At 40.5% G+C, this 288,358-nt stretch overlaps 1 protein-coding gene, 2 long non-coding RNA genes and 1 pseudogene across 7 annotated transcripts; 3 read left to right on the top strand and 1 right to left on the bottom strand.

Moving 5' to 3' along the window:
* The first annotated feature begins 10,554 nt into the window (after positions 1–10,554).
* Positions 10,555–24,054, top strand: LOC123588279. 2 transcript variants are annotated; one of them, XR_006707788.1, is made up of 3 exons: positions 10,555–11,694; positions 14,842–15,099; positions 23,925–24,054. It is a non-coding gene; the product is annotated as an uncharacterized LOC123588279 (long non-coding RNA). The 2 variants fall into 2 exon arrangements; XR_006707787.1 differs by lacking the exon at positions 23,925–24,054 and adding an exon at positions 17,095–17,476.
* Positions 17,301–223,170, bottom strand: GAREM1 (GRB2 associated regulator of MAPK1 subtype 1). 4 transcript variants are annotated; one of them, XM_045458961.1, is made up of 7 exons: positions 222,946–223,053; positions 220,837–220,955; positions 146,204–146,344; positions 60,970–61,100; positions 39,325–40,497; positions 24,015–24,181; positions 17,301–22,560 (listed from the first exon to the last, which is right to left on the bottom strand). In XM_045458961.1, exons 2-7 carry the CDS (start codon positions 220,868–220,870, stop codon positions 21,663–21,665), a joined length of 2,544 nt encoding a protein of 847 aa, XP_045314917.1. In that variant the 5' UTR covers positions 220,871–220,955; positions 222,946–223,053; the 3' UTR covers positions 17,301–21,662. The 4 variants fall into 4 exon arrangements, with proteins under 4 accessions (XP_045314917.1, XP_045314916.1, XP_045314915.1 ...); XM_045458960.1 differs by lacking the exon at positions 220,837–220,955 and having other exon boundaries at positions 17,301–22,557; positions 222,946–223,170; XM_045458959.1 differs by lacking the exon at positions 220,837–220,955 and having other exon boundaries at positions 222,946–223,170.
* Positions 136,374–153,415, top strand: LOC123588280. The gene is made up of 2 exons (XR_006707789.1): positions 136,374–136,760; positions 153,243–153,415. It is a non-coding gene; the product is annotated as an uncharacterized LOC123588280 (long non-coding RNA).
* Positions 159,719–161,853, top strand: LOC123588345 (annotated as a pseudogene).
* Positions 223,171–288,358: the final 65,188 nt, after the last annotated feature.

Genomic DNA, 288,358 nt, shown 5'->3' on the forward strand with positions numbered 1-288,358 from the left:
CCACAGACTCTGGTGGGGCGGGGCAGCTGTGTCACGGTGGCCAAGCTGTGATGCTGTGCGGGGCCAGGAAATGGCTGTTGTGAGGCTGTCCTTTATTGGAGGCTTGCTGCTGCTGCTGAATGCTATTGCTTCCCTGGGTTCTGAAACCATGCCAGATGGCGTGGCAGTGTTACCAGTCTTGTGTAGGGATCTTATATAAGGATCATCGTTTTGTTTTTTCCTTTGCACTTGTGTTTTTCCTAAGGCTTTGATACGAATCCATCAGAGCATCCCGGGGGGGGGTGGAATATTGGACTCACTCATCATGTGCAGAACTCAAGATACTGCTTTGCCCCTAAGAAACCTGGTACTGTTTCTTTTTTAACCAGTCACAGAGTCTGATTGCTGAGCCCTCAGGGCTCAGCAGGTGCCTTGGTGGCCATCGGTGACAGCCTCTTGATTGGCCCATCCCACCTGCCCTCCCCACTTGCTCTATTATATCTGATTTACCAGTGAGGACTGTCTCAGTGAAGCTGTGGTCCCAACTCATATTTCAGCTCCCAAACGTGTCCTTGCGGGATGGTACTACAGTGTCTTATGTCTATGAGTTCACCAAGAACCTCTTTTCAGTGTCTACTACTGAATGCAACTAACCACACAATCCAATTCATCCATCCAACCATTCGTTCGATAAATACTTTCAAACTGAAAAGTTTTGGTTCTTAAAATGGGGAGCTTCATCACCTAGAAGCTGGCAGCCAATGTATGTATAGTAAGTACTTTGGGACCTCAGCATACCAGAGATAGGCTATGTTAATTGATTGACTAATTTCATTGGCTTGTATTTGAATTTAGAGTCTTTTTTTATTTTGTTTTTTATGTTTTATTTATTTGTTCTTGAGAGAGAGAGAAAGAGAGAGAGAGAGGGAGGGAGAGCATGAGGGAAGGGCAGAGAGAGAGAGGGAGAAAGAGAGAAACTCAAGCAGGCTCTGCACTGTCAGCACAGAGCCTGACGCCGGGCTCGAACTCACAAGCCTCGAGGCCATGGCTTGAGCCGAAATCAAGAGTCAGATGTTCAACTCACTGAGCCACCCAGGGGCCTCTGAATTTAGTCTTACAAAATGCCTATGTAACTCAACATGTGAAGTGACATAATGCTTACTGAGATTTATGGAAACTGTCCAGTATTCTTACCCACGGAATTCTTATCTGTATCATTTTACCAGCAGCCCCTATCTGTCTTTTTTGACAGCAAACTGAGAGGGACTTAGAAATGAGAAAGAAAAGGCGTACATCTATAGAAATATGGGTTATTGGTATCTTTTGAAAAAACTCATGCTAAAAATTCTATTTTTCTCCTTCTGTTCAAATCCAATTGTCCATCTGCTCTGCATTCCTTGCTTCCCTATGGCTCACTTTGCACCTTTTCCAGGGTTTATTCACACTTGTCATTCAGTCATCTGTCCCTTCAAATCAGCAACAGCCACGGTCTTATTTAACAGCGAGATGACAGGCTGTTCCTCTGGCTTTCATGTAGGCTAATTTGCACGATCTGCAGTCCTCTGTTTATTTTATTTTCATTTTCAGCCTTCTGCGGATGTTATCTCCTAGCACAGCAGAGGACGTTTTTGTTTCCAAGCTCAGAGCAACAGATGCTCTGTTGATTTTCCCATAGAGAAGGCAACCAGCAAAACTAGAAGCATGGCGGCTTTGGGGGGCTGGGTGAGCCTGCCGGTAGAGCATGTTTCTGTGACAGCAGGGAAGCTCTCTCTGACCTCTTTTCGATTTTGAGTGCTGAAAACGCAAGTGCAGAGAGGCACAATCTTTTAAAACACGGGATGTTTGCATAAAAATGTCTTGGAACGCATGGTAGGATGCTGGATTTAAGGATGATTGTGGTTCCTAGTCAGCTTTACATACATTCCTAGCCTCTCCGTCATCTCCCCTCTCCCCATCCCATTCCAAGTGCTTAGAACTACTGAGTAAATATTTGTGGAACTGAGTTGAATAGATTAGCACAATTGAATAGATTAGCAAGGTAAAAAGATAACAACACATTTCAAAGAATTATTTTTTAGAAAGAAGCTTTAAAGTACAGACAATATTTCATTTGGATCATTGTTAGCCTAAATAATATTTAGGGTACTTTTTCCACTTGCCTATCGAATATAACTGTGCCATTTTCCCTCTTCTCAGAATGGCAGTCCTTCTGTTTGGCCAAAAGATGTTAGGGAATAAGCAAAACACATCATCCCAAATTTTAGTTTTTCATGACATTTGAACTAGAAACCATAAACTTATAGCAAAAAGACAACACTGTCTATAATCCAGAATATATTTAATTTGCTTACATTATTTATATTATTTATTGTTTAACAATTATATTCTTAGAGTTTGATATTTGTGGCGATGTAGCTTGAGTGTCATGGCTGCTGTAGGCCTTGGTTCTGGCTATGACCCTTGTCAGAGGCACTGGGGCATGTTGAGATGTTGTTAGTGGGGGTGTGATGAGCATTCTGTAAAATTTATTTCCTTGTAGAATAATACTGGATATTGATTGAAGGCCAATATGGGTGGAGGAAAAGTGGGTGGAATATGAAGTTTCGAGAAAGCAAAAGGGGCCTGACCTCAGGGCTGATTTGAGAAAATTCTGTGATATCTATCTATCTATCTATATCTATATCTATAACATCTATATCTATATCTATATCATCTATCATCTGTATCGTCTATATCTACATCTATATTATAGATATAGGTAGTATCTATCTATCATCTATCTATATTTTAGAGAGAAGAGAGAGTACAAGCAGGAGAGGGGACAGAGAGAGAGAGAGAGAGAGAGAGAGAGAATCTGAAGCAGGCTCCATGCTCAGCCCATGGGATCATGACCTGAGTCGAAATCAAGAGTCAGCCACTCAACAGACTGAGCCACCCAGGCATCCCTATTCAAAAATATTTTTAAGCACACTTTTTCAAAAAAAATGTTTATTTATTTATTTTGAGAGAGAGAGAGAGAGAGAGAGAGAGAGAATCCCAAGCAGGCTCCATGCTGCCAGCACAGGGCCCCACCCAGGATTTGATCTCACGAACTGTGAGATCGTGACCTGAGCTGAAATCAAGAGTTGGATGCTCAACCAAGTGAGCCACCCAGGCACCCCTCATTTTTTTTAGGCATACTATTCTAGGCACTGGGGATACAGCAAACAACAACACAAAGTCCTGGCTTTCTTTGAACTTAGGGGGGCAATGCTTAAAACCACAAGAGAAACAGTAGGTTTTGACAAATGTTAGCAAAGTTTATGTAAAAGAGAGTGGCCGACCAGGTGGCTACTTTATTTAGGATGTCTAGTAAAGTCTCTTGAAGGTGACAAATAAGTGGAAATCTGAATATGTCACAAGGCCAAATGTGGGAGATACTATGGAATACTTGGAAGCAGGTATTCTTTAGGAATATTTTCGAAAGAGTCCTTGAAATGACCATTCGAGGGAAGGGTTGAAATCTGAAGTCCTGCTCTCAAAAACTTCACCACTGTTCTCACCTGTGTGATATGCCTGGTACTTTCTGGGGGTGCCCTCTCAACATTCGGCTTACACATCTGTCATAGAGCCTAGAGCGCTTTGATGCACTGATTTGCACACGTGTATCTTCTTGCTTTCCCTGTAAACCTGAGGATAAGCTCTGTGCCTTCCACTTTTTATCTGTGGCTGGCGATTCCTGGCATGGAGTAAGAAGTTAAGAATTGCATATGCAATGAATATATTTGTCTCATCTCCACAGCTTCCACAGAAAGGCAGACCTTGAATCACATGAATTTTTGTACCCCCCTGAGTGCCCACCATCCAGAGGCCATGTTGTTAATGGTAGGTCAAGAGCTGCCAATGGTGGGTTCATAGATAAAAGCACTCAAAGCCCTTGCTTAAACCCCACTTGACCTTTGTGTCTTTGCTCGAAGGGCAAAATGGAAAGATGGGCAACCACCGAGAGGGAGATTGAAACAATAGTCCACCTTTCAAGGGTGTTTGTTGGATTATTGACTAGATCAACGTAGGGCTAGATAAAATGGGGAGGGGTAAGGTGAGAAGTGGGGAATTGGGGGAAGGCGATTGATGTATTGGACACAGGGTATTTGTTAAAAAGGTCAAATGATACTCTCAAGGATAAAAAATGTGTCTAGTAAAAGGCAATGCACATTTTTATACGAGAAGAAGATGACACTGTAATTGTGTTAGTTTGGCTTTTTGTTTTCTTGCTAATATTACATCACTGAGTCACACAAGCATGGTGAGGAGGGGACAATAAAAATAAGTTATCAATGCACTATTAACTCAGCGTGCTCTTACCTATTAATAAGACATTGATGTCTCCTCTTATGCGTGTCCCATCGAGAAGCACTTTCTCATTACCTCCAAGCAGCATACACAAAATGGCTTTTCTAATATACTCATGCCTGTGGATGCTTGGTGCTAAAGACTTGTTTAAATGGTCAAAGATATCCTATTTAAGAAACAGGAAACACTTACATTGCACATTATCAACATTAGAATAGGATCTCATTATCCATTAGCTGGTATTTGTGCGATTTATAACTCACTTTAGATTGAGTTTTGCAGAATTTCATGATCTTTGCCACATCATCAGCTGAAAACGTAGGTGCTATGTCTTTGCTCATCACTTTGATATTATTAGCCGGGATTATGGCCTTGTGTTTTCTAGGCTGCAGAGATCTTTTAAGAGATGCTGCTAATTAACTATTAAATAAACGCTTGGATGAAGTTATCTTCATAACAGATAAGCTACTTGGAAATTGCTTTCAATAAAATGGAATGAGTTAAATTTCTTTCTTTCTATTTTTGTTAACCTTTGCCTGTCTTCTCCAAATCTCAGAATGCTATAGTGTGTATTTTTTCTTTTTAGATTTGTGTGCTCTTAAAACTTTTGCAAGGAGGAACTAGAAAAGAGATTTTGAAATCAAGATGCTTCCAATGGCTACTTACGTGCTCTCTGTTTTGAGACAAATCTGGCACAATGTACCTGCGTGTTCACATAGGGGAAGAAAGAAACCTAATAGAGGCAAATGTTTCAAACCATAAAAAGTAAATCACATTATTTACTTAATGAATAATTACATATTCATTAAGTTGCAGATTTTTATTTTAATGTTTTTTACCATTTTCAATGAGAAAAGATAAAGAAAAAGGAAAACGCTAGCGAAATTGGGTGCCCTGGGGCTCCTGGCTGGTTCAGTCAGTATAGCATGCAACTCTTGATCTTAGGGCCATGAGTTCGAGCCCCATGTGTACAGATTACTAAAAAAACAAAACAAAATGCTTAAAGCAATTGGGTGTCCTGTACTTTTTTAGAGCTATGACAGATCATTTCATTGGACTGAAAACTAAATGCACGTTTCAACTTTAAGAACAAAAGAGATTCCTTAAATAGTTAGGATAATACAAGTGTCTTAAGACATTTAATATTTTTGGGAAACATTGATCTTTCTTTAAAAAAAAATATGACAAAGGGTGCCAGGGTGGTTCAGTCGATGAAGCGTCCAACACTTGATTTTGGCTTGAGTCGTGATCTCTCGGTTTGTGAGTTCGAGTCCCACATTGGGCTCTGTGCTGACCTGCATGGAGTCTGCTTGAGATTCTCCCTTTCTCTCTGCTCTCCCCGCCCCTGCCCCCCTCCCCCCCCTCCCCTACCCCCTCTCGCTCCTCCCCATCCCCGCCCTGCTCCTGTTTCCTCTCTCTCAAAATAAATAAACTTAAAAAAAAAAGACCCAAAGAATAATTTGTTTGCAAAAGGAGAGTTGAAATGGTTAATTTGTTTACATTCACTGCTCCAACAACATAAACAGTTATTTCATATGACCAGAGAGGGACAGGCTGGTGGGCTAGTCTTGGGGGACCAGGACTAAGATAAATAGGACATGGGAGCCCACAGTCCAGTGACAACATGAGAAGTTTAGACCCCGGTTCACTATCTGGAAGAGACTGGCCCTGATACGAGGGTGTGCATGCTGGTTCAAGCAGTATTGAGGACAGGGCTGTGGGCAAGCATCGGGGGACAGACACCAGGAGAAAGAAACTGCTATGAGAGTGGAGAAGAAAAGAGAGGCATTTGCTGAATTTAAGTCCACCAGCCAACTCATGCATTCACCCACCCACTCATCCATGAAATAACCAACACATATTATTGAACACCCACTACCAACAATTCGCTGTTGTGGTTGCTGGCAGGGAAGAGTAAAGACATATAAGACCCAGTTTCTGACTCAGAAGAAATCTAAATGCCATCCCCTTCCTTCCAGGGAAAAGGTCAATCCCTATTGGGTCATTATCTTGCTATTTTACATGACAAATAATGACAAAGAGTCTCCTTTCCTCTTTCTACTAAAATATAAGCTTGGTTGCTTTTTTTGTTTTTCCTTTGGGCTCAACTTTCTTCTTTCAAAGAAATGAAAGTCTGGCTCTTGCTTCCTAAAGGCAATTTTATTTCTTCAACACCATTCCCGAGACTCTGTTTAGGCTTCTCAAAGTCAAATAAAGTTAGATGTGAGTTAACCTATACAGAGAGGCAGACTGACTCATAAACCATCCTTTGTGGAAGATACCACTGGTTTTCCTCCTTATTACATTTCATCCATGGGGGTTGGGGTGATAGGGGTTGTTGGTATGAAGACATTTTAGGCTGGAAATGGAAGAACAGGACAAAAATAAATTAAAAGCTTTGCAGATTTGCCTGGAGCTAAGGCTAAAGAAATCAGCTTCTTTATTATTTTTGTTTCCTGCTTAGCCTTGCAGGTAAGTCTGTTTATATCATCACATTATTTCAAAAGAAATTTCTTTTTTTTTTCCCACGACTTCACGACCCTGAGATCAAATGGCACATGCTCTACAGACTGAGCCAGCCAAGCGCGCCCCCCCCCAAGAGAAATTTCTAATGCAGAAGGTCTCCAATCCTAGTTCTGATTGAGTTTTGTTCCTGTTTTTAGGTATTTCCTTCAGTGTGAAAGACCAGTTAGATTGGTGGTTGCTTCTGATATGCATGTGTGTTGGTGGAGGGTGTCCTTTGGGGTCACATGGCTGGTTCCTACTCTGGTATAAAATTTAAGTTCTAGAACCTCAAACCAACTTGACAAAAGGGATTGATTGGCAGGAGAAAAATAGATCTTGGGCTTCACCAGAGTCTGCACTGGAGGCTTGGGTCTCTGGCTATCTAGAGAGTTTCTAATTTCTAGTTGGACCTTGTCAAGTTCTTTCACTCAACAACCACTATTTTAGCCCATCAGCCAACTGGCCACCTAGTATAGTCTATGTACTGTGTTATATATTGAAATACATAAATCAATAAAACATGATTCCCTTCCCCAAGGCACTCAAAGAGGAATTAAAGGCACTTTAATTGTCTTACTGGGTTTTTTTTCTTCTGGGTTTATTTATTATTTATTATTTTTATTTATTTGTTTTTAAAGCAAGTTCTATGCCCAATGTGGGGCTTAAACTTATGACCTCGAGATCAAGAGTCACATGCCCTACTGACTCTGCCAGTCAGGCACCCCATTTGTCTTACTATCAAGAAGACTTTGTTTGCTTTAGGGGCGCCTGGGTGGCTCAGTGGGTTGAGTGTCTGTCTGACTCTTGATTTCAGCTCGGGTTATGATCCTGCGGCTGTAAGCCTGAGCCCCACGTAGGGCTATTTCTCTCTCTCTCTCTCTCTCTCTCTGCCCCCATCCCCCAATCGTTTTCTCTCTCTCAAAATAAATAAACATTTAAAAAAAGAGTTTGCTTTAAATTTCTCTTCATATCCATTTATGATAACAGAATGAGTCTAATTTCTTTTTCACTGCATTTGATACAAACTTGACATAACCCCCTTGATAAAAGTCAGGAATGAGACTTTTATCTCGGAATGAGAGGAATGAGAGAACACTTCTAATGTTTTAGCATGATTTCATATATGCTTACGTATGTCAGTAAGAAGGGCAAACCTATTTAAACTCGCAGGCAACTGCTTCTTCTGAAATAGGAAAATGTTGAAAATACAAATCATATATATCTGATCTGTACCCTGTTTGCCTGAGTCACGTATGTAATTTCCCAGGCTCAGGACAAAATGAAAACATGAAACCCCTGTTCAGAAATTAATTTCAAGACAGCAATCGGCAAAGCATTAGCCCGAGCGCAGGGCACTTGCAAGCTTGAGGCCCAGGAGTGTGCTCAGGAACCTAGGGTCAGACTGAGTACCCTGTGGGGTGGAAATCCCGTTCTTCTTATTCCCTGCTAACCGCTTAATTCTTAGCGAACCACATGGCCAAGAAGAACTAAACTGGATGACCTCAAGGTACTGGCCCAGATCAGCATTTCCAAAGCCTGGTCTGGAGAATGTTGGAGAAACTTGGGGTTAGAGTCAAACAAGTTTTTCTTGAAAATTTCTCAGAGCCTTTAATATGCTAATATGCATTAGGTATTTCCAGGAGATGAAATATGATACGCAGCATTTCTCACAAAATTTTGATGGGCTTGACACAACAAATACAAGCAAGAATCAGGATGTGATCCTGGAGAGGTAAGGGTCGAACTTGTTCTAGAGCTGAGTTCTGTCCTCAGCTTCTGACTCGTGTATCAAAAATACCTCCAGCAGGATGGACTGCATTCCTTCAGCGGGCTCTGGGACAATGAGTATGTATTGCCCAAGTGCCTAGGCAGATGCTGCAGGCTGCTTATCCAAGGTCTAGTCTCTTCTCCCTTACTCAGAGAGCCCTGAGTAGTTCAGGGTTAGATATACTCGCTCATGTTAACCTTGCACTTAGGGTGGTTACGTGACCTGGTTTTAGCCAAGTGGAAATCTATGGAGTGGAGCTTCTGGGAAATACATTTCCTGATTAAAAAGACACAGAGTTGGGGGTACCTGTGTGGCTCAGTCGGTTAAGCTTCCAACTTCAGCTCGAGTCATGATATGGTAGTTTGTGAGTTCGAGTCCCATGTCCAGCTCTTCACTGTCAGCGCAGATCCTGCTTCGGATCCTCTGTTCCCCTGTCTTCTCTGCACCTCCCCTGCTTGCCTGAGCTGCTGTCTCTCTCAAAAACAAATAAACATTAAAAAAAGAGAGACAGAGACAGAGTCAGTTGGCATGTGTCTATTTTTTTTCTAATGTTCATTTATTTTGAGGGAGGAGGGACAGAGAAAGAGGGAGAGAGAAACCCAAGTAAACTCCATGCTCTGAGCACAGAGCCTAGTGATGGGGCTCCATCCCATGACTGTGAGATCATACCTGAGCCAAAATCAAGAGTTGGATGCTTAACGGAAGGAGCCACCTGCACCCGGGGTAAGTTACCCTTTTAAACTCAGTTTCTTCATCTATAAAAATGGGAAATACCTCTTCTTGCTTCTGTTTAAATTTAATGAGATGACTTCCGAAGTTCCAGTGAATGGAACACATTAAGTACTGAATCAAAGATTTGACTACTGTGCTAACTGTAAACCATCAACTTATAGACAGAAAATGTGTCTTGTTCACTAGAGCAACTCTAGCACTCAGGTCTGTACTGAAAACTTAATACATGCTCAAAACACCCATACTAAATAAATGGATGGCCAGAAGAAAAATGTTATTCCTATCACCACCTTCTCATTTCTAAAAGGGTTTAGTTCTATTTTGAAGCAGAATTAAGTCTTTGAACTAAGTGGTATCACATATATCAACTCATTCAGTTGCCATAACCACTCTAAGAGGTAGCTGTCCCTGTTCCCATCTTGTAGGTAAGCAAATGAGGCCAATAGTCACACTGATCATAAGGCACAAATACCTGCTGCAAATTCACAACTGGCTGACCCCAAAGGTGTTCAATTACTGTCCCTAGAGAAATAAACCTTCCTTCAGGATATAGGATGGGAGCAAGTGTAAGAATACAATCATGACTGTATGGGTGGTATCTCCAAGCTTTTGCAGGGAATTTGGGTAGCTAAGCGTGCAGTTATGAAGAGATCTGTTATTCATTATTGGGTCTATTTCCTTAGGGGTTTAGATTGTGAGTCTTTGAGAGAACATGCATCTGTAGCCTGTGTGTGGGTGTGTGCGAATGTGTATGCACCTCCTGGACACCTGGGATTATAAGGAAAGCGTGTCTGTAACTTAGGCTGAGGAAACAGCTTGTACTGTGAGCGCACTTATAATGGTGCTGGGGAGAGAAGGGACGGAGGGAGGACAGGAAATGCCTATGAGCACATCTCAAGTGACACCTGTTTGCAGAAGCAACTATCCAACCAGAGGCGGTGCCCAGAGCTCCAGGGGGCGATGAATAGCAGGAGGTGACCCTGTGGTCTGGGCAGGTAGGGTGTAGTAGCCAGGACTGGGTGAATAACTGGAGAGTAACTGAGTGTTGGTCAACCTAGGACCCCTAAACGCACTGGGAATGTCTCTTTAAGAGCATGCCAAAGAGTGGAGAGCTGGTCAATAAATATTTTGATGATAGTAAAAGCAATTTCAAGCCTAACTTTAGCATTCATACATCTAGTTTGAAAAGGCAAATTTTCACTGCCTAGGAATGATGGTAGGCACTTCCCCCAAATTGCTTCACTTAACGAACGCATACAATGCCACACCAGGTGTCCTCCCTTCTTCCGTCTGCCTATGAGATCAATCCAGTCTCTCCAGTGTTGTTTGCCTAGTGGATCTCTTTGGCTGTAAGAATACATTTATGAAATCAGGTTAGAGAGTGTTTTAAAGCACCCTAACAAGGTAACTGGAGATAGAATGAGAACACATACAAGGAATTCAGGGAAATGTGAAATTTGGGCTAAATCTGGGTAAAGATCTAAGAAGGTCCAGGGAAAGAGGTGTGAGAAGAAACCCAGGATGGGGGAAAATAGAGTAGATGGGGTCCTTTATTTCAGTGAAGAGTAAGTGGTCAGTGAGGAGAGGGGCTGGGCTAGGTCAAGAGATAAACAAGTCTGATAGTGAGCTAATCCACAGCCTGGAACATGGCTTCTGGAATTGAACATGGCTTCTGGAATTGAACAAATCCTCATCTCCAGCAACCACTGCCCACTTGCCCTTTATAATCTTCCTACACCAAAATCAAGCCATGACCAGGGTGATAGTCAGGAGACAAAAGCCAATGGATGGAAGATGAGTGCTCTAAAAATGGCCAATCCTGGCAACATGGTGAGGCAAACAGTAGAAAGAAACAACATGTCTCTCAGAGAGGCAAGGGTTAAATAATAGCGTTTTTTTTTTTTTTTTTCATCGAGCATTAATTCCGGTGAGATATACCTAATAGTTAACTGAATAAGAAGAATATGTACTTCATTTTCCCATTCCATATTTCAAACTGTTCTTTTATAGTTAGTTATCTGTGAAAGATAAATGAGTTATCTCAACATTCCAAATAACAAACTATCAATGATTAACCAATTCCTGGATCCCAGTACTTTACGTTACTAGAATAGTGGGATCTCTACACGTTGTCTTTTTCTTTCTGCCAGCACAAATAATTCCCATGTCTTCTTATCATCCAGGAGGATTAATATAGAGAAATCTCACTTCTTCAAAATGTACAGATAACTAGCGTAGAACAGTGCTGAAGCCTCGGTGACAAGTCATGTGCTATTCTCATCCCAGGAAAACTAAGAAAGAAAATGAACAGTCTGAGGTCTGAGAAAGAGTATAATAGAAAATGGCCCGATTCACAACTAATCTCCATGGAGGAATAGGTGAGCTTTTAAAAAATTGTGATATAGGGGGCGCCTGGGTGGCTCAGTCGGTTGAGCGTCTGACTTTGGCTCAGGTCATGATCTCACGGCCTGTGAGTTCGAGCCCCACATGGGGCTCTGTGTTGACAGCTTAGAGCCTGAATCCTGCTTCGGATTCTGTGTCCCTCTCTCACTCTGCCCCTTTCTCGCTCATGCTCTCTCTCTCAAGAATAAATAAAACATTTTTAAAAATTAAAAAAAAATTGTGATATAAGGGTGCCTGGGTGGCTCAGTTGGTTAGGTAAGTATCTGACTATGGCTCAGGTCATGATCTTACAGCTCTGGAGTTCAAGACCCACACTGGGCTCTCCGTTCTCAGTGCAGAGCCGATTCTGTGTCTCCCTCTCTCTCTGCCCTTCCCCCCCTTTATGTGCTCTCTCTCAAAAATTAATAAACATTAAAAAAATGAAAAAAGTGATATAACTTACATACTATAAAATTGGGTGGACAACTTAAGTTGCAAAGGGAGGCAGAAAAGGAAGAACCAGGAAGTTTTGCAATGTAGAAACAGGAACTTCTACCCTGGAGATCTCTACACATACAAATAAATCATGACAGTGTTTGAGGGTCTTTAAAGTCCTGTCCAGGACTCAGATTTTGTGTGAGTTCATGAGTAATCCTGACTCAAGATCAGTACAGATCTTGTCAGATCACCTCTCCAGATTGCCTTTGCTTCAATGGGAAAATGATAATTTATATTGCTAGACATTTTCAACTTTAGAAGGGGCCAGATAATCCTATATGAAGAACTGGTACAATTCTACAGTCTTCACACAGATGAGACACCAAAAGAGAGCTTTTGTGTATAGGACAGCAGTAACCCAAAAAGAAACATGAAACCAGGAGAGCTGACCATCTTACGATGTGAAGAACGGTGTTTCTGTGACCTGTGCTCCAATTCCCAGAACTATGCCATTTTCCCATGACCCTTAATCTCCAGTCACTGAAATGTGGCACAAACAGGTAAGTCTGGCTATGTGAAAACTTTGGCAATCATCCTGTTTCAAGGTGACAACTCAAACTCAAACTGAAATGATTTTAATTGTTTTAAATTTTTTTTCATTTTTATTTTATTTTTTATTGAAGTATAGTTGACGTACAATGTTACATTAGTTTCAGGTGTACAACCTACTGATTTGATAAGTTATGCTGTGCTCACAAAGGTAGCTACCACGCGACTGCAATGCTATAGACTGTATTTCCTATGCTGTTCTCATCCCTGTGACTTATTTGTTCCATAACTGGAAGCCTGTATCTCCCACTCTCCTTCACCCATTTTGCCCATCCTTCCACCTCCCTCCCCTCTGACAGCCCACAGTTTGTTCTCTATTTGTGGGTCTCTTTCTACTTTTTCGTGCTTGTTCATTTTGTTTTTTGAGATTCCACATATAAGTGAAATCCTATGGTACTTGTCTTTCTCTTTCTGACTTATTTCACTCAGCATATCCTAAAAGTCCATCCATGTTGTTGCAAATGGCAAGATCTCATTCCTTTTTATGCCTGAGTAATATTCCAGTGTGTGTGTGTGTGTGTGTGTGTGTACCATTTCTTTTTTTACCCATTCATCTCTCACTGGACACTTGGGTTGCTTCCATAACTTGGCTATTGTGAATAATGCTGCAATAAACATAGGGGTGCATGTATCTTTTCAAATTAGTCTTTTGTTTCCTTTGGATTAGAAACTTAAATTATTAGTAATTTACCAGAATTGTAAATTCATCTCCTTAAAAGTTGAATTGAGAGACTTCCTTTACCTTGTCAAAAATGGCACTGCTGAAAGTAGTAAAAAGCACAGAGAATGAAACATAAAGTTATTTATGCAAGAGCTGAAGTTTGACATTCTCTTTGTTAAAGCTTATCTTTTCTTTGTTCTTCCTTGCAGAATCAAATAGGTACGTTCATGGTTTTATTAAGGTGAAGGAGGGGCACCCAGGTGGCTCAGTTAAGTGTCTGACGTCAGCTCAGGTCATGATCTCGCGATTGATGAGTCTGAGCCCTGTGTGGGGCTCTCTGCTGACAGCTCGGAGCCTGGAGCTTGCTTCGGATTCTGAGTCTCCCTCTCTCTCTGCTCCTCCCCTGCTCATGCTCTGTCTCTGTCTCTCTCTCTCCTTCAAACATAAATATTAAAAAAAAAAAAAAAAAAAGAGCAAAGGAGGCCTGAAGGAGATGAACTTTTTCAATCCTAACTTGGAAGTCAGCTTTAGTGTAATTAATGGTACTTGAGAGATTTTGTTTCTGGTTGAGGGTTTTGTTGCTTACAACCAACCAATGGAATAAAAAAAAAAAATAAAGTACAGCTTTTTTTTTTTTTTTTAAAACTCAAGAGCATCATTCACTTTCAAAATTCCAGAGACTCAGAACCAAGAAGAAACAAGGCAACTGATAGGCCAGTTTTGCATTTTGAAAATTCCTCTACCTCTTCCCCAGTGGATATATGTGTAGGATCCAAGGACAAGCCACCCCTAAAGGCCACTTTAGCATCCTGATTATTTTATTTTATTTTATTTTTTCAATATATGAAATTTATTGTCAAATTGGTTTCCAGCATCCTGATTATTTTAAATAAAAGTTCCTTAAGAGATAGCCCCTGCAAAAGGATACTCAGACCCTCTTCTGTCCCCCTGAAAGCAGGAAATAAACCTCCCATGTGAAATATACCTCCCTGTCCCAGGAGATAAAGACACATCCTTATTATCAGAGATGGGAAATTTAGACCCAAGAAGGCTGTTTGAAAAACCTTTGTTAACTTTTTACTAATTTACTGCCCCAGCCCAAATTCTGTTCAGAATTTCTTACTAACTGAAGCTCCCAAAGTTAATTGATTCCTCACAGGTTGTCTCTTTATCTAAAAAGTATAAAATAAAAAACTGCCTGCTTTGGTCATTTCTTTAGGTCTCAATCTCATTACTGGGCCTCTGGGCACACAAAAGAAAACTCTGGTTCTTTCTTCTGTTAATCTGTTAAATTAACTCTTAGTCCAGCTGGAAGAATTTGACGGGTAGAGGAAGAATTTTTCCTTCCCTACATATGGCTTGGAAAAAGCACAGTGCTCCATTTTCAAATTCCTTATCTTTTTTGAGCCACTTCTTTCTGCTTCCATGACTTCAGGATTCCAATGTACTTGGATAAGGAAAGTGGAAAATTGAATGAGGGGATGAGGCCACCAATATGATTGGACTTATGTTTTACTCTGTACTAATCCTTGCTTCACCGTTGTACTCCATCCCAGTTGACTGGAGTAATCCTTGTGTAGCCATTAGCTGGTTGGAAAAGCCCGACACCCTGCGGTCATATATAGTACTACAGTTGCTTCTCCACTCTGGTGTCCCAGAGGAACTGGCCTGGCTGGATACAGTACCATAGAAGGTATGTGTGCTATGTGTAAGTTGTTTACATTTTTTTTTTTTTTCCAACGTTTATTTATTTTTGGGACAGAGAGAGACAGAGCATGAACGGGGGAGGGGCAGAGAGAGAGGGAGACACAGAATCGGAAACAGGCTCCAGGCTCCGAGCCATCAGCCCAGAGCCCGACGCGGGGCTCGAACTCACGGACCGCGAGATCGTGACCTGGCTGAAGTCGGACGCCCAACCGACTGCACCACCCAGGCGCCCCAAGTTGTTTACATTTTTAAATCTTCTATCTGTCTCACTATCTCTGCTGAGTCATACTTTTTGATCAAAGAGCGGGAGGTATGCTCAGAGCCTCCATTTTATAAGCAGGAGAGATTTCTCTTGATTTCCAGCCAGCACTGACTGGGTAGCATGGGTTGAAGATCTTAGAAGACAAAGTTGGAGGACCAGGAAAAGAAACTCTATGCGCTGAAAAAAATTAACTTTTAAAAAGTAATCTCTATGCCCAACATGGGGCTCCAACTCACGACTCTGAGATCAAGAGTTGTATGCTCTTGGGGCACCTATGTGGCTCAGTCAATTGAGCGTCCGAATTCAGCTCAGGTCAGGTCTCATGGTTCATGGGTTGGAGCCCCGCATCAGGCTCTGTGCTGACAGCCCCGAGCCTGGAGCCTGCTTCGGATTCTGTGTCTCCCTCTCTCTCTGCCCCTCCCCCACTCACGCTCTGTCTCTCTCAAAAATAAAAACATTAAAAAAATAAATAAATAAGAGTTGTAGGCTGTACCAACTGAGCCAGCCAGGTGCCCCCTAGGAAAAAATTAAATATTATTATGGGGCACCTGGGTGGCTCAGTTGGTTAAATGTCCAACTTCAGTGCAGGTCCTGATCTCTGGATAAATCCAGAAGTAAGTGTATGAGTTAGCTAAGTAAGGAGCTGGAGGGTGATTCTTTTTTTTTTAAATTTTTTTTTTTCAACGTTTATTTATTTTTGGGACAGAGAGAGACAGAGCATGAACGGGGGAGGGGCAGAGAGAGAGGGAGACACAGAATCGGAAACAGGCTCCAGGCTCTGAGCCATCAGCCCAGAGCCTGACGCGGGGCTCGAACTCACGGACCGCGAGATCGTGACCTGGCTGAAGTCGGACGCTTAACCGACTGCGCCACCCAGGCGCCCATGGAGGGTGATTCTTAAGGAAAAACTCATTTCAGTGAAACAAGAATTTATCCAGTGCTTAATCATTCTTTTCAGTGATTTGGCTTTTTCTAACCTCAGGATATTTGACTTTAACCCAACTTATATCTGAACTCAAATTTACTTTGCAATTTTCAGTTTGGAAAAGTCAATGTCCTAGCGTGTATCGGATTAAGCACTCTTAGGACCTTGAGCTAGATACTTGGATGCTTTAGCCAACCCATCGTGCAGGTTCAATTCTGTAAGTTCTTCCAGAGCATATCCTGGAAATCCAGGAAAGTGGCCACCTGTAGATTTAGTTACAAGTTCTATCCCTGTGAAACAGGATAGAAGGGTTGAAGGCTTAAGTAGAAGATGGTTTGGCAATGCTTTGTCTAGCGAAGGAAGACAGGAAGACGTTTCCGTGATTGTGAAGCTGGGGAGGTCTAGTCAGGGCGGAGGATGTGGGTTCCCATTGTCCTGCCAGCCCTTTGATTCTCCCCCAGAATCTCACAATAAAGTGGTCTGAAGCTGCTGCATGCTATTTTGAGTAAAACAGAAGCTCTCTTAAGCAACCTCCATTTGCCACTTGCCAACTTCTCTGTAAAACTCACTGGTGGGTGCCACAGTGAGCTGAATGCTCATGACTTTCTCTTGCACACCCATTTCTGCTCTTAATGCTGATTGTAATTATATAAATTAAACTGTGTAGAGAGGAATCTGTATTGTTTCTTTTCCCCAAACACGAGGTGTTTTTTGTTTTTTGTTTTTGTTTTTGTAAACCTCACCAGTTCATTATATAAATGAATTGTCTTTTGTTCTAACTTCTGACCACACAGGTACTGGATTTTCTCTGAATGCCATCAGGTGACCTGGTTCCCAGCTTCTTTGTACAATAGCCATTGCTTTCCGCCTCTTAGTACGGAATGGGCTTGCAGCATTAAGAATCCCTTCAGACGCGCGTTCTCATCTCCATGAGGATGGGGAACAGAGTTCTAGAAAACTATGCTCTAGGTCCGACTCACTGAGGGACTGCACGAAGAGCAACTTTTAAATTTTCTTTATTTATAGACATTTCAGAACCATTTAAATCAACCATGAATTTTTTTAGACATAACATACCATGTTTATCTTGAGGTACACATTGGGCCCGTTAGATAATGCTCTGGAAAGTAATACAACTGTTAACTGGTAGTTAACCCCCTCGGTTTTCCAAGCAAAGAAGCTATAAAGGTGGTTACAAAATTCTTTGAAAAGAATATACCATTTCCATTTAAATCAAGGAAAACTCCCCCATTTTTAATTAATTGAGTTTAATTTTTAGGCTTAGTTTCAACAATGTTTTAAATGGAACTTCGTATGAAAATGGGAGAAGAGATTGATAGCTAAGAAATGATCTGAGCCCCTACTATATGAGATTGTAAACAAAGGAAATTTGTAATCTGATCAGCTCATTACAAAATTCATAGCCTAAAAATTAGAGCAGCAAAATTACAGAAGATATTTGTACATAGTTTTAACTGAAATCACATTTACCCCTTGCTTCTGGTTTCCACCATGAGATCAATTTTAAAACACCCAGTTTCAAAGACTAAACGGCGATGGGACAAGAAGCCGCTGTGAGAATTCCACACACAGTTTTACAGCCCCCTAGGGCAAAAATCCTCCTTCTCGTCGTTTACACTTTGGGTGTTCTACACTTCCTGCCCTAGCAGCCAGTTGCCTTTGTATTACTAGAAAAAGAGTGGGAATTGACGTATCCAACAGCAGATTTAGCTTTTCTGGTGGATGACGCAAAAATTTCCTTTGAATGGTTCACGAGGTACTTTGGAGAACTGTTTTGTTTTCCAGTTTGTGATTCAAAATGTTAACTTCATACTCTTTAAGCATGACGCGTAGTGACTTGTTACACAGTGTTTGGAAAATGGACCCTCTATCCATCCACAGCCACCCCCTGAACTTCTCAAGGAGTTGTAGGGATGATGTGCAGGTGGTTCTGGAATGTGAGCAGAGGGTGTTTATGTGTGTGTCTGAAAACAGTTGGAATGGATTGTCATAACAGTTTCCCGTAAGATTGTTTTATTTCTCCATGAGACAAGAATAAACACTGCAATTCAGTCGAATGGGCGGCTTGCTGCAACTTCATAAACTTGAATGGTATATGTGGGTTGAAAGAGTATAAATGTAAATTTCACAGTTCATAAAGTTGAGCAGCTCAACTTAAAAGAGAGAGAATGTGCTGGCGTTTACAAGATTCTGAGAAAGAATCGGTCTGGGAGGGTGTGAGTTCTCCCTTCCAGCATGAGTTAGGTCCATACTTTTACATTTTAGCTGCTTGATTTGGCTTATTGCTGATTTTCTTTTTTGATGGGGGCCATGAATGTAAACCCCAAACAGGGTCCTGTTTAGACAGGCACTTTCCCCTAAGCCCCATGGTTACTGCCCTGATGGCAGGAAACCTGCTAGAAGATGTATTCAATCTTGACTTGGGTGGTTAGAAAAGATTCTGCATCTGGGGAACTCTATGCATCGTTTTTTCACTGCAAAACTGCAGCTCTCAGAAGGGAAAGGTCGGTTCCACCCTATTCCCACACTGCCTTTCTGGCCATGATTCTCTCTAGCAGTGCATGCCTCATCTAGTCAGGGTGCCGAGGTCCTCTACAGACAAGGGTTCAGCTCAGTAATGGCAGCGACCTTTATTTGTGCCTTTAGAGAGGCCAGAAGATATTAGAGTTAAAAATGTTCCCAATCAGTAAAAGAGAACACTAGCCAGTGGTAGTCCGAGATACTTTCTGCCTCCAACATATTCCAAGTTTTAATGGTCTCATGGTGTTTATTTTTTATCCCTTTAATGGAGACTGCCATTTCTTCCATCTGTGGATTCTTTCAAGACATAACACACTTAACTCTCCATACATCCAACTGCCCAGAAGATTTCATGTCTCTTTTCGTCACACATATGTAGTCTCAGCAACTGTGATTTTAAATATAAACATTAGGAGCTCCAAGAGGGCACAAACCACGTCTTTTTTTTTTTTTTTTTTTTTAGTATTGTCGAGTCACACAGCATGGTTCCTGGCAATAAGAGGTGTTCAACAAATCTGAATACGTGACCCAAGGGCCACAGTGCCTGTCTCCAAGCAGTCTCTACATTGCCACCAATATAAACTCGATATAAATACGCCAAGACAGAATGCAGAAACTATTTGTGTCAGGTTCTTGCAAAAGAAAAAACAAAAAGAGAAACATAAAAGGGGTCATTTGTGTATGTGGGGCAACCTTCATAGTAAACCCAAAGCCAGTCGGTTCCTCCTGCCTACATTTGAGAATTGTGTCCAGGGGTCAGGCGTTTAAAAGCAGATTCCGTGAGGATTTGTTAAAGAAAAAAAATGCAGCTTTTCAACTGCATCCTGTCTGTTTTTATTTTCAAGGAAGTTTCTGAGAGGTTAATGTTGCTACGGAAGTGGTGGCTTATACAGAACGATGTTTTCTAACCGGCAAAGTCACTGAGGGTCTCTTGTCATGTGAGTGCGGTACCAGAAACTCCTTTGTAATAAATATTTCAGTTACTCCTGGAGGGGCGCTCCAGTATGATGAATTTTACAAGATACTCTCCTTATGGGGTCATTCTACCCAGAGTATTTACATTTTGGGAGAAATGTTAAGGGGGAAAAAATGCCCCTTTTAAAAAAAAAAAAAGAGAGAAGATTTATGATGGCAAACGAGAAGACGCATCAATTCACCTCAATTCTATACCACGAGATGGATTAAGCATCTTTAACGTCAAGAAATAAAGCCATCTTGCATGTTGCCTTATTGTGGGTCTTGTCTTTACATTTGTTTACTTATGTTGGTCAGTGGGATGAATAGATAACAAGAAGCCAACCCTGAAGTCATGTTGGCACCTGGTTGGCTGACCTCAGTCACAGATGTCTGCACATCCAGAATCAGATGTGGGGGGAGACGGGGCTATGGCTGACGGCTTGCTCGGAGAACTCTAGCTTTCCTAAGATATACATTCCTTCAAAAAGTCAAGAATGATGACGAGGACATTATAGTTTGGAATATCTAATCACATTTGGCAAAACCTGTCAGAATCATGTCCTGGAATTCTCAATAATAAAAGTATGGTAATAATACATTTTCTTTGGAAGAGAGGAAAGAAGAGGCTTACGAACTAAACAAGTACTTACTGATACTTTAAAAAATTACTCAACATATCTAGCACGCACAATAACAGAAGATCGTATGTCTGATTTCTGAGCTCTGGTGAAGCACAAAGCACGTTGAGACCACCTAACACGCTCTGAGAAATGCTTTTCAGACCTCTCGCTGTTGGACACCAGGAATATAAGACCCTCAAACAGGAGACAAATAATCCTTTGACAAGACACTGTCGTTTCCCCAGACACCAGCATGCGAGTATTATATGCAAACTACCCCACATGGGCTTACAATCAAATTTAATTCTTCAATACAGACACTCTACTGATTTCCTCTAAGCTTTCAGTGATGAAGACCAGTAAGACTGAGCGTCAAGGGAAAGGGTTCTGAGAATCTTTGGAATCATTCTGCCCACTCTTCCTAAGAGGCAACCTAATTAATGGCCCCAAACCTCAATCGATATTTGAAAGTGAACAGATGTTATCTAAAACATCAGACTAATAATGATGTTTAAAACATGTTTGCATTGTGTATACATCTATACACATATATGTATACGTTTCTGCTCTTTTCTTCCACTGCTCGAGAAAATTAGCAGCAGTTCCAGATAAATTATTGTGGTCATAATTTGTATTATTTCTAAGGACGTCATACACCTTCTATCAACACATGACTTTTGGAAAATGCCTTTTGATGAAAAGATCCCCACCGAGCATATAACAAACAGTAAAGTGTCATTTCATATCACTAACATTTTCAGGCACAAGAGTAAAACAATTAGCACTGAGCAATCCAAACGACAGAGCACAGAATAGTTAATTGTCTAAAGTCGATTTTCCCAAAGGAGAGAACTGTTGTTCCAAAGTGTTGTTTGTTTTTGTTTTTGTTTTTTGATTCTTATGTTTTTTTTTCAGCTTTGGCTATTTTGTAATAAATACCATACCTTCTCGCATAAACCTACTTGGGTAAGAATTCTCTCTCTGAACATGCCTTTTGTCTTTTAGCAGCTGTTGAGTGTTGAGTGATGTACAAGGCACACCTCTAAGTGTTCTGTACAGCATTTTTATTGATGTACAAAATAGCCTGTTCACCATTCAAAAACGTAATCTGCATAGTAGGAGTGTCTCTTATCCCTATTTACAGAGAAGGTTTTTAGTGCAAAAAACATGGAATTGTGTCCCAGCGCACCCCCTCTGGCACACACGTACATCAGTTTCGTCCAATGCTAGCTGGGGTTGTTTGGCTATATTTTGGGCCTCCAGCCATTAATGAATTGCATTATTTTCTTCACCTGCAGTTTGCTCAATTTGAAATCCTCCGAGAGGATTTCTTCCGTTAGCTGAACGAGCAAATTCCCGTCGATCTTTTCGCTAACAAAGAACGATATGACATCTTCAGACAAACCAATAAACCGTAACGACTTGGACACTTCCTCTATAGAGAGTCCCGACAGGTCAGCGGGTGGCTGCCACGGGGAGCCATCGCCACAGGACCTGGGGGCCAGCTGGAGGTGAAGCGGAGACGAGAAAGGGTAGGAGACGGAGAAGATGTCCTGCATGCCCTTTTTAACAAAGTACTGGTCCTCGGAGAGGTCCGGTGACCCGGACTTGGGGTCTTCCTCAGCACCATCAATTTTCAGAGGCAAAGGAGAAGTGTCCGAGGCGGCTTTCTCTTCCACCGGTTTTGGGGCCCTGGGGGGTAAGGCAGGGCACGAGATACTCTGCTTGCTTGTGTCCGCGGCCAGCGTTTTCGCATCTGTGCTCTCCACAGAGTAGCTGGCTGACTTGGGACAGGCAGAGACGCCGCCACTGAATTCTGAAGTGACCGAGCCGGGGGGGCTGGCCGAGAGCTCATGGCCGTCAAAATCAAAGGGTGCTGGGCAGTTTCTCTTTGGTGTGCCTGGTGTCTTCTGTCTGGGGTAACTGTAACTCCTGCTTGGCCCCGGCAGGAAGTCCCCCCTGCTCTGGCTCTCCGACGCTCCCGAATAGTGGTTGGGCCACGAGAGCCTGGAGGAGAGGGTTTCAGCAGAAGGACTGCCCGTCGGGGACTTGGGGTCCACGGAATCGGCTTTCGCTCGGTTACAGGGATAGCAGGACACGGGAGCACTCTCAGAAGGACCGGTGTCACTTTTAGGAACGCTGCTTAAAAGCAAACACAGAAAGGGCAGTGAGTAACCTAAAAGCCAACTACCAAGCCCATCTTTATCCCACAGATGTCACTTCTGAGTAGAAAAAACAGAGGTAGGAAGAAAAATCTAGGATTTCTTATCATGAATTCGATGAAGTACCTGCTAACTTCACTGGGTTAAAAAAAAAATCTTTACGTTACTAAAATGCAATGGTAATTACGGATATGAATTATAATGATTTAACGTGCTCTAGTGGAGATGGAAAAAATATATATGCTTTTTAAACTAACAAGAAAATCATTGTTAGGGGGTGCCTGGATCTTTATGAGGAGACACATTCTTGGGCCAGGTTTAGGCTTATCACCAACAGGCAGTGTCACTCATTACTAATGTGTGTGGTGGGGAAGGGTGGGATGAGGGTAGAAAATGGGTGCCTCATGCCTGTCATCCTTGTGCTATGGGACAACACTACATCACTACCACCTATGTCTCTATTCCCATCCAAAAGTCTGAGGTAAGAAGAAATGCTTCAAACACAATGCTTGCCTTGGTTTCTATATAACTGACTAAAACTGGCGTAAGGATTTAAATGTCCAGAGAATTAAAAATACCTGTAAAAGAGAGCTATTTTTAACTGTGAAGACCATTATGTGGAGTCGTGCGTTCAGCTCTGGGGCCTGATTTTAAGTGTCAGTGAAGCCAGAGTGTGTTCAGAGGTGGGTGACCAGGCTGACGAGGGACCAGGCAGCGATGTCAGGGGAAATAACTGGTGGAACTGAGGCAGCCCCTTTTGGAGAAGAGAAGACTTACATCTGACTTCAAATTATTCACAGGCTGACAAAGAGAAGCAGGGAGGATCTATTTTTGTGTTTCTAGACATAAGAAACAGTTGAAAGTTACGTGGAGACAGATGACAACTGGATGTAATGAAAGATTATGGAAAAAATTATTGGCATTTGCCAACAATGGAATGAGTTGTCCTGCAGAAGAAGGAGCTCCCAGCACCAGAAGGGTCCAGATAGAAGTCAATGGCTACCAGACCGTGATGGCCAAGAAGGGAAAGGCAGAGTAGAGAGCCAATAGGACCCTTTCAAGTCTAGGTCCCGGTAGAAGGTGCTGTCTGTCTCCTTGTGCAGAAGTCGGAGCAGAAAGAACGAGATGCCGCTTTGTGAGAACTGGCAGTCCTCCACAGCTCGTGTCTAAGAGAATCCAGTTGGCCTTTATGCTCCATTTCTCACGTAGGCTGCGGTTTCTTTTCTTCCTAGGACCCTGGCTCCTCCTTCCATCCTAACTTGAAACCAACAGGGGCCCCATCATGCTCTTCCAGTGAAATTCTTTGGTTTTTAAGGAACATTTCCTCTCCCACCTCCTGCCTAGGTTACGGCCACCCGGAAACCGTTCTCAGGACCCGGTGAGCTGGCTGACAATAAGACACATGCGGAGGTGAGCCCTGGCATGGAGACTTACATGTCGTGCAGCCCTGAAGAATAGTAGGACAAGGTGGGGCTGGGAGAGCGAGTCTGCTGCCGCGCTGGCTTGGCTGCACGAGGAGGGACGGAGGGGCTTGTGGACAAAGGCTTTGCGCTTCGGGGTGGAACAGGAGGGGCGTTCAGGAGCCGGCACTCTTCCCTGACCTGGCGCAGAAAAGAACACTCTGGGTTAGCAACAGACTGACAATGCCACCGGTTGGGGGGCGGGGTGGGGGGGTGGGTTTGCGATTCTGCAGGGTCACGTGGCTACTCTTAAACAAAAACAGCAGGGGCGTAAGGGAGGGAGAGAGAAGACTGCAGCAAACAAGGAGGATGATAAACACAGATGCTGCCGGAGATAAAATCCATGCCTGTCGCATACTCGCTGGGACAGACTAATTTTCAAAAGAGACTGCTTGACAACTGCCTGGTGCTGCTGAGATTCAGCAAGTAATGTGAACTACAGCGAGTGCAAGAGACAGTGACATGTGAGATGTATACAACAGAAGCATTGAGAAAATAAGGACATGGGGGGCCTGGGTGTCTCAGTCGGTTAAGCGTCCAGCCTCCGCTCAGGTCATGATCTCGCGGTTCACGAGTTTGAGCCCCGCATCCGGCTCTCTGCTGTCAGCACACAGCCTGGAGTCTGCTTCAGATCCTCTGTCTCCCTCTCTCTCTCTCTGTCCCTCCTCCACTTGCTCTCATCTCTCTCAAAATAAATAAGCTTAAAAAAAAAAAAAAAAAAAAAAAAGGAAAGAAGCATATAAGGCAACCCTGATCTTAACAAAGGATCAAACTCCTCCACTGAGTTGTGTTTATTCCCTGTTCCCACTGAATTCAATTTGACCCAACCTTCGGGACTGGTGGCTCTTCTCCAGTGTTGAAGCTGCTTCTGAAGTTATGCCCAGGGCTTCTCACTCGGAAGTGTGCACGTGAATCACCCGGGGATCCTGTCGGCATGCAGACTCTGATTCAGCAGACCGGGGGTGGGGCCTGAGAGCTGCACTTCTCACAAGCTCCGGTGACACGGTCACCACACTTAACGGGACAGGGCTGCAGATGGAGTAACGAGGCAGACTTCCAAATCCAAAACATAGCACTCTTTGGAAGAGCCGCCCCTAACTTCCTTCATGTTCACCGTGGAGAGGATTAGGGGACCTGGGATTCCCACGGCTTGTGTAAGTCTGCCTGCCGTCACCCCCGTTTCTTCTCCATTCACAGAGGCATTCAAGAAATAGGATTCTTTTTAAGGAAGTGGACTTTTAACGCACTTCTCTGTGTCAGGCAGCAGGGGGCAGTTTATACCCGGTTCTGCTAGTCAACCCTAAGCTACACAGGTAGAAATGGAGCCAATTCCGGCTTCGTCAAAAATGTCCTTGCTTGCTTTTAGGCCTTGTTCCTACCAATTTTTTTTTTTCAGCTTTGCCTTCAATTTCTTTCTGTCCCAGCAGCTCTGGGCTAATAAAGACAATGAAACAGCACGCTTCCATTAGCTTTGGTATTGGGTTTGCTTAAGACCGAATAAAATGGGTTCACCTTACACTGCATCCCTACCACCTACACTGTGCACTGGGCCCCTAACTGGCTTCCCAGAGCCGATTCACTTGCCAGAAAAAAACAGATGTTAGGAAAAATCATGTGACCACAGGTGACCAGGCAAACCTCAATTCTAAAATTAGTGGAAGCAATTTAAGAAGTCTTATCCATTGCATTTTTCCCTAGGGCTGAGGACCATTGGGCCCACCCAGAGGACCCACAGCCTTGGTTACCCGGACCCCCTGGTGATAGTCTTTCATTTGGAAATGTTCTTTAGGCTAAACGAAAATATTCAGAGCAGCAGATTTTCTTCTCCACTAGCTGTAGGCTTTCCCCTTTTGAGCTTTTAAAAAGCATGGGGTGGATGACTACAGAAGGAAAATCTGGGAGGACATGGGTTTGGATGAGGGAGAGAGAGGATCGCTCAGCCAGCCCAGGAGGACTCGTGCACCACTTAGAGGGCTGTCTTTTCCTGAGCAGAGAACCAACTAGGACACTGAAAAGCTCTGGAGGAGTCACCCCACTGGCTGGCTTTCAGGAGTATATACTGGTTACAAAATAAGTAATCAAGATATTGCATCAGCTTCCCTCCTGTGAGCGATTTGTACCTTAGCCAACTATGCTTCTTTTCTTTCTTAGGGAATGTCTATAGAATTTAGGATGAATGAGAGCTACTTTATTATACACGTGCCTGATTCTGTTTATACTTATGGTAACAGGAATCATGGAAAATATAAGAAGATGGGGAGCCTGTCGATTAAGTTTAAAAAAATTTTTAGTGTTTATTTTTGAGAGAGACACACACATAGTGTGAGCAGAAGGGCAGAGAGAGAGGGAGACAGAATCTGAAGCAGGCTCCAGGCTCAGCTGTCAGCACAGAGCCTGACGCAGGGCTCGAACTCAGCACCGCTGAGATCATGATCTGAGCCGAAGTCTGACAACTGACTGAGTCACCGAGGAGCTCCTAACGTTTTAATGTTTAAAATAAACAGTCCCCTTTCAACACTGGGGTAGAGAAGAGCACAGGGCCAACATGGTTAATGCTGAGTTTGATTTAGAAATTTCTAAGTTCTGGAAGTAGTCATTAAATGTGACGTTTCATTAGGGCTCACTTACCTAGATGTCAATTATGATATGCTGAGATGTCAATGACTTAACATAACTGACTGACGTAGGTCTCAGAACACAGAAACACTTGTACTTGAATTTGACTTACTGGAAGTCTCCTCTTCCTGTTCTTATAACTAACCCCAGGAACTCGAGGTCACTTGGAGCTGGTTCTGCCCCCTACTTCTATAGCTGGGCAGTACCGAACAGCTTTCCAGTAGGCTTCCTGCAGGACAGGAGTGGGCAGGAAGTAGTCAAGAAAAGCACTGGTAGGTCATGGGGCCCAGAGGGGGTGGTGAGCTATGGCTAACTGCAGTGTTTATAGCTAAACTCCAAACTGCATCTGAGATACAGAAAGGGTTAGAGGCCACATGAGTTAAGTGTGTACGTGTGAGTGTGTGTGTGGTTCTTGTTCTTAGGAGATGGGGTGTAGTCAGTGAAGAGAAGTCCAGAGGAAGGTCTTCCTCCATTGTCACGGGAGGGCTGTTTGGATGTAATCATGAGTTCAATGGGAAAGAACTAGGCTGACAGGAAACCCATCTTGGAGAAAAGGTAGTTGAAAACAAAAACCAAAAAAAAAAAGATCTTAAAAGGACCTGGTCCATGACAAGAACTTAATGTATAATTTTGTAGAGGCAAAAAAGAATGGGTTGTGCTCCCCCAAGCATTAGGACCACCTGGGGCTGAGCATAGCTGACTGCCTGCTCTCTATCTCTTACTTTCGTTACTTTCTTTTCTTTTTTTTTTAAAGATTTTATTTATTTTTTTTAAAAAACTTTTAATGTTTATTTTTGACAAAGAGAGAGAGACAGAGCATGAGCGGGGGAGGGGCAGAGAGGAGGCACAGAATCTGAAGCAGGCTCCAGGCTCTGAGCTGTCAGCACAGAGCCCGACGCGGGGCTCGAACTCACAGACTGTGAGGTCATGACCTGAGCCGAAGTCGGACGCTCAACTGACTGAACCACCCAGGCGCCCCAAAGATTTTATTTTTTAAAGTGATCTCTACACCTAACGTGGGGCTCGAACTCACAACTCCGAGACCAAGAGCTGCATGTTCTACTGACTGAGCGAGCCAGGCGCCCCTCAACTTGTTACTTTCAATGCGCTGCTGTAGAGGCTCAAATGAAGTCACATGCAGTTTATGGGAAAAACTATATGGTTTGGTGAAATATATACATTTTGGGATCCAGAAGGTATAAATAGTGAGGGTTTATTGTGCCCTCTTACTTCCTACCTCCTACACCCTTATAACAGGAATCATTCTCCTTTTCTTTGCTTCTTGATTGGATTCAACATACATATCCAAAAGGAGTGTAGTTATATTTGAAATGAATTTTATGAATTTTATCTGACAATGAAGGGCAATTTACAAGACTCGATGGCCATTCACCCTATTTGCAGTTTCCCCTCATATTCAATTTCACTTCTAAGTGCCACATTTTTAGCAGATTCCCTCTAAAAGTCTCAGCATGTGGCTTTCATCACATTTCTTGCCATCTCCAGAGGCACCCTCTCATTGCTGGATAAAGTCCAGCCTCCCCTGCTTCCCACTGAAGCTCTCTGCACTCCTTCTCGCTATTGCTTGTAGCCAGAAGAAATGATTCCATCTCATTCCATCTTTCCAGTTACTTCTCCCACCACTGCTCTACACAAACACACAGGTCCAGTCAAAGCGGCAGATTCAGTGTCTCCTCAACACACCTTATGCTTGTCTGCTCCTTCCTCTGCTTTGGTTCTTACTGCCTGTCTCTTCCAAAATGCCATTTCCTAAGGCTCAGGCCGACCACTGCAGGCTCGGTTTGGGACCCCTGCATGTGGCCACCAGGACTTGTTGCTGCTCCTGAACTCAGCTCACGCTGTTTATATTTACTTACTTTCCAGGTATATTCAATTAGCCTGAACGTGCAAATGGTAAGGACCAACATCGCTGTTAATAGTGCCCTGTGGATGACAGAGTTAAAAAATATATATATTGTCACCTCTGGTGCAAATATGTCCCACAGAATTTAATAAAGGTAAAGGTTAATAGAAATCACCAAAAATACAAGAAAAAGATACTTTTATTTTAAAATATATACTATGAGAATGCTTTTTATATTCTTATGTGGAGATCGTTATTTTTAAAAAAATTTTAACGTTTATTTTAGAGACGGGTGTCAGAGAGAGGGGGACAGAGGATCCGAAGTGCGGTCTGTGCTGACAGCAGAGAGCCCGACGAGGGGCCTGAACTCAAAAACTGTGAGATCATGACCCGAGCCGAAGCCGGATGCTTAACTGACTGAGCCACCCAGGCAGGCCTGGAGATTGTTATGGGTAAGTCGGGGCTGTATGTTAATTTTTTGGTGTCCTCATAGAAGTGGTGATCTAGAGAAAAAAAAGGCACCAGCAGACCTGGCACATAAGACCACCGTTGACTCCACCAATCCACTTGACGTAGTAAGAGCGTGAAAATGACAATGGTGGTGTTTCTAAGTTGGGACACGCCAGCCCCCGCAGAATAGTTACTACTCTCAGTGAGCATATAACAGAATACACCATGCTTGGTGGACCAGACTCCTCCTCTTCCTCTCCAACGCAGCATTTAGGACTGAACTTCAACTGGCCCCAGCACGGGGAGGATGAGGCTACCTGGATTATCAGGAATAAACCTCCAACACTGGTCCTAAGTGAGGGGGCAGGTGTTCTGCCTGTCACAGATTATGGATGACCTTGGCTATGGGTAGTTTGGGTGTGTGCAGAGAAGCTCGCCTACTGGTTATGGAAGTGTTGATGGACACAACATGGGTTCGGGTGGCAGCAGGGAGAGCAGACTCCCCGCTGTCCTCTGAGCCTCGCTTCGTGACTTCTCTGATCTAAAGCTTTTCCCTCCAGCAGTTATACCTCCTACCATTCTCTCATCTTTGCTCCTTCACAGGAGGGGCTTCCCTTTCCTAAAATGTTCAGTGATGAAATTCTTATCAAATGTCAGATACCACTACTCAGGATTAGGACAACTCTCCTTAGTATTCATGCAGCGCACGGCTAACCCAGGGCTAAATACCGAAATTTTATGTAATTTATTAAAAGGTGGAAATGGTGAGCTCTGCTCTTTCTAGAACATTCTCTAGTCACTTTTCTTTAGTCTACAAGGAATATTCATGTGACTGCCGTCTAACACACTGACATAATTTAACAGTCAGGGTTTGAAGTAAGCTGTAAAAGTGTCTGGGGGCTAGGAGCTGAGAGCAGAGCCACTGTCCCTAAAAGTGGCCATCACTTTCCCTTCTCCTACACACTACAGTAATTCCATTTTGCTATTGACTTGTTCAAATGTATGTTGAGTGCCTATCACATGCTCACTGAGCTAGTGGGTATACAAAAATGAGTAGGTCATGGAATTAGTTGGGAAGAAGGGAGACAAACACATAATCAAGATACAAATTGGCCCTCTTATAACAGAAGTAAGAGCAAAGGTCAGCAAGCGCACCATTGATTTATTCAAGGTGACAGGAGAACAAATGCATAGGCAATTATCCCAAGAAAGTCTTCAGGAAGAAGGAATTACAAGTGCACACAAGGTACAGAGGCATGAAAAAACCACCACAGTGATGCTCTGGTCTGGGGGCTTCCCCGACTAGACAAGTACTGGTGACATTTATCAGACAGAAACTTAGAAGGAAGAACAGAGTTTGGGAGAAAGAAGGGACCCAGTTATGAAAATACGGAGTTTGAGTTTGATGTTCTAACAGATAGAATCTGAGTGATGGTGGCATTGGGATCTCAGTGAGACGTGAAGAAGGCTGAACCCCTAAGGAATGGGCAGAAGATGAGACAAAGAAGGAGAAACACAAGTGACTACCTCTTACCACTCACAGAACAGAGCCCTACCCGAACAGTGTCCAAGAAGTGAAGGGAGGGGAGACAGCAAGAGAGTGTCAGTGTGAAGATAGTAGGGTATCGGGAAGTCAGGAAAGGTCTGGAAGATATGCGAAAGGAGGTCACTGGGGATCTTAGCAAAGGAAGCCTGAAAAAAAAAAAAGAAAAGCCTTCGAAGCCAGATTCCAGTGAGTCAAAGCTAGAACGGGAAATGAGGGTGGACCTGGGAGGGCAGACCATTCTTTTTAAGAATACTGACTAGAAATGAATGAGGGAGGCAGCTATTAGAAAGGGATGGTGTATTGAAGATGGCATGGCTTTTTCTTCCCCCTGAATTGGAAGAAACTTTAAAAAAGATGCCCAGTATGTACACGCACATAATGTAACCTGGCGGCTGAGTGCTCACGGACTCCTGGGACCTATTTAAGAAGATGTGGAGAACACGCATTTTTTTCATTGCTTTCTGCCTTGGCCTTTCCACCACTGGCCACTGTAAAGCTAGAAAAGAAATGAACGGTAACTTACTGTAAAACAGCTAAAGCAAAGATAGAGCACACTCAGTAGAACGAATGCTTCGGAAAGCTTTGTGTTTCTAAGTGACGTTGGTCAACAAAGTCAAAACCCCATCTCAATCCTTGGTTGAAAAAGAAATAACGTATCACAGAATGGGACTGTTTTATTTTCAGAATGCTGTCCGTGAAGTTTAACTTGCTTTCCTGACGCTGGGAACAGCATTTAACCTTCCTTTCCCCCTCGCTACTCCCTTTAGCTCTGTCTGGCTGGGAGGGAACTGAGCACAGTGTAAATGACCAATAATTTGTGAAAAATGGACAAGGAAGTCTTCTTCCTAAATAGTCACATGTTAAAAGTAATGCATGAGAATTTGTTCAAAGTGCAAAGCTCATTGCTACACGGTTAGAAAACAAGGTTACAAGTGTTTGTTTAGAGGACAAAATTCAAATGTTACATACAATTGGGAGCACTTTATATACATTACCTATGACCTGATTTCTTTCTCCTGTGACATTATCTTCCTTTGACACTTCCTAGGAATTAAAGAATACAAGAAACCAAATACACACCAAGTGTTTATGAAACAGCATAGTGTAGGGGTGGGGGATTGTGGTATGGTATTTCTTGGACAGTCTTCATTTCTTGGAACTCTCTACTTGTCTTCTATGGAAGAACTGACACTTTTTACACCCTTTCACTAACTGGACCAAAGAGATCACTTAAGAAAAGTAAATGGAACACTTATTATGACATCTTTCGCATAGCCGTCTTTTGGGGGGGAAAATCAATTTTATAGCCATATACTCAGCTTTTAAATACAACAGCAGTGGATCTGGAGTTGAGGTCATACACTCCCCTTGTCTGTAGTTTAAAATGTACCATCATATGCCTGTGTGTGAAAATCTTTGGTCTCAAAGAGCATGTTGCTTAGAATCATGGACAGTCACCAAAGAGACACTGGCATACTTAGGTGGGTAAGGATCGTTTTACCTCTTTGTTGACAATGATTCAGAAAATACATAGATACTATATGTAAGCTTGATCTAAAACTGGACTCACCTGTACTATGAGTTTTCTTCTCTAAGAAGCCGACTTCAGGATAATGTCAGCAATGGAAAGAAAGGAGTTTTGTAACCACGCTTCCTTGAACTTTGCAACTTTGCCTTCACTGCATGCCCTCTGCCCTGTATTTTACATTGCTTCCCACACTCCCTCTCCCAGATAACAAAATCATTACAGCCTTAAGAAATCTTATTTATAAAGAGGCTTTTATACAGAGTTCATAACCCTGTCACATACCCATCAGGATATTTTCAGCTAAACAGAAATTAAAGTTTATAGTGACAAAATAGCAATAAATGAACCTCTATGTGATTAATTACGCGAGGGCAGATGTGATTTACAGTCGAAATCCTGATTCTTAGATGCATACTTCCCCCCCCCCCCACCCCGGTTTTATACACTGATGATAAGGACCTAACACAGACCTGGGTTTGAAATGACCTCCAATCTCCAAGCCTCGGGCGAGGGAGGCAAGGCGGAGGCTGTTCACTGGGAGGCAAGAAGGGCAAGTGGTTCTGAAAAGAATACTTGTTTAAATTCTAGGGTGTTTCTATGGACTCAGGAGAAGGAATACGCCATTGGGGCAGAGAATAAAGCCCTTTTCTGAGCAAGGAGTATAATACATGATAGACATATTTAAATAGTATATAACCTTCACATTAATGTGATTTTGTGCAAATGGTACCCAAGAGTGCAGATTTGAAATAAGAGCTATCCCACAGAATATTATAATTACTTTATTAACATTCTAATCGTTGAGACTTTCAATGGACACAGGAGAAAAACATTTCTTGGCTTAGAAGCTTTCATTTAAAAACAAATAACCTACATGAAACCAGAGGCAATTAGTTTCAAAATTACCAAAACACAATAATAATTTAGTCCTTATTTCAATTAACAAATGGGAACGTAGGTATGGCTTGCTTACAGGGTACTCCTCAAAAGTCGTAATTAAAATTAATTAAATGTCAAATGCCTTAGGAGACCTCATTAATTAGTGGAATCCTGAGTGAATCTTTTTGTAGTGCAATTACTTTGAAAAATAAATAGTCACTTCCAGAGTAATCTTTTTAGTACCTAAGCCTGAATATTGTGTCAGATTTATTTAAGAAAATCTGTCTTTTAATGCCTTTTCTAAGGTTAACATTTGATACAGGAAAAAATTCCGAAGACAAAATAAAATAAAAATTCAGAGTAAAATCCATTCTCATAGCCACTTTTCTGAGTTTATAAATGAACATCTTTTTATAGCTTTTTCCTAACTTTGGTAGTTATGTAAGGTATTCTTGAGAGACAGAGAGAGAGAGAGAGAGGGAGCAGGGGAGGGGCAGAGCAAAAGGGAGACACAGAATCCGAAGCAGACTCCAGGCTCTGAGCTGTCAGCGACACAGCGAGACAGGGCTCGAACTCACAAACTGTGAGACCATAACCTGAGTCGAATTGGACGCCTGACTGACTGAGCCACCCAGGAGCCCCTTTGTTTTTAAACCCAGTACGTTTTTTGTAATATCTCAGAGACCCAGCAAAATGAAACTATCACATGTGCTTTTGGAATGTGGGGACAATGGAGCCCGCCTGGATACTGAGCTGGCTGTGGAGGGAGATGTGCCTGTTTCCGTCAGCCTCCTTGACCCTTTAGAGGGTTTACCATACCCTCATTAAGGAAGGACTGAGGGAAAAAGCCTCCACAAAATCATTTTCTATCTGACCCTAAACTGGAATCTATCCCATATGAAGTTATGGCTATTATTTATTAAATGCTTACCAAGTGCTCGGGCAAAGTGCCAAGCACTTTGTGTGGTGTGATAATGCAATGAAGAGGCTGTTATTCTCCCCACAGGAACTGACTCAGGGAGGTTAAGTATTTTGCCAAAGGTACGAAGCTACTATGTGGTAGAGTGAGGAGGATTCCAATCCATGGCTCTTAACGTGCCTCTAATTATCTATCACATAGTGTGGCTGGTCACTTCTCTCCCTGCTTCTAGTGAAATTCCACCGAGACAGGGAAATGAAGTCTCTGGGGATGCTTGGCATTTCTTCCCATGCACCTACCGATTGTTTAGCCAGTCTGAGGCAGATTCACATGCCCCAACTCACTTCTGTACAGCTCAGTCCGTTTTTTTTCCAGCACCTACTGGACTGGGTCCGATCAAATGTGGCATTAAACTCACCCTGTAAGTCTTATTTTTCCCCAAACACCAACAACACAGCGTGCTCCATTACAGGAACTTTATTTATGATGGACTTTAAGCCTTATGCAATGAATATATGCTACCAATCCATCTTATAACAAATCCTCGTGCTTAGTTTCTCAGGGGCTATGGGGAATCATACTCTCACTATGGTTATCGCATTCTTCATCAATATGGCAGTAATACTTGGTTTAAGCCAGTGGCTCACAACCTAAAGTTCCTTTGATGATTTTATTTTCATGAACCTCAGGAATTGCTGCCATGTCAATAACCAAGAGTGAATAGACCTTTTTTTCTGTTACTGAAGATGATGGAGGATATTAATCCCTGGGTTCTGGAGTCCCCAGGTTGGACACTGTTGCATAAATGATTTTAGAAGAGCTGTGATTCTACAGTTTTGATGATGATTTGTAATTCAGTGTGCAGACCAGAACAGCTTGGGACTCATACATTCTATTTGTAGAATTTCATGCAATATAAAGTCTTTCCATTATTGTTTTCCAAATGGCATCTTTTTAAAAAAAATGTTTATTTATTTTTAAAAGAGGGAGAGAATGTGGGGCGCCTGAGTGGCTCAGGCGATTAAGCATCTGACTCTAGATTTTGGCTCAGGTCATGATCTCACGGTTTGTGGAGTTTGAGCCCTGCATTGAACGCTGTGCTGGCAGTGTGGTGCCTGCTTGGGATTCATTCTCTCTCTCTCTCTCTCTCTCTCTCCCCCCCCTCTCCCTCTCTGTTCCTTCCCAGCTTGCTCACACTCTCTCTCTCAAAGTAAGGAAATAAACTTAAAAAAAAAGCACCTTCTTATTTAAAAAAAAAAAAAGAGGAGGTAGAAAGAGAGAATATGAGTGGGAGAAAGGCAGAGAGAGAAGGAGACAGAGAATCCCAAGCAGGTTCCGCACTGTTAGCACAGAGCCCTATGTGGGGTTCAAACCCACGAACCATGAGATCATAACCTGAAATGAAATTCAGTCAGACGCTCAACCTACTGAACCAGCGAGGCACCCCCAAAATGGCATCTTCTAAAGAGGAAAAAAAAAAAAAAGACAGTTCTTCAAGTTCTTAAAAAAAAAAAAAAAGACACTTGTTGAGTGTATCCAGGTAAATATTTTAGACCTATCAACCGGTACCCAAAAAATTAAGATGATGGAGACAGGCCCACGATGTTATGAAGTAGAAGATGTGTTCAGAATAAATGTATGAACCAAACGGATAATCCACTTAAGAAGGACTATCAGGTCATTCTGATTTGAGGGCACTTTGCACAATTTGAGAAGGTGAAATGTCACCATTCAGTGATCTGGGCGTGCCCTTTCAGTCTGAGCTCATCTGCAACAACTCTGAGGAGTTCAACTGGCTGCGTCCTTTCTCTATTTGGAGCTATGCTTACTTTCTCCTGGGCTATTCCTATAAGGAAGGGAATAGCTTCTCATATTCTGGAAAAATAACTGGCAGAGTTTTGTTTTCAAAAAAACTGTATTAAACAATCTTTACATAGACACATGGCGACTAGAGCATAATGCTAAATAGCCACATCAAATACAAAGTCTAATAGGGATACATCAATTACTCCTCCACTGAGGATTTTCTATCTGGCCCCACCACCTAGTTTTCCACCTAAAGATACAGGTAGGAAAGTGCTGAAAACATAACCCTGAGGACTCCGGAACTGCAGCACAGTGCAGGAAACACAGTAAGCATGATGGTTGAAGGGGAAAGATTCATTCTCACGGTTACAGAAAGAAACAAACAGCTCCAGAATTTGCTGGGGAGAGAGCGCAGGTCCATGTTGTGACTCAGGACCCTGAGGTAGGAAGTGCAGGAGGAAGAGAAGAGTTAGAAGGACATGAATAGGCTGATAGACACTGCAATGGAGCCGTTGTACCACTGCGTCTTAACAGGCCTGGGTCATGGGCTGTGGCAAACGGAGTTCGTTCACCGATTACCAGCTTTGCTTCCCTTACTAGGAAAGACGTACTTTCGGGGCGCCTGGGTGGCTCAGTCAGTTGAGCGTCCGACTTTGGCTCAGGTCATGATCTCGTGGTTCGTGGGTTCGAATCCTGCGTCGGGCTCTGTGCTGACAGTTCGGAGCCTGGAGTCTGCTTCAGATCCTCTGTCTCCCTCTCTCTCTGCCCTTCCCCCACTTGCACTCTGCTCTCTCTCTCTCTCAAAAATAAACATTAAAAAACAATAAATTAAACAAAAAAAGACATACTTTCTTTGACTCCATTCCATTGCTCCAGCACCTTCTATCCCTAAAGACCTGGGGGGATTTGTCACCTTCCCAGATGATGTCTCACTTGAAAGTGGCCTCACTTGAAAGCTTATTACCATCTTTAATTATTAGGCGGGGCAGCTGTTAAGATACAAGGCATGTCTTTCTCCCAGGACTCACTCCAGTACAACTTTCCAAAAAAGTTTTATTTAATTCTGTGGGAGCACTTGAATTTATGCCCCATTAAAGTTCCCTTTTGAAAATTACAAGCTGAAGCCACATCTAACAATTATGACGTTCTCTGGATCCCACATACTTCCTAAAAATGGAAAACTCATTTCATGGTCACAGAGCCAATAGAAAAATATGACTTCATTTGAAATGCCTAATTTTTTCAAGTAAATTAAGTGATTTCAGGTGTTTAAAATTTTTTTTAAAAAGTGTTCTATAAACACTGGACATGCTCTGAAAAGATTCTCTTGTAATAAATTACATCGAAGACTGGAGACCAAAATCTTTTCTTCTCCTGTGAGGTTGGCTTTTACTTTCAAATTTAACTCTCACATTTTTAGTACCAAGGTCAAGATAGAGCCTCTTAATATTTATGTTCTTACTCATCTTTCAATTACGCCACAGAACAAACAAGTGGCACTAGGTTCCTATTTCTAGACTTAGTTACATAATGACTCTGGGTGTGACCACCACGGATGAGTCAATCAATCAGTCAACAAACATGAGTCCCCCCCTATGTGCCAAGTAGGACCAAAGTTGCATGGGAACAGCTGGCATGGTCACAGCCCTAATGAAGATCAGGGTTCCAAGTTTCCAGTAACATCAAATAAAGAGCTGAGTTGAGACATACTGAAAACTCCTTACTTTCCAGAAGGAGTGTTTCCTTTACCTGTTTTCTTGGGGGAAGTGGGGAGAGGAACATCGTCGGACATGAATGAAAATGCCAAGGACTCTAACGTCACCAAGACTTCCCCCCAATTTTCCATGGCCCCTACTGGGTACAGGGATCTTTGGGCTCGTGTCTTAAAGTCTGTGCAAGATCCTGCAAGGAGCAAGCACAAGTCCAGATCGGCGGTCTCTGGGGGGTTATATCCTAGAGCAAATGGCCAGAGGCGGGGCGGGGGGGGGGGTTCTCTCTCAGGAAACTGCAGCAATGAGGGCTCCGCGTGGAGAGCTAAGCATGATGCCTGGTACAAAGTGCCGCCTGATGTTCAGGGCTGTCCATGACCTGCCTCCAGCCTTTTCAGCCATCACTGCCTTTCACACATCCTAGTCACCCTATTCCACTGGCTCAACAGAACTCCTTGTTTTTCCGCACCTGTTCCAGCTTCCACACCTTTGCTTGTGCTATTCTGCCTGGAATGCCTTTCTTTCTCATTTCTCTGCTCTTCCAATTCATGTCTATTTACCAGCTCATTTAAAATGTCATCATCTCCATGAAGCTTGTCTCATGCATCACCCAACCAGAAGTTTCTTTCTCCTCTGGACTGCCACACACATTGTCTGTATATGTCTCTCTTCTATTGTTTATCATATTTTCACATGTAGGACAGTCATCTCATTTCATCTGTTAACTTCCCTATAAAACCCAAAGATAGCAGAGTCCAGTCTTATTGATGGTCTTATTTCTCACATCCCACCCAGTGTTTCCAGGGTTTTGAAACCTGGTTCTGCAAAGCTGCAGGGTTCCACAGAGGTGTCTTGAGACCCCCGGGAGGAACAGAGACAGAACAGGGACACATGGAGACCCCTGCCCTTCAATGTGCTTCAGTCAGATGAGTTCTGATTTTAATTCTTCTATTTATTGCGATTCATGTCAGCCTTTTTTTTTTAAGCTTCTGTTAGAGACAAAAAAAGAAAACCACTGCAATAGACAATGTCAAATAAGTGACTAGAACTACACCCTCTGTCTCTAATGCTTTCTTGATTCAGAGATAATGAATTCCAATGATTAAAAAGGAGGAGCAGAGGTTCAGAGTGCCTGTCAATCGAAGAATACAGTCACAACAGAGGGCCCTTTCTCCTGTCCCGTATTGACCTTTTTACATTAAGATTTGATAGAAGCCCTCGGAGCCCTGAACGAGTTATGTTTAAGGCATTAAAACAGAACCACTCCAGCTCCTGGTTCTGCTCTGGTGTGTGAGTGTGTGTGCACATACACGGGCACACCTACTGTGCTTTGATCTCAATGTAACTTCAGGGATACAGGAGAGGGTTACATATCATGCCGATGTCTCTTGATCCCTCTCCTCCCACCCCCCAAATAAATCTACTCTTCCTTTAGTCTGTACCACGTAACTGGCTCTAAATACCCACTCTGTTGCTCAGGCTAAAGCTGCAGACGTTTTCCTTGACTTCTCTTTCCGTCACTACCCACATCCAATTTATCAGTAAGTACACTCGGGTCTACCTCTAAAACATGTTCTGAAGCAGCTCATTTCTCCCTGCTACCAACTGCTGTGGTTCAGGCCTCATCATTTCCTACCTCCATTACTCTAATGTCTCTTCTCTGGTCTCCCGCGGTCTGCCCTCTCCTCCCTATTATCCGCTCTCCAGGCGGCAGCGAAAGTCGTGTTTAAACCCCTCCCGTTACAAACTCTCAAGGTTTCTCATCAAACGTAGAGTACAACTCTGACTCCTAACTGGTAAAAATAATCTGGCAAGTATGTCTATTTCACTCCAAATTAAGCAGATTTGCTTCTCCGGATACTTTCCCATTGGGGAGTTTTCCTTTTCTTTAGGAAAGAAGATGCATTAGTAGATGCCTGAGCAGAGAGACGGAAGGGTGCCGTCACTCAAAAACAGAAGGGACTTACGGCTTCAGATTTGGGAGGCACTGGAGGCGGAGGTAGGGCGATCTCTGAAGACTTCACTGCCGCTCCCAGAGCTCCGGGGGCAGGAAGAGGAGAGGCTGCGCACTTGGACCGGACAGAACCTCTGGGCTGATCGCATCTGCTCTCCTCGCTCAGGGAACGAGTGAGGGGCTGCTGGCTGGGCTTGCCGTCCTCCAGCCAGAGCTCTTCGTACGGGAGTTCTGACTTGCCTGCGATGCCTGCTGACTCCTCACTGGCTTCCGGGAAAAGGTAGTCGCTCCCACTGTCACCCAGGTCCTGGTAGGGCAGGATGTCATGAGGAAAGGGGGCCCACTCTCCCCCCAGGTCCCTGCAGCCATGAAGGTTCACCTCGCTGTTGCCATGGAGATTGTTGCCATACACACAGACGGAGAGCCGGTGGAAGGACTGGGTGAGCTCATCGCGAGCGTAGCTAAGCGAATTGGGCACGTGGTTGTGGCCAGAGCACCGGCCCTTCTTGGGGCTTTTGCAGTCCTCATTCCAGTCAGTTTTCACGTCTCGGACAGCCCGGGAATACTCATCGATGTCGAACTGTTCCTGGCAGATACCCAGCCAGTGATGGACCAGGGTTTCGGGCCACACTTCTCCCTTCACCAAGTGTTCTGGGAGGCTAAACTTGGGGACGGTCAAGTGCAAAGGGAAGTGCATGGGGAGGATCTTGTTGTTCCGCAGCACACAGCAAACCACCACTGTCTTGGTCTGGATGTTCACAAACTTGTAGCGATGCCCCTCACGGATGAAGTGGAGGTCGTAGGGGTTCCTGGGGGGAGGGCTGGGCACAGTCACATTCACCGGGAGCCTGGTTTTCTCCACAATGTTGCGGATGGTGTGTTCGCCCTCCTGCATCTGAAGCTCCAGGGGACTCCGGGTGCTAAATCTGCCCTTGCACTGGAATGGAAGGCTAATGCTTTCATTGGTCCGGTGATTCATGCAAATGAGGCAGGGCATTTTGCCTTTGCCCAGCTTACTGATGGAATTGAGTTTCCCAATCTTTTTGAAGATTGTGTTGAGTCGTGACTTTTCTTTGAAAGTCTTTGCATACAAGATTTCTGCCTGCCCCATTAGAGTGAGTTCATCCCCAGTACAGAGGGTGATGTTGTAAACTTCGGTGTCCTCGTTGCACTCACCCGAGGCAACCTACAATAGGATATATCAAATTTTAGGTTAGTTTCCCTTAGTCCATTCCCACAAAGAAGGAGACAACTTGCCATTAAGATACACGAGCACACATACAGAGGAAAACGCTATTTTAACATTCCTTGTATAAAATTTATATGGTTAACAATAACACGAAGATACTCGTTTAACCTTTTAAAAACACACTCGACTCTGAAGAAAAAAGCAATCTGTTCATTAATAAAAATTTGAGAAGCACAGAGAAAAGACACAAAAAGAAAATAACACCCACAGGCCTGATTCAGAGACAGCCATGGTTAACGGTTTGATAAACATCCTTCCAGTTTCTTTGTCTATGTAGAATAGCCTATCGTATGAATAATTATTTGGGGACATTAATCTCATCATTCTGTCTTTCCCAGTTATAAAAAACGCTTCCATGAACACCACTGTAAGAAAATTCCTTATTTTTTAGTATTAAAATTTTATGAAACTTTCTGAAATTGGAATTGGGACAGAGGATGTAAAAATGTTTTATTTCTCCCTGTTCTTGCATTTTATTCTACTCATGTTCATTGGAAGAAATATTAGAAAATACAGATGTAAAAATGAACAAATTCTATAGTTTTACCACTAAAGATAATCTATGTTAGCAATTTTATATAAACAAGAGAAAAAAAGAAATGAGACGTGTCGTCTATCTCAGAGATTTGTGAACACACACACACAGTTTTCTTGTTTCGTTTCTCACTATATTCATTTTCTCATGTACTGACCTTCTGTATTTGATTATCTGGGGATGTGCCTTAATTTTTGACTAGTTCTTTATTATTCGATGAGTTTTCCCAATGTTTGGCAATTGTAAATAGTACTGCAACGAATTTTATTTTATTTATTTATTTATTTTTTTTTTACAGTTCTACTATTTCCTTAGGATAAAGGCCCAGAAGTTGAATTGCATGGGTAAAGCTATATATGCACTTGAGAGGTCTAATATGTACTTGCTGTTGTGCTTTATCAATGTTATAGTTATTTATACTTCTTCCACTTTATGAAATTACCTGCCTCTCCATACTCAGGATAAAGAAGTTTAACGTTTGCCAATATTAAAGGTAAAGCATGCATCTTGCGTTTATTCATTCACACTTTATTTCCATTTGCTTTAGTTGACTATTAGGATGGTGAATATGTTTTGGTATTTTTTATGTGGCTATTTAGGTCTCTTACTTTGTGACCGTCTATTTGTGTCCTTCACCCATTTTGCTAATGGGATGGTCATCTTACCTGTTACTTTTCATGTAATGTGAATGTCCTTTATGCTCTATATTTTTCAATTTGTTGCTTGAATTTCAACTTTATAACTTCTTTAAGTGCTAAAGGTTTGTCTTCCTATGTAGCAAACATTTTCAAAATTTTCCTTTGTAATTTCATTCTTGGGCATTACGCTTCTACTAGTTAATACAAATCATTGGTTCTGAGTTAGGCGTGATTTTGTCCCCATTCTCCAGGCCCTGGGGACATCTGACAAAGTTTGGAGACGTTTTTGATTGTCATGGCTGGGAGGGTGCTACTTACACCTAGCAGGTAGAGGCCAGGTATGTTGTTAAACATGCCACAATCACAGAACAATCCTTCATGGCAAAGAATGATCTAGTCCAGATTTCAGTAGTGCTGAGATTGAGAAAAACTGATACATTTAACCAATATTTTCATCTAGTATTTTGATGGTGTTTCATTTATTAACTATTTAACTTATTTAATTAAAATTTCTTTGATGGATTATGAAAGGTAGAGATCTCACTTTCATTTTTTAAACAGTTAATGACTGCCCAGTATACTTCTTAAATAACTATTTTCATCATGGATTTGAAGTGCTGCTACTTTGATCATGCACTAAATTTATACAAGACATGGGGTGCCTGCCTGGCTCAGTGGGTAGAGCATGCGACTCTTGATCTCGGGGTTGTGAGTTCAAGCCCCACGCTGGGCATGGAGTCCAAATAAAAAAATTAAAAACAATTATAAAACACATACATGCATTGTAACTTATATTTGTATCTACTTCGGGGCCATTTATCTTAATGACCTTTCTGCCTACTGTCTCATCATAACTAAGTTGTTTCAATTTCTACGTCTTTATCTTACATTTTCAGATCTGATAACAAAAGCCCTCATTTGTAGTTATCCTGACTCAAAACAGTTTTGGGTGGCAAGAAACGAGAAGCAAAGTCAAAAGTCAAGTAACAGTCTGAGAGAAAATATCTGCAATATTTCTGCAAGTAAAGAACTAACACCCTTAATACATATGCAACTTAAATTTTGAGAGAGAGAGTGTGTGCACAAGTGGGGGAGGGTCAGAGAGAGGGAGGGAGAGAGAATCCCAAGCAGGCTCTGCACCATCAGCACAAAGCCCAATGCAGGGCTTGAACCCACGACCCGTGAGATCGTGACCTGAGCTGAGGTCAAGAGTTGGATGCTTAATGGACCTGTGCCACTCAGGTGCTCCTACATAAGCAACTTTTAAAAAAATGACCAAAAATCCTCCAGAAAAACTGGCAAAAGTCATAAAAAGCCAATTCACTAAAAAAAAGCGCACAACAGACTTCAAACCAAGGAAAAGATGTTCAACTTCTTTTATAATTAGAGAAAAGTAAATGAAAATTATACTGAGATACCGCGTCTTATCTCGAACACTGATAACAAAAGCTTGAACTCATACTCAGCTGGGGAGGCTATGAGGAAACAGGTACTCTTGTTCATAGCTGGTGGAAACGCAAAATGATTTCCCCAAGGCGGGGAATTTGACAATATCTAACCAAACTATGCACCCATTTATCCCTCCACTCAGCAATCCTACTTCTAGGAAATTACCCAAAGACATTCCTCCATCAGTATGAAAATACAAATGCACAAAGTTGAGTATTATTTGTATTTGTACAATACCAGAACCAATCTAAATGCCCAAACATAAGAAATTGATAGAATAAACTAAGGCACAAACACAAAATGTATTATGCAAAAAAGAACGAGTTCAATGAATTAACATGAAATGACTTCTATGATATATTAAGTGAAAAAAAACCCCAAAGTGCATAAAAGTTTATATAATATACTACCTTTTCATTTAAGAAGGAAAAAAATCAGTCTATATTTTTCTGCTTATTTTTATATATATAAAAAAAGGAATACAAGAAAAACAAACCAGAAAACAATGAAATTGGTACTTAAGGGAGGTAAGGAGGGAGGGACACCTCTGTGAGTGTGCCTTGCTATCGAGTTTTAATGTTTAGGAGATATGCTAATGTTCCAACATATTCCAAAAATAAAATAAAGTCAACAAAAATTTAAAAGAAACTGAAAGCTGAATGCAAATGGAAACGGATGAATCCAATCTTATTTCAAAGAAAAACTTACCACACAGGGGACAGAGACAGAGAAATCACCCACGTAACTTTAAAATGCTTTGACATAAATTGCCAGTAGGGAAAAAAAGACCAACCACTATGGTGTTCTTTTAGGTAGATTTGTTTTGCATAAGAGAATGGACATAGGGATTCTGAGACCATTTATGTATATTGTAAAAATAAACAAATGAGTAAACATATTCTCTTGAGAGCCAGAGTTTTCACTGTGGAGGGAAGACAGAAATGTGGAACTAGGAAAGGTAAGAAAGAACTCCACTGGGTTGACTGAAATTGGGAAGTACTGGTATTAACTCATAATTTTAGGAAACTGTACATGCTCGCACACATCTATGTCTTAACTTTGTTCTTTCCAAGGGATTAGAAGTAAAGACATCACCGAATATACCTAGTGTCCCAAACCATTCCCTACTAAAAGGAATCTTGATTCCAGGACTAGGGCAGGAAAGGTATAAGATAAGCTTGGGACATTTTGTTGTGCCAGAAAGTGAAGAAGGGCTCCCGACATGATAGCAACATGTCAAAAGGACACAGGAGTCAGCCTGAATTGGCCTCCACTGGCCAAATCTGGGATGATTTGAGCATCATAATACATAAAGACTGCAATGAATTATAACCTATTGAACAAAGCAGGAATGCTTAAATCCACACTGTTATCAAAATGAGGAATGAATGAAAAAAATGAAGGGGGTAAAGTGACAAATGCACAGGAGTGGTGGGATTCAAGATTGGTCTACACAAGAAATATTAAGAATGCTTAATTTATAGGATGAGTTTGATTGAGTAGGTTATGTGAGTGGTCTTAGAGTGTCTTCCCTCAAAATGCATACTGATTGCAAGGGGAGAAAAAATAAGTACAGACTGGAGAAACTAAACAACACTCTGACCAGGTGATCAAATTTAATACAACCAGAGAGGGATCCCCGGGTCGTGTGCCTCTGGATGTGATTCCTGATTTTAGGACCTCAGTTATAGAACATTCCACCTACAACTGCATTACTAGAATCTAATTACCTAATTACAAAGAAAGAACAGACAAACCCAAATTGAGAAATATTGTATAAAATACCTGGTGTATGTTCCTGAAAAACATCCATGTGATGAAGGACAAGAAAGGTTGAGGAACTGCTCCAGGTTAAAGTGAATTAAATTTTTTTTTTTCAACGTTTATTTATTTTTGGGACAGAGAGAGACAGAGCATGAACGGGGGAGGGGCAGAGAGAGAGGGAGACACAGAATCGGAAACAGGCTCCAGGCTCTGAGCCATCAGCCCAGAGCCCGACGCGGGGCTCGAACTCACGGACCGCGAGATCGTGACCTGGCTGAAGTCGGACGCTTAACCGACTGCGCCACCCAGGCGCCCCTCTTGCAAACATTTTTTAAGACTGCAAGTATTTCAAAATAAAAAGTTCAAACAGGGGGCGCCTGGGTGGCTCAGTCGGCTAAGTGTCCGACTCTTGGTTTTGGCTCAGGTCACGATCTCACCTTTTGTGAGTTCGAACCTTGCATCAGGCTCCATGCTGACAGTACGGAGCCTGCCTGCGGTTCTCTCTCTCCCTCTCTCTCTGCTCCTCCTCTGCTCTGTCTCTCAAAATAAATAAACTTAAAAAAAAGTTAAAACAGGGCACTAAGAAAATTTTAGATATTTTTGCCTATTTTTCCAGATGAACTTCACAATCATTTTGTCTATGGTTTGCATTGGTAATTTTATTGGCAGTGAATCTACCTGCTGTTTTGGCAAGGAGTGACATCATCATCATATTTATAAATAAGCACATGACAATGCTCATCATTTATTGAGATTTTATTTCCCTAATTAAGTTTGCCTTTGTTGTCGATCCCTGAACATTGCTGTTCATTTGTACTTGCTGCATATGATTTGTTGCGATCCCCTATGTCCAGGAACCTCACTGCAAGAGTTTTTTCCAGTTGATCACCTTGAGATTCTTAAGTGACTAAATCTTATGTAACCAGTGCAAACTTTACCTTTTTTTTTTTTTTTTTTTTTTTTTAGTTTTCAACCCTTCTCCCTGACAACGGTATGGTGGTGAGTGTTGTTCCATATTTTAATATGAATATCATCAGTATTTTAATATCAAATGAGGAATTTGATGGTTTGAGATGGATTTTTTAAATCATATTAGTAATGTGTCTTACCAATTCTAGTTTTCTAAATGTTTCTGCAAGAATTTTTTTTTAAGGTTTATTTATTTTGAGAGAGAGAGAGAGAGAGATAGAGAGCAACGGAAGGGCAGAGAGAGAGAGAGAGGGAGAGAGAGAAACCCAAGCAGGCTCCACGCTGTCATTGCAGAGCCTGAAGTGGGGCTCGACCTCACAACTGTGAGATCATGCTAAGAGCTGAAATCAAGAGAGTCGGACACTCAATTAACTGAGCCACCCAGGTGCCCCTCTACAAAGAAATTTTAAAAATGTGTTTAATCAAATGCCATTTCTGTATCCAATAAAATAGTCATGTTTATTTTTAATTTTGATGTGCTATGTTTTATATGAGTAGACTCTCAAATATTGAAACAACCCTATATGCCTGAAATAATTATGAGCGTGGTGCACTTAAAACTACACTACATGATTCTTCTGATACTATTTCATCTATGACTTATGTATCTTAGTCACAGGTGAAATTAGTCTATAGCTCTATTATGTTATCTTTGTCAGGTTTTCTTTTTTTATTTAAAAAAATTTTTTTTAAACATTTATTTATTTTTGAGACGGAGAGAGAGAGCATGAACAGGGGAGGGTCAGAGAAAGAGGGAGACACAGAATCTGAAACAGGCTCCAGGCTCTGAGATGTCAGCACAGAGCCGGACACGGGGCTCGAACCCACAGATCGTGAGATCATGACCTGAGCCGAAGTCGGACGCTTAACCAACTGAGCTACCCAGGCGCCCCTGTCAGGTTTTCGTATCAAGCTTATTTATACTAAGCCGGAGATAGATTTTTTTTTCTTTTATGTTACTGAAAAAGCAACTGGGTAAAGTGACCAGCAATGTTCATGTTATTTACTAAGTGGTAATCATCAGTGTGTGTTTAGAAAACCTGACAGTGGCAATCTCTGTAAATAGTTTCTTACCCACTATTCTAGGTCATTCTATGTAATTTTAAACTTTGGAACAGCAATCTGTCAATCCGTATTAGCGCTATAGAAAACAAACAGCTCCATTGTCTTGTTAGTGAAGCGCGTTTCTCTGTAGCAGGCACTATCAGAACATAAATGCCAGCACAATATTATTTTAATGGTAGTTCAGGCTCCCAAAATCCATTTTAGGTGACTAAGATTAAGTGTTGCTATTCTTTTTTTTTTTTTCAACGTTTATTTATTTTTGGGACAGAGAGAGACAGAGCATGAACGGGGGAGGGGCAGAGAGAGAGGGAGACACAGAATCGGAAACAGGCTCCAGGCTCTGAGCCATCAGCCCAGAGCCCGACGCGGGGCTCGAACTCACGGGCCGCGAGATCGTGACCTGGCTGAAGTCGGATGCTTAACCGACTGCGCCACCCAGGCGCCCCAAGTGTTGCTATTATTTTTAACAAGACCTCAATTTAATTGTATTTACTTTCAGACTCTGTATTCATCTGGGCGTCTATATTGGAATAAGTTTAAGAATCTAAATAAATAAATTAATAATAAATAAGCACAATTTGGGGGGCCTGGGTGGCTCAGTAAGTTGAGCATCTGACTCTTGATTTCAGCTCAGGTCATGATCCCAAGGATACTGGATGGAGCCCCGAATCAGTCTCTGTGCTGAGCCTGCTTGAGATTCTCTTCCCCCACCCTGCTGACCCTCTATCCTGCTTGCACACTCTCTAACAAAAATAAAATAATAAAATAAAATAAAATAAATATAAATGAACTTATTTGGAATAATTTCAGATTTGCAGAAAAGGTGCAAAGTTGTATACCCTTTGTCTAACTTCTCCTGTTAACATGCTACTGAACCGTGGCACATTATTATCAAAACTAAGAAATTAACACTAATACAAGACTACTAAGTCAACCACAAAGCTTTATTTGGACTTCATTAATTTTTTCCCACTAATCTCCTTTTTCTGTTCCAGGATCAAGCCAGGATATCACAAGGCATCCAGTCCTTTATTCTGTGAGTTTCTTGGTCTTTCCTTGTTTTTTATGACCTTGAGAGTTTTAAAGAATATAGATTAGGTTGTTCTTTTTTCTAAAAAGAGAGGGAGCAAGGGAGTAAGTAGGTTCCATGCTCCTGATGCAGGGCTCCATTCCTCGACCCGGGATCATGACCTGAGCTGAAATCAAGAGTCAGATGCTCAACCGACTGAGCTACCCAGGTGCCCAGAGAAGAGAGGTTTTTTTTAAGCTAATAAATCATTTATAAATTATAGTATTTGGCACATATCAGGGCTGACTTTCTTTTCCCACAGGACTTATAGCCTCAAGGCTTCAGTTACTTTATTCTCTTGACTTTGGTCACCAAGAGTCCCTATGAAGATTCATTTGCTATTAATTCTACTTTTAGTTTATCCCTAAGGCTTTTATTTTCAGCTAGCATCTAGCTATGTTTACAATAATACAGATCAGAGGTCAGCAAACTATTGTGCATAGTCCAAATGTGGCCCACCATCTGACTTTGTAAATAAAGTTTTATTAGGACATTGCTGTGTTCATTCCTTTGTGCACAGTTTACGACTGCTTTCATTCTACAATGGCAGCGTTGAGTGGGTGCCACGGTAACTGTAAGCCCGCAAACTAAAACAAATTTTTTAAAAAGCAGTCTCCATGTTGGGTGTGGAGCACAATGCGGGGCTTGAACTCTCAACCATGAGATCAAGACCTGAGCTGGTACCAAGAGTTGGACTCTTAACTCACTGAGTCACCCAGGTGCCCCACCACAAATGTATTTATTCTTTGTCCCTCTATAGAAAAAGTTTGCCGAGCCCAGGGATAGATGAATGAAAAGATCTATGGCCTTTGGAAATTAACTGGAACAAAACTATTAACTAAGTTATGAGCTGAGTTTGTATCTGCCTTTAGTATTAGGTGACCTCAGGCAAAATGAGAACATTACCCCTACCGTCTACTCTACTAGCTTAATCAGCGTATGTAAACAACTTCCCACAGTGGCAAGTTCTCAATAAATAGAGGCCATTAATATTACTTTTATGAACAATAAAAACATTAAAGAAGTTTTAAAAAGTAAGCTCTGTGCCCAATTTGGGGCTCGAATTCACAACCCTGAGATCAAGAGCTGAATTCTCTACCAACTGAGCCAGCCAGTTGCCCCCCAAACATTTAAATTCTTTTATTTATTTTGAGAGAGAGTGAGCATGAGCAGGGGACGGCAGAGAGAGAGGGGACAGAGGATCTGAAAGGGCTCTGCGTGGACAGCAGACCGTGGGGTTGGTGCCCATGTAGGGCTTGAACTCCTGAACCGTGACACTATGACCTGAGCCAAAGTCAGAGTCTTAACCAATTGGGCCACCCAGGCACCCCACAAAAACATTTAACTTCTTAATAATTCTGTTTCATATTGACTTTCACCTCTGTGTAGGTTCGTGTTGGCTTCTATTTCTACCTACTACTGTTTTCAAGCCCTAACCACTACTTTAAGCATTATCCTTTCTTCTGTACTGAAGAATTGCTCAAGTTTTTATTCAATGTGTTATCCCAAAATAAAACTTAATGTCAGAATAGGGCCTGAAATATCCTTACAGTTACATCCCAAAGGAAGTGAACACATTGAAATGATTCAAAAAAATACACCGTTTTAAGGCAGACTAGCCTCCAAAATGCTCAGATGCACTGCTGTACTTCCTTTTTAGTAAAACTTTGTAAAAAACTTGGCAGTTCATCCATTTGGATCAGGATGGAGACAGGGATGTTGAGAGAAAGGGTTCTCATGAGACTTGAGAAATACACACACACTCACTCACACAACAAACTATTTCCAGTTAACATCCAAGGAGCTTCTCAATTGCGAAGGAATAACAGAGCATATGTTTCTTTCTAGACCTTTAAATCAACTTAATATATTTTTCCTAATTTACCTTTATAAACATACACCTTCTAGAATGAAGAAATCATGGGGTCTAGTGAGTACCACACACCAAAAGAACTGAAAGCGAACGTCCGTGTAGCTTGTGAGACCCAAATCAAGACGGGACGTGCACAGTGTAAACAGCTCAAAATTATCCTTACTAAATGTCACTCTCTGGGCACATTCAACAGTTTTGTCTACGTTCTGGTGTATGTGTATACTTCTAGAGGAAGTTACTCCTACTCCCATACATAAAAATGTATAACATATGTGAGTACAATCTGTAATTCCACGCTCCCAACCCTGATGGCATCATTAATGCCAGCAATTAGTTCTGCATAAATTATGAGACTAACGTCCCAACCCATCTTGTGGTCACTGTTGGTGGCGGGTGAAGAATCTCCTGAATAAATGCTCTTCCTCTGGCAGTTGAGCCAGTCTCCTCTGGTTTCCACAGATGTGATTTATTTGCATAATTTCTTTCTTTTTTTCTTTTTTTAAGAGCAAAAGAAACAATGCGTTCTGTCTAAGTGCTTCGGTATGCGTGCCTGCTTAACATTTCCAGTTTCAATGTTTCCTGAGAGGAAGTAATTCAAAGTGTGTTATCTAAACAACTCTAATAGGTCTAATCCAGGAAACTATCAGGGTTTTACTGTTCATAATACCATTCGGAATTAATACCCCATGGTCAAGCAACATTTTAAAACACTGATATAAAGTTTTACACACACCCACACCCACAGACAGCTCTGGCAACAGATAATCTGTTTTCTAAGAACAGTTGTTCTAAAGATCAAACATGTTACAGAGGTCAACATTTCAACTCTTGAAAAAAAAAAATCAGGATTGATCTGACTGCTAGATCAAATAACTAATATTTGATTAGTATTAGGTCATTTCCCCCCAAACTTCAATTTTTGTATCTCTTTTCTTTGGGGAAATGGCAGAAAATGAGGAACAACAGGCATGAAGAGTTAAGATAAATGTCAATCCTGAGTGTTCCTCTCTCTTTTTAAACAGGAAATAGGGCAAGGAGGAGAAGTGCGCGGCAATGATTTAATTTGCAGTGGTATGGCAGAGGGCTTGCCAAATGGTCGTTTTCCAGACAAGGCCTCAAAACCTCAGAAGACCAACAACAACAAGAACAACAAAAATCAAAGCCACTGGGCTATCTTCAAACACTGACATAATTAACCTCACAATTGTATCCAACTTATCATTCTGAATGACTCTTGAAAATAAAGGACATCTGACTCATGGTAAAGAAAACATGCAATTAAAAAATTTTTTTTTCTTACATCTGACAAAATTTAGATTGACCAATAATTGATAATTTCTGATCTCTCTGGAATATAGTCAAGAACAAGGCAGTGAGCTCAAGGCCTCTGATCAGCCAAAAAAATATGATGTTAATGTTAGGGCTTATAGAAAAGCCTTGAAAGACCATATCTCAGCATGCTTACTCCCCTATAATAAAAATTCCATTCAAACTGTTACCAGACCACAGCAGAATAGAAGTGGAAATTAAAACTGATGGTTAATTAAGGCAGGTACTCTAACCAACAAAAGGCAACAATCTTACCGAGACCGTAAAACACCCAATTCTCGGGGTGGAAGGTCTCTTCATGCAACATCTCGGGAGATGGAGAGAAGTTTAACTTTTGTTCAAGTACTTCTCTTTAAGATGACAGAAAAGTATTATATATTTTAGGAAACAAACGAAATTATAGTTCTTTTTTGGACAGAACTTCGGATAAAATTCACAGCTCCCCCCCAAACCTGGCTAACTAGAATTACTTGCACTTGAAAGGTTCCAGAGAGGTAGAAAATGCCAGAGCAAATAATCCCTATTCGTTTTGAAAACTCCCAAGAAAAACCCACCTCTCTGATTATTACAATCCTACAACTTGGGGAAGAGATGCTTCTTCTGAATTGTCAAGACAGGCACTAGGCATGGTATTTTAAACTAGGAATGATGGTTACACCTGAACTACACTCTTAAAACAACACGTACACCCACAAAATTCCCCCAAAGAAGTATCACTTTAGGACGACCATAGGATGGCCGACAAATGCAGAACAAAGGCAACTAGCAAGCTGTTTTTGCCCGAAAGACAAAATGATCAGGAAGATGTCATAGAATGAAACAGACAAGAGTAGAATCACAAGCAGCCTAACACCTCTCAATTAATGTATTTTCAAGGCCTCGTCTGTAGTTGTTCTGTTAAAATGAGTAAAGAGAGTAGCATGACATATGTTTCACTTGTTAACTACTTTATACATGGAAATAAGATACAGTCCAACTAGTTGGCACAGGGGGAAGAGCTTTATTTCATCTTTTTCAGATGGCAGCTTAAAAAAGGGTAACTAATATGTTAAGATAAAAGGCACATGAATTGCCTCATATCTATGAGTTGGGGATAAAACCCTAGTGGATTCTCAGTAACTTGGAAGCCTTGGAAAAAATCCAAAGTTCAGCATCGAGTTGCACGAGTCACTCACGTTAAACTTTAGAACTCTCCTTATTTATTCAATGGTGCATTGAAGCCATGTCAGTGTATCTTTAACGCTGCTTCAAGCAACAATGCAAGAACCCAACTGTATGTAGCCTTGTTTCTCTGATAATACTGGTTAATACTTTAAAATTTTGGGGCTAACCCTTTACAGAAGTATTTTTGTTGTGGTTCAAAAGGGTTCACTTAGATACATGCTGCACGGATGCTGACAGTAAGTTAACTTGTAGGATTTTCTCTTTTAAATGCTTGCGTCAGGAAAGATCTAAAAACTTACATGTGTAACACTCATACTGTTGCCAAGTCCCATGTGTGAGACCACAGGTGTTCCAAAGTACAAAAGACAGGAAGATTTGGCTAGGTAGTAATTATTGGACACCTTTGTTTGGATTTTTAAATAAGAAAATGAATTAACCATGCAAGCTACTGAGTCAACGTGAAAGGGTATTCTGATCACAATTGTGAGCCTTATCTGAAATCCACAAATAGCATTTGGGGGAGCACAAAGATGACCGGATTGAATCAGGAGACTAAGCTTTGCTGCTAAGTAGTTTTGTGGCTTTGTGCGAATCAATGAAGTCGGCTAACATCTGTTTCTTAGTTTTCCTATTTGCTAAAAGGAGTAGGACTCAGTGTTGTGTTAAGGGCATTTCCAGATCTAAAACGTGACGATTTTCAAAACCGTCTGTAAACTTCCTAGTCCTGTGAGATTATTTATAATATTTTATCATTTTACTCTCGGTCATGTTTCTCAGTATTAAGCTCAGTTAGCATTTAAGTCTCTGAATCTTAACAGGATTTTTTTTTTTTTCCCTATTAAAAAAGACAACGCTGCAATCCTTCTCCACCCATTAGGATAGTTTTGCTGCTAGACATTATCACCTCTGCAGAAAACAGGTGCCAAACCCAGTAATCACAAGCCAAGATGTAGGTGACAAGAACGTCAGCTCGCTCTCGCCCCAGACCACATGGCAATGGCTCTGAAGAGATCTGTGCAGGCAGAGGTGGTGCCTATGCTCCCGCTATCACTGAAATCTCACAATTCCCCAGTGGGACGTTTTCCCCAGTTGAGACAATGCAAACTTGTTATTTTGCCTCTGGGGAAATCTATGCTTGGAACAGCTGAAACCTTGGACTTCACTAGCTGGAATGAAAATAGCAACATTATAGCATCCAGATTAGGGTATTTGGACTCTCTCTGACTGGAGAGCACTAATTTTAATGAATGTCGCTTTTGGGCGACAGCAGTGAAGCCAGAATGTCTCTTCCACACTTAGAGATGGCAAGCTACCCAACGCCAAACTGAAGGCCATCTTTTCTTCCCTCTGCTTATGTCTCAGTAAAGACAGAACTGAAATTAGGACTGAATTTGTTAGTCATTATTTTGATGGCAGAAAGTGTATGTGTGGGAAAATTTTTCATCATTACTGGGCTGAGTTCAAAAGGCTGGAAAACATTTGAAATAATTCACTGGGTACCAGCACGATAAGTTTCCAAAGAAGTACTTGAGGTGAAGGGGTATTTTGAAACAACAACAGTTACTATGTACTGAGGTTTTATTTATTTATTTAAAAAAAATTTTTTTTAAACATTTATTTATTTTTGAGACAGAGAGAGACAGAGCATGAACGGGGGAGGGGCAGAGAGAGAGGGAGACACAGAATCCGAAGCAGGCTCCAGGCTCTGAGCCGTCAGCCCAGAGCCCGATGAGGGGCTCGAACTCACTGACCGCGAGATCGTGACCTGAGCTGAAGTCGGATGCTCAACCGACTGAGCCACCCAGGCGCCCCTGTACTGAGGTTTTAATATAAAGTCCAGGGTACAAAGTACTAAATAAAGAGTAAGTGAAATAATCTGTGCTGGGAATTCTTTTTTTTTTTTTTTTTTAAATGGGAAACCTAATTTTAGTATGATTTTATGTTCTGAATCAGGGGTTGGCAAACTTTTTCTTATAGGGCCAGACAGTAGTAATTTTAGACTTGCATGCCATATGGTCTCTGTACAATTACTCAACTCCACTGTTATATTGTGGAAGCAGCCACAGACACCGAACATATATGTATATGGATGCAGTGGCTGTGTCCCAATAAAGCTTTATTTGCAAAACAGGTGCCTTACTCCAAGGCTGTGGTTGGTGAACTCCAATACTAGTCACTTGCAAAGCACGTTAGTGCCATTACTTCATGAAATTCTCATGAAACGTTTACGAGGAGGGTGGAATCACCCCCATTTTGCAGGTGATGACACCAGGACTGAAGGGGTCATGTGACCTTTCTGTGTTCATAGTCAATGCCTGGACTTGGGGTGTGAACTCAGCTCCAAATTCAGAGCCTGAGCTACACTACGCACTCCAACATGCTCTTTAGATCCACGACAGCTTGTTTAAAAGAAGATGTATGCCTGAAAATTGTTGGGTGGCGATTTTTGTTATTAAAAGGTAGAGGAATGAGCCTTCAGTTGGGATGGCCAACTGAAATAGGTCATCTTCTGACTGGAAAAGAACATGACAATAGAGATCGTTGATGAACAACTAAAAGAAACAAGAAAGAAAATGCCGGTTACAGTTAAAAACAAACATGCAGTAAAGCAGGTAAAAAGAAACAAAACTCTCACCACAGGAACCAAAAACTGAAATGGATAAAGGAAACAGTGTGAAAGAGGCAGGTGACTGTTGTTTTAGAAATATCGAATGCCATTAGCTTTGGAGAGATTGGAGCCAATGTACACAGATAATGAGCAAGAGGTTACCTGCCCACATATTCTTTCATCTCCTTCACCATCTCACTTCCCATTTTCTTTTTTTTTTTTTTAATGTTTATTTATTTCTGAGAGAGAGGGTGTGTGTGTGCATTCAAATGGGAGAGGGGCAGAGAGAGAGGAAAAGAGAGGATCTGAAGCAGGCTCTGTGCTGACAGCAGAGAGCCCGGCGTGGGGCTCGAACTCACCAACCGCAAGATCATGACCTGAGCTGACGCTGGACGCTTAACTGAATTACCCAGGTGCCCCTCATCTTCCATTTCCTACCACCTTAGTTAGATGCTCCAACAGACATAGATTTGAAAAAAATAGCTACTCCTGTCATTTCCTATACAGCATTACCACCTAAAGTTTGATTTCAAGTATTTTATTTATTTTTTAAAGTTTATTTATTTTTGGGAGTGAGAGAGAGAGAGTGTGTCTGAGCAGGGGAGCGGCAGGGAGAGAGGGACAGAGAAAATCCCAAAGAGGCTCCATGCTAAAAGCATGGGGCTCGAACCCATGAATCATGACCTGAGCCAAAATCAAGAGGTGGGTGTTCAACTTCCTGAGCCACCCAGGTGCCCCCAATTTCAAGTATTTTATATTCTACGACCACTCCAATCTTGCATATCACTTTCTTAACCAGTTCAGAAGTTCCTTAACCCCATATTAGGACTCCTAGGTTCTCACTGGGGTGATACTTCTTGTATTCACACTTTTTTTATCCAGTGAGGAGTCCACGGCTCATCACTATCTGTCACTCTAGGGCGTACTTCATCCACACTTTTTCTAATTTCTGTTACGCTCACCTAGTACAGCCCCAGCTCTGATTAAACGCAACGCTCTGTCTACTCTGTATCTGCATCCTGGAAGCCAAAGATGGCTGGAAGAAAACAGCTGGTGCTGAGTAGTCTCACTTGAAACTTATACCTGGACAAAACTCTGGGACCATCCTACTGTGTACTTCCCTGGCAAAAACTTACTTTCGGATCTCGGAGCTGACTGTTATTTTCTTCCTGTCAAGGCTACCAAAGGCTTCCATTTTGCTGGATTTCACAGTGAGTTCCAAGTCCTCTAATCCAATCACTAAGTAACATTCGACACTGTTGCCCCTTCCTCTTTGAAACGCTTTTTGTCCTGTGGCTTCTGGAACATCCATCCACATGCTTCACCATCTTACTGTTACTCCTTGCAGTCTCTCCTGGACCTCAATGCAGGGGTGTTCCAGGGCTCAGTCTTTGGTCTCTTCTCTTCTTCTCTTCTTTATCTAGTCTCTAGGTCAGAGTTTCCTAGCTTCGGCACTACTGACATTTTGGGTCAGATCATCTTTGGTGTGGGGCTGTCCTGTGCATTGTAGGGTTTTTAGCAGCATCCCTGTCCTCTACCTGCTAGAAGTCAGTAGCACTCACCCTTCCTCAATCAAAATTGTACCCTGACATTGTCAAATGTCCCTGGGAGGAAAAAAAAAATCAGCCATGATGTAGGTGAACTCAACCTGTCCTATGGCTTCAAATGCCATCGAGGAGCTTTTGAGCCACAAATGTATACTCCAAGCCCATTCCTTGCCCCAAGCTCCAAACCCTGTACATCTCACTGTCTCCTTGATCCCTTTATTTGGAGGTAGTATTTCTACTTGTACATATATTGTCTGCCAATATATATCTCAACTGACTATAATCTCAAGTGTTTGCATGTTTATTAACAGTGCCTAGACGTGCAGGAAGTGCTCAAAATATATTTGCTGTTTAAAGAATTAAACATTTAATATATATTAATTCATTTCATGCAGTTAATGATGGGGCAATCAGGCAGATAATTTCAAGCACATCAAGGCATCTTTTAAAAACACATTTAATTTTAGGGTGCTTGGGTGGCTCAGTCGGTTAAGTGTCCAACTCTTGATTTCAGTTCAGATCATGATCTCATGGTCCTGAGTTGAATCCCACTTCGGGCTCCACTCTGACAGTGTGGAGCCTGCTTGGAATTCTCTCTCTGCCCCAGCCTCCCCCCCCCTCAAAGAAATAAATAAATCTTAAAAAACAAATCTTAAAGAAAAAGGACAATTTCAAGATAAAAGGAATGGCTTATTTTTGATTTCTTAAAAGTTATCTCTATGCCTAACGTGGAGCTCAAACTAACAATCCTGAGATTAAGAGTCACACACTCTACCAACTAAGGCAGGCACCCTGGAATGGCTTATTTTTAATTTAATTATTTTAATGTTTGTTTATTTATTCTAAAAAATTTTGATGTTTATTTATTTTTGAGAGAGAGAGAGAGAGCATGAGTAGGGGAGGAGCAGAGAGAGAGAGAGAGAGAGAGAGAGAGATGCACACACACAGAATCCGTAGCAGGCTCCAGGCTCCAAGCTGTCACCACAGAGCCCAATGCGGGGCTCGAACCCACGAACTGCAAGATCATGACCTGAGCTGACGTCGGATGCTTAACTGACTGAGCCACTCAGGTGCCCCAATGTTTATTTATTTTTGAGAGACAGAGAGAGACAGAGCATGAGCAGGGGACGCGCAGAGAGAGAGGGAGACAGAGAATCCCAAGCAGGCTCCATCCAGGCTCTGAGCTGTCAGCACAGAGCCCAATGCGGGGCTCGAACTCACAAGCAGTGAGATCATGACGTGAGCTGAAGTTGGACGCTCAACCCACTGAGCCACCCAGACGCCCCAGGAATGGCTTATTTTTAAATAAACTTGTGCATAGTACTAATCCTAGCCATTAACTTTTGTTAAAGTTCTGCTACAGTCTTGAAAGTAATAACACTATAGAGTTCCCATTCGTTTTCAACCCCTGTTCTACTCCATATTCTTATTATGCTTCATTTCTATTTGTTATTATAAGTATATATGACTGTTTATACAAACGTTTCTATTTTTTTATTTCAAATAATAATTGTGCCTTTTGACTCTCCAGATGCCAGTTAGCTACCAATTCTTAACTGTAAGTTATTTCTTGAGCTGTTTATCCTCTTGGTCTAATTTCTGCTGTACCTGAAGCGGAGAGTAGAGGGTGAAGTTTTGAAAGGAGGCCTGAATTCCGTTACCACTTAAAACATTGCTTTATGGATAACATCTATAGTTATATAATATTTAACATTATACATTTAATAGTATTTATTTATAACAGATGTATTTATGAGTATGTTGTACTGCTGTTGCTTTTTTAAGTAATCTCTACACCCGACACGGGCTTTGAACTCACGACCCTGAGATCAAGAATTGCATGCTCTACTCACTGAGCCAGCCAGGCATCCCTGTTGTACTGTTTTTAATTATTTTTCTCCCTCTCCAAGCAAAGTAGTAACCAGGCACACCATTTCCTTACCCCCACTTGGCTCTCACATTAAGTACTGTGTACATGCATATGCACATTATGACCAGTTCTTAAAGACCATGACTTCCAACACTTTATTTTTGAGGGGTCCAAGTGGTATCCAGACATCTTTTCCATAAATCTCCTTGGTTTATTTATTTACTTGGGTGTTTATTCACTAAGCACACAGACTTTTGTGTATTTCTTTGTGCAAATTTCCTGAGGTTCCTTGATCAATTCTTCTTTGAATATAAGTGAACGATGTCTTAATGATTAATGGCAGATGGATGTGATAGCATCTTAAAACTTTGTAAGTAATAGGGGCGCCTGGGTGGCTCAGTCGGTTGAGCATCTGACTTCGGCCCAGGTCATGATCTCACGGTTCGTGAGTTCGAGCCCTGCGTCAGGCCCTGTGCTGACAGCTCGGAGCCTGGAGCCTGCTTCGGATCTGTGTCCCCCTCCCCTCTCTCCGCCCCACCCCTGCTTGTGCTCTGTCTCTGTCTTTCAAAAATGAATAAACATTAAAAAAAATTAAGAAAAAAAAACTTTCTAAGTAATAGACTAGAGGTATTAAATATTCATGTATGGAGAGCACAGGAACTCAGCCCAAGTCCAGGCAGCTCTATGGACGCTGTAAGCTTGAATTCTGTACACTTACCCATTTGTCTATGTTTCTGAGCCTTTTTGGGTTTTTTTTAAGAAAAATTGTGATAAAATATATGTAACATAAAATTTATCATCTTAACCATTTTTAAGTGTACAGGTTAGTAGTGTTAAATAGATTCATACCGCTATGCTGAATTTTTAAATGGCATCTCTATTACATATGTTTGAATAAACAGAGTCAATCATGATATTCTGTAAAAAAAAACAACAACCCATCAAACTGTATTGATTTCAGTATTATTCTTTCAATCATTGCTGACTTCATACAAATTCACACACAAAAAACAGCTGCTAGAGGCATTTAAAAAAATCTTTTACAAGAACAATATGCTGCAAAAGACTGAATGTTGTTTTAATACTTGACAAAATCTTTAAAAAGTCTTAACACATTTTTATGCTTGATTTCTCATGATTTATCAGCAAATGCATTGTTTTAAGAAAAGAGTTTAAAAGTATTAACTTTCCTTTCTAAATATTTTTTTTTTCCAATTTAGGTAACTTTAGATATAAGTTTTAAGGAAAGGTTTACATCTTATTGAGACAAGAATCAAATCGTATTTGAGTAACTCCTCACCTATGAATCTTGGTATGTTTACAACTGAGCATGTTCTCATAAATCTTCGGTGTAAGTTCAAGACTCATAGACTGAGCTACTCAAGGCCTTAAAAGTTATAAATATTTTTGAATACAAGCATAATTTAGCTAGTTAGGAATTTAACAGGACACAAAATCTACCCATTTTAATAATAAAACCAAAGAAAGTGGAGTAGCAGCTCTATTTTAGAATTGGAAGAATGACTTGGCTTAGCTGACCAAATGGGCAGGGCCACTGTTCCAACAGGGAGGCTGTCTTAGACATTTCCCCCCTTTCCTGAGGAGTGTGGGTAGAGTGAGTCACCCACAAAGACACTGTTGCATTCTTGGACTAAGATACCCTGCAGTCTGTTTTTCACATAGAGTGGATTTCTAACAAACGGGCATCTTGCCCCCAAAATATTGAAATGTTTACCGAACATGACTTAGTTGGACTTCCTGATGAATGAAGGGAGGTTAATGCTTTCAATGTGAACATTTTCTAGAATGCTGTAGCAAACGTGTGTGTTTTTGAAGAAAACACAATGGGTTTACAGGCAATAAGGTTGGGCCTTGGTGACAGGGATTCTCTGGTTAGTCCCTCTTCAACAGCAAGTCTAGTCAAAGGAGCTCGCTCATTATGCACCACGGGACAGAAATGTCCCATTAAGAATGCAAAACAAATACAGCACAATAAACACAATCTAGCTTTTCTTTGATGACCAAACATCAACAAATACATACAGGGCAATATTCTATATATCAATTTTCCCTCTGTGTACTGATATAGATAGACTACAAATAATGGAATGAATAGAAGCTGATGTCAGGGCACACTCTGGAAGATTCTCCCTTTTTCTTTAAGTAAGTGCTCAGTATTAGTGTTGTCATATGCCTTTCGCTTGCTCCCACAAGTGGAGCATCCAGGCTTACAGAAGAGCTGGCCAAACAACTGTTACATATTAGAGAATAAAGCCCAAATTAAAAAAAAAAATCTTTTGATCTGCCTCGACAGTTGTTCTAGCAAAAGATAATGTTAACACAGTAACCTGTTGGAGAGATAGGTCATCTACAGCACATGCAGTTCTTAAAAAGACCAGTTTGGGCCACTGACACGAATCCATCAGATGGAACTCTCCTATGAAGCACAGGGGGAACTCACTGTGTACACAGTGACCTGAAAGTTAACTTATTTCAGGGAGGATAAATAGTCGGTTCTTCTAGAACTACCTTCACGTTGAATGTTATTTCCTCCATGACGTACACGCGTTCAGGAAATGCTTTAGCCACCTCCTCCACACTGTTGAAATATTGCACTGGCTCCTTTATATCCCGGTCTTGTTCCAGCAGCTTGAATTGCCCTAAAATACACGATAAACGGAAGAGATGTGAGATGTTTACGCTGGACAGCTGTCACCGTGGCGACAGCATCCCCTTTCTTTACTCCCACTCTTCTTTGTTGAAGGCTTCTGATCACTATCATGAGGGGAAAAAGTTACCACGGCAGAAGGTTTTCTTGAACTGGGATCTATATTGAAAAGTCAGCTTAAAAATGAGTACAAACACATATGTTTTCTCCTTTGCATCTTTTTGTTCACATCAAGAGTTTATTACCAGATGACCAAAATCAAACTGAATGGATGCTTATTTGTAATTTGATCTCAAAGTGAAAACTTACTCTGTTACAAATGATTGCTCAGTTTGTTTTTGATAATAATCCCCTTGTCATTTAGTTGTAATTAACACCCACACATGCTATGTTCTAAAAGGAAGGCCGAACGCCCCAGGGCAACTAATTTGTTTAAAGTAGTATTTCAAATTTTTGCAAGTAGGACAAAATAATATAGCGGACCTTTGGCTCCCACAGAATTGATATCCTTGGTTTCAGCAATATGTGGGCGATGCTGAGGGCGCATGAGCCGCTGTAATTTGTGGTGTTTCTGCAGCACAAGTGTGAAGCCTGAGCAGGGCAAGGCTGGGCCAGGGGGTGAGTGGGCCTGGAGAGGAGCCAGTTCCATCTACAGCAACATGTGGCTTCCTTCTCTCTTTTTTACTGTTCCGCATAGAGTTCATGACAGTAGGATATACCATTGTGGTATCTGTACTTTGGGGGAATTGTGAAGAACTTTGAACATATTCCCCAAAATGTCAAGGATCTATTATTGTTCATATACTTTCAATATTTATGATACTTCTGCTTCATTCTAGGAGTTGTTTTCAGTTTAGAATAAGACCGTATGTAACCAAGCCAAAGACATAGTGTTCTTAGCACTCATTTTCTGAATGCTGTTTACACTATAACACTTGAGAAACTTGAAAAGGAATTAAAAGCTATAATGAGGCAGATCTCTCAGCGTGTGTCTACAGGACACCGGGCAGAAACAGGGAAACTTTCATTCATACTCAAGACATTTTTTTTTTTTTTTTTGGTAGCATCTACGGTGGAGGCATCACTCTAGATGCTAGACAGAAGTCAATGAAGAGACCAGGTGAAAATCTCTGTCTTAAATCTTACACTGTGGCAGAAGACAATGATAAACACGAAAAATGACTAGGGTATGTAATAGGTCAGGAGGTGAGAAGCGTTATTTTTTATTTTATTTTATTTATTTTTAATTTTTTTGATGTTTATTTATTTTTGAGACAGAGAGAGAGACAGAGTATGAACGGAGAAGGGTCAGAGAGAGAGGGAGACACAGAATCTGAAACAGGCTCCAGGCTCTGAGCTGTCAGCACAGAGCCCGACGTGGGCTCGAACTCACTGGCCGCGAGATCACGACCTGAGCCGAAGTCGGACACTCAACCAACTGAGCCACTCAGGCGCCCCGAGAAGCGTTATTAAAAATAGGGCTGGGTGAGGGGGACAGAGAGTGCAGGGTGGCCAGCGTAGGTATGGCTGAGAAGGTGACCTTTGACGTCACTGGGAGGTGTGTTCTCAGAATTCTAACCGTAGCTTACTCAAAGATCTGTGGACAGATGCTGCCCGCTTGGCATGCTGCCAGTGTGGCCGGAGCGGAGTGAGTAACAGGTAAGAGGGACGAGAGAGAGAGTCAGAGAAAGAACAGGTGGCCAGATTGTGTACAGTTCTGAAGACTTGTAATTCTTTATCTGAGTGGGATGGAGAGCCGCCGTGGGGGGCGGGGGGTGTGGACGAAGAGGTGATCTATCCAATGTTGCAGAAGGACCACTGTGGCTTCTGTTTTGAGAACACTGTAGAAGTGCAAGGTGTAGAGGCTGAGACAGCAGTTAGGAGGCTCCTGCAATAATCCAGGTGTGAGATGGCAGGGGGTTGGAAATGGCGGGAAAGTGTTACAAATTTGGCCTGAGCAGCTGAAGGAAGCCGGGTTGGAGGGGTAGGGGAGTTCAGTCTGGGATGTCTATCAGACATACAGAGATATCCCAGAAGTTCACAGATGATCATGTAAGTGTGGAGCTCAGAGGGAGGTCTGGCTGGAAACCCAGGAGGCCATCAGCACACTGATCTTTAAAGCCATGGCACTTTGATGATGAAGAGCACAGGCTTAAGTATAGACAGAGAAGACATCTAAGGTTTGAGTCCCAGGAGACTAAGAAGGACTGGCTGGGGGAGTAAGAGGCAGATCCAGAAGGGGTGCATTCTAGAAGCCACGATTTGAGCACTTCAAGAGCGAGAGCGATGTCACATGCCGTTCAGAGAGGACTCTGAAATGAGGGCTAGCAACGGTCGGCTTTCGCATCTTGTATTTAACTGGGGACTTTGACAGGAGCAGTGGAATAGTTGGGCGGAAGCCTGACTGAGGTGGATTTAAGAGAAGGGAGAAGTGCGAATAACAGGGATGGACGGCAGGTGATGTTTGGGGAGTTTTGCAATGAACGGGAGAAAAGACATGGGAGTGCTAGTTAAAGGGAGCGCGTGGAATGGGATCAAGGGAGTGTGTTTTTTTTTTTTTCTTTGTATGATGGATGCTCATGGGAATGACCAACGGAGGGACAAGCAGATGAAGAAGGGATTACTGGAGCATGTCCCTGGGTATAGGAGTGGAGGGGCTGGGCCTCAGCAGGAGCCCACCTGTGAGAGCTCAGTGGGAGCTGGTAGCTCTTTTTTACTCCTTCCATATTTCCAGCAAAAGTCAGAAGGAAGGCATCAGCTGAGAAGAAGATTGAGATTGAGAGAGGAGGTGTGGGAGGGCTCAGGAAGGAGGGGAAGACTGTAGTAAAGTCCGCTGAGAGTGAATGACCCACCATGACTGTTGGACAGCCATAAGTTCCCACTCGAGGCTCATGGTCATGAACTAAAAGTGAAACCAAACAACAGGACAGTTGTACGTTTTTCTCCAGACAGTGTGCAAAAACAGGGGCTGGTCCAAAGTGGGCAGAGACTTGGGATTCAGCCGGGACTGTAAAACTGCCAAGTGAGTATGAAACACAAAAGAGGGGCAGAGGAGCCAAGATGTATGCAAGGGAGTGAACATAATATCAGTCCGTGGAACTTGAGCTGGACCCAACATCTTGGGAGGGAGGAACGAGGGTGAAAAGTAGTGGAATCAATGGCTAGTGGGTTCTGATGGAGTCGATTTCCAAATCCTGGATGGAGTGAGCTCAAGAGCCAGGCAGAGGAGTAGTCAGAGTGGAAGGCATGCAATTTGAGAAAATGGAAGCATGCAGCTGTTGGCGATGACACAGTCTAGAGGGCAACCATGGGAGGTTAACGGTTGAGGTGGTGAGAAGCTAGAGAAACTGAGAGGCCAGGGGTATTAGCAGGATCGTATATGTATGCACTGAAATTCCAAGAATGAAGACAGAAGTAATGCTGGAGAGAATGGCAGTGAGCCAGGAGTGAAAATTACGGACAAATGAGGGAGGGATTCTAGGCATGGTAGATAACTGTAACACTGTTGGGGTAGTGGATGAGACAGTCTGAGGACAAGAGATTAAAGCTGAGAGTTTCTAGGGAGGGGGAATTAGAATGGTCAAGGGAGCCCCAAAGAACACAGAAAACACTCACATCCTCTCAACTTTGGGGCAAAAAACAGAGCTGCCACCCGAGAGGGCTTCAGGGAAGTGGTGTTTTCAGGGCATACCCAGGTTAGGGTTTAACAAGATACAAGTAATTTCAGAGAAAACTTTAAGGACATAGGGATTTTGCTAGTGATGGACCTTGAAGGGGGAGTTTAACAGGGGTGGGTGATGTTGGCAATGTAGAGAATGCACTTAGTTATAATGTAACAGCTCATATACCTTTTAGAAATATGTAGGGGTAGAGGCACCTGGGTGACTCAGTCCGTTAAGCGTCTGACTTTGGCTCAAGTCATGATCTTGCGGTTTTTGAGTTCGAGCCCCGCATTGGGTTCTGTGCTGACAGCATGGAGCCTGGAGCCTGCTTTAGATTCTGTCTCCCTCTCTTGCTCTACCCCTCCTCCCATCATGCTCTCTCTCCTTCTCTCTCTCTCAAGAATAAACATTAGGGGCGCCTGGGTGGCGCAGTCGGTTAAGCGTCCGACTTCAGCCAGGTCACGATCTCGCGGTCTGTGAGTTCGAGCCCCGCGTCAGGCTCTGGGTTGATGGCTCGGAGCCTGGAGCCTGTTTCCGATTCTGTGTCTCCCTCTCTCTCTGCCCCTCCCCCGTTCATGCTCTGTCTCTCTCTGTCCCAAAAATAAATAAACGTTGAAAAAAAAAATTAAAAAAAAAAAGAATAAACATTAAAAAAATGGAAAAAAAATATGTAGGGATATGAATATTTGAAAATATAGTCAAAATATGTTAGATTATACACTGAAGTATGTTCGATTATATATTATACATATATGTTAGATTACATTCATAAAAACAACAGAATTTTAAAAATTATAGGGATATCAATACCACTTATTTAAACAAATTCTTTTTTTTTATTTATTTTATTTATTTAAAAAATTTTTTTTTCAACGTTTATTTATTTTTGGGACAGAGAGAGACAGAGCATGAACGGGGGAGGGGCAGAGAGAGAGGGAGACACAGAATCGGAAACAGGCTCCAGGCTCTGAGCCATCAGCCCAGAGCCCGACGCGGGGCTCGAACTCACGGACCGCGAGATCGTGACCTGGCTGAAGTCGGACGCTTAACCGACTGCGCCACCCAGGCGCCCCTTATTTAAACAAATTCTGCCTCCACAATAAAGCAACCTTTTTGTTTGTCTCAATTCTACGTAGTCTTTGAAAAAAAACCAATTTTTTTTAAGACAGAATCTTAAGCAGGCTCCATGCCCAACTTGGAGCCCAACTTGGAGCCCAACTCAAGGTGGGATCTCACAATTATGAGATCATGACCTGAGCCCAAATAAAGAGTCAGACGCTTAATCGACCGAGCCACCCAGGCGACCCTCCTTGTACAAATTCTTAATGATTATGAAGTATCTCCAATATAATCTCTGTTCCTTCCTATATTTTCTGACATTTCCCGACACGATACATTTATAATGTTTGCACAGCATTTCATAGTGGATTCAACTATTTTTCTGTTCTTAGTCTGAGTTAGGCTAGGACTGACTTAAGTGCAAACTCTGCCACTTACAAGTTTTAGAGAGTACTAACAAATTAGTAATCCGTCTGCGCTTTGTTTCCTCACCCATGACGTGTGGACACTGCAAAGGGCTGTAGCGAGGATTAACGGAGATGATTTTAAGTACTCAGCACAAGTAACCAGTTAGCAGCCCTCAGGTCCCTTTCCTGTTCTCAAGATGCACAGAGATTTTCTTTTCTCTTTTTCGCTCACTTTTGTGGGATGAATTTTCTAGAGCAGGATTATTAAATCAAAGAGTATCACACAATTCTTTGTGCTTAAAATACCTGGCTATCTAGCCTTCCAAAATCCCTAAACCAATTTATATCTCTATGAGTAGCCAATTTAGATTTCTTCCATGGACATCCCAGTTGGACCACAATCTTGCCAACCTTGAGTATTCTTTTTTTTGTGTGTGTATGTATATATACACACATATATATATGTATATATATATATATATATACACACACACATATATATTTAAGTTTATTTGTTTTTGAGAGAGAGAGAGAAAGAGAGAGAGCGCCATGTGGGGGGCGGGGGCGCAGAGAGAGAGAGGGGGAGAGAAAGAATCCCAAGCAGGCTCTGTGCTGCTACCACAGAGCTGGATGCGGGCTTTGAACCCACAAACCGCAAGATCATGACCTTGCCAGATGCTTAACCGACGGAGCTACCCAGGCACTCCACAGTGAGTATTCTTTAAGTTAGATAAGTCAGTAGGCATTAAAAAGCATCTCTTGCCTGTAATGTGCCATTTCTTTGGAGATCAGTAAAGTATTTGAATTTTTCTTGTGCCAATGGCTGCATAAATGTATAAAAACCATATTTGATGGAGTCCAAATTTCTTTTAACTTCTAAAGACATATATCTAAGGGTCTATCGGATATTTATCTTTGCAAGTCTAATAGCACCAAATTCAACATGTCTAAACTCAGGAAAGCACAGTGAGATGTTTACCATTCTTTTTTGGCATTAAGCCTTTACCATTATTTTTACTTTTATTATTATTACTTTTATTTTCATTACATCTTTAAAATCCTGAGTATGTTTTACACTGTGGCACACCTCAGTTCATAGCAGCCACACTGCAAGCACCCCATGTGGCTAGTAGTGGCTGTACCCGATGGTGCAGGTCCAGAACATCTCTGCATTCCTTTAAAACTCTGATTTCAGTGGCGCCTGGGTGGCACCGTCAGTTAAGCGTCTGACTCTTAATTTCCGCTCAGGTCATGACCCTCAGGGGTTGTGAGATCAAGCCGTGAGACGGGCTCCACACTGAGCTTCCATGGAACCTGCTTAAGATTCTCTCTCTCCCTTCCCCTCTGCCTCCCCCCCACCCCAAACAGAACAAAACTGTGATTGCAGATACTGTTCAAGTCCTTTATCAGGTGACAGAGTACTCTCAGAGGAAAAAAAAAAAAGTAATTCCTGGCAAGATAGGAGGTTTCCACTCATGAAATGAAAGCATTAGAACTTAAAAAAATTTTGTTTTTTTACTTATATTTTAGAGAGAGAGAGTGCATGCACATGTGGTAGGGGCAGAGGGAGGGGGAGACAGAGAATCCCAAGCAGGCTCTGCACTGTCAGCCCAGGGCCCAATGTGGGGCTCGAACCCACAAACCGTGAGATCATGACCTGAGCCAAAATCAAGAGTCAGATGCTCAACTGACTGAACCATCCAGGCACCCTGAGCCTTAGAACTCTTACATTTGGTTTTCCTTGCCCTGTTGTCATGATTGCTGATATTCTGTTTCATATAACAGAGCCTGGGATTCCAGATATAACTACCTCTATCCCTTTAACACCATTTGCTTCTCTCCCAATTTGGGGGCTTGTCCTTCAAGCAATTCTTTAGTTATTTTTCTATCGTGTTTGTGATCTTACATTATTTTAGCAGCCTCAGACATATTGTGGCTTATGGTCCAAATGAATAATCATAATTGGTATGGCTGTTGCATCAATATCAAGCTGAGTAAATTCTCAATTTGTAGTCTCACCTGGGTTTGTCACCTCTGTTGAACAGAAAGACCTCAGAATCACATGCACATACGTGGGGGCACTTACAAGAAACTATTCTGAGACCAATTAACATACACAGATGAAAGAAAAAATAAAAATAAAGGAGCAGCTAACTATGACCAAATTTTGGGGCACCTGGGTGGCTCAGTCAGTTAAGTGTCCGACTTCAGCTCAGGTCATGATCTCACATCTTGTGAGCTCGAGCCCCACACTGGGCTTTGTGCTGACAGCTCAGAGCCTGGAGCCTCCTTCAGATTCTGTGTCTCCCTCTCTCTCTGTTCCTCCCCCCCTCAAGCTCTGTCATTCTCTCTTCCAAAAAGTAAATACACATTATTGTATTTATTTTTAAAAATTAAAAATATCACCAAGTGTTTTAACATTTGAACATACTGTACATCAGAAAAATAGACTCTTTTCATCCATTCTTTAATGTTTGTTGGTCATCCAACAGTTAACTTCCCTTTCCTTCGTTCCATATAGTTCCTTCAGGTTATCTTGAAAGATTTTAGTTTATATGTTTCTTTTTTTTTTTTAAGTTTTATTTATGTAAGTAATCTTGAACCCAATGTAGGACTTAAACCCATGGCTCCTCCAACTGAGCCAGCCAGGCGTCCCAAGCTTATGTTTCTTTGTATACATATATTATTATTTTAAACATTTTCCTGTCATATGTTTAATGATCTAAAACCATATTTTTTAGTTTACATTTCTTACACCCTACAAATGCTTTCAAAATCTAAATATACCAAATGTCTTAATGTAAAGTTTTAAACAATGGGTCACAGTATATAAGCGACTTCTTACTGGGGGGGGGGGGGGCGGTTACCAAACTTGTTCTGTAAAGATTTTAGGTCCCATGCGCTAAATGGTCTCAGTTGCCACCAGTCCCGTCTGGCGATGTATCCCGAAAGGAGCCATATACAATACATAAACTGGAGCAGCTGCGTTCCGACCAAATTCAATTTACAAAAACAGGCAGCAGGTCCGATTTGGACTTCAGGCCACACAGTTTGTTGACCTCTGTCCGGCTGGAAAGAGTAGAAAGTATGGATCGGGGTAGTGGCAAGAAGACGGGATATTAGAGTGACAACGACCAGTCTTCATATCCCAACACGCGTAAACAGTTACACTGAGGTCTCTCGTAAGATGCCTTGTGAGGGGCACATCCCAAGCTGACCCTTGTTTATCTCAGAATGGCAGTTCTTCCTTTCAGTAGGAGTCTAACACGAAGTCTAAGCCGCAGAGGTGGATTTATTAGAAGAATCCAAAGGACCGGCGAACATGAGTGGCTACATTCTCTCACTGTATGTTAGAAGACCAATTTGCTACGGATTTTTACTTAGCTTCTATTCTTTTACAAAAGAATATGACGCTCGCAGATGAGTCAACTTTAAAGTACTCTGGGAAAGATGCTGAGCTCTTGGCATTACTATATTCCCTGTGACCGCTGTGGCTTGTCAGAGTCAAAGCCTGGAGACAATCGAAAGAGTGAAGAGCCAGTTCCCTGCCAAAATGTGAAATCGATTTACATAGCACATATTCCCACAACCCCCACACGAAGGAACTAATTTTTTAACAGACCATTTCATGAATAACAGAGTCTTTGTGCCACCAAATAAAAACATTTGGAGATTGTTGAAACATCTGTTCTGAGATGTTACTGTCAAACTTGGGTCTTGGAGAGGAAGGAATACTGTGTTGTTTTTCAACAGTTTTGGTGATTTCAAAACGTCTCCATTGTTGAGAAGCATTCTGGCTCAGAGCGCTGAAACTCGCAGGAACAAATTCAACACCAGTGACATGCACGTCAATTATAGCTTAAATAAATTTACGATAATATTGAAAACGCAAAGACTGGGACTAACTGCACTGCCTTCACGATACACTTCTAAAACTATACTGCATAATTAATATGTTGAGAAGAACTGTCATCCAGAAAATATCCATTTCTGTGGGTGTGTCCTTCAAGATGATCACCGTGATTGATCTCAAAGGATGACATGTGAAGCACAGCTAAGAGGCCAGAGGTCCTCCCGGAGGCATCTAAGTTTCAGGCACCTGTAGGATGCTAGAAGCTATACTACGACACATTCTCCTTTGCCTGTAGGGAAAAGGTCAGTTGTCGCAAATGAAAATGGAAACACACGACGAAGAGAAAGCAATAATGCTGAGATGCACAGAGATAACGGGGAGTCAGAGGTGGTCAAATTCAGGTCTGTCATGTTTGTTACTGGCAGGGAAGTTATGGTCAATGATCAGAGAGAAAGAAGTTCTATGCCATTGGTGAAGACGGGGCTCCCTGTGATTCGTGCTTCTCGGGTCTCCATAATTGCTGACAACGAGCATGCCCTGTGGTAAATCTTCTTTTACAGCTAAGGTTTTACCGTTCACCACCCCTTCGGCACAGGGGTCAACTTTATGTGTGTAAATAGAAAGAAATGGAATGAGAGCTGAGGCCTCTCTAGTATCTATCTGTGGGACCATAAGTCAAGGGAACGTTTCCCTCATTCTGGGAGCAGAAAAAGTTGCATAAACTGGTGCAAAATGATAAAACAGAAAACAAAAGCAACAAAATCGGCATCAGAACATCAAAGCAACCTTAGAATAGATAAAATGAGCAGAAACGGCTACGAAAACGGAAGCCTGGAAGGTTGAAATGCCATGACTGTATCGATGTGATTCAGTGTGGCATCCCTGGCACCGAACTCACATGGTATATAGTAGGTGCTTATTAAACAGTGAATGAATGAATGAATGAATGAATGAATATATTCTTCTCACTTCTCTTACCTCTTTCAGAGACAGGCCAGCAACATTACCTGCTCTCAATAGGTCTGTTGTGCTAATGAAACACAATCTAAATGGTTCAAATACCTGAACTTTAAAACCAATGGGCCATTTCCAAATATGAAGGAATGAACAATCCTCCAGTGATAGAAATAATAAACCAGTTGCCATTTTTCAGGAAGCAAATAAACCTGGTCAGGAATCTGCACTTATACTCAAGATTTAACTGTACAAATACTCTTGTATTTTTATCTGTACATATGCATGCAGGCTAGAGTTTCCATAGGACTGAAATGTAAAAAGTAGGACTGCCAGGTAAATGATATGCAATATATTATTTTGAACGGCACCAACCAATATAATGCCCTTTAAAAACTTTATGTAAATGTTTACTTCCACTAACAAGGTATGAAAAGTCGTTTACTTAAACCCTTCACCAAAACCGTTAGCGTTCGAGAATAATTTAGCTTCCCGTTTCTTGAGTAAGGTGAAGAGTGTTACAGGTTACTTAATATATGTAATTGTCAAAAAATGCACATAGCACCAGAGGGTAGAGATATAGGGTGAAAAGTAAGTCTCCTTCCCAATCTATTTCTCAGATCTCTTTGCAGAAGCTGGGCTATCATTCTCTTGTACATCCATCATCCAGAGACAGTATTTGACACAATCTATCTATACACACAATGTCACTTTTTTCAAAACATATGGTAGCATTCTGTACAGTTACTTCATCATTCCACAAAAATCTGTCTCATTCTAAGAGCTGCACAATATTCTATCACGTGCGAATGCCATAACTAATTGAACCAGTCCCCTATTGACGGATATTCAGATTTTTTTCAATCTTTTGCAGCCAATGATACTGAAGTTAATATCCTTGTGCCAAAGTAATATTGCATACTTAATGCAAGTACACTGGTGAGAAAATAACTAAATGTCAAATCGCTGTGCCAAAAGGTAAGTGCATTTTTATTTCTGATAGATACTGGAGAACTAACCTTCATAGAGACTGTGCTCACTTACAGTTCTAACCAATAATGTGGTTCCTCATACTTTTCCTAACACTTTATTGCCAAATTTTTCATCATTGCCAATTTGGTAGATGAAAAATAGTACCTTCTTGGGATTTTAATTCCATTTTTCTTATTATAAAGGTGGATCTCATTTTTATGATAATTAAGTTGTTTATATTTCATATTCTGTGAATTTTCTGTTCCCTCTCGTATTATCAATTTTTGAAATTTCCATTAATCTTGAGCATAATTAATAAAACAAAAACACAAACTTGAAATACAACACAGCATTTCCTGTCCTAAAATCCAATTCCTACATTGCTTCTAGTTAGTTCCTAAAATTATCATGTTTTTGGAGGTGGGAGTAGAAATAGAATTGGGGGAAAAGGAGTATCAACCCAAAGGCTCAAAACATAAAACCACAGAGAATAGCGATTAAAGCCAAAGGACAGAAAGAAATCATTAGCCAAAATATAATGAGTTTCACCATAAATTATCTGTAGGTGCTTCTATTTACTTCTCTACCTAAGATTATACAACACAAAGTAGTCAGACCATTAGTTTCAATTCTGAAACTGTCCTTGAACTTAACTAGACCTGGATTCAACACTGAAATCATTCTATTTCACACCAGACAAATGGAAACCAGGAAAACTGCATTTTTCATTGTATCTAACTGGCCAGTTGCTTCTTCAGAATTCTCAGAAATTTTCTGGGGCACCACTACTGTAAACATGATGGAACCTATAAAGGTCTTAGATTTCAACATGGCTGCTGACCAGTTAATGTGGAAATCTTGGAGTCATTTTTAGCTTTTTTTTCTATTACCATTTTTCTCCTAGGTCTTGCTCTTTCGTCCCTTGCAATCCTTCTCCCCTCAGCATTCACTGCTACTCTTCTGGTTTTGATCCTCATCACTTCACACTAGTATTATAGCTTCAGGTGTTAAGGCTATCTTCATTTCTGCCCTTGTAGTATCCCTTTGCTCATCTTAAAACAGCCTGAATGGATTTCATCTCACTCAAGAACCTCAGTGTTCAATGCACACTTGTAGAATAAACAAACGTGTAATAGCCCTTCAATTTCTAGCCCCACTCAGGCTCCTCTGCCTTAGCTTTCAAGTCCCTCCATAATCTCGCTCCACTCTGCTTCTGCAAGCGTTTCCCCCACCACCTGGGCAATCAATATCATTCCCTCCCTCTCTGCCTTTGTCCAGGCTTTTTTCTCAGTCTGGGCAAAACTATGGATCCTTTTAGTGCCATTCTAAGTTCTGTGCATGACCACCTTCCTCCCTTATTCTACTTCTTCTCCTGCCCTCTCAGCTCTCCTGGAGGAACCCCTCTATCATCCTGGCTCCAAGGACCACCTGAAGGCTAACGACACACCAACCTTCCCTCCAGCCAGACCTAGCCTGAATTCCACATCATGCTACATCCTACTTGGTGTGCATCTTCAACGGCTCTGCCACAAAGGCCTCAAAATTGCCAGGATGCAAAACTGAACTCATCCTTTTAACTTCTTAAATTAAAAAAAAAATGTTTGTTTATTTTTGGGAGAGAGAGAGTCAGAGAGCAAGCGGGGGAGAGGCAGAGAGAGAGAGGGAGACACCGAGTCCGAAGCAGGCTCCAGGCTCTGAGCTGTCTGCACAGAGCCCGACGCGGGGCTTGAACTCATGAGCCGCAAGATCATAACCTGAGCAGAAGTTGGTTGCTTGACTGACTGAGCCACCCGGGCGCCCCTCATCTTTTCACTTCTTGAACCAGGCAGCCACCCAAGTGAGAATCCTGGGTGGTCATCCTTGACTCCTCCCTTTCCCTAATCTCTCACATCTAACTGTTGTCAGTTCAACTCCATTCCCCTTCCCGTGTCAATCGGTTCCTCTCCATTTCCACTACTACCGTAAGTTCCCAACTGCATCATCTCCCACTTTGGCCAATTTTCTAGTTGATTGCTTTGCTCCCTGACTTCCATTCTAGGAAACCATTCTTTACACTACTGATTCCAATTAAAATCTAATCATATTTTAAGTGAGGATCATTTGCAGAGGATATTATTTGCAATGGGACTATTGCTAAGGGTGCGTGGGTGGGCTGCAGGGGAAACACAGTGATAACCTGGGAACGGTGTCAGAGAAGTACCACCATAGGCATGTAGGGACAAGGGAAGGGCCTAGATACTGGAAGGAGAAAGTGATGTAAGCAAGGTCACCCTGAGAAGGGGAGACACAGCTGCCTCCTGGTGATTCAAGGGAGAAAGCCAGAGAATGAAAGACCTGGACCTCACTTTCTTCCTGCCCATCTCTTGCTGGGGCTATCTAGCCACTGGCTGAACTTAACTGGAAATCAAAGAGCAGGAAAGTCTGGTGATTCAACCCTACAGGTCATCCTCTGGGGCGGCAGAGAATGGATTGGGATGTTTGCCCCTCCATCCTCTGACTTTGGTGGCTCTCTATCTACTCTAAGTTTCACTTCTTAATGAATACACAGGCCCGCCAAGATCTGGCCCTCGCTTTCCTCTCAACATGCTAAAACCCAACGAGATCCACCCATAGGGAACTATGCCTCTTTCTCATACTGAACTCCTCATATGGAATGCCTCTCCTCTATTCCCTGGTTTTGGCTTCTCTATTTATCCAGAATCAACTCACCCACCACCTACTCTCTAAAAAAAAATCTTATCCCAGGTATATAATTGACCACACTCTTTAGTGATCTTACTATCTGCTCAGAGATCTTTATCCAAGCATGTATGATATTTTATATTGTCCTTATTTACTTACATGTTTATGTTTGTACACTAAACTCTCTAAAGAAAGCAGGGGAGGTGTCAATCACCATTTTATTCCCAGTGCCCAATACTGTGCAGGACACATAGTAGGTACTTAATAAATGATGGCTGAATGAGGGAATGAATTGAAGCATTAGTTCAAACCCAGTCATCCGTGAAGTTTTCCCTGACAACCTCAGTCCATGCTAATCTTCATCTGTCTTTATTACCAGAGTTTAACGTTTAATTATTCCCCACCTATTTCACCTTTTTTTGTATTGTTTTCTTAGTTGACCACAGGTGCCCCGAGAGCAGAAATCGTGTCTTCTGCTTCTCTGACAGCACAGTTTAAGTCCACCCTACAAACATAAAAAATGCTTGCTTTGAAGAGTAGGTGTTCAGAAGCAGGAAAAAAAAAATTATATTTTTTGGAGTCTGAAGATCAAGTACTTACATGACCAGGAAAGTCTTGTAAACTGGTAAAATTGATAAAAAGGTGGAGACGGTAATCTGATAGCTCTAGCACCTGCTGATTTCCAGAGGCAGGAAATCTGGATTTTTATGTAAACATGTCCAATTTTTAATGGTTTTCAATGGTTGGCTCAAATAAAAATCTCCTCTAATGCAGACACTACTCTCTATTTTTGAGAGGAGGGTATGGTTATTGTGTTGAACAAGGGCTTCTAACATCACTGGTCTAGATGATGCTGTATGTAAGTATGTGAATATTGGTCAGGAAATGTTCAAGAAATTTAGGTGGTAAGTCTAGGCTCTTGGAATGCTTCATTTCTCGCTGAAATGATGACCTTTACTGAGAGGCCTCTCTTTACAGCTTTTTGTGTAAGAGTTATGAGCCAGCTCGTGTAGGTTGACAGCTTTCGTGTAAGTTGACAGCTTTCTGTCATGACATATCCTGAGTTCCTACTCCTGCCCTGACAAATACATTCAATCTGAAAACGTAATAAAGGATGGTAGGTCCTGTCTGCCTCTGAATGCCAGGACACGTTAAATGCCAGCACTGGTAAGGATGAGAAGAGACAGTCACATACCAAATGACCAGCTTCTTAAGAAAGAGACTCAACAGGATATGGAAAGACAAAAAGGAAAAGAAAGAGGGGTCTGAGCCTCTGGACCTGAGCCATCTCAGGACACCTCTTCCCAGCCAGTCTCTCTCTCTGTCTTCTCACTAATGTGCAAGCCCACACCTACAACCACGCCCACACACAGTCTCACTCAACAATCCATGGGGCGGGGGTGGGGATTACTGGAGACTTGACCTATGAGGAAACTGAAGCTGGCAGAGATTAAGAACTGTGCCTTGGTCACAGCAAGTCAATAGCAAATCAAGGATGGGAACTCATACGTTCTTACCCTAAGCTCACCTTTATTTTGCTGCTTCTCCAAATTAGCAATACCTCCCTCTTTAGGATGAGGTCAAAGGGTAAGAAGCTGGCTATGCTTTGTGTGTTACTGAAAAAATATCCTGAAGTTAGCAGGATCATTTACTAATTCTATATGCAGCTTTGCTGCATATAGACCTTGGCCATTGGTTGAATAATGACCTTGGCAATTGGTTGAATAATAAAACAGGTCTTCTATGTGTAACTTAGGGTGACCAAAGCATGGAAACAATGTCACTGATCATTTACCCCGTTCTGTGGAATCAGAACCCAGCCACTCTTTTTAATCTCTGGCATTGTACTCATCACCAGGATGAACAGTTGCATCTATTAAGGATCAGACGCCTATGGTAAAAAAAATAAAAATCAAAGCTCGGGCATCTGAGTAGCTCAGGCTCAGGCCACGATCTCACAATTCGGGAGTTCAAGCTCTGCATTGGGATCCATGCTTACAGTGCGGAGCCTGCTTGGACTCCTCTCTCTCTCTCCCCCTCTCTCTGTTCTCCCCGGTTAGCTCTCTCTCTCAAAATAAATAAACTTAAAAAAAAATTTAAAAGAAAAATCAAGGTTCTAGTAAGTAAAAAGTAACTTTGAGGTAGGATGCTTTTGGAGAGATATAAAATAGTCTATCCATGTAAGAAATTAAGAATAGCAAAAAAAAAAAAAAAAAAAAAAAAAGTTCCAGAGAGGGAAGGAGGCAAACCATAAGAGACTCTTAAATACTGAGATCAAACTGAGCGTTGATGGGGGGGGAGGGGAAAGTGGGTGATAGGCATTGAGGAGGGCACCTGTTGGGATGAGCACTGGGTGTTGTATGGAAACCAATTTGACAATAAATTTCATAAATAAATAAATAAATAAATAAAACAGAAACATTTATATTCAAAAAAAGAATAGCAAAATAAAGCTTTAATTTTTTTTTTTTAGTGTGCTGTATGCCCAGTGTGGGGGGCTTGAATTCACAACCCCGAGATCAAGAGTTGTGTGCTCTACCAGCTGAGCCAGCCAGGCACCCGGCTTTAGTTTAAAATCATGTAGTTCAAAAAGTGAAGAATCAAAAAAGAAAGGTGAATAGAAAATGGGAGGCAGGGAAGAGAAATGAGGAGAAAGGGAGATAGGGAAACAGAATTAAGAAGAAATGGGACACAGAAATTGACACAAGAGAAACACGTTAGACACAGATAAGCACAATTTCAACCCAGACAAGGGAAAGGAAGTGCCCACCAACGCAGACGGGCAAAGTGTGGATGTAACAACACAGCCAGACGTTAAACCCTGCTGCTGTTTACACCCACAGGCCAAGATGAAGCATGCTGTATAGAATCAAAGCAGAGGTCTCGAAATGTTCAAGACTACAGTTCTTAGGATATGTGCTTCTTTCCCATGCCTTATGGAAGTATTTAAAAAGGAAAAAGAGAGCCAAACTGCACGTCCAAAGTGTGTGTGGGGGGGAAACACTCAAGGATTTTAACATTCCACCATTATTTCTCTATTGAAACATGACCCCATTCTTGGCTTCTTATTTGCTCCCTTTTCCACAGCCTAACAGTAAACTCCCACACACCAGTGGGACCACAGAGGAGAGACAATAATACAAGCAGCTGTTCAAGCTGTGGTTTTCATTAGGAAAAAAAGTGCCTTGATTATAAGGGATTTAGTTTTTAACCTTTCGGTCCAAACTGAAGTGATTAAAACTCCGTATACAGAAACATGAATGGTTTCTTAAAAGTATGATGTATAGCATACTCAGCATTATCAAAGCAGAGTGGGGAGGGCAGTCAGAATTGGGACATCCACCTTGGCCGCATGTATGGACTTGGATATGGGAAAGCTGGCAAAGACACGAAATCAAAACATAGCGTCTGGGTCCTAAATTTCGTTGTCATAAAGGTCAGGGATACGTTTTCGCTAAATTCTTTAGCTACAAAAGGCAAGGTAATCAAGCTGTAAAACAATATGGAGGAACCTGAAACGCACATTACGTAAGTGAAAGAAGCTAATCTGAAAAGATTACATGTTGTATGATTCCAACTCTAGGACATCTTGGAAAAGGCAAAGCTATGGAGCCAGTAAAAAGCTCAGTGGTTTCCACGGATCAGTGGAGAGGAAAGGATGAAAAGGTAAAGCACAGAGGATTTTTAGGGCAGTGAAAATATCACTCTGCATGATACTATAATGGTGGATACACTTGTACAAACACATGGAAGGTAAAATACCAAGAGCGAACCCTAAAGCCCACTACAGACTTTGGGGGATTATGATGTGTCAGTCAGTGCAGGCTCATCAGCTGTAACCACTGTCCACTCTGGTGGGGGATGTTGATCACCAGGGCAGGCTACACTGTGTGGGGGCATGAGGTAGGTGGGAAATCTTTGTACTTTCTTCTCAATTTTGCTGTGGACCTACGCTTGCTCTAAAAAATTCAGTATTTAAAATAAAAAAAAAAAGCAAGGTAACTCCTGAAAGACTTGGCATTTGCTGTAAGAGCAGAGTTGAGGTATAACACCCCCAAAGCCAGGCACATTTTTTTCCTCGAGGCTCAGCACGTGGGTTGCGACTCCTGATTTGCCATGTACTCATTGGTGACCCTTGCCTCCACATCTTCCTTCGCACAGCAGTTCGTGAGTGAACTTCTAGAGTTGAAATCCTAGCTTTCCTTCCTACTGTGCAACTTTGGTTAAGTCATAACCTTTTACACCTCCATCTGTCTCCTGGTACTACAATACAAGGGCAATAAAACCAATATCAGTAATTGGGATAAAACATATCTCAAGGACTTAATACAATAAGTGGCACATGATAAGGGCTCAATGAACACTGATGTGACAAAGATATACTTGTCATGAGTGAAAAGGAGTGTTTGAATCACTAGTTTTTGAATTCCTTTCTTTTTAGGAAGAAAGTATTAGCTCTTGAGAAAACTCCAGAGAGGAGCTGTTAAAAAGTATTCTGGGGCACCTGGGTGGCTTGGTTGGTTAAGCGTCCAACTTCAGCTCAGATCATGATCTCACGGTTCACGAGATGGAGCCCCGCGTTGGGTTCTGTGCTGACAGCGCAGAGCCTGCTCGGGATCCTTTGCCCCGTGCGCTCTCTCAAAAATAATCATTAAAAAAAAAAAAAAAAAAAAAAAAGAATAAAGTGGAAAACCAGTTTCTTCAAAAAAAAAAAAGTCTTCTATACTGAATATAGTTAAAGGAATGACACAACTGGTCATCAGGTAGACAGAAGTTGAGAGGACAGAGAAATGCAGAAGATGGGGATTTGGGGTGGCATATTGTTGCCTGGTAAGAGACTCCTGCTCTGGGAAAGACAGACAGCCGGGGATGACAAATGCTACCTTTTCTATGACAAGCTGCCTCCCTAACCCTCTGCTCCAGGAAGAGCAACTCTAATGAAAATGCCTCACGCTTAAAATATAATTAATATATTTGTGACCACAGCCACTGTGGATGGAGTCCTACGCTTACTAGGAGTCAGTCAACACTACAGTAAAGGACGGAAACACAAGCAAAATGAAAAGGCCCTACAAGACAGAGACGCCCTCATTCTTGCCAAATCTTTTTAATTAAAAAATGAACAAGCAATGGTCATGCTGTCGCTCTGAGACTGGGGGCTCCATTTTTTGTTGACGTGTTCAACGAAAGAGCACGCTTTCCAACAGTAATACGTACCTTTGTCCCACCCTTCCAGCGAATGGTTGCCTCTCCACCCCTTGCTGTAAGGGCCATTCTCTCTTCTTTTGTGTTCTCTAGTCTTTGCTGACAGAAAGCTCCTGCTCTTGCTCAGCAACCTTCTTCCAATACTTTCTTTTCATCCAAAAGCCTCCACTTTTATTCCCCACACTCCACTTTTATTCCCCACAGATCTAGCTTATTGAGCATTCTCTAGTGCCTTTCAGGTTTTGTCCCTATTCCATGTTAAACAGGCTGTGGTGCAAGTGTAGGACTGTGCTCAGTAAAATATTCCATCCAACAAGGGCAGTTATGTAAACAGGCTGCTTCTGGAAGGAACGTCCGATGAGATAAACAAGGCTGGAGAGAAAAAGCACTCTGGGAGCAGTGACTTTGTCAGGACACAGAGACATATTTCAAACAAAAATATTCTTGTTTCTAATGTAAGACCAGCCTGTGAATAAACCTAAATCACCAGGGAAAATTAAAAAAAGAAAACAACAACAACCAATAAGGACTGAGTCAGCAACTATGATTTCTGAAGCTGTACTACGGAGATCGACTTTCATTTTCCGGTGATAGAGTTTTATTTCTTTAAAAATAAAAACCCAAAACATTTAAAGTTCCAGGGACATTAGGAGGCAAGTTTAAGAACTTATAACACTTTTTCTTACAATTTTTAAAAGTAGGCTCCATGTCCAACGCAGAGGCCAACATGGGGCTTGAACTCATGACCCTGAGATCAAGACCTGAGCTGAGATCAAGACTTGGAGGCTCAACCGACTGAGCCACCCAGGTACTGCAAGAATTGACAACATTTAAGAACCTACATAGATGCTGCATGGAAATTATGGCTAATAGCTTATCAGTTAATAAGATATGTAATCATCAGAAAAATCAGTAAATTGTATCCATGTTGATACAGAGTCTTATTCCTGTCTTCATTAATACTTGGTCCATAGGAACAGTGATGAAAAGGCAGTACATATTTAGCTTTGCAAAGAGGAGTATATGCAGACAATTCACTATACTGAGGTGATGACAGCTCATAATGAAGAAAACGGGTATCAGTAAAACAAACAGGTCCTATAATGCCTGAAACTGGACACCAGTTAAGGTGTGGTAAGGAAAGAATGACTAGAAAGTTAATGGGTTTTATTTACACATTGACTGTACAACATACAGTGATGGACATTCCATGTCAGAACTGGTGTGCTTGGTATGAAATGTACAGTGTGCTAGTGAAATATTTCTGTGTAAATAAAACCACATGTTCATTTAGCCAAATATTACCTAGGCTTAATTTGCATTAATGGTAAACAGTGTGAGTCGTGGACAAGAGCCCAGCCCAGGAGCGAACAAACCTGGGTTGAATCTCAGCCCTGTCCCAAAGGAAATCTGTGACTTTGGGAAAAGGACATCTCTCTGGGCTTCAATATCTTCACTTATCAAACTGGGATGATAATACCTATTTCATGGGATTTTTGCAAAGACTGCATGAGACCATGGATTTACAATACTCTCAAAAAGCAGTATACGCTTGGTTAATAGTGAGATGACTGATATTGTTTTATTATTATCAAGATTCAATAAAAGAACTGTAGATAAGGGCCAAATTACTTTTCCTCATTTTAACTATTAGTCAAAATAACCCAACAATTCAAAGCATATTTATTTACTTTTTACTCTGTTCAGGACAGTGTGCCAAGTGTTAAAGACATTTCAGGTACTCAGAGATTACTGGGCAGAACAATACTTACAAATCTGTGGGTTTTTTCCTCTTTCATTTACATGTAAGTTTGAATTTTCCAATGTCTATCCAATTTCTAGAATGTGAATGATTTAGGGTAGCATGTTTTCTTGCATGCCCTGCAACTAATTCATAAATCCAAAATAATGGGATAATTGATAAACTGAATCACTGAAAGATACAGTGAAATGGGATCCTAATTTATGCTGGCTGAAATGGTCGACATCCTGTAGGTAAAACAGACAATGTCAACAAATTAAAGGTTTCATTCAGCAATTACACTCTATTTCCACTTAGGGTCCAGCTGAAACTTTCCAAGGCTGGGACAGAGTGGGTCGATATTGTTTTCATGAATGTTATTCTTACTAGTCGTAGACTGGCAGCTTTTTCCTCTAACCTTCTGAGTTATTTCAACTTATACAAACATATGTGTGGAATCAATGAAGTTAGAGAGGGTTAGAGAAATGGAAAAAAATCTTTACATTATAGGACAAATACAGGAAAAGACTATTTAGTCTCTGGCGTTGGTAAACTGGATCACTATATAGAGAAAAACTAAAAAGGAATCCTTCCCTGGCACTATCTCTGGGTAAGGAAGGACAGCAACAATTACACTAAAATTAAGGATTTCAATTCAGTAAAGGATATTATGGGAAAAGCTGACAGACAGGTGATAGAACGCATGATGCTTACAAAGCCTAAAACTGAAAAAAAGATGATGTCTGAACTATTCAACGAAATCTTGCAACTTACAAAAAAAAAAAAAAAAAAAAAAAAAAAAAGCACCATTGTCAGTACAAGCATGGACCACTAACATGAACAGGCAATTCACAAAGGAGGTAGCCTAAAGACTAGCAAGCATGTGAAAAGAAGCTATATAGTCAAGTAAATACAAATCAAGCTATTACTTAACAGCTATTAGACTGCAAAACTAAGTTCCTAATGGGGGTCTCCTCACAGAGGGTGGTGGGAGTGAGGCTGGGGCAGCCTCTCTGGAGAGTGATCTGGCATCATTTAGTCAAATTAACTCTACCTATTTCTGAGTCTCAGCGGCAGTTCCATTCCTGTGTCTGTATCCCAAAGAAATTTTCACCCAAGGCTTAGGGGGAATGCATGAAGATGCTCACTGCGCACGATTCTGGCTGTTCACCCTTGGGAAATCACACAAATATCCAGCAATAAGAATGGATTTTAAAAACACAGTGTATCTTGGGGAGCCTGGGTGACTCAGTCAGTTAAACATCCAACTCTTGATTTTGGCTCACGTCATGATCTCATGGTTCATGGGATAGGGCCCGGCGTCAGGCTCTGTGCTAAGCGTGGGGTTTACCTGGGGTTCTCTCTCTCCCTCTCTCCCTCTGCCCCTCACCCCTGCTTGTGCTCTCTCTTTCTAAAATTAAAAAACAAACAAACCCAAAAAACCCACAGTGTATCTCTAAAACACAGTGCAATATGAAAAAAAAAGAAATAGGAGATTTAAGACAGTACAATTTATGTAAGTTTAAAATATTTGCACACAAAACATTGCAGTGTTGGAAGAACACATCCAAAGTTAAAAGGCACAATAAGGACATTTAAATAACTGCATATGGGAAGGTGGGAGGGTAATGCACTACCAGGATGAAACAGAATAAAATAAAATCCTCCCCCACACATTTATTTCTAAAGAGGAAACTCTTATCATGAGTATTTTAAACATTTATTTAATGTATCAGAAAGGGAAGAAAAATGAGTGAAGGAGGGTAAAAGGTAGGAAGAAGGGAAAATTTTGAGTTTTCTTATAGGCCAAGCACTGGGTTTTACCAACAAGTTAAAATATTCTTTCTTGAAACAACAGCTGCCTTCCAGCGCTCTCTTCAAAATTCCAGACAGGCCCCCACAGGGATATACTCTGACATCACTACAGCCTCCCCTTTGAAGAGAATGGGAAATATCTCCCAACCTAACCAAGTGCTTTAGTTCACAAAAAGTCTATTATTTTACCATTTCCACCAAATTAATGCCATATAGAAAACTTTAGCTCCTGCCCCCCCCCCCAATTGTATTCCATTCATTTTGGGGGTAGAACATTTCTTCCTCATGTTTAAAAAGATGAAGAATGGTTTTGGAGTTAACCCTTCTTGTATTATAGTGTTCTCTATACCAACAGGAGCTTCTCAACTGGTTTCAGAAGCTGTGAAGAGTTTAACACCACTCTGCATTTACCATGGATTCCTCATCAAAATGAGAGATGACTAGTCCTGTGGAAGTAAGTGAAAATCGATTGGAACAGCTTTCAGGGATGCATCCAAATGTATATTACACAACACTGTGTAAAAATACAAATGTGGGCAAAATCGTGGATTTATAATCTCACTGTGGAAGCAAAATATTAATGTATGAAATAAGAAAATAGAGCAACACATAATTACATTCTAAAGGAGTCACATAAACTATTGGTTCTCCAATGGGTATGCATCCAAATCACCTGCAGGGCTTGATAAAACACGGAGTGCAGGGCCCCACCCCAGTCTTGGATTCAGTGGGTGTGCAGTGGGGATTAAGACTCAAGTTTCTAAGGACTTTCCAGCTGATACTGCTACTGCTGTGCCCACCCCGAGAATTCCGTAACGGCTTATAAGAGAACTGGCACAAACGAGGAGAAGAGACAGATCACAATGGCACTGTTGGGCAGAGGAGAAACTGGGACACAAGGGACACCCTGAAGGTGGGCTGGGCTGTGGACTATTAGAAAATGTGGAGGTGGGGGGCGCCTGGGTGGCTCAGTCGGTTGAGCATCCGACTTCAGCTCAGGTCATGATCTCACAGTTCGTGAGTTCGAGCCCTGCGTCGGGCTCTGTGCTGACAGCTCAGAGCCTGGAGCCTGTTTCTGCTTCTGTGTCTCCCTCTCTCTCTGCCCTTCCCCTGTTCATGCTCTGTCTCTCTCTGTCTCAAAAATAAATAAACGTTAAAAAAAAAAATTAAAAAAAAAAAAAAGAAAATGTGGAGGTGGGAGAGTGAGGAGGCAAAAAGGGAGGTGATGAGAGTACCTGAGTGCAGGTAGAGCCGTGGGAGGAAATGACAAGCAGCAGGGACAGCCTGATGGGCTTGGTGACAGGCAGGAAGGCAGGTGGGTGAACTCAGTCTACTGAAACATTGTGAGCAGAGGACTGACACGAACAAACCATCGCCCTGGACAGCCCTCCTGCCCACTGGGTACCCACCGTGTCCAGCTGCTACCCTCAGATGTGAAGCTGGGGGACAGGACAGCTAAGAGCCCCCACCAGTGAGGGCTGCAGCCCGTCTGCAATGCTTTTGTAGCACTTACCACAATTCTGATTAAATAATTATAAACTTTTTTCATGTTTATTTATTATTTTTGTGAGAGACAGAACATTAGCAGGGAAGGGGCAGAAAAAAAGAGAGACACAGAATCTGAAGCAGGCTCCAGGATCCGAGCTGTCAGCACAGAGCCTGATGCGGGGCCTGAACCCATGAACTGCGAGGTCAAGACCTGAGCTGAAGTTGGATGCCCAACCGACTGAGCCATCCAGGCACCCCTCTAATTACTAATTCATAAAAGGAGTTGTATAAAGCATATTTCTCTCAATCATATATGGGAGCTGCAGTATTTCTGGCATGTTACCCTGCACAGCTTTGCACAGTAAATACGTATTGAATGAATGAACATGCATGCTGGACCTCAGACCCAAGCTAGTCAGGGCACAACAAACTCTTCCTGGCTCCTCTCTCCTTTAGAACTCAGTGCCAAAGCCTATGCTAAACCTTGTAATTCCCACCCCACCTTGGGCAGAGCCAAAGGTGCAGGGTGCAGGGAAGGCACATCAGAACCAAGTCTTACCACTCCAAAAAGGGGGAAGAAAAAAGGGAGGGAAGGAATGTACTTGAGTCCCCAGTCATAAAATCCTCAAGGCGCCTGGGTGGCTCAGTCAGTTAAGTGTCCAACTCTTGGTCTTGGCTCAGGTCACAATCTCAAGATTCATGAGATCAAGTCCCACATCAGGCTCTGTGCTGACGGTATGGAGCCTGCTTGGGATTCTCTCTCTGCCCCTCCCCCGCTCGCACACGCACACTCTTTTTCTCTCTCAAAATAAGTAATATTAAACTTAAAAAAAAATCCCCAAGGGATTTGCCCCCCATTACACAATCTAGATGGTTAATCCATTCATTCCTCCATTCTGAAGTCTGCATCAGTCCTGTGATGTCTGGGAAGGAGGAGGGGAAAGAGTGACGGCTGTTCCCATCTCTGAATAGAGCACAGTTCTCTCTATGGGCCACCTGACGGGAAGCTGTGAAGAATGAGTGGCTGAGCGCAATACTTGGCACTCAGTGCTTCACATACGGCCACTACTAAGTCTAAGCTCTTAATGCTGTCCACTTGTACCTGAGCCCTGGAAGGCTGTTTGGGTCTTTGTCTGAGAATACTGGAATGAAAGAGGATGAGTCATCAATATGGTGTAGGACATGGACTGAAATGACAATGACAAAAACAGACACAGCAGGAGAAGGATCTGGATTAGAGGGTAAAAAACTGTTTTCTCTTTGAGGAATCTGTGGCTGAGATGATAATACGACAGCAGAAGTGCATTCAGGAGGCAGCTGAACTTGGCCATGGGAGAAGTCAAGAAGGGAAACCTACAGGAGGTACCAGCGCAAGTTGCTAGAGTTAGGTTTTCTGCAGAGATGAGGAGACAGGACAGGCACTGACTCTTACGGTCAACATAAGTAGGGGTGAGCCAAAAGGACAAAGGACTGAGAAGATGGAGGGAAGTGGGCCATCAGGAAGCGTGGTTAGAAGAGTTTCAAGGACAGCTCCCACTACTGCCTGCTGTTGCAGAGTCAAAGAGCAGAAATGGGAAAGACCGTGGTTCTGACAACTGGAAGTCACTGCGACTTCAGGAGCCAGGGTTCAAGGGGGAAGTGCCGACTGAGAAGACCAATGAGCCTACAGAAGGCTGTGATCCACTCTCTACGTTAGAACTTCTAGAGTTCTTGAGTGACTTACCTTATTTCTCAGTCTAGGTATACAAACTCCAATAAAGTGGAAACCTAGCCTACTCTTTTTCATTCGAAAGAGCCCCCAATACTGCAAGCCTATGTGATTTCCTGTGAAGAGGCAGCTGGCTCACGGCATTAGATCTCATCCTCTGCATCATTAGCTGCTCCGAATACTCTTCCTGGCTGGCAATAACACTTGATCTGGTGTTGATTTTTTTTTTTAACTTTAGAAATTACTTCTAGGTGATCATCATTGGTGTAAATAATGTGGGGGGAGGGGGTGCACGGGGAACAGTGGTGCACTGGAAAAAGACTCCGATCTCTACGCAGGCTGTTGTGTGATTTGCAGACAGAAGAGCGAAGTCTATTTCTGTGCCACATGAGCATGAAGCCATAACCACACAGGCCAGCCCCTGCGGTGCTCAGGAGGATGATTCAGGGCAGGATTCATCAGGGATGCTAAGGACCATATTGTGCACTGAGCAGTTAAGAACATAGTGAAATTACAGTTAGAAAGAAGCAGGTGTCTGGAGACAGGGAGAAAGAGCAAAAACCCACACAGACTGCAACCAAGCCAAATACTTCAATTCCCAATCTAATTTAGCCACCTTCCCATCAGAAAAATCTATAAGAGAAGAGAGAGCTTTATAGAGGGTTTAGTCAGTCAGACCCCAGGGGGTGCAAATTTCCGAGGCAGCTCTGATGAGTGATGAGAAAGCCCAGTGGTATATTTAGACTCCACTGGGAACAGCTTTGAGACAGATGACACCCTGAGATGTCACAATTGTTATTTCTGTGGGAAAAAAAAAACCTGCTGCCAAGTTTTTATTTACCAAACTTCTCACCTTAAAGGAAAAATAAATGGAAAGTGGTAATTACACCAGAACAGTCCCATTTTGGCGGGAGAATGGAAAAGTGAAAGCAAGAATGGTCTTGATATTTTTCCAGCCTGATTAACATATGCAGAAGGAAGCTCCAACCTCATGAGGCAGGAGGCAGTTCCCCCTGAGTGAGGTTCCACTTGGGAAGAGGGTGACAAAGGAGGTAGGAAAAGGGTAAACATGGAGTCCTTTCAAAGGGCACAGGCTGTCCTGACAGGGGATAATCTATTACTGGTATTTTTGGCTGGTATTCTGGTCTATCATCAATGTTAACTTTGACAAAAACTAACGATATCCCAATCTTGTCTTCGTCCCTCAGAACATCTCCCTTGAGCTAACCGGGGGAATATGATGTCTACTAGACTCACGTCTCTGCTCCTTCTCAGTGACAATCCTGTAATTCTATTTCCTTCCTCTCGGTGGAGGTGGGAACAGGATTGGGTAGGAGATATGTGGGAACTAGCCGGAGAACGACAGGGACACTGGAGACCATGGCAACAGGAGAGGGTGGCTGACAGCACCCTTTTGCCACTAATGCCCCCTCACACTGGGGAGCTTTTAGGAACGCCCTTTTTGCCCACTCCTTCCTCCCTCTTCAAATATAGCCACCTCCCCCCTACTGGCAATTTTCAAATTGGCACAATGATTAATGACCCAGGCAAGAACTTAATTTCCTGTCCAGTAGTACAAGGCCGATTTCCAATAAAAGAACTCACTCAAGACAACGATTTCCTCTCCACAGTTTCTAATCTTTTATTCAATTGTGGGCATTCTTCCCTCTCAGTGTGAAAGCAGAATCAATTTTTGAACTTCCATTTGGTGAATATTCCAAAGAATCACAGAATGCTAAAGCTGGAAGGGACCTTAGAGGCAATGTAATTCGACCTCCTCTTTTCTTGCTATTCAAGCAGGACTTAAGATGAAGGCTTTGACTCACATCTTCTGTGTGCACACGGTCAAGCTGCAAGCAGAGAGGGAATTACTATCATTAAAGCACACAGCTTGGGTCCTCATTGGTCCCATTATGGAGTTACCTTTAATGAAACAGTCTATTTTAAATTGGGAACTAATCACCATGGGAGAATATTTCTGCAATTATGGGCTCAGGCAAAACACAAACAAAAACAAGTGTCAGTGAAACCCTTCAGACACAGCAACACAATTACCATGTTCAATGATCTCAGGACTCCTTAAATACCCATTGCAGATGTAATGACTTGTCCTGATTTGAACTACATGTATCCATCTCTCGTCTTTATTTCTCAGAAATGCTTGATAGATAACTCCATTGCTTTCTGTGAAATTAATTCTGAAAAACAGAGGTTCCTAAACAAGATGCTAATGACGGCATAATATAGTACCTTCTTTAGATGCATGATTTCCCATAGACAAATCTAGTTACAATTCAGGAAATGCTCTCTGGGTTTCTGCCTAAGTTATCTGAAATTCACAAGTGAGGGTATGCAAATGTCAAGGACTGGGTTGGGCTGGTGATGGGTTGAGGGATAGCAGAGTGACCACAGTAGCAACAGAGCGTGTTGTAAGCAGGGAGCATTAACACTGGACAAACAGTAATGGACAGGAAGGTAAAAGATCTCAGTGCATATCCTGCTCTGCTTATTAGTGTGTGCTCTTCCCTGAGGACTGTATTCTTTTTGAGGCTCAGTTTCCTTATCTGTAAATAAGCAATAATTGAGGCCTGCTGGAATGTTATAAAAATCATATTAAATAAGTATGTATGAAAGCACCAATCACATCACCTAGCAAATACTGGTGCTCTAAAAATAGTTGTTGAATTCAAATATTTTAATCTCCTCATGTTGTACTTTCTTCTTAGCTGAAACATCTTCATCGCCATAAAAAATACACACACAGGGATTTATTGCACTTCATTATTAAAGTTAGCATATAGCAACCACAGGATCCGACACATCAAATTCGCATTGGCTCTGATCGATTTTCCACTCAGATACTCTGATGAACTAAAAATCAAGTATGGGTCATACATGATCACAGAACTTAACGACATCACCGTGAACACTGTAATGAAGCGAAGCCTGAAGACTAGAAAAAGCGTGGGCTTTTTCTACAGGAGTTTCACTAGCGGGCAGCAAGACCCTGGATAGATGACTTAACTTCTCAGAAACTTACCTTCTTCATCTACAAAGTGAGAACCCTGCCAGCAACTTCACAGGTAGTTATGAGGATTAAATAGCATTAGCAGATGTATGCAATGCAGCCAGCTGGAATCAGTGCCCTGACTCAATGCAGGTGACTAAAAATGGAACTGCTAAAAATATACCGTCCAGGGGGTCTTTATGGGAATGCTGTTCCCCTGATTCTACTTCTTTTATAAAAGCGGTAATGACACCAGCTGTTGCACCTACTATACAGACTTGTTATCAAAAGCCAATGAGACAATCTAGGGGGAAGTTCAAACCTATGACACATTAAAAACCGACTCTATAGTCAAGGCAGACATTTTTACATTTTGGTATTGTCTTTGGGAAATTAATCCCTGGAAAACATTTTTAATGGCCTGGTTTTTAGCTCCAAAAAGTTCAAAAAGGTGCCAAAATGAAACTAACGCAGCCACGTGTAATTTGTCGTGTAAGACCAAACAGAGCTCTGGCTATAAACTTAAACTTCATTCATACAAACCAAGGTAGATGATGTACACAAGGAAAGTTTTTGAAAACTTACGACAGGAATGTAGGTATGGCCAATGAATACACATTTTGTACTATAACTCGGTATCTGGTTTACAAGCTTGAGAGGGGTAACTCAGGACAATTCTGTAGGCCTGTGTGCTAGGACTCAGCTTATCCACTTACGGGTGAGACTGCGGCCCGAGACTCACTGCTTCCCATCGACATTAGTCATAGGAAAGAAAGACAACTTCGCTTTTATAACCTTTGAGATCCAGATGATCTAAGGTAGAAAGTTACATTTTCAAAACTAAAGTCTTTACCACACTTATTATGAGAATGAGTAGGGACATGAACCTTCAAAATGGCCAAGAGCTAGACAGCCAGAAGATATTTCCAAGGGTTATAGAATTTCTTAGCAGGATGTTATTTTCTATTGAAAACTCAATCTGTGTTCCAAGCGTTCCCGGCCTAAAATTAGTGGGTGGCTCAATCATCACCCAGAGAACTCGGCCAGTCTGCCACTCTTAAGTTGGACAGCACTTCTACCCTAGCTGGCTCTCTTAGAGGCAGTATTTTCAACTTCCTTGGTTGAATGCAAAACACATTAGCTAACTAAGCAAACAAACTGGAAGGAGGCATAACACGAGACTCAAACCTGGCGGACTCGAGGACTGTGAAAACACGCTCCGATGCTACGGGGCAGTGGGCAGGATGACCCAGAGAGTGAAGGAGGTGGTTTCTTCACAGTTTCAACCTTATTCATCCACAAATATAGTCACCAAAAATGCAGAATTAGAAAGAAATGAACTGCAAACCTAAACTCTTCTGAAGTGAAATACCCACAACCCCAGAGGGACCAAGTAAGGCATATGATCTGGTAATATTGTTTTCCCTCCTACTGTGAATTCAGGTAAGAGTTCTGTCAATATTCATTCTCATACTCATTCATGTTCTCTGTGCTCACTTTTCTTTCCCCTTAGAAATAAGTTTTGGGGGTGGGAGGTGTGGTGGGGGGAAACATTCAATTTTAAGTGAAATGGCCTGGGTTCAACCCAGCCACTTAATAGCCACCCACGTGGCAGGGAACCTAATGTTGCCAGTCTCAGTTTTCTTATCTGTAAAATGGAAAACCACATGAACTACTGATTTCTATGCATGAGTGTATGTGCTTTCCTTTCGAGAGGCAATGCAAACTGCAAAACAGAACAAGGAAACTTTGATGCTTAAATACCTCTAAAGCAACAGCAAAGCTCCTGAACTGGGATAAGTAACAAAAGGCCTCTGGTTCTTTAAGGATCTCAAAATGTTGAATGTTTTGGGCACTTCACATTTAAGCTCTGGATGATCATGCTAAAGTCTGAACCTCCCACAAAGGGAGGATCTGCAGTATTCCACAGCTTTCCTGCAGCAGGTTAATGGCACAGGCAAGGACAGCTTAACAGGTGTGATGGCCAATTTTGTGTCAACTTGGCTCAACCATGATTCCTAGTTATTTGGTCAAAGACCATTCTAAGTATTTCTGTGAAGGTATTTTCTGGGATACTATTAACATTTAAATCAGTAGACTAGGAGTAAAGCAGACTGCACCCCATCCCCAACACTGTGGTCAGGCCTCATCCAATCAGTTGAAGGCCTTAAGAAAAGATTGAGGCTCCTTGAGGAGATTCTCCCAACAGACTGTCTCTGGTCTTTTTTTTAAAGTTTTGTGGGTTTTTTTTTAATGTTTATTTATTTTTGAGAGCTAGAGACCGAGCACGAGTGGGGAAGGCGCAGAGAGGGAGACACAGAATCCGAAGCAGGCTCCAGGCTCTGAGCTGTCAGCACAGAGCCCGACATGGGGTTCGAACCCACAAACTATGAGATCATGACCTGAGCCGAAGTCAGACGCTTAGCTGACTGAGCCACTCAGGGGCCCTGACTGCCTCTGGTCTTAAACTGCATCTCTTCTCTGTATCTTCAGTCTACTTGCCTACCCTGAAGGACTTGCCAGCCTCCGCAAATGTATGAGCCAATTCCTTGAAATCAATCTATCTGCCTCCCTCTCTCTCTCTCTCTACACACACATACACACCCCACTGCTGTTTCTCTGGAGAAGCCTAATATATTGAGTTTCACCCTTCTGAGTTTTAACACTAAACCATAAAAATTTATTTCAGACTGTCCTTTGCTTCCACTCCAATTGTTGAAGTAAATGCCCATGATGAACGGCTGAAGAAGCATGGCTACTATGTAGGATTCAGGTACATCTATTCTGTGAAGCCACAGGCCCAATGTTGCAGGGAGATCGCTGAGGGCAGAAACGGCATCGTTGTATATGACACATTCTCCACAGGGCTCTAAGAAAAGCTTCTGAAATGAAAAAGTCTTGAGGAGCTAGATTTGGGGCACATAACACTTATGAAATATCTACAGCCCAAGTCGGTATTTCCTACACTACACAATTTAGGCAAAACAGGCAGAAGGACTGGAATCCCTGGAGACGGAAGTTTTCTTCACAGAAGACGATGGGCTTGGGCTTGGGCTTGGGCTTGGGCTTGGGCTGGGCCCATGGGGAGGGCTGCTGCTTGAACTACCCCATCTACGCCTTCAGCATCTACCTGGCACAGACCTGTATCTTCTCAATCTCTCTCTCGAGCCCAGTCTGCCCTCAGCCTCCCCTGGACAATCCCTTGAGGATGCCTCACATACAGTTAACATATACAAATCTCATTGTACAGAATTTCTCTCTAAATCTGATTTTTACCCCGTTTCTTCTCAAATGAAAGTCAAAATCCATAAAGGAATACAAACCAGGAATCCAGAGGTCACCTTCGTCCATCACCACATGGCTCCACATCTACGCCATCACACAGTAGTATTACTTGTTCTTATGAGTATTTCTTGAAGCCTCTCTCTGCTGCCTCAGTTCTGCCTCTCGATGATTTTCATCTCTAGTGACTCCAGACTCCACCCACGCATCCATCTACCACACTGATGCTGGAGTAAGAGCTCTAAAATGCAATCTAATGCTATAGTCATGGCTCTGGCTAAAATCCTTGACAAGCTCCTCAAAGATATCTGCATACAATTCAAAATCCTTGCCAGAAATGACACTATCCTCCAAAATGTAACAGCTCCCTCCTTTCCAGCATCACTTCTGCCAAGTTTTCATAGAGCCCAGAGTCTCTCCGCACCTGCCTGCGGTCTTGGTTCTGTGGACACCCTTTTCCTTCTCAGTTTGGCAAAATGAGTACTGGGGACAGAACGGTGAGTCATATAGACAGTGTTGGCCCTTTAGACGTACGTTTTAGCCAAGTGATGCGGGTGGACAGGGTGTCGCTTTTTAAACAATGACCCAAAGAAATACAGAATTACAACTGGGATAAATGCTGTAAAGAAAAAGTGCTAGGAGGTCAGCGGCATCTGACCTTGTTTCGGGGCCTCAGGAAAAGGGTACAGAGGAAGTGGAAGAAAAGTAGAACAAGATGGAAGTTACTAATACGCAGGTGCCTGTCACTCATAGCCTTGCAGGCAGAAATGTGAATTTCACCCAGATATTTTTGAGCCTCTTCATTCCCCCTTTCTTTAAAACTTTTAAGTTTTTAAATTCATTGTAAAAGCAAAGTACGTTTATTTGAACATCTCAACAATGGAGAGAAAAATAACCGCAGCAAACATGTAGTACTTACTAGTTGCTGGGCACTTTCCAAGCGCTTTCCTGCTCTTATTATCCATTACATAACATCCATAACAAGGTACAAAAAGGTTAAGTTTAAGTAACCAAGGTCATACACTTAGCACGTGAGTGCTGGATAGGGATTCAAGTCGTCTAGACCCAGACTCCAGCTCTTAGCCACTGTGCTAAGGGCACCACTTGGCCCATCTCCAATCCTACTCCCTTAAAGGATTGATGTAAAGTGTTTTACATATCCTTGCATAAGTTCTTTTGTGCACAGATACATAAAAGCAAGTAGATTAAAGAGAATCAACATATATTTGAATTTTTTTTTCCTTCAAAAAGGGAAATTCTGATCATTTGCTTTAAGGGCAATAGGAAACCACTTGAGTTTGTTTCTTTCATCACAGAAGGAACGCCATTAGATTTGTGTTTTAAATTCTCTGGGCATACTGTTGCATATTGCAGGATTTCCTTTATCCACTTATCAATGGACATTTAGGCTGTTTCCATATCTTGTCTATTGTGAACAGCACTCCAATGAACACTGGAGTGCTAGTATCTCTTCAAGATCCTCACTTCAATTTTTTTTGGATAAATACCCAGAAGTGGTACTGCTGGAGCATATGGTAATGCTATTTTTCACTTTTTGAGGAATCTCCACACTATTTTCCATAGTGGCTGCACCATCTGCATTTCCACCAACAGTGTACAAGGGTTCTAAAAATTTCTCCACATCCTTACCAAGACTTGTTGTTTATTTATTTGATAATGACCATCTGAACAGGTGTGAGGTGATTTCTCATCATGGATTTGATTTGTAGCTCTCTGATCTGTAACACCGTGTATGTTTTCATATACCTGTTGGACTTCTGTGTGTCTCCTTTGGAGAAATGTCTATTCAAGTCTTTAGCTCATTTTTAATTGGGTGTTTTTGCTATTGAGTTGTAAGACTTCTTTGTATACTTTGGAAATGAATCCTTTATCTGATACATGGTTTGCAAATGTTTTCTCCCATTCTGTGGGCTGCCATTTCACTCTGTTGGCTTCCTTTGCCAGGTAGAAGTTTTTAATTTGATATAGTCCCACTTGTCTATTTTTGCCTCTGTTATCGTATTGGTGTCGTATCCATGAAATCACTGTCCAGGAGCTTTGCCTCTATATTCCTTCTAGGAGTTTTAGTTTCAGGTCTTGTGTTTAAATTAAGTCTTCAGTCCATTTTGAGTTGTGCTTTGGGTATGGTATAAGGGTACGCTTTCATTATTTTGCTGGTATGCCTAGTTTTCCCAGCACTATTTGTTGAAGAGAGTGTCCTTCCTCCATTGTACTCTTGGTACCCTTGTCAAAGATCAGCTGATTGTCTATGTGTGACTTTATTTCTGGGCTCTCTATTCTGTTCTACTGGTCTATATGTCTATCCATGTGCCGGTACCAAACTATTTTAATTATTGTGGCTTTTTAGTGAAATCAGGAAGTGTGATACACCTCCCATTTTGTTGTTCCTCTTTAAGGCTTATTTGGCTATTGACTGTCCTCGGTGGTTCCATACGAAGTTCAGAATTTTTCACAAGAGCACTTTTAAACCAAGCTAGTTAAAAGAAAACCAAAGCAAACCTGTGCTTCATTATAATCAATGTCATAGGTTCCAGATTATTACATATTCTAGTGTAACGTATTACCATTTCCCGAACACGCATTTACATCATCTCCATAGGAAACAGTAGTTGCCAACTTCAGCGCTATCTAGATCCGTTTCTGCTTAGAATGACATCCAGTGTCAGCAAGCCACCCACCCCTCAGCAGCCTGCTGGGGGCAGCAGTCCAGGATATTCACGGGTACCTCCCACTCGAAGTTCTTCTGCCCAACGCCTGCATCCAGAGCTGTTGCCTGGTTCCCTTCCATTCCAAGCACTGGGCCAGGGGGTTTCTCCAATTCCTTCCTGGGCACAAAGGCAGTCTTTGGATCATCTCTCACTGTTTCTGGCAGGGTTCAGGTCACCAGGGGCCTGTGTGCATCCTGTTCTGGTCTTCTCACATCCTACCTTGGAGGAAGTCTTGGAAATGCCTTTTGGTAACTGGTATTAATATCACCTCTGTATTATAGTCACACGACTAGGCTGCCTCCCCCATCCCACCTCCAGACCCCATCTGTCAGGCTTTGTTTCCCTTGGATTTGATCTCTTTTTGGACCCAGATATCCAACTAGACTTAGGCTGGGAAGGCTACATTCTTGTTAAAACCTGGGCCTGTACTGCTGACGTCTTCACAGACATTATCAATAATTATGTCTAATCATGCTAAATGGAAAAAAAAGCAACCACTTTTCATTCTGAATAAACAGCAATTTACTATATCTAGAAATGTCTAATTATTTGGATAATTTTTTGGAAATTAAATTAAATGGGTAAAAATTAAGCTTAAAGATTTCTTTAAAAATTATTTTTTATTTGAGACAGAAAGCGATCAGGGGACAGGGGCAAAGGAAGGGAAGGAGGGAGGGGAAGACAGAGAGAGAGAGGGAGACAGAGAGAGAATTTCAAGCAAGCTCTACATTTACTGCTAAGCCCCATGCAAGGCTCCCTCCCATAACCCTGGGATCATGACCTGAGCCAAAATCAAGAATTGGATGCTCAACCAACTGAGCCACCCAGGCGCCTCTAAGCTCAAAGATTAAAAATAAATTTTTCTTTAAAGTTTATTTTTGAGAGAGAGAGAGAGAGAGAGAGAGAGCGTGAGCAGGGGAGGGGCAGACAGAGGGAGACACAGAATCCAAAGCAGGCTCCAAGCTCTGAGCAGTCAGCACAGAGCCTGATGTGGGGCTAGAGCCCATGAACTGTGAAATCATGATCAAATGATAAAACACATGCACATATTTATGCATAAATTGTAGTAATGAAATGGCAGGTCAGAGAGCTAGTAAATGGTCTACAGTAAAATGATAATCTGTAGTCTTATAAGCAAACCAGACCAGAAAAATGTATAAGCAAATCAAATATATACATGGAGGACAGTTAACTTTTGATTATCTAGGGACAAACCAAATGCAAAGTCATGGCATTTGTGAAAAGGTTAAAATGAAAACAAATTAGTGAAATGTCTATGTACTAGAAGACCACTGCTGGGAATCCAGTATTACTACCATAGCACGGGGAGTCTTATCCATCAATAACATTTCATCTAATTAAATTGTTAAAATCTGAACCAACACTAAAATCTCACACGTTTTTAAACTGACAATTAGAAATAGCATTCAATGGTAAACCAGTAAAACAAAAAAAAAATCATGATATGGAAAAGATAAAGGACAAGTAATTTCATTTTAATCTATATGGAGTTCTTCAAGAGAATGAAAAATAAGGAAACCTTTAAGAAGTCTCTCACTACAACCTTAATAAGGCAATGCTAATTTGGTTAAATTGGCAATGAGTACAGGAAATAGCAGTTTCTGGTTAAATTTGCTCAAATAAGCAAAGGCTTATTTAACTCTCAAGATGAAAGGTAATTGATGAATTTCTGGCTGGGATTTACTTGCCAAGTTGATGAAAATGACATTGGGGGCAACTTGACCTGGGTCTCAGATTCAGGTGATGATGGCACTGTTGACTTAGGTAGTCAGAGGAAGGGTCCAGCCAGCCAAAAGCAGACCACGTGTGGTCCAGTGGTTAATCTTCTCAAGGGTCTAAACATTGGATGGGCTTCCCACTAAGATTATATAAAGTTTACTACCCTCTAGGCTGGTTTTATTTGAACTCTGACTTAGGTTAAAGTCTGGGAGTCCCCACATAAATTGCCATGTTTATCGAACGTTGACAGTATCAGCATCAACATATTGCTTAATCATAAACATAACTGAAAAAGCAAAGTCAGGCAAGTATAGAACTTTGTTTTATTTTATTTTTAATGTTTATTTCTTTGAAAGAGAGAGCGAGCAGGGAAGAGCCGAGAGAGAGAAAGAGAGAGAGAGAGAGAGCGCGCATGCATGAGTGGGGGAGGGGCAGAGAGAGAGAGGGAGAGAAAGAGAATCCCAAGCAGCTCCCACACAATGTTAGCACAAAGCCTGACATGGGGCTTGACCCACAAACTGAGATCATGACCTGCGCCAAAAATCAAGAGCCAGATGCTTAACCAACTGAGTCACCCAGGTGCTCAAGTATAGAATTTTATTTTTTTATTTTTTTTAATGTTTATTTTTGAGAGACAGAGAGACAGAACATGAGCAGGGGAGGGGCAGAGAGACAGGGAGACACAGAATCTGAAGCAGGCTCCAGGCTCTGAGCTGTCAGCACAGAGCCCAACATGGGGCTTGAGCCATGAGATCATGACCTGAGCCAAAGTCAGACGCTTAACCAACTGACCCACCCAGGTGCCCCTAGAATTAAAATTTTTTTTTTCAACATTTATTTATTTTTGGGACAGAGAGAGACAGAGCATGAACGGGGGAGGGGCAGAGAGAGAGGGAGACACAGAATCGGAAACAGGCTCCAGGCTCTGAGCCATCAGCCCAGAGCCCGACGCGGGGCTCGGACTCACGGACCGCGAGATCGTGACCTGGCTGAAGTTGGACGCTTAACCGACTGCGCCACCCAGGCGCCCCTTTAAATATAACAATAAGATACAAACATTCCCACAAAACAAAATGACCGACTTAACTGGCTTAGATCTATCCATACAAACTCCCAATACAATTGGACCATTTTTTAATGAGAAATCATTTATGTATTCTGCAATGCTTCATCACTATAAAGCATCAATACAAAGCAAATCCTCTCATAAAAATGGATATCATTAGAGCTAACTTGCTATACGAAGAATGCGTCCAAGCCCTGGTTGATGGTTCTTTGTTTCAGACCATACACAGAAATAAAAGTCCAATGAAATCAAAGGAGCTGGATTCTCCTTTGGTGGCAGGAGAACAAATGGTTTATTGTTCTGGTTATTTTGTTGTTGTTGTGTTAGTGTTATGGGAATCAGCAAAATGATCAACTTATTATTCCTGGTTGTTTGGGACAACCAGGTAAAAAGTGAAAGGACATGGCATCATTTGATCTTGGAGAACTTAACAGCATCTGATTCAAGAATAAGGTTCCCCAAACACAAACTTAACATCAGAAGAATGTTTATAAAGCAGAGTGGAACTGCAGGGGAGAAAAGGCCTCACAGAAGGCAGCAGATCTGAAAAGAACTTCCCACAACAGGGAAGGAGGTCATCACCAGGGTTAAAGAGAAGGGAGGAGACAGGGGGTCGGTGTCGGCAGCGTCTCAGTTCAATTTGATCTCAGTCTCCGCTTTGTTTACACTATATTTCTATTTGGAAATAGGATGTGGTGAAGTTTGAACATAAACCCGCCCTGACAGAGCCGGGTCTGAAGCCTTCAATTTATAGCAATATGCATACCCTGTGTCCCCAGCTGCTGGCAATGTACATACAATAATAAAAGATGAAGTGATTTTCAGACAGAGATAAAAAGAATAGGACAGTTGAGACAACATAGGATTAAAGGTTAGTAACAAGAACATTACAACAAACACGTGGTTGCAGCTTTGGTCTACGGAATGCATTGCTCTACAAAGAAGGAAGCCTCCTGTCCTTCTTGAGCAAGGATCTCCCAGGACTCCACTGGCTGCTTGTAAATAGCAGGAAGGAAAAAGGAGCTCATATTGGAAACAAGGCAGCGAGAAATAGTAAATGGAACCAAGTTTAGCAGAACAATCTCTTCAAATGTGAACGGAGGGAACTGTACTAACTGGACAATAGAGAATGAGTTTGTATCAATTTGGGAAGACTTCTTGAGGAAGAAAGGGAATCTTTCTTCTTTAGGAAGTGCCTTGAGTGGTACAGAATAAACAACAGCTTTAACTCAAAATCACAGATAAACCAAATCAAGGTCAATGAAAAAAATTTATGTACTTTGTACAATATGTAAAAGTGGGAAAAGGGGGTATAATAGGGTTTACAAGACAGTTCTTGCCCGCAAACAATAGTAATATCTAACAAACAACAACCTGTGCGGCTTAGTGGAGACAAACCCAGCCTTTTACGCCATGTAACTATCTCATTTGTTTAAAGACCTCTATGGTATTCCACTATCTAAATATACCTTAAGCATGCACTAATTTTGAGCTGTCACTGTCATGAGTTAATTTCAGGGAAGGTAAGATCTGGAAGTCTGACATTGCTGGGCTTCAGGTCCCTTTCTCGCTCTGCAAATTCACTCTTGAAACTCCAAGATTCTAAGACAGGAGTACAACATTGGTAGAGGCCTCCTTCCTAATTTGAAAACTACTTTTGGAATCTGCAACTATTTCTTAGAATAGAGATTTTAAAAATCTCTGAATTCATGCTAGATTTTAATTTATCTAGTTTAAGCCTCTTTATAAACTTTTGTAAAAAGCCACAAGGGAATGCTGTACAAATAAATTATCAAAAGGATACATTCTATTGCTCAATGAGAACAGAGAGCAGAGAGCCAGGGTGGTAACTATGATTAACAATACCTGTCTTAGTTTTGGCTAGTAAATCTATCTCAAGAAGTTCTATTATTTTGAATGAATCAAAATTTGGTGACTGAAAGAAAACTATACCTCACACTGCCATAAGAGAGATGAGTGGTGGTTAATATCCAACATCAGCCTAGAACGTCAACCAAAACTCAATTTAAACATTAATATTCAAGGCCTTCTTCCTTCCCCAAATGTAAATATGTAATTTACCAACTCACACGAGAGGCTATAAAAGAAATCAAATATGTGTATATCAATAACTATTAACTGGCATTTTATTTTTTAGGATAATTAGGTCATTAACTCTAAGAAAGTCATATAAACATCATCTCTTTGGTATTTACAAAGAATTGTGTCTGAGGACAAACGTTATTTCACAGAATTGATCATATTTATTCCAGCTGTCCTAATGTAGAAACCAAGTAAGCTAACCAATAACAAAGACGTATCAGAAGATACCTGAAAATTCTGTACCATGAGCAACTTCTAAGTATTTGTTTCCAAAAATAGCTAGATGCCATTGTTATTGATAAAAACGTAAAATTCAATAAATAACAATACAAAAATATATTATAAACATAGATATAAAATATTTGCTGAATGAGGGAATTCTATAAATTAATAAAATTTCCATTTATTAGATTAACAAGTCTTGCTGGTTCTACCACCCAATAAACTTTTGGCCATTCTGTGTTTCCTTAATCAACAGATACAAAATGTATCGTATGGGCCTGTTACCTGTCATGTGGTTCAAAACGGATCCTTGATCTGAAAAAGGTAGAATCAAGTATTGCAAACAATGCATGCTTTTCAAATCTAACCCTAAAACTTCAATGAGCTCAAAAAGGACATTTGCTCCAGTCCAGGGAATGTGAGCACAGCATGAGAAATGTGAACATTCTTGGTAAGCTGACATCATCACGACAACTTTGGCAGGGCTCCAAGTGTCTGAAGCAGAACCCAACGAGTCTTGTTTATGAAGCGGGAGAAAGAATCTTGGACTTTCAGATTTACACCTTGGCAACAAGGAGAGATAGTTAAAAGAAAGGGAACACTTTTTATGTATGGTATCTGGCAACATTCAGTAAGAAATGAAAAGAAAGAAAGCTATTTGAAAAGTTAAAGACTAGCCCCCCCCCCCCCCCCGCCAACCCCCGGCTGCCCCGTTCAGAATGAGTCATTCAGAGTCTCTCTCCTCCCTAAATATATATACACATGGAGACATAAAAAAAGTCTATTTATGAAAGTAATATAACCACTTTACAGTTTGGAAAGTAAGAAATAAAATAACCCATAACAGCTCAAACTCAATAGAACTACTATTACATTATATTGATTAGGATTTTGGCTAATATTAGAACATTCTTGCCCCAAGTCCTTTAAAAATAGAGCCATGGTCTTTAAAGATATTAAAAAATGGACTCAAAGACATTTAAATTAGGTTTAAGGAAGGACAAACATTTCTACTCAAACTTGTGGATGTCAATATTTCTGACTATAGATGTGGTCCAGCTAAACACAAGACCCCTTCACTCTAGGAAATTTGAAAACAGCATTGAAATGCAGTTTTAAAAACAGCTTTATGTGTCAGATCAACTCTTGTAGGTTGTGGGATCACTTTTTAAAGTTCTTACTTGGACGTCTGTCCTTCATTATTTAGCAAACTATAACTTGAAGAGTTTTCATTTCTAATTTATGCAATAAAAGGATAACATGAGTTATAAAAACATCAAAATTCATACCGTAGAAACAAATCTAGCAAGGGCCTACTGGTTTCACAATCCACATGAAATCCAACTAGTCAAGGTTTTACATTTCTGTTCCACATTAAGTTTTATGGCACATCAGGAATGTAAAGCATGATGTTTTAATAAAATTACAATTTATTAGATAAGTTCCTACTTTCTGATAAACATACTATGTTTTTGAATGGTATGCCTAGTTTCAACTGGAAAGAGAGCAAACATCAGCAAAACAGTCAGTGAGGAAGTGAACACCAACATTTACATAGGTGTCTATCTTAAATTAATTTCTTTGTCTTTTGGCTAAACTTGTGGTACTCTGTCTTCTCAACTTTTAACTTTTATGGTGCACTGTTGTATTTCCATACATCATTAAAAAAAAAAAAACACTGAAAGTAATCAATGATGCTATTTTAAACATAACTAAGAAGTAATTTTCATTCAGTTGCATTCAACTGGAAAGAAGCTCCCAAGCACCATGGGCGCTTTCGTCACATATCCTTTTAAATCACAATTATATATTCACTTTCTTGGCTCTCCAACGGTTTTAGAAAGGTTATCTTTAGATTTATTACTCATTAATCTGACTCAAATTTTTCAGTGGAGAAGACTTATGTAAAACTCTTGATGCAAGTAAGAGAACAACAATGACAGTTTTGGGGCCTAATTTACCCCAGATATAAATAATATGATAATAAAGGTTCAGATATTTTCCACAAAAAGCTTTACAGTGTGGATTAAAGGGCCTGTATGACACAAGTTTCATACAATTCAACCAAGTTGATGAAGACACCCTTCATTTAGCAAGTTTAAGCAAGAAAAGTGTGGAGATTACTTCAAGGATGACCGTGAACATTCAGTGGCCTAGAAACCTGGGTAATAAATATTTTAGTATCTTGAAAACTGAAAATGTAAGTGTTTCTGAAGCAATACTTTCCCTTTTTATCAGGCCTCTTACTTAAACAGAAAACATCAGTGACACAAAACCCCCAAATTCTGCTCAGCATGACTCAATAGATACCACAGTTGACGTCGCCCCAGCTACTCCATGTTAAAAGTCTCAGTACTTTCTTTGAAAAGATGGATTAAAATATTAGTTTCCATGCCATGAAGAAATGCCTGTGGAAAAGAATCTTTTCCTCAGTGTAGGTACACAGCTGTTGATATGTAGAGTTATGGAATTATATGTATCTGAAATAACATATTTTTCTCTGCAAATTGCATTATGTCTAAAATACCCAAGCTTCAATGGAGGAATAATATAAATTAAGATGATTCAAAAGTGCCTTTAGAGCTAAATATTCTCAATGTTAAAACCAACGACCCCCTTCTCCCTTTCGACCCCCACCCCGAACAAAGCCCTTTTGAGCAGCTGCAGGGTACACGCTTATCAGGAAACAGGCAGGCACCAATTTACAAACTTATGGTATGCCAAAAGTTCATTTATTAGTCAGTTCTTCAAAACTCTATCATTTTCCCAGGGAAACAAGATTACAATTGGGGATGAAGTCGCCAGATCAGCACACAACACCCGATTAAAGCTATGATAATACTAAGGCAGGGTCAAGAGTTCTAGGACACCGGGAAAATGCATTCCAGGCGAATCCCACACGGGGTGGAAGGAGCCCATCTCCCTGTGTTGCCACACTGACCTGTCAGTGGGAATCCTGACCTCCTCACTGCCGGTCACTGTTGGAGGATTTGTGGGTGGAGGCTCCATAAGGCAGGGCTGGGGAGTGGCCTTAAGAGGGCCATAGTTTCAGGAGATGAGGGGCAGAGCTGGGGGTTTGGGATGACAAGCTGAATGGGAACATGGAGGGATGTAGAGAGGGGGAAAGCGGTGAGAAGTGGAAAGTGGAACAGGAAGAGGAGGGTGGGGTCTCAGGACCGGCCAGCGAGGACGGCCGTGAGCCAAAGTTCACCTCCCTCCTTCTTTCTGTGGATCTACATCCTCTTTCTATGAGAGAAGGCAAGAATCTCCATGGCAGAAGGGTTTGGAAGGAGGGGTGTGAGAGAGACATCCAGGCTGAGCTGGGGTCTGTAGAAGCCGAAAACTCCCAGGTGTGGCTGTGGGATACAAGACTTCCCAACTACCTCCTTTCTGGAGCTGCTATTAATATAAAATGGTATAAACTGAGAACACAAAGGGAATTAAAATATTTTAAGTACCAAAGCGGTTCAGTGAATTTTGTTGTTGTTGTTAGTAACAGACCAACTCACACTAATCTTTCAACGATACATTTCCAGAAGCCAACTAGATCATCTGTTGTTTTTGACAGAATACGGAGTATTTAGAAGAGTCAGATGTTAATACGGAAATAGAAGTTACTTCAGTTTCTATTTGGAATGAGAACCTATATGTTCATCTTTCTTCACTGACTTTTATTCCACTTATGTTGAATTAATATTTTTAAATGTCCCCACATAAAGAAATGGACAGGGGCACCTGGGTGGCTCAGTTGGTTAAGTGTCCAACTTTAGCTCAGGTCATAATCTCTCGGTTCATGGGTTCGAGTGCCGTGTTGGGCTCTGTGCTAACAGCTCAGAGCCTGAAGCTTGCTTCAGATTCTGTGTCTCCCTCTCCCTGCCCATCCCCTGCTTACACTCTGTCTCTCTCTTTCTCTCTCAAAAAACAAAAAACAAAAAAAAGAAATGGGCAAAAAAAGTTCTAATCAGATACTGATAAAGTCAGAAGATTTGTGTTTTTCAACAAATATCTTTTGAGGACCTACTGTATACCAGGTATTTTCTCAGTGTAGGGATAGAGCAGTGTTGGGTCAGAAAAGTTCTTTTTTTTTTTTTCCTATTTAAATCCAAGTTAGTTACCATATAGTGCAATAATGGTTTCAGGAGTAGAATTTAGTGATTCCTCCCTTAACACCCAGTGCTCATCCCAACAAGTGCCCTCCTTAATGCCCATCAGCCATTTAGCCCATCCCCCACCCCCACCTCCTCTCCTCCAGCAGCCCTCAGCTTGTTTGGGTCAGAGAAGTTCTAAGTGCTACTTTTATTTCTTAGTGACAATGCTGCCACAAAGGAGGTATCTCAACTTGCAGCTGGTCTTTGAGAACCACTATTTCTTTACATAATCGCTGTTTCATTCATGTATGGCCAACTTTTTTGACCTTGGCCCAACTATAAAGGTTGAAAGAATTTGTTATACTTTGGTAAGTTCTCAAGTCACTGGTACAGTTTACTGAATTTCTTTCTTTGATTACATCAGGATCTTCAACTCTCCTCTTTAACTTCGGAGTTACATTAGGTAAAAGTACATCAGAACGAACAGAAAGTTTACCAACAGATTAGGAATAGGCAGACAGAGAGGAGTCATGGAAGGAGAAAATGACTCATCAATTTGACCACTTTACACTGAAATCGTATCACCTTTGGCAAGTGGATTCTGAAGTGTTTTCGTTTTTTATTTTAATGTTTATCTCAAAAAAAAAAACATTTTGAGAGGGAGTACGAGTGCATGCGTGTGCTAGCCTGAGTGGGGGGAGGGAGAGAGAGAATCGCAAGTGGGCTCCACGCTGTCAGTTGCAAAGCCCCAAACAGGGCTCGTTCTCACAAACCATGAGATCATGACCCGGGCCGAAATCAAGAGTCAGATGCTTAACCAACTCTCTGATAGTGAATGGGTTCTATGCTGTTCTTTGTTTTTTTGTTTTTTTTTTTTTTTCAACGTTTATTTATTTTTGGGACAGAGAGAGACAGAGCATGAACGGGGGAGGGGCAGAGAGAGAGGGAGACACAGAATCGGAAACAGGCTCCAGGCTCTGAGCCATCAGCCCAGAGCCATCAGCCCAGAGCCCGACGCGGGGCTCGAACTCACGGACCGCGAGATCGTGACCTGGCTGAAGTCGGACGCTCAACCGACTGCGCCACCCAGGCACCCCCCTATGCTGTTCTTTGAGTGTGTGATAATACTGGCCAGTGAAAACTGGACCTTTAAGGATTTAGAACTGTTAGTAGGCTAGGGAGAGCTTAATAGAGGGAGAAGGGGGAGTAATGGAATTTGGGGAGGGGTGGGGAAGAAGGGACAACTAAAACTCTCCGAAGCCAAGGAAACAAAGTTCTAACCTTAGAAAGATTATACAATTTTTATTAATAAATCGACTAGTTAGAAATAAATGATTACAAAGAGAAGATGTCCTATATGAGTCTATGTTAAGAAATTGATGATTATCAGCGAAGCCAAAGGAACCACAGATAACAGGGTGTAAACCATCTTATAATCAAAACCGACAAATTCATCAGCATTATAAGGCTGCAGTAAAAAAGAATCATTTCATACCAGAGGTTATGCCTTTTCTGCTCCACATTTATATTGTATGCTCCCTATACTGAAATTCCTATTAGTGATGAAAATATTATTTAACAATATAAGCAAAACAAAATTAGCAAAGGATTATGTGAGTTTCATAGACTTTGTGCACCCCTCTAAATATGAATAGCATAGTCTGAAAGTATGAAAAAAAATCATTAAAATACATATATTTGCCAAGTTTAAAACACCTGTATTATATAATACATTCTATTTTGGTGCATAAAAGAATGGTTGGCACATTAGGTCAATAAATATTTGTTACACGGCAATGAGTGTGAGACAAAGGCGAGATCGCTATAGCTAGAAAAATTGCAGTTTTCATCTGGGAGAGTCCAGAATTAACTCGAATTGCCATCAGCACTACCTCCACATGAAAACTTGTTTCTTTTCTACCTACAGTGCAAATTTAAGACTTTAATAACACATTGTAGCTAAGAGAGAAACAAGCTACAGTTCTCTCTAAACCTCCACAAAATCAGGATTGATATTCTAATCAATCCCAGAATGGGCTCTGAAGATACCTGAGTTAGCAAAGTCCAAGTCTTTCAATTCATTGCTCAGACTTGGCCCAGAGAGGTTAAATGATTTGCTGGAGGTCACACAGCAGAGCAGTAATTACAATTCTACTCCTGATGACTTCCATCCAGTATTTTGTCTCATGAATGTTTTATGAGACACCAGAAGTCACAAGCAAGATATGAGGGAATGAGAGAAGAAACTACTCTATTTGCCTGACGATAAATTTACCACAGCGATCACTGTTTCAAAAAAACTCTGTTCCAGAAAACTCCACAAACAAAATTGTCTTTATAGGCCATTAAAAGAATGAAAATTTGGCCTCAGAGATGGAAGAAAAAAATTTTAAGAGAAGACAGCCTTAGGATCTTTATATTGAAGGGCTCACATCTAACCATGGTATTCTATGTTTTTTCCAAAACTACTGATCAGTTATCCAATTTTACAGATCTACATCTAATTCCTTTAAAAAAAAAAAAAAAACAAACTCTCAAAACAAGAAGCCTATGATGAAGGAAAAAATAGTGCAACTTAGAACTGTATCTCTGGATAAATAAAAATGTCTTATTTTGCATCTTTGGAATAGATAAACTTTAGGCATGGCTGTTTTATCTGGATTTCTGTGTCTAATAATTATTCATAAATTCTACTTTAAGAAATCAAGAATAGAGAGAAAAGTGGCCAAAATTACTAGCTTTACTCTCTTGTTTTGAAGCATTACACTCAACATTTCAAGTCACTAACAGTCAGAGGAAATAAATTTAAAAACCATACAAACGTATTAGAAATTTTTTATTTCATGTTTACCTTTTTAAATACTAACAACTAAAAATCACTGATTTCATCCTGATACTTATAAATATGGGGGAACAAAGGACTTTTTTCCTAGTATCTTGTCACTCTTAAGTTTGATCTAAATTCACAGAAAGAAAAAGAGGGTGTTAACAGGTAAAAAATATTCCATAAAATGAATGGAAGATTTTTAAGCAAACAGAAGCACTTAAAAGGTTATAAGCCTACCAAACCGAATATGACTTAAGTCCACACAATTGTTGAAAAAAAAAAAAAAAGAACACTCGGAACAGTGAACAGGAAAATTCCACACCGACTTACTATTAGAGAAGGCTTATTTTTGAAAATGAATGTATCTGTAAGTGCTCTTTGTTGCTATGAGCAACATTCTTACAACCGCATTCTATTGAATCAGGTCATGATTACCTTTAAAGAGACCCTGCCATTCTAGAGAAGCCCTTTTTCTTTCATTCAGGATTTCTAAGGAGATGGTTTTCATCTTCGGCAACTAAACATCTGGCTTCTTGGTTTGTTTTAAGGAGCCGAATGGGAAAAGAATGAATCACCATGAAGCAGGTCAGGTTAGCAATTCTTTCCTATTTAAAAAAAAAAAAGTTATAGTCTCCAAAAATTTTTCCGTGAGAAAATGAGTAATTCAAAATGCACTGGTAATTACAGATCAGGGATTTTCAAATATGTCTAATGACCATTCACACGAAATCTCTCATGTTTGCTTTCTAACCTCTTACATACGAGCTGTTTAATTAACTATGATTCCACAAAGTAAAAATGCCAGGACGAGAACTAGTAGAAATTATTCAGGTTCCACCATCAGGCTTTCTGAGTTTTCCTATCACAAAGGCAATTAAATAAATGTTAATGTGTGTGTGTGGAGGGGGGTTCCTCTCTTTGGTTCTTGGAACAGACTCTTCTATTTATCCCTATCCTACTTACTGGCCAGAGTTTAATTATTTATTCCTTTGCCCCTCTGCTCACTTACACTGGTTTCCTTAAATACATCCTAACAACAAGAAAGAAGACTACTATTAATTCCATTACCACTAGATATTGAGAGCTTATTAGAGGTCGGATACTGTACACATGCCTTGCACGTCTTTCAAATTCTACTATGGTATTTGGTATTATCATGTCAATTTTACATTGGTAAAGAAGACTACTATTAATTCCATTACCACTAGATATTGAGAGCTTATTAGAGGTCGGATACTGTACACATGCCTTGCATGTCTTTCAAACTCTACTATGGTATTTGGTATTATCATGTCAATTTTACAATTTGGTATTATCATGTCAATTTTTCTCGTGAGAAACTGAGGCCACAGAGCTAGCGAAGAGCAAACCCAGGATTTGAACCCAGGTTTATCTGACAAGCCTAAAATCTCCACCAAGGTGTGAAAACTACCCTTATTTACCCCTTGGATGTATGATGATCCAAAACGTCTAGTTTCACCGTTCCCCATGTATTAATGGCTTCCATTGTATCTATAACTTTATTTTATTTTATTTTTTTTTTTATTTTTTTTTCAACGTTTATTTATTTTTGGGGCAGAGAGAGACAGAGCATGAACGGGGGAGGGGCAGCGAGAGAGGGAGACACAGAATCGGAAACAGGCTCCAGGCTCTGAGCCATCAGCCCAGAGCCCGACGCGGGGCTCGAACTCACGGACCGCAAGATCGCGACCTGGCTGAAGTCGGACGCTTAACCGACTGCGCCACCCAGGCGCCCCTGTATCTATAACTTTAAAACGAACACCTTGCTGGAGCCTTGGCTGTGTGTGGCCCCTCCCTGCCTTCGCAGTTTAACCCTATGCTACTCTACTCCTTCCTTTCTGAGCTCTGGAGATACTGACTTTCTTTGGATTCATTTCACACAAAGGGCTTACTCCTGCTTCAAGCGCTTCGCACATTCTGTTCCCTGTGCTGGCAATACTCTTTCTCCTAATTAATCCTTTAGCTTACAAGTCATTGCCTGAACTCAACTTAAATTAGCTCTTCCTTTTCAGCTCTCAAGACATCCTGAACTTTTTATTTATAGGCTTTATCTCCATGTGTAATGATTAGCATCTCTCCCTCCCTGGACTGTGAACTCTCCCAAGACAGAGACTGACTTTATCCCATCCAACCTGCATCTCCTGCGTCTAGCACAGTGTCGGGCATGTGACCTAAACAGATATCCAGAAAAGCCCCTACAGACTGGGAAGAAGAAAGGCATCTGATGATTTTGTCATCTTCACCTAATATTATTCCCAGGCGTGCCCGAGTTAATGTTACCTGCGTGGGAGCTGTCGCCCTTTAAAAAAACTGTTTTCCACAAAATGTAAAGAGAGATGATTTCAGCTAAGCCACAAGTCACAAACATCTCTTTACACTAAACACAGCTACCTCTAGAACACTGCAATTTTAAATAATTTTAACAACAAATAAGATACAACCGCAAATAAATCCTTTGAAGAAACACAGCAGAACACATATATCCAAATTAGCTGCCTTTCGAATGCATCGTTCCGGGGGGCTGTGCCATGGCTGCCTTAACACTACGACTGCTCTAGACATTGCCAAAGCTCCTCTCTGCTAACTGCCTTTAAAATCAATTTACTAACCAAACAAGAAATTCCGCCTCCTCACTTCATGGTGACAAGTCATTATCCCTTAGTTGGCACTGTCTGCCCCCTGCTCCCATGCAGGCATGACACCCTCAGCTTAGCCCCCACCACTGAGCTTGAATGATTCCCATCCCCCAACGCATGGGCGTTTGGCCAGGAGCATAAAGACTCGAGGCAGATCTGACAGGTTCGGTGGGCCTGTGGAGGAAGGGGACAGAAGAGACCCTTTCAGAGACCGCACCAGACTGAGTGCTTCCCCAAACTGGCATTGTCAAGGACACAGGTGGGGCACACACGCTGCCATTAGTGACCAGCCAGGACATGGGAACTGACTGCAGAGGGTGTTGCTTCTTACAGGAAGCCAAGTGAGGTCTCCGCATCGGCCAAAAGGGGCCAGATTTCAGTCCTCTCTGTGTCCTCCTTGCTTGGTGGGAGTCCTTTCACACCTCGGAGTTTGCATACATGTCTTTCTCCCCAAATGGAGCAAGCATAGCTTCTCACTGCTCCGCTGGGGGACACTGATTTTCTTTCCTATGAAACCCACTGCACTCAGTGCGTACTTCAGAATTAAAAATGATCGGGGCTGGGGGGAGGGAGGGAGGCACACAGAGAGCAAAGAGGATTCTTAGGACAGGGAGACTACTCTATGATTTATAATGATGGGTAGATGTCATTATAATGTTGTCCAAACCCACAGCATGTACAATCTGCTACAGACTGAATGTCTGTGTTCCCCCAACATTCCTGTGTTGAGACAGAATCCCCAACGTGATGGTATTTGGAGGTGGGGGCTTTATGAAGTGCTTACATCATAATCCCTCACAAATGGGATTAGTGCCCGTATAAAAAAGACCCTAGAGACTTCCCTTACCCTCTCAGACATGTGGGGACACAGACCAATGCCTTGATCTTGGATTTCCCATCCTGAACCGTGAGAAATAAATTTCTGTTGTTGATAAGCCATTCAATCTATGGTATTGTTATAACAGCCAGAACTCACTAATACAATGACCAAAAGTGTGTCCTATTGTAAACTATGGACTCCAGAGGTAATAATGATATATCACTATAGGTTCATCAATTGTTATCACTCTGGTGGGGGATGTTGATAATTGGGGAGGCTATGCATGTGCTGGGACAGGGGGTCCCAGGGGGTCCCTGGGAAGGGAAATCTTTATCCCTTCCTCTCAGCTTTGCTATAAACCTAGAAACATTCTAAAAAATAAGTTCTATTAGCAAAATCCCCTGTGTCAAAGGTCTTATTTAAAAGAACAAAGATAGGGGCGCCTGGGTGGCGCAGTCGGTTAAGCGTCCGACTTCAGCCAGGTCACGATCTCGCGGTCCGTGAGTTCGAGCCCCGCGTCAGGCTCTGGGCTGATGGCTCAGAGCCTGGAGCCTGTTTCCGATTCTGTGTCTCCCTCTCTCTCTGCCCCTCCCCCGTTCATGCTCTGTCTCTCTCTGTCCCAAAAATAAATAAACGTTGAAAAAAAAAATAAATAAAAGAACAAAGATGAGGACACCTGAGTGGCTCAGTTAGTTAAGTGTTCAACTCTTGGTTTTGGTTCAGGTCATGATCTCACGGTTCGTGCGTGTGAGCCCCACATAGGAGCCTCCTTGAGATTCTGTCTCCCTCTCTCTGCCCCTTCCCCGCTTGTTCTCTCAAAATAAATAATAAAAGAACAAAAAATGAACTTAAAGATGACAGAAGAATTTTCTGGGGTGTCATGTAATATACGACTTCCAAATAACCTTGTGAGAAATGTCTATTTACTCCATTCCCTGTGGCCTGTCATGACTGGGTTCTGAAAACAACAGGCCCTACAAGGTCAGGGTCAAAGGAAGTAGTTGCAACCTCAGTCAGTCGAGAATTCAAACAATGTATCTATTTGAAGCAGGTCTGCCTACACAATTTGTGCAAAACGAAAAGGTGGGGCCCCCTGTCCCTAACTTACTAAGAATTTGAAACAGTGAGGGAAGAACCTTAAACCAAACGTGGGGCCTCTGTGACAGCACAGGATGCAAGTCCCCGAAGCCAGACCTGAGATGAACCAGATAAACATCCCCAAACTTCCCGCGTGCATTCGGTTCGCATTCTTCCTACTGAAACATTTATGTATTGTGTCAAAACCGTATGTGGTAGGCTGTTGCAAAAACAAACCAACCATCCCCTTTGCCTCTTTCTTTAATTTTTTAACCAAAGTAAAAACATGCTCATCGTTTTAACAGTCAGATGGTACGGAGTGTCGTTTAATGGAAAAAGAAACACAGCAGTCCCTCCTGCCCCACGTCTCCCAACTGGATTCCTACTTCCCACCAGAGGTGTACGTTTTTAACTGAGCAGTTTCTTCTGACATTTGTCTCCGGGATTCTAAATACGTATGACTTGTGTGTATCATTTATTGATTTCCTGTTATGTGGGAGGCATATTACGCCACCTTTACTCATATCACATCCTCCCCTCGCCAATTTGGTTCCATGTCTGTTTGGGGATTGTAATCAATATTCAATGCATATATGATTCAGTCCACAGTGGAGCCAAATGGATCACATATCCTTTCCTGTGCAACGTTTCATATCCCCCCACCTCCCCCGGGGGATGACCGCCTCATTTCTACAGATGCTTTGGTTTTTAAGTAACTATCACTAGCTCTTGTTAATCCAAAGTATGAAAACTCTTCCCATATATGGTTAAACACATCAGGTAATCAATCAGTTCTCTCTTGAAAAAAAAAAATGCTTAAGATCATGTCCACCCATTCCTTTTCTGTAACACCTGTTATTCAACCACTGAGTCTCATGGAGGGAGACATTCTCTAATTTCTTTTCTGCACTATCTTACACTCCTCTTCTTTAGATAATTTTACTTTTTAGGAAAATTCCTCATATTTAGTTATCCAATCATTCCACTACATTTCTTTATTTGAAGGATATTTTTATTTTATTATTTTTATTTTGTTATTATCATTATTATTATTATTTTTGGTGTTTATTTACTTTTGAGAGACAGAGCATGATCGAGGGAGGGGCAGAGAGAGAGAGAGAGAGAGAGAGAGAGAGAGAGGGAGGGAGACACAGAATCTGAAGCAGACTCCAGGCTCTGAGCTGTCAGCACACAGGGCTCAAACTCATGAGCTGTGAGATCATGACCCGAGCTGAAGTCGGACACTTAACCAACTGAGCCATCAGGAGCCCCTATTTTATTTTTCTAAAGTAAGCTCTATGCCCAGTGTGGGGCCTGAACTCACGACCCTAAGATCAAGACTCACATGTTCTACTGACTGAGCCAGCCAGGTGCCCCTATTTTGGTATGTTTTTAATTTCCCAAAGAACTTGCTTATTCTGACTGCTTCTTAAAAAAATATATCCTGTTTTTTTCTTAATAAATCCCCTCTACATGTTCATCTCTTTGAGGCAGTTAAGGAACTTTTCTTCTGATTCCTGGAAGGTATTTCTTCCAAGATTCTTTTTTCTCAAGATGGTCACGTTGCAGACATTCCTCACAGGCCTAATGCTACTGTTTGCCAATTTGTACTTATGAGGGAGGCACTAAAACTCAAATGGGAAGTGTTGTGTGCAGCAAAGGGCTTGCTGACTGGTTAATTCCACTGACGGGTGATCGATCAGCTCAAGACCTGTATTTCATTAGGGGACCAAATGTTAATATCCATAGACCCTTCTGGGGGGAATCACTTTTCAACAAAACAAAACAAAACAAAACAAAACAAAACAAAACAAAACAACAAACAAAGCAAAACTCTCCTGCCTGGAAGAATTATACCTGACCAGTAAACTGCAAAGCCAAGTGGCAGAGGGGTCTGCCTGGGAGTTATAGCGAGTGGTTTGACTTCAACAGAACTGTTTTTAGTATACTTCACTATGGGCCCATTCCACTGAAAATTTGGTAGATTATGGGTGGAATTTCCTTAACTTATTCTAGAGATTGGTTAATGTCTTTCATTCTGTTACATCCTTTCCTTTTGTGTTTGTTCCTAAGGGTCTATATGTGTTCCTTTACTTCATTTTCCTGTGTTTGGGGAGAGAGCAAATACTAAATACCCATGCTGACTCTGCACCTTTCAACAGAGTTCTCCCTTTATTTCAGACTTTACTGTTTGCTTCTATATATATTTCCTTTGAGAGAGAGAGAGGGCGCAAGTGAGCAAGGGGCAGAGAGAGAGAGAGAGAGAAAGAGAGAGAGAATCCCAGGAAGGGAAGAGGAAGAGAGGGGTGGGAGGAGAGACAGAGAAGCAGGGCTCACCCGATGTGGGACTTGAACTCATGAACTGTGAGATCATGACCTGAGCTGAAGTCAGATGCTTAACAACGGAGTCACCCAGGCGCCCTGAATATTACTTTTAAAATACTAAAATGCTCACAGATGACAGGCTTCTGATTTTTTAAATCTAATTGTTTGATCCTGCTGCGAAACCGTAAGAAAAAAAGGCACAGTCCTGTGAGGTCTTCTTGGGCAGGGGAGCTTTTCTTTCCTCTCTGTCACTGCCACCTTCATTAACTCATACAATAATGTGTTCATACACAGATGACCTACTTTGAAGGTCACCTACAGATAATCTCAAAATCTCAAGATCCTAGATACCCCCATGACTGCATATAACTGGCCTACTTCCTCATTTACTTTTTGTTGGCACAAGTCTAAGGACTCTGGCTACTTTTCATGTTAGAACCATCCAACCATGGTGAGAAAGGCAAATCTGTTGTAAAATATCAATCAAAAATATAAAAATATCCTCAAATTCAGTTAAAATATTTTTGGATATTTGCTTCCCTGCAATGAAATTAAGAAAGGAGAATCAACAAAAATACTACCTTCTGGGGGCGCCTGGGCGGCGCAGTTGGTAAAGCGTCCGACTTCAGCTCAGGTCACGATCTCGCGGTCCGTGAGTTCGAGCCCCGCGTCGGGCTCTGGGCTGGTGGCTCAGAGCCTGGAGCCTGCTTCCGATTCTGTGTCTCCCTCTCTCTCTGCCCCTCCCCCGTTCATGCTTTGTCTCTCTCTGTCTCAAAAATAAATAAAACGTTAAAAAAAAAATACTACCTTCTGGGTGCACCTGGCAGGCTCAGTCAGTGGGGTACACAACTCTTGATCTTGGGTTTATGAGCTCGAGCCCCACTCTGGGCATAGAGATGACTTAAAAATAAAATGTTAAGGGGCGCCTGGGTGGCTCAGTCGGTTAGGCGTCCGACTTCAGCCCAGGTCATGATCTCACGGTCCGTGAGTTTGAGCCCCGCGTCGGGCTCTGTGCTGACAGCTCGGGAAAAGGCAGAAGGCAGAGGTACAATAATTATGCAAATCCTCAATATTTGACTACGTAGCTATGATCTTCAGTATCTCCCAAACCTCCCAAATTCTTGGTTCCAAGAATTCCTATTGCAGGACACAGTCTCTCATTCATTCATCTTGGCATCAGTATTCACTATTCACACTTCCTTTCCATTCTGGTACATTTACCCTTTGGGTACTCAAAAAGATCTCTCTGGAACCTGTCACTTTCTAAGTTAAGACATGTCCTTTGTAAAAAACCCTTTAAAGAATTTTAGCGGGTTAATGATCTAACATCCACTGGAATGTACTGTAAACTATTAATAATATTTGAAACTGTATTCTTTCACTTATAATATAAATATGTAATATAAATATATGTAGGGGAAATATATGTAGCTAATCAATAATTGAAAAACTGAATGTGTGATCTTCTCGGTTTTTCATAATCAGCTGATAAAGGCCAATTACAGAACAGAAAAATTACTTGGGAACATGAAACAGTCAAATATAAATCAACTGAAAGAGACCAATTTACATGGTTTGACCAAAGAATGGCCAAGCTAGTGCTTACTGGCATAAAGCACACTGCCCAAGACATCACAAGGATAGCCTAACCATCTATTTATACTCTAATCCGCTCTTCCAGTGTCAATTTCAAAAGGCCAAATTCAAAATACTTTCAACTATCAAAACAAAAGTGTATTCTAATGAGAGAAGAGGTATTATCAGCAGAGATTGCATTTTAAAAATAGTAATATCCCACTAATTGTACAGTTGCCCATTTGTGTACCTCTCTGTAACACTGTAAGTTTGTACCTATACTGAATCACTTTTATACTGACTAGCCAAGATTGCTCTTCCAAAGAATCCTTTGGCAAACATGTCACGTGTATAACCATTTAGTTTAAACACCTCTATATCTGGATTCATGTATTAAATTTGCTTAAATTGTGGAGGTAAACTGGAATCGTGGAATACACGATTACTTTGTCAATAAAGTATATGAAGGGTTTGGTTTTGAATCAAAATTGATGGGCCTGTCTTAACAAAATATAAATACTCCTGAAAAGTTGGATATACCACAATTTTCCTCATGATTATCACAACAATATACCTAAGCTGCTTCTATTTATTTATTTATTTGTTTGTTTGTTTATTTATTTATTTATTTACAGAGTGTGTGTGTGCGCAAGCAGGGGAGGGACAGAGAGAGGGGGGCGGGGGGAGAAAGAGTGAGAGAGAACCTCAAGTAGGCTCCATACTGCTAATGCAGAGCCCAATGCAGGGCTCTAACTCACAAACTAGGAGATCATGACCTGAGCCAAAATCAAGCGTTGGATGCTTAACCAGCTTAGCCACCCATGTGCCCCACAAAAGTATACCTATGCTTCTTAAGGAAAAAAAAAATTCCTGTCTCTAGGCAAAACAATCTTACTTGAGGACTTACTTTAAGGTTATTTAAAACAATTGCCTAACCACTCGCCATTAACTTTTCATCCATGGCTCCATTCCTTTGCAAAGATAAATGTTACTTTTTGAACATTACTTTGCCAATTTTTTTTGATGTTTATTTATTTTTTAAAGACAATGAGAGATAGAGAGAGCATGAGCAGGTGAGAAGAGAGACAGGGAGACAGAATCCGAAGCAGGCTCCAGGCTCTGAGTTGTTAGCACAGAGTCCGATGTGGGTCTTGAACCCATGAACCGTGAGATCATGACTCAAGCAAAAGTGTGATGCCCAACCGACTGAGCCACCCAGGTACCCTGCCATTGTTTCTTTATAAAATGAACATGCTGCTAAAACTGCATAGTTAATCATCTTGGTTAGAATTATCAGTGATCATCTATATATTATTTGTAGCAGGTAAAAGTGACATAAATAAAATTGTTTTAGAATTTCCTTGATTTAATAAGATTTTCAATTCTTGGTGGGAGATCCCTTTTGATTCAGGCACTGAAAGCCTGGGTCTCAGTCTTCATTCCTAACAAATCAGGCTTAAATAAAAGATTTGAAGATTTTGCATATTTTCAAGCACAAGTGTAAGAAAAAGCTTAATGAGCTAACCCAATGCCCCTATTCCCACTCTAGGAACATTGGAACATCCTGAACTTTCAAAAGAGACAAAGCCTCACAGTTGGTGGATTTCCAGTCACAACATGTAGAAAGGAGGGTTATTTTAAAGAGGCTCAGGTATTCTTCCTGAAACTTTCTGAAATAACCAAAGGAGAAGCCCTTGCCAGATCTGACTTTAAGGTATACTCTGATCAAGGTTATCATTCTGGTACCACAAAAGAGTAACTTCAACATTCCACTTCCATTAGCATTTATCTTAGGCCTCTCCTTCCCAACATAGAGCATGCAACACAGAAACAGTATGTGTGATAGAAAAACAAAATCTAAAAGCAAGAACATTATATTTATTGATTAAAAAATATTTATTTATTTTTGGGAGAGTACAGGTGGGGTAGGGGCAGAGAGAGGGGGACAGAGGATCCAAAGCAGACTCTGTGCTGACAGGCTGATAGCAGTGAGCCCGATATGTACCGTGAGATCATGATCTGAGCCCAAGTCAGATGCTCAACTGACTGAGCCACCAAGGTGCCCCAATATTTATTGAATTTTTAAAAGTCTGGTATGCTAGTGTTACCAAACATTCTAGTTCACGAATACATTAATGTTAGTAAAATATATCTTAGCTCACAAGACTGATGTAAAGAAAACTACTTTATAAACACAAAGCAAATATTAACAGAAGCAGAAAAACATAAGTACACCAGGAGGTGAAGAAAATCAGATCAAAATTTTTAAATGTGAAAATATACCACGTGCCAGACACATATAGGAACACAAAAAACATCAAGCCCTTTACATTTTTTTAAAGAAAATTAAAGAGGAAACTGATTTCCAGAGCATTAACTTAATGAAACCACAGAGTAGTGAATGGCAAAGCAAAAACTCAAACCCAAGACTACTTAAAATCTGTGTCCTTAAGTCATTTATAGGAATTTTTAAAAATAGGCAAAGGGCAATGAGATGGAATTGTTTTTACGTCCCAGCCTTCAGGAAGAATGTTGGTTCAAAACAATAATTTCAAATATAAACAGAATCTTTATATATACAAAATTAATTTTATTTTCATTGGGAAACAACAAACATCATTTCAGTTGGCTTTAACTTTGATGTTCTACCATTTTGGCAATGACAGATATTTTAGTTTATTCAACTGGAAAAAAAAATATGAGCCATTCACATCATCACAAAATACTGTCATTCCACACCCACAGCTACACTAAAGTAACAGAAACCATCTTGATTTCAAATATTCTGGTCACTGTACAAACGTATCAATGGAGATTTCCTGTAAATCCAGTAGTTAAGGGTCCAAATCTCTTACAGGAGGTGACACAAAATTTTGTGATAAGATCATGGTTTCAGTTTTTAGTTCAACAAATATGGACACTATACACAAATATTATATATAAGATAAATGTCCTTTATATATAATGATGGGGAAATGGGAAGTGTAAATGAGGAGGCAGGTTGATCAAAACCTCCCCAAATCTCATTGCTTCATACTCCAATTGCCTTTGAGCTATCTACCATCCATGCCACCAAAGTCCCTCATCCAAAGGTCTTCTTTTCAACATGAATCCTAAATTCCCTCAGGCTCATTTTGGAAGGAAAGCAACACCATTAAGATAATGCAAAAAGAAGTGCAATTTTTTTTTTTTCGGTAGGAGTTAAACGTATGGATATAATGCAATTCCATAAGTAAAAGTTAAAAGAGGAATTTCAGTGTAAGGCAGGGAAGGATTTATGGAGGTGGCTGAAGACTTCCAGAACCCCTTCAAATAATATTCCTCAGATGTTGCTGAAAGTCTTAGTAAATCATGTATGGTCCTCCAGATCAGCCTCCTGTTTACCAATTCAGCTCCACCTCCCCATTTTTCCATCTTTAAATTGTTGACTCCAGTAGTTTCCAATGTACAAGTTTATTTCATTGAAATATACCGCTATCTCTCCCTGTCTGTAATAATCCTATCCCCTTGCTATCCTGTGACCCAAAAGGAACATCACCCTGTAGTTACACCAATTCTACTCTAGTTTAGTTAGAAGCCTTTTCTAGATGGTCCTGTAACACCTGTGTTTGTCTCTCTAGTGCTCCGTATTACCTTACATTGTAATAGTATTTCAGGCAAGCTTAGGATTTCCTTGTGCTTCAGTGACTAGCACAGTGTTTGGCATAAAAGAGTCCTCGATAAATATTTGCTGCACAGATGAATTTAAAAATAAAGTTATGGCAAGGGCTACTCCAAGAGAAGGCAAGAAAGAGATATGTCTTTATTTTATTTTATTTTTTAATGTTTATCTATTTTTGAGAGAGAGACAGAGACAGAGACAGAGAGGCAGAGGACCCGAAGCAGGCTCTGCACTGACAGCACAGAGCCAGATGCGGACTCAAACTCACAAACCACGGGATTGTGACCTGAGTTAAAATCAGATGCCAAAGATATGTCTTAAAAGTATACTACGTTTTTGGGGTGCCCGGGTGGCTCAGTCAGTCAAGTGTCTGACTTTGGCTCAGGTCATGATCTCACGGTTTGTGAGTTTGAGTCCCACGCAGGGCTCTGTGCTGACAGCTCAGAGCCTACAGCCTGCTTCAGATTCTGTGTCTCCCTCTCTATCCCTCCCCTGTTTGCTCTCTCTTTCTCAAAAATAAACATTAAAAATTTTTAAATGAACATTTTTATATATTTATAGGAAGGGACTTGCATCTAACAGAGAAACATTCTTGTTCACTGAGATCTATCCATTCAAAAACCTAAAGGGTTGGTAGACTAGAAAGCTGTGGCAATGAAGCTTTTCATCATCTTCCCTATCCATTTTTATAAGAAAGTCCACTCACAATGTCATAAGTAGGAGATAAACTTTGGTTAAAACTATTAACTATAACTAAGTACCAGAGTCAACTGGCAGTTATGCAACAAAGAAGAGTGATTGAAATTATATTTTGCTTCCGGCTAGCTGGGAGGTCTACATACCAAAACTGGGTTGGCAGCTTTTAGTTGTTGAGAAAGTCCTACAAATATTCTGGAAAAACCAGTGGGTGGAATTCAGGTCCTCAGTAACACAGCTTTTACTGTCAACAGGTGAAACGCAAAGTTGAGAAACCAAGTATCATCATACTGGAGTCATGTGCTTCACACTCAATACCCTGAATTTAAAAAAAGGAAAAAAAAAAAAAAAAGCACGGAATCCTAATAGCCCTATTTAAACTTTTAAAAGGAAAAAAAAAATGGAGTGAAGTTACAGATGTCAGTTAGGTTACATGGAAAGGGCAAGGCAGGAATCTACTTAACCATCTTAATCTCCCCTAAACCTTCCCTACTCCTACAGCAATCTAGCAATGCTAATGTTCTTAATTTATAAACTTGCATTTCACATTTTCAAATGGATCCATGTCAAATAAAACCAGTAACAATAATAACAAAAAAAAAAAAGCCAACTTTCTTTTATAATGTATCTATGTAAATCCCTTCATTTTCTGCAAAGCCCCAGGAAGTAGTCTCCATTTAAGTGAAACTGATCAACTACTGTTTTCAAACAGTATTTAAAAAAGAATACCATTAACCATTAACTAGCAGCAGCAACATCAGATACTGATTTCTGACTGGTAAAGGAACCCTGCTTAGTAGATAAGCATATAATACCAGCTGATATGGGTAAAAGCATGTGTTTTCTTACTATAAATTCAGAGGCAATCAATTGGTTGTCTAAAACTAAGACTATAACTTTGAATCTAAGATGTAGACTATGCCTTTTTCTTCTCCTAAGATAGTTTTATAGTATCTAGAAATAACCCAAATTCCAAGGATTTACAGAAAACATACTCCTTTGAGAAATTTCTTACACTTCATCTAGTTTCGAAATTACCTGACAAGACAAAACAGGAAGACCAATCTATGAATAAGGTCCTCATGGCCAAAGTCCAAATTTTGTTTTGGACAAACAAAATTTGTTATCAAGCATCTCCAAGCTGGGCACTCTTCCTAGGTGTGGGGGATACAAGGATGATGTTCAGGGTCCAGTCCCAATGCTGAGCAAGCCAGGAGGACACAAATGAAATGTAATAACCATATGAAGTAAAAGGCTAGGTGGCAGTAAGCAGAAGGAATTCACTTACCGGAGGGATAACCAACTGCTTAGGGGAGCCAGACAGCGTTCTGCATGGGAAGTGACATTAATTGGGGCTCAAGGATGCATAGCGAGAAGGGCATTTCTGGCAGAGCCACAGAGACTTGACCTGTTTGAGGTGTTTTCTTCTACACTAATCTCCCACTCCACACAAATCACAGCCACTTACTTTTTACGTTTTTTAAGATTTTATTTTCTTAGAACAGTTTTAAGTTCATAGCAAAATTGAGAAGTGCAGACAGTTCCCATATACCCTCTGTCCCCACACAAACATAGCCTCCCACGTTACCAACATCCCCCACCAGAGTGGGACATTTGTTAACCTACAATGACACATCATAATCACCCCAAGTCCACAGTTTGCACTAAGGTTCACTCTTAGTGTCGTACATTCCATGAGTCTGGACAAACATATGCTGACAAGTATGAACCACTATAGTATCACACAGGGTATTTTCACTGCCTCCCATCATCCTCCTCATATCACCACTGCTTGGCCCTCCACGGGAAAAAATTGCTTAAGAAATGTATGCAGCCAATGAGGACCAATGATCAATACTGAGCTATTTATTATTTCAAAATTTGACCAAACTTCTATTAACCAATGGATCTTCATATCTGTTAGCAATGTGTCAGAGGTGGTCAAGTAATTTTCATGGACTATCAGGCAAAAAAAAAAAAAAAAAAAAAAAAAAGCTACTTAGTAGAATTGAAAGAGAGGTCTCAATGAATTTCCTCAGTTAGTAAAAACACCATTTTCCTTTTATATTCTGAGTCATTGTTCCCACTGCCTTACTGATAACCTCCAGATTGCAGGAACTCTGTCTTTTATATATTAAGGTCATAGAATCTCTACAGACCCTGATGCTAAGTACCAAGTGATTAAATTATTCATTTTAATGAATGGAAGTGGATCCATAAAGACCCTTCCCAACCCAGCCCTAGTTATTACCTTCCTAACTCATTCCTGGTCATTTTTTTCTCCTCCTTTCACATACTTCTCTCCTCTTCCCCTCCTCCTTCCCCTTCCTTCCCTCTCTCCCACATATGCACACACAATATGAATGTGGCTTTTCAAAAACAGGCTGTGCATTTTGATCAAGAGTCTGAGAAACCTAGTTCCCCAGCAATAATAAAGAACAATGAAATTACACAAACAAAAGGCATTGCTCAGCACTTTCATTTAAATATAGCCAACCAAGAAAAATCCACTTGGGGATTCAACATAAAATATAGTAACTGTCCTTTCAGAAGGTGGACAATTAGTCTGCATGTGATCTGAATGGTATACCTATGCCACTGCTCTCAGTGAAGACAGATCGGCACAGGCATCTGAATGTTACTTTTATTACACTGCCTTTCCAACAAATAAGCTTTAGGGATGATTATATTCCAGCATAGCTCTAAGTTATCAGACATCCTGAGAATGAATGAGTGGAAGTCAAAACTAATTCCGAGAGTACATTCACATTTCAGGGCCATATGCTTCTTTACAAGATGCAGAATGGCTTTCACATCATCAATGTGGACAATGAACCAAATTACTTAAAGTATGCATTTGTTAAGCATATGAGTATACTTTACATATATACTTTTTAAATATTTTTCTACTTTAAAGAAAAGATAGTTAGAAATTGGCCTTGTAGAGAATTTTTTTTAAAGCCTACCAGTTTACAGATCTGGAACTCTTTCCTTCCACTTCCAGAACTAATAAAGAGAGGTACTTTGTTGACAATGTTATTTGTTGCAGGTTAAATATATATATATATATATATATATATATACATATATATATATATATATATGACATATATATCTCTCTTTTAAAATGACAGAATGGTTAAGTGTATGGCTGTTGATAAAACTTTCAGTAGAAAACAAAATTTTTTTGTGGGGTTGGGTGTTGGGTCAGGTATCATTTCAAATAAGGACTTCTTATTTAATTTCTTCCTGATTAACTACACCACATCACGGGGCACCTCGTGTGTTTTAAATACCAAGGACCTTTCTGGCTACTGTGTGGGTAGCAAATTTGGGGGAATAAAACTGGAGGTAGTTCAAAGGCCACTGTAAATGAAAAAGGAAGAGGGTTCGAATGAGGGCAGCAGGAATTTTTTTTTTTTTTCCTAAGGATACATTTGATATGCAGAGTAGATAGAATCAGTGGACTTTTAATCACAGGATGTGGGGGATGAAGTCGTGGGCAGACTACCAAATTTCTGGCTTGGGTGGTGGTGCTACCAAACAGGATACAGGAAGAAGAGCAGGTTGAAGGGCGAGTTGATGGAGATGCTCCTAAAGACAAATGTCAGGGAGGGAAAGGAGTGAGTGGGCCAGGATGGCACTTTGGGCGACACCAAATACCAGGTGTGGGGGCTGAGAGTGAGAGCTCGGAGACGAGCCAGGAGTGGGTGGTGACGTCCCAGCAGCCTGGAGGTCCGGAATTCCAAGGAGCAAAACAAACAATGGTCTTCAATGTGGTAGAAACGTCCAGCCACCAAAGAACTGGAAAATGTCCGGTAAGTAGAAAGTAGGATGCACTAAGGATCTTTGTAAAGGCCACTTCAATAAAGTTATAAGAACAAAAGCCAGAGCACGAGTTATGAGGTAAATGAGAGATGAAGGGTAAAGATGCTTGGTGGAGGAGTATGAAACAGAGAAACAGAGTTAAAGAAGGGGTTTGGGTTGGTTGGTTTTTAAAATCGGGTGGTATCTTACCACGAGAGATGGCCAATATTGACATCTTGGTGACCATCCTTTCAAACATTCCTCTGTGTGTGTCTATAGGTGTGTGCATATGTGTACGTAAAATACATATAAAAATACATATAGACATACACATATATGCACAGAATGCAGACATAAAGAATATTTACTGTTGACAAGATTATTAGATACTGATAAAACAAATCATATCTTTATATTTAAACCACCTTTTAAGTTATGAGAATCACCAATACATACACAAAAGGAAGTACAGTCTCCTTGCTAAATCAAAACACAAGTCCTCTATGTGACGCACTCTACCCTTTGACAAAACAAATGTTCCTCACTTCTGAGAAACATAGGAAATGGACACACCCAATCCTATTGATTTTTAGAAGATAGGGAGCCATTACCCACTTGGAATGTTTCCAGGGGATTAAAGATACAATCTTAGAAGTAGAGCCCTAGGAGCTCTACCTCTGTGGGCAAACAACCTCCTAGCAAGGGGGTACTGATAATATACACCCAAAGAGTGACACCCAGTGAGTCATCAGAGAGGGGCAAGTTCCACCCTGTGAAGCTTCCACACCTGCCTCTGTCTCACCATGACAAAAAAGAATAACACACAGAGCTCTCTGCTGTGGTGTTGCAATGTCAACAAAGCTGGGAATACTGGTTAAACTGGCCCAGTTGGCTGAAGAGCCACTGGATTTGGCTTGGGTTCACTCTACCAGGAAATGGGACAAGAGGTCAGAATTAGAACATAAAAAAAGGTAGCCCCCAAGGACATCCAGAGAAGAAAGCAGGACATGGGTTGTTACTGCAGAAAGCTGAGCGCTGTGCCAGTTTTTAGGACAGGACACGGCCTCCAAGCAGTTTCATTTTGGTTAGAGTTCTGTCCCCTCTCCCTTTCACTCCTACACTTACTGCTCGCATGCCAATTTCCCTCCTGTAGAAGTTTTCCTAGCGGCTATCAGAAGGAACAGGTCTGATAAAGCTTTCTGTATTACTTACTCTCTCTAGTCTGTACACAGCACAAAGACTTAAAAGCATTAATGAATGGCACATCTCCCTAAACAGTAGATAAATATCTGAATTTTTACTTTTAATTAGAGAATGAAAAACCAAACCATCAAATAGCTTAGCTGGAGGAGACACACAAAATTGCTCTATCAACTTGGAAGATAATACTGTTTCTTACCTATAATGTCAAAACTCAACTCTTTCTGGACATGTTTTAATAAAAGGGCATTTTATCTACTTAGGTAAAAACTAGGTTCCATTTGTGCGGAGAGGGCATTTCTTTCTACCACCTTGGAACAGAGACAGGTATAAAGTCAATCGAACCCTGGGATACAGTAGACAAGACTGGGTGGAACTCAAAGCCCAAAACATGTTCTTGCGGGAGGGGGCATGAAGCGAAGGGGACAGTGAATCACAGGCACTTCCTGCTGGGCACATCACTTCCTATTCTCGCTGGCAGATCACAGAATTCAGGGAACAGCAGAACTCGCAGGTGCCCATGTCCCTCCCCTACCTTCACTCACAGACACAAGTGGAAAATGGTGTAAAACATAAACTGAGCTTTCTCTCTTCAGGTAACAAGTACGTGATATCATCTTCTGGTTTGGTCAGATTATTAAAAAAAAGAAAGGAAGAAAAGGAAAAAAAAAACACCTATATTTTTCTCTTCCTGCACATTTTCTGCAGGAAAAGACGACTCTGACAAGAAACAGTGATGACATGAAGTTTCAAGTCTTCAGGGTATATATCCTTTACCTGAAGTAAAGCCACCTGAAACTAAGGCATCCAGAAGACGACACCAAAATAGAACAGGTGCCACATAATACGTTCTTGCTGCCCACAAATATCCCCATAAGATTGCTAAGGTCGGTCACTGTGTGTTGTTCTGTTTTTCAACCCTCAGAGATAGAAGAACGTGGTAATTTTCCATCATCTGCTTTAAAGTGGATCAGATTTACTGTCCATGGTGTCCATTTATGGGAAGCCTCTTATAATTATTTTTGTGAATTAGTCTTCAAGGCCTTATAAAACTGCAGACAAGAATTTCGAGAAAAATAAACCTTAACATGATACCACTGGGATTCACCCTAAATAAACTATGAAAACACAGTGTTCGTGATTGATGGAGAATGTGCTCATGGATTTCATTTTGCCAATAAACTGATTTGCTTAAACCAAGTGTGTGATTTCAGCTGCTCTCATCAATAACAGAGACAAGATTGGTTTGAGTTCTTATACGTGAAATGCTTCAGCTCCCGCTGAAGAATATGAACCCAGTGTTCACACTACTTATTTCCTATCATATGTTTCAAACGTGATCTTAAAAGACATAAGGGGGTGCCTGCGACTCTTGATCTTGGCTCAGGTCATGATCTCACAGTTTGTGACACTAAGGCCTGAGGCCAGCACTGGGATTCTCTCTCTCTGTCCCTCCTCCACTCATGCTCACTCTCTCTTGTTCTCAAAATAAATAAATAAACTTAAAAAAAGGCATAGGAAACATTCAAGTCAATTTAAAAAAAAATTTTTTTTCAACGTTTATTCATTTTTGGGACAGAGAGAGACAGAGCATGAACGGGGGAGGGGCAGCGAGAGAGGGAGACACAGAATCGGAAACAGGCTCCAGGCTCCGAGCCATCGGCCCAGAGCCCGACGCGGGGCTCGAACTCACGGACCGCGAGATCGTGACCTGGCTGAAGTCGGACGCTCAACCGACTGCGCCACCCAGGCGCCCCTCAAGTCAATTTTAGAAAGATGACACTCTGCTGAAGGTAAAGGGAGGCCACACGGTCAGCTTTTCTAGACAGTTGGCCAATTTCATACAGTGTATTCACTTATTACACACCACTCTGCTTCTTGCTCTGTATGATAATTAGAGTGCTTCCTTGAATTGGCAGGTTGGTTTTCTAAATACAAGGTCATGTGTTCTTGGATCAATGACTTAACTCTCCACCTACCCTGCAAGTGATATTTCCCTTGTGTGCACATGCCCATACGATAACGTTCTACCTCCAAATACAAAGAACTAATAATACTCCCCTTATGCTGGACTCTTTCTTAATATTCAAGCAAAACATGGGGCGCCTGGGTGGCGCAGTCGGTTGAGCGTCCGACTTCAGCCAGGTCACGATCTCACGGTCCGTGAGTTCGAGCCCCGCGTCGGGCTCTGGCCTGATGGCTCAGAGCCTGGAGCCTGTTTCCGATTCTGTGTCTCCCTCTCTCTCTGCCCCTCCCCCGTTCATGCTCTGTCTCTCTCTGTCCCAAAAATAAATAAACGTTGAAAAAAAAAAAAATTAAAAAAAAAAAAAATATTCAAGCAAAACAATATAGCTCCAACAAAAGCAAACTGAGCACTAGCTTTAAGCAGTACCTCTGGAGAAATATATATATATATATATATATATATACAAATAAATCATATATGGTAAGGGAAGACAGAAAAGTAAAGGATGAAAGATGAAAAGAAAATACTTGGATGATTCTAAAAATAAAAATTTTTGTAAAACATTTGCCTTTGAGAACAACTCTAAATGGTAAATAAATAAGACATGTAACAATCTAATACTTGTTCACATATTCATTTGTTCAACCATTTAAACATCTACTATGTACCTAGCAAACTGCATGGGAATATGAAGGATGCAAAGAAAAACCAACTACCATATTCAAGAGCTTATAATAAAGTAGCCAGTACAGGTAAAAGGCACTGTATATCCTGGAGCACCAGACACGGTTTCAATAAAGTGCTATGAGACTTACAAGAAGAAACAGCTTTCCTCTCAAAAACAGCATTTGAGGTGAGGGTATTTATTTATTTATTTTTTTTTTTTTTTTCCAAAGTTTATTTATTTTTGGGACAGAGAGAGACAGAGCATGAACAGGGGAGGGGCAGAGAGAGAGGGAGACACAGAATCGGAAACAGGCTCCAGGCTCTGAGCCATCAGCCCAGAGCCCGACGCGGGGCTCGAACTCACGGACCGCGAGATCGTGACCTGGCTGAAATCGGACGCTCAACCGACTGCGCCACCCAGGCGCCCCAAGGTGAGGGCATTTAAAAGGGCTTCAAAATCAGGTACCATTTATTCTAAGCACAAAAGACACGCACTTTTCCTAAAGAAGGTGCTAAGTATATGGAAAACCAGGAAAATCTAGTTCTACAAAAAGTAATGCTTTACAAAAGTATGGTTCATTATAGTTTGCAGAACTTTTATACGTAATACATTTAATATCATAAATATTATTATCATTCTTTAAAATTTGGGACCTGAGAAAGGATGAAGATACTTTTTTGATGTTACAGATCATTAATATAAATTACAGAGGTAAGCACTAGAAGGTATGGCTTCTGATTCCAACTTTAAAACCCGCTGCACCTCACACAGTCACCCAAGTGTCTGCACACTTGAAAGAGCGATTCTATTTTTATTTATTTATTTATTTATTTATTTATTTATTTATTTATAGCGAGTGAGTGGGAGGGGCAGAGAGAAGGAGAGAGAGAGAGAGAGAGAGAGAGAGAGAGAGAGAGAGAGAGAGAATCCTAAGCAGGCTCCACACTGTCAGTACAAAGCCAGATGCAGGGCTTGAACTCATGAACCATGAGATCTTGACCTGAGCCAAAACCAAGAGTTGGACCCTCAACTGACTCAGCCACCCAGGTGCCTGGAAAGAGCGATTCTAAACAATGGTGGAAATGCAAATCCTAAACTATATGGGTTTTTTCACAGATCTGTCTGACTTTGGGGAACCTCCCTATCTTACTCATTCACACCAGTTAAACTGAGTCAAGAATCACTTGGGAAACTCAATCCATTCAAAAGCTGCCAAATGGAGTAATATTTTCCTTCAATTAGATTTCCTGTAGGCACAGCATAATCATGCTAAATATCCTGCCTATCCTTATAGGTGGTCAAACTGGAAATCATTTCATTAAAGGCAATAGTTAGATCCAGTGATTTAGAATTGATTCTAACAGTGAATAGATTTGTGGCACATGTCTGGCTCTTCAATCCAATTTACCTGTACTTTTTGGGAAAATGATCAAATAGATTTTGTTAAGATTCAGTACTGACTTCATACGGCCATCCCAGAGTAAGGCCACAATCACTACTGTGTAGCCACATGCGGATTGTCAGGAACCTTAATCTCTACCTATACTTAATGGAATTAAAAAAAAAATCTGGCCAATGGGGCGCCTGAGTGGCTCAGTCGGTTAAGCATCCGACTTCGGCTCAGGTCATGATCTCACAGCTCGTGAGTTTGAGCCCCGCCATCAGGCTCTGTGCTGACAGCTCAGAGCCTGGAGCCCACTTCGGATTCTGTGTCTCCCTCTGTCTGCCCCTCTGCTGCTTGCACTCTGTCTCTTGAATTGTCTCAAAAATAAATAAACATTAAAAAAAAAAATCTGGCCAATAATCTAAAGAAGTGGTCTCATCATACCTCACCATGTTCAGACAAGTGGCTGAATTAGAAGTATGGCACAAACTAATCAGGGTATCTAAAAATAGGTTATTTGGAAGAAATCTGTAAAAGATCCTTCAGGTAAAGGTAGGAAGGATATTTTAAATATTAAAACAAATCTATACATAACATTTAACATGTTTTCACATGCCAACAAAGAATCACTTGTCTTACTGAATAATGGATGTGTCGACATTTCAAGGCTTAACCTTAAATCTTCATTTAGATCTGGCAAAGGTCTCTTACAATGGAAACAATAAGGTGTTCTGGATGCTGTTGTGTACTACTTTGCAAAAAAATACATTTTCCACTTGGTTATTTCTCGAATATTAGAAATGTTATGGATTTTTATAACTTAATCTTATACTTGACCACTAAATTCTGCTATTAATGATAATCTTTGGTTCAGTTGATTTACTGGGATTTCCTAGGAAGACAATCGTAAGATATCTTCCTCTTCCTTTCCAACGTTTGGAATCTTGTTTCCTTCGTGTCTAACAATATAAACTACAAAGTAACGGCAACAGCAGCAGAAACTAATCAGAGAGAGACACTCGGGATATGCCGGGTGCTCTTCTAAACTTGTTAGCTACATATACATATGCTCAATTGGGCCTCACAGGAAGTAAATGAAATAGGTATTAGTATCCCTATTTTATAAATGATGAAATTGAGGCACAGAAAGTTTAGGTAACCTATATAAAAGATCGCATAGCCTCTAAGCAGTTGAACCAGGTCAATGAACCACCTTTCTACATTGTTATTTTGGTACGTACAGAACTACTCCAGTTGGGGGGAAAGTTACAAGTTGGTCAGGCCACGGCTATGAACTACCTTTCATACCTTGAAATCCTAAAGCCCAATGTGTTGGTACTAGAAAGTAGGGCCTTTGGGTGGTGCTTGGGCCATGAAGTGCTCTTAGAAGAGACCCCAAGGAGCTCCCTAGCCCCTTACACCATATGCAGACACAGTGTGCCCAGCCAGCCGCAGCTCAGAAGAGGGCCTTTGCCACAACCTGGCACAAAGATCTCAGCCTTCTCAGACTCCAGAACTGTGAGAAATAAATTTCTATTGTCTATAAGCCACACAATGTGTCGTATTTTGTTATAGCAGCCCCCAAAGACCAAGACAGCCACAAAAGTAGATGTGAAAGTGGGAACCCTCATCTCATTCCTGCTTCCATAACTGCTGTTTTTGCTGCAAGGAAAGAAGCGATAAACTTGAGTCTGCCAGGAATCACAGAGCTGCTGATCCACAGGTGATCCACCTCAACACCTTGTAGCCCGCGTCATTCAAGGTCTAGTGTGACTACTGAATCACAGTGTGGCACTGTCCGGCTGGTCAAGCGTGAAGACAGTGGTCCGGGGGTGACTGGAGACCAGCAACAAGTGGGTACTGTTTCTCCAAACAGCAACACGCTCATTGGGAATGACAAAACTCACCAGGAACACAGTATCAAAGAGAAGATCATTTCTGTTCTTTAAAGAAAAAAATTTCTTTAATATTCATTGATCTTTGAGAGAGAGAGAGAGAGAGAGAGAGAGACAGTGTGAGTGGGTGAGGAGCTGAGAGAGAGGCAGACACAGAATCTGAAGCAGGCTCCAGGCTCTGAACTGTCAAGCACAGAGCCCAACATGGGGCTCGAACTCATGAATTGTGAGATCATGACCTGAGCTGAAGTCGGACGCTCAACTGACTGAGCCACCCAGGCGCCCCAAAGAGAACATAATTTCTTAACAGTTCCAGCAACAGGTAAAATGCATCATCTGGCTTTCCCTCTATCACTTGACAAAAAAAGACTACTCAGTCACTACATAACAACATAGGAATATATGTGAACTCAGGAAGAGAGCAGGACAGAGGTGAAGTGAAGTTATATGTGCCAGGAAGTCTGTAGTTCAGTTTAAATGTCTTTATTCTTTCAGTTTCTGTAGTTGTCTGCCCTATTAATCCAGACGTGGAGTTTTGCTCACACGAAAGGACTGCTCTTTCCCCAGGAGTTTACACCCTGGGAACACACAGAAGACGGTTCTGCGTGGTGCTCCAATGCGAGAGAGGAACAAAAAGTCCTCGAATCCGTGAGCTTTTCCCGCTAGACAAGCAGAAGGAAGAGACTAAATGAGGGGAAGAACAGTGTGTAGGTCTGCTGGCTGACAAGAAGCTTTGTTAAAGGTAAAGGAAAGAGAAAAACACAAAAAGAACAATTACAGCCTCAATCAAAATGCTTTCTCATACCTGAGATTATATTCTCTTCATGATTCACCCAGCCTGCCCGAGAGACTTAGGAGCAGTCCCAAAGAACAATGGAACGTATTATTTGCTATTTCCACCTTCCTTATGCAATTTGCGAGTCACAATGGGCCACCCTCCACTTGCTGCCAAAGAGTTATCTCTAAAACACAAATATAATATCACGGGAGTGAGCTCACTGCTGACAAGACACAATCCAAACCCAGAAGGTTCAGAAGAACTTTGTGATCTACCCACTGTGGCAGGAGGCAGGTTGAGTACTCAGGCTTCACAGGCTGATGGCTTTGGGTTTGAATCTCAACTTCACCTACTGAATGTAGGACCTTGGCTGAGATCCCAAAGCCTTGGTTTCCTCATCTAGAAAGGGACAGCTTCTATGATTAAATGTGTGATGCCCTGGCCCAGCAACCACACAGTGGGGGTCCCTGTGCACTCACTGTTGTGGGTCTTAAGAGCCACAACGCTCCCTCCTTCCCAGTGGTCTCTCTTCTCTCTGCACCCATTTCCCAGTGGGTAATAGGTATTCAGTTATTCAGTCAATATCCAAAAATCTCCACAGACCTGCTCCAACAGCACTGCTTCAATGTCTCCCCGCTAGATCTGAACTCTAAATGTGTTGCCGGGACGTAATAAGAAGATGCTGCTGTTAAAATGTAGAGAAGGGAGAAGATACAGCAATAAAAGAAAAATGGTGATACATTTCCATTTAGAGAGTTTGGGAGAGGGGCCCCCAGATCTTGACCCCACACAGATATGCCGTATTAAATTCTTAATTTCAACAGCATTTATTCACTCTATTTTTTTTTAAGTTTTATGTATTTATTTTGACAGAGAGAGAGAGAGCACATCTATGAGTGAACACAAGTGGGGGAAGGGCGGAGAGAGAGAGAGAGAGAGAGAGAGAGAGAGAAGGAGAGAATCCCAAGCAGGCTCTGTGCTGTCAGCAAGGAGCTGAACATGGGGCTGGATCCCACGAACTGTGAGATCATGACCTGAGCCTAAATCAAGAGTCGGACACTTAGTCAACTGAGCCACGCAGGCACCCCAGTTTCAACATCATTTTAAGAACCATATGCTATGAGGATGTATACCGAAATCTAAACAGATTCGGCATTTACAGATATACCCATTTTTAATACAAAAGAAGGAAAGAGCCAGAGTAGTGTGGAGGATAAACAAAGCTTTGCAACTAATGAGATTGCGCCTTTGCTGCCCCCTGAATTTTTCTGCCATGACGCACACAGTTCCTGTTGGTCTGATGCACCGTATGCAGAAAGTAATGTCTATTCACAAAGCGTGTAACATGTTTGTTTGTTTTTTAAATTTTACTCCGGGCGACGCTGTGTTATGTTTTAGAAATTAACTCTGACACTGGCTTTCTAGACAACGTTTGTCTGGCGACCTCTGTACAAATAGTGAGAATTTTTGATACTGATTACCAGGAGAAAAATAATAGTAAGACTAATAATTTCTGGGTTTCTCCATCTTGACACCACTGACATTTTGGGCTGAAAGCTTTGTTATGGCAGCTGTCCTGTGCATTACAGAATGTTCCGCAGCATCCTTAGTGTCTACCTACAGATGATAGTAGCTTCCCTTCCCTCAGTGCGACAACCAAACATGTCTCTAGACATTGTCAGATGTCCCAGAGATGAAGAGGTGCAAACTCTCACCTTGGTTGAGAATCACTGGTCTACCGTAAAGAAAGAAAACAATCATTTGTCTTCTTTTTTTTTTTAAATTTTTTTTTTTCAACGTTTATTTATTTTTTGGGACAGAGAGAGACAGAGCACGAACGGGGGAGGGGCAGAGAGAGAGGGAGACACAGAATCGGAAACAGGCTCCAGGCTCTGAGCCATCAGCCCAGAGCCCGACGCGGGGCTCGAACTCACAGACCGCGAGATCGTGACCTGGCTGAAGTCGGACGCTTCACCGACTGCGCCACCCAGGCGCCCCATCATTTGTCTTCTTAAAGAAGTAACAGAGTCATTAAGAACTGTGATCAATTCCATAATAGAAGTTTTGATCTTAACAAGTCAACCTACAATTTGGAGTAAGACTCCAAACATACTTTGCTGTGGGATTATCTCTGCTGTACCTGGCATCAGAACTAAAAGGATAAGAGATTCTTCCCCATTAGGAGGAAGCTCAGCACCTGAGATGAGGAGAATCTTCTGCTAGAAAGTTCCAAATCTTTACTTTCCTACTCTCTTTATTTTTAGAAAGAACATGAAAGATTTTTTTGTTGTTGCCAACACCTATTTTAAGGGAAAACGGTTTTAGCAAAAAAGAGAACAATAGAAATAAATTAAACCCATTAAGAAAAAGTGTGCACAACCAAATGCCGATGCTTGGGAGGTCAAAAAATTTAAAAGGTCTGTCTGTTTCCTTAGAAATGGGACCCCCCACCCCCCCAAACAAAATCTCAGAATTATGTGTCTCCTGTTATCTTGTTCCCTGCAACAAGGTATCAACTTCTAGCTCATCAGCATTTCCCCCAGCCTACTTCAGGGCTTCATTATCTTTCATCAGGTCTATTTCAACAACTTCCTTATCTGGTTTTCTCTCACCTTCTCATCCTTCTTTCTGGATCAGTGGGGTAGGTGGTGGAGTGTGGGGGAAGGCAGCCTCTCGGAATCTTTTAGAAACCGATTCTGTGAGTGCTCCCCAGGCACAGAGGTGACGGCTCCCAATATTCCAGAACTCAAACCCCTTCGCCACCTGTTCTAAACTTATTTCCCACGTACTCCTTCTCTCTCTTCCCACAAAGTCCTGAAATCACTTTCACTCTTGCCCACAATCCAAACCTTTGTTCAAGCTGGTATGTCCAGAATCCACTTTTCTCCCAGGTTCACGTGAAGGCCCTCACCTGACACTCCCAGACAGCATGGATCTCCCCTTATTCAACAGCCCATCACCATTTGTTTGTGCCTCTAGTAGGGCAAATGCTTACTGTCTTCCTCTAACCATGTAGGGGCGTAGCATTCTATCTGCCTGCTCCAAGGGAATATGAGACTAGACCAGTTCTTCAGCATCTTCTGTCAACCTGATGAAAAAAGTTTGTCCTTTAAAGACGAATCCATTTCAGTTAGGTCAAAAATATTTAGTTCAGCCCTTGAAGTTTCAAGCTTGTGATATGACAGCCAGGACTGTCCTCAAGAAGCCGTGAGCAGAGAGGAGAGTAAGGGCAAGATGAAAACACTCTTGGGCACAAACTGTTAAAGGTGGAAACACTATTTGGCATGAACTGTTACAGGGATTCCAAAGCGGAAGGAAGAGGAAGTCCCTTATCCAGATACCTAGTGTGGAAAATTAGGGAAAGCTTCTTGACGAAGGTGGTGTTTGAGGCAGGTTTTCACAGTTGGGTGGTGACTCTGATGGGCGAGCCCCCCACGTACTAGATACAGAAAGGGGGGCAAGGCCAGGCAGGTGGGGCCAGGGGAACAACCAACAGCACAGGGGAGTTGGTACCCAGTGTGGTGTTTAGTGGGTAATAGGGTCCTTAGTCCAATGGACACCAGGCCTCAGAAAGGCTCTGTGTTACACAAGAGTTTGCACCCATGTGGGGACACCTCTGCCAAGTCCTAGCCAGTGAGCAACAGAGCCACGATGGAGGCACAAGAAGCTGGCAATAGCACTGAAGATTGACTGGAAGAGGAGAGGGGACTCTCGGGTCTTCAGAGCAGGTGAGACCCAGTGAGGATAGCTGGGAAGTGAGAGCAGCTATGACAGGGACTGAAGAGATAGCATCCACAAGACGTGACACACACTAACTTCAGAGATAAGAGGTGGATGAGAACTAAAATTCCCACCCAAGATGACTAGCTTATTGAAGTAAGAAAGCCAAGATGATGAAAGGGTGTGAAGAGCTGTAAGGAAAAAAATAATTGCCACTGGGCATTAAACTCATGTAATATTTCAAGTGTTTATGTACCCACAGCATTTCATTTACCTACAATGATTTCTTTTTTTTAAATTTTTCGTTTATTTTTGGGGGGGGGGGGAGGGGCAGAGAGAGAGGGAGACACAGAATCCGAAGCAGGCTCCAGGCTCTGAGCTGTCAGCACAGAGCCTGATGGCGGGGCTCAAACTCACGAGCTGTGAGATCATGACCTGAGCCGAAGTCGGACGCTTAACCGACTGAGTCCCCCAGGCACCCCTACCTACAATGATTTCTAACACCTAGAAAATAAAAGCTCTGTGTTTATTTTGCTTGTCTCACGCTCACTCACTGGCTTGACTCACTCTTGGGGACAAACCCCATGATGTTCTATAAACCAGTCCCAACAAGTTGGAGGCCCTGCTAATGCAGACTTCACTAAAAACACACATGAATGTGTCTGAATCATCTCTCCTCTTGCCCTAAATGTCAAAAAAGCCGGCCTGGACCCCGCGGTTCGTTGTTTTTCTGTGTCGAGGATGCCTGACAACAGATGGGGAAGCAGTTTACCAGAAGGCCAGCACTCAGCCTCATGGAGAGGGAGTCCAAAAGGTAAGTGATTCCAGTTCTAAGCAACAGAGTGGAGTGACTTCCGGAAGTTTTACCAGTACTGCAATCAGTTTTGGAACGTTAATATTATTAAGTCTGTTTTCTGTAAAGAAAAAAAAAAAAAAACTCAAAACAATTCCTAAAAGCTGAAAAGGAACCTTCAAAAGGTCACCTTTTAAAAAAAGATCTGTACTCATTTAGAGGTACAAATCCAACATGGAAATCAAATTACGAAGTGAGACTAGTCCATCCCTGGTGCTATAAACACTCCATTAACAGTGTGGTTTGAGGCAACTTGTTCAAACTTTCCACCTGATGTTAATCGCATTATCTCATAGGTTAAGTTATACTTGAACTGGAGGTATCCCGTTCAAGTACCAACTTTCCACTCAGCACCAACATACAAGTAGAAAAAATGTAGAAAACAGCAGTCTAGAGTTGTAAACCCCAAAGCCCATCCCGGTTTTGCGCCTGAGTTTTTAATTTTTTTGATCCTAGATTTTCTGCTGGTAGAGTCAGTGTAGGATTTATAAGGAGAGTCAACGGGCTGAAATGTGAAAATAGCAATCGAGGGATTCTCAAGGTTTTATTAAAGTCATTTTACTAGCATTTATAGATCAAGAGAAGCCACACCACATACCTCTCCATGAAGTTGCTCATACATTTCCCCTTTCCCTATCTCCCATAAGGCTCTTAAGAAGAAACTAATAAAATATTTTTCCTTTCTTCCCAAATCTTACACACATCCCTTTTGCCCCTTCCCTTAAATCACTACCACGAACTGGGGTACCCCCTAGAAGCTAGCCCATGCTGAGAGCAATCCTTTCCTCTTAGGAAGGCAGTCACTGGATGGTTCTACCATGCTATAAAGAGGGAATCATTTCTTTCCGAGTTCATCTTTCACTGGGTTGTTTCCACAAACACTCAGCACTGGAACAAAACCACCCAGTGGACGGTGAACTCTCACTCCTAACAGAAATTACTTAAGACTATAAATAAGACTCAAGGATTGAGGCAGAGTGGTTTGGTGAGACCACCACTTAAGAGTTTTATATTACGATTAACTTTGCTGCTGGTTGGTAAGTCAAGGTCCCCCCCCTTTTTTTTTCTTAATTACAAAAATTTCCAAACAGAAAATTAGGATAATGAATACCCCATCTATCCTTCACCAAAATTTAACAACTTTAAGAGCTTGTCTTACATTCATCTATTATTATGTTTTTTTTTTTTGCTGAAGCATTTTATAAACTATAATCACATTCCCCCCTAAGTAATTCAGTACGCACCTCTAAGAAACAAAGATATTTTCTTCATAACTATAAAACTAGTATCACCCCTAACAAAATCAAAATATTTCCCTAATATCATCTCATCACAAAGGTCACTCATATTCAAATTTCCTTGGGGTTATTGTTCTTAAGCGTTCAGAAGAGACACTAGAAAGCTATACCAAAGGATGGCGAAAATGCTTGAGTCATAGTTCTACCAAAGGTAGATGTTTACATGATTTCTTTATCCTTGCTTTGGATTAAAGTGTCAGGGTAAATGCTGAGGTGTAGAAGATACATCCTCCTAAACTTCCGACTATGAATCTAGGTTATAACAGCTACAGCGATGAGTTCCTGAAGTAAAGGAGGGGAGGGAAAGAGGGAACAGACAACTTTCAAGAGACAAAAATGGCAATGACAATTTCCCAGACACTAGGCTATGATATTACTTAAGTTGTCTCCCCCTCTTTTCTCTTCTGATTCATTCCCCCTAGCCTAGAAAGATTCTTCAGACTCCATTATTCTTAAAAATGAGTATTAGAAACATTCTGTTTTTACGTCCTCTCTCTTGGCTTCTTTGTAACCCATCTTGACAAGAGTAATCGCTCCAAGCTTGCTCTTCCTTCCACCCATTTTTACTCCCCCTTTGTTATCTAATTGCCTTGCTCTTACTCACTGAGACCCACCTTTTAGAGACTGACAATTTCCTTATCCACATTTAAAACATGCTTTCCCCAGGCCTCAACTTGCCTGTTCCCAGCAGGCTCCCCAGACATCGCCCTCTCCACCCTCTCCAAGTCCAAGGGGCTCCCTGGGAAGCTCTTCTGTCTTTGCTTCTTCCTGGTAATTTATGAGAATGTCACCTGTTTGCGGATGACTTATAAATCTGGAAAAGGTCAAGATAAATATATATTTACTTAATTTACTTAAATTCTGAGTCAGAATACAGTTAGTGAACTGTGTGTGAAAGGCGAGGAAAGTGAAAGCATTCTTCACCTTACTGGCTGATTCTTTCTCTCTCTCCACTTTTTTAAGTTGATTTATTTATTTTGAGAGAGAGTGCGCGCACATGCAAAGGGGTTGCAGGGGGAAGGACAGAGACAGAGAGAAAGACAGAATCCCAAGCAGGCTTGCGCTGTCAGTGCAGAGCCCGACATGGGGCTCAGTCTCACGAAGCGTGAGATCATGACCTGAGCTGAGATCAAGAGTCAGACACTTAACTGAGCCACCCAGGCACCCCCTTACTGGCTGATTCTAATAGATCTCTCTTCTGTACAATGGTTAGAATGCCTTATGTGTGGACAGTGCCTTCTAGCACTTTCCAGGCAATAATAGTGAGGAAGCATGCTCTGGAGTCACATATCCTGGGTTCAAATCACACTTAGTAGGTGTGATAAGATACTCAACGTCTTTGAACTTCAATTTGTACTTGTGAAAAATGCAGATAATAATAGAACCCACTTCCTGGCTTTGTTGTGAAAGTTCCATGAAGAAATCAAAGTAAAATGTTGAGTTAACAAAGTGTCTAGAAAATAGCACTGAATGAATTTTAGTGATTTCAAACTGTGACCTAAAGATTCAAATATGAAAAGTGGTTACTCCTTAAGTATAAATAAATCTAGTATTTATTACTGAAAAACTGGGGGGGGGGATAATGTTTCTTGTTATACTCTTATTAGTCCATAGGTCGTTTTGAAAGAAAGTCTGGTTATTCCCATTTTAACACATGAGCTATATCTCATGTAATACAGAAAGTACACAAAGTGTTGTTCAACGCTAGCATTTACTTTTGTAAATGGATGATTCATGCTAATTAAACTTGCAACCCGGGAGAATAAAATTAGCTTGTTTCGACATTTCCTTTTGTTCAGTAATTACACTCCAAGGTTATGTAGATACCACATTACTATAATTTTGCCTGAGAGACAGACTGCACACCCACATTTTTAAAAACAGGCATTGCTGATAGCAACCCAGGTGCTTGCTGAGTAAGAGCCCTGCAGACTTCCTAAGCAAATCTTACACTAACCTTATGCTCCAGTGTCACTTATTTCTGTGCATATTGTAGCTAGTAAGGAAGTAATGAGATCATTTTTGCTTGTTATAGATTCACCGGATTTGCAGGAGGATGAGAATTTAAAAATAGAAGCCAAACGTGGCTGCCGTTTATCCCTGATGCTTATGTTCAAGCAGCAATCTGTTCACCCATGATGACGGCAAGCATTCCATTAAATGATTTAAATTTTCACAAACCCTCTCAGAATCCTACTACTTCTCAAATTGGTAGACCAGAGACACACAGAGACGTCACATTCTGACCCATTTGGTTTCTCAAAGCTTTGTCTTTACAGACAGCTATTCTGGGTCGGTTTTCATGAGACAGGTGATAATGAGGAGGTAACATTTATTTAGTACTCATTACTGTGCCAGGCACAGCGTTGAGTCATTTACACACATTAGATCATAAAGAATCGTCGTGACATTTTCTAAGTAAATCTCCTTTCTACAGATTGGAAACTCGGAGCCTTAGGAAGATAAATTAAATTCCAGAGGCAATGGCATATCCAGGTTTTTGTGGAGCCTGAAGTTTATATTAGTTTTAAAGGAAAAAAAAAGTCAAATTGTGAGTACTAAATTTGGTTTAATGCCCTAAAGGGGTCAGCATAAATAAGGAATCCTGATGTATGAGCTTCAGCAGTAACCAACTTGTGTCTGCTTGACTGACCACTCCAAGCTGTAGAGACAAAGGAATCTGATGAACAGAAACGCGAATTGTAAAATGAAAATCATTCACCTTTAGAAAATCTTGGCTATAATGCAGTTCACTAGGTTTAAAAAATTTTTTTTGAATAGATTTGTTTTTCAGTTCAGTATGTCAGGAGACACAGGGCAGCGAAAGGGGTGGAGGGTGGGGGCACATGCAGGGTGAATGAGCAGGCCTTGATAAAGTGCCAAGCAGTAGCTTACATGGTCTGAGAATGCAGAAAAATTCTGAGTTCTGCATTGCACGTTCCTTAGGAAATCTTTGCCCTCTTGGGAGCAGTGAGAACTTAGAAAGTTTAGATACAATTTATTTGTGATGCCTTCTGAATAAAACTTGTGTGAAAGCAGCAATCGCTTTTCTAAACACTATGCCAATTTTTCTTGAGTGGTTTCTCCGCTGTTAGCAAAATATGTGATGCTGACTGAACACATTCTCTCTGTTGGAATCAATTATTTGTTATACCAAGAAAACTCTTTCTTATCCAAAATGAAAAACTTATTTTGCCAGAATGAGGGAGGTCTTTATTTTTTTTCCCCCAAAGCACATCTAATAATTTTAGAATTCAGAATAAGGCAACTCTCCTTACCATCCATAGTGCTGTTCTGAGGAGTTCAAGTCCTATTTATCTTTTCTCAATTTTATTAAATTATTTCTTTTCACATGAGGAATTTCATGAAAATTTCTGATGAAGGGTATGGAAAGGCAGTCTGAATCGTGATTTCCTTAAAATGCTGAGTTTTGGGGCGCCTGGGTGGCGCAGTCGGTTGGGCGTCCGACTTCAGCCAGGTCACGATCTCGCGGTCCGTGAGTTCGAGCCCCGCGTCGGGCTCTGGGCTGATGGCTCAGAGCCTGGAGCCTGTTTCCGATTCTGTGTCTCCCTCTCTCTCTGCCCCTCCCCGTTCATGCTCTGTCTCTCTCTGTCCCAAAAATAAATAAACGTTGAAAAAAAAAATTAAAAAAAAAATGCTGAGTTTTACTATATTCTAGAATATATGTGAATAGAGCTGCATACAGCTGCCCAGGCTGTGCACTACACAAGTCCAAAGGACGCTATTTACACACAGTGAGGAGCAATGCCTAGAACATGACAGTGCAGTGGCCTCAAATGAAGAGCACACTGACTGAAATGAATGGTTGCTATATAGGCCAGAAAATAAGTACATGCTTGAAAAGACAAAGGGGGCACATGTCACAGAGATACATGGGTTAGCTGTCCCCAAATGGCTAACTTTAGGACAATATGAACATCAAAATAAATAAGAAATGTATTATAACCCACTGAATGAAGCTAGAATCCATAATTCCATAATAGGTGAGTAAGTAAACAAATGGCAGAAGGACAACTAACAAGTAGAGCAAGTAACAGTGGGGTTCCAACTCTTGATTTTGGCTCAGATCATGATCCCAGAGTTGTGGGATCAAGCCCTATGTTGGGCTCTGCACTGAGCATGGAGTCTGCTTAAGATTCTCTCTCTCTGCCTCTCTCCATCTGCCCCTGTTCCCTGCTCGTGCTCTCCCTCTCTCTCTCAAAAAAAGAAGAATAAGGAGAAGAAGAAGAAGACAAAGAAGAAGAAGAAGAAGAAGAAGAAGAAGAAGAAGAAGAGAAGAAGAAGAAGGAGGAGGAGGAGGAGGAGAAGGAGGAGGAGAAGGAGAAGAAGAAGAAGAAAGAGGAGGAGGAACAGTGGAGTTAAATTAGAAATGTACCATTTTCTTTTTTTTTTTTTTTTAATTTTTTTTTTTTTTCAACGTTTATTTATTTTTGGGACAGAGAGAGACAGAGCATGAACGGGGGAGGGGCAGAGAGAGAGGGAGACACAGAATCGGAAACAGGCTCCAGGCTCTGAGCCATCAGCCCAGAGCCCGACGCGGGGCTCGAACTCACGGACCGCAAGATCGTGACCTGGCTGAAGTCGGACGCTTAACCGACTGCGCCACCCAGGCGCCCCCATTTTCTTTTTTTTTTAAAAATTATTTTTTTCAACGTTTATTTATTTTTGGGACAGAGAGAGACAGAGCATGCACGGGGGAGGGGCAGAGAGAGAGAGAGGGAGACACAGAACCGGAAACAGGCTCCAGGCTCTGAGCCATCAGCCCAGAGCCTGACGCGGGGCTTGAACTCATGGACCGCGAGATCGTGACCTGGCTGCAGTCGGACGCTTAACCGACTGCGCCACCCAGGCGCCCCAGAAATGTACCATTTTCTCACCTTCATGGTAACAACCAGATCAGACAGAAATCAATAGCTGCGCAAGTGGGGGTGGGGTGATTTAGAGAAAGACCACTCCTCCTTTCAAATGTCCTAGTAATCACAAAGTAATCCTCATGAATGGGAATAGTGCCCTTAAAAGAAGAGGCAGGAGAGAGATGGTGGAATTCTCACTCCACCAAGAGAGGACACAGCGAGAAGACCACCACCTACAAAGGACAAAATGACCCTCACCAGACACTGGATCTTTCCTGCCTCCAGAATTGGGAGAACTGAACTGTTCATAATCTGCCCCAACTATCTGTTATAGCAGCCTGAACTAAGACAGTCCTATTTCAAGGTTTTTTTTCCTTTAATGTATTTTTTTTCCTTTTGTGTAAAGTGGTATGATCTTACAGTCCATGGCAGCTCAAATTTTCATTTAAAAAAAGTATCGTTTTCTTTTTTTTTTTTATAAATTAGGTTTTTATTTAAATTAGGTTTACTGTAATTCCAGTACAGTTAACATACAGTATTATATTAGTTTCAGGTGTACAACAGAGTGATTCAACATACCCTGTGCTCATCGTGACAAGTGCACTCCTTAATTAATCCCCATCACGTATCTCATCCATCACCCACCTACCTTCCCTCCGGTGCCTGGATTCCCAGTTAAGTGTACTGTCATCTTCCTTATAGATAAAGAGTGGGCTGTTGAACATACCATATCTTTCTTCCCAGTGGAAGCTGAATGGCTGTTAATTAATTAATTAATTTTTTTAACGTTTATTCATTTTTGAGACAGAGAGAGACAGAGCATGAATGGGGGAAGGTCAGAGAGAGAGGGAGACACAGAATCTGAAACAGGCTCCAGGCTCTGAGCTGTCAGCACAGAGCCCGATGTGGGGCACGAACCCACGGACCGCGAGATGATGACCCTAGCCGAAGTCGGACGCCCAACCGACTGAACCACCCAGGCGCCCCGGCTGTTAATTTAAAAACAATGTTCAAAACAATAAAACATTTACAAATAACTTGGGGAAATCTTTTCTTCTGACACTGTGAATGCCCATCCCAGAGCAATGGGTCCCAACCTTGGCTGCATAATTTAACCATAGAATTCAAAATTCTGATGCCCAACCCACACTCACAACCAACTGAAGCAGAACCTCTGGAGATGGGACCTGGGCACTGGTCATTTTTAAAGCTCTCCAGGTCATTCCATTGCGTAGGTAAGTATGAGATCCCTAGATCAAGCATCTACAGCCGTAAAGAATTGTATCTTTTATGTATGGGTCCAAAGGATTCACAAAGGAGTTTCAGAACTGGTTTCACTGCCTTGGGGTGCCTGGGTGGCTTAGTCACTTAAAGCGTCCGACTCTTGATTTCCGCTCAGGTCATGATCTGGCGGTTTGTGAGTGTAAGCCCTACTTTGGGCTCTGTGCTGACAGTGCAGAGCCTGCTTGGGATCCTCTCTCTCCCTCTCTGTCCCTCCCCTGCTCACACTTTCTTTCTCTCAAAATAAATAAATAGACTTAAGAAAAACAAAAAAGAATTGGTTTCACTGCCTTAACTATAGAGAATAAACAGATGGTTACCAGAGGGGAAGGGGGTGGGGGGAATGGGTAAAATGGGTGAAGGGAATTAAGACTACACTTATCTTGATGAGCACTGAACAATGTATGGAATTGTTGAATCATTATATTGTACACCTGAAACTAATATAAGGCTATATATTAACTATGCTGGAATTAAATTTTTTTTTTAAAGCTAAAAAAGAAGAATTGGTCTCACTTGTTGAGGAATGTACAGTCTCAACTGGCAAATGAAGATATGTGTGTATCTATGAATGAAGACTGGGGGCATGTGCTCAATGAATGTGATACACAAGAAATGTGGAGGCCATATAGGCACAGTAGGGATGCCCGTACCCTCCTGATGCACGGACAGGCTCTGATAAGAGCAAGGCTGAGGAAGCCTAACTCTGGCTGGGGAATGGTGTAAATGGAAAAGTACCCGGTATGTCCAGGAAATAGTGAGGGGACCAATCTAGCTGGATGGAAGGTTCCCTCTTCCGAATAGAAAAGGTAAGTTTGGAGAAGCAGATTAGACCCAGGCCCTGAGGGCTTTGGGAAACAAGCCAAGGAGTCTGGTGGCAGTTTGGGGTCTCTAAGGAGATTTGAGTCAAGGACCAAATGCAAGCATTCCTTGGGGAAGACTGCTTTGATGGGCTACTCACAGTGCGTTCAGGGGAAAGACTAAAACTCAATCTACTATGAGAAGAACGTGCACATTAGATCAAACTGTATATGTGATGAAGCACAATCTTATACCTTCCTTTTCAGTTTTCCACAAAAGACCAGGAGTTTGGGCTTCCTAGAAACAGCACGGATCCCACCCGTAGTGGGACCCCTTGGCAGGAGAGAGTGGACAGGATGCAGGGTTGGTCTTGTCTCTGTCCCTTTGGCCTGGCTCCAAATTTCACAGTTGTAGTACTTTCTGCTGCTACCTATTCCTCCTTTTTTCATGAAGGCTACTCTTATGGCCGGGAAATAAAGTTCTAGGGGACAAAGTTTCAGGCTGGAGAAATTCTTTCTTCTAATTTTTTTTTAATAGGAGTATCTGAGAAGCTGAGTGATCCCGAGGTCATACGGGCAACTGGAAGGCTCCTAGGAACAAAAGAAGGGGCCCAACTATTCATTTACTCAATAAATATTGAACACTTACCATTTGCTGCCATTCTAGACAATGGAACTACAGCAAGGTCCCTTTTCCTGATAGGCAACTCTCTGGGCATTGTAGAGGTTTCACTCAAAAACAAAAAGGCAGCCTTGGAAAGCCTTTGAAAGGCTTTTGTAAAGCCAGTCACAAAAGCAACATTTAAGTTGTACCCAGGGTTACTCAGAGACACTGGAGCTCAGAGGCTGTCCACACATATTGACTGCCATCCCAAGACCACGGAGACGTTCTTTGTATTTGTAAAATTTTCATTTTATAAATAGCTGATAAGAATCCACATGTAACTACGTGCGTTGATTAGAAGTACTTATGACAAAATGAAACTGAGCTTTCACTGATAAAGTCACCACAAAAAGTGTTTGATTCTTCTTTTTCTATGTCACTATATTCCAGTTTATAGACAAGTCCTATTTTCTCACTGTGGAGGAAAAAGTTAGCATATGCAAGTCCCCTTCTTCTGCCTTTTCTTGCCCCTCGAGAGAAGTTTTACCTGCATAATGTACCGGAATCTCTATCTTTGGCCCAATGACGTAGTGCCCCTCCTCCAGGCTGTGGGCAGTGATAGTGGTCCACTGACGGCACGAATGAATCAGAAGGTAGTCATTTTCCCGCAGCCCTTCTATGCATTCTCCTAGAAAAGATAATTTTATAGGAGAAACTTAGAATTAGCATCTGCTTACTCCATACTCTGCAGTGAAATTTCATGGGTTAAAACTGCACTATTGCGGAACTTGGCAGTTCATCCTAATATGACGTAAGTTTGCTTCTGAATTAGCAGTAAGAAGGCATTCCACAACAAGCTGACAGTTGTACACAGGATTCCATAAAAATGTTTCCCACGTATCTGCAAAGATATTTTCAAAACCTCATTTTATCTCAATGACTGTTCGCAAGGATACTAAAAGTTATTAAGTGCCAACAAAGTGTTAGGCACTATATAGATGCTTTGCACATATTATTTCATGTGATACAATAATATTATGAGGTAGATATTGTCCCCTCTCTACAGGTGGGAAAAAAATCAAGATTCAGAATGTTAAGTGATATGTCTAAGCTCACAGATTTAATAAGCAGAAAAGTGAGGATTCGGGGCTAGGTCAGACTGATCTAAAGCTTATGCTCTTAATCATTAAAATACAACCACCAAAATACATAATAAACCTATCTCTCTGTTGAAATACTGGTTGAAATTAGATGCCAGAATCTCCTTTTAAATTTTGTGTGTTTTGCCAGTTCTCTCTGGCCCCCTACCAAACTTCCCAATCAATTAAAAATAATGAAGCTTTATAGAATGCAAATGAAATTATTTTTCATTTTGATACCTTCTGAGGTACATTTTTAGCATTTGAACCAATGACAAGTTATTTCAAAAGAAAAATCCATCCCCTGAGACTTAAAAGACATTTTTTAAGACGCTGAAATGATCCATCTCATGAACCCTGGTTTAGTAATTCTAAGTGCTCAGATAATGCCTGAAAAGGCTAATTTCTTTATACAGAAAATAATTAGCCTTTTTTATTTTTGATGCTTATTATATGGTAATAATCAAGAGTCAGTGATATAATTGTATGTTTTGAAATGGAATTTATAGTTCACTTAAAAATTCTTAAAAGTTTCACTGCTTCTATAATAAAAAAAAAGTAGAGGAGGCTGTAATGATCAATTTGGTTACCACAATCATAAGCCATCAAATTTGTTTCCAATCCAGTAAGGCCACAGTCTTTAAAAAAAGTCTTCATACAAGAATACTCTATTGTTGCAGGAGATACAAATGGGGGGATGGGAGAAGAAGAAACAGATCTGGAAACAGAGGTATCCTAGTACGAATGAGAAGGCCCAATTCACCAGGGGGAACTTTCCAAACCAGATTCCCCTGCCCCTCTCACTTTGGGGGACCAGGTTCATAAAGACAGCTCTCGAGGAGACTGCTGGTACTTATGAGCCCGTTGTGTCCCCCTCAAGCATGTTAGGGCAGGAAAGAAAGATCTGGAATTGCTGCTCCATAGGACCAATCCTACGGCCACCCTTAAGGCTCCCCACCAGGAGGCAGGCAGGTGGGAAGGGCACACAGACATCAAGCAGGCATTATAAGCACAGGCCTTGAAGCCCAACAGATCTGGTCTAGTCAAAGCTCTGCTCCTCATCACTCTGTGGTCTGGGGTAGAAACCCTCCTACTTCAGAGCGGTTGTGAAGATACACAGTGACAGACCTGGAAAATGTGTAGCACCAAATCTATCACATTATGTTAAGAGTGGTTAGGAAACATCGGCTATTAATCTCATTTACTGTAAGCTTTTTCTCCCTAGAATTAACACTCTAATTCAGGTCGTGTTATCCCCTTACAGGTGAGGAAATGACCTTCAGAGCAAGTCAGGAAACTTGCCTATCACTTTGTAGCAGAAACGGACTTTAGGGTTCCTCTACCTCTCTCCCTGTTCTTTCCACACCACGTGGACTTTTGCCTTGAAAACTGCCAACGATAATCCAAAAAACAGGGAGAAACTGACCCTCAGCTCCAAGTCTCACTCATTCACTCAATCAGTATGACAGGCACTGTTCCCAGCACCTGGGAAACATTTGTGAACAAACAGAGATCCCTGCCATCCAGGATGCTTACGATCCAAGGAAGAAGGGAGACGGTATCAGCAACAAAAATGAATAATTAAATTATGAATTCATTAGAAAGTGAAAGGTGCTATGGGAAATGGAAAAAGTGAAGGGTAAGAGAATCAGGACTACGGTATATAAGAAAGAAGAGTTTTGCACGGTTATCATTTTGAGATATTTTTCATTCATTTACCCAACAAACATGTCTCTGCTTATTTGTTTAGCTTTTTCTAAACACAGCTTGAGGAATAACTAATATACAAAGAACTGCACATATTTAATGTGTACGATCAGATGACTGTCAAACATTTATTTATGGAGGCAGGGTGGTCTGTGCATTCGAGAAGCTGACATTCTCTTGGTGAGATGTATTCACACGTAATTTTATGTAAGGTAGGACAGGCTGGGTGCTACACAAGAGAAACAAGAAATCTGGAGTGGAGACGGGGACTTTAGCAGAGAAGACCAAGAAAATGTCAAGAGGAATATATAGTTTTGGGGCTCGTCCTTCCTTCATGGATGAGCTGGGCTCAGAAAGGAGGTGGGCAGTGGGGAGTCAGAGAAGGGGCTGGGATAAGAGAACGGCCAAAGCTCCGCTTTAGGAAAATTAACCTGGCAACACTATAAAAGCTGGATCGGAGAAGGGAGAAAACAGAGCCACGGGGTGTATGCAGGAAAGTCAGAGGGAAAACACACCACCATTCAGGGAAAAAAGAAAAATGTCGTTTTCCACAACTAAACGGTTATATCATACAACTGTTTTAATTTTATTCCACAGTGGGCTCTAAAGAGGCAGCCAAGAAACAATTGCAGTCAAGTTAATCAAAATGAAAATTTAATGTTAAATCCTACAGCTAGCTGCTAGTAAACAGTCTGTCAAGAGGATTCAGAATGATTTTCGAAGCTATAAAGTAGTAAGAAACCAGGGCCTGTTTTTGAGCTTATGTCTTTTTTGTTTTTTTTAACAACTGCTTGCTTCAGGCAAAATAAGTTTCACAAAAATTGTCTAGAAGTAAAACTTAATATAATCACTTAAAATGTCCTAGGGGAGGCCACTAATAGAGGCACTACATTAAATGAATTCATAAAGTAAACATTTTTGTGACATAATTAGCCTGTTGCTTAACTACTATATATAACATGCTAAAACTTATATATTTAGCTCAAAGATGTAGTGACAAGAAGTCTAAAAGCAATGTGTGTTAAATTCCAAAATATGTTACTGCCATCCTGAAACTTCCCCACATCTAGCATGCTTCTGGGATATGCTCTATTTGCCTGGTTTGACCTTGATCCCCTCAACATTAAGTCTTACACACCTATTTAAATTATTTTTAATGCTAGGAAAACTAGAATCCATGAATCCTTCTAAGTATGCTTTAAAAAAAAACCAAATTAAAAATTATAAATAAGTATTTATAAGCTGGAAATGCACAAATTCTCCTCCTGTGGCTGGTGGCCTTTATAATCTCCTGATGCACCTTTCTGATTTCTCCTTGTTACCTTCATGGTTCCCCCCCCACCCCCTTTTACACATTAGCTATAACTGTAGGAGTTAAATCAAGTTCACCATTTCTCTTTCCTTCACAATCTTACACACCCCGCACGGACTCAATTAGTTACGGACAACTTGCAAATGCATGCTCTCAGTTACCAACTTGTATGCAGCGCTCTTTGTCCAGGCTTTATCTTCTACACTTTTCTACCTGGATGTCCCCATACTAATTCATTCAGCCATCCTACATTCATCCAACAAACACGTACTGAGCACCAGCTATGTTCTAGAACCTGGAGATACAGTATTGAACTAAGTACCTGCTCTCATGGAGTTGACCTCTTGGCTGGGCTTTCAATCACCGTTTTTCACTCTTTCAATTCATTTAAATATTGCTGTAGATTAAACTTCCAAGAATACAGCACGGCTCATCAGATTGATTCTTCTACTTACATCTGCCTTTAGTGGTTCTCATTCATACAGAATGAGGCCTGAATTCCTTGGCTCAATACTCAAGGTCCTCATGATTGTAGATCAGCAAAATATTGGGAGATCATCAGAATAGAAGACCTATATCCCCACACCATACACTAGAACCCAAAGGACCTGTTCTCTGTGCCACACACACAGTGCAGTCTCACTCACCTGGGCCCCCTCGCTTTCTTTCCTTGGTCTGAGCCTTATCTCCAATCCTCATTTACTCACTAGTCATCATACTCATTTTTGAAAGACCAGCTCAAATGCCACCTTCATGAAGGCATTTCTGATATGAATCCTAATATTTTCCATTTAAAATGAAGCGATTTTATAATTTTGCTAATATTCTATGCCAAATTTATAAACTTCTGACATTTTAATGTTTATATATGTTTAAATGGCATAATAAAAAAAATTTAACTATACAGGAATTATAGGCATTTTTTTCCTTTTGAAATTGGTCTATATACATTTCGTCAATTTTGAGAACCACGGTTATAAGGACTAAGAACAAGGATAATTCAAGACTATAAAGACTGATAGACAAGATCCTCTCTAAACTTCCTGGTTTTACTAGCATCCACAGCAATGTCATGGAGTGGCCCAGATTCACTGCCCCACGGTTCTATTTTGCTTTTTAAACATTCAGATATAATGTTTACATTTATTTAGAGTATTTTCCCCCACAGGGCGTCTGGGTGGCTCAGTCAGTTAAGTGTCCAACTTTTGCTCAGGTCATGATCTCACGGTTTGCAGGTCCGAGCCCTGCATCAGGCTCTGCGCTGACAGCTCAGAGCCTGGAGCCTGCTTCAGATTCTGTATCTCCCTCTCTCTCTGTCTCTCGCCCACTCACACTCTGTCTCTCTTGCTCTCAAAAATAAAGAACATTAAAAAAAAATTTTAGAATATTTTCCCATAGACACTGAATCTTATGTTTTTATGAAGCTTGTACCTATTCTAGCATTGTTTAAATTGTAATTAAATTGATTATATTTGAATATACTGAATCAGTATATGACTATAGTGCCTTTATATATGAATTACATAGAATATATCTCAAGCAATTCAAACAGTTGTATAATGTCTATAACAGTAGAATCCAAATATCTATTAAATGCTTTTTTATTTTTAAATATGAAGCACAGTGTACTTGGATGACAATGTATAATGTTTTAATATTAAATCTGTCAATTTACTGCTGATGGGTTTTCTGTTAAAGTTGGGCTGAGAACAACACAGACACATACCCACGTTGGTTTGGTGTTTTGCTATCCTCATGGCACAAAGAACAAATGTGTGATTTTACACAATTCTCTAAGTTGTGTTGTGATTTTGGCAGCTATTATATTAAAGTGTTTTTTTTTTAATTTTCCACATTTGTCTCTCTTTTTCTTAGTGTTGGCATCTCACACCAGAGTAACATGTTTGGTCAGCAATTTGGGGCTGTATCTCCACAGGAGGCGTGCACTTTTAATCCATTCAACTCTCAGAATACCCGACTTTCCAATTTGCATGGCAAATATATAATCTTATATTGCTGATTATCTTTCTTTTTGAACTATGGCTTTATCCTCATTTAGCATGGTCTTTTCTCAGCATGTGAGGAGAATCGTGTCTATGGTGGATATTCATGTATTTGTTGACTGATTAATGAGGCCCCATTGAAATAATCTGATTTGTTAATACACGTGTAATGAGAATCAGATTTACTGAACTTGGGATCGTTTTTATCTGTTTGGACATAAACTGCTCCTTATGTTGTAGCTAAATCTATCAACAATGGGTAAATTAATAGGTTTTATGGTATCTGTTACTATTTACTACAAATCTAATTTAGCAGTGGTGCATTGTTTTATTTTACTAATGTTAAAAGAAAAGCTGGTTAAGTGACAACACAGCACTTTACCTCCTCATTGTTAACAAATAGTGTTGTTTAATTTTGTGTGTGTTTATTTTTGAGAGAGATGGAGACAGAGTGCAAGTGGGGGAGGGGCAGAGAGAAAGAGGGAGAGAGACAGAGAATCTGAAGAGGCTCTGGGCTCCGAGATGTCAGCACAGAGTCCAACGTGGGGCTCAAACTCACGGACCGCGAGATCGTGACCTGAGCCGAAGTCGGACGCTTAACTGACCGAGCCACCCAGGCCCATCCCGTACAGTGTTGTTTAATTTTAATTATGTGTAGGGGCGCCTGGGTGGCTTGGTCGGTTAAGCGTCCGACTTCGGCTCAGGTCATGATCTCACGGTCCGTGAGTTCAAGCCCCACGTCGGGCTCTGTGCTGACAGCTCAGAGCCTGGAGCCTGTTTCGGATTCTGTGTCTCCCTCTCTCTCTGCCCCTCCCCTGTTCATGCTCTGTCTCTCTCTGTCTCAAAAATAAATAAAAAAACGTAAAAAAAAATTTTTTTTTAATTTTAATTATGTGTTTACTTGATCTTATAATCCTTTTCATGTAGACAGGAACCCTACCGAGTCAGTCATACACTCAAACCACTGCATTTCTCCTGCAACTTAAACTCTTTTTTTAAGTTTTATTGAAAAATAATTGACACACATCACTATGTAAGTTTAAAGTGTACAGACTGATGTCTGATGTACGTAAATTGTGAAATGACCGTTAACATCCATCATCTCATGTAGATACAATAAAAAGAAAAAACAGTTCTTCCTGTGTTAACAACTTCCCTGTTGTTAATGACATCCCTAGCACTGATTTTTCTTATAACTGGAAGTGTGTACCTTCTGACCGCCTTCCTCCAATCCCCCCTCCCCATTCCATTAAAAAAAAAATACCTTCAACAGCAGGGGCTGAGTACCAGCCAGTTTCCTCTTCTTCTGACTCCTCCTGTAGTTAAGGGGTGCCATGTCCCTGTGTGAGCAGAAATGACATTTTCCACGTTCTGTCCCTACCCGTGAAAAATGCCTACAAACCATCCCCTATGCTCTTTTCTCAGGCAAGGGCTGACTGTTGATTACAAGGAAGACCTCGGAGCGAGCTGAAGATAGCAGAGCTGCTGGCAGTATGGGCTCCTGAATCGACACACAGTGGAGCCAACCACCTGCCCGTGCCCTCACCGCACCCTGAGCCGGGATGTGAGAAATAAACTTCGCCTGGGACGTCGTGGCAGTGATGTGTTGTAGTTCTCCTTTTTCGTTTCAGTGGTTAGACTACGTTAACTAAAGCATCTACATGCATGACCTTCGACACCAGCAAAGACTCCCGATTATAGTGATCACAAAGGTTTTGTTACAGAGGCTATTCCTTCTAAGTCCTCTTCAGAAATACAAAACTTGAATTTGCCAAGGTGGCTTGGACGTAGACTAAAAATTCCTTTCCTCATTCTTTTAGTTACATCTTATCCCATAAGCTGAGGGATATAATTTAATGCTGCTTACTTAGCATCCTCAAACACGGTCAGTATGTAAAGTCTTAGGTGTTTTTTCCAAACAAGCAATATTTACTGTGAGAAGAGAATATGGCACTATGATAATGTTTCTTTGTCCCAGGGGCACCTGGGTGGCTCAGTCGGTTAAGCGTCCGACTTCGGCTCAGGTCATGATCTCACGGTTCATGAGTTCGAGCCCCACGTCGGGCTCTGTGCTGACAGCTCAGAGCCTGGAGCCTGCTTCAGATTCTGTGACTCCCTCTCTCTGCACCTCCCCTGCTCACACTCTGTCTCTCTCTCTCGAAAATAAACATTAAAAAAAAATTAAAAAAAGAGTTCTTTGTCCCAAAGAACTACAATGCAAATGACATGACATGGTAAGTAAAAAAAGGATATGGGGGATGGGGGTGGGGAGGTAAAGGAGGAAGAAGAGATGATGTCATAGCAAATTGCTCTAAGACAGTTAAAGAACAATCATGAAACCATGAAATTAAAATGTTGTCTGCAATGAAAAAGCAGTAAGGTGTTCCAAAGAGAAAGTAATAGAAGGGAAGGAAAATCCTAAAAGAATTAACTAATTAGTAACTAATCAAGAGACAGAAAATATAAAGGGGTCAGGGAGGATGTGGTTATTTTATGTGCTTTATTACTAAAGCACAGGTAATAATTTTGAAATCTGTGGAAAAGAAAGCTCTGGGAAGAAAAGAAACTGTTTTTAGCCTAATGGCTGAAGTATTTATAAGAAAGAGAAGGACAGGGCAGGAAGGATCAGGCATAGGTATTAATCAAATACAGGTATCTGAAGTCACTTGATAAGAGCTTCTCAAAACTCATAGAAAAGAGTAAACAAAAATAAAGCTGGCACAGACACCAAGAACACAAAGGACAATGGGTGTCGTACCCCTGGGCAGGCACAATGAATAATTTTAGCCACTTGTAACCGTCCCCTACTCCAAATACTGAACAACAGAAAGATCCTCCGATGACGGGCACACACCTGCATCTCCACATTCATCCGCTTCAACAGGACAGTCCTTTTCTAGGCGATGGCATCTTATGACCGCTAAGATGCATCTTGTGGAACAGAGAAAAGCCTTGTGGATGGATGTGGGGTGGGAACAGTAGACAACAGCATTACTTGAGCTTAGCTGCTGTCCAGTTCTAAACACTTCTCAATTGAGAGCATGTCTGCTTCTCTAGTCCTGCCTCTGTGTGTCAGGGGAGGAACCTGCAGCCCTGAGGAAGACATTGGCTCTGACCCTGGGCCACACAGCCCTTGTAATCTTCTGGGGACCTGTAAAAACTCTAGTGGCCGGGAGGGGAAGGGCAACACATCGACCACTGAAACCAGAATTTCTCAGTGAAGTCCAGAGACCTGCATGTCCTGAAATTTCCTTGGGTATCCTATTGTGCAGCCCAGGTTCAGAGCACAACCAAGGCAGTTAAGTGCACAGGCCCTGGGGAGACATCACCCACCGGGGACTCCTTTCTTGCACCTATTGTGAGAAGGGGGCAAGATAAAACTTATCAGGTGCTACAAAGCATTAGCCACATAGTAAGCTCTCCAAAAGTGTGATTACTATTATTATCCTCAGATACCTAACGTTACAGGATTTTCTCTGGCTATGACACTTGCATAGCATGCATTGTCTGCTTTTTTATATAGTTTTTGCATTTTGCAGTATTTAAAAAGTAGCCTGTGTTATTTAGCATTTTATGGATATACATTGTATTTCTCCAATTAGACTGTGACATTTTTGGGTGGCAAGGACTTTTCTTGTTTTCTTACCAGCCCAGGGTGATACACCCAGCTGGTATCAGTAAAAGCATCACTGATGATTATTTGACATGGTCATTTAACTATTAAGTTCCCACAAATTGACACATTGAGCTATCAGATGAAATTAAAGGTATTTTCCTCTTTGTCTTCATTTCACCATAAAGAATAAGGGCAATTCTATTTTCTCAGACTTCATTTTGTACTTAAGCTTTTTTAAAAAACCAGGTTATTATTGGGGCACCTGGGTGGCTCTGTCGATTGAGCATCTGACTTCGGCTCTGGTTCAAATCCCATGTCGGGCTCTGCGCTTGACAGCTCAGAGTCTGGAGCCTGCTTCGGATTCTGTGTCTCCCTCTCTCTCTGTCCCTCCCCTAGGAAGCTTTTCATCAAGAATGTTGACTTAATGAGAAGAACTTGTAGCAGTTTTTCTGTCACGATTCAACTCTAATTAGAAAGTGGCAGAAATTACTAGATATCCACCAATATTTCACTCACTCCTTGTCCTTGGTAATAATCCCCTTATATTAGCTGGGCACATGGCTGCCCAGAATACAGAATAATGTTCCCACTTGCATAGCAAGTAGGTATAACACGTTAACTAAGTAATAGTCAATAGGATATAGTGGAAATGTGCAACTTCCAAGATGTATTTTTTAAAAATAGCTTTCATATACCAGAAAATTCACTAACTAAAATTTATAATTCAATGGCTTCAGTATATTCAGAGTTGTGCGAACACTACAATCTAATTATAGACTATGTCTATCACCCCAAAAGAAACCTCATATCCATTACGTCATTTCCTACTCCCCCAGCCCAGCCTGAGGCAACCACTAATCTATTCTTTGTCTATAAATTTACCCATTCTGGACATTTCATATAAATGGAATTATAAAACGTGACCTTTTGTGCCCAGCTTCTTAGCATAATGTTTCCAAGGTACATTTATGTTGTAGCATATATCAGCACTTCATTCCTTTTTGGCCAAATAGTATTTGATTGTATGGATGTATCACGTTTTATTTATCCGCTCATCAGATGATGGACATTTGGACAGTTTACAGTTTTGGTAGTTAGAGCATGCTGCTGATATGGACATGGGTGTACAAGTTTTTGTGTGGACGTGTTTTCATTTCTCTTGGAAATATACCTAGTGGTAGAACTGCTAGGTCACGTGGTAACTCTATATTTAACTTTTTTGAGAACTCCCAGACTGTTTTCCAAATTGGCTGCACCATTTTACATTCTCACCAGCAAAGAATGAGGATTCCAGTTTCTCCACATACTCTCCCACACTTAATGGTATTACCCATCTTTTTATTATAGCCATCTTAGTGGTTGTGACGTATGTCTCACTGTCCTTTTGATTTGTGTTTACCAAATGATGAGCGATGCTGAGCCTCTTTTCACGTGCTTATTGGCCACTCCTCTATCTTTTTTGGAAAAAATGTTTATTCAAATCCTTTGCCCAAGTTTAAATTTATTTATCTTTACTGTTGAATTCTTAATAGTTTTCTGTATAATCTGCATACAAGTTCCTTATCAGATACATGATTTGCCAACATTTTCTCTCATTTACAGGGACTGTCCTTTCAGTTTCTTGCTAGTGTCCTTTGGACCACAACATTAAAAAATTTTTGAAGTCGTTTTTTTTTTTTTTTTTTTGGTCATTTGTGTTTTTGGTGTCTGATGTGAAAAAGTGTTGCCTTAACCTAAGGTCATGAAGATTTATGCCTACATTTTATGGGCTTTAGTTCTTACATATTTACGTTTGTGACCCATTTTAAGTTAATTTTTGTGCACGTTGTGAGTAGGCATCCATCTTCATTCCTTCGAATGTGGATACCCGGTTGTCTGAGCACCAATTGAAAACTTTCTTCATTGAACTGTCTTGTCTCCTTGTCGAAAAATCAATTGACCGTAAGTGTAAGGGTTTATTTCTAAATGTAAGGGTTTATTTCATCTTAAATGTAAGGGCATTTCTATCCTCATGCCAGTACCAGAATGTCTTAATTACTGTAGCTTTGTAATAAGTTTTAAAATTGGGAATGTGAGTCTTCCAACTTTGTTCTTCAAGACTGTTGTGGCTTTTCTGGGTCCTTTGTATTTCCATATGAACTTTATGGATCAGCCTGTCAAATTTTTGGCCCTAAAAAACCACGCTGGGATATTTTGATAGTAACTGTGTTCAACCTATCAATTTGGGGAGGATTATCATCTTAACAATATTAACTCTTTTGATCCATGAACATGGAATGTCTTTGCATTTATTTAGATCTTTATTTCAATGAGGTTTTGTAGTTTTCGGTGTGCAAGGCATGCATTTCTTTTGTTAAATTTATTCCTAAGTGTTTCATTCTTTTTGATGGTATTACAAATAGAACTTTTTAAATTTCATTTTTGGAGTATTCATTGCTAGTGTCAAGAAGCACAATTAATTTCTGCATATTAATCCTTTATAACCTGAAATCTTACTGAACTTGTTCATTAGTTCTAATAGCTTTTGTTTATTTATTTATTGTAGATTCCTTAGGGTTTTCTATATACAAGTTCATGTCATCTGCAAAGAAAGTTTACTTCTTCCTTTCCAATCTGGATGCTATGTTTTTTTCTTTTGCTTACGTAATGACTTTGGCTAGAATCTCCAGCACAACGCTGAAGTGGCAACCATGATGTATGTTTGGAGAGGATGTGCCCTTGTCTTCCCTTTATTCTTCCTGATAGATGGACTGTGGATGTGATTACTGGAGCTGGAATGGTACGACCATTTGGGACTTTGAAGGGAACTTAGGACCAGAACTGAGTCCATGACATAGCAACAATTGAAAAGAAACCTGGGTCCCTGCCACCCTGGGCAGCATGCCAACCTATGGTTTTTGTTTTTGGGTCTCTGTGATTTACAGCCAAACCCAAGCCCAAATTGATACAGGGGTATTAGAATAAAGTAAGAATTGTGGTGCCTGCATTATTCAATCAAAATATATGGACTAGTTTCAAAAAAGAAAAGAATTTTTGATTTTTTAGAAAAAAACAATAGTATTAAAGGTGGCTATATAAGGAAGTACTGTCTAAGCCTGGCTCCTGGTTGTAAAATCTGAACAATGTCTGGTATCTTTTCTTTTGTTGTTTTAACTTCAAAATAATGCCACAGAGTTTAGAGGAATAGCATTCCTCAATATTATGCTTCTGATAATTTCTTTCAAGCTTCCTAACTCTGTGATTGTAGGGGCTATATTACCAACCACTCAAGTTTACTTCATAATTATTACTCAAAAATCACTAAAAAGGGGCACCTGGGTGGCTCAGTTGGTTAGGCAACTGACTTCGGCTCAGGTCATGATCTCACAGTTCGTGAGTTCAAGCCCCGCGTCGGGCTCTGTGCTGACGGCTCAGAGCCGGCAGCCTACTTCAGATTCTGTGTCTTCCCCTCTCTCTACCCCTCCCCTGCTCATGCTCTGTGTCTCTCTGTCTCTCAATAATAAATAAATGTTAAAAAAAATTTAAAAAAAACACTAAAAACATTATCACCCATTTAATAGACCTCTTTATTTGTATCTAATTACAGATAGGAATGATATATTAACTCACATTTGGATGGGTACATTAACATAGATTATGAGCTTTGGCTTTCAATTATTTATGAAACCAAATCAGGGACATGGCTCTAAGGTGAGCATCCCAATGCAGAGAGAAAAATAATGTGTTTTTAGATTAATGGCAAAAAAAAAAAAAAAAAAAGGTTATGAGGAATACAGATGAAACAACTTCCCTGGAATTTACCATCAATAGGAGAATTAGTATCAGCATTAAGTACTTCAGTGATATCACAAGGAGAGTACCACAGAAAGGAAATCACTCCACAGCCTGCCAGTTTTGTATCCAGTTGACCATTACTACGAATAAAGATCCAGTAACTACTTCTCAACTCCTCCCCTTGCATCTCACTTTGGCTATGAACCTGCGGCACAGAAACTCTAGTTATTTCTGCTAAGTAGCTGCTTGTCTTCTGAAAATGTGTACGAATGTAAAAGAAAGCAACTTAATTCTTTGAATCATAATCTACAATAATATGCCAACTCAATCAGAGAGGTTTTCTTTCCTTTGAAGCCTCCAGGATATTTTTATTTTGGGAAAATATTCTGATTAAGTTAAAACAAATATGTGCTGTCATACCATGTTGACTAATCCAAAAGTGGTTTCCAGTTCCTTTACTGACTAAAAGTATCAAAAGTTCAGAAAGATAAAACAAATGCTAAGTATTTAAATCCCCTTAGCAACTCTTTTCCTTCCTCACTCTCAGCCATTTTGGCAGCTGCTTTCGGTTGACGCTGTTTGGAACCTAAGGCAGGAAGGAACATGGTATGGTGACCACAAAGAAGGTGAAAAGTTTCTAGAGTCGATCAGCTCTAGCCTCCAACTCATTATGAAAAGTGGATAGCACAGACTTTGAAAATGAGCAAACATGGCAAAGCAAAACTGGTGTCCTCACCAACAACCATCCAGCCTTGAGGAAATCTTAAATAGAATACTACACCATGTCGGCCAAAACTGGTGTCGATTACTACAGTGTAACACTGAACAGGGCACAGCATGTGGGAAATACTGGAGTATGCACACATATAGAGTATGCTATCATTGATCCGGGTGATTCAGATATCATTAGAAGCATGCCAACACAGACTGGTGAAAAGTGAATCATGCAAAAGTTTCCTTTAATAAAACTGGCCAGAGCTGGTGTTTTAAAAAATAAATAAATCCCCATAACACCTGTCTTCACCTGAGTGCTATGCATGGAACAACTAGGTCACCTTCTCGTCTCCCCAACTAGATCATGTTTACATTCCAAAGGACTGATGGGCATAGACCAGGTCTATAATAAGTGCTTTATGAATGAACAGTCTTGGGTAGAAAATGGTGAGCATTCACATCAAATACGTGTAAGTATAAATTAAGCATTCAGATTTTATTTAACATTTAAACACTTTGAGGAAAGCAGAGTATTTAAAAAAGACTATTTTTTTTAGTATCTCCTATTGATCTCTTCCTACCCTACACAAACATCCAGAAATCTACATTGCCTAAGATCCCATCTTTAGATGAATATTCTATTCGAAGGCCCAAAGACTGTAGTCTTGGGTTCTAAGCAAGTGAAGGAGTTGTTTTATTTTATGCTTTATGGTTTACTATGAAATCCCAACAAGAAGAAAAGGAACTAGAGATTAATTTAGACAAAGTACTAAGTGCTAATGATGTCAAAGAACTTCATGAGGAAATCTAAGCAAAAAGGAATGCATGAAACAAAAGAGAAAGATGTTTAAAACGAGAAAGAGAGATTAGGGATATATTATTACCTTTTTTTCCAATGAACCCTTGGACAAAGGATTCCTTTTTCAACAGATTGACCAGGAATAATAGACCCCTGCTGTATGAAACAGAAGTATGCCTACTTAGGTCATATCTGAAATGTTATGCTCTGAAATGGTGAAACGAACCTAACATTTGAAAGATAAGAATTCTATGCCAAGTGATTTTTGGAAAAACAGGTGAGCAATTGTAGTATTTCCTCAAACGTTTAAAATACATGAAATCTAGCATGGTGCCTGGGCACATACCATGGAATCACATTTCTGGCAGGCGAGGAAGGGGACTCAGATTTACATCAGAAAGCCGACACGGGAGAACTACTGTTGGGCAATCCATAAAAGACAATAACTGACATTCCTCTCTCAATAAGCCTCACACATCCAGTGTGTCCTCCAGTGTTGGACAGTGAATGTAGGATGATGCATTTGGTTGGTGTGATGTACGTACTTATCGCGCTGTGTGAGATGTTCACACCAAAAAAAGGCACTGAGAGAACCAGACAAGCAAGGCAAGCATTGTTTCGGGATCTCCCCAGACATCAAGCTACCTGAGAGGGCAAAGGCCAAATCACCAGGCACGTTGCTCCCCTTCACTGTCCCCAGCCTTCTGCTTCCACTTATTTAAATGAATTTATAATATGTTAAGTGGGAGGCAGTGTGAAATCTCAAAGACAGCCTCAAGTTTGGAACCAGATTTAGGTAATTGTGGTTCTAACACTCACGAACCGTATGACCATGAGCAAATTACCTAATTTCTTTGAGCAACGGTGTTCTCACATTTACGATGATAGCAATAATACTAAGTAAGTTGAAATGATTAAAGGGGAATAAATATAAAGAACTCGGGATAGTACCCTGTAGATAAAAAGCTCAAGAAAAATATGACTTTGGTTTTATTTTCTTCTTCAGTAAGTGTCCTTTCCCTTATTAGCCTGACTCAGGTACACAATACAGTTTCTTTGTCCAATGAGAAAATACTCCATGATGTACAATCATTTGTGCTTTATGCTTCACTTCTACTTCAACAAAATAAAGGGATGGTATTCACCATGTAAATATAATGTTAAAGCTAACAATTTTATTTCAGAGGATAAACTGAGCCATGGGTCAACTTAATGGGATTTTCATTGTCATTTTTTAGTTTCAAATTTGATTTAGATCCCCTTGAATTTTATTATGTGACAAATAAAACATACAATATTAAAGAATCAAATTTAAAAATGATTCACTGTCATAGAAGTTACACCAGAAGATATATTCTTTTTTTAAAAGTTTATTTATTTTGAGAGAGAGAGAAACCTTGTGCACAGCATGGAACCTGACGTGGGGCTCAAACCCATGAACCATGAGATCATGACCTGAGCAGAAACCATAGTCAGACTTCCTAACTGACTGAGTCACTCAGGCACTACAGAAGTATATTCTTAAGAAAAAAATTTGAATGACGTATTCGGCAATTTTTAGAACTTTCTCATATTAAGGGATTTCCAAAAATCCCGCACAGCCTTAAAACAAAAAACCAAACAGGATTTTGGAAAAAGAGAAACAAAGATTTACACATATGCCACTGCTGATATTCTCATCATGTTTCTAGTATCAGTACACAAAAACAGTGAATTTTAATATTCTCTGTACAAATCAAAGAGAGTTAATAAGAAAAATACAGATAACACCCGAGGTTTTAGTTTTTCCAGGTAAGTTGCCCTGAAGGCAAGAGCCACACCATACTTTGCCTCTGTCACTTCAATATACAAACAGAAAAAACTTCAATATGAAAGAACACTCCCATTAAAATACTAGACGTAAACAAAGACTTAAGAAAAATCAGATCACCAAATTTTATAGACAGGTCTATAAAGATATAGTAGGCTTAAAACAAATGCAAAGCATGTCTGATAAGCAAGGTGCAACTTCTCAAAATAGAACTGAAAAACAAAATTTTAAAAATCTGTTCTTTCAAAAAATGTCAAGAAAACCTCAAAACCCCAAACACCAGTAGTTTACAGACACTGACCTGAAGACGTCATCAATTAAATTGGTACTGTGGTTACCCACATCCCCTAACCAACTATATTGCTTACAGATAAATTATTAATATAATTTTCCATGGGAAAATGTAACAAAGAAAACTACCTTGACATCGAATCCTCTGTATACAGGGCCATCTAAATACATAATGTGAGACATGGAATATTTAGCTGACTTGAACAGAGGCAAGATACAGTTGCAAGAGTTCAAGTGTATTACCTATACTTTTTAAAAATAAAAAGTTTTAGTGGACCAGAATTATGTTGGCAGGTATAGATAAAAAAAGTCTGTGTTTGCAAAGTTTAAATTATGCAAATTTAATAACACCTTAAAAAGGTTTTCGCAGACATTGACAAGTAAGGGATAGAACAGCCTCAACACATGGGCAGGGGGCAGGGACAGGGTGTCCCTGACCAAGGTCTGATAGCGAGCTACTATGTGAAAGTGACCAAAATGAGTCAAAGTGTTATAAGCTTGCCCAGATAGATAATTGGAATCCATTGCAGCGTATGTAAATATATTAGATTTTTCACAGATAAGGGCAAACCTAATTAAAGAAATTTACCTCAATAATGTGGATACATTAAAAATGAATAAAAAAAAGCCTGCTACTCCATCCCCTTCTCCCTTCAGGTCCAAGAAATTTAAAAAAACAAAACAAAACTTTTTTTGTTTTTGTTTTTGTTGTTGTTTTTTTACAAATTATCCAGTAGACCAGCATCCAGAATGTTATTTCATGACTTATTAAAACGAGAGACTATTTCCTTCCATTTCAATGTTTTTTTCTAGATGCAAGAGAAATACTAGGTAGAGGATCCAAATGTAACCAAAGAGACTAAAATAGAACTATCACACACATATAATCTGTTCCTTTCCCCAACGTGAGACTGTCACATTGAGATGCTTTCTTCTTGGCATGCTTACAGACTTCACTGGTGAGATTCCAATATCCATGACCAGTCAACTGTCCCTTGTTGCTGTGTACTACAAACACCCACCGGCACATTCCACACATCTCCTTCTATTCTAGGTCCTAATTCCACCTCTGCTATGGCAGAGCCACGTACAGCTCTTTTGCTTACTTTCTATATGTGAAATGGGAACAGACCCAGTCCAATGGATAACACGAGAAACATCTACGGTATAACATCACCAAGAATTACGTCATTAAAATGAAAAGGAACAGAAACTTTAAGCATGATACTTGAACAGTATAAATATGGAGAGATTAAAGCCTTCCTTACTTCCCTCCCAGAGGATGAAATCTATACCAAGAATCCCAGTAAGACAGAACCAGTAAGACTGGGCTCAGGTTTTAAAAGAGAAAAGGAGAAAAGAAATTGGAGTCTCCTTAATTCAATGCAATATTGGCTATTAGGAGAACAAATGGAAAACATACCAATGCAAGCTTGAGAGACGGTAACGCTGCAACTCTGAAGACTAATAATTAGCATCAGTAGAGAGAAATGGAGCAAGGGAGAAGTATTAGTTTTCTATTGCTACATAACATATTACCACAAATTTAGCAGCTTAAAAATTGCACAGAAATCTTGCATTGCATGGCTGGGTTCTCTGCTTAAGCTGAAATCAACTGTTGGCTGTCCAGGTTCTCATCTGGAGCCCAGGGTCCTCATCTAAGCTCATTCATGTTGTTGGCAGAATTCAGTTGCAGTTGTAAAACTGAAGTTGTGTTCTTGTTGGTTTTTGACTGGAGACTGACCTCAATTTCTAAGGGCACTCACAGGTCCTTGCCTGTGGTCCCCTCCTTTTCTGAGCAATGGAGAACCTGTCTCACATTTGAATCCCTTTCATGCTTTGAATTATCTCTGACCTCACTTCTGTAACCAGCCAGAAAAAAACTCTCAGTTTTCAAGGGCTTGTCTGATTAGTTTGGGTTCACCAGGGATAATCAAGTCAACTGATTAGGGACCTTAATTACATCTGCAAATGCCCTTTGCCACATAACATGACATAAACTAGTATAACACCAGGAGGTGGCAATCAAGGGGCCATCTTAGAATCGTGTCTACCACAGAAGGGAATATAGAAGGGAAGCCAGTTATTCCAGGAGAGAACAGATACAGAATTTAAGTTGAGTGTTATGGGCAGACTTTGTGTTTAAACATTAAATTCCAAACAGATTTTATAGCTAAAAGCAATAAAAACTTACACTTTGAGATAACAGGTATGAAAACAGTTGTTACCTTGCCCCAAGTGAGTGGAAGAGCCAAATAAGAGTGCAATTCAGCTTTATTTTTAACATCTCAAGTAGGCCACAAGCACACAGTTCACTTAGACTTGAGATAAACAGAATCTTACAATCAGATAAGTTTCATTGAAAAAAAGAATATAGCAAAAACTTATCAGTCTATACGTAAGAACAGAGTTTTAAGTAATTTCCAACAATTTTACTTGGCTTTTAATCTTTTTTAATTTATTTTATTATTGTTTTTTATGTTTTATTTTTTTATTTTTTTATTTTGAGAGAGAGACAGAGTGTGAGTGCGGAAGGGGCAGAGAGAGAGGGAGACACAGAATCTGAAGTAGGCTCCAGGCTCTGAGCTGTCAGCACAGAGCCTGACCCGGGGCTCAAACTCACAGACCGTGAGATCATGACCTGAGCCAAAGCTGGATGCCCAACCGACTGAGCCATCCAGGTGCCCCTACTTGGCTTTTTAAAGTTAACTGAACATAACTGTCAGAGGTTTAAATAGTTTCAAAATTAATACTCTGTGTATGATGTTTAGGTCTCCACACTTCTTTGCTATGCTTCTTTGGCTGTATTTTTAAACCCTAGATTAGAGGGGGGAAAGAAGAGAGGGAGTTTTTTTTTCTGAAAAGGAAGTGCTTATTACTGACAAGAGGGGAAACATGTACTTCCATTTAAACTCCTGGGCCTCCCTACCTCTTAGGATGATGCCTCTTGCTACCAGTGGGCATGGGCTCCCAGTGATTCCTCTGTTCTTTGGATCCCATGTTCCTGATCATGTCACCCTGGCTAGGGTTGAAACCACCATCTTGTTCATCCAATTCAAAGGACCATCAGGCAACCACACTCTTGGAAAAGATAGGCAGAGAACATTTCTATTTTAATTGTAAATAAAATGGAATGCAAAGTTGGATGCAAGAGAGATGCTAGTATTTAATCACTCCCGTTTTGTAAACGTGGATGTTAGATGCTGTGGAGCTGTCTTCATTACAAAAAATCCAACAACTTTGGGGTTCCTTGGACTATTCCCACTCACGCTGATAAAGGAGTTCCTTCCCCAATATATGTGCTGCATGTACCTATACAGAGATGCAGAATGGGTATAAAGTTCTACCCAGCCCTTCAGATAGAGGATGATGATGAAAGGGTCACTTAAAACAAATTCAGCTTCGCCAATTCACTAGTTTGTCCTAATAAAACTAGTTGTAGTTAGCGTTATACATCACTGCCAAGCACAGACCCATCCTGAGCTCCAAGTCCATAGTCGACCCTTGAAGGGTTAACTGATAGGGTCAGAGATGACCCTTGAAGAACACAGGTTTGAGCTGTGCGGGCCCATATATAGGTGGATTTTTTAACAGTATGGTACTATAAATGTATTTTCGTTATGATTTTCTTTTTAATGTTTTTATTTATTTTTGAGAGAGAGAGAGAGCATGAGCAGGGGAGGGCAAAGAGAGAGAGAGAGAGGCAGAAGATCTGAAGTGGGCTCTGCGCTGACAGCAGAGACCCCAATGGGGGGCTCAAACTCACAAACCATGAGATCATGACCTGGGCCGAAGTCAGATGCTTCACTGACTTAGCTTTGTGATTTGAATAACATTTTTTCTTTAGGTTACTTTATTATAAAAATACAGTAAATAATACATATAACCCACAGAGTATGTGCTAGTCAACTATGTTATTGGTAAGGCTTCCAGTCAACCGTGGGCTATTAGCAGTTAAGTTTTTGAGGACTCAAAAGTTATACAAGGTGTTTTGACTGCACGGTGAGGGATCAGTGCCCCTAACCCTCAGGTTGTTCAAGGATCAGTGGTATATCCAAATGCCTTCTGGATGCTACCAGCTGAATGCCCCACGAGAACCTGGAAACTTGGTATTTTCCCAAAATTATCATTCCACCAGATGCCTCTGGTCCTCCTATCTCAGTGAGTGGTATCTCCAACCTCCTGGTCAACCTAGCAGTCATCATGGATGGCTCTTCTCCCTTCATCACCTACATCCAACTCTTCACCACATCTTACAGATGCTTACTGATTCAGAGGCAAGACAATATGGCAATTACGAAGTATGGACTCTAGAAACAGATTGCCTTGGTTCACATTCGCAAACTGCCCTCACTGGCACCAGGTTATTTAATGTCTCTGTGCTTCAGTTCTCTCATCTATAAATACAGATAATAATAATAGTGCCCACTTCATGGGGCTGTTGTGAGGATTCAATGAGTTAGTAAATATAAGGAACTTAAACCAGACATCTGGTACCCTCAATAAATCTCAGCTAATATCATTGTTGTCATTATTGGAACTCAGTGACTCTCAGCTCCATCCCCTTCTCTACATCCCTTCTGCTCTGGGCTTAATACAGGTTCCCACAGTCCTCAGTAGTAGTATTGTGAGGGTCTCTGCCAAGATCCTGGGCCCTGTAATCTAGCTTCCATTCTGTTGCCATTAGAGTCTTACAGAAGCAAATCTGCTGTCATTATTATTCTGCTTGGAAACCTTAATGGCTCTTCACTGCTCAGAGAAAAAGACCAAACTCCATAGAATACAGTATGAAACCCTCCCTGGGCTTCCACAGCAATTACACTAGGAAAGTCTGAGGGCCAAAGAAGGGCCGACAGATGAAGAACAGCACAATCCCCTTTACTCTCTATCTTGGCTCTTCGTGGTTTTGTCCTCACTCTTGTCTTGTTGCCTACAACGCCCTTTCTCCATGGTGTTCAAACTAGAAATTTGAAAGTCTAACACTGCCTCTTCTGCCTCTTTGCAAGGGAGCTGCTCTTCCTTACTTTCTTAAAATGTCTCCTTAATGCTTAGGATGGTCTCAAGTCCATACAGACTTTCCCAAGCTAGATACACATTACTTCAGCATGTCATCTGCCTCTAATAGGTGACATAAACAGAACTACCAGAGATTCTCTGCAGCAATCTCCTCAAGGTTTCTGTCCGTTCCTCGGTATATGCTTCCTTGTACATAAAATGGCCATACCATCATCCGATAAGTAGGAAGGACATAAATCCTACTCCTTCCCAGCCAATGAGCAGTTGGAGTAGGTTGTTAGCGGTAACTAAGATTATTATAGTAATCAGGAATATAAGGAGGTCTTTAAAAAATCAGTTAATGTATGGATCTGCGTGTATGTATCATATTGAAAATTCTATGACTGATCATGTAACGAAGAGTGCCGCGGGTACAAAAAGTCTTGAAGTCTTTCCTGGTGCATCTCTTCTATTTTCCATTCCACAGAGGCAACTGCTTCTGTTACTCTCTTGGCACTCTGCACACATCTTTCCCAGGGTCCTTCTAATTACAGTGGCATTTCAATATTTGTGTGTCTGCCTTCCATGCTAAGCTGGGAGCTCAAGGTCTTGGCAGCCCAAGTACTTAATACTGATGCTCAGTTTACATTTGCTGAATGAACTCCTGTGTAACTGGCATTCTGTTGTCATTTTCCACTCTTCAAATTCAGGATGAGTGTCTTACCATGTGACACTATTTCTTACAGAACAGATTTTGGCATATAAAAAGTTTTCTCAGAGTCACAACAAAGGGATTCTGCTGCTACACTATCCAAATCTCAAAGCTTATCAATTCCTGGCACAGACTGTTAGGAGAAACTTAGTGCAAAAATATGGACTAATCATGTGAGGCAAACCACTTTTTTAAAGCAACAATTTTGAGTGGAGGAGTAATAATTAAAATTGAAATCAAAGAATTTTAGAACTAAAAGGAGTCTGGAGAACCTAACAGCCAATTGCCTTCACTTTCTAATTGAGGAAATGTACACAGGGTCCCCAATCAGGTATCAACATAAGAGTAGAAGCAGACTTCCTGTTTTAGTCTTAAGCCACACTACCCCTCTTGCCAGATGTAAAGGAAAACTGTGTTGCCTATTCTACAAGTGTGATGCTCGGATTTCACACAAACACATATGCAGTTCACCTAAATTATGTGTCTCAGCATAGTTTTAAAGCAAACCCAGCTTAGACGAATTCTGTGAAACAACAGAAAGACAGACAGCTGGTTCACTCAGATCAATGGAACAGAATAGAGAATCCAGAAATGGACCCACAAATGTATGGCCAACTAATCTTTGACAAAGCAGGAAAGAATATTCAATGGAATAAAGACAGTCTCTTCAGCAAATGGTGCTGGGGAAACTGGACAGCGACATGCAGAAGAATGAACCTGGACCACTTTCTTACACCATACACAAAAATAAACTCAAAATGGATGAAAGACCTAAATGTAAGACAGGAAGTCATCAAAATCCTCGAGGACAAAGCAGGCAAAAACCTCTTTGACTTTGGCGACAGCAACTTCTTACTCAACACATCTCTGGAGGCAAGGAAAACAAAAGCAAAAATGAAGTATTGGGACCTCATCAAAATAAAAAGCTTCTGCACAGTGAAGGAAACAATCTGTAAAACTAAAAGGCAACCGACAGAATGGGAGAAGATATTTGCAAATGACGTATCAGATAAAGGGTTAGTATCCAAAATCTATGAAGAACTTACCAAACTCAACATCCAAAAAACAAATAATCCAGTGAAGAAATGGGCAAAAGACATGAACAGACACTTCTCCAAGGAAGACATCCAGATGGCCAACCGACACATGAAAAAATGCTCAACATCACTCATCATCAGGGAAATACAAATCAAAACCACAATGAGATACCACCTCACACCTGTCAGTATGGCTAACATTAACAACTCAGGCAATGACAGATTATTGGTGAGGATGTGGAGAAAGAGGATCTCGTTCGCACTGATGGTGGGAATGCAAGCTGGTGCAGCCACTCTAGAAAACAATATGGAAGTTCCTCAAAAAATTAAAAATAGAACCACTCTACACCCAGCAATTGCACTGCTAGGTATTTTCCCAAGCGATAGAGGTATGCTGTTTTGAAGGGGCACATGCACCCCATTGTTTATAGCAGCACTATCAACAATAGTCCAAGTATGGAAAGAGCCCAAATGTCCATCAGTGGATGAACGGATAAAGAAGATGTGGTATATATATACAATAGAGTATTACTTGGCAATCAAAAAGTATGAAATCTTGCTATTTGGAACTACATGGATGGAACTAGAGGGTTTTATGCTAAGCAAAATTAGTCAGTCAGAGAAAGACAAATATCATATGACTTCACTCATATGAGGACTTTAAGATACAAAATAGATGAACATAAGGGAAGGGAAGCAAAAGTAATATAAAAACAGGGATGGGACAAAATTATAAGAGACTTTTAAATATGGAGAACGAACTGAGGGTTACTGGAGGGGGTGTGGGAGGGGGGATGGGTTAAATGGGTAAGGGGCACTAAGGAATCTACTCCTGAAATCATTGTTGCACTATATGCTAACTTGGATGTAAATTTAAGAAATAAATTAAATAAAAATTAAAAAAAAAAGAGGCAGACAGCTGGTTTTGAGGTCTGAATGCAGAGTGTGAATCCTGCCACAGCACAAGTTGTGTGATCCTAGTTAACTCCCATTAATCTTGAAGGTAGTTTTCATACTCAAATGCGAACAATGGTGCCTGTTTCATAAATTGTTGTGAGGATTAAATTAGAACATCGATGAGTGCATTCCATGAATCATAAATGCCACACAATTGCTATATATTAACAAAATGAAATGTTAGGTATTAGTTTACACTGCATTTGTTTTTTAGCACTGAAAACTCATCATGAGTTAATTATTGTTTATCCTTATGCCTTATATCCTCTCTTTTTTTTACTCTGGCACTTGCTCTTCTCCTTAGAACTGCACTAGCTCCTAAGTAAGAAAGGAAAGGTAGGTATTACCTGAATATGCAAAAATTCAGGTTTTTCCCTAGGCTCTACCGGCAGTGACAAAATACAAGTATCTTTTTAAAATAAAGCCACAAGGGATATAAATAGTCAAAACTGTGTAACACAGATTGCTACTTATATTCAGACAGACTAAAGGTCTCACACAATTTCGATGTCAGTGAAGACTAGAATCATCAGGGTATCAATGCAAGGGGCATTAGGAAATCATCTAAACCCTATCTTTTCTTTAAAGCATATTTAAGTGAGAAGCCTAACTAGAATAAAAATCATAAATTACACTATTTTACATTTCAACACATGTTAATTATTTTATAGGTTGTACCTGACTATAGATTATGTTTGTCTATTATTAAGTAGAACTATGTTTGGATGTCCCATGGAACATTCATATGCTAACTTCATAGGTTTCATACACTAAAATCTATGACAAATTAAACTTGGGATAAATACTTAGCTTGTGACTTTGAAATAGTACTATAAAAGTTTTCGCCAGTTGTTTTTCCCTTTGGACATTAAATCTCACTGACCTTTATTACATTTGCCTGTGTATAGATACATAAACCTATAAACACACAGTATAACTTCCACTTGGATTCCATTTTTAGGGGGGGGAAACTTAGTTACTTAAGATTATAAACTAAGATAAGATACTGGGATAAGATCAAAGCCGAGAAAAGGAAGTAATTGTGAATGCGTCCCATGTTACATATCAGCATTGCACGAATTTGGTTAATATAAATCAAATTACCAGGGCCTGATACATTTCAAACCAACAAGGCAAAAAATTGGATTCTGAAATAGCACCCACGATATATGTATTTGAAACCAGATAACATTATTTTCTCTCAGAATACATATTCATACATACCGACTAAAATTTTAAAAATAAAGTTTTAAGCATGCCTTTATACTGCTATCAAGTTACATATAAATAGAACTTGTAAACATCAGATGTTTTACCCACTTTCCTTTGTGAAACATCCTTATAACATTCCCTTAATTCAGCATGTTGTCAAATAGTACTTATTAAGCACTATTCTCAGTAAATGAAACAGAACAGTCCCTTGTTCTGTGTCGTAATTTGGCACAGACAACGTCCACACAGGCCAGCCTTCCAAAGGGTATATCAGAACTGTTCTAAAGAAAGATCACAACAGTAAGGCCCAAGAAAAAGGCACTTAAAATTCTGTACCAGTCCCAATTTAGTGTTTGTGATTGAGTAAAGTGTCAACCAAATGATCACTCAGCTCCTCCACTCCCCTATTTTTACCCTACTGGATTGGCATACGTTAGTTACTACTCACTTATACATTCCACTACAAATGTGCTTAGGAGTTTCTATATATTTCGCTTTTAAACTCTATCAACTCGGCAGCTCCTACCTTTTTTTAAAAAGAGAACTTTCCCCATATTTAGTGATAGGAAACAGTTACTATACCAATTTACTACACTATATCATGGCACAACATTTTTTTGGGAGACTTTTCCCATTAACAACTGTGAAAACTTCCCCAAGAAAAGAATTTCTATTTTTAAATGGAATTTTCTTCTGTTTGAAGCGATGATGATTCCAAGTGATGATGATTCTGATTAAACACTGGGGGGAAAAAGTCTGCCTGAGTAGTCTGCTAATTGCTTAGGGCTAACAGTCTCTTTCAGTGGCTACAAGAGTTTGTTTTGTGTTCTGTACTACCTTATAATTTGGAGAAGAAAGAAGAGAGTTGGGGAAGCAAAAGAGAGAGACTAACACCCATCCATCCATCCATCCATCCATCCATTGTATCCAAGAAATAGAGAGTACCATGTAAAGTGCTACTTTAGGGCTGAGATTTTAAGTCAGAGATGTTCAGGGAAGGCATGTAGCCGACTTCATAAGGACACAGCGAGCCAAGAACCCCGGGCTGTCGAGTCCAGTCAAAGATGTATAGAACAGCAGGTCTGACCACAGATTTAGCACCTTGCTCTCCTTTGCAAGAAGTACTTCTAAGTCTCTGTGAACCATTTCCCTTCAGTTCGCAGTGAGAAAGGACACAACTGCTCAGCATCCTCATCAGTACAACCCTTCACATATTCGAAGACAGTTACTAAGTGGCCTCTTGAACTTATCTTCAAATGAAAGATTCACAACTCCTTTACCCCTTCCTCATGGGCCTTAATTTTTAATAGTCCTTTGGTTCCTTCCATTGCTCTTCTCTGGATCCTTTCCAGTTTCTGTTCTTTAATGGTGGAGTCCAAAAGAGAAAATAAAATGTTCTACTAATGGCTTGGCCCACAAGGGGCAAAGCAGGATTATTTTACTATTCTTAAAGATTGTAAAAAAAAAAAAAAAAAAAAAAACACTGTATTCTTTTATTGATATTGAAATGTGAGTCCCAGGACCTAAGGTAGAACACACACGACTGCAATTCTCACTTCAACCTCTACTTCACTTTATTGTATGCAAGTTTGTCCTATTGACTTCCTCCTACGTCATGGATAAATGCATCACTATTTTCTTTTTTTTATAAGGAATTTATCTTTTAATTCTACTTAGAGCTTTCACAATTTAATCAACTCAATTCAATAATACCTGAATAGCTATTGATCTTGCCACTTATTCAATCAGTTCACTTCTAAGTCTGTTACCCTCACTGACCCAACTTCCCAGGAGAGTTCCTGGGAACTACAAGTTTTGGAGAGCCATATACAATTGCCTCTGCAAAGCAACAAAGTAGGTATCAAATAAAGTAGGATAGGGGCTTTTCATTGGTGAAGAAATTAAAAATTTCTTTATTAAAAATTCCTTTATTAAAAATTAGTACTAATTACCATGTTGTGAGCAATGATTATTTTCCAGGAACTATGATAAGTATCGTTTTTAAAGACCGGTAGCTCTATAAGCTCTTTTCTCTGAATATACAGATGAGAAAGACTACAGCTCAAATTAGTGAAATAATTAGCCCAGGGTCACCTTGTTCGTAAATGACAGAGCTGGAGAGAGAATCAATAGTGCCTGCCTTCCAGAGTTGGACATGGAAATCAAGAGCTCAGTCCTCAGTTGGTGATATGGAAGGTAGCTGTGGTCTGGGTGTTAACACCAATACCACCAGAAGAATAAACAGAAAAACTGATAGAAGCAGCATGCTTTCCACTCATAACCACACATGGAAATTTCTACTCCAAAGGGCTGTAGTATTATATTCTGTCATGTCACAAAAATTAAAGTCAGGCATATGGAAGTAAGTGATACTCTGCATTTAAATGAAGCATCTAACCTTACAGAAAAACTGGCATTAAACTCACTTAGACAACTAGAATGACTCACAAATATTTCCGATTTTCTTTCCAACCATAAAAAATGTGACCTTTCAAAAATGCCACATCATTTACTGATACATTAAAGTTATATTTTCTAAATTTGAAAATTAAATTTCTTAGGTCTTAAAAAAATTTCAACACACAACAGCATGAGGAAAGGGAAGGAAAGGAGTCCAGTACAATTAAAAAAGTTACATGAAAGATTATGACTACATGGAGGGAAAGTATATTAAAGAGTTCTAAAAATGGTGATGGATTATGTAAGAGGAAAAGGAAATCATCCCTTTAAAAAATATAATATCATTAGAAATGCAGTGATCTCTGAGATACAGAGCAGTCACCGGGAGGAAAATTGTTAGAACAGTATGATAGCTTGAGAATGAAAACGGTTGAAAAACTTATCATACTTGCAATTTGATGAATTTTGTAACATTCCTAAAGGCCACACACCATTAGAGGTTTTAATTATAATAAGGAGGCAAATTTAAACATCGTTTTATAATAGATCACTTTGGGGGAGTTGTCTAGTTTAACCCCTCACCTTTAAAATTTTTTTTTTTTTCAACGTTTTATTTATTTTTGGGACAGAGAGAGACAGAGCATGAACGGGGGAGGGGCAGAGAGAGAGGGAGACACAGAATCGGAAACAGGCTCCAGGCTCCGAGCCATCAGCCCAGAGCCTGACGCGGGGCTCGAACTCACAGACCGCGAGATCGTGACCTGGCTGAAGTCGGACGCTTAACCGACTGCGCCACCCAGGCGCCCCACCCCTCACCTTTAAATGTCACTCTTCCTCCACAGAGGAAGAACCCTAGACGTGACATTTGGACTCCATGCCCAACTTCCCAGATACAGCTGATTGGCTCATGGGTGGATACATCACTCAAGATGAGCCAATCAGAACATTTCCCATCTTTTCAATTCAGCCCTTTCCTGCATTCCTACCTTTGGATTCCATGAGACTCTTGTATTCTTCTCTGATAAAACACGTTGAATTTGTTTTTATCATTTGCAAAGCCTGGCAAAATTTTACATTTTCAAAACCATTTATACAACAAATTTTGTCTCTTTGTGCACTGCCCCATCCCCTGAAAAAAATAACTCTCAAAAAACGAAGACTGCAATGATCACTTCCTTTCATTAGAGGGGAAAAACAGAACAAGGTCAAGTTTGGGGATCTTGAATCTAGTGACCATATTGCCATTAACGATCTCCATGAAAGAATAAAGGGAAATGCCCCAGTTCAAATTTGTATTCACCATTAAGCTTTACGTACACAGTAACAATGAAGTTAATTAAAACAATATATCATTCTATACTAGCTATGAGAAATTTATTCCTCTTGGACCTCCCCAGTGATATTCCAAGTCATTTAGTGATTTTGACAGCAATGATCAACCACTTAGGATTATTTCTATCATGAGAACCATCATATAAATAACAACGTCAGCATTCTGGATAATAATGTTCACCTGCCCAGAATCACTGTTACCAGCACTCAATGACCAAGCCTAAACCTTTCTTCCTAACAAAACAAATCCTTTCATCAAAGGTAGACAGTCACCTCAAAAGGAGAGGTCGCATGCCATTCTGAATTCTGGTGCTGCCATGATATGTTTGAACCTTGCAACACAGTACTGTCAAATTCTAAAAGTGAATTCAAGCCGTAAAGATAGGAGTTGAGAGAAGCCAGAGAGTGCTTCAGCTCACCAGCTGTGTTTCCAGTCTGGGTTCTTGATAACATTTTAATCTATGCTGATAAAGGACAAGTTACATCTTTAATGAAAAGCACTGATCCAACCAGAGGTCAACTTTAATTCTAAACGAACATCCTTTCCAGTTCGCCCTTTTTTGGTGTGAGGGAAGAATGATATTCTTTAATTTTTACTGCTGTTGGCCTAGAGTATGCATGGAAGCAAGAAAAAAAAAAAAGATACATACTTGGCCACTTTCTGCATACCAGGATTGGTTAAAATATTCATAAAAGACCCAAAATCATGGTTTGCCATGGATGCTCCAGTAACATCCAACTGAGGAACATGGTAAAGCAAGAATTTCATTTCAAAAACCGTGTCACAGTTTATCTTCATCTGAACTCTGAGGTACAGTGGATGTCATATGAAATTTTAAAACGCCTGGTGCTCTTCTGTTGGCAAAAACATCATAGGCCAAATGTCACAGCGTAATCACCAATCGAGTCCTAGAATACTGTTTACATACCAGTACTACAGTACTCCCATCAGAATGGATAACAGTTGCTGCTGAGTGAGGTCAAACTCGAGAGGAGGGTAGTTAACTGGAAGAAACAAGGAACACTGAGGTACTACTTTGCATGCCTTCACACCCAAGGAAACAGACCCAAGACAGCCATGTTGGAGTGTGCTGGTATTTCAGGGTCTCTTAAAAATGTGAAATCCAACCTTTAAAATGTTGTCTTAACAAATGAATCTGACTATATTACAAATGAATGGTATATATAAATACAGTGAAGGCATGTAAGGAGCTGACCCAGGTAGCTTTGGAGGCAGTGTTTCTGACTTGGTATTATAATGTTAAATAAAAAAAGACCTATACACAAATATTGTACTCTAACGGCAAAATCTGTTTCTCACAGGAATGTGGGCTTAGAAACTCCTCTTTCTCGCTTCTCCACACACACACACACACACACACACACACACACACACACAGGTTGAACAAGCAAGGGGGCCTTAGCCTCACTGGGACTCTCAGAAGAGCCACAGCCTTCCTGGATTCCAGGTAAGATAGAGTAAGAAATGCCACTCTGTATCTCCGCTGAATCCAATTACAAATCTTGGACAGAATACACAGAACAGGATTCTAAGGACTTTGAAAAATAAGTGATCAACAGGCGGACTGGAGAAGGGGACACGATTTTGTCACAGCAGAACACCGAGGCTTCAAGCAGACTAACGGCAGTGGCAGTGGTAGCAGGAGCTGGGCAGGTCCCTGAAATTCTGAGGAGCGGAATCTTCTCCCACTAGAGAAGTGGTGATCCCAAGAGGATGGGCAAATCCTTGCTGCTTTTTTGTTTCCCTATCCTCTTGCAACATGGGCAACTGGGTACAGGTGCAATCCTGAGAAGTGCAGGGCAGACAGGAAAAACTAGAGTTTGGAATTTTGGGGCTAGTAGACTGGGAAGAGTGCCCCCAGGAGCCAGAACATGGCAGTGGGATCACAGAGGGAAGGGGGCTCAAGAGAGCCATTCCGTAAAGTTGTAAGAACTCACGGGCTTACCTCCCAGCTGCACGTGATCTGAATTTCAACAAACTACCAACGCCTTGAGAAATGAACTGGCTAAGGGGTGGGGCATAAGAGGTCAGATCCAATTATCACAGCAAAGGCTGTGAAAACTGAACTGACATTGGAACCACAGCCCACAAAGACAGGTTGAAACCTGTTACCTGAACCCAATGTGTTGAATGCCTGCTAACACAGAGCAAAACAAAAATCCATTTTCTGCTTAAAATTTAAACAAGACCCTGAGTTTCAGAACAGAACACCTAACAAGTCCAGATTAAAACCAAAATTACTTGGCATACAAACAACCAGGAAAATTTCAACTTCCAAGGGAGAAGACAGACACCAATTCAAATACTGGAATTATGAGACAAAGACTTTTAAAGCAGCTGTTAAAACTATCGTTTAAGAAGTAACAGTGAACACTCATTAAACACATAGGTAAAAAGTCTCTGCTCTCCCCCTAAAAAAAAATAGAAAGATGGAACAAACAGAAACCTTGGAACTGAAAACACAGTAACTAAAATCAAATATTAACTGGTAGATTCAATAGCAGAATGGAGATGACAGAAGAAAAATCATGTAAATCTGTAGATAAATTAATAAAAACTATCCAACAGAAAAGGGAAAAAAAGGCTGAAAAAAAAAGAACACATTCTCAATACCAAAATGTCTAATAACTTATGTCATCAGTCTCAGAAGGAGAGGAGAAAGAGAATGATGCCGAAAAAGAAATGTTTGAAAAATGGCTGAAAAGTTTCAAAATCTTGTAGATATAAATTTACAGATTCCAAAACCTCAGCAAATACCACACAGGATAAGCTCAAAAAAATCCATGCCCTGACACATACAAACTGCCAAACACTTAAGAAAGACAGAAATCCTGAAAGCAGATCAATTATAATGACACACTACCTAAAAACACAATGGCTAAAATGGTTACTTACTTTTCATTAGAAATCATGGAGACCAGAAAGAGAGCAATATTTTTCAAGTCCTAAAAGAACTGCCACCCAATGAATTCTACATCCAGCGAAAATACTCTTGACAAATGAAGATGAAATAAAGACATTCTCAGAAAAACTAAGAGAAAATTTGTTGCCAGCAGATCTACTCTTAAGAAAAAAGAAAAGGTAAATAAAGTTCTAAACAGAAGGGAAATGGTACCAGAAGGAAACCTGGAACATCAGGAATGAAGGAGAGCAACAAAAATGGTAAAAATTAGGTAATTATAATAACTATTGTTCTCCTCTTAATTTTTGTAAAATATGTCTGATGGCTAAGTGAGCAAAAAATTATAACAATGTGTTTTGAAAATCTCATTGTATGTTGAGCTGCTACTACAGCAGTGATTAGTAATGGTAATTAAAAAGCAGAGTGAGATAAACCCAAAACAATCAGAAGGAAGGAAATAAGATGAGAAAATTTTAAAATGTTAAAAAGAGGAAGGAAATTAGAGCAGAAATCAGTGAAATTAAAAACAGAGAAACAGAGGGGGGAGAAACCAATGAAACCTAAACCTAGTTCTTTGAGAAAGATCAATAAAATTGATAAATTCTAGCCAGACTGACTGGAAAAAAGACAAAAATTATCAGTATCAGACAAGGACGTACCAATAAGACCCAGCAGGCATGAAATGGAAAAAGTAACACTTAAAAACAATTCTACACGTGTAAATTCAACAACTTGGATGAAATGGACTAATTTCTCAAAAATCACAAACTACTGAAGGAAAACAGATGACCTGATTAGTCTTCTGTTAAATAAATTAAACTTGTAGTGAGAAAAATCTTTCCCGAAAATAAATCCCAAAGCCTGGATAGTTTCATTGGCAAATTCTACCAAACATTTAAAGAAGAAATAACTCCAATTCTATAATTCCTTTGAGAAAACAGAGGAGAAGGATACTTCCTAACTCATTCTATGGGGCCAGAATTACCATGATACCAGAACAAGACAAAGAGAGTACAGGAAAAGAGAATTACACCAATATCCTTCATCGACCTAGAATTTAAAATCCTCAATAAAACATTAACATTAACAGAAACACACTACTTCCAACAGGAGTTTATGCTGGGAATTCATGCCTAGGTTAATATTTGAAATCAACAATAGGGCACCTGGGTGGTTCAGTGGGTTAAGCATCCAACAACTCTTGGTTTTGGCTCAGGTCATGATCTCACGGTTTGTGAGTTTGAGCTCCGCATCAGGCTCCATGCTGCCGGTGTGGAGCCTGCTTGGGATTCTCTCTCTCCCTTTCTCTCTGCCCTTCCCCAGCTTGCTCTGTTTCTCTCTCTTTCAAAATAAATAAATAAACTTTAAAAAGGTTAAAAAAATATTTGATTTCAACTAATATAATTCAGCATATCAATAGACTGTAAAAATATACAACCCACACGATTATTTTAACTGATATAAAAAAAGCATTTCACAAGATTCAGCACTCATTCATGATAAAAACTTTCAGCAAACTAGGAAAAGAAGACAATCTTTCTAACCCGATAAAGGACATCTATAAAGAAAATCCAGAGCTAATATCATACATCATAGTGAAAGAATACATGGTTTCCCTCTAAAATCCATTGAGTACAAGGTGAGGAATCAATTCTACCTACTTTTATTCAACATAATATTGGAAGTCCTAACCACTGCAATTAAGGTATGAAAAAGAAATGAAAAGCATACAGATTGGAAAGGAAGAAATAAAATTGCTCCTAATTGCAGAGAACAAATATCTACACAGATAAAGAATCCACAAAGGTTCTTAGAATAAGAAAGGTTGAAGAATATTAAGTTAACTCAAAAGTCAATCACATTTCTGTATTGTAGCAATGGACACATTGGAAACAGAAATTTTAAAATATAATATCACTTTCAATAGCTCCCCCCCCAAAAAAACCCACTTATATATAAATCTAATAAAACATGTACAGGATCTCTATGTTGAAAGCTACAAAACCTTTGAAGGAAATAAAAAGAAGACGTAAATAAATGGAGAGACACAGCAGGTTCTTGGATTGCAAGACTCATTATAGTTAAGAATATCAATTCCCCCCAAAATGATTTATAGACTTACAATTACAATCAAAATCCTGGCAAAAGTTTGGTTTTTGTTTGGTAAATACAGACAAGCTGATTCTAATATTTATAGGGGAAGACAAAGGAATTAGAACAGACAAAACAATTTGAAGTAAAAAAATATATTGGGAGTCTCACTACCTGATGTAAGACTTACTATCAATCATGACTGTGGTATTGGTGAATGGACAGATACAAAGATGAGTAGAACAGAACAGAGAACCCAAAAATAGACAGATATGGTCAACTGTTCTTGATAATGAGAGGTAGTTTCTATATTGGAAAAACAAGTCACAAATAAGCAAAGGAGGGAGGTTAAAATGAACCTCGTGCTGGAGATCAAGCAGAGGTTATACAAATGGACTCCCCAGGTCATATACAGATAGATATGGAAGTATGTCGAGATGTTTGTGTGCACACATTTGTTTACATACAAATATTTCTAACCTCTATCTGCTGAGAGACGTGGAAGCAGCGACACTTCCAGCAGCAATACACATACCTTCATTAAAATGAACTAGGGCTCCTTGGAGAACTGGATTCCAAGGCTGAGGCAGAGAAAATAGAAAATGAGTCTGGAACATCTTGTAGTGTCAGAAAGTAAGAAATGCCTTAAAAAAAACATGGAGGCACACTGAAGGACACAGAAGCGAACATGAGAACTCCCTATGGCCAAAGTTAGAAAAATTTAGGCAACAAAGTAAATAGCAACAATACGGGATCATAACACAAAGGATAAAACAAATATCTGAGTCCACGCTGATATAAATTAATGACCGTATATAAATAAATGAGAGAAGAATCCTTACAGAAGAATTCTAATTCATAAATGTAGAAGTGATGAGGGAAATAGGAAACCACCATTAAAACACCACTGTAACATTGCTGCTCGCAAGATCCACAGATCTAAAATGAGTGCATAATGTAGAGAAAAGGGAACCTTCTTGCACTATTGGTGGAAATATAAACTGGTGCAACCACTTTGGAAAAAAAAACAATATGGAGAGACCTCAAAAAATTAAAAATAAAAATGTTCTACAACCCAGTAATTCCACCAATGGATATTTACCCAAACAAAATGGAAACACTAATTCAGAAAGATAATGCACCTCTATGTTTACAGCAGCATTATTTACAGTAACCATGATATGGAAGCAAACCAAGTGTCCATTAATAGATGAATGGTAAAAGAAGGTGTAGTGTGTGTGTGTGTGTGTGTGTGTGTGTGTGTGTGTGTGTGTTTACAGTGGAATATTACTCAGCCATAAAACAGAATGAAATCTTGCCATTTGCAACAACATGGGTGGACCTAAATAGTATTATGCTAAGTGAAATGTCAGACAGAGAAAACCATCATATGATTTCACTAACATGTGGAATCTAAAAAACAAAACAGAAGAACAAACAAACAAAAAAACAAAATCAAGGGGCACCTGGGTGGCTCAGTTGGTTGAGCGTCTGACTTCAGCTCAGGTCATGATCTCACGGTTTGTGAGTTCAAGCCCCACATCAGGCTCACTGCTGTCAGTCAGCACAGAGCCTTCTTCGGATCCTCTATCCCCCTTTTCTTTCTGCCCTTTCCCCATTTATGCGTGCACTCTTTCTCTCTCTGTCTCAAAAATAAATAAACATTAAAAAAAAAAACAACAAATAGAGTCAAATACAGAAACCCAAACTATGGTTGCTAAAAGAAGGTGGATGGGGCAAGGGCAAAATGGGTAAAGGGGATTAAGAGGTATACACTTCCAGTTACAAAATAAGTAAGTCACAGAGAAAAAGTACAACACAGGGCATATACTCAATAACATTATAATAGCGTTGTTTGGTGACAGATTACTGAGTGATGCACAGAATTGTCCAATCACTATGCTGTCCACCTGAAACTAACACAACACAGTATGTGAACTATACTTCAATTTAAAAAAAATGAGTGGGCAAAAAGAGAAAGAAGATATACGCACAGTCTCAAAGCATTTCCACCCAAATATTTATTCATTACACAGGGAATGATAGTAAGTTTATAATGCAGAACCCTGGGAAACACCACTTTCCCCAAGTGATGAAGGTTAGCATCACCTGTAATTAGCTATATCCACATCATGTACCTCTGACATAACATATTGAGAACACCATCTCCGCAATACACACAACTAATCAATCTAATCAAAAGAAAATATCAGACAAACCCAAACTGAGAAGCATGCTACACAATAAATAACCAGTAGTCTTCAAAAGTGTTAAGGTCATGAAAGACAAGGAAAGACCAAGAAACTGTCACAAATCAGAGAAGCCAAGGGGACAGAACAACTGAATGTAATGTTTTTAAAAAAATTTTTTTTTAAGTTTATTTATTTTTGAGAGAGAGAGACAGAGTGCGAGTGGGGGAGGAGCAGAGAGAGGGAGACACAGAATCTGAAGCAGACTCCAGGCTTGAACTCACAAACCATGAGATCACGACTTGAGCCAAAGTCATATACTTAACCAACTGAGGCACCCAGCCACCCCAACTGAATGTAATGTTGGATCCTAGATTAAATCTTGGAATGGAAAAAGGACAACAGTGAAAAAAAACCAGGTGAAATCCAAATGAAGGCTGTAGTTTAATTAATAGTATTGAACTAATGTTAATTCTGTAGTTTTGGTAATTGCACTATAATAATTAGGGGAAGATGAGCTAAGGGTATATGGGAACCCACAATACTATTTTTGTAATTCCTATGAATCTAAACTTACTTGAAAACACAAAGTTAAAAAACAAGGCAGCAGTTTTGTTTCTAACATTTGTAGAAACATTTGACAGGCTTACAGGATATCCCACAAAGTCTATTTAACCAATAATGGGATTTTTTTTTAATATATGAGGAGAAATCAGTGTAGTTATAATGGGAGTAATTAAAGACAATGGTAACACAGGAGCACTTGGGTGGCTCAGTCAGTTGGGCCTCCGACTTCAGCTCAGATCATGATCTCACAGTTCGTGAGTTCAAGCCCCACGTCGGGCTCCGCGCTGATAGCTCAGAGCCTGGAGCCTGCTTCAGATTCTGTGTCTCCCTCTCTCTCTGCCCCTCCCCGCCGCTCATGTTCTGTCTCTGTATCTCTCAAAAATAAATAAACATTAAAAAAATTTTTTTAAAGATAATGGTGACACAAACTAAAAAACTGTTTAACATGTTGCTACATAATGAGAAGCAGTACATTTAAAGAGACAGATGTTGTTACAGATGTACAACTTCATGAAAGCATTTAAGAGTTAATGTGCCCTTGGGGCGCCTGAATGGCTCAGTTGGTTAAGCATCCTACTTCAGCCTAAGTCATGATGTCACAGTTCGTGGGTTCGAGCCCGGTGTTGGGCTCTGTGCTGACTGCTCAGAGCCTGGAGCCTGCTTCAGATTCTGTGTCTCTGTCTCTCTCTTTCCCTCCCCTGCTCATGCTCTGTCTCTCTCTCTCTCTCAAAAATAAATAAACATTAAAAAAAAATTTAAAAAAAGAAAGAGATAATGTGCCCAACTTCACAAGGGAACCTGGAAGGGAGAGAAAGACAGGGATGAGTGAGGAGTGTCAAGTCCGAATTCCTAGGGTGTACCAAGGCCAGTTTTACGTGCTTTTCATGCATGAGTTTAGACAAACTTTCTTACTACCTTGTGAGGAAGGTATTGCTGGCCCTGTTTCACACATTAAAAAAAAAAAATGTCACTGAGGTCTTGTGGCTAGGGAAGTGGCAGAACCAAGTTTTGGTCTCAGGTCTGATAAATTTCAATGGCCCTTTCTTTGAATGTACTGCATCTAATGAAAACGTAGTAAGGCTCTTCCGATAAAGGGCACGTCTTCAGCGGCTGAGAAGGAAAGGCACCAAAGGAGCTGAGGATCATAAAAGAATCAAGACAGAACGAGTCAAGTGTTAACTGATAAAAGAAGGATGCCAAGGGGGCGCCTGGGTGGCGCAGTCGGTTGAGCATCCGACTTCAGCCAGGTCACGATCTCGCGGTCCGTGAGTTCGAGCCCCGCGTCGGGCTCTGGGCTGATGGCTCAGAGCCTGGAGCCTGTTTCCGATTCTGTGTCTCCCTCTCTCTCTGCCCCTCCCCCGTTCATGCTCTGTCTCTCTCTGTCCCAAAAATAAATAAACGTTGAAAAAAAAAAATTAAAAAAAAAAAAAGAAGGATGCTAGGAGTGGAAGAGGTTTTAGATTCGCGCCACCCACATGAAAGCCACAGGTTTGGGGGATGGTAAGAGATGTCATAGATGCCGTGCAGAACAAGCCTGCAGAAGAGCTGTTCTCCAGAGAACCTCTGAAGGTCAAGGAAGTAGAGCAACATGGAACATGGAGCTTTACACTCTCGCAGTTCCTGTCGCTCTGCTTTCCTATTCATTCAGCGTATGCATGTGTGTGTGTGTGTGTGTGTGTGTGTGTGTGTGTGTGTGTAACTTTGATTGTTTTATACCCCAGTAAGAATACGCCATATATTTACTTACATCTTTCTAACATAATACTTCAAATTAACAGCTGGAACATAAATTCTGAGTAAAGGTTTATAAAATTAAAGCAAGGTCTCTTTTTTTTTTAGCCAAATATCCATGTCATTTCTTATCCAACCAGTTAACCTGATGAAGCAGCTAAAGTCCAGTGTGATTTCTGGAACTTCAAACTGCTTTCATTATTAGGACCGTTTAAATGCATCACCTTAACACATTTCAACAGCTTCCCTTGAAATTTATTTTTAAATTAAAGCAGAGCAGGAAGATAACAGTTTAAGAAAAACCCATTATTCTGATGAGACACTTTCAGATTTATAATTGATGAAATCTCACATGCGAGGACTTTTATTAGGCTGAATATGTAACTGTGGGATACTGAAAGGGCAGAGATTTGGAAGACAGAGAAACAGTTTCAAATCCTAGCTGTGGGCCTTTAAGCAAGATGTCTTTTGAGCCAAGAGATGTGAAGCCTACTTTGAAGGTCCTCATGGAATTAACCAGAAATACCGTGTATATCTCAACCCTGCATCTGCATGTAGCAAGCCTTTGAAAGAAAAGTAACCGTATCACGTGCTTCTTCATTTCACACGTGGGCTTTAAACCATTATAATGATATACAACCATTCAAATGACAAAAGTGACAGCTGGGCAACAAACACGTTGAACCAACCAAAGCAATCCGTTCTGGTTAAAATAGCACCAGACAGAGGCGGGAGACATGGGCTTTAGTTATATTTCAACTACTGCTCAGCCAGTGACCTCGAGGTGAGTATGCAACCTCTTGCACCAGCCTCTTCTTGCTGTCTCCTCCATCATATGAAGGGGACAGGTTGGGACGGTCCTGGCACTTCCTCCTAGCATCAAAGTCCATGCTATACTCTACTGGCAGGCTTGGAAAAGACTTGAGTGAGAGAAAGGGATAAAAACTGACAGATGTGAGTTCTATAGGGAAAGGAAGAAGGAGGAAGCAATTTGCCTGTCTGCAAGCATTCCACAGGTTACCCCACGCTCTTTGGGTCTAAAACTCCACAATCAAAGATGCTGGTGAAAATAGACTTTCCAGTAGTTATAGGCCAAGAAGAGAGCGAGCATCAGAGATCACGAAGGTCCATGATGGTCACACCTTCAAACAGGTTGCCGGGTGGAATGTTCCAGAAAAGTTGAGGCCATCCCACCTCTGTGGTGAGGACAGATTTACCGATAGTCAGACAGCAAATGGGGGTGGGGGTGGGGGTTACACAGGAAAGCAGGAAAAAGAATGATACTTCACTTGCTATATTTGCTTCCATCTTAAAAATTAAATACAAATAATCAAACAGATGTTTTAAAGAACGTTTCAGTTTTAAATTTGGGAATGCACTTTTATTCAGTTCCTGTGCTCCTCACATTCTTAAACTAGGCAAACTGAACTTACTTTTACCCAGTGTTTATTACCTTCATGCTTCATCTAAAATTGACTGGATTGGTCTCTTTAAAATAGTAAACTAAGGTCCAATAGATCGAAACAACCAAAATTCAGCAGTCTTAAAGCCTAGAATAAAACAGTTTATTGAACAAACTGCTGCTTCTACCAAAAATGTGAGGAACATGTACCGACCCCTTCCGTCCCCTATTTCTATATTCTTTCTTGCTTGCTTGGAAAGGAATGAACTTCAGCTGCCATTTCTACACACAGAAAAAAATAAGGAAGAAGGCCTATAACATACAATGAAATAAGAGACAAAAATAAACATGCTTTATCTGGCACAGAAAGTCTGTTTGCTCTGGTCTAGGCTCACGTGCAAGCCACCAGTCTTGGGATGGCCACCTGCCCTGTGCATTTAAGGGCTCCATCCGTGAACTTCCTTCCACGGTCTAGCTATGCCCTCACACTCTCCTCACTTTGGCCCCCTGCCTGGCTCCCTGATGACTGCTGGCTAGTGCTCCTCCAAGAGGCCCCTTCTGCCCTAGAGGCAGCTGAACCCCTTAACAAACTCACTCTTCCCCTCAGGGAGCCTGACCTCCAGCTGAGAAAGAGGGTCTGAAACAGTGACAGCCCTCCATTCTTTACTGGACCTGGAACAAAAGAGTATCAGGAACAAAAGCCCATCAAATCCTCATCCTGATAAGTGACACTGAAACATGACAAGGAACTGACTGTGAAGGATTTGTACGTTTAAAATGGAAATTGGGGAGCCTGGGTGGCGCAGTCGGTTAAGCGTCCGACTTCAGCCAGGTCACGATCTCACGGTCCGGGAGTTCGAGCCCCGCGTCAGGCTCTGGGCTGATGGCTCAGAGCCTGGAGCCTGTTTCCGATTCTGTGTCTCCCTCTCTCTCTGCCCCTCCCCCGTTCATGCTCTGTCTCTCTCTGTCCCAAAAAAAGTAAATAAACGTTGAAAAAAAAAAATTTAGGGGCGCCTGGGTGGCGCAGTCGGTTAAGCGTCCGACTTCAGCCAGGTCACAATCTCGCGGTCCGTGAGTTCGAGCCCCGCGTCGGGCTCTGGGCTGATGGCTCAGAGCCTGGAGCCTGTTTCCGATTCTGTGTCTCCCTCTCTCTCTGTCCCTCCCCCGTTCATGCTCTGTCTCTCTCTGTCCCAAAAATAAATAAACGTTGAAAAAAAAATTAAAAAAAAAAAAAATAAAATGGAAATTATCTTTTATCTTTGGGCAATTATCTAACTACTGAATCATCTAACTACTGAATCTTAGTTTTCTTATCTGTGAAGTGAAAACCAGAACAGTGCCATCTTACAAGATGGCTTTCGAGATCTATATGGCTACCAGTAAGAATCTAGAAGTAATTATCACTGGGGCGCCTGGGTGGCTCAGTGAGTTAAGCGGCCAACTTCGTTCTGCTCAGGTCATGATCTCATGGTTTGTGAGTTCAGGTCCCGTGTTGGACTCTGTGCTGAGAGCGCAAAGCCTAGAGCCTGCTTCAGAGTCTCTTTCTCTCTCTCTCTCTCTCTCTCTCTCTCTCTCTCTGCCCCTCCCCCTGCTCTTTCTCTCAAAAGTAAATAAACATTAAAAAAAAATTTAAGACATGAACAGACACTTCTCTAAAGAAGACATCCAGATGGCCAACAGGCACATGAAAAGATGCTCAACGTCGCTCTTTATCAGGGAAATACAAATCAAAACCACACTCAGATATCACCTCACGCCAGTCAGACTGGCCAAAATGAACAAATCAGGAGACTATAGATGCTGGAGAGGATGTGGAGAAACGGGAACCCTCTTGCACTCTTGGTGGGAATGCAAATTGGTGCAGCCACTCTGGAAAACAGTGTGGAGGTTCCTCAGAAAATTAAAAATAGACCTACCCTATGACCCAGCAATAGCACTGCTAGGAATTTACCCAAGGGATACAGGAGTACTGATGCACAGGGGCACGTGTACCCCAATGTTTATAGCAGCACTCTCAACAATAGCCAAATTATGGAAAGAGCCTAAATGTCCATCAACTGATGAATGGATAAAGAAAATGTGGTTTATATACACAATGGAGTACTACATGGCAATGAGAAAGAACGAAATATGGCCCTTTGTAGCAACGTGGATGGAACTGGAGAGTGTGATGCTAAGTGAAATAAGCCATACAGAGAAAGACAGATACCATATGTTTTCACTCTTATGTGGATCCTGAGAAACTTAACAGAAACCCATGGGGGAGAGGAAGGAAAAAAAAAAGAGGTTAGAGTGGAAGAGAGCCAAAGCATAAGAGACTCTTAAAAACTGAGAACAAACTGAGGGTTGATGGGGGGTGGGAGGGAGGGGAGGGTGGGTGATGGGTATTGAGGAGGGCACCTTTTGGGATGAGCACTGGGTGTTGTATGGAAACCAATTTGACAATAAATTTCATATATTGGAAAAAAAATAAAAAAATAAAAAAAATTTAAGAAATTATCAATAAAATAAGTGTTAAGCTTCACAAAGTGACTAATCTGGAGGCACGATGTCCCCCAAGCTTGAGCTTCAGGATGGAGGACAGAAAGAGAAAAAGCATGGCTCTGACTTTTGTCCCCCACCCAACACACTCCCATTACGTAAGGACTCTTGGTGGGGTGGGGGTGGCGAGGATATATTGTGTGGGAAATGCCCCCAGCTGATCCCTAATCCCGCATTCAACCCTGCTTTACACAAAGGTGGGATATCTAAATGTGACTAACTTTTGGCAACTTTATGGAACAGACACTATTATTTGCAAGACCACGAGTTTAAGCTACAGGACTGCCGAGAATCCTTCTACAGCTCTCTGGAAGAAATACCAGTACTCCTATTTGAGAGACAACAAAACAGGCTCTGGAAGATTGCCAGGCACTGGAAAGCAAGTCCACAGAATCCTAAAGCCCACTTTCTTTGCCCCATGGTGACAACTTCTGTTATTGAACATGAGGAGTTGTAGAGGAGTAGAGTTCTTCCTCCAAAAGGACACGGAAGAAGAACGTAGAATTATATGAAATAAGAGCCTTGGTTCTGCCCTAGGCTGATAGCAGATAAGCACGGAATTGGCTCACAGATCAAGAACCCAAAGAAGGAAAACCGCGAAAGGAGAAATTCCATGACTGTTCAGGTAAATTTACTTCTGATAAGGCGATGCATCAGGTTTCCCCAGTCCTATAAAACCTCTTCAGCTGCGAGGGCTCAGTAGGTTTACAAACCTGTGGTTGGCCCTGATCCTGGGCCAGATTTCTGAACCAGAAGATATTGGAAAGCAGTAAAAATCCTTTGGTTGCAAAGTCACAGAATGACCAAGCTATCTTCAATTAAAAAACAAGACTTTAATTGGAGGTTTTTTTTTTTTTTAATTTTTAAAGTTTATTTATTCTTTTTGAGAGAGACAGACAGAGACAGAGAGCGAGCAGGGGAGAGTCAGAGAAAGAGGGAGACACAGAATCTGAAGCAGGCTCCAGGCTCTGAACTATCAGCACAGAGCCCGACACGGGGCTTGAACCCACCCAGGAATGGTGAGATCATGACCTGAGCTGAAGTCGGTCACTCAATCAACCGAGCCACCCAGGCGCCCCGGAGGGGTTATTTTTGATAAGAATGTCCCCAGTCAGTGGTTGAGATGATTGAATGAGAGCAACACCCGGGGTTTCCACTGCTCCCCTACAGTCTCCGTCAGCCACCCACCTACATTTCTGACACACAGGTGACCTTTACACTCAGGGAATGTGCTGTGTAAACTAAGGTGTAAGTGCTGCCTCCCACACCCTCGTCCCCAACCCTACCATGGGATTCCCATTGTTAGGCTCCTCCAGTAGGGAAGGAGGCCCTCATGGCCAGCATGGGCCCTCGCCTGCAGTTTCTGCACATCTGCTCCATTCTCTCTGTTGGCTGGCCTCTGCTTATACCTGGTTCCCAACTTCCTGATTATATCAGTCATTTATTTGTTTGTTCACTAATTTATTTAACACAAAATAGCACTTATCAATATATAGAGCGACGTTTTAAAGGTACTACAGAAATGAACTTATTAAACCAAAAAAACTCTGAGGAGGCTGGGGTGCCTGGGTGGCTCAGTCCATTAAGCATCTGACTCTTGATTTTGGTTCCACTGAGTGTGGAGCCTGCTTGAGATTCTCTCTCTCTCTCTCTCTCTCTCTCTCTCTCTCTCTGCCCCTCTCTCCTGCTCATGTACTCTCTCTAAAGTAAAAAAAGAAAAAAGAAAAAAGAAACACTCTGAGGTAGAAACTATCATCCTTATGGGTCTTTTACAGATTAAAAAAAAATGAGGCATGGAGAAGTTAAGCAACTTCCTTAAGATCACACAGCTTCTGCTTGGCTATAATGGGCTTCTGGCACCTCTCTACATCATGATATTTTAGTTCCAGATCCCAGTTTGAATTCCCAGCCAACATGCTTAATACTTGCCTTAATACTTAACACTTCTACTTACTTAATATTAATACTTAGCACATTGCCCTTATTCTTATCATGACTAATAATTAAAACACGCACATTCAAGAGACAAAACGAACCCCATTAAACATGATGAAGTTAAGATAGCTAAGCTTTTGATTTTGCATCTTCTTCTAATACTGCAATACTATATTTTAATTTTACAATCAATCTCCAAAGTTGGGCTAAATCTCACAGTCACTGCTGGCCAGTTGGTGGCTGTGATACATTCTCATTTCTTGGGCATACCTATTAGAACTTGTAGTTTGAAAGACAGTCCTGGAGACAACAGTAGAGCATTCCTAAGAAACGCTATCAAACCTCAACAATGCTCTTGCTGGCACAGAGGGCCATACGATATGGAAAAAACATGGGCATTTATGGATGGAAAAAATAAAGGGGGAGAGTTCAACGTGGAAGGCAAAGAAGACTTAGAAACACCTGAATTTAATTCCCGTATATTTTCTTGTTTATATGGCCCAAGAGTGAAAATCTACATCTAAGGAAGTCTCAAGGAGCATATTAACAAGTATGAAATAGAATTTTAGGTGGTAAAGAGCACTGCTGGAGTTTACTGGACTTCCTTTCTTTCTTTCTTTCTTTCTTTCTTTCTTTCTTTCTTTCTTTCTTTCTTTCTTTCTTAGCTATATATAAAATAATAGTGCCTCTGACAACTGATGCTTTTCTAAGATATAATAAAATACAGAACGATAAACCATAACTAGCAGAAGGTGTCTCAGAGACTTAAGGGACTTCAGGATGCCAGCTCCTATATTTTGAGAGGGGAAAAGATCCTCTGAGGAAGCCCAGAAGTGCAGATACAAGTTCTCAAATCATATGAGTCAATATACGGAAAGCAGTATCTTTTGTAACTAAGAGTACCTAAAACTTTTTCCCAAAGTTGACCAAAGTATCTGGGCCCGGCAGCCCAAGTCCATGGACAACCTTCCTTTCCCATTCTCCTCTGGAAGACGGGGCTGACAACAGTCCTTCACCTGGTGCTGGTGCTGTGAGGATTAAATAAACCACCTAAATAAAGCATACCACTTGGTACAGATTAAGCACTCAATAAATGTTAGCTACTCCCCCTGGCCATCAGTCAAGAAAAGACAGCTTTTCCAAAAACTAGAAGGTGCAGATGAAAAAATGCTGCTACCTGTTGTACTCAAGCACATGACTTAGGCTTCTTCCGTGATCACATTCTCTATGTAACGACTGCTCATCCAGACACAAGCAATTCTTAAACAGACAGAGCCTTCCCTTATATCCAGAAACAAAAGCAGCCCCCGCTGCAGTCTTATTTCTGTTTCTATAATCACATCCAGATCTGAAAGGGTTCCTTCTTCGAACACAAGCCAACCCACATGGCAAACCTCTCCATGCACAGCCCCACCCTCCCAACCCCATACAGAAAGAAAAGTGCTCTTAAAGTCATCTGGAGAGACAATGTGCCAATATTTTTGCTTGCATTCCAAAATACAGCAAACTTCCTGTCCCTGGTGCAGCCTACCAAGTTCCTCGGAAAGGTCACTGTAATAGCACTGGAAGCAACTCACAACTAGCCCCAGAGCACAACCCCATGTGGCTGAACACTGCTTCGACCAGTTCTCCAGGCAGGCGCAAACGGTAATTTCTTTCGGCAGAAGAGGTCCCTCTGAAGTGGCTCAAGCAGCTTTGCCAAATACTAAGTTACTGAACGGCTGAAAATTATTATTATTATTATTATCATTGATCTATCATTCAAAAGTAAAAATCAGTATTGAAAATCTGTTGTTCTATTTCATACTAAGTAAACTGTTCTACGATTTGTATGGTACCCATTACCCTTTATATCACAAGTATGACGGTATCAGACAACGCGAGAGCTTTCCATTTTTATATTCATTGCCATAATGTGCGAAAGAAAGCTATTTATTACAACACAATTTTTTAACAACTTGAAAAGCTAAGTACACCAAAATAATAAGTAAAGAATACAAACCAATGAACATGAATTCAGTGCAAAAATTCCATTTCAGCTTTTCATTCAATGTGTGATATTTCAAGGAAGCTGAAGCTCTTTGAAACATAAAGTACATTTTAAGAGATACTGACACCCTGAAATTTAAAACATGTCCTTTATAAAAAGAGCAGTATCACTGAATGGCTGAACTAATAAGCAGTATCAAAGAACTAAAAGGCATCTTGGTTTAATGAAAAATAAAAATAACAGCTGACTCTATAAGAAACTTTTGAGGCATATTATTTGAGGAGCAGAATAGACGGTGAAATTTCCCAAGCTCAACTTGGGTATGGATGTAAATTTCCTGCACTTAGAGCATATGGGATGTGGCAGTTTCCAAGTCACCTGCATGTCTTAAGCTTTTGCCCTCCACTCAGTAGCTTTGTTCATTGTGCAGATAAGAGGCTGATGGGAAGAGAGATGCTTTCATTAAAAGATCCCAAACAAATGTTCTCAGAAAATGAAGATATTGTTCTAGAACAGAGACCAACTGTTCAGGTTAACAGAGCAAGAGTCTTCAGTACTATACTGTCTTGTATTTGCTACTGTAAAAGAGAACATGGGTATTCTTCAGCTCACAATAGCATTAGGCTTAAAAAAACTGAAATTAATCACTGTATGTCAGTAAGCTGACTCCCCCAAAGGATCAACGTAAGACACAAAAGAGTGGAAAACGGAGTTTTTCTGAAAACTTTTTATGTAATTTCAGGTGGACTGAAACGCCAGAAATATTTTAAAAATAAAAGAGCAAAACTATAAAACTCTTAGAAAAACACAAAGGAGTAAATCTCTGTGACCCTGGATTAAGCAATAGTTTTTTATATGTGACGCCAAAAGTGTAAATGACAAAATAAACAGATAAACTAGAAATCATCAAAACTTAAAACTTCTGTGCTCCAAAGGACAGCATCAAGAAAGTGAAAAGATGACTCACATAATGCTAGAAAATATTTTCAAAACATATCTGAAGAGGGCATGTATCCCCAATACACAAGGAACTTTCACAATTAAACCACAAAAAGACAAATATAACCCAAATAAAAAGGGGCAACTAATTTCAATAAACAATTTCTCCAAAGAATATACACAAATGACCAAAGAGATACTCAACATCATTAGTCGTGAGGGAAATGCAAAGCAAAACCACAATAAGATATCACTTCACACTCTAGAACGGCTAAAATCAAAAAGACAATAAGAATGTGCAGAAATTAGAACCTTCATACATTGTTGGTGGGGATGTAAAATAATACACACATTTTGGGAAAGAGTCTGGCAGTTGCTTAAATGATTAAACGCAGAGTTAGCACATGACCCAACAATTCCACTCCCAGGCATATATCCAAGAGAAAAGGACACATAAACACAAAAACTTGTACATGAATGTTCATTATCAGCAGTATCCATAAAAGCCAAAGGTGGAAACAACACAAATGTCTGTCAACGGATGAATGGACACATATAATGAGATGGACCCAAACAATGGACAATTATTCAGGCATGAACATGAATAGTACTGATGCACACTAAAACATGAATGAACCTTGAAGACATGATGCTGTGTGAAAGAAGCCAGTCACAAAAGGCCACATATCATATGATTCCATTTATACAAAAAGTCTAGGACTGGCAAATCCATACAGACAGAAAGTAGAGGGGTAGTTCCCGGAGGCTAGGGAGAGGAAGGTGAGAAGTGACTGCTAATGGATACAAGGTTTCTTCCGGGTAGCAATAAAAGTGTTCTGGAATTAGATAGTGGCGATGGTTATATAATTCCATGAACATACTAAAAACCACTGAATTGTACACTTTAAAGGAGCGAGTTTTATGGTTTGTGAATTATTCCTCGATAAAGCTGTTAGTAAATTTTTTTACAAGTCATCTACGCTGTGCAAATAGCATAGGCCTCCGAGGTAAGGGCCTCAAATCCTGCTCTGTGTATGTCCCCAGGCTCGCTAAATGCTAGTGGCTCTTTCAGCCTTAGTTTCTATATGTGTCAACTGCTTGGCCTGCGCTCTAGGATAGAAGGCCCTCCCCAGTCTCAACCAGGTGATCTCTGATCATGCCAGGTCTCAAAACACAGCAACAGTCCCACTGCCTCGTTGGGAGTCACTAGAGATTTCTCATTCTATCCTAATTAAGGTACAGTCATCACACGAGGCATAATTGTCAAGAGAATTAATACTTCCAAAACCAAAAAAAAGATCAAAAAGGAAACAGTAAAATCAGCTGAACCAAGCCACCCCTGGAAAGCCCAACCACCCAATAGCTGCCAGCTGCCACCCCAGGTCTTTCCAACCTGCCCTGACAAATTAACCTAGCACTGGCAAGGGAAAAATTCCCTATATCTTTTTACCTAGATGGACTTGTTCAAAAAAATCTATACTGAATGTATATGTTCATATGGAACAAACATCTAAAAGGGTATAACTTCTGAAGACTAACAGAAGGCCACATCCAGGTAAGAGGTGTTCACGAGACAGAGAAACACAGACCAGCCCTCTTCAGGGGGCTAATTCCTATGGCTTTCAAGACTCAGCAGGGGCAACAATTCCTCCTGGAAGCATATCCCCAACCTCCATTCCCAATTCCTCCCTTTATGCCATCCTGGAACATCTGTGCCCATGCACGGACACAAGCAACAGTTTGGAGGACATCTCCACCTGGAGGTCTCCCCAACAACTCAGGATCAGCATGTCCAATCCCTGACCTTATCATCTGGTCTTCTCCACTACCCACCCCAAGGCTGTTTTCTTACTTTTCATTTTGGAGAATGGCATCACCTTCTATACAGACTAATGGATGCAGGTGGAAAAATCTATACACGTTAGTAAAAAGGATGCAGTAAAGAATTTTCTGAAAAGATATATAGCTTTCACTCAGGATCACACACACAAGGCCAAAAACAGTATTATAGATTTCCCTGAGCATCTTTCAGGAACCAAAGAGGATGCATTCAGAAGCAGCATACCTATTATTTATGTGTAAAATAATACATCAGAAATGCTTAATAGCAGTCTGCTCCTCAAATGGAGTTACAGTTAGTCCTGGAATAACACAGGGCTTGGGGCACCGACTCCCGCACAGTCGAAAATCTGCGTACAACTTTTGACTCACCCAAAACTTAACTACCAATAGCCTACTACTGACCAAAAGGCTTACTGATAACATAAACAATCTATTAGCACATATTTTGTACGTTATATCTTGTTGTATTCTTACAATGAGTTACTAGAAAATCTTAAGGAAGAGAAAATATATTTGCAGTACTATATTGTATTTGTAAAAAATAAAATGAATAAAATAAAAATCCACATAAGTGGACCCGAGCAGTTCAAGCCTGTGTTGTTTAAGAGTTAATTGTATATATTCCCCTAGTACATCACTCACATTGCTATTTGAAAAACAAGGAAGAAAAGGAAAAAGAATGGTATCAATAAAAAGTTTTGTCAAAATTATTGCATATGGTAATATTTAGAACTCATGAATCAATAATTTATTGCCTTTGAATATAAACCAGAAATTTCACGACAACAGATGACTAAGTCAAGCTGAATGGCTAAAGATACAGACTCCTAGTTAAAACTGTCCAAGTTCTGTGCACAAATACAATTTAGTCTGTTTTGTAGGATTCTAATGCACAATCATCTTACTATAGCATAACAAATGACATCCATCTCCTAAAAATGCCCTCCTCTGTGGTAAATCCCAAACATTTAATTAGCGTATATAATAATTCCAGAATCAAATCATATTCTCATTTGTCTAACAAAAAATATATTAAGACCATAGCAGATGACAGAAATTACTCTCACAAATTATTTCAGCAGCAAAACCATGTAGCCTGGGAAATGTACTGTTGAGGTAAAATGTATGGGGCTCATCGAAAGAACTGCTCTAAGGGGAGCCTGGGTGGCTCAGTTGGTTAAGCATCTGACTTCAGCTCAGGTCATGATCTCACAGTTCGTGGGTTCAGGCGCCGAGTCAGGGTCTGTGCTGACAGCTCAGAGCCTGAAGCCTGCTTCGGATTCTGTGACTCCCTCTCTCTGCCCCTCCCCAGCTCGTGCTCTGTCTCTGTCTCTCTCTCTCAAAAGTAAATAAACATTAAAAAATTAAAAAAAAAAAAAAAAAAAGAACGGCTCTAAGTTTTAAATGATGCTTTGTCACAAGGGTACCGCAGCCTTCAAATTAATTCAGTAATAGATGGGAATACTGAAACAATGATACACAGGGCTGTGCCTGAAACATTTCTAATGACATTAATACAATAATTCCTTTCAAAATACAGAATGACTACATAATGATCACTCAAAATTGTCACCCAAATATTCTCTCCTTTTCTCAGACTTTCCATTTCTCACTTTCTCAGCAACTTCCCCACGGAATGTATGTATAACATATACATATAACATATGTAACACATAACATATGTATATGTAACATATGTATATGTATATGTAACATATGTATATGTAACATATAACATACATATAACATATGTAAAATAAAATCAATCACCTTTATTTTAGAGTTCACTGTTACCTACTATAAACAGAGGTTTTATTTTTATAAACCAAAAGAACCATGCTCTTCATTTTCACTTAATTTCATATTATCGTCACACATCACAACAAGGCCAGGAGGGGGGTATTATCTCTCTTCACCTAGAAACTGGTTTTCCATATAACATACTGTCCAAACAAGACACTTCTAAGAGTGAAGAGGGCACTATTAAGAGTTATGGTGCGGCAGGAGGTACAAACTGGGACTATCCTAGGCAAACCAGGATCGTTCACATAAGGAAACAGAATCAGAAATGTTCTTTAATTTCCCAAATTTACACACAGGGTCAACAGGGGTTGAAACCCATGTCTGAGTGGGGTCCAAAAGAATAACAATTTCCAAAACAAAGCAAAAATCAGCAGGAAGTCAACTAACATAGTACCAGTGCCTCTGTTTCACATATTGCTATAATCGTGAGCTCTTCAACATGACTTATGCAGGCTTCTTGAGTTGATTATTACTGCTTCCACTAACACTTGCTCAGATCCCCTTGCAATTCCTATAATTATGCTAAGTAAGTTCATGTGGGAGTTAAGTTTTCAAGACACCAGGGGGATGAAACATTACAAAGTGAAGAATGAAAACAGAAAAACCTAGCCCTGGTGAGTGTTACCGAGCACAATCTTCCAACAGTTAACAGGGTAGCAATCTTATTAAGGGATGTTTACTGTATACATCATCTCAGGAGGCTCAACTGCCACAAGATATCAATGGCTCTAATTGTACTGTGTACACAGAGAGCACGGAGTCCAGGCAACTTTGCTGCTTTTACAACTATATAGGCTGTTCCAACCACAAGCATAAACCAACAACACTCACCACGGCTTCACACAGATTAACAGTATCTGTCACCATCGAGTTCACATTCAGTAGGAGGCTGTGAGTGGGTTTCTGATCATTCATTTACATTTGCAACACAAATTATCCCTCCACATTTTAAGCCCAAGAATCCTTGAATATGCATTACCAAATTTAAGAGATTTTTTTTTTCCGGTTGGAATTTAGTATGTATAACTCTAATAAGAAATCAGTTAATTTAGCTGTATCAAAACACTCAACTAAATTCTCTATTTTCAAATTTTAGTTTTGCATATTTAAAAGCTTGTTAAACAAAACTGTTCATCGGGGCACCTGGGTGGCTCAGTCGGTTTAGCGTCTTACTTCAGCTCAGGTCATGATCTCACAGTTCGTGAGTTCAAGCCCCGTGTCGGGCTCTGTGCTGACAGCTCAGAGCCTAGAGCCTGCTTCAGATTCTGTGCCTCCTCTCTCTCTGCCCCTCCCCTGCTCATGCTCTATCTCTCAAAAATAAACATTAGGGGCACTTGGGTGGCTCAGCTGGTTAAGCGCTGACTTCGGCTCAGGTCATGATCTCAGTTTGTGAGTTCAAGCCCCACACTGGGCTCTGTGGTGACAGCTCAGAGCCTGGAGCCTGCTTTGGATTCTGTCTCCCTCTCTCTCTGCCCATCCCTAGCTCATGCTCTGTCTCTCTGTCTCTCAAAAGTAAATGAACATTAAATAAATAAATTAATAAATAAATAAATAAACATCAAAAAAAAATTTAAAAAATGTTCATCATATAAATTTCTAAGTCATTAAGTCCTACTGATATTATGATATATACTTCTCTCTATATTACAAAAACTTTTCCTTGTCTTCATAGAAAAGTAACCTTTTTAAGAGGAAATATACATTAAAGCAACTTTTTCTTTATCATATATCAATGTAGTGATGAAGTCTAGATAACTCTATTTGTTTTTCAGGAATCAATGAACACTTTAATAACCACTTCTCAGGATTGGTAAAAAATGCAGTTCTCTTCTTAAATCTTCCAAATCTACTGGACTAGTTGTAAAAAAAAAAAAAAATGATATACTGCTAGCACTAAAAGATAAAGTACTAAATTAAAAAATTTTTAAGGGCAGGGGACTTACACTTGTTTGTGCCTCCCATTTGCTTTACACATCACAGGCACATTCCCAAGGCTGTTATTTTTATTTCTATATGAGGTTCTTAGTGACATTAATGAAAAGAGGTACTGTGGATAATCCAGGAAACCATATGGTTTGGTATTTATGTTGCTGAAATTCATGTGTAATTACTAAGGTGGTTTTGCTTTCCTGATTCTATGCTGTGTAGTGTTATACTAAATAATTTCGTTTGTACTGATAAGTATACTCTGAGAGAGCACTAGAGAACCTGGCCTAAGATGGAAATTATGACACTTCACAAACAGCTAAGGATACAACCAATATAGAATTGTATATTGGACTGCTAAGAGGGCTTTATTTGGGGATTTCTCTTGTCCCATTTTCAAAGAGATATCATACATTAAACCCACTGTTATAAATGAGTGTACAGGACACTGATCTATGCCCACATTAGCTTCCCCAAATCTATAGACATCTCTTTCATTTACATAAATAAACAATACTCATCTCAAAGAAAACAGAGGAAGAGTAGATGGCTTAGGACAAGGGTTGCCAACTTTCTTCTGTCAAGTGCCAGGGAGTAAAAATTTTAGGCTCTGTGAGCCATACAACCTGTGTCCTAACTACTCAACTCTACTGTGTAAGTGCAGAAACAACTAGAGACAATATATGATAACAAGGGCATGGCTGTCTTCTAATAACACTTCATGTACTTAAACAGGCAGCAGGCCAGATGTGGCCCAAGGCTTAGGTAAACTCATTGCTGTTTGGTCGGTGAAGGGAAGGGTGTATGGGGGGCTCAGGCAGAGCAAAATCAGACTTGGGTGCATAACGCAGATAGGTTTCCATTTTTGAGAAGCCTTCTCTACTACTTCTCACTCCAGGGCACTTCCCCGCCCCCGAGCCGGATAAAATCCCATCCTGAAAGCTGTCTAGTAAACTGAACATTTTAAGATAAAATAATACTTTGTTGGGTTGTGCCTGTCCCTTCCTAATGGCATCAGTGGCTGTACTGTGCTTGCGTATCTGCCCCACCGGAAGGGGGCAACCGCATACTATGCAGTGACTGAACACACTGGCTCAGGGTTCTGAGTCCCCGGCTTTGGGAAAGAGGAGGGGCGGGCAATAAACCCTCTACAATCATACGAAAAACTTCGTGTTTATACACATGTGTATTTGCAGTTTTCTTCAGATATCCAAAAAGTTAAGCAAGAATCACCACTAACATTGTTCCAATCAGTACACAATGTGAAAATGCTGTCCCGTTGAGATGGCACTGGGGGAGAAGGAGGTCGCCTGGTGTTGGAGCCTGAGTATGACCACACACCCTGATCATGTCTCTTGTGTTCTTTTCATTTCTGAGGGCACCAGCCTATCTTGGTTTCCACAGCATTTGCTTCGATTCCACAGCATCTGCTGTTTCGCTTTGTAATTGTAAAATATACTACTCTTCAGTTTGAGGATACAGACCGGACTACAAGTGTGGGCTTTGTGACTGATGTACATCAGAAGCAGAGCCTCTCTGGGAGGAAGGCTGGAGTTTTGCCAAGTCTCACACCAAGGTAAGTGAAGCATATTAGCATACATGAGTTTGTTTATAGAAATCCCACATATATGCACATATGACTGAAGGCAATTAAGGAACACACATTTTACATGTTCCATTCCACCCCAAATCTGTCTTTTTTTTTTTTTTAATTTTTTAAGTTTGTTTATTTTTGAGAGTGGGGGAAGGAGGGGCAGAGAGAGGGAGACACAGAATCTGAAGCAGGCTCCAGGCTCTGAGCTGCCAGCATAGAGCCCAACGCTGGGCTCAAACCCACGAACTGAGAGATCATGACCTGAGCCGAAGTCGGACACAACTGTCTGAGCCACCCAGGCACCTGCCACTCCCAAGTATTTCTCATTGGGGAGGATGGGAGAGGAAGATGACAAACATTTAAAGTAGAAAACCTACCTCTGGAATTCCTAGTGTCCAGTTTAGTTCTCCTCTTCTCTTAACAGTTCTGTGGGGCCCCTGTGGCTCTCTTTACTTCAATTAATGTGATCAGACCTATCCTTGGTACCTTGCCTATTAGTGATTATTTATTTATTTTTGTAATGTTTTTATTTATTTTTGAGAAAGAAAGAGCATGCACATGTGCGAGCAGGCATGGGCAGACAAGAGGCGGGGACAGAGAATTCTAAGTGGGTTCTATGCTGACAGCAAAGAGTCCAAAATGGGGCTTGAACTCACGAACCGCGAGATCACAACCTGAGCCGAGGTCGGACGCTTAACTGACTGAGCCACCCAGGTGCCCCAGTGGTTCAATTTTAATAAAGATGGCTGACAAAAGGGTTTCTCATTCTGTAAGGTGCAATATGGGTGGGAAAAGACTCCTGTTGGTCTGAGAATAGGGACAGGCAGGCTAGAGGAACCGTTAAAAGTTAGAACTGGCTGCTGGCTTCACTTTCCAGCTTGAGCTAATTATTCCCATTCTCTCAGCCTCTGTTCCCTGTAGGGAACTTATGCCAGAGTATTTGCAAAAATTAAATGAGATAATGTATATAATGTGTTGTACAATAACTAGCACCATAATTAGTCCTCAATAAATGCTAATTATAATCATCATCCAGGAGTAAACACCAATCAACGGCTTTGCTTATTTGGGGAATACAGAACAGTTACCTTTTTAAAAAAATTTTTTTAAAACATTTATTTATTTTTGAGAGGCAGAGAGAGACAGAGCAAGAGCAGGGGAGGGGCAGAGAGAGAGGGAGACACAGAATCCGAAGCAGGCTCCAAGCTGTCAGCACAGAGCCTGATTGCGGGGCTCGAACTCACAAACCGTGAGATCATGACCCAAGCCAAAGTCAGACGCTTAACCGACTGAGCCACCCAAGGGCCCCCAGAACAGTTACTTTTAATAGTTTTATGGGTCTGGTCAAGAAGGTAAAAGCTATAGCTTCCTTTTCTTTTAATCCTTCATAGTTTAATGCTATCAAAAAGTAGGAAGCTCTATGAATACTTGTTCACCTCAAGTGTAAAAACCAGAATTACCACTTTACCATCACTACTATTGTAATTCTGCAAAATTTCCTTCAAAGAGATAATGGTGATATGCATTAAACCAAGTTTGATTTTTCATTTTCCTGAGAGGTACATAATTTTGAAAGGACGGAAGTTTATTTTGGGTAATCACATACGTCTACGTGAAAAGTTTAAAGAGAGAGCGATTCAGGTGTAGACCCCTGTGGAGGCCGGGCAGGGAAAAGCACAGGAACCTTTTAAGAGAATGGAGAACAGAAAAAGCATGTCTCTAGACACACTGGGCAATGGGGAAAAGTGCTATTTAACTACCTCCTTTGCCAGTAACTGGAACTATAAAAAGAGTATCATTACAGCAAAGTTAAGCCCGTATCTTTCAGTCTGAGGCACCGCAACCAGTTAGAAATTTTATAAGGATTCTAATTTTCTGAGTACTCAGCGATCTTAGTATCAATCAACTTGTAACTGGTCTTCAGATCAAACTACAATAGTTATCCTTTGCAATACTTTTTCCTCCCTGCTGGGTCAGGAAATTGGCTGAAATCCTACTGCAAAATCTAAAGGCACCTTTTAAATTACTAAGTGCAAGTCAGCGATTTTGAAGTCTGAAAACACTAAATTCTGTTTCAGTGATTAATTCAACTCCTATGCCAACAGTTACTTAAAATTTAAAAGTTGTTAACAAACTGCTAAAAAAAATACCGCTTAGGGTTGCCATATTCATAACCACAAGCTTATTAACCTTGATCTTTACCATCATCGGCTCAGCTTCCATTCCTTCCTGATCAATGTCATTCACTCCTGTGGCTTGTTCTATGACCTTTACGTTGAAATATTCCACTACTACTTCTCTAGCCCTGAACTCCGTCAAGATGCAAGCCCAGATTTCCAATTCCTTCTGAACTGAATCTCCCTGAAGTACATACCTCAAGTTTAACATTCCCACAAATTAGCATGCTGACTTTCCACACCTCCTACCACAATGATTACTGGAGTCACATTTCCGGTACAGGGACAGACTACACATCTCTACCCTCTCGAAAGTTAGGTGTGGCCATGAGACTTGCCACTAACAATGGAACGTGAGAGGGACATGAGGCACGTCACTTCTGGGCAGAAGCTTTAAGAGGTCAACACACGAGCTGCCATGTTCTCTTCTCTCTCCTGTCTCAACAGGTATAGAAACACAAACAAGAGTTTCTAGGCTGGGTCCTCCAGTGAGGATGAGGACACAGAGCAGAGCCCCACCCCCAACTTGTCATAAATGTGTGACACATGGAAGAAATAAGCCTTTGCATTTTAAACTACTGCCCTCGCAGCATTATTACCTCCGCCTAACCTGGCCCACCAGGACTAGTGCACCCACCTGCAACCTGCTGTTCTGATCTCTGATGAGAGCATCAGCAGCCAAGCCAGTAAACTCAGGACTACTGAACGTTTCCCTCTTCCTCATATCCCATATGCAAACATAACTCCTGGAAATCTTACCTTTGAAATATTTCCAACTCACCCCTTCCTCTTTATTCCCACTTAACTAGTGTTGGCTAGAGGCCATCTTTCTGCTTGATTATAACCCTATAGCTTCCAAATATTGTCATTCTACGATTCTAAACTTCTCCTGTTCTAAATGGTCTTCCAAAATGACACCACAACGATCCTTCTAGACATGAAATATGATGGGGCACTTCCCATATTTAAAGCCCTTTGACATTTTCCCACTGTTACTATTAACAAGCACTTGAGGAACACTTTTGTAAACAGGCACTGTGCTTGGTACTCTGGGAACAAAGATGAGTCACTTGCCTAACACTGATCTTCCAATCGAGATATGGTGACAGAGCTGGTTGTAGAATGTGTTGCTCAAGACTACCATTTAGTAAAATTGGGGCAACTCTGCATGGAGCACATCTACTGGCACCATTTTTCCAACAGCATATGCTCACTTCGTGTCTCTGTGTCACATTTTTGTAATTTTCACAATATTTCAAACGTTTTCATTACTATATTTATTATGGTGATCAGTGATTATGACTCACTGAAAGCTCAGGTGACGTTCAGCGTTTTTTAGCAATAAGGCACTTAAAAAATATTTATTTTTGAGAGAGAAAGAGAGGCAGAGCCTGAGCAGGGAAGCGGCAGAGAGAGGAGACACAGAAACTGAAGCAGGCTCTAGGCCATGAGCAGTCAGCACAGAGTCCGAGGCGAGGCTCAAACTCACCAACCAGGAGACGATGACCTGAGCCAATGACCTGAGCCGATGTCGGACGCTTAACCGACTGAGCCACCCAGGTGCCCCAATAAAGCACTTTTTGATCAAGGTATGTACATTGTTTGTTTAGACATGATGCTATTGTACACTGAACAGACTATAGCACAGTATAAATAGAACTTTTATACACACTGGGAAACCAAAATATTCATCTGACTTCATTTATGGCGATATTCTCTTTATTGCAGTGGTCTGGAACCAAACCTGCAGTATCTCCAAGCTATGCCTGTATTCTGTCCTAACACCCTCTGCTATCTGTGTCCTGGAAGCGGGGCAAAAGGCTAAGAGCCACCAGTTTAGCCACAAGATAAAGGTCAAACTTCAACATGTTACAGCTCTTCAAAATCTGCTTCCAACTTGCCTTTGGGGCCTCAACTCCTATCACCCTCCATCAGCGGCCCCTGCTCAGGACGTTCCTAACCTCTGTTAGAAAGAACATTCCCCCTCTTCCGAACCCACCAAAACTCTACTCGTTCTTCAGGGACTAATTCGCTGGTCAATTAACATTTTCTGTGAAACTTTCCTCAAGAGCTCTTGGCACTATTAAGCTGACCTTTAGAATGAAGCATTTCTATGCTTATTACGTGTTAATAGTTGTCTAAGAATAGACAATCTGCTAAGTCGAAGAAGAACTGTCAATAAATATGCTCTCAGCAGGCCTCTGAAGTGTCAGAACTACATTTATTCACCTTTGTGTTCCCACCACTTAGTACTATGCTTGTAAGACAACAAGCATGGGGTCCACAGCTATTAAACGAACACCATTATGAAAACCACATTCCATAATCCCACCTTATGCATCAGCCTATTGATGAGTCCTAGGGTAAACTCTATTATTTTGAAAATCTAGAAAAGAAGATTATATATTTATAACTTCTAATTTTAAAAGATCTGTCATTTTTAAAAATTACAGGCTAGCAAAACTTGTGCGTGTGTTCATATGTGTGTCCTTCCACGTACGTGTGTATTTATATACATGTAATAGTTTCCTATGGCTGCCATAACAAATTCCCACAAACCGAGTGGCTTAAAACAACAGAAATTTATACTCTCACAGTTCTGGAAGCCTGAACTCCAAAATCAAGCTGTAGGCAGGGCTGCACTTCCTTGAAGGGCCCTCGGGGAGATTCTGTTCCCTGCCTCTTCCAGCTTCTTGTGAGCTCAGGCAAACCTTAGTTTGTGGCTGTTATCACTCCAGTCTCTGCCTTTCTCCTCTTGGAAAGACACTTGTCATTGGATTTAGAGCCCACTCAGGCAATCCAGGATGATCTCATCTTAACACTCTAATCTTAATTACATCTGCAAAGACTCCTTTTCCAACTAAGGCAATGAGTAAGTTATAGCTATTTAGACACAGACACATCTTTTTGGAAAGCCACCATTCAACCCACTACACTGTGGGTATGTGTGTGTGTATATCTGTGTATTCAAGATTGTGCCAAAGAACGGTCCTTAAATCAGGCTCTACCGAACACTTACATGTTGCCAAGGTGACCATTTGGAAACTGCTGGGTGCTGGGAACACAATGATAAACATGAAACACAGTGCTTGCCCTCATGGAGGATGGTGGGAGATATATAAATCAAGTTATTCTTTAAAGTTGAAAAATGAACTATGAAGGAAAATTATATAGTTGTATAGAACAGAGAACTTTGCCTTATCTGTTATTCAATGTAACCCTGATACTTTCTCATTAGAGATGGATGACAGCTCAGAGAACGTTCTTTGATTTTCAGTTTAGATTATGTCCCACATTGTATTGGAACATCCACTAAAAAGTCCTTGTTTCACATGTGTGCTTTGCCCTTTAAATCCTCTGACTCAAATATACTGCATGGAACTACCACAGTTCACGTAATTTAGGATGCCATGACTCGTAATACAGTCATTACTTCACAAGAATCAAGAAAGAATAAACATGGCTGATTAAACTACGACATGCCATTAATTACAAGATGCATCCCAATTTCAGGGCTATTAAAATGCACATTTCAGAATTAGTGAAATATGTCCATTTCCATTTTCAAATACATCCACCCAACACATCAGGACAAATTAAACAGGTTTTGATTAAGTAGTTATCACCAAATCTCAGTGTTCTTCCAGCCAAATTTTAATGCTGAGTTGGCTTCACCCAGACTCAGAATATTTTTCACCTTCTTTCCACGAGGTTAATGTATGTAAATATAATTCAAGAAGTTCTAAAATAAGACATATCCTCATATATTGAGTCTCTTCTAAGCTGGAGATAACTTGAGAAGTCAGAGACTGGGGAAGAACTCTAAAATCCTTGAGCTGAAGCAGGATGGAATGGCTGCTGGAATTATTCTTCCCTTGCCCAGAACTTGCTAAAAGGTTGGAAGGTGAAGGACATAGGGCATGCACCTGTGTGTGTAGTGGGGCAGGGCTTGCAAATACTTTAGAAATAAACTGGAGTATCCCAAACGCCCTGTGCCAGATGCTGCTAGACCCTGTGAAATGTGCAATGGGAAGAGAAGCCAGGACAGCCTGCTATCTGATGGCTTAGAACGACATATCTAAAAAAGAGAAGTGATAAAACTTCTACACATACCCAGCTCCAACCTAATAAAGTTCCTCAAGGAGTTCACGACTGCGATTTTGTTATAGTTTTACTCAGAGATCATGCAGGAGAAAAGGCTTCACAGAATAATCTGTTAAGAGTTCTTTTCTCACACGACTTATTTTTCCTTTATTATGAAGTCTGGGTTTTGACATTGAGATACACAGGTTCCATGTTGCCCTGTTTTCCCCAAAAAGATTTAATGTTAATCCTTGCATGTGAAATTAAGAGGAATTGGGAAGGCAATGCCATCAAAGATTTTGTGGGAGGTAAGGACGTTGTAAGAGAAATGTAAGTCTTTAAATTTTTTTTAATGTTTTATTTATTTTTGAGAGAGAGAGAGACAGAATGCAAGCAGGGGAGGGGCAGAGAGAGGGAGTCACAGAATCCAAAGCAGGCTCCAGGCTCTGAGCTGTCAGCACAGAGCCCAACGTGAGGCTCGAACTCACGAACTGTGAGATGATGACCTGAGCCAAAATCAGATGCTTAACCGACTGAGCCACCCAGGCACCCCACTTTGTCTTTAAAAATAAACAGACACAGGTCATTATGAAATTCTTAAGCAACACACACACATGTACATTAAGAATGGTGTGTGAAAGGGGCACCTGGCTGGCTGAGTTGGTGGAGTGTGCAAATCTTGATCTTGGAGTTGTGGGTTCAAGCCCCATGCTGGATATAGATATAATTAAAAATAAAATCTTAAAAATTAAAAAAAAAAAGAATGGTGAAAAGTGTGCCCTTCATCCAAAAAATAATGGAAGAAATATACTTTCAATTAACTAAGTAGTCTAAAGTTGAGCGCAATTTGCAAATGCTTCTTGAATTCTGTAAGGCACATTCTCTGCCTCTCTCTCTCTCTCTCTCTCTCTCTCTCTCTCTCTCTCACACACACACACACACACACACACACACACACACACACACACACACGAACAGCAGCTTAGTAAAGTATCATTTTAAAACAAATTCTTCCCTGGAGAAAACTTATTGCCAAAGCATCTGGACTATATTCCAGAAGGCATTTAACAAGTTACTATCATTTCCCAGACTCACCAGAGTAGTGCTGGCTTTAAAATGAATTAAAATTTTCTTCAGAAAAACAAATTTCAGGCCTCCCACAGCCTTTGGAAAAGAAGAGTAAGTCAAGATTGGGGTGGCCCTAGCCACAACTTCTCTTCTTTAAAAAATAAAGGATTGTTTTCAGATTTCATCAACTGTAAGTATTCTTAGATCACAGCCCAATGCATTCCCTGAAAGACAGGTGCGGTTGAAATGGATTTTTCTACTTTTTTTTTTTTTTTTAATTTTTTTTTTCAAGGTTTATTTATTTTTGGGACAGAGAGAGACAGAGCATGAACGGGGGAGGGGCAGAGAGAGAGGGAGACACAGAATCGGAAACAGGCTCCAGGCTCTGAGCCATCAGCCCAGAGCCTGACGCGGGGCTCGAACTCACGGACCGCGAGATCGTGACCTGGCTGAAGTCGGACGCTTAACCGACTGCGCCACCCAGGCGCCCCTGATTTTTCTACTTTTAAAGAGCAAAATGAATTTGACAAAGATAGTTCAATTCAGTAGTTAAGCATACTTTTGAGTAAATGGGCTGGCACAACAACAGGCTAGAAGAAAATAAAAATCTTACATCATATGCAAAAATTAATTCCAGACAGATTAAAGACTTAACTAAAAAATTTTTAAATCTTCCTAGAATATCTAAGAAACTACATATACAATCTCAAGGTCAGGAAGATCTTTCTTAGCCAAGAATGAAAACACAAGAAAGAGACTTGTCTGTGCATATAAAAATTAAAAACTCTGAATGGATAAATAGAATATAAACAAAGTCAATAGATAAATATAAGGAAAACTTACATAATATATGTAACATATATATACATATATATATATAAGGAAACATATATAAGGAAAACTTACATAATATACAAACAGCATCTAGAAATTGGCAAGAATGAGTCAACAAAAGAAAAACCAGCAAAAAAGTATGATTTCAATTTGCAGAAGAGCATTCTAAGCGGTAATCATATAAAAAGGGCACAAAATCACTAACAGGGAAATGTAAAATAGCAACAAGATCTCATTTTGTATCTGTTAGGTTTGCAAATACTTTTTAAAAACTCTATAATAGCTAATGTTGACATGGATTTGGAGAAATGGTATTCTTACACATCAATGATGGAAACGAGAATTGTTACGGACTTTTTGGATAGCAATTTGGCAACATCTATTATATCATTTCTAGTTCTGTGAATTGTGATACTGGGATGAAAGACCCCCTTTCCCTCATATATATATTTTTAATGTTTATTTATTCTGAAAGAGAAAGAGAGAGGGGCAGAGAGAGAAGGAGAGAATCCCAAGCAGGCTCCGTGCTGTCAGCATAGAGCCCAGTGAGGGGCTGGATCTCGCAACTGTGAGATCATGACCTGTGATGAAATCAAGAGTTGGGCACTGAACCAACTGAGCCACCCAGGTGCCCCACCCCCCCCATATGTTTTCTATAAAGAGTTAATTTTGATCTTTGCATGTGAGGTTAAGAGAATCAGTAAGATAGTGGTATCAAAGTTATTTTGGGGAAGAAGTAAAAGATAGAAATCATGGACTTCTATAGAAACAATGAGCAAATTAATGACTTATATATATGGGGGTTTAGTGAAATTCAGAGGCCAATAATTAGAAACAAATTGAACACCAATCAATAGGAGTATTTCCACACTGTAGAATATTGTGCAGCTGTGGAAAAGGAATGAATTTGTTTTACATCCCATGATTCAGAAAAATTCTCATGAGTGATATAAGCAAAAGGCCAAAAGACATGCATAATGTAATCCCATTTTTATACAGCAATGATAGATTTCTGTTTCAGTATGTGCCTTTGTATGTGTATATAATGTTGATGTGGGATTATGTGAGTATGGAGAAAATAGAAAGGATATGTACTGTATTATGTGAGTAGGCAGGGTTGGATTGGAGGAATAGGGGTTGATGTGAAGGGAGAAGGCAAAAAAACCAAACAAACCTAAAATGCGCTTACATAAAATTGTAATGTGTGTCTATGTGTGAACAGAGGATACATGAAAAGGACAGTCACCAAATGCTGACGGTGGTTATCTCAGGGTGGAGGGACCTCAAATTATCTTTAGTTTTTAAATATTGTTATGTATTCAAATTCTTTGTAATGAATGTATTAAGTTCAAAATCAAGGGCAATAAAGTTTTGTTTCACTGTGACAATTTAAAAACTAGATAGGTTAGACTTAGTTCATATATTTCCCTCCTCTTCTCCCTGGTCTCTACTCATTAGCATAAAACTCTTATAGTATCTACTGCACAGTATTCAACTGCATACAGTCTACTCATTGATCTCTTCCCAACTGAGTCAAGAAAAAGAGAGAGAGAGAGAGACAGAGAGAGAGAAGACTGTGGGGAGGGGTGAGAACAATTCAAAAACTACCTGATCTACTGTAAAGTTAATTTGAGGCTTCTTCTTTGACAGTAGAAAAGAATCTCAAAGTCATCTCGTACTTCACTTTTAGCAACCGTCACCTCAACCCACTGATAGAACTATTCAGAGTTCTCTGTGCCTAGTTAGTAAAGGGATATATGTATATTATTCCCCATCAATCACTGCGTATACACAGAGAATTAAACTGGACTTTCCCTCTTATCTGTGGTTCCGTTCTTTTTTTAAAACAATATTTTAGGGGCGCCTGGGTGGCTCAGTCAATTAAGCGGCCGACTTCAGCTCAGGTCATGATCTCACAGTCCGTGAGTTCAAGCCCCGCGTCGGGCTCTGTGCTGACAGCTCGGAGCCTGGAGCCTGTTTCGGATTCTGTGTCTCCCTCTCTCTGACCCTCCCCCGTTCATGCTCTATCTCTCTCTGTCTCAAAAATAAATAAAGGCTAAAAACAAAACAAAACAAAAAAAAACCAATTAAATCCAAATTAGTTAACATATAGTGTAATAACGATTTCATGAATACAATTTAGTGATTCATCACTTACATATAACACCCAGTGCTCATTCCAACAACTGCCCTCCGTAATGCCCATTACCCATTTAGCCCATCCCCCCACCCAATACCCCTCCAGAGCCCTCAATTTGTTCTCTGTATTCAAGAGTCTCTTATGGTTTGTCTCCCTCCCTGTTTTTATCTTATTTTTGTTTCCCTTCCCCTATGTTCATTGGTTGTGTTTTTCAAATTCCACATACGCATGAAATCATATGGTATGTGCCTTTCTCTGACTTATTTCGCTTAGCATAGTACACTCTAGTTCCATCCACATTTTGCAAATGGCAAGATTTCATTCTTTTTTATTGCTCAGTAATACTTCAGTGTGAGTATGTGTGTGTGTGTGTGTGTGTGTGTGTGTGTGTGTGTGTATGGTTCCCTTCCTCTTAGACATTATAATGAAGTTGACATTTACACAGATGTTCAACAGAAGAAATGAAATGACATCCAAGCCATCATATTTGCTTCTCTCCCTATCTGGAAGTTGTCTGTGAATTTCTAGTATTTATTCTCTCACATCAGCACTTGGGTTCTAAGCTTCAAAAGGCTCTCAAACTGCCCAAATGTAGCACTTCAGGGCTCATTATGGATTACCTGTAAAAAGAATGAAATATTTTTATAAACTTGTCAACTTATTCTTAACCCTGAAAACCAAATAGTGACGAACCTTATTTGTCAGCTCAATTTCATGCAAAGCACAGGAATTTTCAACAATGAAGTAGCTGTGGGAACCTCTCCATGACTTGAATTCAAACACAGTTGTGAATACACAGCATGGATTTACCAAGACTTTCACGAGATTATTTTATTTTATGCAATGGAAGAGGATTCCTTCTTTCAGAGGACTGGCCACAAGGCAACAATGAACATAACACTTAAAACCAATATCCAGGTTGATAAATAAAAGCAATCATAATTATCCAATTTCAGGAATAGAGGGAATACCTCTTTATGAGCATCAACTGAGGAAAAATAGAAGGAAAGTTTTAAAAAGTGATTAAACCCCACATGAAACCTGGAGATTACTTATAAACACTGCAGAAAACCAAGGGAAAAAGTACTAGCATTTTATTTTTTATTACAGCTTTGAAAAACTCTACCAAAAAATGGAACAAAGAACTCATAAAACTCACAAAAGAAATATGATAAAATTATTGATGCTATTCTAATAGTAATCAAAGAAATACAAATTAGAAAAAGTGCCAATTCTTAAATGATCTAAATAGGCAAAGACTAAGAAATAACTACGATTTCAGTGATGCACAAAATAATTGGCTTACTCAGTCACTACTAATGTACAAACTTTCCTAGATACAATTTAGCAACACATATCAACAATCTAAAAATAATAAATTCTGAATAATAATCCCACTTCCAGGAACCCCAAATAACTAAATGTTAAAAACTGACCAATTCAGTTACAAAGATATCCTCAAAAATATGAGACTCAAAACAACCAAATATTTAACAACTAAAAAATGGTCAATAGTGGTTTATTGGTAACAATAGATTCCCACTTAGAACAATTTTATTTGCAAATATTAATAATGAAGGAAAATGCTCATGATCTCATGTAAAATCAAAAACATAGTTCTCTCTCTCTCTCTCTCTCTCAAATATAAATAAACATCAAAAAAATTTTAAAAAGGGGGGGTGGCGCCTGGGTGGCTCAGTCAGTTAGGTGTCCGACTTCGGCTAAAGTCATGATCTCTCGGTTTGTGGGTTCGAGTCCCATGTCGGACTCTGTGCTGACAGCTCAGAGCCTGAAGCCTGTTTCAGATTGTGTCTCCCTCTCTCTCTGCCCCTCCCCCGCTCACACTGCCTCTCTCTCTCTCAAATATAAATAAACATTAAAAAATTTAAAAAGAAAGTTTTTTATATGGCTTGGTCCCACTTTTAGATACAGTCTCCATTTACATGCCATGCCTGCATAATAGGAAAAGGTTAATAATGGTTATATAACAAGTTATATAACTTCTGGAATTAAAGCTGATACTCATTTTTGTCATTTTTTTGGTCTATGTTTTCCAAATTCTCAATAATAATGATATCTGCAGAAAAACAGTAAATATCTTTTTAAAACACAACTACCAAGCCTCTCTGTCAAAAAAAATAAAGCAGGGGGAAAAAGCACCTTTAAACAACTGGACAATTATTCCCATCGTGTGTATCAGATCAGAAAGAAAATCTGAAAAGTATGCATGCCAAAAAAGAAAGTGAGAAGTGTCTTATAATAATAATTTCCCACAAATACGTAACTTTTCATGGCTTACTTATAAAGTACTTCCACATATAATAGAGGGCCTTTAAATAGAGCTGCTTTAAGGTTTAAGCTCATGCTCAAGGATGAAAAGAGAAAAGTTGGAGCAAGAGGTTCATACTATTTAAGCTAAAGAAAAACCTGAACAAGAAGGTGTCAAGAAATTAGGGCTGAACGCACGGTTAAGTTTTGTGAAGGAAAAAAAAAAGTGAAGAAAAAGCATCAAAGCACAAATCTGAGTGGCAGAGACTGCTAAACAGCTTCTACCATCCAATGCTCCGCTCTCCGGTAGTAAGAACCTACGGGTACTGTGCCCAGTTCCTTACTTTCCTGTCTACAGAAGAGTGTGTAAGTCCTCACCAATGAGACGGAAAGTGAAGTGCTGTGTTAGGAGTGGTGGTAAGGCAATTAAACTTCAGCTAAGGTCATGATCTTCTGGTTTGAATTCAAGCCCTTTTACCTTTCCTGCTGTATAAGATGCAGGCATGACAGCTAGAGCTCCAGCAGCCATTAAGTGCCATGAAGTGAAAACCACCTCCTAAGGATGACAGAGCACAAAGACATGAGCAGCCTGGGTCCTTGACTCTGGATCTGCCATATCTATCCTGGAGTATATACCTTTAGACTCCTTTTATACGAAATGAATGAAATCTCCATATTGTATAAATCACTATTTTTTTTTTTTTGGTCCTATTATACACAACTAAAGTTAACCTTAACTGATATACCTGGCCATGAGGAGCTTGTGAAAATTTCTTCTGATCCTATCTATTCTCAGTGGCTCTCCTGTCTCCCAAAAAATGGGACCAAAATAAACATGAAAACAAGAAAGAAAAAAAAAAAAAACCCAAACAGAAGAGTGTCTGTATAAAGCCTCATGTTATTTACTTATTTTTAAGTAGGTATTCTGAATCTTCTAGAGCTCTATTTAGATATTAATCAAACTGTTTTTAACTTGGGTCTGGTGCTTGATGGATTTTGTGGGTCAGTGGTTCAAGGTAAAATGGATCTTGCATTATTTCAAACATTAACCTGAAACAGACTAAAAGTGAAGACCTTGAAGCCTAAGCTTCCTGAGGACCAGGAATGACAATGGAATGGATGTTAGTTCTTCAATTTCAACCATCCTTTGCTCATACATTGCTGCTAAAGGAAGAGTGAGGCAATTCAGGGTGTCAGTCATGAATAGAACACCTTCACAGATGGATATCCTTAAGTTACCCACGTGGGCTTCCTCAGGCACTTCATTAACCTTTTTCTGAATGGATGACAGAATGTTATAACCAGTGAGTGCTTCCTAACTACCTACAAGGTTAACAGAATATTTAAAAATAGAAAAGTAAACACTTACCTTTTTTCAGTTACTTTTAGATATTTGAATCTAGTTCCTTGCCAAGAGGAAAACACTGTCAATGTGAACTAATTATCAAGAGCCTATTCTCACTTCTGACACCTTAAAGTCTGGTATATAGAAAACTCATATTTAAAAAATGTCTGAGCAAGGAAGTTTTCCTCTACTGAGTGGAGAAAAACAGAACATAACTTATTTTAAATCTTTACAGGGAAACATCCTTCAGCACTGTTCATATTCCCTTCTACACTGTAACTAGCCTAATCGTAATAACTTACTGAAGATGTTAAATATTAACCTAAATAACAAATATCTTCATAAGACTTCACATTGTACTTTAAATTCAATAACTTGGTATTTATTAAACAACCATTAAGTCATCAAAGCCCAACTGGTATTTAAATACTTCAAACTAGGCTTAAGAATTAGCAGAATCAATTAAAATGACTTGCCCTTTAATTATAAAGTAATTCATCCACAACACTGGAAAAAGGCTTGGGAACATTGTTTTTTCCTTCTTCTACCACCATGCAGTATCCCTACAAGGGCATAAAAGGAAACTCACTGTCTGGGATTAAGACACTAAGGTTTCAAGTCAATCTTGGGGCTATTCTAGGAAGATGACAACTGTACCAAATTAGCAGTTGTAGTTTCATAACACTATTTAAACCAAGTGGCTTACTTTGCTTAGAAGTAAAATCCCTGGTACCCTGGGAACATGAAACATTGAATAGTTAAATGGTTAGCTGACTATCCAATCAGTCCTATTCTTTATTATAGCATAAGAGTTGACTGATTCCAAAGATTTATGGTATTCTAGTCCATATAAGATTAGAAATTCAATGACAGCTACATGTTAATATGTAGAGGAGGCATCTGAATTCCAGAACAAAAGAACTAGCAAGAAGCCAAAGAATCTAAAATTGAGTTAAAATTTCTAGAAATAATTTAGTTAAAACATTAATAACTGGGGCACCTGGGTGGCATTAAACTTCAGCTAAGGTCATGATCTTCTGGTTTGAGTTCAAGCCCCATATTGGCCTTGCTGCTGTTAGCACAGAGCTCACTTTGGATCCGAAGTTCCCCTCTCTCTCTGCCCTTCCCCTGCTCATGCTCTCTTTCTCTCTCTCTCAAAAAATAAATGAAAAACATTAAAAAAAATTAAAAAATAAAATAAAATATTAACAACTAATGATCCTAAGAATCATTATTTCATCATGATGGTCAACTAAGTCTTTATTTTCCCTACTGCTAATTTTAGGACCTACCATCTTAGTTTCAAGTTATGTATTTACGCACATGTCTAGCTCAACTGAAACAAAAGTGAAATTCTATTTCAAACTTATAGAGGTCGCAGATGCTTTAATAATACAGATGTGTTGGACCTGAAAATGTTTAATACTGAGATTTGCTCATTCATTTATTAACTGCTTATGGGATATCTCTTCTATGTCAGACATTGTGCTAGGAGCTGGCAAATAGCAAAAATAATTGTTAGACACCTTTAACCTGAAATTCAAGTAAACATTTTTGTGCCACTAGGAGTAGGGGTAGGGGCTGAGATGTGGGGGAGCATCATCATGTGGAAATGTCTTCTAAAAGGCTTAAATCTCATAAGATTTAAAATATTTTAGTATTTTCTATTTTGTTAAATATAACAAAATGATACATAAACCAGCAATAAAAGTTATTTTTCAAGTTGCATAGCATAGCTGGTGTTCTTAAGATTGATAATCCTATTGAAGACCAGAGGAAGTTTATGAGTTTTCTTAGAACTGCAGCTCAGTGAGTAAAAAGACAGATACCTCAGGAATCTCAAACAAAAATAAACGAGTTTACAAGCTGGCCTACAAGGACTTGCCACTTCAATAAGGCAGCCAAATGAGCAAAAGAGAGTCGAATGCTCTTTAAACTATGATATGGTTGATCAAATGGTCAAACCAGTTTTCCTTTCACAGATGACCAAATGTCTTAAGACTTCCAAAACGGCCATCTTACTTGAAAAACAAGAACACCGAAAGAGCGATATCCAAATCTTGTCTTGTGGGTCTAAGTGCTTATCACTGTCCATGGTCTTCTAAAAGGTCCTTTCCTACTCTTCCATAATTTGTAGGCATGGCCAATTAGAGGTGATAACTAGAGGAAAGTAAAATACTATGGTATATAAAAGAATACTCAAGGGACTTCCTTCATCACCCATTTGGTGCAGAACATTACACAAGGCATGTTTTTCCTAACAGTTATATAACTATAAGTGCTCAGAAAATCATCATCAACCCAGTAAAAGCAGTGATGAATATCTACTAGAAAGAGATTCAAGTGGGTTGGTAGCATTTGGTCAGACTTGCATGTGATTCTGGATTAAGTTAAAAGCTTCTTTCCTAACTTCCTGTTCTTTCCCAAATCCAATCTTGGGTTAGTTCACAACACTTTCTCTCTGATAAAAACCTTACATCACCTTTTTATAACTTGTGGATTACTAGATCTCAAATACTCTGAGGGAAATAGGCTAAAGTCACCCTTCCCTCAGTATCTTTAGCTTTACAAAAATAATAAAATACTATTTGGTGGACTTCAGTTGCCTAAATGATACACTCTGAAGCTTCTCTCTCAACTGGTCTGCACCTCCATTACTCCAATCTTATCTATGTGCACTCTTTTGCAATACACATGTATTTCACATATATTATGCGTTTAATTATCACAGTAAGCAGATACACAAGAATGCAGGTTGCATGAGCACAGAGGTGTCTGTTTTATTCAATGTTATTGTCCCCATATTTGTAACAGGGCTTCATACACAGCAGGGACTTAATAAATATTGATTGAACAAACTAATCAAAAACTATGAGATACATGGACCAGTATAATATATATTTTTTCTGCACGAGAAAACTACAAATCAAAGGGGTTAGACTTGACCAAGATCACATAACTATGAAATGGCAGCTCCTATAACTGAACAGAGGTTTCTAAGACCCAAATCTAGCATCCTTTAAACTACTGTCTCTCCTACCTGGGGCATGCATATGTATGCATGTATGCATATGTATGCCTCTTACAATATAGAATGTCAGGGAAAATGAAACCACAGATAAGCACATCTTCTGGGAACAAGATTCACACAAAGTTAATTTAGAAAAAATATATATATAAAACATCAATCATGGAGGTTTTGAGAACTTAATTTCAAAAATAAAACACAGATCTAGAAACACCTTTGATATCTGCAAAGAGCCACATGGAACCTCCCTGAGTTCAGTGTCCATGTTTCTGCTCCTTCAGCCTTACAGGCACTTAAATGATAGTTAGAGAACCACTTCAGCACAAAGCCAGGACCAAGTTCCCACAGTGCCAACACACCTGGGGATTAGCATCAGCTCTGATTCCTCTGCACATCTGGAAAGGAGAAGGTGCTGTTGATCTATCACTGCAGCTGCCTCCAACTCCTACTATCTTTTTCTCTCTCCCTGTCATTCCATGCAGGCTCAGTCTTCCTCTTCCTTTCAGTCAACAGGACCATAAACTCATCTTTCAGTGATCTAGGCAATCATTCTTCGAACAGGGGTACACGTTTGATGCAAAGCCAATACTTCCCATCACAGCTGTCAGGGAATCAATTTCCAGAGCCCCAACTTCCCAATATTCTCTGGTCTAAAAATTGACTTGCCTGGGATTACAGAGAGACGTCCAACCCAGGATGAATAGAAGCTGTCCTCCACCACCTCCCCTTCCCAAAGACCCTTCACCCACTTTACAGAAACAATGCATCTTTAGATCTTTCTTAACTGCATTACCCCAGGGTGTAAAGACCTCAGGGCAACTAACAAAGCAACAAATAAAAACCCTACTGCATGTAAAGGATTGAGTCTTTAGCATTTGGGTAGCAATGCCTTTTCTAAATCAGGGAATTTCCAATTCTTTGTTTCAAGCAACCAGAAATATTCAAATATGAAAAGGCTTAAGGTCAAAAGAAATCTAAAACACTGGGTTTCAATTTATATGTATATTTTATAACAGAAATAATGACAGAGTGATCCGTAAGACACTTTCAAACATACAAATACATTACATTAGGATAGAATTCTGTAGCAGAAGAAAATGGGAATATAAATTTAAGGAGAAAAAGGTATAAAAATTTTAACTGTTTAAGAAGAACTTATTCATGCATTTTAAAAAATGAAGGATACTGGGAATCACTTATAGACCTACTAGAGTTTTTTTTTTTTTTAATGACGTAACAATTTAAAAGGTCAAGATTTATAATATACTGAAAGATGACATCCTTTGCAACTGTTTTCACTTAAGATGAAAAGTTTCAGCAGTCAGCTTAAAAATATGCTGAGGGTACAAACTTCTACAGAATCGTTCAGGAGCTACAGGAACAAAAAAGTTGGAAGAACACTGTTCTAGACTAACCACTGGAGCCTTTCCAAGGTGAAATAATTGAAGAGACAGAGAATGTTCAATTTCCCTACCTAGTTTTGAGTTAGGATGGGCTGGAGATTAGCATTTGCTCCACCCTCTTCTTGGTCAAACACACGTGTTGAACCTGGTTCTACAGCCAACAGTTTCCAAGATTGATGACCAGGTTAAATATCTGATCTCAACTGTATTGCTGCTGACTGGGGTTAGCTAGCCTTTGCCTGTTGAGCATGTATCTCACCCCCGTAAGAAGAATCACTACTTTTGAGTACTTTTCTTTCTGTTTTTCAGAAAAATTCATGAGGCAATACCATGAAGGCTCATTATTCTGTATTTCTCTTATCATATGATGACAAATTTCACCCCTGGGGATGCAATGTTGACTGTGTGTATCTGACTGGCATTTCATAAGTAACATGCATAATGCAAAGAACTGGAGAGTTCTTTACTGTGGAGTTAATATTTTAAGTATGGCAAATGTACTGAGGAGTGATTTCAACAGGCACATCTAAATACATAAGCCCTCACCTCAAACACCACGTTTTTCCTTCTTTTTCTGATTTCGTACTCTCTTCTTCCCCACTGCTCCTTTCGTCTTTTCAGCCACTCCTCTGGGAAGCAGAAAGTAGTCTAAATATGATGGATGAGGCCAGCACTTAATTCGGTGTCTACACTGTTTGAAAAATATTGACTTTCCGGTCCTCAAACTCTCAGAGAGACAGTGGGGCTATTTAGAGTAGACATTAGACCTACTCTAAACCTACTCCCATTTAGTATGAGGAGGTAAAGTTTGAGATAAAAGGTCTTTCTTTAGAGTCAGAAAGTTGGCTGAAAATCCCACTCCACACATTTACCAGGTATGTCACTCAATTTCTCTGAATCTCAGGTTCCCAAAGTCCTTAAAATGGGTGCTGAGTATTTGAGACAATGCATCAAGCAATGAGAAATGTACAGCACGTAGTAGGCATTCAATAACCAACAGTTATAAAATTAGACGTTTAATGTTCTTTAATGACTGCTTCAAATTAGCCAATAGTTCTCTCTTGGCATAAGGTCAACTAGTGGCATGTTTTTCAGTTTCTTTCTGGTCTCTTTTAAAATCAGTGATTTGGAAAATGACTACTTTTCATGGCTAAGTATAGGGTGTGTGTGTGTGTGTGTGTGTGTGTGTGTGTGTGTAAAACATACCTGCAGTACTAAAACTGGCAAAAGGACAGACACAGAATGAGGACTGCACAAAACTGGAGATTTCACATACAGCTTTTATAAATATGGCGGCATATCCTTAATATGTTCTGGGTGCTGCTGTGGAACATGGTTAAAAATAAGCAAGGAGTCAATGATCGACTCTTTGAAAGACTATCCAAATTTAATTGGTAAACTAACACTTTCCCCTCATCATATTCATTTTTTTAAGGATATTTAACACTGTAAGGATGTGGGGAGAGTGGTGCGCCCCCAATTCTCATGTGTATCGAACTCAAAAAAGGATTCACATATACTTATTCAGAAAGGCAGGAATATATACTAACCTGAACAAACAGATTTATGGGTAAGGGTATTCATGATATCACAATTTGTAACAGCAGCTCATGTCCACCATTAGGGACTAGAATGTTGGGTATAGCCATCCGCTCGGAATATTATGCAGCTATTAAAAACAAAAAAAAATTTTAATAAGATGCGATTGTTAAGTGAAAAAACCAAGGTATAAAGCAGTATTTGGCTGGGATTCCAAATTTGTGTGAGTCATTGTGATTCTCAAGTGGTAATAAGCGAAAATTCACAATAAAGAATTGGAATTACAGTGATCAAAATCCATTCCACAGCTTGAAAGGGCACAGTGTTAAGACTTGCTACCCACGTCCTAATTTTAAAAAGAAGTGTGGGATGAGTACAGTGCTGATTCAGATCCTTCTTATGAATGACAGGGATAGGAGAGCAGATAATAAAGCTAAAAGTTAGGTCTGCAACTGACATTCAGCCTCTTTAAACTTTCAGTTTAATGAAGCTTTTGGGTGACTTTTATACCACATGCATCAATGCTCTCTGCCTAGCTAAGGGTTTTGGCAGAGTGTGCAGTGATGAGAGAAGGTCGGAAAAGGTGAGGACTCCTAACCTTCCAATATACACATTTTTGCACAGTGGAAGAGGAAATGAAACTGTAAATACACACATACCCACACATACAAATTCAGACCTGCAGATATATAGTTATATAGTTAAAGCACCACTTTCCCACCCCCACTGTAAACAGGAATGCCTCAACATACCACCTGTCCTTCTTCCTGAGTTCATCTGTACTTCATTACTAGTTTGAAAACTCCTAGTTTATTCTCACCACTACCAAGACCAACCAAACAAGGATAGAAAGCATGCCATGCTTGTTTTCCAGGATTCATGAACTTTCCTGCATTGATTTCTCCCATCAGTACTTCAAATGTCTAATCTAACCCCACAGATTAAGAAACAGAATAAAAATGCCTTTGGATATTTACACATCTCACGTTACCCACTCTTGTTACTCCCTTTCTGGAGTAACCCGAACCCTTGTGACTTGAAATGACATCTTTCTGCTCAATGCTCTTCTGACTTGGACTGTGTGACCACAGCTCTATCTGCTTGCCTGCCAGCCTGGGCCCAAGGGCTTCCCGCAGCCCTACAGCAGAGCAAGCATGTTTCTGTGAACAGTCCGAAATCACAGGAAGCCCAAATCAACTGAAGTTATAGTGAAAATACAAAACAAAACACACCTGAATGGACACCTTACATGGTACAATTCAAACTGACAGGGGTCTACTTGCTTGACACTCTGCACTTGTTTGCAGAGGTCACACTGCAGAACAAACAGCTAGGGGATGTTTGGCTGGTTTCTGGTGGTCAGTTTCAGAAAATACAAGCATTTCTTAATTCTGTGCTCAGGTTCCAAATCAATATAGGTTTTGGTCACTTAATTTTTTTTGCCAGGCTGGAAATGTGCTAAGCTAATAATTAACCTTAAGCATACCATCACTTCTGCTAAAAACATTTTCTACACTCAGCCCCAAATTACTTTCAGTTCGGTTAAACAAAACAGACAAGCTGTAATAAAAGGTCTCTGAGAAATGTGATCCCTTTCGTTGGTCACCCAGGAGCTTTTCCTCTTAAATCTGCTGCTTCTTGTGGGGGTGGGAGGGGGGTGGGGGGTGGAGGGTGGAAGAAGGAAGGAGAGCATCCAAAATAAAGATGCCACCCAAAGCACAATGATTTTGTAAGAAAGTTGCCTAAGATAACTCTTTAGGGTTTCCCAGGTTGAGTAATTCCTGCAGGAGGGTGGGGAGGGACAGCTCGCCTCCAAAATTACAATCTTCAGAGGTTTCCCCAATGTTGATTTTTTTTTTTTTTTTTAAGGCGTCCTTTTTAATTACACTGCAAGGGCTCTGATTTTCCCATCTCTAGCTGTTGCTGGGGATAGCTGAGAGCAACGCGCCAGGGCTGCGGCAGCCGCTCGGGCCAACTCCAGCGCCGGGGGTGGGGGTGGGGGTGGGCGGGCAGCCCACTCCCCACCCGGTCCCACCCTCCCCAGCACACGCGCGCACACCCGTGCCGAGACTGCGGTCCGCGCCGGTCTGCCCTGCGCCGGCGGCCGGGCCGAGACTCACCGCTGTCCAGCCGCGCGATCTGGGGCAGCCGGTAAGTGCTGACCAGCAGGTCGAGCGGAACGGCCACCGAGCTCCACTTCACATCCTTGAGGCTGCAGCCCAGCGAGGGCGCCGGGTCCATCTTCCCCGCCTCCTCCTGCCCCGCGCTCCCGCCGCCGCCGCCGCCGCCGCCGCCGGCACCACCCGCGCCTCGGCGGCGGCCGCTGCTCGCGCTCGCGGTCTAGGGCGCGCAGGAGGCGCCGGGCACTCCGGCCGCGGGCAGCTCGGGGGCACGGCGGCTGAGGCGGCCGGGAGGGAGGGGGCCCGCGCCCGGCTCAGCTGTCGCTACGCGGCATGGCCGGGACGCCCCGCGTGCCCTCAAGCCGGGAGAGGACTCGCAGCAGCCCCGCGGCTGCGGGCGGCGGCGGCCGGGGTGGCTGCGGCGGCTCCCGCTCCGCCTCCTTCTCTGGCCCCGGGTCTGCAGCTGCGACGGCCGCCCGCTCGCCTCCTCCTCCTCTTACCCCTCCTTCCCTCCGCCTCGAGCGTGTGAGGAGGAGCCGCGGGTCTGAGAAACGCCATAGCAGCGCTCCCAGCACTGACCAACAAGGTGCGAGCAACGCCTGCGCAGCTCGGGGAGACGCCGCCTCCGCCTCCGCCTCCCCGGCGCAGCCCGCTCCGCCTCCCGCTCGGCCTCCGCCTCCCGCGGCCCGGCGGGCTCGGCTGGGCGTCAGCCTCTCCGCCGCGGCCGCCGACGCCTGCGGCTCGGCGCGCTCTGCAAGCTTTAGCTCTCGCTCCCCCGTCCGACCGCTCCGGCGCCCTGCAGCCTCGCCGGGCGCCACGGCGCGCCCGGACTCCTTCGCAGCCCAGGGCCCTTCCCGGAGCCCAGCGGAAGCGGAGCAAGCTCGGGAGTCTTTCTCTCAGTCGTGGCGTCGGGCAGGTCCCCTGCTGCTCCTCACTCTGCCACCGGAGTTGCTGAGGCCACAGAAGAGACCTCTTTGGTGCTCACCTCTTGAGAGTGCCATAGACAGACCAGGCGGGGAAAGGCAGGCGTGGAGCAAGAGGCCGAGCCATTCTCCCCCAACCTCACAACTCAGTAAACGGAGCTGGAAGTTAATCCTACCAGTCTAGACTTTGCTAGGCAGCCTGGAAAAGGCCGAAGCACCCAGATGGAGAAAGGTGATTATGAATGATCAGTGCCCACAGAAGGGAAGGTGCCCATTGGGTTCAGTACCTTCGTTGTATGGAGACCGTGGGGGTATGAGGCCACTGACCCCCATAAACACGCCAAGGGAAAGAGCAAACGAGGTTACGGGGCCTTCTGCGGCCAGCTGTTTTCACATGCTTTTCTCAGTCAATTCCCTTCGATCTTTAAGGTTGGGGTAATTCCAGTTTTCTAGACACTCGTACCTAGACATTAGGTAGTTTGGCAAGATTACACAGCTTGCAGATGGCAGTGCTAGGATTCAGACACACAGTTTACTTCCCAGGATAAATCGTCCTGTTTCCCCCAGTATTGAGCATGGCCTGCGCGCTGCGGGACATAGCTCAGAAAGTAGAGGTGGCTGTTCAATTCCTGTTTACTTAAGCCTATCCTGACTTTTATGTGCTAATCCTTTTTTTAGCATAGTTTTACACCAGAAGAGGTGAGTGGTTGTCAGGTGGAAGGCTTGCATATCAACTCTGTTTTCCAACACGTATTCCATGTTCGGTGCATGATAAAATAGACCGGGCTGCTTCTGCGTCGCCCACCCAAGAGGTCTTGAAAACATCCTGCCGCCTCTCAGTGGGCCGACTTAGGTCTGTGTCAATGAATAAACCACTCTGTTAGCAACTGAAGAAAACCCCCAGGTTTTCAGAAAACCACACCTCCTTTGTCCTCTCACTTTGAAATATTGGCAATGCTTTTCACAAAAATTTTTTGCTGCAAGTTTTGACCTTTGTGTCATGCACATCATTTTTTTTTTAAGTCTTGGAGAAAAGTGGGAACTATTTTAATATATTATATTACCCAGAATCACAGGTCCATTAAAGTTACACGATTTTGCTCATATAAAGAAGAATTTTTTAAAACCCTAAGGAGCTAGGGGCGCCTGGCGGGCTCAGTTGGTAGAGCATGTGACTCTTGATCTCTGTGTCATTAGTTCCAGCCCCACCTTGGGCATAGAGTTTACTTAGTAATGATTTTTTAAAAAGAAGAAGAAAAAAAGAAGGAGCTAAGTGCCAGCTATTTTTTTCTATCTAAATTATTTTTTAAAATACATTATATTTTGGGGGGGTTTAATTTTAATTCCAGTTGGTTAACATACAGCGTTATATTAGTTTCAGGTGTACAATACAGTGATTCAACAGTTTCAAACATCACCCAGTGCTCATCATGATCTAAATAATTATTTTTGGAAATAAAGTTCAAACTCCGAAAATGACATAGGAAACACTTAATAATGGGCAGGGTTGGTTGGGCTCCTTCACCCAGTAAGTAGATCCTTAAACCTCATATGATAGAATGAGTTTTTAAAAATCATTTTCTGCTGTTATGATATCCTCTTTAAAAGCTTCAGGGAATAGCATTACTGTAGTTCCCTCTCATGCAAGGGTTGGTGACTTAAGAACTAGAGACAAGATAAAAAGTCAAAAGATTAATGCAGTCAACTTTTTTTTTAAATCAATAAAGGACTTACATTAGATTTGCTCTTATTGCTGACCTAGCAGAAAAGGTTGCATTTTAATCTTAAGTATTAAAGGGAAGACACTTTAACGAGCCACAGATTCTTATGTAAGTCTCATGTCCTAAAGAATACTTACAGAAAGATCTTATTTGTGATATGGAGAGAGTTCTGGTTAAGCTGTGAGGAAGGTCAGCTAAGAAAGGTAGCCTTTCAGTCTGGCTGAACTGTACTTTGTGAGGAAGTATGTTTCTTAAGATTGTTGGACCAATGCAAACCGTGTATATAAAGGCATAACAATTGGATGCAGGAGCAAAACTTACAGGGTTTTGTAGTTTTTTAAAAAAGGAAGTACCCAGGAAGTTTTCTGTAAAGCAAAATTCCATGTCCCTTGTGTCCTACTGGGTACTTTATAAAACTGAGATTTGTGGGAGGCAATACATTATCATGACTAAAAATATCAACTCCAGAGCCTGATGGCATGGATATGATTAGTGCCTCTGTTTCTATGTAGGATCTTGGGCAACTTACTCTTTCCTCCTCTGATAAATGAGGATAATTGCTATAGGCTGAATGTTAGTGTCCCTCCAAAAGTCTTATGTTAAAACCTAATCCCCCAAGTGATGGTGTTTGGAGGCAGGCCTTTGGGAGGAGATTAGGGCTATGAACCAGTACGTGGCTCTCTTAAAAAAAATTTTTTTTAATGTTTATTTATTTTTTAGAAAGAGAGAGTGTGTAAGCAGGGGAGGGGCAGAGAGAGACTGAGAGAGAGAGGGAGACACCGAATCTGAAGCAGGCTCCAGGCTCTAAGCTGTCAGCACAGAGTGCGACCTGGGGCTCGAATTCACGAGCCTTGGAGCCGTGAGATCATGACCTGAGCTGAAGTCGGCTGCTTAACCTGCTGAGCCACCCAGGCGCCCCAATAAGTGGCTCTCTTTAGACATGGAATCTTAGAGCACATTGATCTTGGACTTCCCAGCCTCAGAACTCCAAGCAATAAATTTCTGTTGCTCACAAGCCACCCAATCTGTGGTATTCTGTTATAGAACTTGAGTAAGGTAAGACGATAATAATAGTCATTGTTTCATAGGGCTGATATGAGAATTTAATCATTTAATATCTGTTGAACATTTAGAATAGTGCCTGACACATGGAAGTGCTATGGAAGCATCCACTGATATTATTAAAAGAAGTATTGGCTTTGAATGGGGCAAATTTTAGAGAAAAGATGAGGCGACAAATGGAGCTGTGAGGTAATGATTAGATTTGGGAAGAACAGTTTATATTAGCAAGAAGAAGAGGCACATTCCTCAAATGGGAAACCCAGGTGGTTGCTCCCAGCTGTGAGACCTCACTCCCCAAATCTAGAGTCTCCACCATGAGCCAGCCCTGCTGCACAGCAGATCCACGCAGTGACCTTGATGACTCTCCATGTGCTGATCTAATGATGCTGATAAAGCCAAGGGTGAATCAGGCACATGATACTGTAGAACTCATATGAGGGATGCTTCACAGCTTCCGAACTGTGAAACTACTATTTATACATACATAACTTGTTAATTCCCTGCATTATCAGCTTTGAAAAATAAAAATATTGCATGTTGGTTTTCCTCATATCAGCGTGTCCTGGGGCACATAATATGCTAGCAGTCAATTGTGATATCAAAGTTCACAGCCCCAGTGGTTTCTAGGTCTCTAAACTCTTTTCCCTGTCAATTAATTTCCACGCCATTGCCAGAGTTGACTTAAAAGTTACTCCCTGACTAAAACCTTGTATGGTATCTGTATTCTCACTGTCTGTGGAATATAATGTAAAGCCTTCTGCATGGTATAAAATGTTCTTCCCGGGGTGCGTGGGTGGCTCATTCGGTTAAGAGTCCGATTCTTGATTTTGGCTCAGGTCATGATCTCATGGTTTGTGGGTTCGAGCCCCACATTGGGGTCTGCACTGACAACGCGGAGCCTGCTTGGGATTTTCTCTCCACCCTCAGCCCCTCCCCTCTTCACGCTGTCTTGTCTCTCTCAAAATAAATAAATAAACTTTAATTTTAAAAAAGTCCCTCCCTTATGTGACTGAGTCTGCCTCCCCAGCCTCATTTTGGTTGACTACCTTCCGACAGCCTGGAATCTAGTAGCAGTATCTTTCTGTAATTACCCAAAGGTACCATGCTAATATACAGCCACGAAGAAGTCATTCTGTCAGTGTGGTACCCCTTTCTCTCTTTCTCTTCCGTGAAACTCCTATTCCATCTCCAACTACAGTAGTTCTCCCTTCATCTGTGGTTTTGCTTTCTATGGTTTCAGTAACCTGGTTAACTGCAGTCCAGAAGCAGATGATCCTTCTTCTGACCAAAGGTCAGAGGTCACAAGTAGCCTGTCTCAGTTCCTGCCTCTCTCACCTCACTTCATCTCATGCGGCCATTTTATCGTCTCCTGTCATCACAAGAAGAAGCGTGAGTACAGTACAATAAGATATTCTGAAACAGACCACATTTACATAACTTATTACAGTACATTGTTATACTTGTTCTATTTTATTGTTATTATTGCTAATCTCTTACTGTGCCTAATTTATAAACTAAACTTTATCATAGGTGTGTACATACAGGAAAAAAAAATAGTAGAGCTAGGGTTCAGCGCTGTCCACAGTTTCAGACATCCTCTGGGGATCATGGAAATATCCTCTGTGGATAAGAAGAGAATATCATACTTGTATTTCGTGAAATGCTGTGTCTCCTCCTGCAAAATGCTGACCACTTCTTTTCCTGTATTCCCATTGTACCTGGCAATACCCCCTTTTTAACTGTGTTAATTACACTGTGATTTATTATCTGTTGTTATGTGCACTTTCCCTGCTAGACATCAATTAACTGTGGCCACTGAAAGTGTATTTTAGTCACCTCTGTTTCTCCAGCTCCTGTCACCATGCCTGGCCCATGGAAAGTGCTCAATTAATGTTTGTCAGGTTGAGTAACAAGCTGAGTCATGAGTCGTCCTCTGGCTCTAGATTATTTCATAGGTCACTCCATCTCTCAATTATAAACAATTATTATTTATCAAGTCCAGAAAACAACAACATTTCCTATCAGTTTGGATCCAAATTTTTTTCATTCATCTGAAAATTTAAATTTCTTTGAAATTTCTTTGAAATCAAGATCTGCACTTTTGCCACTGAACTGGGAATGTACCTCTAGACTATCATTTACTAAAACTGTTAGTGTATTGTTAGCTTATTGTTTGTTAATTTGTGGTCTCCCTTACTAGGATTTTACCCTCAGAGGTGCTTGCTTTATTATCTTTGCATCCCTAGCACCTGGCATATAGAAGGCACGGTCTCTCAATAGATGTTGGATAGAGAGAGAGAGAGATGATAGATATAAACAGATAAATTGGTCTTTCTTTTATCTATCTATCTTATTGAGAAAATGGATAAATGAAATCCCATAAACATATCTGGGGCCCCTGGGTGGCTCAGTTGGTTGAGTGTCCAACTTTGGCTCAGGTCATGATCTTGTAGTTCATGAGTTTGAACCCCACATTGGGCTTGCTGCTGTCAGCCTGTCAGTGCAGAGCCCGCTTCAGATCCTCTGTCCACCTCTCTCTGCCCCTCACCCACTACTCTCTCTCTCTCTCTCTCTCTCAAAGTATAAATAAAACATTTAAAAAAAAGCGTATCCTATATGGGTATTTTTAGGAAGGATTCAAAAACATATTAGGAAATTTACTTTATCATCTTTTCCTTTCTTGCTTTTGATATAGGGTCTGACCTTCTTTAATAGATAAATAATACAGACATTACAGTGCCAAAATAGGAACATTAAGGAGAAGTATTCTATATTAAGGAAAAATATCCCTAGTTACAAATTGGGTATTGTGGGGCACGTTTGTTTTTCAAAACAATACACAACATGTTGTATCCCTGTTAAAAAATTTTTTTAACATTTATTTATTATTGAGAGACAGAGACTGACAGAGCATGAGCACAGGAGGGGCTAAGAGAGAGGGAGACACAGAATCCGAAGCAGGCTCCAGGCTCCAAGCTGTCAGCACAGAGCCCGACACGGGCTGACTTGAGCTGAAATCAGACACTTAACCGACTGAGCTACCCAGGTGCCCCTGTTGGATCCACATTTAAACGTACATATCACATTGTGACCCAGTACACACAGACATATATAACTGAAACAAAAATTTTATAAAGTAATACTTTTTTGTGTAATTCTAATGTGTACTGCATCCCGATCTTGTAATCTATTATTTTACATTTAGTTTTTTAATATTAGTCATGACCCACTAATTTTATAGGTCTATAACATGACCTATAGTGTTAAAAACACTATTTTAAGTAATATTGTTTTAATTTTTAAAATGTTCTATTTATTTTTGAGAGAGAGAGCACAAGCGGGGGAGGGTCAGAGAAGGAAAGGGTCCGAGGATCCAAGGCAGGCTCTGCGCTGATAGCAGTGAAGCCGATGCGGGGCTCAAACACATGAACCGTGAGATCATGACCTGAGCTGAAGTTGGATGCTCAACCAACGGAGCCACCCACGTACCCCCAAAACCACTGTTTTGTACATTAAGTATTTATAGTTCATCAAAACAGGGAATATTATGACTGAAATAGTAGGAACTTATGAAATTCAAGAATAATCTGAAACGAAAAAGGCAAATTATTGAAGTTACCAAAGTTATCATGGACATGTGTGTATATGTATATAGCTTTATCGGTTAGAAGTTTGGGTTTATGAAGCATCTAAGTCTTTGTAAATGGTGTTTTTCCTCTCAACCAAGCACAAGACCTCAGTTTGAGAAGCTGCTGGTAACGAGTAGTGGTCCTGGGTCTGGTGTAGTTTTGTAAATTATGAGCGAGGCTTTCCAAAGGAGTGGTCAAGTGATTCATAGGTTAGCTATACAATTCTGCAGTTTCAAGAAACCCTTTACTAAAGTAAAGCACGGTTACTAACTAATCACTAATTATTCATTTCAAATACATTAATAAATTATTTTTAATGATAGATTTAAAGAATTGTTTAAAGAAATAGGTAGCTTAATTGGCTATTATCACTTATGAAGGAGACAAGCTAAGGTTCTTTTACCTAGTAGAGTCTATAGTTCATGACATAATTTAGATTTTTCTCAATAAACTTATATGATGTGACAAAGCACAGGTAGAAAAACTTTCATTTTATTTGTGCCAAAAATAATAATTAATATTATTGAATATTTCTTAGTGCCAAAATCTTAGCAGGGTATGTAAAAGCTTATTGATGACATTCTGGTGATTTGAAGCTTCAAATGAGGTGTTTTAGAAAATTTTTGTAATGTTTATTTTTGAGAGAGAGACAGAACGTGAGCATGGGAGGAGCAGAGAAAGGGAGACACAGAATCTGAAGGAGGCTCCAGGCTCTGAGTACAGAACCCATGAACTGTGAGATCATGACCTGAGCTGAAGCCAGATGCTTACCTGACTGAGCCATCCAGGCGCCCTTAGTTTTAATGTCAGAGGCAGTTATAGATAGCTTCCATTTTTAAGGCTTTTTCAAGAAAGATAATGAGATTTTAGATTCTTACTGACAAATCCTCTAAAGAAAAGCCATCATATAGGTTTCTACCCCTCTTTTGTAGTAAGCAGTGAAAAAAAGACAGACAGGAAGATTGTGGTTATACTACACACCTCTCCTGCAACCTGATCCAAACTTCACACACTTTTCCACTTTGATCGTTATTATTCAGGTTCCTGGTCTATGAAGACTAGAACATGTCACTTTAACTTACTTAGAATTGCTTAAGATCAGGGCGCCTGGGTGGCTCAGTCAGTTAAGCATTCAACTCTTGATTTTGGCTCAGGTCATGATCTCCCAGTTTGTGAGTTCAAGCCTCAAGTCAGGCTCTGCACTGACCGTGCGGAGCCTGCTTGGGATTCTTTTTCTCTCTCCCTACTCTCTGCAGATTCCCTGTTCGTGCTCTGTCCCCCTCTCTCTCTCAAAATAAATAAACCTAAAATAAAGTATGAATCTTTTTAAAAGTTATTTTTTACATACTGCCAATTTACTTTCCAGAAATGTATAAATTTTCTCTTCTGTCGCTTCAAAACTAAAGATACTATGTTATCTTTTCATTTTACATAATTAGGCAAACGCTTTAAAAATACTTGAACAAGTAATAAGTGACAAAAATTGAGTGTTGTTAGTAATTAGTCCATATGAGCCTATGCATGAAGAAGATGCATGAACCTGGGTAACATATTCTTCCTAAATTTAGTAAGAACACCTATTAAAAGAAGAATAAGAAAAAATTTTGGAGCTATTTGGGGAGGCCAAATTTAATAAGAAAATTCTCAAAGGACTGGAGTCCGGTAGGAGGCCATTGAATGTCAAGACATGAAATGTAAGAGGGAGCACCTGGGTGGCTCAGTCAGTTGAGTGTCCAGCTCTTGATTTTGGCTCAGGTCATGATCCCCTGGTTTGTGAGTTCCAGCTCCATCCACGTTGGGTTCTGTGCTGACAGTGCGGAACCTGCATGGCGTTCTCTGTCTCCCTCTCTCTCTACCCCTCCCCTGCTTGCTCTCTCTCTCTCTCTCTCTCTCTCCCTGTCTCTCAAATTAAATAAACATTAAAAAAAAAAAGAAATAGTAAGAGAATATTTATGTGTATCGTTATCCATTAAAAATTTATATGCACTTTGATTAAAATGCTATATAAAGATTATGCTTCTGTTCCAGATCTACATTTATAGATTAACAATATAGAAAGATAAAACATATATAGCTTAAGTTGATTTACCCTCAGAATCCTATGACATTTAAATAAGTGCTAGGGAGTCCTAGAGAAGGGAAAGACCACGTTCCACGTTGCTCTACACTATCAAGCTAAAGTAGTGAAAGAAGGTACCATTAGAATGATTATGAAAACTCTAGGTGTCATCAGAGGTTCTGACTGTGTACTTGTAAAAAGTATCTCTGCTTTCCTTCTCTAACTCCCATCCACATTCTATTTTGAGATACATTTTTTTTCATTTTTAAAAACATTTTTAAATTATTTTAGAGAGAGAGAGAGACAGAGCACAAGCAAGGGAGGGACAAAGAGAGGGAGATACAGAATTTGAAGCAGGGTCTAGGCTCTAAGCTGTCAGCACAGAGCCCAACGTGGGGCTCAAACTCACGAACCATGAGATCATGACCTGAGCTGAAGTCGGAGGCCTAACCGGCTGAGTCACCCAGGCACCCCTATTTTGAGATACATTTATCTTGTACTATTGTTTATCTCAGATGATTAAAATACCTTTATTGTTTTCACTACTTCTTCTGCAGCAACAACTTGAATTCCTATTGTACTATTTTCCAAATATTTTATCCCTTTATATCATCTATACTCTGTACGTTCTTTTTCCTTCCCTGTTACATACTTTATAGTCACACTGGAACTAGTACCATCAGTCTTTTCCAAGGACACAAGTCATTTATTACATTTGTTTTCGAATTCATAAAAATGGGAATGAATCACTATGGAGAAAGAGAAGGAAAAGGAGGACAGCAAAGTCGGCAATATTAATATAAACTTGGCTTATTACATACTTTATTGTTATAAATGCTTTAAATTTACCATTTAAAAAGAGAGTAAAGATACCATTTTGAAATAATGACTATGTTCCACTTTATCCATTATGTGTCTAATTTATCAGGAGTTTAGGGACACCTGGCTGACTCAGTCAGTAGAGCATATGACTCTTGATCTCCCAGTCCTGAGTTCAAGCCCCACGTTGTGGGTAGAGTTTACTTAAAAAAAAAAAGAGAGAGAGATTAGCAGGAGAAAAAGAAAATATTTATAATAACTGTTGGAAGAGAAGCTATATCTATCCCATTGTTGATATGTTTATCATAGTAACTAATGTCCTTTCAGTAGAGCACCATACTGTAGTCTGTCCATTTCTCCATTCATTAAAATTTTAAATGTACTTTGATTAAATTTCTATATCAATATTCATAGCTTATCTCCAACTCTTCATTCATCCATCCACTCATCTATCTATCCATTCATTCAATAAATATTTATTGAATACGTATGTGCCAGATACTATTCAAGCCAATAGGAATGGAAGGATGAGTTCTTGCTCTCAAGTGTCTTAATCTAGTAGGGGAGCCAGAAGCACAGTAAATACACGTAATTACAATCCAGTGTGTTAAGGTTAGAGGTAAGTAGTGGTATTTTGAGAGTGTAAGCAGAATCCTCTTACTTGGGAAGGAATTGGATGAAAATACCATGGACTTCTTTGAAGAGATGACTAACTAAAGAAACATGCAATGAAACAAATTTGCTAACTCAAGACAGAACATGAAGAGAGGACTAGGAAGTGAACACTAGGAAAAAGGAACAGTGTGAGAAACAGCTTGGCTTGGAGATGAGAAGAAGCATATTATATGGGAAGAACTTAATCAGATTGGTTTTGCTGTATGTTGAGATTTCAAGTAGGAAGTGGCCAAGATGAGGCTGGAGAGTTAGACAAGATTTAGATCATGGAGAGATTTGTCTGTCCTATGAGGAAACTTGAACTTTATCTTAAAGGACCTATAATAACTGATCTGTGGTGTTAGTGGTGGGAGCTACTGGGCCAGGAGGGTCGTAAGCAGGGAGTTTGTTAGTCAAGTTTGAATTTTGAAAAGAAAGTTTGAAGAGAAAGAGTATACAAGCTAAATTTGAAGAGGTTAAAACTGAACAAACAGAAGCAAAGTAGGAAGCAGTAGAAGTTGGTCATAGATGACCAAGGGTTGAACCAGGATAATATATTCCCAGAGATGGAAATAAGGGAACAGATAGAAGATATTCATTAAGGAGATAAAATTCTATTAAATTTTATTAAGGAGGTAATAAACTTATTAAGAGTTTCTTAATTCACTTCATGGGGTGAAGGAACTCTCCCAAAGTCATGATGATTCCATTGGACCAAGCTGATCTGTGTGGAATCCAGTTTAAGTAGGCATATGGTTAGTGCACAGGGACAATTATGAGGAACCAAGAAGAACGTTGAAATAATAATAGTATTGAACTATCAAGTCAACCAGTAATAGAGATAAAGAAGTCACTCTGAAGGGACAGGCCAGCTCCCAGGTCATAGTGTTTATAGACAATATCTACACTTAATGGGCAGCAGCAGCATAGTGTATTTCAGGCTGATACTATTAAACTAACTTTCTTTGCTCTGATGACGTGGATAACTTAGCAATGAGATTTTTTGCAAATATCTTGCCTGAGGCTCTGGGAATGATTCTTCCATTAACAGTTATGGGGAGGAAGAGAAAACTGAGTATGTTAGGGAAAGAGAGAATGGGTTTAGTTTTGGACACCTTAAATTTGAGTCACCTGTAAAATACCCAGTTGTGAAGTAAGCAATTAGAAACAGGGAGCTGGAGCTTGGAAAGAAATTAGAGACAGACATGCATATTTGATAGCTGAACTCATATGAATGGATAAAATTTCTCAAGAAAGAACATACATTGCAAAGAGAAGTGGGACAATGACACTCCACTGGAGTGTTTGGGCGACTCCAAACAGAGGAGGAATCAGTAGAAGATATTGAGAAAGAATGGTCGGAGAAATAGGAATAGAAGGATAATTTATGCTTTCCTTTTCCTAGATGAGTTCCTTCTCTTAACTTCCTACATGAAACTCTCTCTTGGACAGAATTAGTTTTGTTCTTTTCTATAGTTTTTTGGGTAACTATTACCATAATGATAACCTAGTATGGTTATCTGTGTGCTTTTCTTTTTCTTTTTTTTTAATTTTTTAATGTTTATTTTTGAGAGAGAGGGGGGTGGGGGAAGAGGCAGAGAGAGAGAGGGAGGCACAGAATCTGAAACAGGCTCCAGGCTCTGAGCTGTCAGCACAGAGCCAGACATGGGTCTCGAACTCAGGAACAGCGAGATCGAAGTTGGACACCTAACCAACTGAGCCACCCAGGCACCCCTGTGTGCTTTTCTTAAATGTTTATTAAATAGTAAATTTCTTGATGGCGTTGTCAAGAAGTGTGATGTTCTAAGAATTTACCTATTTGCAGGCTAACAAGTTAGCCTGCCACAGTTTCATGGGTGTTGGCAATAGACAGGAGATTCCTGGTTCAGAGACAAAGAATTACTCTTAGTGTATCAGGCAGCATGAACTTCAGTTCTCCTTGTCCTAAGTCCCATGCAGTGACTCAGAGTGGCCCAGGTGGATGCTGCACACAGAGTGTGTTTATGTTATAGCAAAGAAACCCCGACATTAGGAAAGCAAATCTTTGACAAGCAAACCTGACCTTCCTATTACCCAGAGAGAGATGTCCTTTTATTTATTTATTTTTTAAATTATTACATTAGACATTACAGAAACTGCCTTCTGCTCTAAAGGGAGACATTACTTTTACCTTCTAAGGCTGTTCACTATAGAAATATCCTTGAAAAGCTGATCCAAAACAAAATCTGTCAATGCCTGTGCTCGCAAGATGTGTGGAAACATCGGAGAACCCAAGGAGATTTGTATCCCTATAGGCACACTTAATGTCTCGTATATTTGTATATACCCCTTGCATCTCCCAAGTTAGTGCCTTGCATATGACAGGTGCTAATAAATATTTGTTGAAATAATGATTTAGAAATAACATCAACAATAGAAATAGTTTACAAGATGTTTCCCCAGAATTATTTACAATAGGCCGGTACAAAGATTGCTTTTAACTTCTGCCATATGCTATTTAGACAAGCAGTGCATTCATAACTGTAATGTTCTTGAGAATGACAATGCATATTGTTTTTGCTTCCTATAATCTAAAACAGAGCTTAGAACATAATAATAGAGAAACAAAGATTTGTTAAATAAACTGAAATATGTGGGGGATGCCACAGATGCAAGTGATGCAGAATTCATAGTAGGTTGTTTGTCCTTCTTTGGCTTTGCTGCTACTCCTTGGTAACAGTGCTTGCAGTTTTTATGCTCTCCAAACCATCTGAAGAAAGGAAGGTGAAAACACCAATTCCTGCTAAATGTTAGTGACTTAATAGATTACTTCTAAACAAAGCTTTTGCTTTTTCTTTTCTTTCTTTCTTTCTTTCTTTCTTTCTTTCTTTTTTTTTTTTTTTTTTTTTTTACCTTGAGAGCAGTCTGGATGTTCAGGATATGATGAAATGAACTTTCTCATATCTCGTTGGTGGAAATGTAAATTGGTCTTTATTTACGGATTTGGCTATTTTCAATGAGGCTTTATTATTATTATTATTATTATTATTATTAATGTTTATTTACTTATTTTTTAAATTTTTAAAAATTGTATTTAATTATTTTGAGAGAGAGAGCACAAGTGGGGGAGGAGCAGAGAGAGAGAGGGAGAGAGAGAAAGAATCCCAAGCAGGCTCCACACGGTCAGTGCAGAACCCGATGTGGGGCTCGAACCCATGAACTGTGAGATTATGACCTGAGCCGACGTAGGATGCCCAACCTACTGAGCCACCCAGGTGCCCCTAATGCTTATTTATTTTTGAGAGAGAGAGAGCGAGAGCGAGAGAGAGAGACAGTGTGAATGGGGGAGGGGCAGAGAGAGAGGGAGACAGAATCCAAAGCAGTCTCCAGTCTCCATGCTGTCAGCACAGAGCCCAATGCAGGGCTCAAACCCACAAACTGTGAGATCATGACCTGAGCCGAAGTCAGAAGCTTAACTGACTGAGCCACCCAGGCGCCCCTCAATGAGGGTTTAAATGCCTACCCAGCAATTTAATTTTTGGAAAACTGCTCTAATAAAATTAACTACAGAAAAGTTTTTTTGCACAAATATATCAAATCCAAAACTGTATTTGTAATCGCATAAAATTTGAAGATTTTTATTCATCTTAAGAAGGGGTTCTACCCTGAAGTAGTGAATCTCTGTTTAGAGCATGGGAAGACACTGCCAAGTTTTCCTCCTTGGAGATCTTTAAGAAGAATAAATTATCACCATTCCTAGACAATTTAAATATTGGTGCCATGTGTCTTTCCCAAGATCTTTTCCATTTCATTTAGTCCAGGTTATACAATCTATATCTCTCTATCATGGAAGATAATGCGGTTTTCAATTGCTTCTCATATTTGAGGGTTGATCTTTACAGTGATACTCAACTAGAAGGAAGGAATTGAACTCTCTGGGGATGCATATTCAATATTAAACATTTAACCTTTCTAATGGTGGGGGGGAAGTATTGACTTCAAAATTGTTGCAGAGTCTAGAAAGTTGCTTTTTAAACTTTGTTTTAATATAGAATCATCCTGGGATGCCTGGCTGGCTCAGCTGGTAGGGCATACCACTCTTGATCTCAGGTCTCACATCAGGGGTAGAATTTACTCAAAAAATATGGAATCATCCACTATTATTTGTATTTACTCAAAGACATTAAGGAAACCAAATGAGATCTTAGCAACTTATGTTCTATTATTCTGCCCAAAAAAAAGTGTCACCAATTCAGATCAAATCAGGAAACAGGAGGCAGAGGACAAGAATACTTACCTAGGGCTTATTTCATGTAAGAATATAAAATTCTCATGAAGTCTATTTAGTCCTTTCAGGAGTTTGTTAAATTAAGTGTTGCTACTAGGTTTGCGCAATGTCAAAAAGCAAATCCCACATCTGGAGGGAAGATGGAAGTAATTTAATAAAGCATTTGACCTTTTCATATTAGTCATAATTCCATCCAAAAAAAAAAGGAATTAATAGAGTTCTTTTTATTAGTAAGTCTCATCGATGCCAAGATATTCATCGGTATATTTAACTTGCTATTATTTGAAGTATCCACTCTTGGGTCTCATTGATATACATGTGAGATTTGGTGTCTTTGATTTTCAGGGAACACCCCCCCTCCCCAGTGAGCAATTAATACCACCTTTCTCAGGATTTTTATAAAAAGATTTTTATTTTTAAGTAATTTTGACACCCAACATGAGGCTCAAAGTCACAAGTCTGAGATCAAGGGTCACATGCTCCACCAACTGAGCCAGCCAGGAGCCCTTACACCACCTTTCTCAGGATTAAAAAAAAACACAAAAGTTTGTACAGTTGGCCAATATGGGCTTTTCTACTTTCTTTACATTTCTGTGGTCAATCTATAAAGTGAAAAGACAGGATTATTATCTTCTGGGTTAAATCCATCTCAGGCTCTCTAGGAAGTGAAGAGGGGAATGTCCGATTACTTTTCTGACAAAAGTGATAGAGAAGGTAAAAGATAGGGTAGGAACTGAGAGAAAACATGGAAATGGGAACATGGAAAATGAAGGTAAATGTGGAACAAAGGAGATGGAGAACTGTGGGGTGCTGAGGAAAAAGCCTCCTGGAGATGACAGAGCTATGGTATTGGAAAAGAACCGTGTAACTGGGGGTGGTGGGGACAATAAAGAATAAGTAGAAACCCTTGAGGGAAATGATGAGGAAGGGGGGTTTATGGGAGGGTGGGGGAGAAAGAGGAGAAGGGAAATCATGAGATAAAATCAAATTTGTGCCAGTAAGTTTTCTTTTCCTGGCCTGGAAGGTATAGTAGTGCAAAATTTCCTACATCCTGAGAAATCCATTATTGGTTTGTGAGACCCCCTGCCTAATTTATTTCAATCACCTGTAATACGTACCAGTGGGAATATTGCTTCAAACATATAGAGAAGCTAATTTAAGCCAACAAACATTCCATTTTAATTACTCCACATTTTCCCCTTGATTATCAAATGGATGTGTTTACTGGTACAAACATTCCACATTTTCCCCTTGATTATCAAATGGATGTGTTTACTGGTCCAAGAACATGGGCTATATTATACACCACCTGACAATACTGAGAAAGGTTGGGTTAGTATTTCATTACAAAACATTATTGAGATTTTCTTGGATTAATGTAAAAGTCATTTTAAAAATAGTTGTTCTTCTTTCTTTTTAACATAGTGAAATTCTAGAAATGCAATTTATTTAAGGTTTGATAAAGTAACATGAACAGCCACCATTTTGATACTCTTTAGCCTAAGTAGTCCTTTTGTATGCAAGTAATATTCCTACCCATCCATCCACACCACTTACCTTTGGATCTTCATTATGCTCTAAAGAGACACGATGTTATTGCCTTAAAATAGTTATAAAAAGCAACCTTTTTATAGTAGCTTAAGGATAGAGCCCTCACTCTCATTTTTTGCTTTGTTTTATGTTTTAGCATAGATTCAAGAAAGGAATAAAAGATAGCTGGCAATTAATATAGTAAAGTTATTGCCCTTAAGTATATTTATATAGCTATTAAGTACCTTACTCTATAAATGCAGTGTAAAGTAACTTTAATTCTCCCCCTGAACAATTTATGACCATTGTAGAAGTATGGGAATTTTAGTTGAAGTACTTGCAAAGAATTATTTAGTACTAGATTTTGTCATATTTTAAATGACTTGCTTCCAGTTGGGTAGAAGACAAATCCCCATTTATCATAGAAGAGAAACCTGTTTCTCAGGGGCTCTGGGGAGAGAGTATCTTCTACCTTTCTCACTTACCTACAAGGCTGAGTTGGGTGAGGGTTGAGCTGGGCAGCTGCAGGCTGTGGGTGGGTGTGGCTCAGACAGCAGACTGGGTGGAAGCAGAATCAATGGCAGTGATCCCAGGGGAATTTGCTTCCGTTATGCCTTGAGTAGGGTGTGTTAAGAGAAAGAGTTTATCCGTTGGATGGTGTGTTGGTAGTTGAAGTGAAAGATACCTGTGATCATTTACTCATCATGATCTGAAATTACTTCCCACCTAAGGTAGCTAGCTTTGTGCCTTTCAGGTCCACCTCTTTTTGGTACCTTATAGAGCTGGGTATTCTGGCTAAGCCTCCCTCAAAAGGTTTGCGGCAGTGACTCGAAGAAAGGAGGCAAAATGTCCTTAGGAATTTCCTGAGAAACCTGAAGAAGATTTGATGTTTTTCAGATATTCAGGTGAGGGTGAGATATATTGATATTTGTATAACTTCATGGGTACGTAAGCTGAGAAGCCTGGGACCTCTGTGTTAGCGCTATGCAGTGGGAGAGGAGAAAGATAGGAGAGGAAATGTCAAAGGAACAAAAGATGAAATGATTGAACTGGTTTTTTATTTTTAAATTTTTATTATGAAGTGTTTCAAATAATAGAAGCATATGGAGAATAATATAATGACTAACTGTATATCTACAACCCAGTGTTAACAAATATTAACTTTTTGCTTTATTTACTTCAGATGTATTTAAAGAAAAAATATTACAGAGACAAAGCCTCCCTCCCTGTTCCCATTTACAATCCCTTGTTCCCTCTTTTTCTTGTGGTGATCTTTACCCTGTTTGGGATTTCTGTTATCCCCATTAATGTTTCCATATTTTTACTACATGGGTATATGCCCATAAATAATATCATCCTGCTTTGCATGTTTTAAACATTTATATAAGTGACACATTTACACATATTCTGCAACTTCCTTTTTTGACTAACCAAGTTTAAAAAACATTTTTAAAAAATGTTTATTTATTTTTGAGAGAGACAGAGCACAAGCAGGGAAAGGGTGGGGGCAGGGGAGACGGAATCCAAAGCAGGCTCCAGTCTCCGAGCTGACAGCAGAGAGCCCGATGCGGGGCTCAGACTCACAGATTATGAGATCATGAACTGACTGAGCCTCCCAGGTGCCCTGGCTAACCATGTTTTTAATATTTACCCATGCTAATCATTAATCTCTAATCTTCTAATTATTATAGATTTCATTGCGTGAATAGTCCAGAATTCTCCACTGATAGACACTTTAGGTTGTTTCACATTTTATGGTAACCATTATTCTTTGTCTCCTTATATTAAATATATATTCTATCTAAACTTTTGTCCTTTTTTTGATTGCTAACATAGGTCAGTCATGACTTTCTCTTTTGTTCTTGATAAATCTTGCTAAAGAGTTATGGTTCTGAGTTGCTGATGTTGTTTGAGAGAGCTAGTTTCTTTGGTTTGGTTGAATTATTTTTAAAAATTTTCTTTTTTATTAATTTCTGATATTTGCTTTACCTTTTACTCCCTTCAGGTTTACTCTGTTCTTCTTCTAATCTCTTGAGTTGATTTCTTTTTTTTAATGTTTATTTATTTTTGAGAGAGAGAGAGAGAGAGAGAGAGGAAGGGGCAGAGAGAGGAAGAACTTGAAGCAGGCTCCAGGATCTGAGCTGTCAGCACGGATCCTGACGCAGGGCTCAGACTCACGAACCATAAGATCATGACTTGAGCCAAAGTCAGACACTTAAACAACTGAGCCACCCAGGCACCCCCTCTTGAGTTGATTTCTTAACTCATGTGTTTTCAATCCTTTTTGTTTTTGTGGGTTTTTTTAAAATATATTTTTGATAGAGAAAGCGTGAGTGGGGAAGGGGCAGAGAGAGGGAGAGAGAGAGAATTCCAAGCAGGCTCCACACTATCAGTGCAGAACCCGATGTGGGGCTTGAACCCACAAACCATGAGATCATGACCTGAATGGAAACTGACTGAGCCACACAGGTGCCCCTCAATGCTTTTTTTTTTTTAATGAATATATATATAGGCTTGAAATTTCGCACTAAGATCAATTTCGGCTTCATCCCACACATTTTAACATATAGTACTTAATTACATTTAGGTCTAAATATTTTGTAAATTCTATTTTGAGTCTCTAACTGATGGCTTATAAGGAATATATTTAAAACATTATAAATATCTGTAGCTTGTTTTTATTTTTTTTGAGATTTTATTTTTTTTTAATTTTTTAAAGTATTTTCTACCCCCAACATGGGGCTTGAACTCACAACCCCAAGATCAAGAGTCACATGCTCTACCAACTGAGCCAGTCAGCTGCCCCAAAGAACTTTCAATTATTTGATTTCTTTTGATAACTTTTTCAATTATTGATTTCTAACTTTGTTGCTTTGTAGTGAGGAAATGTGTTCAGTACATAATTCTTCAAAATTTATTGGACTTCTTTTGTGTCCTACTTGCAATCAATGCATGTGAATGTTTCATGTATACTTGAAAATGTATATATTCTTTTTTTTTAATGTATGTTTATTTAGAGAGAGAGAGCAGGGGAGGGGCACAGAGAGAGGGAAAGAGACAGAATCCCAAGCAGGCTCCACACTGTCAGCACAGAGCCTAATACAGTGCTCTATCCCACAAACCCTGAGATCATGACCTGAGCTGAAATCAAGAGTCCGACACTTAACTGACTGAGTTACCCAGGTACCTCCAAAATGTACATATTCTATTTGTTCAGTAGAGAGTATACACCCATTCATTTGTGCAAGCTTGTTAATTCAACGGTGAAATATTTTCTATCCTACTCACTTTTTTTTTTGTTTGATAAGACTTTCTTTTTATTCTATTTTGTTTATTAAAAAATTTTTTTTAATGTTTATTTATTTTTGAGACACAGAGAGAGAGAAAGACAGAGCATGAACATGGGAGAGGGAGACAACAGAATCTGAAGCAGGCTCCAGGCTCTGAACTATCAGCACAGAGCCCGATGCTGGGCTCCAACAAATTGTGAGATCATGACCTGAGCCAAAGTCAGATGCTTAACCAACTGAGCCACCCAGGTGCCCCTGTTTGATAAGGCTGTCGGATAGAGATTTGTTAAAATTGCATACTATGATTTTCTACTTGCAACTGCATGTTTTTGTTTTTGTTTTGTTGTTAGGCTCATAAAAGTTTATGATTGTCATATCTCTTTGGTGGCTTGTTCCTTTTACTATCCTGTTGCCCATCTTTATCTATCTTACTCTCTATTTTCTCTGATATTTATATCCTTCACCAGATTTCTTTTCGGCAGTATTTGGCTAATATATCTTTTCCATTACTTTCTTTATATATTTCTGTGCTATCATGTTTTAGGGGTATCTCTTAATAACAATGTATAGCTGGATTTTCAAAACATACAATCCGATCTGAGAGACAGGAGAGTTGTCTTATTGTGGAAAAGTGCTAGGTTTACTTAAGGCATTCCAATTTGTTCATTGCTTTAATCTCCTTTGTCTCTTTGGTATAAAATTTCTTAGTGAGAAATACAAGATGCCTCTGTCCAACAGTTCCAAGGAAACAGAGAACTAAGTTTATACAGTAGTATATCAGGATGCCCAAAGCAGGCAATAAATCCAACACTTAATTTGGTTTTCTTGTGTGCCTGCGGAAATTAGGAGAGAAACGATTCTGCAGGTACACTAGAAGAACAATTTAATAAATTCTACTTTGCTAGTATTTTCCCCTTTAGTTTTCATAGATGATAAATCTTGGGAAGGAATTTTGCCATAATCTACACAGATAGATGATTTCATACCCTTACTAATTTGTAAACTCTTCAAAGGCAGATGTATCTTATACATGTTTATCTATCTATTGCGTACAATTGAAGCTCAAGAGTTGACCTAAACTGAACTCTTATTTTATGGAGGGAAGAAGAGAAAGAGAAAAAAAAAAAAAACAGTGGAAATTTACAAGGCAATTTTTTCTTCAAACCATAAATTACTGTGAAAGAATGGGGGTGTTGCTAGAATTTTTGTTGTACTTTGTTACCGATCTGAGTTATGACCTCAATGACCATTTTTACAAATATGCCAAGTATATTATTAATACTTTGCAAAAGAATACATGATAGGAAATTTCAAAATAAATATATAAAATATCCCCCTGCATCAATCACTACACTGTTAGCTCCTTGAAGGAAGTACCATGTCTTCTCATTTTTGTGATCCTAGTATGTCGTAACAGTGCCTGGCATACAGTAGGCTTTCAATAAATGTTTGAGTGAATGGATGGATAGATGTCATGCAAATCAACATTATATAACCTTACCTGTACTGAAAATTTGTAAATGCAAATAATTTCTTTCCTTACCTTCAAATGCAGGTTGAAATGCTTTCCATTCTACACAAGATTTCTGGCATCCCAAAGGGAGAATAAACTGTTCTTTTCTTTAGGATCCTATTTTGTCCATTATGTTCAGATAGCACTTTTTATATCACATTGCAGGTAGCTATTTACACATTTGTCCCCATTCTAGTTTATGGAGAATTGTTTCTTAATCACTTTAGAAATCTGCTGTAAAGGCATGCCTGGGTGGCTCAGTCGGTTAAGCATCTGACTCTTGGTTTTGGCTCAGGTCATGATTTTATGGGTTTAAACCCCATGTTGGGCTCTGCACTGGCAGCACAGAGCCAGCTTGGGATTCTCTGTCTCCCTCTCTCTCTGCCCTTTCCTGCTCGCACTCTCTGTCTGTCTCTATCACTCAAAAATAAATGGATAAACATTAAAAAAATAATAATAAAACAAAATCTTCAAAAAAAAACCCCACCTCCTGTATATTTGTTGCATGATCTATAATAGAAGCCTCAGCAAATATTTATTGAATTAGATTTTAAAAGAGTAAAAATTAAGTGCCAATACTTGTTGAACATCTACTAACATCTACCCTATGCAAGAAAATTTAAAGAAGTTTTTCCTTTGGTTCTCATAATAATTCTATGAAGTATGTATTATTAATCCCTTTAAATGTATGGGAAAGTAAGGACAGAGCAGTTAAGACAGTCATTGAGTTAAGACCTAGGTCTTAATCCTGGGCTAGCCATGCAGTAAGTGAAGAAGGTGGAATTAACCCACATGCTCCTTTTACCTAACCATGCTACCTCAGCTCACTCCCAAAACAAAACTGAACTTACACCTGGAGACTTTGTCACTGGAGTCTTCTTTGGATCATACTATTTACCTCAGAATGTACACTATTGTTTTTTTTTTTATATGAAATTTATTGTCAAATTGGTTTCCATACATCACCCAGTGCTCATCCCAACAGGTACCCTCCTCAATGCCCATCACCCACTTCACTATTGTTTTTAGTTGAGGTATGTTCACCTCCAAAATTGAGTATTTCTCCTAGGATCCAAACACCTGGAAAGCAGGGATTATGTCTTGTTATACTAAATGATCAGCCAGTCAGTTGTCCAGAACATTCTTTGATGTGATACTTGGGCTACAGATCTGTCTTTTAGTTGCTTAAAATCTATGGGAGAATTGAAATAAATTTCGAGCCTGGTAGTGAACCTTAATGTACTTGATGCTTATGATAAAGAATTTTCTTCATGGCGCACCTGGGTGACTCAGTCAGTTGAGCGTCCAACTTCGGCTCAGGTCATGATCTTGTGGTTTGTGAGTTGGAGCCCCACATCTGGCTCACTGCTGTCAGCAAAGAGCCTGCTTTGGATCCTCTGTCTCCCCTCTCTCTGCCCCTACCCTTCTTGCACTCTCTCAAAAATAAATAAACATTAAAAAAAGAATTTTCTTCACATTTTTTGGCTTTGTGGTCAGATATGCCTGTGCTTAAATCTTTATTCTGATTCCTTACTAGCTCAATGCTCTTGGGCAAGTTACTTTAGTTATCTAGGCCACAGTTTCCTCAACTGTAAAACAAGGGTAAAGATGCCTGCCTCAGGGATTAAAGAAGATAATGTTCATCCTATAAATGGTAGTAGCCATTGTTATTATCACCCCCTTCCCCAAAAATATGTTATTCAAAAACAATGAGTAAGTTAGATTTGTCTATATAGGTTAAATGTCTAGCTAATACATATTTATTTAATACCATCTAGTGGTCTCAGGGCTACTCCCAAACCAATGCAGAGACAAATGAGTAGAGAAGTTCCCCAGACAGAGCTTAATGCCCCAGACAGAGACTGAAGAGAACACAAGTATCATTTCCTTCTATTCCTGTGCAGCAGTTTATAGGGGCATTAGAGTAGGATGTGACATAAATTTTATAAAGATATTGTACATTAAATATACATACTATTACACCCCATCTAGAATTACAGCAACATCAATTATGAGCATTACTTGTCAGTCACTATTACTGGTGTTCTCTCTATAAACAAGCTCAAAAGTCCTGTGGTGATCTATTAGAGGTTTTCTGTATCCTTCCTCCACCCCCTTCTGATCCTTTTAGGCTCTTATGAGCAAACTGTTGATCATGACTAAAAGCAGCTAAGTGCTTTCTTTCTTGGTGCTTAGCAGTTTCTCTGGAAGTCAGCAGACAATAATGTAGCCCTTAATACAGACTCAGGCCAAATTTAGTGAGTGGGGGAAAGAGCATGACATAAAGTTAAGGAAACATGGTCTTTCAAGAAGACAGAATGAAGAAAAATATTTTCAAGGTAACCTTTAAGTCACATGGCTGGGAATGTTTTCTTTTGTAAATTTCCTTTATAAATAAATCACTTTTGAACCTTTAGTCCTGTAGGAAAAAGTACTGGAAGAAATGAAATGGGCTAGTTGTAAATGACAGAAATAGATATTTGAAAGTTACATATACCAGATATCAGCTTGTAAAATGGTAGAAAAACTCCTCTAAATCTTGGGATAAAAATAAGGGTAAATGCTGAATTAGCATCCTCACTGTTCATTGTAGAAGAAAGATCCCTTCAGTAGAAAGAAACCCCATCTTCTGTGGGTACTCTATGAAACAGGAACTGCTTGGGCAGTGTTCTTGCCTTTGCCCTTGACCATCCACTCGGACATCATAGTCACCAGTGACGTTTGGGATAAATTCGAAAGAGACACCTCTCTTCCTGGGTCAGAGTCCACTGTTTTCCCGCCTGCTACCCAATACAATGGTATTGCCATCCTACCAATAATTTCACTTTGGATGTAGAATTATACAATTAGAAACATAAAGGATATGTCATATCAACATTAATATTTTTGTAGTAAACATTACACAGCTGATTTGTTTTATCAATAATATATATTAGGAATACAAAAATTACAGTAAGTCCTCAAGTGATGAATTTGTTTTGTAGAGATGCTATTGTACCATTTATCACTCATGCTTTGTGGTCCCCTTTGGGTTTTTGAGGCAACATAAACCACAATTAGGCATGCTGTACCAGCCCATTTACTGGGTAACTCCATAAGCTGACTTTTTAGTGGGACCTGAAATAAGAAAGAACTCTGAAGTAGTTCAGGCTTCTGTTCAGGCAGTCTTGCCATGTGGACCCCGTGGCCAAGCAAAACCGATGGGCTGCTCTATCTGCTGGTGGCAGATAGAGATGCTATATAGCATCTGGCAAGCCCCAATAACAGAATCACAACAGATACCCTAGATTTTTGGAATAAGGCTATAGTCTATTCCGCCAACAACTATTCATTAGAAAAGAAGATCCTTGACTGGCTGCTGGTCTTGGAACAGACTGAATGCTTGACCATAGGATATCCAAATTGCCACACTTGTGCTTTCTGATTCACTGAACCATAAAATTGGATGTGCACAGTGCATTCCATTATAAGATAGAAGTAGCATATATCAGGGGTCAGCAAATTTTATCTATAAAGGGCCAGATAGTAAATATTTTAGGCTTCGCAGGCCATATGGTTTCTGTTGCAACTATTCAGTTCTGCTGCTGTAGCTCACAAGTGGCCATAAGCAATTCATAAGTGCATGACTGTGGCTGTGTTCCAATAAAACTTTATTTATTGACACTGGAATTTTAATTTCATATCCTTTTAAGAGTCATGATATATTATTCTTTTGGTTTTTTTCCCAATAATTCCATTCTTAGCTCACAAAGATGTAAGCTACAAAACAGACAGTAGGCTGGATTTGGGCCATGGCAGTGGTTTGCCAACCCCTGGTATATACGAGACTACACCCAAGTAGGTCCAGAAGGCACAACAAATGGCCCAAGCAGAACCAGTGGTCCAGGCTCCCTTGGTGCCTGCCTACTGGTTTTCCTTTTCTCCTTCAATCCTTTCTAGATTACATTAACAGAAAAGAAGATATGGGCTTGGCCTGTGAATGGGTCTGCATGGTATCCTGCAATAGGAAGACGTGAATGGCTACTGCATCACAATCCCACGGCCAGTCAGCTCAACTCTGAGCAGTACCTACGTTCCCTTTGTGTAGAAGGAGAAATGGCCTGAGAAGTAGTTCTGCGTTCACTCAAAAGCAGTTAATAAAAGATTTTTATACTCAGGACACTTGGAAAGAACCCTATTGGAATATCGATCACAATGTGAAAGTGGGGAGAGGTATGTGGATGAAGTTTTTGGAATGGAAAGAGCATGAAAATATTTGTGTCTCATGCAAATGCTCGTCAGAGGCCATTCATAGTGGAAGAGGCTCTCAATAATCAGGTGGACAAGATGACTCATTCTGGGGGCACCTGGGTGGCTCAGTCAGTTGAGCATCCGACTTCTGCTCAGGTCATGATCTCGCAGTCTATGGGTTCGAGCCCTGTGTCAGGCTTTGTGCTTGTCAGCTCAGAGCCTGGAGTCTGGTTCTGATTCTGTGTCTCCCTCTCTCTCTGCCCCTCCCCTGCTTGTACTCTGTCTCTCACTCTCTCTCTCTCTCTCTCTCTCTCTCTCAAAAATAAACAAACATTGGGGCGCCTGGGTGGCGCAGTCGGTTAAGCGTCCGACTTCAGCCAGGTCACGATCTCGCGGTCCGTGAGTTCGAGCCCCGCATCGGGCTCTGGGCTGATGGCTCAGAGCCTGGAGCCTGTTTCTGATTCTGTGTCTCCCTCTCTCTCTGCCCCTCCCCCATTCATGCTCTGTCTCTCTCTGTCCCAAAAATAAATAAACGTTGAAAAAAAAAAATAAACAAACATTAAAAAAAAAAAGGTGACTCTTCTGTCCATGTCAATTCGTGTCTTTCTCCAGACAGCCCAGTGCATGCTTAACGGGCGGTAGTGGCAGGGACAGTGGCTGCACAGGCTCACCAGCTTTGTCTAATCCTTACCAAAATTGATCTGACTAGCACTATTTGCAGAGTGGTGCAGAGTCTATCAGATTATGGTTATTGTGTTTGTCCATTAATAGTTAAAAATGGGGACGCCTGGGTGGCTCAGTTGGTTGGGTGTCTGACTTCAGCTCAGGTCATGATCTCACAGTTCCTAAGTTTGAGCCCTGCATTGGGCTCTGTGCTGACAGCTCAGAGCCTGGAGCCTGCTTTGAATTCCGTGTCTCCCTCTATCTCTGCCTCTCTCCCACTCATGCTCTGTCTCTGTCTCTCTCTCAAAAATAAATAAACATTGGGGCGCCTGGGTGGCGCAGTTGGTTAAGCGTCCGACTTCAGCCAGGTCACGATCTCGCGGTCCGTGAGTTCGAGCCCCACGTCGGGCTCTGGGCTGATGGCTCAGAGCCTGGAGCCTGTTTCCGATTCTGTGTCTCCCTCTCTCTCTGCCCCTCCCCCGTTCATGCTCTGTCTCTCTCTGTCCCAAAAATAAATAAACGTTGAAAAAAAAAAATTAAAAAAAAAAAATAAAATAAACATTAAAAAAATTTAAATAGTTAAAAATGGCCAAGGAATAGCAAGAGATGCCACACTGGATCACTTGAGTGACAAACATATTATTCCATGCAGACTATATAGTAGCAACCCTATGTCCTTGTAGTGATTAGAGTCAATTATCCCTTCCAGTATTTTAACTTTTTGTGACTGCTGATCTACTGGCACAAAGATCCCAAAGTGACCAGGTGCCAGTGGTAGCATTAAATTTAATGGGACTCTTAATATGTGCTCTAGTGAAAAGTACACTCCCTTTGAGAATCAAACCTGTAGACACACACGTCCTGTTGTAATCTGTATATGCTGCTGTAACAAAATGCCACAGACTAACTTATAAATAACAGAGATTTATTTTTCACAGTTCAAGAAGCTGGAAGTGTAAGATCATGGTGCCCTGTTTGGGTGAGAGCCCATCCCAGCTTCCAGACTTCTAGGGTCCTCATGTGGCAGAAGACAGACAAGGAAGCTCTCTGTAGTCTCTTGTATAAAAGCATTAATGTCTCTTTTATAAAAGCAAATTAGCGTTCTCTCATGACTTAATCACCTCTGGAAGTCCTCACCATCACATTGGGCATTAGGATTTGAACATATGAATGTGAGATGGGTGGTTAGGACACAAACATTCAGACCATAGAAGGGCCTAACATTGCAGAGATGGGAAGCATGCATTCTCCAAATGAGTCGTTAGGAGTAGTGGAGGACAAGGCCACTCCTGTTTTTACTCCCTGATTCTCTAATCCATATATTTTACCGGAGATAGAATAATATAATGGCATTGATTTAAGGTACATAGCGTATCCTGAAGAATATTGCCTGTTCCTAAAGGAATGTCATCTCTAAGCTGGTACCTTAGCTTCACCTTTGAGAGACTGCTCTAATGTTTGATCAGGCTGGCAGGTGCTGGATAACGATGTATGTGACAAGAGCAATGGAATCCACGGTCATGTGCTCACTCATGGCTCCTGTGCCAGAAAGTGTCCCTTGATACAAAGTAATAAAACAGGACAGGACAGGAAAAGATGGATGTGTCAGTTCTCAGCAGAGAAAGCAAATTTGCCCTTCCTCCACCTTTTTGTTCTTTTTGCCCTTAATGGATTGTATGACGCCAACCAACATTTGGGACAGTCATTTGCTTTACTCAGTTCACCAATTTAAATGCTAATATCTTACAGAAATCCCTCACAGACACACCTAGAAATAATGCCTTACTCACTACCTGGGCATCCTTTAGTCCAGCCAAGCTGACACATAAAATTACCTATTACACAAGAGCTTCCAGAGTACTTATAGCTTCTTGCTCATCAGGTCTGATTAACATGATCTCAACAATATAGGGGATCAACGTGACATTCTCTGGAATGTTGAAGTGGTCCAGGTCCCCTTAGATCATATCATGATAAAGGGCAGGACAGCTGTAGGATAAGACCATGAATATAATCTATCCATCTCAGTTAAGTCTCAACTTCTGATTCTTCTCTTATGAAGAATCCCTTATAGAAGGGATGAATTCACTAGCATATTCAATATCAGAAGCTGACACTGGAGTTCCGCCTTGGTTAAGTTTGTGAAAGTCCATTTTTATTTGCCACGATCTATTGATTTTTTCCAAGAGCCAAACTGGTAAAATAAATGGGGGTATAACAGTTGAACTAATCTCTCTATTCTCCCCAGGATGTGTCATGATTTTTAGGTTGTGTTGGCAGAAGCTAGGGAATAAGTTGGAACCAGAGACTTTCCCAGGATCTTTTTAGCCTCCTCATGCCACAGAATTGATAGGGGAAGAGGTAGTTATTGTCAGAGAGAGAGGGCTGCCAGATGTCAAGGTGGTTGATTAAGACAATGAGCCAAACTGAAAGTAATTAAGACTTTATTCACTTATTCTGATACTATAAGCAAGAGGCTAAACAGGAAAGAATGACAAGGTCCAGTGTTCCATTTTCCCCATGGAGGGGCACTGGGCAACGGTCAGACATATCGGTGCAGAGGGGGTGACACTGTGTCACTCTAGGGAGCTGGAACAAAAAGCTCTTAGGGCTGGGGGCAGACAGGGAGGAGAGGGGGAGGGGCTCAGAGTGGAAAAGTATTGAATACTGGGCAAAGGGGAGAAAAGTGTTCAGGGGCCCCTAATCAGGAGGTCTTGGCAGAGTCTCCGGAAAAATTTCTCAGCCAAGACCTGCTGCAGTAAAAAGGCTTCCAGCTGGAGGCTCCTAGGCTGGGAGTACACGTCTGTGGAAAAGCATGGTGGGCTCAGGCAGGGGGCGGGGCATGGCTTGAGTCCCAGACTGCAGCTACCCCGAGAGGCTGCAGTGCCCTGCTGTGCACCACCTCTGGTGCCAGAGAGTAAGTAGTTCTTCCACCCACAGGCCTGCAGAGAGCATCCTTGTAATTGCCTTTGGTTCAGCCTGAAAGATCCCACCTAGGATTTTGGTCCTGTATGCCTGGGCAATTGATTACTGGAGAAAATTGGTTGCTACTGCATCATGGAATAGGACTACGTCTGGAATCCAGAGCATTTACTTTTAGGGGGTTTGCACTCCTTTTTTGCATAATATTCCATTTCCCAATGGTCTTACAGTGGAAAACTGAGACAAATGAATAAAGGCAAGACCTACAGAAATGAAAGTTTGGGTCACCCTACCAGGTCAAGATGTCCATCGGACTGAGGTGCTAACAGAGACATGGAATGAGTAGTGGAAGAAGGCAGTTACCATTACCAGGTTAAACCATGTGTGCCTCTGTGTGTGTGTGTGTGTGTGTGTGTGTCTGCATGCACACACACACACATAGACACACACACACACACACACACACACACACACTAGCAGCAGTTACGCTCCTGCAATGTAATTGGTTTTCTTTCTGCTACTTTACTGGAAAAACACCTAGTAGAGGCCAACATTTTTTGTTTAATGTTTATTTATTTTTGAGACAGAGAGAGACAGAGCATGAACAGGGGAGGGTCAGAGAGAGAGGGAGACACAGAATCCGAAGCAGGCTCCAGGCTCTGAGCTGTCAGCACAGAGCCCGACGTGGGGCTCGAACCCACAGACCGTGAGATCATGACCTGAGCCAAAGTTGGAGGCTCAACGAACTGAGCCACCCAGGCGCCCCAAGGCCAACATTTTAAGTTCAGACGGCAGTATGAGAGAGTTGACTGCATCCTGCCACCATTTAGTAACTGACAGTACTCTGTGTGTACTGTCGCTTGAGGACATAAATTTTTCAAAAGGATGAGGGAGAAGATACTGAGGGGCCAAAAAAGGTATATTTTGCTAGATACCTTCCATTTGTTCCTCTACATCCACTTTCCACATCTTTCTATCCTACTCTTTGCTCCTGGAGACAGCTCTGTATGGTCTACACAAAAAAATCCCTCCTGCCTTCTGGTTTCTGATTGGGTTTGGCCAAGGAGGAAACCAGGCAGGAAATGGGCTAAAGGTAGAGGAGAGTGAGGTGAAGGTATTTATTTTTTCAGCTGTTTCCTGCAGGTTTGCTTAGGTTGGTGGTGACCCTTGACCCAAAGTCATTACTCCTGTCAAGGGCATAGCTCATTTCAAGGTGGTCTCTCTCCCACAATACTCCCCTTTGGCTTTCCAGTGGCTGCTCTCTCCCCTCACCCTTCAGCCCTACAAGTGGTAACAACTGTACTGTTATTATACTGTACTAGTAACAATACTATTACTAGTCCCTGGGTACTGAGTGACTTGTGATATTTTCCAGTATCTTGCCCGTGACTTTGTAAACAGTCCTTTTGTTAAAACTTCCTTGAATTAACCTAGTGTGTGCCTTGTGTTTTGTGTTCAACTCTAATTCATAAAATCTACCCCCACCTCACCTTTTAAAAATTATTCTGAGCCTGGTGTTCTCAAGTCAAAACCTTTGAAGTTATTCCTTAATAGTGATAAATTAATAGTGATAAATTAACTGTGAATATTCCAAGTTGATATCATTTATGACTATTGTGCATCATTCACTAAGATATTTCCTGGCTCACTCCCTTTTTTTTTTTTTTTTCAACGTTTATTTATTTTTGGGACAGAGAGAGACAGAGCATGAACGGGGGAGGGTCAGAGAGAGAGGGAGACACAGAATCGGAAACAGGCTCCAGGCTCTGAGCCATCAGCCCAGAGCCCGACGCGGGGCTCGAACTCATGGACCGCGAGATCGTGACCTGGCTGAAGTCGGACGCTTAACCGACTGCGCCACCCAGGCGCCCCATCACTCCCTTTAAGAATCAAGTGACCAGATGGCTCCGGGGGATATTTCTGAAAGGCAAATTGTAGCAAATCCCTGCTGTCCCTGAAATCCCTCATGGCCCACCTTCACATACAAAATGATGCTGATACTCCTTGGCATGCTGCATCAGGACCACTGTCCAGCCTATTCTGACACAGTTTTCCCCTACCCACTCTACCTTCCGGTCAGAATGAACTCATAGTTCCCCCACTGGAGAGTCTCAGCACAAGTAGCTGACTCTTCTCTCTGCTTTGCAAGCCATTTCTCCTCTTTCAAGTCTCAGCTCAAGAGTCATCTCTCCCTGCAAACTTCCTTCCAGCACTCTGGCATGCTCCTTCAATGTCTATGGTCTGCTTCTTCCTTAGGCTTCAGAGAAGCTGGTCTTTTTATAAATCATCTTTCCTCTGAAGTAAAATCTTCCCTTCTCCACTTTGATGCAGTCATTTCCTTTGAGTTGTTGTAATTCTTAGTTCTTTTCCCTATAGAAAATCTCCCTCATGAGAGGGAAGAGATCTTCCTCTGAAATTGTCATTGTACACTAGAGACCTGTAGTAACTTAATTCTCTGATTCCTGGCAAACCCTCAAGAAATCTTTGAGTAGATAAGTTACTAGGTTGGAGGTTTAAGCCACACACTTATTTTAATATGCAAAAAGTAAGCAAAACATAATTTTATTCAATTCCAGAATCTATATAAGGTAAATAGAATTTTGCATACCATCACATATTTCCTATGAATTAAGACAGTCTGCTGTCTTTAAAGTTTTATTTTTTTATTAAGAAATTTTTGGGGGGCCTGGGTGACTCAGTTGGTTAAGTGTCCAACTTTGGCTGAGGTCATGATCTCACAGCTTGTGGGTTCAAGCCCTGCATCGGGCTCTGTGCTGAGAGCTCAGAGCCTGGAGCCTGCTTCAGATTCTGTGTCTCCCTCTCTCTCTCTGCCCCTCCTCTGCTTACACTCTGTCTCTCTCTCCTTCAAAAATAAACATTAAAAAGAAAAGAAATTTTTGAATATATACTTTTTATTTTTTTTTTATTTGAGAGAGAGAGAAAGCACAAGCGGGAGAGAGGGGCAGAGGGGGAAAGAGAGAAAATCTTAAGCAGGCTCCACACTCAGCATGGAGCCCAACATGGGGCTTGATCTCATGACCCTGGGATCATGACCTGACCCGAAATTAGGAGTCAGAGGCTCAACTGACTGAACCAACCAGGTGTCCCCTAATCTGCTGTCTTTAAAACCTTAAAATTGGATAGAAAATAATAGTCAACTTAGGTCAAAATAAAGTCAGGTACTTGGTTTGATTTTGTAATCTCTTAAGTTATAATGTACAGCATGCCTACAAAAACATGGAAATCGGTTTGATTTTTAATTCAGGTTTTAGTAGGCAGCAGAGCTAGAGTTAAGGGTTAAATATTGCTTTTGGCCCAAGACGGCATCCCAACTGTAAAAAAAAAATTCAAAAGTATCTGCTGCAAATTATAATATATGTATTTGGATACAAAGAAAATTAGTGTATTCTCTCTTTTTACTCAAAAGACATAAATAGGATCAAAAAAAGCAATAGGTACAGTGTGTGAGAGCTCTTTTGAAACATTATGTTTTAATTTTCTCTTCAAACAAGCTTCTGAGTACTTCCCTTGTATTTCCATGGACAAGATTAGGGAAAAAGCAAAACAGATGATTCATTATATGTGATTTGGAGTTTTTAGGCTTCACCATAAGATTAATTTGGCTTTTAGTCTAAATAGCTAATGCAAGGGCAAATCTAAATAAAGAAATGTACTTACATTAACATCTTTTCTTTTCTTTCCATGTGATTTGAAAAAGTGAAGGAGGCTGAATTACTTGCTGGAATTCAGGGGAAAAAAATGTCAATTTAACTCAGTGCAATCATTCAACACGATGTCTGTATTATAGAGAGAACAACATATCCTACCCTACCATTCTATTCCAAGTAATATTTAATTGCTTTCTGAACCTCTTCCAACTTCAATTAGTGTTAATTTAGTGTGTAACTAAATATATCACCCTAAAATAATTAGGAATGGTACGTTGTCCTCCATAACATATGTGGTTTGTATTAGCAGCCTTGGTTTGCAAGAGTCTTAAATAGGGAAATAGACAAAGAATCTATTTTCTCAATATGATCTATTCTCAGCCATCCATATACACACATGCACACACATACATGAGCTTAATTAGCAATTGGTTCCTTTTGTCATTTTGGGAGCACAGGCTGTTATTGGTTATATAGATTATGGTTCAAGTGCCTTGGCATGATATAGCAGACCCTCCATGATCTGACTTCTGCTTCATCTCTGGCCTTGCACCCCACACTCCCAATTCCAGTAATGTGACATGTTTTGTTTGGCTCTCTCGCACTTCTGTGTTTTTGTTTTTGTTGTGCTACCTGCTAAAGTACCTTCCAACTGAGCTACAGCTGCTCACATTTCCAGGCTCATTTTCAAGTGTTAGCCTGCTAGATATTTTCTATCTGCTCCTCCAATTCTTCTTCTTATCCTTTCTAACCCATCTGAGTGCCCCAGGGGCTGATGTGGGAAGTTTCTTCCATCACTGTGCTCCTCTGGGCTCCAGCTTGCAATTGAAGTTGGCCAGTGGGAGGCAGCTCTGACTGGAAGATTAGAGGGCAGGAGGAGGGGGAGGTCTGGATATTTATTCCCTCCACTTCTGCACACTCTCATCCCTGCTGGACTGTGGTTTGGCAATGGCTTTGCTCTTCTAACCAATGCCGTACCCCCACAGCTCCGACTCTCACTTGTTATTGGAGACAAACCTTCCCATCCCTTCAGGTCTATGGGTTTAATACTTCCTGACACTCTTGTTCACCCTCAGGACTTCATCCTTGTTGGTTCTCTTAACCTTGCCCTTACCTCTGTGAATAGTCCTTAGAGTGAACTATTCTCATTTATACCTTTGAGTGTGCTACCTCTCCCTGGAACATTAATACAGTTAGCCTCTTTTTATATTAAAAAATTATTTTATTTTAAATTATTTTTTTTTTCAACGTTTATTTATTTTTGGGACAGAGAGAGACAGAGCATGAACAGGGGAGGGGCAGAGAGAGAGGGAGACACAGAATCGGAAACCGGCTCCAGGCTCTGAGCCATCAGCCCAGAGCCTGACGCGGGGCTCAAACTCACGGACCGCGAGATCGTGACCTGGCTGAAGTCGGACGCTTAACCGACTGCACCACCCAGGCGCCCCAAAAATTATTTTATTTTAGAGAAAGAGAGCATGCAAGCAGGAGAGAGGGGCAGAGGGAGAGAGAGAGAGAGAGAGAGAGGGAGAGAGAGAGAGGGAGAATCTTAAGCAGGCTCCACACTCGGTGCAGAGCCTGATGCAGGGCTTAATAGCACAACCCTGGCATCATGACCTGAGTTGAAATCAAGAGTCCGACGCTCAACCAACTGAGCCACCCAGAAGCCCCCGGCTAGCCTCTTTCTGATGCCATCTCCTGGGATAGAATTGAAGTTTTGTGCTTTCACTGAACCCATTGCAGACTTATATTACACAACCTGGCATACCTGATTGTACCATTTCCTAAAAACCTTATTTCCTTCTATAGTCAGAGGAGTCCCTGTCAACATCACTAGGTTAAAATGCAGTGCCTTGCACATATTTGGTCCTCCTTAAACATTTTTTAAATAAATTGATAAATATTATGAGTGGTTGGTGTGATTGTTAATAAAGCATGTTTTTGAACATACATCATCTCATTTAGCCATTATAATAATTCTCCAAAGTGGGATTAACATCTTCCTTTTACAGATGACTAGACTGAACCCTAGAGAGTATAAATAGTGCAAGTAACAGTAAGTGAAAAAGTAAGCCTAGGTCTTTTTTTATTCCAAAGCTTGTTCTTGTAACCTTTAGGCTATAATGCCTGAATAGTGGTGAGTTCCTATAGAAACCCATTAGAAAGCACTAGAAATATTTTTGAGTGGCTTCCTTATATTTTCCAAGATATCCCAATCTTCATCTTGACCCTTGCTCAAAGGCAAATGCAATGTGTTAACTACATTAATGGAATTGTTCAGGCAGCTGTGGAGTGTTAATTTTGTGGTATTATATGTGAATTTTGAAAAAATCAGTGGAAAAAGTTCAATACAACTTATACATTTGACTCCTGATTTTTCAAACTTATTACCTAATTTTACTTGGAAATGCATAATTCTTTTGCCCTAGTGGGAAGGGTGAAATGGGATCGATCCATCAAGGACTGGGAGGGATTGGAGAATAGACATATTCTGGTTGGAACAGATTTCATTTATGGAATCATAGTAGAAAACCACCCATTTTATACCCATGCCAAGATCTACCAAGACAACGACGCAAGGCTACTTCCTTGACCGTCAGGATCCACAACGAACAATCAGTCACTACATAATCATAAACAAGAATCATTCTAAATACATCTATTTGTTCTTCAAAATGTGAGACAATTGGACACTTCAATTTATTTATTCAATACATATTTATTGAGTGTCTACTAGAGCTAGCTGTTTCTAATGCTTGGGAATCATCAGTGAACAAATAAAAGATCCTTACCCTTGTGGATCTTGTGTATTTTCATGCAAGTGCATTCTGTATGTATGGACAACTGAAGAGAGCAATTTTCAAAATTATAGCCTATCCCAGGGGCTCCTGGGTGGCTCATCTGGTTCAGCATCTGACTTCAGCCCAGATCATGATCTTGTGGTTCATGGGTTTGAGTCCCCATCCAGCCCCATTGTTAGGCTCCATGATGATAGTGTGGAGGCTGCTTGGGATTCTCTCTCTCACTCCTCTCCGACTTGTGCTTTCTCTCTCCCTTAAAAGAAATAAATGAACTTAAAAAAAAGAATTATAACCTATCCCAAATTTTATTTTTTATTTCCAGAAATATTTAAAGAACACAGAAGAAATCCATATAAAATAGCTAACACAAAATGCATGTGAGTTGTCAGGCATATTTTACACATATTAACTTATTTAATCTTTGTAAAAGTCCTGTGACACTACATTCATTCCCATTTTAAAAATGAGGAAAATGAGGTAGGGAGAGGGTGAAAAAACTTGCCAATATCACACATATTTGCCTCTAGCACAGTTGGAACTTAAACCCAGGTTCTTTATCCTCATGGTCTTTGTTCCAACCCACCATATGATTCTGTTTTGCTGGGATTGACCTTCAGCCAAAGCCTCACAGAAGTTTTGATATGGATTTAGATTTTATAAACTCATTCAGTAGAGTATCTCGTTCATTTCAGGAATCCCCCAAATAAGTACTTTCAGAAGGGAATAACTTACTGCTTCTAAGACAGCGTGAATAGAAATATGTTTCTGGTAGCTTATTCTATCAGGTCCTGGTTCTATCTTGAAAACTCTATAGAAGAATATCATTCCTCTCTCACATGACAAACCCTTTCACTTATTGGGGGCAGACATCATTGCCCATCCCTTTCCTAGAGCCCAACCTTTTGACAACTTCCTCTTTTTTTTTAGGTTAAACTTCTTGTTCTGCAATTATCTAGAAGCAAAAATGAAAATAAATTGAATGATGAAAACTTCTGGTCATTTCTTTCAATGTCATTTCCAGTGTTGCATTAGAAACAGGGCGGGGGTGGGGGGGTGGGAAGCAATCCACAGGCACAACAATAAATGAGGTATACGATTTAATTCTGGATATTACAGGGAGGCTTAATGAAGCAGAGAAGTGGATCTCTAGAAAGGAGAGATTAAAGCCTGGAAAAGAAGTATACCTGTCTGGGGATTAAAAAACAAACAACTTTAAAAGGTCAAGGAACTTAGAAAGGAAGCTCATAAAGGTAACGTTTGGACTCCTAAAGTAGCCGAAGATGAGAACATTTAGCTGAGAATGGACTTACTGAAATAAAATGTTGCCATAAGAAATCATTTTCAATGAACAAATAATTGTCATAGAGGGAAGCCAAGGACTAATTACTACGGAAATTGTAGCAGAACTAGATTTGGTTTGTATTTCAGACCCTCCAGAGTATGTTTACTTCTGATAAAATAATAGGTGTGAAAATGCATTAAAAAGTTGGTAATAACTGTATAGCAATTTTATTTTTTTCACGCAAAATTTTAATTTAGGTAGAACAAAAATTATCTTTCATAGCACATAACAAGACTAATGAAATATTAAAGACTTTTGCTTCGAACTCAAGCTAGAAAGTTACTTGGATAAACCTGAAGGTATGGGTAAAAATGAGACACATCTGTGTGTCTAAATATTTTTCAAATACTAAAAAAAAAAAAAAACCACTCAGTAGCACAAGAAATCCCAAGGAGAAGATGAGGCAATCTAATGGTCATCTCGTTCTTCCAAATTGAACCTTAAAAAGTATGTTGTGGGGCGCCTGGGTGGCTCAGTCCATTACATGTCCAACTCTTGATCTCAGCTCAGGTCACTGTCTCATGGTTCATATGTTCAAGCCCCAAGTCAGGCTGTGTCTGTGCTGACAGTATGGAGCCTGCTTGGGATTCTGTCTCTCCCTCTCTCTGCCCCTCCCCTGCTTGCACCCTTTCTCTCTCTCTATCTCTCAAAATAGACACATAAACTTGAAAAAAAAAAGTATGTTGTGGCTGAAATAAAATGAACTATGACTCCATATAATAAGGTGTGAAGCTTTGATCAGATATGAAAAAATTATTAAAATTTGAATGATTACTATACTGGATCATTTATTCACAAGTCTAGAGATGAATAAGGGAACAAAGAATTCTCTTCAGGTCCAGTTTGTTTTGCTACAACGTGTGTCTCTGAATGAGAATTAACAAAATTAACTCATATGGGATGGGTAAATAGGGGAATGGTGTCAACAAAATGCTGGGTTCTCCAGGGTTTATAGCTTTTCTAAGCACATTAATGCTTTGTACTTCCAAATAACAGCAGCTAAACACGAAGCAACAGGGTTGAAAGCAGCAAGCCATGGGAGGTGCCCAGTTTTGCAATTTCATACCAAGTTCTCTTGCTCATTGGCTGTACGCTGTCTTAGGAGTGTTTTTTAAGAGTGATTCTTTCCAATTTTTGTGCAATTTATCTTGTCTCTACAATTTATATCAGCCTTAACCCTTCCCCATACCCATGTCCCTCAGTCTACAATCACTTTTTCTTAAGGTGGCATCTTATATATTCTGTAGCATTATTTTGTTTATCAAAAGCTTGGCATGTCTTTTCAATCGTGCGATGTTTTTAAAAGATTGTTACCGATCCCGTTAGTTACCAGACTACCCAGTTTTGAGTTTTCTGCCTCTATTTCCATCTCCCCCCTACACCTTGTTTTATTTAGTACGCCGTTTTGTTTCCGGTGGGAGAGTCTGTGTTGTGTGAATGGAAGGCTCCGTCCCTGGATTCCCCAAGAGAAGATTGAAGTGGGGATTCGCGCTTGAATTAAGAATTAAGACAGCCATAAGGAAAGTAGCAAACACAAAGCAGTTTATTAAAGCGAAAGTACAAGCGCAAGGTGGAAGATCAGATGCAGGTTTCACAAGTGGAAGCAGTCCCTAGGTTGTTCTAGGATTGGATATTACTGGGTCTCTCTGGGCTGGGAGGAGATATGACACCCAATGGGGTGGTCTCCAATGGAGGCTGCTTCCAATCGTTTGAGGGAACTCCTCCCACAGGCTGGGAGGTGTAGTTTTTGACCCTACAGGGTTTGTACGGGAACCATCATGGCAGCCTTTCTCCATGACTGGGGGGTGGGGTGGGGTAGGATTTGACGTGTTAAAATGAGTCTAGATGTTACCCTATGGCAGCGGTGGAAGAGGAGAGCGCCTGCTCTGTACCTGTGGCTCTTGATCTGTCAACCCTGAAGTCTTGGAAGCCACAAGGTCAGAATGTCGTGTGCTGTGCCGCGGGGTTTTAATGTGTAGCATATTTATCATCGCCCCTGCCCCCAGCTTATGTATCTGTCATTCTCCTTCAGGGACTTGGGACTCTGTGCCAGGGAGTTCCTTCCACTGCTAATGTTTAGTGTCACCTAACAGTTTCAGAGGATGTGAGGTTTTTCAGGAAATGCCTTTTAATTTTGTGTCTTCACATGGCCTCCCTCCTAAGATGTCTATGTACTAATCTCTTCTTCTAAGGACACCAGTCTTGGTTTAGGTCCCACCCTTATGACCTCATTTTACCTTAATTATCTCTTTAAAGGTCCTGTTGCCAAATATAGCCACATTTTGAGGTATTGAGGATTAGAATGTCAACATACAAATTTTGAAAGGAACACAAATCAGCCCATAACCATACACGTATCTATAAATCTTTTTTGTAGCCATCCATATCTATCTTAAACTGTTAAAGGCATATGAGTTCATACTTAGGTCTTCAACTCAAGGAACTTTTAAAGAAAACTAATATTAAAATAATTATAAACTCACAGGGAACTGCAGAAATAATACAGAGAGGGTCTAATTTGTGATTTCATCCAGTTGCTCCCAATGCTTATTTTATTTATTTATTTATTTATTTATTTATTTATTTATTTGAGAAAGAGAACGTGTGTGCGCAAGTTGGGGAGGGATAAGAAGGAGAGGGAGAGAGAGAATCTTAAGCAGGCTCCATGCCCGGCTCAGAGCCTGATGTGGGGCTCCAGCTCAGGACAATAAGATCCTGACCTGAGCTGAAATCAAGAGTCTGCGCTCAACTGATTGAGCCATCCAGGCGCATGCCCCCAATGGTTATGTTTTAGATAACTATAGTATAATAATAAAATTTTAAAATTAACATTGGTAAAATTGGGGGTTGTAGCTGGACACCATTTTACCATATGTACTGATTCATGTAAACACCACCCAATCAAGACATAGAACCATTCCATCAACACAAAGGTCTTCCTCCTGCTGCCTTTTATAGTCATACTCCTCACCCTGCCCCCCTCCCTCATGTGATCTCTAGTTAGTGGCAACCACTAATGGCTTTTCCATCTTTACAATTATGTTGTTTGGGGACGTTACATGAATAGAATCATACATTTTGTGACCTTTTGAGATTGATTTTTTTTTTTTACTCAGAGATCATCCAAGTTATTGGGTATATCAATAGTTCATTGTTTTTTATTCCTGTGTAATATTCCACAGTAAGGATGGGCCACGATTTGTTTAACCATTCAAGATTAAGGGACACTTTGGTTGTTTCCAGTCTTGAAAAATTATAAATAAAGCTTTTTGAACATTAGTGTACAGGATTTTGTATGGACATAAATTTTTATTTCTCTGGGATAATTTCCAAGGAATGTGATACTATTTGAAATATAATACATGGAAAGGAGTGCCTGGGTGGCTCAGTTGGTTAAGTGTCCAACTCTTGATTTCCACTCAGGTCATGATTTCATGGTTCATGGGATCGAGCCCCATGTTGGCCTCTGTGCTTTCAGTGCAGAGCTTATTTGGGATTCTCTCTCTCCCTCTCTGCCCATCCCCTGCTCACACTCTTTCTTTCTCTCAAAATAAATAAATAAACTTAAAAAAAAAAAAGACGTGGAGAGAAGTGATATCACATAACAGTGCAACCAGTAGAGTGATCGTCATATTCATGAGCTTGCTAATTACTCCATATGGCAATTACTCTGTACACTTCTGATTTCTGGCTCTACCCTCTAAGATATCTTTATTTTTACTTTTTGTGAAATTCACATTGTTCTCTTCCATCGTTCTTTCAAAGCTATGGCTAATGATGATGAATATGCTTGTGGGCTTACATCAGAGATTTTCAGGGTGGAGTCTGGGGACCCTTGAGAGTCTCAACAATCCTTTCAGGGAGTCTGTGAGGTCAAACAATTTTTATAATAATTTGAAGATGCTATTGATCTTTTCATTCCCTTTCTTTCCAGAGGCTACATGATATGTGATGATGTTATTACTACCAGAATGTGTGCTTGTGTATTAAAATTTTCTGTTTTAATTCTTATACTAGATTGATAGATGATACAGGTATAGATATAACCTACATAAACAAAAGCTTTTGCAGACCCTTAATAATGTTAAGGGTGTAACATAGTTCTAAGACCAGTTTGAGATTCACTAGTTTCCATTATTTGTATTAACATTTCTGGTTGTTCTGTATACCTTACCAGATCATAAGCTCTTCGATGGCAGAGAGTATATTTTTGCAATTCTTTATAACTGTCAATAGTGCCCTACAACAGTGATATGGGAACACAAGAAGTGATTATAAATGGATGATAAAATGAAGATGTGATTATCAGGTAATAATCTTGCTTTTCTGGGACATATTTATGAGATATAATTTAAGAAAGAACTGCCTACTTAAGCCACAAGACAACTTGCATCCTTAATTTTCAGAAATAGACTTCATGGTTCTATTTAAAACAGGGCCTTGGGCCACCTCTGAGATGGATCACAAGTAGATTTATTTGGATAGGGGTGATGGGAGAAAACTGAAGTGGTTTATCATTTGCCAAAATATCATCCTCTGTGGAGGAATAATAATAGTATAACTTTGAATAGTTTCCTGCCCCGCCACATACCCTTACACCAGAAAGAAGTCATTTTTCATAAAAATAGTAGATTAAAGGTTTTGCTGTGGTTTTCAAGGGCAGAATAACAACAACCCTTTCTTTCTCAAGATTCCCATAGGCTGCCCTTTTAATATGGAAGGACACAATTAGAATTGGTATATTGTACACCTGAAACTAATGTAACACTATATGTTAACTACACTGGAATTTTTTTAAAAAAGAAAGCCACAATTAAACATATTGTAATTTAGCTCTTATTTTGCACTGGATACTGTATTTTTTTAATGTAAAGATGAAAGCCAAGATTCTTATCATAAATAGATACACAGTTTAATACTGATTTAATTTTTGAATCCCCAAAATGAAGCGTTAAGCCCCTTCATAGAACCCTTGATTCTACCCTCAAAGGAAGGTGTTTGCCCTGGGACACTCACTTTTTTCCTAATATGACTAAATAGGCTCCAGTCCTCTTATACTCCCAAACAACAATCTAATTTGTAAATAACAAAATGGCAGAACAACTCTAAATAAGAACATTTGGACAAACCTATCCTAGGTACTGAGAAAATGCTTATACCAACCAAAGATACATGAAGTGATAAGACATTTGTGATCTTGGTGTATTTGAAAGCTACAATTTGACAAAGCACTCTATTTACCATTATTTAAAGGGATTTTTTTACAAAGAGAAAAATGCATTTATGTATGGTTTTAAAAATGCTACATTTCCAATTCTGGAACTAGGAGTCCCAAGTGGAAAAGCTAGTATGACAATCTTCACTTGACCTCTGTAATATAGAATGTCTCTTCTTTATTGTATGACTTAATTCTTTTTATTTCTCTGCAATCCATGTATGGCCCATCTCCTTTCTCCTGTTACAGTTCTTGCTTTTTAATTAGGCTAGTGCATGCTAATGCACAGCTGATTGTAGGGGAATATTTTAAGTTTTATTTTAACTACAATACAATAGTCTTGTGCTAAATATTTGCAAAGGTCAAAATTTTTTACATGGAAAAGGCACTTGCATGGAGAATGAAGGATATATTGAGTAGCTTTCCATATACCTAGCACCTGGTGTATGTCTAGTGATTGAAATAGGAACATGTGTTGAAGTTCTCTTATGATACTATTAGTTTATTCAGTTATACATGTATTGTTTACATTACTTGTGCCAGGAACAGTGTAAAGGATAAAAAGTTAGTAGGATATTTTTGCCTTCAAATACCTCAGAGTTCAGAAGAGGGGACCTATTTCTAAGCACATCTTTTCAATATACTATGATGGTAAGAATGATAGTGGCATGCATAAATACTCTGAGTACAAACATTTGGGGCTACCTAACCCAAACTCAGGGAGTCAGGGATGGCTTCAAACATGAATTAATCCCTAACTAACAAAGGAATTCATGTCAACTGATGAAGAGAATGGGGAGGAAGGGCAGCGCAGGCATAGAGAAAGCCAGACTAAAGGCTCGGAGAGGTAAACAGTTGAAGAGCATCAGTAGGACTGGGAAGGGGCCATCTAGAGATAGGAGGGCCAGTAAGGATCCTTGAGGGGCTGAAAGTCCATCTCACTGGTCCAGGATGGAAATGTAAGGATAATGACAAGAAAGGGACAGACAGGACTTACTTTCTTTGCTATTCTTCACCCTTGAGAAGGACCTCAACACCTGCAGTTGACCTTGGGGCTGGCTGTTAATCCACTGGGGTCATGGAAGAAGGAACAGTATTCAAATGAAGTGTTAGTGATACACTTGAACCCCTTGGGGCATGGGCCTTTCCTCTCATCTATCTTTGTACCTACCCCACATAGAAGCCATAGTTACATCAAGATCAAAGATCCCACTGGAATGCTCCTCTTGCATGGGGAGAGTGCTCTCTCTGGATCACTTTCCTTTTGGTTTGTCTTCTTCTGGTGGTTGCTTTTCTGCTGTTGCCTGCCATCATTCTGATAATTCTCTCATGCTTCTGCTGCAACAAGGAACACTCAGACAAAGCATTTCCCCCAAATGTAGCAACATGGGTGGAGTTTGGGGGGAAAAGGGTGGAATAATTTGTTTAAACTTGCTTTTGGGGGTGCCTGGCTGGCTCAGTCAGTGGAGCATGCGACTCTTGATCTTGGAGTTGTAAGTTCAAACCTCATGTTGGGTGTAGAAATTACTTAAAAATAAAAATCTTAAAAAAAAAAACCACAACTTGCTTTTAATCTAGGCCTAAATATAGATGGACAAACTGATTCTCCAATATGGTTTGGGCAAGATCCCCACATAAGAGAGTCAATGGGTGTTTGAGATCTCACTAGTAATAATGAATGTATAATAGAATCTTATTTCCCTGCCCTATGTTCCATACACTCTTGAAAGAAACAAAGCAAAATTTTCCCTTCTTTACCCATAGGAGGATTATCCAAGTGTTTGTTCATTAGGAGAACCAGAAAGAGGGTAAAGGAGGTCTTGCAATTTGCATAGTGACAAGGTCTAAGGAGTGGCTATGTGATTATGTGATTGAAGTGAAGGGAGAGTAAAGGTCATGGAGCTGAGAAGGTCAAGAAGCTCTATCACATCAGGATGCCAGGATGTAGGAACCAGGGTGGAGATGAAATATAAGTTCTAATTATCAGAGTCCTGAATATATTTGTTAGAATAATCTGGCATGGGTGCTCTGAAATGTTAGAGAATAGTAAATGGAAGGTGTGAACTTTAGAAGGAGAAGCTCTTTGTATTGCACAAATGTGGAAGAAGAATATTTGAAAGTGGATAGTTCACACTTGTTTGCTCACTTACTTCATCTAATGATAGTATACTGGGTCCTAGGTGGGTATTGGCTTGCTAGTCCTACCATCACAAAGTACCACTAACTGGGTGGCCTAAACATAGAAACTACTGTCTCACAGTTCTGGAGGTTAGAAGTCCAAGATCAAGGTGTCAGTAGGTTGGTTCCTTCTGAGGGCTGTGAAGAAAGGTCTGTACCATGCCTCTTTAGCTTCCAAGTGTACTGGCAATCTTTGGTGTTCCTTGGCTTCTAGAAGCATCGTTCTGATCTCTCCTTGGATCTTCACATGGCATGCTCTGTGTGTGTATGTGTATGTCCAAATTTCCCCAGGATACTGGTCATATTGAATTAGTGTTCACCTTAATGACCTCATCTTAACTAACTATATCTGCAATGACTATTTTTGAGTAAGGTCACATTCTGAAGTTCTTGGGGTTAGGACTTCAATATATCTTTTTGGGGTGACACAGTTCAGCCATAAAACCATCTTGAATTTGAAAATCTTGATGTATTTAAAAACTTAACTATGATAGTAAAAACACTGTCATTGGCAGTTGTTAAAACGAATGACTTTTTCCTCCAGAGACACGACCAATAAATTCAATTATTTAAAAATTGACTTGCAGGCTGATTAGCATCATTCATTTGTATTCCATCCATCCACCCACCCACCTATGTGTTCAGCCCATGTGTTTTGCCCACCTACAATGTAAGCTTGGGATAAATAAGATATGGTTCATATTCCTAAGAAATTCACAATCATAAGGAGGAAACAGATACATAAATAATCACAGGGTACCTTGTAATAAGTGCCGTGATAGATGTTTTTTCCTCATCAGTACTTCCATCTTTTAAGAAACTTGTTAAATCTGCAGTGTGAAACTTACTGATGGAAGATGCAGCTCAATTAAAGCAGGGGCCATGGAGCAATTTCTATAAGACTGTTCACATTCTGTGTCACTAAATTTTCCTTTGTGGAGTTTTAAAACTTGAGAATCTGTTGAAAGAGAATATTCACTGGGCCTGAATACATGGCTGTTTTGTTGAACCAAGATAATTGAGACTTAGATATGATTATAAGCTGTCGTGAATGTACGTGTACTCAGGGTTTCTCAACTTTGGCATTATTGACACTTTGGGCTGAATACATTTTTTTTGTAATTGTAGAGGGCTGTCATGTGCATTTGTAGGATATCTTAGCAGCATCCCTGGCCTCCACACACTAGATGCTAGATGTCAGCGGTGCCTCTCTCAACCCTGTTTGTGAAACTTCCCCCACCCCCATTTGTGACAACTGGACAATATTGCTGCAGTTGAGAACCACTAATGTGTGCTTGAATGTCGTGGACCCATCATATCTTATCCAATTTAATGTGTGCAGTATTGACCTGGTTTCCTAGTCAATCTCACCTTTCACTTCAGTTTAAGCAGGTAAATTTACTTTAGTTGCTTATTAATTTTTTGGAGAGGGGGTTTGGGAGGTTACCAGCTTAATCTAAAAGCTTAAGAAATTGTACTAATACCTAGCAACTTGGGCTGGTAACTTGAAGCTTGCTAACTATTTGTATGATGGACTAACATTTTAGTACAGGGAATGGAAGCAATGAAGGAAAGCAAGAAAGGGAGGAGACAAAATAGACAAGAATGGCTTCAATGCTTGTCATATTAACTTTAGGGATGGATTTTGGAGCTGGTAGGAGGTGTATGAAATGAAGAAAAAGAGCTCAGTGCTTTGGCCAGTCGCTCCTCAGAGGCCATTTTCCTCCCCCCTTGTACCACTGCCAGTATTCTATCAGCTTAATCTTGAGTTTTTGAAGGGATGCTCTTGTACCCCTGCTGCTTCAAGTCATTCCACTTCCCACCATGTATTACTATGGTCAGGACATAAACATTAGACTATCAACCCTCCCTAGTCTCACTTGTGCATTCCTATAAAGATGCTAAGCATTGGGGTGCCTGGTCGGCTCCATCAGTAGAGCATGTGATTCTTGATCCCAGGGTCATGAGTTCAAACCCCATATTGGGTGAGGAACTCACTAAGAAAAAAGGATGCTAGGCATCTCTGACTTTAGAATTGGAAAATCTAGCTTGACTATCAGAACTTGACTGATTTGCTGACAACAGCCCTGGCACAAATAGTTTTCAACAGCAGTTATTTTACTGAGCTGAACTTTCTTAACATATCAGATCATTACTCTTAAGTACAAATACGTAGTCTTAGTGAAGTAACGGGGCATAGCCTGTATTGGATTTTGATAGTTCTGGCATTTGGTTCAGCAGTAGCTTGACCCTGAGTTAATTAGACTGACAATTCCTGCTGGCTGTTTAATCAAAATACTGCAACTTTCAACTTCATCAGTAATTTAGTTCATTTGTCTTTATTATGATTCCATGATTATTTCTGGTTGGAAGACTAGTATTTTTGATAATTGTAATATTAGTGATGAATGGCAATATGTCTGTGTAAAGAAATACGCATTAGTATATCTACAATACCATGATGGGCTTTAAAAATAAATTCCTTTGAAGGAAAGAAGATAACAACTATTTCTCTAATACTCAAAGCATCTTTCCCATGTTTTGATAATTTAAATTACTATCAATTATAAGAAAACATTGAATCCAAGAGGAGAAAACACAGTTTCTTCCCTAAAATAATTTTAATGTTTTAAAAACTTGCAGAGATAACTTTATAGGAAGTGTAAGAATAGGGCTGCCTGGCTGGCTCAGTCAGTAGAGCATGTGACTTGGTCTCAGGGTCATGAATTCAAGCCCCACATTGGGTGTAGAATTTACTTAAAAAAAATCATAGGAATTTTTTAAAAAGATACTCCTCCAATCTACTTTCTTAACAAATCACTTATATTTTCCATGTTTTTTTCCAATCTTGTTTGCATGCATAACCAATTTTATACAGTTGCAATTACAGCGTAGATCCAATTTTGTATTCTGCTTTTTTCACTTAGCATTATTCTTCCATAATAATTTAAAGAGAGTTTTATTTACGGTTATTTCAAATGTAGAGAATATAATTTTCTAAACTGTACTTAAGTGCTCAATTTAAATATTTTAATGGCCAACCCAAATCATGAAATGTACTCTAGATAGGGGTGCATTATAGTTAATGCTTAATATTGCAGGAAGCAACTTACATATACATTAGATTAAAGTCCAATGTTATACACAAGTGGAAATGAGGACATTGAAGGCTGGTCGTCTTTATGTAGTTGGACATTTTTCTACAGTCAGATGTACTTCTAGAATTGGTTAGCCTGGCTGCTAAATCTTCATGCCCTGAACTAATTCAGCCAGTTGTAAAATTGTACCTTTCTGCAGATGACTTAACATGTGCACCTCATTTATACTTGAACTTGGTATGATTCAGATAGCATTATCCTAAATGATGTTAAGAAATTGTTCATTTTCTGTGTCAGCGAAAAATGAGGAGAGGCCAACTACATTTCGCCTGAAGAGAGTCATGTCAGAACTGACATCTTGGCAGATACAAAAATGCAAGTAAGATATTTTAACAGGGCATACTAAAACTAATGAACTGAGGACCAATATACACTTCTACATTGTATTAAAGTGGCATTACTGAATTTACAAATGTTAAAAGACATGCTTTATTAGTTGCTGTAGGAGTCCTGTTTCATTTTAGTGTATCAGTTAAAAAATAAATTTGCTTTCCTTTTGTGCATTTTTTAACCCTTATTCTAAAATGTGAGTTGAGAAGATGGATTGTAAAAGTTAACTGTTCTAGTATAAAACATTAAAAGGAAAATGGACTATTTATGTATCTCTATGTCTTTATTAAAGAAACAAAATCTGAACAATGAATTTTTTTGCTTGACAAAGTGAGTAGCCTAGTGAGGTCTCCCATAAGTAATATTGTGCTTTAAGCTAAAAAGCTAATAGGATACTTGGATATTTTGAAATTAGTGAATTATTTGCAAGAGCTGGAGAAGATTGTTTCCACTTAATTCACTTTCTATTAGGCTCTTATTAATATGTGGTGTCCAATTTTAATTTCTTTATTTTCAGGGTGATTTTTTTCCCCCAGAGAATTTAGGAAAAAGGACTACAATTGATGAAAAGGGTATCAATTGGAAAGATTAAATCTGACTGGGTTGTTTTTCCTGGAGGAGAAACTCAGATGTTTAACTTAATACTCTCTTCAGGTAGATTGGCTGTTATAAGGTCAACAAGACCAATTTCAGTTTGTCCCCTCAATTTTATTTAGAACAGAAGGCCTCAGCATCAGTACCCCTGGGTATCTTGGGGCTCACCCCAACCCACTGTACAGATGAAGCCCAACACTAGTTTCAATCAACCTTCCAGGTGATTCTGCTGTGCACTAAAGTTTGAGAGCTAACAGTTTAGAAATAGTTTAGGGAAAAGAACAAATATTAAAAATTGAGATAAATTAAAAGGAAATGGATAAATGAATTTGCTTTGACCTCAAGAAGAACCTTTCTAGGGGCACCTGGGTGGATCAGTCCGTTATGAGTCTGACTCTTGATTTCGACTCAGGTAATGATCTCACAGTCATGAGATCAAGCCCCACATCAAGCCCTGTGTCTGGACATGGAGCCTGCTTAAGATTCTCTCTCCCTCTCCTTCTGCCCCCTCCCCTGCTCAAGCTTTCTCTCTCTCTCTCTCTCTCTCTCTCAAAATATTAAAAGAAAAAAAGAAAAAGTCTTTCTGGGTATTGTGGTTATACTGTACCGGTATTTATAGGATGCTTCAGTATTTTTTTTAAAGTAAGCTCTAGGCCCAACGTGGGGCTCAAACTCCCGATCCTGAGATCAAGTAACATGGTGTATTGACTGAGCCAGCCTGGTACCTCTCACAAGCTTATTCTTGAGGCTGCCTCAAGTGGAAGGGGCACGTCTTCACAATAGAAGATGAAGAACATCTTCATGATGAAGAACAGAAGAACTTGGCTTCATTTTTTTATTGAAATACTTAAAGATTTGTATATCACTTTAGATATTCTTCTCAATTCCCTCCCTCAAGACACCCTGAGGATCTGTATACTTTCCATCCACTTTTTTTGGAAGAATAAGTCATATTTCATCTGGAGTTCAAATGAATCAGTTCCTTAAATTCTTCCCCTCTGCTCGATCCTGTAAAATAACATTTAGGAGAGCTTTGGGAGTGAAACAAAATACTCTTATTCAAATGTAAAATGAAAATGTAAGAGGGGCGCCTGGGTGGCGCAGTCGGTTAAGCGTCCGACTTCAGCCAGGTCACGATCTCGCGGTCCGTGAGTTCGAGCCCCGCGTCGGGCTCTGGGCTGATGGCTCGGAGCCTGGAGCCTGTTTCTGATTCTGTGTCTCCCTCTCTCTCTGCCCCTCCCCCGTTCATGCTCTGTCTCCCTCTGTCCCAAAAATAAATAAACGTTGAAAAAAAAAAAATTTAAAAAAAAAAAGAAAATGTAAGAAACATTGTGAACCTCTTTGTCTCTCAACTGTTATTTTAAAACTTGGGAAAGTACTGGCCTGGAAGTGGGAAAGGAGTTGATGTTTCCTCCACTGGCTTTGCCAGGACCCCCTGGGGTTTACTCTTGAAGAATGGTTTGAGTTTGTCTGCAGCCATCTCTAGGTTCTTGGTAATTGGAAGGTAGGCACAGCAGGGCCAGCATTAAGCATTTCCATCCTTTCTATTGGGCCTTCTGGCTGTAAACTACTGGAAGACACAAGCCACATGTTATCAGTCTTTGCAGGATCTTGGTGTCCATCCTGCAGTGCTGCAGCCAGGAACTCAGGGAATGTATTCTCTTTCAACGAGTTTAGTAGGGCATGGTGGGAGCCAGGAAAGGCCCGCCCTGCCCACACTCTTTAAATTTATACCCTGCTCCCTAGCCCTGATACTCCTCCCTGTTTTATTATTTTTCCCAACAGCAAATCACTTTCTAACATTCTATGTCATTTACTGATTTGGTTTATTTTTATCTCCCTCAGTCCACCATGAGGAGAGAGATTCTTGCTTGCTTGATTCACTGCTGTACCTTCCCCAAAGACCACATAAAACAATGCAGACAAAGGACAAAAGAGGCAGTCAATAGATACTAACTGAATGAATGAAGAATTGCTGTCACATTTATTGCACATTATATGTTGCACACCTAAAATGGAAATAATGTTATATGCCTATTATCTCCCAGTAATAATAATAATAAAAAAAGAACTATTCACCGAGTACTGTGTTCTGAGCTTAGTGCTAAGGTACTAAGTGCTAAGGTACTATATTGAATAACAGAAGTCACCCCCGTTCTCAGAGTTAACAGTTTGGTGTCACCCCTACCCACTCTAGGTCCTATTGCATTTTGTTCGCCTGTGGGATTGACATGTCTGTTATCATTGTAGTTTTCTCCTGTAACAAAGCATTCCCCAGCCAAGACTACAGCATTGCTTCTTGAGTCCCCAAACCAGCAGCATGAAGAAATGTTAGAAATACATTTCAGATCTCTTCCTAGAACAGTAAAATTAGAAACTCTGGGGGCGGGACTCAGTGATCTGTGTTTTAACAAAACCTCTGGGTGATTCTAATACACTCAGGCTTGAGAATAACTAGCAGAGGACTGAATTCTAAAACTGTCAGGTGAGTACTTTTGAGAAAGAAATTGGAGGCTACCGATACACTGTTCAGTTCATTTTGTGTTGCCTATAGATAGCATTTCCAGTAACAAGGTATCAATAACAGGAAAAGAATAAATGGTATTTAAATTAATTTCCCATTACTGCTGTATCAAATTACCACAAATTTATTATCTTATGGTTCTCAGGTCAAATTTCCAAAATATGCTTTACTGGGCCAAAATCAAGATGTCAGCATCATTGGGTTCCTTCAGAAGGCTCAAAGGAGCCTTGACTTTTCCAGGCTATAGAAGTTGTCTGCATTCCTTGGCTTGTAGTCCTTTCCTTTGTTTTCAAAGCCAACAGTTCTCTGAATCCTATTCTCCTGCTTCTAAAGACTCTTGTGACCACATTAAGTCCACCCAACTAATCCAGGATATGTCCCTACCACAATATTCTTCATGTAATCACAGCTATAGAGTCTCTTTTGCTATGCAAGGTATCTGATTCACAGCTTTCAGGGATTAGGATGTATGTGTCTTTGGGGGACCATTATTTTACCCACTGTAACATTCATTATTAGGTGGCATAGAATACCAAGCAGCTCATGTCTTAAGTATGATGACTTTAGAATGTCAAAGCAACTGCTTGAGGAATAACAAAAAGCAACCATTACTGAGAGCTAGACAAAAGAGAAGTCTTTAAGACCTATTAAAAATCCATTAGAAATGAAACGTTTTATGTGGTCAGTAGTAAAAGAAACAGATACTCTACCTATTATATTTATGGTGACTGAAACTGCAGAGTCAAGTGCAGTTCCATGGGTAGAAGGGGTGGACAGTTCTGCTTCTGGGCAACCATAACCAGGATTATTTGAGGCGTGCTAGGAAGACCCCTCTAATCTAAAACACCTCTACTAACAATGTTAGTGAGCTCTTGATCCGGAAATGTTTGTCTTTAAAGCGGAGAAACACGTCGAGAGGGCCATTCCTAATTAAGGCCTGAGCCAATTCTTTGCTTCAACATAATTTATATGTGAAAGTCAGTAAAAATGGACTTGATTGGTTGCCTGGAAGAAGAATAGCCACAAATAGGAAAGTCTGAGGCACTATTTACTAACCGTATGAGGCTTAGTTTTCTTTTCTGTAAAATCTGGTTAATTATTCTTACATCATAAAATTATGATGTAAACTAAATGATATGATGCATCTGAAACATTTATCCCAAAGCTTGGAACACAGTGAATTGTTCAGTATGTGCCAGCTGCACTTATTAGTGTGTTGTCTTCATTATCATTATTTTTTATAAATTTAATCTTGTTTGAGGAAGATACATGGGAATGCTATTGCTTTCCTTTGTTGTTGGTGATGGCTTTCAGAGGCTGGATGTGTGCAAAAGTTTTTATTTAGCAGTACCTTGGGCAGCTATATTTTTTCCTCCAAACTACTTCCTGAATCTCAGTGGGCCTTGAGGAGGTGAGGGAGAAGAGCTCCATGTATAGGGAAGGCAGAAGGTTCAGAAATGGAGGTAGGAATAGATACACTTGAGTTATAGTTTTCCTTCACAGTTTTGCTGAGGGTCAAAGAACATCCACTAGCATGTGAAGGAGTTCATGTCAGGCACTGCCTTTGCATGGTGCTTGCCAAACACTAAGTACTCAATAAATGCTTAACAAATGAATGATTTCTGCCCCTTCCTGGGGAGTCCCCACTATATTCTCAGTTCATAGACTCCTTATTGCTAAACTGAAATCTGTGATGACTCCAACTGCTGCCTTCAAATCCCTGGGACTAAATATCATAGCTTATGCAACTTTCTTCGTGAAGTTTCCTAAGATCTCCAAGTTAGAATTTGCCACTACTACTCTACCCTTTGTTTACACACTTCCTTTATATTACCAGCATTTCTTTTTACCACTTTAAACATGATTCTATGTATGCTCTATTGTAAGCTCATTGAAAACAAGTGCCATATTTTATTTATGTTCGTATTTCTAAATCCTAGCACTAAGTCTAGGGCAGAGTAGGTATTTAATGTGTTTGTTTACTTAACAAAAATGAATGATAAACAATTTAAGCAGGGTTTTAGTTTTATAAGTTTAGACTACAGTGTTGAAAGGATCATTATTACGGATGATAAAGTCCACAGAACCAGGGCTGTGTGTTTGTTAGTGGTGGTGACAAAGGTGAGAAGTAGAGAGAAGGGGTTTTAAAAGAAGAGAGGAAGAGAAATATATATGAATTCGGAATGATCTTTCCTTCTATAAGGAATGTCAAAGAACATACAGTGAAAGGAGGGTAATGGAGGGTTCATAAGAGAGACTGTTCAAGGCCATCCATCTTCTCAAAACCAAAATTTCTCTATTTTTACTTCCCTTCTCCTTTCTTCTTGTGTCAAAGGAAAATGTGCTGCTCTTTCAAGAGTGATTTCTCCACACCTGGTGTCACCTTGCTCTCTCCTGTCTTCTTGTTCCACTGATGATATACTTCTTTCTTCCTTGTCAATCTTCTTTCTTTTCTTGCTCCTTCTGCTTCCAGCAAATATACCCAAGGCTTCCTTACTGTACAGTTAGCCCTTCCTTTGTCCTTGCTACCTCCTTTGAGCTTTGTTCTTAATTTCGGTTTCTTCTTCATTGTTAATCAGGTCATCCACATTCCTGCCTCCTTTTCCTCACCACTTAACTTACACAGTTTGGTGGTATTGCTGTGCTGAAACCTCTCACTGATCACCATCAGTGATCTCCTACTTTGAAAAACACATTATAATTTCTTAGCCTGCACTTCACTAAACCTCTCTGAGGCATTTCATGTGGACTTTTTTGCCAAAACATGACCGTCAGCATTTCTATCTAGAAATACTCTCTACATTAATTAGCTAATTGATTAAACAAACATTTGAGTGGCTACAGTGGACCAGCACCATTTTAAGGGAAAGAAAGTCATGGGCAAAAACAGACTAGGTCCTTTACCCTGTTTGAGGTTAAAGTTTAACTGAAGTTTGAGACCGTTATTGACCAATAGGTAACATAACATTGCAGTTGTGAAAAGGGCTATCAAGGAGATGTGACATCGTTAGGGAAATCAGGCAAGACTGCTCTGGTGGCAGGTCATTTAAGTTGGGATCTGAGGGGCATGCAAGAATGAACCAGCCTAAGGGGAAAATGGAAGAGTGTTTATGCAAGGGGGGCAGCATAAACTACATATTGTAGGAGGAGGTGAAGAGTGTAAGTGACTGAAAAAAAGACCTGTTGGTTGGAGTGGAGAACACCAGGGGGTGCCTAAATGGGTGCGTGGAAGGGAATGTGACAGGACCCAGGAAACCATGTTAAGGAATGAAGCAGTAGGAAGCTACAGAAGAATTTTAAGCAGGTGAATGCCCAAATCTGATTCATGTTTTGGAAAGGTTGTTCTGGCTGCAGCATAATACCCTGGGGTGGGGGAAGAGTGGATGGGGCTTAACAGCCAGTCGGGAGGCTACTACATAGTACAGGCAAGAGATGATGGTATTTCGTACCAAAAAAGTGGTGGTGAAGGATTAAGTAAAATAATTGAGTTAACAGATCTTGGTATACAAAGACAATCAAGACAAATTAATGGTCCTTCCATTTATTGGTAAATATTTTCAATAGTCAGACTATACTGTGGCATATTTGTGCACCCCTTGTGATGCAGCTGCACAACTACATCCCCCACATGGAATTTCCATCCTGATCTGATTTGCTTACCTCAACGTGCTCCCTCCCCTGTCCTTATCTCTCTCACAGCATGTATCATACTGCACTACATTTCTTCTCCTCCAATAAGATGTGGGCTCCTTAAATATGGATGATGTGTATCACCAGTTGTTCTCAAGCTTAATGTGCATAAAAGTCACATGGAGATTTTCTTTAAATGCGTATTTGACTCATTAGATGTAGAGTGGGGTCTGAAATGATTAGCTTCCAAATTTTTTATGTTTTATTTTCTTTTTGAGAGACAGAGAGAGAGAGAGAGAGAGAGGGAGAGGGAGAGAGAGAGTGTGAGTGGGGAAGGGGCAGAGAGAGAGGGAGACACAGAATGTGAAGCAGGCTCCAGGCTCCAGGCTCTGAGCCATCAGCACAGAGCCTGACACAGGGCTTGCACTCACAAACTGTGAGATCATAACCTGAGTCGAAGTCGGATGCTTAACCGACTGAGCCACCCAGACACCCCTGAAATGATTAATTTCTAATAAGACTCAGGTGATGCCAGTGCCACCGGCTTAGAGGGACCACTTTGGGTAGGAAAGTCTTTATACACAATCTTATCCCCTGTACCTAGTAGAGTGCCTGGTACATAACAGATTCTTGGTAAATGCCTATTGACTGAATAGTCTATTTTTCCAAACTTATCTGCTAATATTTTCCTTTATGTACCTAAATCTCAAAGCACTGCCATAACATCACCCCACATTCAGTTTCCCATGTCACTTTCCTCATTCACTTGGAGAGCTAGCTCACTTTTATCTCAAGTGGAAAACAATTTTGCAAATCCATCTCAACTACCATATCCTCTAACGGTTTTCTCACTTATCCCCAAGTAAAATTTTTCTCCTTCACCTGATTTCACTTCCCTATAAAAAAAAGATAGAAAACAGGCATATTTGTTTTTCTTTCTTACATACTGTCCTGTTACGTTTGCTTCATTCAAATCTTGTTTCAATTGCCATCCCAAACCCAGATCCTCCAGACTATGTATGCCGTAGGGGGAAGCGAGTCTAAAGCTTTTATTCTCTAATTACTCTGCATGTAATAGTATCCAGTAAGTATTCATAGAACAAATGAATTGTGAACATGAGTATATGAGTCAAGGTATAACTTTGTAGAAAGAGATAGGACCTCAGCTTCCCTTCCTGAATTCTTATATATGGGATGGCTTGGGGAAACTTTTAACTGGCACACATATCTTCCAGAATAGAGATAGGTCGGTGGGTAACTAGACAATTTAGATAGAGAAGAGTGACTGACAAGTTTTACCAATGATGTGGAGGATATTTGCTGCTTGGATATTTAAGGAGTGAGGATGGAACAAGAATGTCATGGTGTCATACCTCTGTTTTGTTGACTGTCCCTCTTCCTACTCAGGAGATATAATCACCCTGAATCATCTTGACACCAGTTTTTGTGCAAGTATTTCATGTGAATGTAAAAACTAGTGTTCCAGAGGGTGGTTAAGTCTTTTGATCTGCAGTCATCTAACTGAAGGTCAGGGAATTTGAGAGTCTCCTGAATAAAGTGACTTTGTTCCTTGGATACAAGATAAGTGATGCTAAATACAAATTTAATCTCAGAACATAGCAGCATACATATTGTATATAAATTGAGAGTATACTTTTAAAATAACAATTCTATCTAACCTGACTTTTATTTTGCTTTGTAAATAAAAGATAGGTGGTCCAAATTTTAAAAAAGAAAAATAGTTTGGCTTATTTTATGACTGTGTGCATGAAAAATAGGCTACATTTTGCCCATTTGAAACTTAGACATGTATAGTTGTTGAGGTCTCAGCAGAACGAGGTATTGTTCGTTTGGTAGATCAGTGTTTCTTCAACCCTTTTTTAGATTATTAATTTCACTGCCAGTTAAATAAATGAAAGGAAAATTTTTCTCAAGGTTCGATTTATCACAATTTCTGAATTAGTGGTATCTAATTTAAAGGTTTTTCCACATTCATCTACCATCTACCTCTTCCAGTTTGGTTTTCTGTGCTCATATCACTAACCAGATGAACTAGACGAGATCGGATCTGGGCACAAATAATATAATATATAAACACCTCATATGACTCCTTTGCCTTGGTCTCTAGACAGTATTCAAAGAAAAATTGAGAGTGGGTAAATAATCAGATCATTTATTTATTTTATTTGAGAGTGAAAAGAGTATGTACTTCATCCTCTCCATTAAGACCAAAAAAAAAAAAAAAAAAAAAAATGTTGAGTCATAGCAATCGAGACTTGCCAATGTTTTGAAAAATATATCTATCAAAACATTAAACTGAGTAGGGTTCAAAGCATTGAGAAATGCTCAGAGGCAGGCAGGCAGGCAGAAGGCTGGCTGGATGGCAAGAGCCTGGAGATTTATGTTGTGTTAAACCAAACAGGGTACTTGGGGCAGAGTTTCTTCTGAGAGTGTTATTTTAGGATTCCAGGTAAATCAATCTTTGCTACTGCTCTCTCTCCAGTTCACCGTGTCCTCCATCCCAAGTGCCCTTAATTTTTATGAGGTGCCATTTAACAAATTGTCATCAGAAGGATCTTCGATGTCTCTTGGCACGCGCAGGCTTGTGGGTTTGTTTGCTCTCCGCAGCTCTCCTGTACCATTCCCTCCTGCTTCTCCACCCACCACTTCCTGCCCTCACTTTTCTTTGCTGGAAATCTCCATCTTTCCTGCTCTCTTCCCACCCACTTTCATCTCACACATCCTGTCTCTGCTGTCCACGGTGGCCTCATGAATGAGTAGAACCTTTATCAGCAGTCACTGATATGACAGGTGCCTTGTGCACATGACATTGGACGTCACGTGTCTTCCCCACCGCCACATCACATAAAGGACTGTTCTTTCAAAAAGTTTGGGCATTAAAAAATTGTTTTTAAATGTTTATTTATTTTTGAGAGAGAGAGAGAGAGAGAGAGAGAGAGAGAGAGAGAGAGCATGGCCAGCGGAGGGGCAGAGAGAGAGGGAGACACAAAATGCAAAGCAGGCTCCAGGCTCTGAACTGTCAGCACAGAGCCTGACATGGGGCTTGAACTCACAAACTGTGAGATCATGACCTGAGCTCGGATGCTTAACCAACTGAGCCACCCAGGTGCCCCAGAGTTTCAGCATTTTTAAACACATTGAAAAAGTGCTGCTGTCACCAGCAAGGGAAAATTGCCATCTTAATTCTTATACAAGTTTAGGAGTGTTTTTATCATAAAGAGAAAACTATCTATTGGTTGATCTCTTCTTTATTCTTTTCACCCCAACATCTCTGTTCGCCTTTTATAGATGTTCTTAGAGTCTTTTACCCACTTCTTACAAACTTTATGATTTGACTTTCAAAGTCTAGTTTTCAATAAGGGAAATAAATAAATAAGAAGCTTGTTTATTATTCTGTCATTATTGCTTTATCATCATGGCATGAAATACTGAATAATGAGGATGCAAACACCCATTTTATGGGCCTATTGCAATATTCCCTGTATAATTAATATCTATCATTAGATGAAAGTCATATCATTTGCAATTTGATGCAGCTTTCTTTAGAATTTCTTGATGACTCTAAGGTAGTTTATATGCTAGTGCACCTGTTGCTTGTAATCAGCTTTTATTAGATAAATAGGCATCTAGCCCTTTGCATGCCCTCCTTCACTACTCATCTTCTCAAAGGGCCACTGCAGTGGCGAGAAGCAGCCTTTATTATAGCTCCTTTGCATAATAAGGCTGTCTCTCCCTTCTTCTGCCTCCTCGCCTCCCACCAGAAGGAAATATTGCCTCTGTCTCACTATGAGGGCATTCAGGCTGGATGGCCTTGTTATAAAGCACAGAAGTTGGAGGCATATAAATCTAACACATATCCAGAAAAAGAACTTGTCTCAGACTAGACTCAGGGCACTCTGCTTGAGCTCTCTGTTTTATCCCATTCCTGGAAACAAGAGCTGTTGCTGACATTAAAAACACAGCTTCTTATAATCATTTCTTATCTCTTCCCTTAACTGCACAGACAAAGCCAGACAGAAATTGGGTCATACATTCACAGGTTTTAAGTTTACATGGGAACCTGCCCTTTTCTCTTTGTCTTAGGCTCCAAGGTAGCTAAGGTGTTGCTAATCCCATATATCACAACAACGCAGCCCCTTGAATCCTGGTGCCCTTGGAGGTACCTGTCATCGTTCACAATGGTCCAGAGGAGCCCATGAGCGCACACAGAGATGAGTACCAATCCATCACCACTACTGAACTGGTAATTCCAATGTCATGCCCTCCTGATGGTGGGTCAATGGCCCCAGCCTCCAGTATGAAGGATGGTTCATTCCTTCATTTGGCACAGCTCTCCCCTGACCCAGAACACTGAGGATGAGTAAGCTCATCCCAAGATTCAGAAGGCCTGGATACTTAAAAGCCTTAGCACCACCCACACGGTTCATTGCACAATTTCCTTATTTATTGCAACTCCAGAACCCTCCTCCTTTTCCTCTGAAGCCACAAGGTTCACTAGTGGAACAACTCAGAGGATGAGATGGTATGCTAATAAACACTTGTGCAAATATCAATTGATAATGTCACAATGTATTTGTGGAGGAGTCGGAAATTCCAGTAACCAATCCTAGTTTAGCAGGTAATTTCTTTTTCCTTTCTCTCTCTCTCTCTCTCTTTTTAAAAAAGTACTTTTTTTTTTTTACCTTGCATACCTAAAAAAAATTCTCCCTTGTTTTTGTCAGAACAGAGATTCTTTAAAAGTGTTTCTGGGGAGACAGTTCATTAAGTGGTTAAGAGTGCAGTCAGGCTTCCTTGGTCTTAATTTCTTCTTTTGCACACTTACTAGTCTTGTGAACAGGTTACTTAACTTCTCTAAACTGGATTTTTCTCATCTCTAAAATGGGAATGATCACGGTACCCACCTTGTAAAGTTGTTCTTGTGAATGACTCCATGTAAAACACTGCATATGATGCCACAGAAAAGCAAGAGACAGACAGACTTAGGGTTTAATCCTGGATCTTGAGCACGCCATGTGACGTTGAGCAAATATTTAACCTCTCTGAACCTCAGTTTTTTCACAAAGGTAGGGATAACGATTCATACTGGCACAGCTTTTGGTTAAGAATTGTATGAGTTAGTATCTATAACACATCTGACATATTATAGCAGCCTAATAAATATTAGTTTTCTTTTGTATTAAATTGTTAGAAACAACATGGTAGAACTGACAAGCATGACCTTTGGGTGGAAATTGATTTGAAGCTTGATTCTACAATTTAATAGCATCATGGCCTCAACTTGGACAAATTACCTCTTTTTTTTGAGCTTCAGTTTTCTCATCTATAGCATTATCAGATTGCTGTGAAAATTAAAAGGAAAATAAAACATACTATATTTATAGAAAGTTCATGGTTCAGAGTCGGCATGATGTCTCCCTCCTCCTTCCTTTAGGGCTACTAGACGTCGAGTATTTAAAAAAGTAAAGCAGGGGCGCCTGGGTGGCGCAGTCGGTTAAGCGTCCGACTTCAGCCAGGTCACGATCTCGCGGTCCGTGAGTTCGAGCCCCGCGTCGGGCTCTGGGCTGATGGCTCAGAGCCTGGAGCCTGTTTCCGATTCTGTCTCCCTCTCTCTCTGCCCCTCCCCCGTTCATGCTCTGTCTCTCTCTGTCCCAAAAATAAATAAACGTTGAAAAAAAAAAAATTTAAAAAAGTAAAGCAAAGCAAAACCAACAGCAGTGACAACATCTTGAACTCTGGTAGTAGGAGGGGAAAGTTTAATAAAAAGCACTAGCACTTATCTCAGATAAGAACATCAACCAAACTATATGCCTCACTGGTCTTCAGGTCTACGGTGTGTAGAGAGGATTGTTTGTAGAATGCAGCGGGTGAGTACTGAAGGACACAGTTAGGAATTGAAAGTCCCATTCTGACCAATTTTCGTGAGGAAGCCTCTAGGGACAGCTGCTGGCTTGACTCGGGCAGATTTTAAGATAGAAAACAACCAGCCCATCTTCTCTTGGGTGTGTGACAGTTTCACGGAAACCTGACTTACCAGGATAGACTGACATCTTCCCAGGCTTATAAATGGTCAAAGGGAGTCAAACAGCCCCACCCTTTCTTGGCATGCTTTGGTACTGAAAATTTTCCACTTTATGTGGAACTGGAGACCTTATAGTGAAACCTTGCATTTGAGGCCCTATTCTTTTTTGAAAAATGTTACAAGAAATTATAGAGGGAGCTTGCACAGCTGGTGACTGTTAGCAAACAGACCAAACCGAGAAAAGCAGGCCAACATAAATTCTCACCAGAAAATAAGGGTGTGAGTGCCCTGTGGCCAAAAGAAATTCCATAAATCTAAAGCAAGGGATTTGGGGGCCGAGATTAATTTTGTTAAACTCTTACGGTTCCTCACTTTGACTTTATGAATGAAATGTAAGCAACAAAGACCCTCTACATTGTGTCCTGGATTCTCACCCTGAGGTTGAGAGTACAGCTGATCCCTGAACATAGGTTTGAACTGCATAAGTCCACTTATTCAGATTTTTTTCCAATAAATACAGTAAATGTGAATTTACAGAGTATTGTAAATGTATTTCCTCTTTCTTATAATTTTAATATCATTTTGTTTTTTAGAACTTATTTTATTGTAAGAATACATTATGTAATACATGCAACATACAAAATATGTATTAATTAGCTGTTTATGTTATTGGTAAGGCTTCCAGTGGGCTATTAGTAGTTAAATTTTGGGAGAGTCAAATGTTATTTGCAGATTAAAAAAAATTTTTTTAACGTTTATTCATTTTTGAGAGACAGAGAGCACAAGTAGGGGTGGGGTAGAGAGACAGGGAGACACAGAATCCAAAGTAGGCTCCAGGCTCTGAGCTGTCAGTACAGAGCCCAACACGGGACTCAAACTCAAGAGCCATGAGATCATGACCTGAGCCCTAGTCAGACGCTTAACTGACTGAGCCACCCAGGCGCCCCTATTTGCAGATTTTTGACTGCACCCTAACTCCTGTGCTGCTCAAAGGTCAATTGTACTTTTAACAATCATTATATAAAATCTTCCCAAGTCACAGACCAAACAGCCCATTGATACTCATTTCCTTATACTGTGTTCCTTACAAAAATAAAGGAGCCTCCAAGATGCTGTATTACAAAGAGAAGGAAAGGCTCCAGATTTAATGGGCTTCTCAGAATCGAGACACACAGGTGTTGAACATGATTTTAGGATGAGACACGCATATACTTTGTGTTATGATCTGTACTTATGGGGGGGGGGGGTGCAAAATGTTGGAAACCTATCTTAAATAAAAGCATGATTGTGTACATGATAAAAGTAATCAGCTCATTTTCAAAAATGTAGAATGTGAAGAAATGAAACATCTAAAGTCTCACCATCCAGTCTATCTTTGTTAACATTTTGGTTTATGTTCCTCCAGGATCCTTTTGGAGGCTGAGGGAAGCCATTTATTTCTTTTTTTCTAGTTCTCATCCTACTAATTATACATCTTTGAATTCTCTATTTTTGTTATATATATTTCACCATATTAGAAATTCTCCAAAGCATAATTTTAAAAAATTTTTTTAAAGTTTATTTATTTATTTTTAGGAGAGCACATGCAGAGCAGAGGAGGGGCAGAGAGTGAGGGGGAGAAAGAGACTCTCGAGCAGGCTCCATGCTGTCAGTGCAAAGGCCCACGTGGGGCTTGATCTCACAAACCATCAGACCATGACCTGAGCTGAAATCAAGAGTCAGTCGCGTAAATGACTGAGCCATCCAGGTGCCCCCAAACATACTTTTGATGACTGCTTTTTATTTGGATAAGTCCTTAATTTCCTCTTTCGTCCCCTATCTCTTCCCGTGCACTCTTCTCTGCATCTCCATCTTTGTGATCTCCAGACACTTGCTTTTACAGCATGCCAAGCGTAGAGGAAAAACAGGGGCTCTGAAAAGGAAGGGCTTGTTTCAAGTCAGTCATAAAGCAAGCATTGATATTAAGGATGAGTCTATTATGACTATCCTGTTCTGGAGCAGCTGAAATAAAAAAAAATTCCTTATCAAATTTTTTCTCCTTAATAATGCATGCTCGTTATAGGCAATAGTCAATCTAAATGAAAATATATCCTATAGAGAAAGAAAGCTTCTTTCTTCAAAATTCACTCCCTAAGAGCAACCTGCTTTGGTCATCCGCACAGCCTTCTAGACTTTAAAAAAATGTACTTAAAAACACCTATGTGAACATTTGATTCTTAACTACTATGAGATCATTCTAGACATTGTGCTTTGTAACTTATGGTTCTTACTTTGTATATCTAAGACCTCTTCTCACTCCATTTATATGGTTCTACCTCATGCTGTTTTGACAAGTGCATAGTACTCCACTGTATGGATGAGCCATAATTTATACAACCAGCCTCTGATCAATGGACATTTAGGTTATCCATTTATTTTTGTTATCTTACAGTGCTGCAGTTGACATCCTTATGGACATTTTTGCCCACATACATCTCTGAAAGAGACATTCCAGAAGTAGATGATTTTTGTTTTGTTGGAAGGTGGTGGATCACTCTCTGAAAATGTCCTGTCAGTGTACCTGCTGCTGGCAACGCACGAGACTGCCCCCTTCCCACACCCCTGTCTTGTCAAAAGGTGGGGATTGCCGAGTCTGATGCAAACCGTGTCAAGATACAATTTCCTATTGTCTGGTATATCTCTACATGTTTACCCTTTCTCTGTTACACACCAAGTGAAAAAATTACTTTGGGAGAGGCAGAGAACAAATAGAGCAGGAAGATGAAGAAAGCGTCTGGTCACCTTCTGCCTAGTTTTTTGCAATTTCCATCACTGGCTAGGTAGATTCGAAGCTTGAGGGCAGCTAACGGAGGTTGTAATGTCTTGCCATCTGGATGTTTTTTTTCCCCCACAAATTTTTTATTGTTTGGGCGCCTGGGTAGTCTAGTTGATTAAGCGTTGGACTCCTGATCTCTGCTCTGGTCATGATCTCATAGTTCGTGAGTCTGAGCCGCACAATGGGCTCTGCGCTGATGGTGCGGAGCCTGCTTGGCATTCTGTCTCTCTTTCTCTCTGCCCCTCCCCCGCTTATGTTTGCTCTCTCTCTCGAAATAAATTAAAAAAAATTTTCTTGTGGTAAAATACATATTAATATAAAATTTACTGTTTTCACCAGCTTTAAGTATGTAGTTCTGAGGTATTAAGTACACTAATATTGTTGTAAAACCATCATCACCATCCATCTCCAAGACTTTTGTTCTGATAACACGAAACTCTATACACATTACACAATAAATCCCCATTTCCCCCTCTCTCCAGCCCCTGATAACAATCATTCTTCTTTCTATCTCTATGAACTTGGCTATTCTAAATACCTCATATGAATGGGATCGTATAGTATTTGGGGTGTGTGTGTGTGTGTGTGTGTGCGCACGTGTATGTCTGTGTGACTGACTTATTTCACTTAGCATGTTGTCTTCAAGCTTCATCCATGCTACAAGATATGTCAGGATTTTCCTCCTTTTTAAGACTGAGTAAAATTTCATTGTATGTATATACCACATTTTGCTTATCCATTCATCTATTGATGGGCAGTTGGATTGCTTCCACATTTTAGCTGTCTTGAATAATGCTGCTGTGAACATGGGTGTACAAATCTCTCTTTGAGGCCCATTTTCCATTCTTTCAGGCATATACCCAGAAATGGAATTGCTGGAGAATTTGTTAAACCCATTTTTATTGATTGATTGATTGATTGATTGGGGAACTGCCACATAGTTTTCCACAGTGGCTGTGCTTTATATTCCCACCAATAGTAAGTATCCCAGGATTCCAGTTTCTCTACATACTTGCTAAACTTTGTAACTTTCTTTTTTTTTTTTTTTTTTTTGATCGTAGTCATCCTAACAGGTATGAGGTGATCGAAGAAGCTTTCTGAACTGCAGCCCTTTCTCTGAGAGGCCCAGCTGAGGTCAGCACAAGTGTGAGCTTGGAGACGCTCACAAGTAGTAACGCTTCGGCTCTCTGGGGCTTTCCCATGGTTGAGGGGTGGGCAGAGGAGGGGGTGAGGAACTGATACCGTTCCCCTAACTCAACTACTCAACGGCACTACTAGCTACTCAAGGGTCATGCTGTGTTGAAGAAGGAATGGGAATGAATGCCAAGGGCTGAGAAATAGCCCTTTCCAGCTGCCACCTCAGAAACCCTCTCGTGGTACCTTCTTTGCATTTGCCATGGTGAAATTAAGTACTCAGTTGGGTGACTTAGTTTAATTTTTTTTCTTTTCTTTTTAACTGCAGGGTTCCTGAGGGCAGGAGCTGGCTGGTTGGTCTGGTTTCCTATGTTCCCCTAGCACAGCCACCAGCACAAAAGAAATCCTTAATACTGACCTAATAACCATATGCAAAAGATCATGCCTCCTGTTTCCTTCTTCATGGATGCCTAAGGATCTACATTACAAAGCAGAAACTGATACAACAATGACATTTAAAAAAAGACTTTACTTTTTGGAGCAGGCTTAGATTGAGAACAAAACTGAGTGCTCCCATATCTCCTTGTTTGCACACATGCAAACCTCTCTCATGATCAACATCCCACACCAGAGTGGTACATGTTTATGATCGATGAACCTACATTGGCACAACATTATTACCCAAAGTTCACAGTTTACTTT

This window comes from Leopardus geoffroyi, chromosome D3 (genome assembly GCF_018350155.1).
Source record: "Leopardus geoffroyi isolate Oge1 chromosome D3, O.geoffroyi_Oge1_pat1.0, whole genome shotgun sequence".
NCBI classification, from domain to species: domain Eukaryota; kingdom Metazoa; phylum Chordata; class Mammalia; order Carnivora; family Felidae; genus Leopardus; species Leopardus geoffroyi.

Bases quoted from the DNA above. Each gene is read 5' to 3' on its own strand.
- GAREM1 (XM_045458959.1), bottom strand. From the start codon at position 223,066: ATGGACCCGGCGCCCTCGCTGGGCTGCAGCCTCAAGGATGTGAAGTGG. The intron at 61,101-146,203 runs GTAAAACTTCTC...CGTGTATTTTAG, and splicing joins GATTCCGGTACATTATGCAG to GGCAATTCAAGCTGCTGGAA. The intron at 24,182-39,324 runs GTAAGTCCCTTC...TTTCTGCGCCAG, and splicing joins TGCCTCCCAAATCTGAAGCC to GTCAGGGAAGAGTGCCGGCT.